This window comes from Dendrobates tinctorius, unplaced genomic scaffold, assembly GCF_039654945.1.
Source record: "Dendrobates tinctorius isolate UK_male_01 unplaced genomic scaffold, ASM3965494v1 ptg000027l, whole genome shotgun sequence".
NCBI classification, from domain to species: domain Eukaryota; kingdom Metazoa; phylum Chordata; class Amphibia; order Anura; family Dendrobatidae; genus Dendrobates; species Dendrobates tinctorius.
The window spans coordinates 6,935,890-7,224,247 of NW_027361695.1; the positions used below are offsets into that span (position 1 = coordinate 6,935,890).

Sequence of the window (288,358 nt, forward strand, 5' to 3'; positions counted from 1 at the left end):
GTAGTTGTGGATGAGGTTCTTTATTTTCTCAGATGGTAAATCTAACCACTCTTCTTGGCAAAAAGCCTCCAGTTCCTGTAAATTCCTGGGCTGTCTAGCATGAACTGCGCACTTGAGATCTCCCCAGAGTGGCTCAATGATATTGAGGTCAGGCGACTGAGATCGCCACTCCAGAACATTTTGGATCGTTGTCATGTTGGAACATCCAAGTACGTCCCATGCGCAGCTTCCAGGCTGATGATTGCAAATTTGCCTCCAGTATTTTCTGATAACATGCTGCATTCCTATTTCCTTCAACTTTGACCAAGATCCTTGTGCCTTTGTAGCTCACACATTCCCAAAACATCAGTGATCCACCTCTGTGCTTTACAGTAGGAATGGTGTTCCTTTCATCATAGGCCTTTGTTGACCTCTCTTGAAATGTAACATCGTTGCAGAAGTTTTGAGGCTTGTCTCTGTGCTGTTTTGCATATTTTAGGGGAGATACTTTGTGGCATTTGCGCAGTAATGGCTTTCTTCTGGCGACTCAACCATGCCACCTATTTTTCTTCAAGTGCCTCCTTATTGTGCATCTTGAAACTGATAAATAAAAATGACAGACCACAAGGCTGAAACAGTATAACATCATATATTGCATGTGGGTGCAGATGAAACCAACACAATCAGCCCATGGAAAATCAGTGCAGGACACACGGCAATCAACAAGAAACAACAAGAGGAAATCAGTGCATAGATGTCCAAAGTATGATAAAATCACAAATCTTTATTAGATAACACAGGTAGAAAAGCACAAACAATGACAAATAAAGGGTGACACAAGCAGAAGCAGAGCAAAGGGGTATACAGTGTCAAAAACCTCACTCTGACCCTTATCATAAGTAAACACCTGGTGGTAAAGATTCAAGTATACACACCCGATATATAACAGGCAGACCAGTGAAAAGCAATAAGGGGTAAAATCCCCAGCTGGACAGCCATATAATCAGGGGTGAAATTACAAAGACACAAAAGTAAGGTAAACATACCAGGAGGGGAGAGGGGAGAGACACTGGATCCCAAGCTCAGCTGACCCCCTCAGCTGAGCTTGGGATCCAGTGTCTCTCCCCTCTCCCCTCCTGGTATGTTTACCTTACTTTTGTGTCTTTGTAATTTCACCCCTGATTATATGGCTGTCCAGCTGGGGATTTTACCCCTTATTGCTTTTCACTGGTCTGCCTGTTATATATCGGGTGTGTATACTTGAATCTTTACCACCAGGTGTTTACTTATGATAAGGGTCAGAGTGAGGTTTTTGACACTGTATACCCCTTTGCTCTGCTTCTGCTTGTGTCACCCTTTATTTGTCATTGTTTGTGCTTTTCTACCTGTGTTATCTAATAAAGATTTGTGATTTTATCATACTTTGGACATCTATGCACTGATTTCCTCTTGTTGTTTCTTGCATCTTGAAACTGCTAGTTTTCAGAGAGTCCAGCATTTCAGCTGATGTTATTTGTGGATTTTTCTTTGCATCCCGAACAATTATCCTGGCAGTTATGGATGACATTTTTGTTGGTCTACCTGACAGTGATTTTGCTTTTACAGAGCCCCTGATTTTCCATTTGTTAATCACAGTTTGAACGCTGCTGACTGGCATTATCAATTCTCTGGATATCTTTTTGTATCCCTTTCCTGTTTTATACAGTTCAACTACCTTTTCCCGTAGATCCGTTGACAATTCTTTTGCTTTCCCCATGACTCACAATCCAGAAACGTCAGTGGCTGGATGAAAGATGCAAGAGTCTGTCTGGATCCCAGAAACTCACTCAGCTTTTATGCACACACACAAGCAAACAAGTCACAGGTGAGGATGTTACCTTTAGTAGCCAGTCAAACCCATTTGTGTCAACTTCTGTGCATGTTATCAGGCCAAGATCACTAGGGTATGTAAACTTATGATCAGGGTGATTTGGATGTTTTGGGTTGTCATTATGATTTAAAAGGAGAAAACACACATCTATCTATCTATCAAAAACATGGAGTAGCACAAGTCAATCTTAAGTACAGAGATAGGTGCCAGCCCACAGGTAGCAATCTACCCTAATACATAAAAAAGCAAGAAAAATGGGCAGCACTCAATAGCAAATTTCGTGCAAAAAATGGTGTCTTTGTTGGCCTGTGTGAACAGGTGGCAACGTTACTGCTCAAGAGCAAGTGAACCTTTGTTAAAGTGCTGCCCACTTTTCTTGCTTTTTTAATCTAATCTATTCATTCATGCTTCCATCTTTCCATCCTCTATCTCTAGCTACCTATTACTATCTCCTTATCCATCCATCCATCTATCACTCTCATATCTGCTCCTTTTCGCTTTCTCTACAATAGAAAGATAAATGGAAAGTTAGATAGATCCATCCCTTGCAATTAGGGTTTCTAGCAATAAACTCACACTCTTAATCCTCGTAACCACATAAACTGTCCCTCTCCCCATCAGGAGCATTACCTCTTCTCAGGCACTTCTCTGAGTTACACCATTTAATATTTAAAGGGAAAGCAGATATGGATGATCCCTCCAAGCTCCTCCATGTGTGAGGTCCAGGATCATCATCACCCCCCTCCCTCCATCGCCTCTGAGTAGAGTTACACCTGTGTGTAAGATTACAGCAGCAGAGCATCATCCTAGGACTGGCAGAGCCTGTGATAGTGAGAAGGCAACATGACACAGTGGTGAAGAAGAGGAGGATGTGAGGCAGCAGGGAGGAGCACAAGGAGAATGATCTTTGTCTGCTCCAATCAGTGGTGGGTGCACAGCAGGCTTGTTAGTGTCACTCTGTGTGGGGCTCAGTGTGCTGGACCAGGAGCCAGGGGGCAGCACAGTCAGCAGGCACTGCCCTATGCCAGGGACCTGCGCTCCACACCATCCCCACCATCGCTGCACTGGCACTTTTATGCACCGAGCCACCTGGATTTAGTTGCATGCACTTGAAGCCTGGATGCTGAATTCTGCTCTTGGCAACTTGTATGTGATCAGCTGAGGATGAGACTATTGAGACTCTTGGATCTGTCTGGATGAGAGTAACTTTCTCCAACACCCAGCAGCACCTGAACCAGCCTGAAGCCAAGAGCTGACAGCCCCAACACTATGTGATCACTGGGCAGGATCATGGCACCAGGGCACCTGCCACCCCTCCTCCCTTGGCTGCAGATAGAGAGGATCTCGCCCTTCTGATCAGTAAGTTCTTTGTGTCATTTACCATCTTGATTGCTCCCTGTGGACACTTTCATGTGACAAAAAAAAAAAAAAAAGTAATGCACTTGTGAATTGTTACATTGTTGCCTAATTTTGGGCTTTCGTTTCATTCATTCATAAATATGGTAAATAAGGGGTTAAAGGTTTAATCGAGTGCAAAGCCAAGCGCCGTCGCTCCGGTGCGCACCGCGGAGTCGTCAATTGGGAGACGTTTTTTCATAAATGTCGCGCGGATTTTTACACGATCGCCGCATTTATCTGCTGAGGATCAGGAATTGTGAGGCTGGGGGTATGCAGATATAGTAAGGGCTAAAATAAACCATCACTGATTTATTCTTATCAACCATGCCTGATCTAATGATGGAGCAGAGCTGATGGAGCAGAGCTGATGGAGCTGAGATGATGGAGCTGAGCTGATGGAGCTGAGCTGATGGAGCAGAGCTGATGGAGCTGAGATGATGGAGCTGAGCTGATGGAGCTGAGCTGATGGAGCAGAGCTGATGGAGCTGAGATGATGGAGCTGAGCTGATGGAGCTGAGCTGATGGAGCTGAGATGATGGAGCTGAGCTGATGGAGCTGAGATGATGGAGCTGAGATGATGGAGCTGAGCTGATGGAGCTGAGCTGATGGAGCTGAGCTGATGGAGCAGAGCTGATGGAGCAGAGCTGACTTTGTCATGTGGTTCCGGCTTCTATTGCGTTATTGTGATGCAGCCGCGCAACAGGTTAAGTGACAAATTCATCTCCACTACATCATAAGAAAGCTGCAGGTGGATTACAGCCCTCCATGGCTGTGCTGGAAGGAATAAAGCAGGGTCAGGTTGCTGGGGGAATGGACAGACCAAGGAAAGTGGCGCAGGACCCCCAGATTACCCCCTGATAGACCCCTCTCCAGGAGGTAGCAGCTGGAAGAGAGGCTGGGGCAGGGATGGCTGGAGTGGGAGTGGATTCTCCTGAGTGTCTGTGGAGCCCCGTGGAGTGCGGCTTATACGGGGGCTGCCGCTTCTTCACTCTCCTCTTTGATGGTTGCTGGAGTCACATCTGTGCGGAGTGTCCAGGCGGCTCCGGCTTTATTCTGCACACTCTGCTTTCCTTTTCTCCAAAAGGACATTAACGGGTTAATGGGTCTATGACACTGGCTTCACTGTGCGTCTAATACAGAGACATGAAAGTGTGAGATTCATCAGGGACTGATGCAGGAATGCAGGGCTGTGAGACTGCTGCCAAAGGATTCTACATCTATTATCTATCTATCTATCTATCTATCTATCTATCATCTATCACACATTTTTTTTTGTCACACCATGTGCACAGTAGGGAATAGGGGTAGAGACTGTAGGAACAATGGATGGGGCTATGGAAGTCCATGGCATATCAGAGTTCTCTTTCGTGCAGCCTATGGCCTGGGCTCACATGCCGGCTGCTATCTCCACTGCTCTCTCTTCTTCCCCCAGCAGTATACATGGAGCTGAAATCCAGGAAGAGATGTGAGAGTCTCCTGAAGTGAGTGTCCCTCACTGCTGAGTATTTGGTGCAGTGTAGCAGGAAGTGGGTCTCATCCTCCAGGGCACAGGGTGGGCACAGTCTATCTACCTATCTATCCATCCAGGATGTCAGCATTCAGGTGTATTGGTCGCTATCCAATAGTCAGTGCTGAAAAAAAACAGAACTTGCCCCTGACACTTTCTGTGCATTTGAAAAACTTTACAAAACTTAAATCCTCTTCTATTTTAGAACTGATGCAATAAACACAAAGAGAAAGTAACATCTGCTGGAAATATTTATAGAATAGTCACAATGTAAATGTGCAGAGTCCACAGACTGAGATAGACTGGTAGATAGATAGATAGATAGATAGATAGATAATAGATAGATAATAGATAATAGATAAATAATAGATAATAGATAGATAATAGATAGATAGATAGATAGATAGATAATAGATAGATGGATAGATAGATAATAGATAGATAATAGATAGATAAATAATAGATAGATGATAGAGAGAGATAGATAGATAATAGATAGATAGATAATAGATAGTAGAATAATAGTTTCGGCTTCTGCAGCCGCACAGTCATCACCGCGGTGTAGCAGAGCTGAGTGTGTCGTCTCCGGCACTGTTTGTACGCTGTGGTGTGCACTGATTGACCTTCCTCTGATGTTGGACGGTGCTGTTGCTGACAGGCCCGCGACCTCCTGTAATGCGCCCGCATATATAACCACATGGTATCATAGCAACGCGTTGCGGTATTTTGCGCTGGGCGCTGTGGACGCGCTCCTGGGCCCGCTGCGCGCATTGATTTTCCCAGGTACGAGCGCTGATTATGACGGATTATTTCGGACGGAGGCATCGCAGCTCGCTGGATTTGATAATTAAATCAGATCAGTGTAATGAGAGATTAATGGCGGCAATTAGCGGCCTGATTACACATAATTAATATTTTTTAATGCTCAACTCCAAATAGATGAGTCAATATATGAACATATTGTATTCTCCTGCAATGATCTATTTATCCGTGGGTTATTTACTGTTGTGACTCTCATGAAGGGATGTAGCAGAGCAGAATTTGTTATTTAGCGCCAAGAAGTCCTATATCATGCCTTACTACAATGTCAGCACCCAAGGTGGCAAGTGACAGGCCGAGCACAGCTGTGTGTGGCAGGCATCACTGCCACATCTGACAAACTCATCACTGCTACATCTGACAAACTCATCACTGCCACATCTGACAAACTCATCACTGCTACAGAAACACACCTAGATTTCTCCAGAATCCCATACGGTTACAAGTATCAGTGATCTGTAATGATTTACCATTGACAAAACAGGTAATGAAGAGACAATGTCTCAATGCAAGATACAGAGAGACAGAAAAGGATGTAGCAGAGCTGAAAGTGTCATAAAAACACATTTAATAAAGGATATGTCCTAGGAATAACCTACAGAATATGACGTCATACCTGCGGTATTACATAGGATAGTTAATGGATAGATAGATAATAGATAGATAATAGATAGACAAACAGATAGATAATAGATAGATTATAGATAATAGATAGATAGATAGATAATAGATTGATAGATAGAAGATAATAGATAGACAGATAGATATATAGATAAATAGATAGATGATAGATAGATGATAGATAGATGATAGATTGATAGATAGATGATAGATAGATAATAGATAGATAGATAGATGATAGATAGATAGATAATAGATAGATGATAGATAGATGATAGATAGATAGACAATAGATAGATGATAGATAGATAATAAATAGATAGGTAGATAGACAGATAGATTATAGATAGATAATAGATGGATAGATAGATAATAGATGGATAGATAGATAATAGATAGATAGATAATAGATGGATAGATAGATAATAGATAGATAATAAATACCGTAGATAGACGGATAGCTATATAAAACGATGTTCTACTGATGTAGCAGAGCTAATTTTGCAAATTACTATTTTCTATTCTATAGTTTTGCATTTCTCGTGGTTTTTTTCTGCGCTCACCGCTAATTACAGACCAGCAGTAAAGGACGCGTTGCCGTATCTCATCGACTCGCTCCAAACGACAAGCTCAGCTCTGCTACCTCCAGCCGCCCGTTTTTTTATTGTTATTCTGCACGAATTGTCTTCTTACCCCGATTTCTGCAGGTAATGGGGCCTTAACGTGGGAAAAGCAAACACACCAGGTCCTTCAGGTCACTTTGCGGAGGGAGCGGCGCTCCTCATTATTAATATGAAAATGGGTTTTATTCCGGTGGAGCATAATAGGACGCGCGTCGTGGAAAAGGTCACTCCATATTCATTCTCCTGCGTGGCACGGCCAGCCGTTCATTTCGCAGGTGCGGGGCATTTTATATTTAGAAGCCGATCCTCTCGGCGTGTGTTTGTTTTGCTGTAGGAAGGACAAAAAAAAAAATCAAAAAACGAAGGTATCGCTGCTTGATTGATGCGGTTCAAGTGTCTGAATGGTCGAGGCGGCAAAGAATAGACTCCGCGTCCTTGAGATTTACCGTCACTGACCCAGGAGTGGGGAATAAAGTCAAATCTGTGGCTGCCAAAAATGGAGCAAATTTGGCCCCTTGGAACGGAATGTTGACATTGTAAACATTCCGCCGGATTCTGTCCTGTCCGGATGGGTCTGGTTCTTCTGTCCCGTGAGTTCTGATCCAAGGGTCACGCTGACAACTTTTGTTTTTTCATTTTTTTGCCCCCTCGCGGTGCCACATATAGGATGGGTCAGAAGGCCGACCCCATTTAGAAGGCAATGTGCTCATGTAAGCCAGATCTGGTGATGATCCATCTCCTGGAATCAGGTCCGGGGCACAGCTGGTCGTCTGACGGTACCGTCCATCAGCGAGACAGTGCGCCATAAGAGCCTTAGTCTGCTGGACATAGATGGAGTAGGGATGTAGCAGAGGTGAATGCGTCATTTGACACTTCGGGGGGCCGCAATGTTGGTGCACAATGATGAAAAATCGTCTTGAAGCGTCTGCATGGGTTTTGTTGAATGACAAACTCAGCTCTGCTACATCTGCGCGTTTGTAATGATAAGTTTCATAGAATGGATTTACGGATAGATTGTATCAGCGCAGAACAACTTTGTGGTTGAAGTATTGTCCCAATGTAGTGTGGTGCCAATGTCAAGCTCAGCCCTGCTACATCTGAATGCCACGTAACGCACGTGTTCTAATTATGTGTAGCAGAGGTTAACGTGTCATTGAACTCTCTCGGACTGCAATGTTTGCACGCTGTGATAAAAGCGTAGATACGCGGCTTAGGAGATCACTACTTTGTGCTGTGCGAAATGACAAACTCAACACTGCTACATCTGAGTACTCACTTGCTAATGATTTGCTTCATAGAATGGATTTAGGGTTTCTGACTGCCGGAACACGTCAGACCTGGGTGTAGATGAAGTATGGATGAAGCGGGGGTGAATATGTTTTAACCCTTTGGCTGCAATATTGGTGCGCTGTGATAACAGTAATGCATTATAGTGTGCTTAAGAACAAGCTCAGCACTGCTACATCTGAACACCATATTTTCTGTGTTTCACAGAGCAGATTTAGGGTATGCATCCACAGGGCATATTGACAGCACTTTGGACGCAGGTGATACCCGGCTCCTCCCAAAATGTTTCCCCCTTTTGAACATGTGGTGATTTTGCATGTGTTCATTGCGCTCCCTGTAGTTTTCCTCCAGCTGCGTTCCGTGTAGTTTCGCCCAGCTGCACTCCGTGTAGTTTTCCCCTGGCTGCGCTCCGTGCAGTTTTCCCCCAGCTGCGCTCCGTGTAGTTTCCCCCATGGCTGTGCTCCATGTAGTTTTCCCATGGCTGCACTCCATGTAGTTGTCCCCAGCTGCGCTTCATGTAGTTTTCCCTCAGCTGCGCTTTGTGTAGTTTTCCCCAGCTGTGCTCCGTGTAGTTTTCCCCAGCTGCGCTCCGTGTAGTTTTCCCCAGCTGCGCTTCATGTAGTTTTCCCCAGCTGTGCTTCATGTAGTTTTCCCCCAGCTGCGCTTCATGTAGTTTTCCCCCAGCTGCGCTTTGTGTAGTTTTCCCCAGCTGCGCTCTGTGTAGTTTTCCCCAGCTGCGCTCCGTGTAGTTTTCCCCAGCTGCGCTCCGTGTAGTTTTCCCCCGGCTGCGCTCCGTGTAGTTTTCCTCCGTCTGCGCTCCGTGTAGTTTTCCTCCGTCTGCGCTCTGTGTAGTTTCTCCCCGGCTGCGCTCAGTGTAGTTTCCCTCCGGCTGCGCTCCATGTAGTTTTCCCCCAGCTGTGCTGCATGTAGTTTCCCACTGCTGCACTCCATGTACTTTTCCCCCAGCTGCTGAATGTATTGTTCCATTTATTTATATACGTGATTGAAAAAAATATAGAATCTACTACAAAAATCTCCCCCCATTGTGTGTCTGCCACATTGTCATAACCCCCCCCCCCCCCCCGCACAAAACGCCGGACTCTGCTACCAGGGGCTAGAATTACATTTTTTATTCTTTTCTTAATCCATGAATAGAGGAGCAGTGCTGCTGATAAATTAGTGCATCCTGCGCCCTCCACCGGATAATATAGCCGGGAACAGGCGCAGTTCTCTCTGGGGCCACTAGCCCTTATGGCACGCCGGGTCTGGCTGGTGGTCGACCCATGGGGATCAGATCCGAGCAGGAATAAGTCTTCCACTTGTACTTCCCTCTTGCAGGAGAAAATCTAGAAATGTGCAGGCTTTTCAGGAATGGACGCAGAAGAAGACCCCTGTTGAATTGTATATGGGCCATGAGCAGTCCGATCTGTTATCATCCTGCACCCCGGCGTGTGCGGCTTTGGAGGTAGATATGGCCCCTTACCTCTTGGCTCCCTGTAGGATGTCCGACACAGGATTTTTTAGACTGCACTGTACATACAATTATGGAGATGCCTAGTGCGTCATGTGGCAGAGAAGATGTGTAGTATGTAGTATATCTGTCCAAAAAAGTCTGACCTCCTTCTCCTTACAGAATAAAGCCAATGTGAACAGGAGCAAACTGCAGTAATGGCATAATATACATTCCATAGAATGAAGTCTGTCTATCCATCTTTCAATCTCATATCTATGTTTCCATCCATCCATGCGTCTATCAATCCATCCATCTAGCCATCCATCTATTCATCCTCCATCCGTCCGTCCACTCATCCATCCCCCATCCATCTATCCATCAGTCTGTCCATCCATTCATCCTCCATCCGTCCGTCCATTCATCGATCCATCAGTTTGTCTGTCCATCCATTCACCTATCCGTCCATCTGTCCGTCCATCCATCTGTCCATCCATCCAGGCGTTCGTCTGTTCATCCATCCATCTAACTGTCCATCCATCCATATCTGTCTGTCCGTCCATCCAACTACCCATCTGTTAGTCTGACCATCCATCCAGCCGTTCATCCGTCCATCCATCCATTCGTCCATCCATATCTCTCTGTCCGTCCATCCATCCATCTAACCGTCCATCCATCCACCCATATGTCTGTCCGTCCATCCATCTACTCATCTGTTCATCTGACCATCCAATCCAGCCGTTCATCCATCCATCTAACTGTCCATCCATCCACCCATATCTGTCTGTCCGTCCATCCGTCTGTCCACCCTTCCATCTAACCGTCCATCCATCCACCCATATGTCTGTCCGTCCTTCCATCCATCTACTCATCTGTTCATCTGACCATCCATCCAGCCGTTCATTCGTCCATCCATCCATCCATTCGTCCGTCCGTTCATCCATCCATCTAACTGTCCATCCATCCACCCATATCGGTCTGTCCGTCCTTCTATCCGTCCGTCCATCCATCTATTCACCCATATGTCTGCCCGTCCATCCATCCATCTACTCATCTGTTCATCTGACCATCCATCCAGCCGTTCATCCATCCATCTAACTGTCCATCCATCCACCCATATCTGTCTGTCCGTCCATCCAACTACCCATCTGTTAGTCTGACCATCCATCCAGCCGTTCATCCGTCCATCCATCCATTCGTCCATCCATATCTCTCTGTCCGTCCATCCATCCATCTAACCGTCCATCCATCCACCCATATGTCTGTCCGTCCATCCATCTACTCATCTGTTCATCTGACCATCCAATCCAGCCGTTCATCCATCCATCTAACTGTCCATCCATCCACCCATATCTGTCTGTCCGTCCATCCGTCTGTCCACCCTTCCATCTAACCGTCCATCCATCCACCCATATGTCTGTCCGTCCTTCCATCCATCTACTCATCTGTTCATCTGACCATCCATCCAGCCGTTCATTCGTCCATCCATCCATCCATTCGTCCGTCCGTTCATCCATCCATCCAACTGTCCATCCATCCACCCATATCTGTCTGTCCGTCCATCTATCCGTCCATCCATCCTTCCATCTAACTGTCCATCCATCCACTCATATGTCTGTCCATCCATCCATCTACTCATCTGTTCATCTGACCATCCATCCAGCCGTTCACCTGTCCGTTCATCCATCCATCCAACTGTCCATCCATCCACCCATATCTGTCTGTCCGTCCATCTATCCGTCCATCCATCCTTCCATCTAACCGTCCATCCATCCACCCATATGTCTGTCCATCCATCCATCCATCCACTCATCTGTTCATCTGACCATCCATCCAGCCGTTCATCCATCCATCCGTCCGTCCATTCATCCATCCATCTAACTGTCCATCTATCCACCCATATTTGTCTGTCCGTCCTTCTATCCGTCCGTCCATCTATCCGTCCGTCCATCCATCCACCCATATGTCTGTCCGTCCATCCATCCATCTACTCATCTGTTCATCTGACCATCCAATCCAGCCTTTCATCCGTCCGTTCATCCATCCATCTAACTGTCCATCCATCCACCCATATCTGTCTGTCCATCCATCCGTCCATCCATCCTTCCATCTAACCGTCCATCCATGCACCCATATGTCTGTCCGTCCATCCATCTACTCATCTGTTCATCTGACCATCCATCCGTTCATCCGTCCGTCCGTTCATCCATCCATCTAACTGTCCATCCATCCGTCCGTCCATCCTTCCATCTAACCGTCCATCCATCCACCCATATGTCTGTCCATCCATCCATCCATCTACTCATCTGTTCATCTGACCATCCATCCAGCCGTTCATCCATCCATCCGTCCGTCCATTCATCCATCCATCTAACTGTCCATCTATCCACCCATATCTGTCTGTCCGTCCTTCTATCCGTCCGTCTATCTATCCGTCCGTCCATCCATCCACCCATATGTCTGTCCGTCCATCCATCCATCTACTCATCTGTTCATCTGACCATCCAATCCAGCCATTCATCTGTCCGTTCATCCATCCATCTAACTGTCCATCCTTCCACCCATATCTGTCTGTCCGTCCATCTATCCGTCCATCCATCCTTCCATCTAACCGTCCATCCATCCACCCATATGTCTGTCCGTCCATCCATCTACTCATCTGTTCATCCGACCATCCATCTGTTCATCCGTCCGTCCGTTCATCCATCCATCTAACTGTCCATCCATCCGTCCGTCCATCCTTCCATCTAACCGTCCATCCATCCACCCATATGTCTGTCCGTCCATCCATCCATCTACTTATCTGTTCATCTGACCATCCATCCAGCCGTTCATCCGTCCATCCATCCATTCGTCTGTACCTTCATCCATCCATCTAACTGTCCATCTATCCACCCATATCTGTCTGTCCGTCCATCCATCTATCCACCCATATGTCTGTCTATCCATCTACTCATTTGTTCATCTGACCATCCATCCTGCCGTTCATCCATCCATCTAACTGTCCATCCATCCACCCATATCTGTCTGTCCGTCCATCTATCCGTCCGTCCATCCTTCCATCTAACCGTCCATCCATCCACCCATATGTCTGTCCATCCATCTATCCATCCGTCCATCCATCCACCCATATGTCTGTCCGTCCATCCATCCATCTACTCATCTGTTCATCTGACCGTCCATCCAGCCGTTCATCCGTCCATCCATCCATTCATCCATCTGTTCATCCATCCATCCATCTAACCGTCCATCCATCCACCCATGTGTCTGTCCGCCCATCCATCCATCTACTCATCTGTTCATCTGACCATCCAATCCAGCCGTTCATCCATCCATTTGTCCGTCCGTTCATCCATCCATCTAACTGTCCATCCATCCACCCATATCTGTCTGTCCCTCCATCTATCCGTCCGTCCGTCCATCCTTTCATCTAACCGTCCATCCATCCACCTATATGTCTGTCTGTCCATCCATCTACTCATCTGTTCATCTGACCATCCATCCAGCCATTCATCCGTCCATCCATCCATCCATCCATTCGTCCGTTCATCCATCCATCTAACTGTCCATCCATCCACCCATATCTGTCTGTCCGTCCATCTATCCGTCCGTCCATCCTTCCATCTAACCGTCCATCCATCCATCCACCCATATGTCTGTCCGTCCATCCATCCATCTACTCATCTGTTCATCTGACCATCCATCCAGCCGTTTATCCGTCCATCCAGCCGTTTATCCGTCCATCCTTCCATCAGTCCATCTAAACGTCTATCAATCTGTCCGTCCACCCATCCATCCAGTCCATCTGCAGTTCTGTATGAAGCTGGCCTCCATATTGAGCCTCATTCCAACATACCGGATTCTCTCCTATAGACGTCTACAGGCTCCTAAGATCTAGGATTTATCGAATCAAGATCCAGGACCAGGGAGCGGTTTCCTACTGAGCCTTTTCTCGGGGCCCTAGAACAATGAGGACTGGAATCTGCTCCTCTGCTGACGAACCCTCCGCTTCTCTTGCCCTCGCTCTGATACATTTCCCATAGACCCCGATGCGATATCTTTGTTTTTATTTTTTACAATCGGGTCAGATCATTTCTGCGTCTGATCTCTCCCGTCAGACTTTAGACACAAAGTGAAGAACTTATGGACTCGGCTTCAGGCAAATCCCCCAGAAAAGAACAAACAACGAACGAAAACTAAAAGTAATGTAAAAATGCACATTTTTGATAAAAATAAATCATTTCTTCCTTTTCCACGGCAGAATCTCCAGACCATATATTCCAATGACTCTGTTGTTATTGAGATCGGATAATCAAAGATCCGTGTCCTCATTAATCGGGGGGCACGGCGGGGGCGTAACGGCTCCAAAGACCCCACATGCTAATTAAATATACAAATCCAATAAGAAATTATCCATATTTACACCACAAGTTTATTGTTATATCGACGGAGTTAATGAAGTGAATTCATCCAACGTGAGGCTCATGTTAATTCCTGCAGCCAGCGGATAATGCTGATCGGGCAGATTACGTGACTCCGGTTATTTAATTTTTTTTCTCTTTTTTTTCGGTCAGCAGCGCTCTAGATTCTATTTTTTTTCTTGCTTTGAAATCACTAATTTAATGTGCTATTTAATTACATACTGAGGTATTGATTGCATCTGACCTGGGATGAATGGGTTAAAAACAATCAGAGCTTTGCCAATACATTGTATCATTGCAGGAAAAAGGTCACTTAAAGGGACGATCCAGAAACCCATTCTAAGCCTTTACTTAATTTTAATTTTTCTGCCTCTTTTTCTCTATGGAGGGACTTACGGCTAATTCCTATATTTGGAAATCAGGGTGGGCACTGTAAAGGTTGCCATAAGTAGTTATGCCCAGGTTTATTGCCTTATGCCAACATATTATTTACAGGTTTGGGATCCACTGCTCCTCTCTGACTTTATCATTGTCTCAGGGTCTTAATTACTGCACCTCTGGAGGATGGGAACATATTAAGCCCCAAATTCCCTGCATAATCAGAAAGTTAAACTTCCATATACCTGCAGCCACCACTAGAGGGAGCGTATGAGCTTACTGCAAACTGATTCAATAGTCACTATTGTAGCTGAGCTCCCCCTTGTGGTGGTTTGGGTGTATTTCAGATTTCCATTTGATTACAAGTTCCATGCAATGAGAATTTTACATGCAAAGGATTAAACCGAATTTGCCAAGAGGATATTTCAGCTATCAGACTCGGGCCTCTTTCTCACCTGCAATTTGCAACAAAATTTATGGTAGTGATACAATGGCAATGTCATATTTTGCTAATCTATGGAGATGGCATGACAAAGTGTCAGAACCCCTGCGATCTGATATTGATGACCTATGTTAAAGGGATTGGCCAGTACAGCAGTGACAAGTCTGCAGTCACATAGAGGTACTGCAGACTTTTGTGATAAACCAGGACAACCCCTTTAATTGCTGCTGGGCCAAACGTACCAGCATAAAGTGGAAACTATACACCGGCTCCTGTGCAATGTGCGACGTGTAATAGAAATCTTACATTTTATATTCTTATAATATCCAGCGCATGTGAGGTTAGAGGCAGGAAAAGGACGTTATTTTATTTCGTGTCACTCACATTCCGGCAGATTCCTATTTGTCCTATTAAAATCCAGCGTCCCTTGTTCAAACAGACTGACAAGTATGAAATCAGCCCGGGCTCTGGAGGGGCCGCCATCGAACCTGCGAGCCGTACAGCTGTCACTGTTGTAATTTCAGAGACACCCTTTGAAATCACTTTAGGCAACTCTTCCGCCTGTGGCTTTATTGATCCATGCTGGTTCATCGCAAGCACATATGGTGAAGGCTGCTATACTCAAATTGTCCACCAGAGGGAGCAAAGAAAAAAAACTACATTTCATTATTTAATACATTTTCCACTTTTGAAATATAATATATATATATATATATATATATATATATATATATATATATATATCTTTCCGCACACACATTTATATATATATTACACTAGTGGTTATTTATACTATAAGTACATTGAAGAATAATCAATTTCTTATACAGAATCAGTTTTCTTCTCTAATCTCCCGGCAATCTAATACCTATAACATGTCATATATTGCTCAGATTGGCTTTTACCTTGCTTTATGCTATAGTTTCCCCCGGAGATAAGCGCTTCAGAGGATTCTGGCAGCTTCTCTCCTCTAATCTTTATTGAAATACCATGCACTTACTTAATGGAGGATGCAGGGGCTGACAGCTGAGAGATGAGTTGTCTGGTTACTCTAAGACTCAAATTCTATTATTTATCCTTAGGAGAATATTTAGAAATTATAAGACCTCGTAGCAACATTCAAGCAGGGCTTGACATTTTCAGAGCCTCACTAAATTGTATATTTTTTTTTAAATAAAGTTATTAATTTAATGGGGCTTCAAATCCGCCACGTAGAGGTCAATGATACAATTTTGGATGCCAGCAGCCACCACTAGGGGGAGCTCACTGCATATGGATTTATACAGGGGTTGTAAAAATCCAAACATAGGGCGCTCCCCCTAGTGGTAACTGAAGAAGAGGCAGACGCCAGAGGAGTAATGTGTTTTGCCTCTATACACCAATAATGTCATAACTATGACCCCCGGCTCAAAATTCCTGGAAACTAGGTCAGAAGGAGTAGAATAGGTGTTTGATAGGATCAGGACAGCACTTACTCCGACGCCTTCCCCCTGCTTGTCTCCGTTGCTTGCGCTGTATCTTTAAGTACCCCACTATTTCCTTTGCACTTTCTCAGCAGCCTCTTGGCACCGGTCATTGGACCCTGCTCTATTCTAAGTGTAGGGCTAGAAGACTATTTCTGCTGTGGAGAGAGTGCGCTAATCGAAGACCGTCCCGGAGAGGAGCGCTCCTCACAGATACATTAATTTTAATGGCCCATTTTAAGTCAAGGAGAATCAGGAAAAAGATTTTACTAAGCGGCTCAGGAGCGGGAAGTATTGATACAATCATCTCATTACAATCAATGGCATCGAATTGATATGGTAAAATGAAAGAGCGTTACGTTACCAGGCAAGAAAGACAGAAGAAAATGCATCTATCATCCATCTATCTATCTACAGTGGGTACAGAAAGTATTCAGACCCCTTTACATTTTTCACTATTGTTTCATTGCAGCCATTTGGTAAATTCAAAAAAGTCCATTTTTTTTCTCATTAATGTGCACTCTGCACCCCATCTTGACTGAAAAAAACAGAAATGTAGAAATTTTTGCAAATTTATTAAAAAAAGAAAAACTGAAATATCACATGGTCATAAGTATTCAGACCCTTTGCTCAGACACTCATATTTAAGTCACATGCTGTCCATTTCCTTGTGATCCTCCTTGAGATGGTTCTACTCCTTCATTGGAGTCCAGCTGTGTTCTGTAATTAAACTGATAGGACTTGATGTGTAAAGGCGCACACCTGTCTATATAAGAGCTCACAGTGCATGTCAGATCAAATGAGAATCATGAGGTCAAAGGAACTGGCCAAGGAGCTCAGAGACAGAATTGTGGCAAGGCACAGATCTGGCCAAGGTTACAAAAGAATTTCTGCAGTACTCAAAGTTCCTAAGATCACAGTGGCCTCCATAATCCTTAAATGGAAGAAGTTTGGGACCACCAGAAGTCTTCCTAGACCTGGCCGTCCAGCCAAACTGAGCAATCATGGGAGAAAAGCCTTGGTGAGAGAGGTAAAGAAGAATCTCAAGATCACTGTGGCTGAGCTCCACAGATGCAGGAGGGAGATGGGAGAAAGTTCCACAAAGTCAACTCTCACTGCAGCCCTCCACCAGTCGGGCCATTATGGCAGAGTGGCCCAACGGAGGCCTCTCTTCAGTGCCAGACATATGAAAGCCCACATAGAGTTTACTAAAAAAACACATGAAGGACTCCCAGACTATGAGAAATAAGATTCTCTGATCTGATGAGACGAAGCTAGAATTATCACCAAAAAGTTCTAAGCGGTATGTGTGGAGAAAACCAGACACTGCTCATCACCTGCCCAATACAATCCCAACAGTGAAACATGGTGGTGGCAGCATCATGCTATGGGGGTGTTTTTCAGTTGCAGGGATAGGATGACTGGTTGCAATTGAAGGAAACATGAATGCGGCCAAGTACAGAGATATCCTGGATGAAAACCTCTTCCAGAGTGCTCTGGTCCTCAGACTTGGCCAAAAGTTCACCTTCCAACAAGACAATGACCCTAAGCACACAGCTAAAATAACAAAGGAGTGGCTTCAGAACAACTCTGTAACCATTCCTGACTGGCCCAGCCAGAGCCCTGACCTAAACCCAATTGAGCATCTCTGGCGAGAGCTGAAAATGGCTGTCCACCAACGTTCACCATCCAACCTGACGGAACTGGAGAGGATCTGCAAGGAAGAATGACAGAGGATCCCCGTATCCAGGGGTGAGAAACTTGTGGCATCATTCCCAAGAAGACTCATGGCTGTACTAGTTCAAAAGGTGCTTCTACTCAATACTGAGCAAAGGGGCTGAATACTTATGACCATGTGAGATTTCAGTTTTTCTTTTTTAATTTGCAAAAATTTCTACATTTCTTTTTTTCCGTCAAGATGGGGTGCAGAGTGCACAGTAATGAGAGAAAAAATGAACTTTTTTGAATTTACCAAATGGCTGCAATGAAAGAGAGAATTAAAAATTTAAAGGGGTCTGAATACTTTCCAAACCCACTGTATATTTATCTATTATATATTATCTAGCATCTATTTATCATCTATTATCTATCTATTCTCTATCATTTTTTCTATCTACAGTGGCTTGTGAAAGTATTCATCCTCCTTGGCATTTATTATGTTTTGCGCCCTCACAACCTGTAATTTCACTATTATTTTGAGGGTTTGTATCAGTTCATGTAAAGAACAGCTGTGAACATTTCGTTTTCTTGTTTTTATGAAGAGAACAACAAATAGGACAAAATAACTGAAAACTTCAATGTACATAACTATTCACCCCCCTAAGTCAGTACCTTGCGGAGCCTCCTTTTGCGGCAATTACATCTGTAAGTCACTTTGGATAAGTTTCTATAAGTTTTCCACATTTTGCCACTGGGATTTTCGTCCAGTCCTCAAGGTAAAACTGCTCCAGCTCCTTCACCTTAGATGGTTTCCTCTGGTGAACAGCAATCTTCAAGTCTGACCACAGATTCTCCATTGAATTAAGGTGTGTGCTTTGACTCGGCCACTCCAGAACATTATGTTTGCCTATAAACCACTCGTGTATTGCTTTAGCAGCAGTGTCGCAACTACAAAGTTATGGGCCCCGGTGCAAACTTTCAAATGGGTCCCCCCATGCCAAAATACACGCACAACTCCGCTCCGTACACCTCGAACACGTGCGGTTCCACTCCGTACATGCATGGCTCCGCTCCGTACACCTTGTACACACACTGCTCCGCTCCGTACACCTCGTACACGCACGGCTCCGCTCCGTACACCTCGTACACACAGGGCTCCGCTCCGTACACCTCGTACACAGGGCTCCGCTCCGTACACCTCGTACACGCGTGGCTCCGCTCCGTACACCTCGTACACGCACGGCTCCGCTCCGTACACCTCGTACACGCACGGCTCCGCTCCGTACACCTCGTACACACAGGGCTCCGTACACCTCGTACACACAGGGCTCCACTCCGTACACCTCGTACACACAGGGCTCCGCTCCGTACACCTCGTACACGCGTGGCTCCGCTCTGTACACCTCGTACACGCGTGGCTCCGCTCTGTACACCTCGTACACGCACGGCTCCGCTCCGTACACCTCGTACACACAGGGCTCCGCTCCGTACACCTCGTACACACAGGGCTCCGCTCCGTACACCTCGTACACACAGGGCTCCGCTCCGTACACCTCGTACACGCGTGGCTCCGCTCCGTACACCTCGTACACGCGTGGCTCCGCTCCGTACACCTCGTACACACAGGGCTCCGCTCCGTACACCTCGTACACACAGGGATCCGCTCCGTACACCTCGTACACGCGTGGCTCCGCTCCGTACACCTCGTACACGCACGGCTCCTCTCCGTCCAAAATTGTACACATACGGCTCTGCTACATCCACACTGTAAACACCTCCTGACCCCACACATAAACTTCCCCTTATCCAGCACCATGACAACCAGCACAGCAGAGTGCTGCAAACACCGAGGCTCCTGATCATGCGACCCCTGACTCCTCCCCTTCTGTGACCTCATCACAGGTCCTGTGCGCACAGAAAAGAACAGCCTAGGACGGCATTGCAGGCTGTGGGGGGCTGCGGTGGGTCTATCTGGGAGGGCGAGGATGGGGTGCATAGGGGGGTGTGGCGGCTCCAGACGGGACGCGGGGGGGGAGGTAAAAAACGGGACTGTCTCGTGAGAATCGGGACGGTTGGGAGATATGGTCTGACCTGCCGGGCCCCTGACTCCCCCCAGGCCCAGTCTCAGTGGCGACTGCTGCAACCGTGGTAGTTACGCCCCTGTTTAGCAGTATACTTTGGGTCATTGGCTTTTTGGGAGGTGAACCTCGTCCCAGTCTCAAATCACTGACAAACAGGTTTTGCTCAAGAATATCCATGTACTGTATGTCGCACTGTCCATCTTCCCCACGACACGTACCATTTTCCTGTCCTTGCTGCCGAAAAATGGTGTTCTTGGGGTGATGAGCTGTGTTGTTTGGTGCCAGAAATAGCAATTTTGGTTTCATGTGACCACAGCACCTTCCTCCATACATTTGGGGAGTCTCCCGCATGTCTTTTGGCAAACTCAAAACGAGCCTTACAATTTTTGTGTAAGTAAAGGCTTTTGTCTTCCCACTCTTCCATAAAGGCCACCTCTATGGAGTGTAGGTCTTATTGTGGTGTATGGACAGACACTCCAGTCTCTGCTTGTGAACTCTGCAGCTCCATCAGGGTTACCTTTGGTCTCTGTGCTGCTCTCTGATTAATGCCCTCCTTGCTCGGGCTGAGAGTTTCGGTGGGCGGCCCTCTCTTGTCAGGTTTGTTGAGGTACCATGTTTTTTTGATTTGATGATAATGGATTTGATGGTGCTCCAGGGATCATCAGAAATTGGGAGATTTTTATATAACCCAATGCTGACTTGTACTTCTCAACAACTTTGTCCCTGACGTGTTTGGAGATCTCCTTGGTCTTCGTGGTGTTGTTTGGAGATCTCCTTGGTCTTCATGGTGTTGTTTGGAGATCTCCTTGATCTTCATAGTGTTGTTTGGAGATCTCCTTGATCTTCATAGTGTTGTTTGGAGATCTCCTTAGTCTTCATGGTGTTGTTTGGAGATCAACTTGATCTTCATGGTGTTGTTTGGAGATCTCCTTGATCTTCATAGTGTTGTTTGGAGATCAACTTTGTCTTCATGGTGTTGTTCAGAGATCTCCTTGGTCTTCATGGTCTTGTTTGGAGATCTCCTTGGTCTTCATGGTGTTGGTTGGAGATCAACCTGGTCTTCATGATGTTGTTCAGAGATCTCCCTGATCTTCATAGTGTTGTTTGGAGATCTTCTTGGTCTTCATGGTTTTGTTTGGAGATCCCCTTGGTGTTCATGGTGTTGTTTGGAGATCTCCTTGCTATTCATGGTGTTGTTTGGAGATCTCCTTGGTCTTCATGGTGTTTGGTTAGTGGTGCCTTTTGTTAATGGTGTTGAAGCCTCTGTGGCCTTTCAGAGAAGGTAAAGTGTGTATACTGACAGACATGGGACACTTAGATCACACAAAGGGGGACGTCCAGTCACTAAACATGGGACTAATGAAGGGAATTGCTTGTGGGTCGCCCTCCCAGGGCCGGGGGGTACTCGGTACCGGTCGGTGTCAGGGGAATGTGTCACAGCAGCGGTGACCCGGTCCGTGGCCTTGGGCGCCCAAATCAATGGGGGGAATGTAGTTAATGGAATGGAATAGTTTGTGATGCCACCTGTGATGCTTGGCAAGGGAGGTGTTAAGCCGATGCTGCATGCAGATCTGTTGGGACTGATGGTAGGGTGCAGCAAGGATGTAAAAGCTCCCCACAGGTGAAGCTATAGTCCCAGGGCAGTGTAGAGGTGGTTTGGCACGGGGATGTAGTAGTGCCGTAAGGGTAGGAAGCAGACAAGACACAGCGGGGTGCAATTTCTGTACCTTTACTTGATAACTGCAGTCCAGGGTCCTGATTACAGATGGTAACGGAGCAGGCTAGCCTGGAAGCAACTCACGGATTCTCTCTCAGCAGATGGGCTGTGCAGTCTCCTTCCTAGTGCTTGTTTGAATGAAGTACTCCTAGTACCGAGTTACACTGAAGTTCCTCCTGTCAGATGTTCTCAAGAACCTTACTTGCACGCAGACAGCTGTAGCCTATCTCGGGGGCTCCTTTCTCCTGAGTCCCGGCTCTCTATCCAAGCTGCTGTTGTGCCCTCAAGTCTTAGATGGAAGTAGGGCATTTACAGCCTCCTACTACTCTGGTATCTGTTGTAGGACCGTTAGTATCCATACAACCGTGGAGACCAGGCTCCAGTTCATGCGCTCACTGTGAGGGAGCTCTCCTTTCCCAGCTCAACCTCCAGCTTTTCTCTACACGTCTGCACACTTCACCCTCTGCAGACTAACTGACCACTCCTTCCTCTTGGCCCTCAGAGAGCACTCCTCCCCTTAATCCCGGTTCAGAGTTCCCCCTGCTGGCCTGGAGTGGAACTGTGTTGCATGCATAGATTGACTGCGAGAGAAACCCATCATTGCCTCCAAGCCTGGCATTACCCTCCCCTGGAGGAAGGTAAAGCCACTGTGGCGACCATACTCCTGGGGGCGCCACACTTGCACCAGAAATGTTTAATGTCTTCATAGCAAAAAGGTGTGAATGTATATGCACGTGGCAATTTTTAGTTATTTGATCCCATAAATGTAATTTATGCCTATATTTTTCTCATTTCACATCACCAACTTAGTCTATTTAGTGCTGATGCATTATGCACAAATGCAAATTGCAAAAATATTTACACACAAGTTGTTGTTAGGCGTCAGGTTTCTGCGTCTGCTCCGCAGGAATCCAGAGCCTCACATTCTGCGGTCTCCTGCTGTCTCTCTACTGCAGAGAAGATTTCTTTACAGCAGGCTGCTCCAGAGACTAAGTTCCTCTGTGCTCCTACTGGGCATGCTCACGAGACGATCTCCCATTGGAGATCGGGAGTCGTGCCCAGGTCCTGCTCCAGATCTCATTGGTCCATCTCGGAGATCTGGAAAGTCCCGCACGGCTATAAAAAGCGCGCATGACCGTTCGGCCATGCGCTAGTATAGACTTTTCAAGCTAAATGTGTGAATGGTGACGGATGTATGACTCTGGTGACTGACTCATTTGAAACCCCTTCCCTCTGATATTACGCATGTGGATAGGGAATTAGTTTAGCAGTCAGCGCCAGTCAGTGGCAAGTCTTAGGCCACTGTACACACTGCACCTCTACTCTAGCGTCCGACATTGCGCCTGCTTCCTAGCTTTGTCGACTAGCGGATGTGTCCTACGCCGCGCTGCAGTTGCAGCCCTCCTTGGCGTCCGCAGTAGTGACGCCGCGCACATGGTAGGTCTAGACGGACGCAGCTCCTCTGTCTTAGGTCCTGCTCCTGTGATCAGATACCGTGTGTGCATTTCCCTGTGGTCTGTGACACTAACAGGCTCAGCGTTTTTGTATGTTTATGTTGTGGCGTCTCTGTGTGTGAACAGAGTCCGCTTTGCGCACTTTGGGTGAAGTTGAACCCGTGCGCATTATACCGCCATATTGCTCCTCTGTCATTACCTAGCAGTGGTTTACACCTACTTCACGGTGGACCCCGAGCGGCGAACACACTTTATTATTTATTTTTATTTAGTGCGTTCCGCCGTTCCTAACAGGTTGTAATGTAGCAAAATAGGTAAAAAGCTAAGGGGGTGAATACTTTTGCAAAACACTATCTATCTACTATCCCTCTATTTCATTCCTCGCATAGGACTTTCTTCAGGTTCACGATACGCACACAGGAAAGTGCATATATATATATATCCCATAATCTCATTATACAATTAATACCGACATACTGTGATACATTACAAAATAGAAGTGTAAACCCTATAAGTAACCAAGATACCGTATGTCATGTAAAAATGCCATAAGTTATGAAGGTAATATTCATGCTAATGATGAAAGGGCGGCAGGGGCACAGTGTGGGCTTCCAGCGCCCGGGGCAAGGCAAGTGCTATGTGCCCACTCACTCGTGAACCGTTCGCACACCTGAGTCTCTTACTCCAGTCCAGTTTTGTACCTATATTGTAATTGGTGGTAAACACTGATGTAATTATCGTTTACAAATTGAGGTTTTAGTCTTTTCTACTTTTTGCTGAAATCAAACATTTTAAAAATAAAAAAAATTACATTATTTTGTCTTTTTATTAATTTTCGGAATATAATAATGTTATTACTTTTGCCCTTGCTCTAAATCTACCCCTAAGCCTAAGCCTATCCCTATCCCTAACCCTAGTCATGGTTAGAACAAGTGTAAAAATATAAAAGCTGCTTTGGTCGTGACACCTGATTCCTTGCTCTGCACACGGTTTCATACTGTCTCCATTCGTTAGCTGCTCATCTTCTCTCATTATACAGCAGTCGAGATGAGTTTGTCATCTGCATACTTAGCACTGAAAGAAAAACTAAGCTCGCTTTATGATACTGAGAGCGCTGCCGTTTTGGTTACTGCCTATGCAGACCGCAGGAGCCGGTGACAAATTCCTCTTCGCTGCTGCGCTCTGCATTTGCAGCACTGCACTCCACCTAAAAGGAGCGGCGCTTGCACATGCCAATAATTTGAAAGTGAGGGTGGAATTTCTGCGACTACATAGACTTTTTCGGCTGCTGTCGCCTGCCTCCTCGCCACTGGTGGGAAGTAAGGAGGTGCCAGAATTTGCATAGGACTGCAATGAAAAGTTTCATCGATCTGTGACTAAGAGTAGTAAGTATCAGATATCCAGAGAGGTTCCTACTCTTTGTCCTGTGCAGTCGGGTTTTCTGCCTTTGTTATAATGTATCAGTAAAAGATCTTGGGACAGTCAGATCAGCTCGGCAGCGCCCCCCTTTGGATGCAAGAAATTTAGAGGGTCTTAGCGCAATCGAGAACAGTCAGGTCTTCCCTGCTCCCTGCAGGCTGCCAGCGACAAGGTCACCCAGCAGTCATTGTCTGCAGCGCCATTTCCACATGACAGCAAGACTTATGGTGACTGGCACCTGCTATGTTACACGTCCCGCACGCCGCATCGGGCTTTTCACCTACACCCTTCATTTATCATTGTCATTTTTTTCAGCTGCGTAAAAGTAATAAAGAAAATTGAGTTTTGAGTTTTTTTGAAATGTTGTGTGTATTTTTTTTTATAAACTTGACTGCAAGAAAATGATATAAAAAATACTTTATCACAAAGGTTAGAGGTAGTGATGAGCGAGCGTGGTTGGATAAGGTGTTATCTGAGCATGCTCGGGTGCTAATCGAGGGTCTTCGGCGTGCTCGAATAATATGTTCGAGTCCCCGCAGTTGCATGTGTTGTGGTTGTCCAACAGTCATGAGACATGCAGCCGCAGGGACTCGAACATAGTATTCGAGCACGCCGTAGACACTCGGTTAGCATTCGAGCATGCGCAGATAACACCTTACTTGAGCACGTTCACTCATCACTAGTTAGAACTTAAAGCCTACCTGTCATTACAGCTGACTATTGAGAAAAAAATCTGTTGTGTGTGTACGTGAGGAAAAATCCTATTTAAGGCCATTATAAACCTATACACACAGGTGTTTTTCATCATCTGCAGGATAGATCTCTACTTTTCTATACTTTTCAGTTGTCTTTGAGCAAGTGGGGGGGAGACTTACCACTAGGTGGTCGCCCAAGCACAGGATTCCTGCTTTCCTGTCACTATAGGGAACGTATTCAAAAGCAACAACAGCATAGAGGTTATATTCCAAAAGTATTGAGCAGTGTGGCTGTGAATCCAGCACTGGATGAGCTATAACATTTCATAAAAAAAGCAGCAGCACAGGTCTGTCTGTCTGTTCATCTCTTTTTTCGCTTGGCTTCCTGTTCTACTCCATAGACTTCTATAGGCAGCTGTGATTTAATCAAACATTGATCTGGATGTCATCTTCTTTTGACCAGTGAGCATTAGGGAATGACAAGTTCAGCATGGTAAGAAGGGGTGGAAGAAAAGGCTCATAAGTGGAGAAAGAAGCATATTTTGCTGATAAGATACATTCCAACATTTTAAGATGACACCAGCCATTTAAAGAGATATTCACACCAAATACATTTATGACAAGTGCACAGAATATACCATGAATGTATGATAGATGAGAGTCTCAAAGCTAAAACTTTTACTTTGTATGCAGTTATGAATTTTGTTATTTGCTCTTATGTATGAACCACGTACATTTATGTATGGAACATCTATAATCATGAAGGGTATAACATATACGAACACTCTGGAAAACTTTGGAGATTTTTGGAAATCACCTGCCTGTGTAATTCTGCTGCTGGAAAACTGAATCCCAGAAACTTGTAAGTTGGAGTGATTCCTCGTCTAACACTTCTCCGCCTATCAATGGGAATTTAAAGCTCACGATCAGACATTATCGAGGATAGGAGTACAGATTATGGCGCACTTTTTTCTGGTGCCCACCGCTCTGTCTGCAGGAAATCCAGCTGTGCCATCCTAACAAATGTACAAAGCCACTTTCCCATCTTTCTTCCAAATACAGTAATTACGTCGCTTTAGAACAGAGCTGGGAATATTTATTTCAATGAGATCTTTTTTATTTTTTTTTCCTCTTCTCATTTTATTTCCTATAGCGAAATCCTCAGCTATTTGATCATCTTCAAAGCAGAAATCCGATATAACCCAAATGTTAATGTTCTAAACCAAACACATCGGAGAAGAAGCAGAAGAGACTCAAAGAAGAACTTCATCGTAGGTTCACACGAACCCGTCTGCTAAATTCCGCATGTTTATCTCTAAAGACTGAAAAAAAATCTAAGGATTTGGCCTCAGTGCTGTTTTTGTTTTCTGTGTTTTTTACAATTTATATCACCAGCTCATTGAGGCGTCATCTTGGCTTTGAAGACCTTGATAGATGGAGAAGTAGATGCCCAACTCCATGGATTAAAGGAAAACTCCACTTTTCTAAAATGTAGTCTTGATCATTTTTGCAAGACATCTCAATACAAGAACGGTCACAGTCTTGTGAACATTCTTGTATTGAGATGTCTTGCAAAAATTATTAATCCAGGCTGGAGACAGCCAATATATAGTCCTCCCCTAAATGAAAATATAAAATAAATAGTGGAGTACTCCCATAATAATTAGAAGCCCAAGAAGAACAAAAGAGTAACCAAAACCACCAAACAAAAGGAGTATATAAAAACTACCATTTATTAATTACATAAAAAAATGAATCACCAAAAGATATAACAAATGAAGGTCTGATAAGGAGGATATAAATAGAGGGGAACCACATCAAAGTCCAATGCAAAACAAGTAGAAAAGAGCATGTGCCATATAGATTAATTCCCAAAGAGGACATAGAAAGGAGTAAGATAGTACTTATAGTAGTAATAGACCAAAAATGTCTGGGATCTTAAGTGCCATGTGCTTTTCAGTGTATCATGTAGTGCTTACCCATGATAAGAGAGGACTTGGATGAGCCCACCACAGCTGCCCCGACGTGCGTTTCGCGTTCTGCTTTCTCAAGGGGAGACACATCTGTCCAAAAGAGAGACACGTTGAACAATAACAGTGACAACATGATGATGATGATGCAGTCTGATACAGTTTGATCCTGTGATAGAGCAGGGAGCCACAGGCTCCTTGCCCCATAAATCCCCACAAAGCTCCTTCCTGTAAGATTGAAGGGGACTAGCTCGCTCGGATTCAGTGAATATTAACTTTATTTGTAGACTTTAAAAGGGGGCACTCTATCTAGAGGCATGATTACTTTTTAAGTGGGCGTTATTACAGGGCTAAATTACCATAGCATTCTTGTCCGAGGCACTGGCAACCCATGTTACACCACTGTCCTGTTATGCTCAAGGAACCATTCGCAATTGATGGGAAATTTGCCAAATTTTCAGAAAGACCAAGAGGTCTTCCCTTCTTCTAAAAGTTTCTCAGAAGTTCCAGGAGAATTGTAAAGTATGATTATAAATGGGGCATTATAGGTTTGGGATCCTCGTAGGAGGGTCCTGGAGCTTCAGTTACAACCATCCAGTACTGGTGACCAACCTGTGGTTTTTTAGCTGTGCAAAACTACAACATCAACTAACTGACTGCCTCCTGTTTTGCAACAGTTGAAGAGCCATGAGATAGTAAGTCACAGATTGGAGACCATCATGCACGTATTGTACGCTACGGGTAGTAATTTGTAGTCATGCCATACAATAGGATAAATTGTCTGTGGTCATTTTTGTATAACAAATTTTGTAAACCGTATGGCACCAAAGTCGCCTCATGCAGGAGGCACCAGAAAAACGACCTCCAATGGTTCTAGCCCCGTCTCTGTAGATTACATGGCGAGAGTGACAACAGCACAACGTAATGTGAATCTGGGGACCTTGAAAGATGGAAAACAGCAGGGTGCAAATGAAGCCTGAAGGCACGACGCAGATTTGTTTGCTTCAATGTTCCTCCGTAATTTGTATGATTTGTCATTAGATGGGACAATACTACTAGTTGCTGCTTGTGACATTGTCCATTCGAATAGAATTCTAGCAATAAAAGCAGACTTTGTTCTATCCGACATTAAAAGCTATTAACTTTTGTCTGGCGTAAAGTTTTTTTTTTTGAGGGATTGTCATCAGGATGGGAGGAGCCGTCCAAAATATTAGCCAAAAAGGAGCCTTACTAGTCTCTTTAGAGCAAGGCTTGAAATGGCCCCTGATTTGGACTACGAACATTGATAGATATCTGGATGACATCTAACCAAACAAAAACTGGTCAGACTTAGGCTATGAGCGCACAACTATAACGCCGGCAGCGCACCGGTTGAGTTTGTCAGGCAGAAGACGCTCCAGGAAAACTCTAAAGGTTGTTTTTTTCCCCAAAGAGTTTTTTTGGTGTCCTTCTGGCCATTTTTGGTGGTGGCTTTGTTGCCAATGTCGTTCTATTTTTGTATATATAAACTAGTGACAAACAGAAAGCGTCCAAAGAATGGTCAGGTCACTTCTTCAATTTATCCTTAGGATAGGTGATAACTTGTTGATCGGTGGAGGTCTGACCACTTTTTTGGGTTTGGCTTCCCTCCATTTAGTGGCAGTTTCAGAGGGTCTGTTTGGCGAGCAGGAGTCATGGCTGCAGACAAGCAGTGGAAACATCTTCAACTTTGCTGCTCCTGGTAAACTTTTTTGGGGAAAAATGAAAGCTGAACTCTAATTGCTTGCTAGGGCAACCAAGGAAGGATTTATATGGTTCCTCATTGGTGGAACTGCACTGGAGAATCCTGCCGCTGGGGCCTGATCAGCAGAAGGGACGGGGCCCGAAGCAGGCCCCCTCTGCTGAACGAGTCCCATATGCCGGTCAGGGCAGTAATGCCCTGATGGCGGCCCTGTTGGTGGTGCACCTATTCAGGTGCCTATAACTTCTCCTCCCCCATGGTAGCACGCTGATGGGCAGTCATGGCAGCAGGGGGCCTTTTGAAGACTCCGTCCCCATCATTTTGGTACACACAAGACAGGCTTGATATGACATTGGTATTGCAATATACAGTCAAAATTACAAAGTCCGCAAAGGGGACAACAAATATAAGCCAAATTTTTAATCAAAATAATTTTGAAAGTATAAAAAAAAATGTAAAAACTTAAAATCGCCCACACACCCCTTTTTCCCATCCAAAAATAAGGGAATAAAAAAAATAAAAATATATTTAATATCTCCACATCTGTAATTGTCTGATCTATGAAACTATAAAATTAATTAACCCGTAAGGTAAACGGTGGAAAGAAAAAAGGATTTGAAACCTCAGAATTGTTGTACTTTTTTCGGTCACGTAACCTTCCCCCCCAAAAATACAATAAAAAGCGATCAAAGCGTCCTATGAGCCACAAAAGGTTACCATGAAAAAAAAACCCGACAGCTCGTCACTCAGAAAATGAGCCGTCACACAGCTCCACTGATGGGAAAATAAAAAATGGAAAAATGGCAACAGAAACCCAATTTTTTTTTTATTTCTTTTTTTTTTTTTTTTTTTTTTTTTTTTACAAAGTTCTGAATTTTTTCAAGCCATTAAAATCTTTACAAAAACAGAAGTTTGGTATTACTATAATCATAATGATCGGCACAATTATAATTCCAGGTCAATTTTGCTGCTCAAAGAATGCCAGTCAAACAAAACCCCCATGGCGACCACCCTCCACGAGGTCCAGATAGCGCCCTGCCACCATTCTATCCATGGATCCTGAACTCGTATGTGACAATTTCATACAGAATGGAAAACAATGACAATACTAATGATCGATAGCCGTCCTTATAATGATCTAATAGCGCCATCCCCAGCTCCAATCCCCATATATACTCATTGTACCGTACGATAATAAAACAATATCAGCCAAGAAAATTGCAATTGGTATTAAAATTGGAATTTACCCAGTATTTAATTGCTCTGCTCCAGGCGAACCAGGATTATGCCACTAATGAGTGTGTGTTTTTTAAATGTCAGGACTCTTGTTCCCTTCAGTAAAGTGATACAGAAAACGATATTGTTAATGACAAACAGAACGGCATAGTGATTATTTTGTAGCGCGCGGTTGGGGTAATGTGCGCCGGGATGCTGCATGACTAGTCCTGTCAGTGGCGGAGGGGTTAAAATGAGAATAGACAACAGGCTATTTGCAGATGAGGCCTTAGATGAAAATCTGTGAAAAGTAGAGACAACGACAAGAAATGGCAGGATTCATTCCGTAAGCTTTATATCGTGCAGTCATGTAGCTTTCCATAAAATGTAAAAAAAAAAAAAAAGAAGAAATACTCTAGGGGCAAGGAGTAAGTTTTATAAAATGTACTAGCTGAAGAGCCCGGCGCTGCCCGGGCATAGTAACTAACTGTGGTTAGTTATAACAAATTATAATTATCCTCCATCCCATAGTCCTGTGCCCACATACCCATCATACATATCCACGATCCCATAGTCCCATGCCCATATACCCATCACATCCTCCATCCCATAGTCCCGTGCCCATATACCCATCACACATCCTCCATCCCATAGTCCCATGCCCATATACCCATCATACATCCTACATCCCATAGTCCCGTGCCCATATACCCATCACACATATCCTCCATCCCATAGTCCCATGCCCATATACCCATCATACATATCCTCCATCCCATAGTCCCATGCCCATATACCCATCACACATCCTCCATCCCATAGTCCCGTGCCCATATACCCATCATACATATCCTCCATCCCATAGTCCCGTGCCCATATACCCATCATACATATCCTCCATCCCATAGTCCCATGACCATATACCCATCACACATCCTCCATCCCATAGTCCCGTGCCCATATACCCATCATACATATCCTCCATCTCATAGTCCCGTGCCCATATACCCATCACACATCCTCCATCCCATAGTCCCATGCCCATATACCCATCATACATATCCTCCATCCCATAGTCCCGTGCCCATATACCCATCATACATATCCTCCATCCCATAGTCCTGTGCCCATATACCCATCATACATATCCTCCATCCCATAGTCCTGTGCCTATATACCCATCATACATATTCTTCATCCCATAGTCCTGTGCCGATATACCCATCACACATCCTCCATCCCATAGTCCCGTGCCCATATACCCATCATACATATCCTCCATCCCATAGTCCCGTGCCCATATACCTATCATACATATTCTTCATCCCATAGTCCTGTGCCGATATACCCATCACACATCCTCCATCCCATAGTCCCGTGCCCATATACCCATCATACATATCCTCCATCCCATAGTCCTGTGCCCATATACCCATCATACATATCCTCCATCCCATAGTCCAGTGCCCATATACCCATCACACATCCTCCATCCCATAGTCAACCATTATGACATCATAATGAGCGGCGGGGCTTGCAACCTATGATGACATCAGCGTCGCCAAGGCAACCATTATGACATCATAATGAGGGGCGGGGCTTGATACACACACACACACACACACTTTTTCCCCATTATGTAGATAGGGGCAAAATTGTTTGGTGAATTGGAATGCGCGGGGTTAAAATTTCGCCTGACAACATAGCTTAGGACACTCTCGGGGTCCAGATGTGTGACTGTGCCAAATTTTGTGGCTGTAGCTGTGACGGTGCGGATGCCAATCCTGGACATACACACACACATACATACATACACACACACGCTTTATATATTAGATATACTGTGACTTCCCCTATCGGTAGCCACAGGTAATACAATTTCTATCACTTAAAGGTGACTTTTCACTAGATTTTTTTAATCAAACTAATCTCCTCCCCCAATTGCCACCGCTCCACAGATTCCAGAACAGTTTTACTTTTTATTCTGCGCCCTCCCGTTCCAAAGTTATGCCCTTTATGACATAATTGTGCAAGTTTTCTTTTCAACTAATTGGGCGTATCCCGTAGAACTTCTCTGTGGGCGTTAGCTTTTTCTCCTGGCCAATCAAAACACGGCCACGCCCACCTAGAGGTTCTGTGCGGTGCAGCCAGTTAGTGAATGGAAAATTTGCAGTGTTATTACCTAGAAGTATAACTTTGGAACGGAGGGGCACAGAAGAAAAAGAAAACAACTGTTCCAAAATCAGTGGAACGGCGGAAAGCGGAGGAGGAACTTAGTTTAAATAATAACAACCACTACAGTCAGTCATATTTATTGTAATGGAGCCAGTGGCTAAGAAAACTTCTGTACAGAGATAAAACCATGAAGGGGGTGAGAAGAAGAGCTATGGACCCTTCATTTTCAGAGGTCAGTACCCAAAGGATTATTAGGTGATTGCAAATCCTAGTGATGCGCCATCACTCACTGGTACGGGAATACTCCCCTTTAACCTTAAAGGCATGTGAAGAGAACAGGTGAATTGGAGCTTTGTATTAGAAACCCAAATCCAATTCTGTAAGTTCTATGCAATAATACAGTAGAAGTAAACACTGTGCTTCCGGAACTTCCCATTGTTAAGTTCTGCAATCTGCAGTAAAATCCACATGTGCTACATTTCGATTAGGGCAGATCTGACTCTTTCCAGGTCCAATTTGCACAAAGAATCAACATAAAAATGCAACAAAAATCTAATTTCGATGTGGCTACCCATCAATAACCTCTGGAAATGTACAGTATAGTACTGTGGATTTTATGTGCAGAAATCCCACTTGTAAAAATTTGCACCCAATGTGCAATGCGTGGATCCAATATAGAAAATTTGCTGCGGATCTTTCTGTAGTATACCTGCTGCAAAATCCTGATGTGTTTTTTTTTACTGTAGACTTTGTAGCAGATTTTCCGCAGAACGGCGAAATTTGCAATAGATTCTGAAAAAAACAAACAATTCACATACTATGAATTTTCTTGCGCACTAAGCGGAGGGAAAAAATCTGCAGCAAATATGGCTACAGGCCTATGCACATTGAGTCGTTTGGCTCTGGTTTTTGCAGTGGAAACAGGAGTGAAAAATTCAAGCTTTTGAAAAATTTTGAGCGCACATAGCGTCTTTTTCAGGCAGATTCCGAAAAACCTATCAGAAAACGCCCCAAAAGAAGACGCCGGATGCTTCATGATGGAGCATCTTACCATCGGAGCTGCCAAAACAAAAACGCTGGTGGTTTATTCTTTAGTCATTGGAGTAAAAAAATAGAAAATGACTGAAAAATTACAGCAAAAAAGACTTCACAAACAACATTGGAAAAATCCTTTAAAAAACCACCGAAGGCTAAAACTGTCAAAAAAATGCTCAGAAAACTACTGAAAAAAGCAACACAAAAGATACTTCAAGAAAAAACTACAGAGTTTCCTGAAGTGTCTTCTGCTTTAAAAAAAATCATCGGGTTCTCCTGACTTTAAACACACAATGCCTTTGGGGAGGATTTAGAGAGTTTCCGCTCAGTTTTTGCTCAAAAGATTTTTAAAAAAACTCAGTGTGGACCTACTATTCGGACAAGATCTATTCTTATGTGGAGAAAAACAGCGGATTTTCTGCTGCATGGTTGCTTGCAGAAAATCTACTTGTACAGTAGAGCACAGAGCACCTGCTAGGAAATACATCCGCAGGATAGCTTTAGGTTAATTTATGCTGTAGATATGGGTGAAAATTTCACTTTTTATAATGCAAAGTGTTAAATGTTTGGCTCCCCCTGCTCCATATTTGCAATAATATCTACAGCAGTTAATCCCACTGTGGGAGGTCAGTAGTAAATACGTTCCATGAGAACGTAGCCTTGGGATATTTCTAATTATTCCGCATCATACCGGTATTTGTCGTGTGAGGATTGATTTTGCTGAGGATTTTCCGCAAGTTGGTGGAATCTCCAATGAATTCTGCAGAAACAATTGGCATTGTGCAGACTGCACAGGAGTCAACAGTGTGATGCAGCAGCAAAAAAGACAAACACAGTTCTAGGATGTATTAAGAGAATCAGAGTCTAGATCACGTGAAGTCATTATCCCCCTCTATTCCTCCTTGGTCAGGCCACATCTGGAATACTGTGTCCAGTTCTGGGCACCACACTTTAAAAAAGACATAGTAAAATGGAGGAAGTTAAGAGAAGAGCTACGGTACCAGGATGGTGAGCGGACTGCAAAGTATGTCCTGTGAAGAACGGTTAAAGGATCTGGGAATGTTTAGCTTGCAAAAAAGAAGATTGAGAGGAGACTTAATAGCTGTCTACAAATATCTGATGGGATGTCACATTGTAGAGGGATCATCATTCTCATTTGCACATGAAAACATGAGAAGCAATGGAATGAAACTGAAAGGGAGAAAATACAGATTAGATATTATAAAAAAACTTTTTGACAGTTAGAGTGATCAATGAGTGGAACAGGCTGCCACGAGAGGTGGTGAGTTCTCCTTCAATAGAAGTCTTCAAACAGAGGCTGGACAGACATCTGACTGAGATGGTTTAGTGAATCCTGCATTGAGCAGGGGGTTGGACACGAAGACCCTGGAGGTCCCTTCCAACTCTATCACTCTAGGATTCTACAATTCTAGGCTTCTGTGATTCTACAATTCCGATTCCATGATTCTACGATTTTATGATTTCACGATTCTATGATTCCAGGATTCTACGATTCTATGATTCCAGGATTCTACGATTCTATAATTCGATGATTCTATAATTCTAAGATTGTATGATTCCACGATTCTATGATTCCACGGTTCTATCATTCTATGATTCCAAGATTCTACGATTCTATGATTCCACGAGTCTATGATTCCATGATTCCCCGATTCTATGATTCCAGGATTCTACGATTCTATGACTCCAGGATTCTACAATTCTACGATTCTATGATTCCACGATTCTATGATTCCAGGATTCTACAATTCTATGATTCCAGGATTCTACGATTCCAGGATTCTACGATTCTGTGATTCCAGGATTCTACGATTCTATGATTCCACGATTCAATAATTCTATGATTCTACAATTCTATAATTCTCCGATTCTATGATTCCACGATTCTACAATTCTATGATTCAAGGATTCTACAATCCTATGATTCCGCGATTCTACGATTCCAGGATTCTACGATTCTATGATTCCAGGATTCTACGATTCTATGATTCCAGGATTCTACGATTCTATGATTCCATGATTCTATGATTCCACGATTCTGCGATTCTATGATTCAAGGATTCTACAATTCTATGATTCCAGGATTCTACGATTACAGGATTATACGATTCTATGATTCCAGGATTATACGATTCTATGATTCCAGGATTCTACGATTCTATGATTCCACGATTCTGCGATTCTATAATTCTATGATTCTACAATTCAATAATTCTCCGATTCTATGATTCCACGAGTCTCCGATTTTTTGAGTCTATGACGTCCTCCAAATTGTCCAAGTAGAGTGTTTCTCCTCTGTGTAAAATGAGATTTATTTAAATCTAACCTTTGACTGCAGATTTTGCACACTTACAGAAAACACACCCAGTGTGGACTCTGACAATATACCTTACATTGTGTGATAATTTCTGGATTTTGTTTTTTTTAAATAGAATGTAGCATTAGGTAATGAAAGGTAACGTATGAAGCCCCCCTCCTCCCCAGCGTCCTGATTCGGCTATTGATAGTAAATCCACGTCTTCCTTCCAAACTGGAATTAACAATTGATCAGCATTGTTAGAGCGGAGCGTGCCGCACTTATTCATTACGGTGATTACATCTCGCATCGAGTCAGCGATCCCTCCTAAAACGCCGCTGACAATCAAGCCCGCTAACTTATTCAAATGTTTAATTTGTGTGTTACACAGATAAAATAATCTCCTCGGTTTAATACGAGCAATCTCTTTATCCATAAATAAATATCAATTCGAGGGAGGGGAGACAATTTACGAGCTCATCTTCCCATCTTTTTTTCCCTAATCTTTCAGCCTTTGCAGATTAACGAGGGCGGTTTACATTCTATTGTAATCTAGCTAATTATGTTTGTTCCAGCGCCAACGAAACGCGTTTTGCTCATCTTCGTTATCTGCGGCCAGGAATTTCGTTTTAAAAATAGAAACCTTTTCTGTTGCTGTTTAACCCGTTATGTATCCAGGGGCATCACCACCCGACTTACGGAACCGGATGAGTGCCGATCGGCTGCTTGTTTGCTGATTGGCAGTAATTTAATAGACCGCATCAGAACTAGATCGTCCATTCCGCACAGTATGCCATTGCTCTCGGCAGCACAGGATGACGTGCTGCCGAGAATTATGATCTTTTAACGGGAAATTGTTGCTATGTAATCCGACAGCAGCATAATGTGGGGGTATAGACAATGATTCCAGGGATGTGTCGATTGCTCAGTCTTGCTGTAGTTTCAATACAATTAGTGTTTTATCAGAAGAATATTATCCCTGCAGGACTAGGTGTAACCTTGCAGGCCAGTCCTGCTAATCTTGTAACCCTGAACCATTGGACCATTAGCGCTCTGAGTCCCTTCCTCTAGTCCTTATCCCCCCAAGTACATGTATTATATTTTTGGAAAATACTAATGTGTTTTTTCATCTATGAAGCTGATTGAGGCAGTGGCATATCGCCAACTGCGGCAGACCACACGGCTTCTATGAGGTCCGTGAGCCAGCGCTGGCACCAAGCCCCCCCCCCGCATACTCAGCATTGCAAATTCAACCATATCGGCATCCTGGATGTCAATACAATTGAAAGTAATTATAATTATAAATGATTCTTCCTCGGCATCTAGCGTCTCAGCACAGCGAGCCCGATGATGTAACTATATGGCGCCCATTGCACTGCGATGGGCAGTGCTTAATAACACTCTCTACAGAGAGCAGAGCAACGGGGGAAGGGGATGAGGAGTAGAGGTGAGATTATTATAATTTTTAAATCAGTGACTACATTGTGGTGGCCAATACTGTATGAAGAACTATGGGGAGTGCATTATACTATGTGGAGGACTGTGTGGAGTGCATTATACTATATGAAGGACTATGGGGAGGGGATTATACCGTACAGAGGACTATGGGGAATGCATTATACAATATGGAGAACTATGGGGTGCATTATACTATATGGAGGACAATGGTGTGCATTATAATATATGGAGGACTATGAGGAGTACATTATACTATATGGTGGACTATGGAGAGTGCATTATACTATATGAAGGACTATGGGGAGGACATTATACTATATGGAGGACTATTGGTGGTGCATTATATTCTATGGAGGACTATGGGTGCAACATACTGTATGGAGGACTCTGGGGAGTGCATTATACTATATGGTGGATTATGTGGAGCAGTATACTATACGAAGTTATATGGGCCCCATTATACTATATGTATTACTATGTGGGGGCCATTATAACATTTGGAGCGCTATGTAGGGGGCCATTGTGCTGTATTAAATTATACAGTGTGCAGCTTTGTGTTGGGTCCATCATACTGTGTGAAGGACTGTGTGTGGGCCATTATACTGTTTAGAAGACTAGTGGGGGGCTTTATACAGTGTAGATAGGTTTGGGGCCATTATACTATATGTAGGCTCATTATACTGCATGGAGGGCTGTGTGGGGGTCATAGTTGGGGGATCATACTGTGTTGGGGTCACCATACTTTGTTGGGGGAGTTGAGGTGGGGTACAGTAGGGTCGTCATATTGTGCGTGTGGAGGGTACTGTGGAGGAATTCACTGTGGGAATATCATACAGTATGAGCCACTTTTGTCGGCGTTATACTTTACGGGGGCATTGAAAGGGGAATCTAGGTCTTCAGAAGGAGGAAAACTACTTTGTAAAAGCTGCAAAGTTGTGAGATATGCTCCTCTGTGACCTCGCCGAATATTATTTTTTTTGTTGAGGGTGTGGGCCCCAATTAGAACTTATACTATGGGGCTCCAGGATCTCTATGTACACCCTTGGTCTGAAGGTTAGTTTTTTAAATGGCGAGCTTTCGGTTCTATTGGTACAATTTTGGAATACATTTTACGCTTTTTGCTGTATTTTCTCAAAGAAGAGCGCTGCCGCTGACTCTAAAATGACATTTCTGGTGTCTGGATTTTTTTTCTTATTTATGATGTCGATTGAACGGATTAATTAAGGTTATATTTTGATATATTATACTTTTACCAAGCAAACCTAGAGATTGACAGAGACATCTAAATGGTTAAACAGCAGCGATTGGCGCTAGCTCCAGTCACTCCTGCTAGAAGGTGGTGCCAAAACCCGCCATGTAATGAACGGGCATAGCTCCTGACCATGCTTCATACACTTGCACTCAACCTGTGATGTAGATGTAAATTACAGGTCAATAAAGGGATATTATTTCTGCTTGTATCCCCTTAAAGAGGATCAGTCACCTTGTCAAAAGTGGTCAGTTTATGTTCTTTTTTTTTTTTATTCATTGTGCTCCCATCAGTGTGCAAAATTTTTTTTTTCTTTAAATCCACCATACGGTTCCAGAGATATGAGCCTTTTTAGTTAGTGTTAATTTTATAGTCTTGACAAGGGGGTGTGGCTCACAGGATCCTCTAGGGCGTGTCTTTAGACTCTAAAAAGTCTCATATCTCTGGAACCGTAAGGCAGATTTAAAAAACACAAAAACCAGAAAACTCTGGGGAAACAGCGGGAATAAAGTAAGAGCCAAACTGGATATATTTGACCTGGCGAGATATCATCTTCCAGATAATCCCTGGTGAGCTAGACAATAGTGATGGGTTTGTGCTACCCCAGATGTGCCCTTTCTTTCCAACCTTCACAGTTGAGGATCAATAAAAACTATATAAAAAGACAAAGGTAAGTTTTACTTCATTACAAATGAGCAAATACTTTACAGACTCTGGCTAAAAAAACAAAAAATAAAATAAATGAATGTAAAACTCTGTCCTCAGCACAATCTGACAGCCTTAAAGAAAAATCATGACATTTCCCAGTAAACAGCCGTGGTAATCAGACTTGTCGCTTGGCCGGTCCGCTCATATTTTAATGAGGCCTCAGAGACAAGACGCATCCCTCAAGGCTTCCATCCATGTGTTCTCGGCCCTGGTCTGAGCCCACGACTGGCTATTTGCGTACCTATATCTCAACGTGTGCACTTCAAAACAGAAGCCTATGGGGGTTTCACAAGCGTTTAGGACTGATCTCCTGCAAGTGCCTGGATCATTGCTTATCCGATCAGGAAGGATTAATAGAGGAGATGTGTACGATAACGTCAGAAAGTTCTACTATTATTGTACTGCAGATTACAGGGTAATGAGCGATATTTTACTATAAATGTCCAAGGTGGGAATACCCCTTTAATAACATACATGGCATAACTAACTAGATACATCTTAAAATTGTGATAGAGGGGTCCAACTACTGTAACCCCCACTAATTCCAAAAACGTGGGTGCCATGTACTAGGTGCAGGTTCCATAACTCCCACAGACATTACTAGAGAGTGAACTTTGCAGTCGCTTGTCTTCTTTTATGGTTAATGACACATTGATATATGATATACGTTATATGTGCAATAGTATGTGCCCCCTCCAAACTCCCCCTCTCGGAGCTTTTCTGGCCTCATATTCTCCATCCATAGATATTAATATGGCGTCGCCCCTTTGCAGATATAACAGCGCTCTCTCTTCTGGGAAGACTTTCTACAAGATTTTGGAGTCGTCTGTGGGAATTTTTGACCCTTCATCCAGAAGATTATTTGTGAGGTCAGACCCTGATGTTGGGGAGAGTTCAGGCTCACAATCTCCGATCTAATTCATCCTAAACGTGTTGGATGGGGCTGAGGTCGGGGATCTGTATGGCCGTTCATGTTCTGCCCCCCTTTCATGACTGTCTGGATCTCGTCCACTGGGCACAGTCATGGGGAGCATAAAAGGGTCTTCCCCAAACTGTCCCACGAAGCTGGAAGCTATAATTGTCCACAATGTCTTGTGCTGAAGAATTAAGATTTCTCTTCACTGGAACAAAGGGCCCAAGGCCGACCCCTAATAAAAAAGCCCCTAGTATTATCCTTCTCCACCATCTGTACAGCAGGCACAATGCAGTCAGGGGGTAACGTTCTGCTGGAATCACCAAACCCAGACTCATCCATCAGATGCCAGATAGAGAAGTGTGATCAGTCACTGCACAGAACACGTCTCCTCCAGAGTCCAATGGTGGCGGCTTTACACCACTCCATCCAACAGTCATCATTGTGCCTAGTGATGCATGGCTGCATGCAGCTGTCTGGCCATGCAGTTCCCAGCGGGAGCGCAGTGTTTATGCTGTTGAGGAGGTCTGGACTCTGCAGTTATGGGGTCAGCAGAGCGTTGGTGACTTTTCAATCCTCTGCTCCTCAGCACTTGGCCCCCTGTTCTGTAACGTTACGGGGTCTCTCCTCGTGGCTGAGTTGCTGCAGTTCCTTCACTTCTCAGTAATATCACTCACAGGTGATGGGGGAAGATTTAGGAGGAAGACATGTCGTGAACGGACTTGTTACACCGGTGGCTCCTATTACAGGACTGCGTTGGTATCTGTGAGCTCTGCGCCACCGTCCGATCTGTCACATGTGAGTAAAGGCAGATGGCATGGCGGGGGGCCGGATGTTATACACTGGGGGGCGAGGGGCCTGACGTTATACACTGGGGGCGAGGGGCCTGACGTTATACACTGGGGGAGAGGGGCCTGACGTTATACACTGGGGGTGAGGAGCCGGAGGTTATACACTGGGGGCGAGGGGCCTGACGTTATACACTGGGGGAGAGGGGCCTGACGTTATACACTGGGGGTGAGGAGCCGGAGGTTATACACTGGGGGCGAGGGGCCTGACATTATACACTGGGGGCAAGGGGCCTGATGTTATACACTGGGGGTGAGGAGCCGGAGGTTATACACTGGGGGTGAGGGGCCTGACATTATACACTGGGGGCAAGGGGCCTGACGTTATACACTGGGGGTGAGGAGCCGGAGGTTATACACTGGGGGCGAGGGGCCTGACATTATACACTGGGGGTGAGGGGCCTGACATTATACACTGGGGGTGAGGGGCCTGACATTATACACTGGGGGCAAGGGGCCTGACGTTATACACTGGGGGTGAGGAGCCGGAGGTTATACACTGGGGGCGAGGGGCCTGACATTATACACTGGGGGCAAGGGGCCTGATGTTATACACTGGGGGTGAGGAGCCGGAGGTTATACACTGGGGGCGAGGGGCCTGACATTATACACTGGGGGCAAGGGGCCTGATGTTATACACTGGGGGTGAGGAGCCAGAGGTTATACACTGGAGGCGAGGGGCCTGACATTATACACTGGGGGCAAGGGGCCTGACGTTATACACTGGGGGTGAGGAGCCGGAGGTTATACACTGGGGGTGAGGAGCTGGAGGTTATACACTGGGGGCGAGGGGCCTGACATTATACACTGGGGGCAAGGGGCCTGACGATATACACTGGGGGTGAGGGGCCTGACGTTATACACTGCGGGTGAGGGGCCTGATGTTATACACTGGGGGTGAGGAGCCGGAGGTTATACACTGGGGGTCGGGGGGCCGGATGTTATACAGTACACTGGAGGCACTGGGACTGGGTGCTATAGATGGGGGGTCGAAGGGCCGTATGTTATTCACCAGGGGCAATGTAGATGAATGATAAAGCAGAATTCAATGATTAAGCCATGTGTCCCAATGTTTGGGCCAAACAGTGTACCATTGAACCACTTATAGTAGAAAACATTTAGGTGTCTCTCCACATGTAGCGTCTTTGTTGCAGATCTTCCAGGACATGAGATTTTACTGCACATCTCACTCCTCCATGGAAAAATGATTAATTCCACAATAAAAATCTGAAAACATCCACCGGTCAAAATAAAATTGGCAAAATACCAAACAAACAAAATCATCCTCTTCTTCGTTGGTTCCGCGATTCCAAGGTGGAATTTCTGGAATCTGAACTCTTAACTCCCGACATTCTCTAACAGATGACACATAGCTCAGAATTATCCGACGCTGTCACAATATGTCTGGTGTCTGGTATTGGGAAAAAGCAATAATAGTAATAATCTTGTCATAAGTAACAACATTAGCTGCATCAAAAGATTTCATCAGAAAGTGTCACAACATGGCAGATGGTGCCCTCGACAGGCCTCGAGAAAGAGACCTTAGAAGGGTGAAGAACAAAAAAAAAAATCATCTCTGGTCAAACACTCACAGTTCTGTAACAAAATCAGCAGAACTGAAACAGCAAATAAAATAAAAAAGAATAATTTTTTTTAATCCTACACGACAGGCGATGGTATCTTTTACTTGCTCTTCTAACTGTTCCCGTAGTCTTGGTAAGTTACTATGACCTGTCCTACAAGTCGATTCTTCTCTAAACCACAGGCGTTCATCCAACAAGTGTTTAGCACCAAATACACAAAGTAACTCTCAAGGGAATACAGCAGTACATGGCAATGTGTTGGAAAGCTGTCATAGCAATTTACGGCTGGTCGGTGGGGGTCCCAAGTGTCAGACACCCACTGATATAATCTTGATGACCCATCCTACGGATAGATAATGATTAAGGCATGAAAACCCCGTTAAAAATAAGAAGCGTGATTGATTACATATCTTCATTGTTGGAGTATACAACAGCTGCAGGCTTATACTGTGTAGAGCTGTGTTATTTTTTACAGCTTGTTGATATATTTGCAGTTCCTCTCTATATTATACTATATGACCTCTCAGTTTTATCCAAAATAATGGAGGTCTCAAGTAAAATAGTTTATTCTCCCTCAATGGCTCCAAAAAAGAAGCCCATGGAGCAAATAGGGGCAGTTAGTAATGGGAAGTATTATAAAAATAGCAAACTAGAAGTTTTTTTCCATCCGAAAATTCTGATACTAGAAGCCTCGGGCAGCCAGAGAGCTGGTGCTGTCCCTGCATTTACGTAAAATATTGCAGATGGGTCAACAATTCCCAGTACAATCCATGTTCTCCACAGGTTGAGGTCTCCACCGAATTTGGATATTACAGAATTGATTCCAAAATTGGGATTATTTCACGTAATTACTGTGGACAGTTTGACATAGCCCTCTTCTGTTTAACAGATTACCCCTGGATTAATGTAGAATATCTGTGCTTGGTTTACCAAATATCCGATGACCCCCGAGACCAGATGTTTGCTGGAGAGGTCTCACTGCTGGGAGTCTCCATGTTCTGGTTTCACCTGTGGGGAATGGTCATGTAAGCACTTGTTTTCCTTTCATTGCTACTGCAGGGAAATGAACTAATGCCTTACAAAGCCTACATTTATGGTCCATCTGTGGACTTTAGAGCAAGGGCGGCCACGCTGAGCCCTTGACCTCTGATAGAAGAGGGATAGATATGAGTAGGGGACTTCCTCTATTGGCCAAACATGTCCTGATATAGACAATTATGACCTATCAGACATCTCCTTTAAAACGTACCTTTTAGTTCAGGTGACTGCTCAGAATAAGCCTTGATGAGTGTGTACATAAGGAATAACACTACGTCCTGGAAGGGATGAGCGAACCAGAACTGTAAAGTTTGGGGTTCGTACTGGACATCTAGTGTTCGGTGCTGAACTCCGAACATGGACTGCTGGAAGTTTGTGTTAGGGTTTGCAGTTCAGATGCTCGATAAAATGTTTTGAAAGGCTGCAGCGCAGATAATCAACAGGTTTTTTAAGCTGTGGGCACTTCCCTGTAGGCAATTCTCTTCTGTAACCTATGGAGCCTCGTTCCTAGAACGAGGCTCCATAGGTCACTCCCGGTCGTGTCTCAAGGGCGATGACGTTACTGAAATCCTTAGACCTTCCCAGGCTATTAATATCAGCCACCAAACGGTTTGTTTTGCCTAAGCTGGTTATTAAAACTAGGGAGACCCCACATCATTTATTAATAACCTCCTATTTTTAATAACCAGCAAAGGTAAAGCAGACAGCAGGGGGCTGATATTAATAGGCTGGCAATGTCCATAGATATTGGCCCTTTCCCAGCATAATAAGACCAGTTCACAGCTGTCTGCTTTCCTTTGGATGGTTATTAAAATGGGGGGGGGGGACACGTTTTTTTCTTTCTTTCTTTTATTCATTCATTAAACAGTAAACTACACATGTAAGGCACGGCTTTACTCCTCCAATTGGTAATCCGCCTCCTGATGCAAGATTTTTTTTTTTAATTCTATGACATTTTAAGTCATTTTCCTATCCACATTTGTTTTCAGAGCAATGGTCCTGCTCTTACCCCCATTTTGCTTCCTTTTGCAGCCCCTTAACCCTCATTACAACCACTTTACAGCCATTTTACAGCACCAAAGCTTGGGAACTCTTTGACTTATATTGACTTTGGGGTCAAGTTCGGGTCGAGTTTTGGTACCTCAACTGAACTTTGTACTAAAGTCTGGCCGAATCCAATGAACCCGAAGTTCCATGGTTCTGCTCATCCCTACTTCCTAGCCATTATATAAGTAGTATGCTGCATTTCCCCACCTTTAGCCTTTGCAGACTTTAGTTGTTTAGCTAGTGGGTAAGGACAAGCTTCCATGATTTCTCCCATACACAGCACACACTGCTCTCCATGTAATACATGTTCACAAGCCACAGCAGCATGTCATGATCAGTGTAGCTGAGAACCCAGCTTTCAGGTGAGATAATATACCTACTACAAAGTGGCATCAACAGAAAAAAGTTTAGGCAGAAGTACTATACAGTGTAAGTTAAAACCCTTACCAGGAAGCAGCAGCATGAAGAACTTTATATGAAAGCACTGAGCAGTGTAAATGTGAATCCAGCTCTGTGGTGAGATAAAATTCTTGGTAGAAAGCAACAACACTATGAATGACATTACACAGCAGTAATAAGCAATGCAAGTGCTGCTGTGAGCCCATCTATGGGATGAGATTACCTATATACCTACTAAAAAAAAGGATCAGCATGAAATATTTTATACAGAAGTACTGAGCAGTGTAGATGTGAATACAGCTCCGGGTTTAACTAAAGCACTGACTAGAAAGTGGCAGCAGCATTGTGCAAGAGTTGCTGTGAGTCCAGCTCTGGGGTGAAATTCAATACACAGCTGTCATCTGACCCCTCCGTCAATATTGCTTTAGTCAATTGAATTTTATTAGTTTTTCAGAGTGAATAATGAGCTCAAGGGTGAAGAAAAAGTGGCTTACAAGTGACATATCTACATGCGGCATGAATATCAAAACGAGCCTTACAATTTTTGTGTGTAAGCAAAGGCTTTTTTATGCTCATTCTTCCATAAAGGCCACCTCTATAGATTGTACGGCTTATTGTGGACACATGGACAGATACTCCCAGCCTCTGCTTGGGGACTCTGCAGCTCCATCAGGGTTACCTTTTGGTCTCTGTGCTGCCTCTGATTAATGCCCTTCTTGCCCGGGCTGAGAGTTTTGGTGGGCGCCCTCTTGGCAGGTTTGTTGTGGTACCATGTTTTTTCGAATTGATGATAATGGTGCTCCGGTAATCATCAAAGATTGGGATTTTTTTTTATATCCCAACCCTGACTTGTGCTTCTCAACAACTTTGTCCCTGACTTATCTGGAGATCTCCCTGGTTTTTATGGTGTTGATTGGAGATCTCCTTGATCTTCATGGTGTTGTGTGGAGATCTCCTTTATCTTCATGTTGTTGTTTGGAGATCACCTTGGTCTTCATGGTGTTATTTGGAGATTGCCTTGGTCTTCATGTTGTTATTTGGAGATCTCCTTGGTCTTCCTGGTGGTGTTAGGAGATCTTCTTGGTCTTCATGGTGTTCTTTGGAGAGCTCTTTGGTCTTCATGGTGTTGTTTGGAGATCTCCTTAGTCTTCATCTTGTTGTTTGGAGAGCTCCTTGGTCTTCATGTTGTTATTTGGAGATCGCCTTGGTCTTCATGGTGGTGTTAGGAGATCTTCTTGGTCTTCATGGTGTTCTTTGGAGAGCTCCTTGGTTTTCATGGTGGTGTTTGGAGATCTCCTTGATCTTCATGGTGTTGTTTGGAGATCTCCTTGGTCTTCATGGTGTTTGGTTAGTGGTGCCTCTTGTTAATGGTGTTGCCGCCTCTATGACTTTTCAGAGAAGGTAAAGTGTGTATACTGACAGACATGTCACACTTAGATCACACACAGGGGGACGTCCTGTCACTAAGCATGTGAATTATGAAGGGAATTGCTTGAACCATAAATTTTTAGGGGCTTCATAGCAAAAGGTGTGAATACATATGCACATACCAATTTTTAGTTATTTTATCCCATAAATGTAATTTATGCCTATAATTTTCTCACGTCACCAATTTAGACGATTTCGTGCTGATGCATCACACATAAATGCAATTGTAAAAATATTTACACACAGATTGTAGGAAAAAAAAAAAAACAACCTTGGAAAAAAAAAAAAACAACCAGAAGGGGTGAATACTATTGCAAGCCACTGTATCTATGCAGCAATCCAGTCAGTCTAGCATAGTACACAAAGAATAAAGCTCAATTAGTGTGTATGGAAGGAAACTGCAGTGCCACCTAGTGCTCACAAGCGGTATGACACTTTTCAATTTCCCCAAATTTCTTCTTCCTCCTGTCTAAAATGACTTAACGATTCATCCCTCTTTGGCTATTTTATCCCCCTATATTGCGGCTGCGACATCTGGACCCTTGCGGTTCTACTGAAAATCACCTCCAATGGATATTTGATATAGGGCGGTATAAATTTGCACAATGCGTCCTATAATATTGACCTTTGACCTGGTCTGGCTCACATATTCCAATACGGCTTTGTGTATATTTCATCAACTCAAAATATATCCTTCCGGCGAGTATTTTCCCCAAAGTGGAAATGTCTTTTATTGCGCATTTGAAGTGGAAAGATATAGATGACATTTTTTTGCATGGCAAAGTGTTAAGGTCACCCTGAGTAAATGAGGAATAATGAAAAAGGATCCTGCAGAAATCTTGGTTTGCCGAAGGAAATGCAAAGTTTACTCTACGCAGTGCATCTGTAGAACAAAGGGCCGAGCTCCCCGGTGTAAACTCCCATTCACTTCTGAAGTGCAAATATTTTAGGACTATATCAGATATGACAGTCGCCAAACCAATATAGTATTCAGCTGCATCGTCAATGAGTGACTTGCAGATGTGATTGCCAAGCTTTATGGCGTGCGTTAACCCAACAAGTTCTTGAAAGTTGCAGACGACATTATTGCAGACGCTCATTAGCAGCTCATTGGCATTGGGCTGAATCAAATTTCAGACAGGGTCATTGGATGATCATGGAAAAATGGATGGATTTTTATCCTGGCAGATCCATTTGTTCCCCCTTGGAAATGTCAATGTTACCTCTGCAGCCCCCGTAGTTGCCATTCCTTAGGTATCAGCAGCTCCAGAGATGTTTTTTCAGCCCTTGATCTCCAGTGTTTGTTTATCTGAAGCAATGTCTTTGCAATTTGTGAAATCAGAGCACTGCCACCTACCACGTGCTAATTATATACTGGTACCCCTGCACCCCCCATAATTACATTTCTGGCTGACCAACAGTGTTGTCTTTGCAGAGGTGTAATTAAGCAGGACTGGTATCTTTTCTCCCTGCTCACCAGGATTTCTCCTTGCAATGAGAAGTGACAGTGCACTCACTTGCAAGCTCGTCACTTCTCATCAGAGTTAGTGAGGGAGCGCACTGTCACTGTGCATTAAAAGATCCGACTGAGCATATGTTGGAATTGACAACCGGTGCATGCTCAGCGGAGCAGGAACTAGCCGAGCCCCTGAAATGGATGTCACTGATGCCCCTTAGTTTCTGATGATGTCTAGTTTGATTATCGCAGCATGCACTAGGGACTCATGACTGAAGCATCATTAAACAGGATGTAAAAAGTAATAATAAAGCAGTGAGGGAACGACAGGGACTTTTTAATTAGTGTATTACATTAAATCAATGTTACTTTCGGACCAGCCCTTTAAGGGTTCAGATTGAGGGAAGTGCATAAAACAATGATTGGGCCCTCAAACCAGTTAATGCATGTTTATGATGGAGGTGCAGCTTAATTATAGGAGACAGATCACCATGCTTTTACTGGACCAAAAAAATAACTGTAAAAACCAAGACCGATATTACCACCATACAGTGACTGTAGTAGTAGATACCAGTTCTGCTCAAAAGAGATTACACTACAGTTACATACGTTGACAGTTCCGATTGGAGTCTCTCACTTTTACCAATTTTTCCGTCTGACCCAGAACATCACGATGACTTTTTTTTTCCAGCTATTTGTCTGAAAAGTTTGCAACACAGATCGAGTTCCCTTCCCACACTTCCAGCACTGTCCCCACCAATCCCACCCTACACACACTCCAGCCTGTTTAAGTCCCCAATTCTCTCTGTTGCTGCCCTGGCTGCATTGTACCCTAAGTGCCGTACTGCAGAAGTAATCAGTGCCGTTGTAATTCCAAAGTTGTTCTTTAAACTTCGATATAGTTGAATATATGTCTATGGCATAGTTGGCAAAGTGGCGCCGGCCTCCAGTGTCTATGGCATAGTTGGCAAAGTGGCGCCGGCCTCCAGTGTCTACGGCATAGTTGCCAAAGTGGCGCCGGCCTCCAGTGTCTACGGCATAGTTGCCAAAGTGGCGCCGGCCTCCAGTGTCTATGACATAGTTGCCAAAATGGCGCTGGCCTCCTGTATCTATGGCATAGTTGCCAAAGTGGGGCTGGTCTCCTGTGTCCATGGGATGCTGTCAACATCGTCCTAACCTAATGAGGCCGACAACACGGAACAAAAGACAGTATTTGCCTACACAATAAATCATTTTTTCTAATCTTGCACAACCCCTTTTTGTGCCAAATGACAAACTCGGCTTAATACACACTAAACATATATCTCTGCTATATTGTAGGGCTCATAGTTATTGATTATAATTACTTTCGCCCAGAGGAGAGAGATGAACGCTTTGCTCAATTTCGTGGACTTACTAAACCCTGCAACCTCAAAAGCGCCCACTAGGTGGCACACTTGACACATTTACCAGCCGCCAGGTTGGAGGACAGTGGCTTCCAGACTGCTAATTTATCATCTGTCTACAAAATAGCAAACAATGGCCATAAATACAGAGACGGATTCACAGAACAGAATCTAGATTCTGCAGTTTTGCTTTGAATTCTTTTACTATTTTTAGATGTTCTGTTCCAAAACGAGAAAATGCTGCCTCGTCTGGTGCTCGGCTCCCGGCCTTCTTTTTTGTTTTTAGCTCATTCACCAAGTGGCGATGACATCTAGAGCCGGGTCGGGGACGGTGGGCTAGTCCCAGGGTGACCCCTTTTTTTTTTGCTTTTTATCTCATTATCTGTAACATGATCTGGATTTAGTTAATTTGCATAAAAATTAAAAAAGCTAAAAATCTCTGCGTCTGCGTGAAGGTGATAAAGAGCTTTAAAGATCAATATCTATTAATCTATTATCTATCTATCTATTCTCTGACATTTATTGTACCCACATCTGCGATTCCCTCTCCTAACCTTTGGGGGGCACACACACGTTCATGGACTCGGAAGAAGAGTCCCCGGGTGAGCAGCACAGACGGTGGCAGCCGGTGGGGGTCTCTCGGATGGATGATTCTGCCCCTGATATCAGTCCTGGCCCTTTAATGGGATTCCTGCCTTTGGGGAGATTGCAGACGGCATTTTAGCACTTCCCGCGTTCTCTGCCGTTCACCGGGGGTCTGTATTGATCTGAGGTCGCTCTGACATGTGTGTGACCTTTTCATCCTCATGGTACTGACTGGGCTGTATTATCGGGTGGTTATCATTTAGTTCTTGTCATTTCTCGCGCTGTACGGATGTCACATGTGACGCGCCGTGTCGATCGTATAGTTATGAACGGGATGAGGACCCTGCAGCACATTACTGCGCTTTTATCTTCTGGATGTCAACAATGTTCCCATTCACAGTCAGTAAGCAGAAATGTGTAAGAAAGAAATCACAAACTATGTGGTTAGAGCACTCCCGTACCACTGCACTGGTCTATGTGCACGGAGGAGAGGCGCTGACCTGGAAGAAGCGAGGACACGAATCTATCTCCCCACTGAAGTTTTCAGTTAACCAAATGGTCACAGTTGTAGGCATGTTCTTTATACGTACAATAGAAAGGATTTGTAGACCCATTACATATAGGGAGATTAATAATATGTGGGGGTAACCACCCCCTGACGAAACTATATGCGAAACGCGCGTCGAGGTGTTGGGCAGTGTGGTTCTACATGAAAATGACACACGGTCTGTATTTTTAAGCTTCACATATATGTGTATTTTACTTGCTGCACATTTTTGTAAGGGGGCTACTGCTAACATGCAGGAAACCATAATACTATACACCAGGGTCCTAATTAGGCTATGCCGTATGCCCCTGAATATATTACCCTGTGTATGGACTTCCTGATAGAAGTAACATTAAAGAGCTCGCCCTATACATAAACAAGGGGGGACAATTACTTTACTTGTACAACGGTAAACTAACATCCTCTTTAATGTCACGGCGCAATGTCATTATCATTGTTTTGACTACTGCAAAAAAAAAAAAAAATTGAAAGCCGGAGTCCAATTAAAATGTGGCCTAATTAACACTAAACGCTCCAGTGATGGTAATTGGTCCTTTAGAGACTTCTAGCTAAATAGCCATTAAGTTGTTGTTTTTTTTGTTTTTTTTAATGGCATAGGTCAGCCTGCAAAGACTGCGCACGGATAATTATGGAGGTTGCCGATACCGGACGGGGTAGACCTGAACTTTATAATTTTTTTTATAATTGGTTATTGAAATGTTGGTATAAAGCAGATGTTACAATGACACATACTAGATATATTCAGCCATTGATTAAAACAGTAAAAAATAATTAGTTGTATTTATCTATTGCATGACAGTACAATTTTAAATAGACACTCATTTAACTCGATAACTTGGAAATTCCTTAAAGGGGACCTGCCACCTAATCAAAAGTAACCAATTTTAGCTGATCACATTCCCGCTGCTCCCCTGAGTATCCAATGTTTTTATATCCACCAGAGATATGGACCTTTTTATATAGGGATCATTTTTATAGAGGCATTGCTCATAGGGCGTCATGTCGGCGGCGGTAGCTGCCGCCGTCCCAGCAACAGCGGGGCCCGCCGCCGCCTTTACTTACCTGCGCTCGCCGCGCCGCTCTGGGCCCGCCTCCTCCTCCTTCTCCTCCATCCAGCGTGTGCCGGCTTCCTGTGGGCGCCTTAGGCCGCGGGCGCGCGCTCTGCAGATCCTTTAACCCTGCAGCGCCACCCAGCGGTCTGAGCGACCAATCAGCCGTCTTCTGCAGGGTATATCAGGCGTCTCCAACATGGTGGAGACGCCTGATTATCGTGTGGACTTCCCGTACGGTATCCTGGCCTGGGTGTTTAGGGGTTTCTCCCCTACTCACTCCTTACACTCCTCTGCCCAGTCCTGTACTCCGTGTCTCCCTCCTGTACTCCGTGCCTCCGTCCTGTACTCCGTGCCTCCGTCCTGTACTCCGTGCCTCCATCCTGTGCTCCAGTGCCCAGTCCTACACTCCTCTGCCCAGTCCTGTACTCCCTGTCTCCCTCCTGTACTCCGTGCCTCCGTCCTGTACTCCGTGCCTCCGTCCTGTGCTCCAGTGCCCAGTCCTACACTCCTCTGCCCAGTCCTGTACTCCCTGTCTCCCTCCTATACTCCGTGCCTCCGTCCTGTACTCCGTGTCTCCATCCTGTACTCCAGTGCCCAGTCCTATACTCCAGTTCTCAGTCCGGCACCCTCCACTCAGTCCTTCGAGCCGCCCCTCTTGGTTCTAGCAGTCGCGGTATCTGTCTTCTGAGGGTCTGCCCCTAACGGCCCCTGTATAGGGGTCGGCACCACCTGGCGCGCTCACCCCTGGGAGCTCCAGTGCCGCGATCCAGAGGGTCCACTCTCGGACGTAACCTATTTTGTTATCACAGCATACGTCACAGCATAATCAGGCCATGGACCCTGCTAGCGCCTCAGCGGCCACCCAAAAAGAATTGCTCTTTTTACGTGAAAATCAGACTAGAATAATGTCTTTTATGAAGTCCATGGACACCCGCCTTTCTGCCTTACAAACCACCGACCCGGGGAACGCCCCGTTGCTAGCGGGACTCCAGCAGGAGCTCGCGCAGCAGCGTGACGCTCAATCCCATATTCTGAGCTACATGGCGTCCGTGGACGACCGACTCCAATCGCTACAGTCCTCTGCTGCCACTTCTGCCCTACCTCGGGATTCCCTACCCCATCCTCCACCACGTTTGGGGAAACCTCCCAGGTTTAGCGGTGACCCCAAGTTGTGTCGGGGGTTTTTGAACCAGTGCCGTTTGCACTTCGAGCTCCTGCCCCAGCAATATCCCTCGGATCGGGCCAAGGTAGCTTTCATTGTGTCCCATTTAGAGGGAGAGGCCTTAGCCTGGGTAAATCCCCTCTGGGAGAGAGATGACCCGGTGGTATCTAGCATCCACAACTTCCTGGATACTTTCCGCAGGGTATTTGATGAGCCTGGCCGTGTGGCCTCCACCACGGAGGCTCTTTTCAATCTTTGCCAAGGCTCCCTCACTGTCGGTCAATATGCTATCCGCTTCCGGACCCTGGCCTCTGAACTGGGGTGGAATAACGAGGCTTTGGTTGGGGCCTTTTGGAGGGGACTCTCGGGTAAAATAAAGGATGAGCTGGCTGGCCGGGACACCCCTACCACTCTGGAGGATCTCATATCCCTAGCTACCCGTATTGATTTACGGTTCCAGGAACGCTCCCGGGAGTCAGTTAGGGAAAAGAGATCTTTTCGGTTATACCAGGCGCCCATTCCCCGCTCCCCAGCGTCTTCAAGTAATTCCACTCCTGAGCCCATGCAAGTAGACCATGTGAGGTTGTCAGAGCAGGAACGCAGGGAGAGAAGGACACAAGGCCTTTGCCTTTATTGTGGCGGGGCTAACCATTTTGTGCGCACGTGCCCAGTGCGGCCGGGAAACGCCTCCGCCTAGGCCAGGTAAGAGAGGCCTCCCTAGGTGACACCGATTCCTCTCTACCCCTTACTATTTCGGCTTTAATTGTTTCAGGTCAGGAGCGCAGATCTGTGGAGGCGTATGTGGACTCGGGTGCGGCTGGTAACTTCATCCGGCTCAAGGAAGTGGACCAGCTGCGAATTCCGGTTGTGACGTTAGAGAGTCCGCGCTCCATCGCTTCCGTGGATGGCAACCCGCTACCTGAACCTATCACCATGGTCACTCTTGAGGTGGAGATACAAGTTGGAGCTCTTCACCGAGAAAAAAATCGCCTTTTATGTTTTGCCCAGTTTGTCTCATGCCGTGCTCCTCGGCTTACCCTGGCTTCGTCTACACGAGCCCGTTCTAGACTGGCATTCCGGGGAGATCCTCCGTTGGGGACACTTCTGCCATAAACGCTGTCTGTTGCCGGTATCTCGCCCCAGTCCGCAGCAAGCTCCTATCGATCTTCCTGGGCTTCCTACGGCTTACCACTCGTTTGCCGACGTCTTCAGTAAGAAGGAGGCTGAGATTCTACCGCCACATTGTGCCTTTGACTGCCCTATTGAGCTGTTGCCAGGAGCAATTCCCCCCAGGGGAAGAATTTATCCCCTGTCGCTGGCAGAAACCGCGGCCATGTCTGAATATGTCCAGGAGAACTTGGTTCGGGGTTTTATTCGGAAGTCAACTTCTCCTGCTGGAGCAGGATTCTTTTTCGTCCGGAAGAAAGACGGGTCCCTTCGGCCATGTATTGACTACCGGGGCCTGAACAGTATCACAGTCAAGAATAGGTATCCCCTGCCACTGATCCCAGAACTCTTTGACCGCTTGAGAGGGGCCCGGATCTTCACCAAATTGGATCTGCGGGGAGCCTATAACTTGATCCGAATCCGTTCCGGGGATGAATGGAAGACGGCCTTCAATACTCGGGACGGCCATTACGAGTATTTGGTTATGCCCTTTGGTCTCTGCAATGCCCCGGCGGTTTTTCAGGAGTTCGTTAATGAGATCTTCAGAGACCAACTCTACTCTTCTGTCGTGGTATACTTAGATGACATACTCATCTTTTCCCCCGACTTATCCACTCACAGAAAAAGTGTTCGGCTGGTTCTGCAACGTCTACGGGAGAACAGACTCTACGCCAAACTAGAAAAGTGTCTGTTCGAGCAGTCCTCGTTGCCTTTCCTAGGGAATATCATCACGGACTCCGGAATAATGATGGATCCCGAAAAATTGGCTGCCGTGCTCAAGTGGCCGCGTCTGGTTGGAGTAAAAGCGATCCAGCGGTTCCTGGGTTTTGCGAACTATTACAGACAGTTTGTTCCCTTCTTCTCCTCGGTAACCAAGCCCATCTCGGCTCTGACCAGGAAGGGGACCAAACCAAAAGCCTGGACTCCAGAGGCTGAAGAGGCCTTTCTTGCTCTGAAGCAGTCCTTTGCTACCGCCCCGATTCTACATCGACCTTTGGCCAATAGGCCCTTCATCCTAGAAGTGGATGCCTCTTCTACTGGTGCGGGAGCGGTGCTTTCTCAGCGGACGACTTCTGGTCAAGTGGTACCGTGTGGATTCTTCTCTAGGTCGTTCTCTCCCGCAGAATGCAATTATGCCATTGGGGACCGGGAATTACTGGCCATTAAGATGGCCCTGGAGGAGTGGCGGTATCTTTTGGAAGGGGCAGTTCATCCATTCATAATCTTCACGGATCACAAGAATTTGGCATATCTTCAGTTCGCGCAAAGGCTCAACTCCAGACAAGCCAGGTGGTCGCTATATTTCTCCCGGTTTGACTTCAAACTCCATTTTCGACCGGGGGACAGAAACATCAAGGCAGATGCTCTGTCCAGGTCCCTACAATCACCTGAGGTTGAGGAAGGTTCCTCTCACATCATTGAGCCTGCCAAAATTGTCACCGTGGCGCCCGTGACGCTTTCTCCCATTCCGCCAGGCAAGACCTTCGTTCCACAGAATAAGAGGTTTGAGGTCCTGGATTGGGGGCATTCTTCCAAGGTTGCGGGTCACGTCGGGGTCAAGAAAACCCACAGCCTTCTTTCACGCTACTACTGGTGGCCATCCCTTCGCCAAGATGTGACTGATTTTATAGCCTCCTGTACGGCTTGTGCTCTGAACAAGGTACCTAGAAGTCTGCCGTCCGGCCTGCTCCACCCTTTGCCTCCTCCTGAAGCCCCTTGGCGACAAATTGGTATGGATTTCATCACCGATCTTCCACGTTCTTCCGGATGTACTACCATCTTAGTAGTGGTCGATCGGTTCTCCAAAATGGCCCATTTCATCCCTCTGCCCGGATTACCCACGGCATCTGAGTTGGCCAAGGTCTTCATACACCAGATCTTTAGGCTTCACGGACTCCCTCAACGAATTGTCTCCGATCGCGGAGTCCAATTTACCTCCCGTTTCTGGAGGGCACTCAGCAAGCTCATGGGTATATCTCTGGACTTCTCCTCTGCTTATCACCCTCAGTCCAATGGGCAAGTTGAGCGAATCAATCAGGTATTAACAGCCTACCGGCGTCACTTCTAGAACGCCCATCAAGACAACTGGGTGTCTCTTCTGCCGTGGGCAGAGTTTGCCCACAACAACCACCCCAGTGAGTCCACCACCAAGACGCCGTTCTTCGTGGTTTCCGGCCAGAACCCTGGTGTTCCACTACCTCTCCCTACGCCGTCTGGTGTTCCTGCAGCAGATGCCCTCGCCACCGAATTTTCTCAAGTCTGGAAGGAGACCAGAGAAGCTCTTGAAAGATCCAGTATCCGGATTAAAAGACATGCAGACAAGAGGCGCCGGGACCTTCCACCTTACCAACCTGGCGACAAAGTTTGGCTGTCAACTAAGTATATCCGCTTGAAGTTGCCTTCTTACAAACTGGGTCCTCGGTACATCGGCCCGTTCCAGGTCTTGGGACGCATTAATAACGTGGCTTATAAATTGAAGTTGCCGGCTTCGCTTCGGGTCCCTAACGCCTTCCATGTCTCGCTCCTTAAACCTGTTGTGCTGAATCGGTACTGCTCAGTTCCCCCTTCTTCTCCTCAGCCAGTAGGGGCTGATGATGTCTTTGAGGTAAAAGAGATTCTTGCCGTAAAAAAAGTTCGGGGGCGTACCCTCTACCTCGTTGATTGGAAGGGTTTTGGTCCCGAGGAGAGGTCCTGGGAGCCCAAAGAGAATATTAATGCTCCTCGTCTTCTAAAGAAGTTTTTGTCTAACCTCAAGAAGGGGAGACGTAAAGGGGGGGTACTGTCACGTCGGCGGCGGTAGCCGCCGCCGTCCCAGCAACAGCGGGGCCCGCCGCCGCCTTTACTTACCTGCGCTCGCCGCTCTGGGCCCGCCTACTCCTCCTTCTCCTCCGTCCAGCGTGTGCCGGCTTCCTGTGGGCGCCTTAGGCCGCGGGCGCGCGCTCTGCAGATCCTTTAACCCTGCAGCGCCGCCCAGCGGTCTGAGCGACCGATCAGCCGTCTTCTGCAGGGTATATCAGGCGTCTCCAACATGGTGGAGACGCCTGATTATCGTGTGGACTTCCCGTACAGTATCCTGGCCTGGGTGTTTAGGGGTTTCTCCCCTACTCACTCCTTACACTCCTCTGCCCAGTCCTGTACTCCGTGTCTCCCTCCTGTACTCCGTGCCTCCGTCCTGTACTCCGTGCCTCCGTCCTGTGCTCCAGTGCCCAGTCATACACTCCTCTGCCCAGTCCTGTACTCCCTGTCTCCCTCCTGTACTCCGTGCCTCCGTCCTGTACTCCGTGCCTCCGTCCTGTGCTCCAGTGCCCAGTCCGACACTCCTCTGCCCAGTCCTGTACTCCCTGTCTCCCTCCTATACTCCGTGCCTCCGTCCTGTACTCCGTGTCTCCATCCTGTACTCCAGTGCCCAGTCCTATACTCCAGTTCTCAGTCCGGCACCCTCCACTCAGTCCTTCGAGCCGCCCCTCTTGGTTCTAGCAGTCGCGGTATCTGTCTTCTGAGGGTCTGCCCCTAACGGCCCCTGTAAAGGGGTCGGCACCACCTGGCGCGCTCACCCCTGGGAGCTCCAGTGCCGCGATCCAGAGGGTCCACTCTCGGACGTAACCTATTTTGTTATCACAGCATACGTCACATAGGGTAATAATGCAGAAAATCCTAAAGACACTCCCCCGAGGATCCTGTGACTAATACTCCCTTGTAAAATCCATAAAAAATGACGCCTAGATTAAAAAAAAAAAAAAAAAAAAAAAAGTCTATCTCTTGAACCGTATGGCAGATTTAAAAAAGAAAAAAAGTGGATTATTCAGAGATAAATTAAGTTCAAAACTGGCCACTTTTTAAACTTGGTGACAGGTCTTGTTTAATTAGCTGGAGAATGGCCAGAAGTAGGATTCTGCCCCACTTTGTCTAAAACCAGCCCTGCATGGAGTGAGTGTATTAGCATGCCAAGGACCAGGGAAAAACTGTCCAGTGAGCCGAGAAAGAAACTTCAGGTATCTGGTACTTGAGATCTAGAGGGGCCTTCATAAAAGAGCGAGAGATTCTAGAAGTTATTGAAGAAATATTCAGATTTTTCCATGAGAGGGTGCCTCCATTGCAAGGGCTGAATTGCAGTAGACCCTAAAGATGGGCTACACCTCACCCAATGCACCCCTTACTGGTGTATCTTCGGCTGTCTCAAAGTCCACACCTGATCATAACATGGCTGTCCACACCACTCCCACTAATTCCACTAATTTAACTTTTGGGGGAAAAAAAATGTTGCAAAAATATATGATTTTTCTTGTGCCGTAAAAGTGCCGTACAGCCCTTAATGAAAGTTAGAAAGTTTCAGAACTGCTCAAAATAAAAAAAAAAAAAACCTTTAACTCTTCATTGGGATTTGTACCTGTCTCCTCAGAGGTGCGGTCTCATGGTAGAGCGGGAAGCTGATTGGACCAAGAATAATTAACCAGGCATTTCATCTTCTGCAGTGACCTCTGCAGGACAAATGGAGTACTACATGATGGCATTCAAATGAATGGCTTTTTCTGGTAATACTGTATATGGATGGCTCAAACTTGGGAGGACAGGCGCCGCCCTTACTTTGTAAGCTATAGAGTTATTATAGGGTGGATCCGGAACTTCTGATTACTTGCATACCCCAATGTATTATATAGAGAGGCCAATGATCATTCTTAAGAGGTAGCATGCAATACTTATTTTGTCCTGTGGTGGCGCTGCAGGGAAATTAAAGAGTTGCTGCTAGATTGCCCCACAGATTGTAACTGATTGCACATCTCCAGGTTTAAATTTTTAATCTTTTCCTATAGTTTCTCCTACTGGCCATTCCTTTTTTTATCTGCAATAATAGGGATTGGAAGAATTGAAAAATGGCGCAAAGGCGCCATTCCAGCCACAAGGTTGTATCTCATATTGCAGTCCTTCCCTATCGAAATGAATATGACACTGAGGACAGGTGTGATGCCAATTTCAAAAGAAATCAATAGTAGTTTTTTTGTAACCCTGTACAACCCCTTTAAAGCCCATCTGTATTTTCAAAGCAAACCTGTAGAAAAGAATGACACTGCGGCCCTAATCAAAAAAGTGTACAGACTGTCCCAATTTTCAGGCTATGTAACTTTTCATTTGCTCTTTTTCTGTGGGTGTTTTTTTCTACATTAGCATTCTGCCAGCACCATAGGTGCTGGAATTTATTTTTCCAGCAATTCCAAGCATGCTTTTCACTTGCCAGTGCTTGCTTGCCCTGAACTGCATGCCCATCTCTCTGGTTTACCTGTATGCAGTTGGACAGACAGCAGAACAGATAGACGAAGACCAGCACCCATAAAGAGACAAAGACCTGCCCCATCTTCCCATAGAAAAACAAATATCTTCCCCTTCTTTCTTGTAGGAAGACAAAACCCCAAGAAACCACCTATAATCCATCTCAGCTACTCTGCTGCTGGAAAAGGATTACACTTGACAACAGGCAGAAAACAGCAAGTTGCACCAAAGGCGACACCTAGTGGCATTTTGGAGGGATTTTTTGGGGGTAAGGCAACATAGTTTAGAAATCATGTGATTTGATGATTGTCTGTTCATCATATTATGTATCAAACCCTTGTTTGACAGTTCAGGGGCCAATTAATTTTTAAGTTATCCATGATCCATCTGGAGGACTGAGCATGTCCTATGTACTATTACACCGACCGACAAACTATTGATTTTAATGGGCATCATGCAATGCTTCTTGTTGCCTGCGGGGGTGCTGCAGGGAATTTGAACTCTTGCTAGGAGGTTCCCCCACAGATTACAGGTCCTGGATAAACATTTCAGACTTACGCATATAAGACCGGGCTGCTATGTGTGATGGGAAGAAGTCGATCTACTGATTTCAAACAAATCTAAACAATTACGTAGGAGAAGAACGCTTAGCAAAACGTCCCCGTTTAATCCTCTAATTGCCGTCTGTTCCGTTTCTCCTGCAGGTCTCTTATGGGGGAATGCATTTATGAAATGCAGAACTTGTTACTTGTGGCTGCAAATGGGATTTTGGAGCAAGTTTGAAGCAGATACAGAAATAATTGTGTTTGACTGGAATAAAATTCTCGCAAAGCCCCTAAGGTAAGATCGTTCTGCCGCTGCGGAGGTGTTAAGGGTGGAGGAGGCCATGGCGGAGACTCCTGACTGACAGGGGGAGTGCCGCAATCCCATGTGACTAAGAAATTGTTTCCATTGACCGTAGAGTAACATTTCATATAACAGCGAAATATATAGAGATACAGGTGAAGTCAGAGGTATTCACCCCCCCCACGCTGCAAATTAGGTTTATTAGTGAATTGTTCAAACTTTCTGCTTTTTGCAATAAATGAAACAAGAACAATGTCAACAGCCGAACACAACTATTATAACAAGTGGTTTCTCCAAATTCAGCACAAAATGCCACTGTCAGGACTCAGAATTATTCACCCCTTCATGATAAGCATCTTAAGTACTTAGTGGAGCCCCTCTGGCTGTTATAACCTGCTGCAAAGGTGAAGCATAGCCAAACACCAGCCTCTGAGGAACCATAGCCCATTTCTCATGAGCAATGGTCTCCAGGTCAGTAACATTCTTGGGCTTGTATGTTGTAGTCACCTTTTTCTTTACATCCCAGATAAAAGATTATAGCCGGGGTCAGACTTGCGAGAAACTCGCACAAGTCTCGCACCTTAATACCCGGCACTGCCGCCGGCACTCCGGCTGCATGTATTTCTATGCAGCTGAACGCTCCGATTCGAGTGCCGGCGGCAGTGCCGGGCATTGAGATGCGAGACTTGTGCAAGTTTTTCGCAAGTGTGACACCGGCCTGTCAAATCCACACCTGCACCTACTCCAGCTTCTGTCACCTCCATAATCATTCTGTGGGCAGCGCTGGTGATGGAGGAGACATCATGACCAGCAACACATTCTATGTCCTTGACAGTGTGGTTAAGACCTGTAGATCGCCTAGTAAGGCAGTATGGGTGTGTGCTGTAGCAAGAGTAATCAACTCCCTGTTGTTGCCAATGGAGCTGCACCACACCCTACTTAACCTCCAGCTTACTGCTGGGAGGTGCCAGTTATAGTTTGTACTTGCTCTGGTTCAGTCCTGTTTCTTCAGCGCCCATTTGATTCATTTTTTAACCATATTTAGACTATAGTTCTGTTTGACGATTCTGTTCCTGTCCCTGACCTTCTGGTTACATCCAAACCATCCTCTGCCACCTGGCTGCACCGACCAGCAGCTACTCTGTGGACCCAATCCATGAGCCCCTGAATACGTCTAGATCCCTGTACAGGAAGAAGACCACAACACCCCCTGGGATCGGGTAGACAGAGTGACTGGTGCTAAGGCTGTGGACTTTGAGATCACTGCCATGTTAGAAAGTCCAATCACAACCCAAGCTCCAGCGTCCTCATAGAAGACGTGACTTTTTCTCCTAAAAGTTCCTGATACTTGATTGAATCCGTCTTGTCCTCCACACGCCGCAGGTTTCCAGTTGCAACTGTCTATATCCGGGAGGCTAGTGATATGTCACACTAAAATGGTGCAAAAAAAATTGCAAACCTTCTCCTACCCCCTACATTACAAGTGGGGGGGGGCACACGGATTGCACATGGCAGGTAACTTTGTGCAGTCCATGCTTTTCATGGGTAAATTTAATCCATGAATCGAATCAAAAATGGACGTCACTAATTTTTTGGTGAATCACTTTGACTATAAAAAAAAACATGGACATGTGAACAGCTCCAAGAACAAGTACGTGTTCTATCCGTGGAAAACATGAGTATAACATGTGCATGAAACACGGACGTCAGAGTGAACCCTTGGATGGTTTTACACCTAGCATCTTGTAGACAATTGATGCCGTTTGAGGCTCCGATTCATGCTTCCTGTGGTTCGGGCAGTAAGAATCTAGTGATGGGATCCCTTAAAACCACCCTTAGGGGGTTGCCCAGGCTTGGGGTTAAAAGTCTGCATTCAATCTATGGGACTTCAGACTTGTGAATCCTCACAGTGTGCAAGCAGTCTGGATTCTCCGGTGCCAAGTGATTTCCATACATGCTGTCACATGCCAACTAGACTTCCATAGCAGTATGGCACGTCTATTCAGAATGTGGCTGGAAATATGTCATTTGCATACTTGCGGTCACATGACTGCCCATTCCCAAAGTCGGCAAATACTGACAGCGTACAGGATGACAGCGTGAGGATTCACAAAAATTTGCTGTCACATAATGTGACTACAGACTTGGGCCCCAAGCCTGGACAACCCCTTTTAATGATATGTTAACACTGAGATTTTTATGAGGATAGTGAAGCAGATTCACTTCAAAATCCTCGTAGTTAAAGGGGTTGTCCGGGCTTTTCACACAATCTCAGTACATATCTGGGCTGCAGAATTATGACAATAAGTAATTTACTGTCACTAGTTTGGACGGTTTTTTAGATATTCTGAACAGAACGTCCAAGGGGGGGGGTGTTATGGCATTGAAATGAGAACTAGTCGTAACCTCCTATTCTACTCCAAACATGCCCTCTATAGCAACAACCCCCCCTGCATAGCTACAAGCCCTCCCCGTCCACATGAAGAAGCCCTCATCACACAGTAACAAATCCTCCCCCTCTAGCAGCCTCACTGCAGAGAGCAGACCACCCAGCTACTCCTCCCCCAGACACACGCTGAACAGTGATCTATGGAAAGTGAAACTAGTGAGGAGGGAAAATCGTCCTGTATTCTGGGCCACTCCATGATTACAATACATAACTCATTATCAGTAATTCCTTCCCTCACTGTCCCAGGCTGCTGACAGCAGTGAGAACAGACTGTGTGATGGCCAGTGATGGGGGTCTGCAGCTTCTAATCTGCACAGGGGATGGCAGTCACTGATGTAATCTGTTGTGTGACAAAGCCTCTGTTGTGTGACAAAGCCTCTGCTGTGTGAATGAGACAGCTCTGTGTCACTGATGTCTTCACACAGCAGCAGATTTGGTGCAGTGTATGTGTGAAGCTCCACCAAGCTCCCAGCAAGCTCCAGTGACCAGCACCACCCACTGCCCACTCATTGGGTGGCAGTAAACTGCACCAGCACTTATCTTTATCATCATTCCAGCATTGGAAAGAACACAGCAGTGATCCTGTGTTTGTGAAAGCAGCACAATACATACATACACCCCCCAACACTTCACACTGTTAGGCTGAGTTCACACGTGGCGTTTTTTTTTGCGTTTCTGCGGCGGTTTTAACCGCGTGATTTTGCCGCGAAAACGCAAAAAACATGCATTCCTATGGGATTCCGCAATGCTGTGCTAATGCTGCGGTTTTTACCGCGGCGGAATCGCTTTGCGGTAAAAAACACAGCATGCTCATTAATTTTGCGGAATCGCAGCGATCCCGCACCCATAGGAATGCATTGTTCTGCTTACTTTCCGCATGTGGCTGTGCACACCATGCGAAAAGTAAGCAGAACAATTGCGGATGGTACCCACGGTCCGGAGGAGAGAAGACTGTCCTCTGGGCTTTGGGTACCATATCCCTGGAAAAAATAGAATTTAAAATAAAAAATATTGTTATTCTCACCTTCCGACGTCCCGTGCAGCCTTCCAGCCTCTCTCCACGCTCCCGGTCCCAGTAATCCTTTGCGAAAATGCCCGCGATGACGTCCATTGTCGCGGGATCGCGAAGTCTCGCGGTCATTCGCACGACGTCATAGTGAATTACCGTGAGACGTCGCGATTCCGCGAGAGCGTACGTCATCGCAGGCATTTTCGCAAAGGATTACTGGGAACGAGAGGGTGGAGAGAGGCGGAAAGGCTGCTCGGGACGTCGGAAGGTAAGAATAACACCATTTATTTTTTTTATTGTTTTTTACATTTTATCTTTTACTACTGATGCTGCATAGGCAGCCTCAGTAGTAAAAAGTTGGTCACACTTGTCAAACACTAAGTTTGACGAATGTGAGCAACCTGTCAATCAGTTCTAATTACGCTTGCAAAATGCTAGTTTTTCAGCGGGAATTTAAAATGCGATTTTCCCGTGGAATGGAATTCCGGAGCTCTCGCGGTAATTTCCGCAAGAGTTCCGCTACGTGTGAACTTAGCCTTACAGCTGCTGATTGGACAGGCAGCTCCCATCAGTATTTGTGTCATTAGAGACACAGAGCTCACACATACACTGCACCAAATCTGCTGCTGTGTGAAGACATCAGTGACACAGAACTGTCTCATTCACTCAGCAGAGGCTTTGTCACACAACAGATTACATCAGTGACTGCAATCCCCTGTGCAGATTAGAAGCTGCAGACCCCCATCACTGGCCAGCACACAGTCTGTTCTCACTGCTGCCAGCAGCCTGGGACAGTGAGGGAAGGAATTACTGATAATGAGTTATGTATTGTAATCATGGAGTGGCCCAGAATGCAGGACGATTTTCCCTCCTCACTAGTTTCACTTTCCATAGATCACTGTTCAGTGTGTGTCTGGGGGAGGAGCAGCTGGGTGGTCTGCTCTCTGCAGTGAGGCTGCTAGAGGGGGAGGATTTGTTACTGTGTGATGAGGGCTTCTTCATGTGGACGGGGAGGGCCTGTAGCTATGGAGGGTGGGGTTAGAGTAGAGTAGGAGGTTACGACTAGTTCTCATTTCAATGCAATAACACCCCCCCCCTTGGACGTTCTGTTCAGAATATCTAGAAAACAGTGCAAACTAGTGACAGAAAGTAAATTACTTATTGTCCTAATTCTGCAGCCCAGATATGTACTGAGATTATGTGAAAAGCCTGGACAACCCCTTTAAACTTAGTGTGAACATATCCCTAGTGTATAGAGCATCTGTGTACTGTATGTATTTATATATGCACGTGTGCATGATGTATCTTTACTTTTCTGCTTGTATATGTGTGCTTGTATATTTACATATGCTTGAATTTATGTGCGATTTTGCAATTTTACTATTGGATTTCATTTGAACATTTTGGACTGTTTAGCTTCTACATCCTTTATTTACACTGTACATAGCCGGCTGCAAAATGAGTTAACTGTTTATTTGGCAGTGAGCTTGTTCTGATGGCAGAGTTTGCAACTCTTTCTTTTCCCAAACTGCTTTATACTGCTGATATATAATCACTGGGGGTCCAACCTGTGAGCCCCCAAGGAAATCTTAATAACATGAGGTAGCAAAGTCCCAGGTGAGCATGCAGCAGTAGTGCTCATGACTGACCACCGCTCTGGTCTCTTCTAAGGGAATGATGGAATAGATAGAAATAAATAGAGATGCAAAAAATGGCAAAACACTCAGATAGTAGAAGAAAAATAAAGTGATTTATCCCCACATGCTCTGTGTGACGTCTTGGCTTCTTTAAGTAACTGAACCCATTTCAAATAGACATGTGCACTATTGCTCCAGTCTCATGGGGAACTTTGACAGCAAGGGTTTTTGTTAACTGAGGATTCCGATAGTTGGACCCCAGCAACCATCGCCTTGTCTTTCTTCTCATCCTTTTCCCCCTTCTTCTCCCCTATCTCCTCCTCCTTCTTCATCTTCTCCTCCATCTTCTCTATCTTCTTCTCTTTCTCCTCCTTCTTCTCCTCCTCCTTCTCTTTCTCCTCCTTCTCCTCCTCCTTCTTTTTCTTCCTTTTCCTCCTCCTTCTCCCCATTCTTCTCCTTCTCCTCCTTTTCCTCTCTTTTTTCTCCTCCTTCGCCTTCTTTTCCTTCTCCCCCTTCTGCTGCTTCTCCTCCTCCTTCTCCCCTTTCTCCTTCTCCTCCTTCTTCCCCTTCTAATTCTCCTTCTCCTCCTTCTTTTCCTCATTTTCCTTCTTCTCCTTCTCCTCCTCAATATAAGTTCAGGAAAAGAAACAGTTACAAACTGTACCATCAAAACTAGCTCACTGAAGGATTTACAGTTAACTCATTCTGCAGTCTGCTATGTCCAGTAATACTTAAACGATGTAGAAAATAAATGGTTTAGAATCTCTGATTGAAACCCAAATTTAAAAACCCTCCATTCAGTCCACTGCACTTTAGGACCCCTACTTGCAGAATTGCTGGGGTCTCAGCAGGTACAACCTCTATATTTATTGCTATGCATGCTGGCACATTTTGCATGGATCCCATAGATCACTGATTGCACCCTTGCTCTGATTCCTAAGCGCTGCTCTCGTTATATACCCCTGCCCTCGCTGACTGTTTCCTAATCTTGCATTTTCCTCCCTTTAGGATGAGATTCAATGCCAACTCCATGCTCCTGACTCACGGGCTCATCCTGGCCTATGTCTTAATGGTGTGCTGTAAAATGTTGTCAGCCTCCAGCCTTAACTCCCGAGGGCAAACAGGTACGAAACGCTTGGCTCATTACCCGGCTCGGCGGCCAATTAATATCTGGTCTGGTCTTTTAGCCATTGCTAATTCATGGCCCCGTTGACAATGATAACCGACCCGTCCTCCTGGTATCAGGCCTCCGGTGGAAGGTTACTTCAATTTCCCGTAAATCCTTGTTTTTTTTTTTTTTTATCCGTTTCGTATGGGATCGGTGTTTCCCCGTTCATCATTTTGTTTTATGTTTTTCATTTCTTTTTTTTTTTTTTTTTCCTCTAATCCTTCCGTAGAGATTCAGAATCCACATTGTACTTTCCTTGTCAACCTTTACCTGTTTATTTAGGTTTATTTTGTAGCCGCGACTCCACCGCTGTAGTAAAATGGAGCCCGGAGCTGAATTATTTAGTATAATTCTGTACGCTGTAATGATCTCGGATACATACTGTACCAAGCCTGCGCTCCCAGATGGGAAACGACTTAGCATAATGCATGGGAATGAGTGGAAACGATGGCGGTATTAAATTTAGCCCATCTCCTTCACTAGACTGATGCAATGAAGGCTTTCCTGCAGAACATCACCTCCGCTAATCGCATCATTTACCGTAGGGCCTTACTTATATTTGCCAACTTTTTATAACCATCCTTTGTGAGAGCGGCACGATTCATTTATTGCTCAAAATTGTCCCCTTTTTGAAAAAAAAAAAAAAAAAAAAAGTTATGTTATCCTTTTCCCCGCCCCTTTAAATGCACGTCCAGCTCGGGTGGTCCCTCACTTTACCGCAAAGAAAACCTTAGGGGACGTTGCTTTCAGAAATCTGGGAGGTTTTTCAATTTTGTATATTGTAATCAAGCTTGGATTAAAGGGATTGTCAGGGATTTGCAGCCAGGGGGGATGTTGTAAAAAAGTGAAATAAAAAAATAAAACGAGGCTCTAACTTCCCGCTCCTCTGGAGTCAATGATTTCTCATTTCACATTCACGTGACTGCTCAGCTCTGTGATTGACTGCAGCGGTCACCTGATTGCTGCAGCCAATTCCAAACCTCAAATGTCGGGTGACCAAAGAACGAGACATCATTACTTCCTCTAATTGCGTAAAAGGGATTCATTAGGGTCAGAGAAGGTGAATGTGCCTGATTTTATTATACCTGTTGCCTATAAATTTTATGTAAAGGCCAAAAAATAACTTTAAAAGGGGGCCAGTCACTCGCCATAATTATGTTTTTTTTTTTTTTTTAACCTGGTGTAAATGCTGCTGTTCTCCTGAATCCGGCGATGTTGTTCTTTTGTTCCTGCGCCTCTCTGTTCCTGAGATATGGCCTTTTCTTTTCTGAATATAAATCTACTCTTTTTAGCCAACTGGGAGTGGTCCTTGAGAAGACGCCCACAGAGAAGAGTTGATGACAACTCCCACTTGGCTTATAAGACTAGATTTATACAGAGGGAAGAGAGAGCCATATCTCAGGAACGGAGAGGCGCAGGAAAAAAAGAAAAACAGCGCCGGATTCAGGAGAACAGCGGCATTTACACCAGGTAAAAAAAGTACACATTTAGAGCAAGTGATCGGTCCTGTTTAATCCTAATTTCAAAAAATAATTATTGACCACCCTCCACCAAAAGTGAACATACTTGAACAGATCAGTTACAGTGTTTGCACTACAAAAAAATATTTTTTGAAATTGCTAATCAAAGTACTAGCAGCTGAGATATATCACACGGAAGTACGACCAACTAGGCATGCACCCATGTAGGGAACGGGGTCCTGCCTGAGACTGCTGTCATCGGAGAGATGCCTGCCTTTATCAAAATACTTTGGGATTAATTATGTTGTGTTTAAAATAGTGATGCCATGTCTTATATTTTAAGAACAGTTATGTCATCTATTAAATTTGAACATTTGTGATATTTATTTTATTTGAACGGTAGTCATGCCGTCCTTTGTGTTTTTCAGGTAATGTAGTGGTGCAAGATTAAAAAAAAAAAAAAAAAATGGTTTCTTATTTTCAGAAACAGCGCCACTCCTGTCCAGAGGTTTAGTCTGGTATTGCAGCTCAGCCTTGTTAAAATGAAAAGGAGTTGAGCCACAGCACCAGACTCAACCACTAAAAGTTGTGGCTCTGTGTTTGGAAAAAAAGCAGATATGTACTTTTAATCCTTTACAGAGAGGGTATACATTTCCAGAGGAGTATTGCATGACCTATAAGTCTCATAACGCCGGCTCGACGCTCTCAACAAGGAGAAATGTTCTCTCTTAGATCCCGTTAGAGGTCTCTCACCCAACCAAATTTGATCTCATTCTTTGCACTGATGAGGGTAAACACACCCTGAAACACGTGCTGTAGCTGAAGTGTCTGGTTCAGCTTCTTTTTTCTGTAAAGGGTCGATATTGAATTTTAGGATTCCGTATCCTCGGCTTCATTTCAACCCTAAGCACCAATGAAACAGGTTACCCGTGTGTGTTTATGACCTTTTTAATTACCTTCCCTCTTGGCTCCACAGTGTTAGATGACACAGGAACCCGGAATAACCAGTGCTGATAAGGAGGGAGCCAGTCCAGTTTCTTAAAAAAAACTATACTTGGCTTTCCTGTAGAACAGGATGGAACATTTGTGCAGAGGGCAGCAGGTACAAAACTTAGTTGACGTATCTTCTGTGTTGAACTCAAGCTTGCCCTTGTCGGATCGGCTGGGTTCACACGGCCGAAACTGATGTCCGACAGAGTATTTAGTGACTCCATCTGCATCACTACAGTCAATGACCCCCGTCAGAGCAAACCTCTGAATCCCATTTTCCAGGATTTCAGGCATAAGCCCCTATAGATCCAGCCTTACACATGGTGGCACATTTCCTCTACTGCATCTGAATGTTGAAACACAACAAAAGAACACAAAATGACAAATTTGCAAAAATACTCTGCAGTAAAAAACATGACAGTAATCAGCAAGTGCTGTATAACAAATACAGGGTATTTAGTCGATACGTTTTTTGCAAAAAAAGTATACCAAGCCGCTTCACCACGTCACGGTAACCATTCACGGAGCAGTCCCTATCTAATGTATTTGAAACCTGAACATGTGAACAGTGTCTGAATGAACAGGATACAGACAGGCGCCTCCTAGTATATGGGCTTGTGGTGTAAGACAGCTCATTTATGTGCATGTCACACAGGAGAGGGGTGGGCTCTCCCAAACCATGCTTAGCAAGGAAAAACAGATTAAAAACATATGTGACATGCACAAGTGTGAACAAGTCAGTAAGACAATGCTCACGCCACCCAATGGCTGAAACACAACAAAAGAACACAAAATGACAAATTTGCAAAAATACTCTGCAGTAAAAAACATGACAGTAATCAGCAAGTGCTGTATAACAAATACAGGGTATTTAGTCGATACGTTTTTTGCAAAAAATGTATACCAAGCCGCTTCACCACGTCTGAATGTTACACGGCCATCCATCCTATAAGTTATGTCTTCCTTCTGCTTTCAGTCCTCTTGTGCACAGTACCGGTGCCCCACCATGGAAGCCCAATACCCTTTCAGTAACACTTCCACGTCCGGCCTATACGTTACCTCTGGCCCCCATCCTCTCCTTAGCTATTTTAGGGCCCCACAAAATCAAAGCTATACCTTCTTGGGTTCCAATCTCTGTTCCCATTACAGCTGAGTTCTCCATCTTTTGCTCCACTTTCCGGGGCGTAAATGATCCAGATTGCCGCTTTTATGCTCGCTAGCGCTGTCCCTCTTTCCTGACGCACCCTCACTAAGTGACTAACAACTCGCTGGAACTTACAAGCAAACTCTTCCTTTGCTCTCAAAATTTCTCGCAGCAGCAAGGCCCGACTCACGATTAACCTTTCCCCATCAGCCTATTCTCCCTTTTACCTTTAACAATGAACCATAGCGTTAATCACGAAATCGCAGCTGCTGCAGAGTACAAAAGATAAGGCATCCGTGCCATGTAATAACCGGTGTATCGCACGGCAACATACATGGTTGACATTTAATCACACCAGCAAGGTCTTCAGGGAGGTGCCCGTCATCTTCCTCTCCTTTACCCACCGGTGACTCTCTAGTCTTGCAATTTTCAGGATGACCACTAGAGGGCTCTGCAAGGCAAAAAATACGATTTTAAAGGTCTCGTTTTCTTCCATAGTCAGAATTCCGTAGGTTCTAATTAGAATCATGAGTCATTTTGCGGCATGTCTTCTCACCGGCTGATTTTCCTTTCTCTTACATCCCGGTGTTATACGTCATACAATATTTAAGCCATTGTATAAAATATAGCGACCGCCAGTTTTAATGAGTGCGGATGCTTCGCGCAAAGACAAAAAAAAAAAAAGATAATCTGCCCTGAGATGGCTGCAGGTTTGGGGTAAAATCCTGATATAGTCGCTCTGCTAAAATTCTAATTTAACTTAAATATTTACTGTAAGTTTGGATTATAGATGCACAAATGGTAGCCCACTAAATCACAATCCCTTCATTTGTCCACCAGTGGCCGCAGTCCAGAGGCTAAATGGAGCCTTAATTATAAAGTATCAAACAGAATAATCAGTATTGACAGAGCCCTAATGGTGGATGCTGATATTAAATCCACTTTGATTTTTTTTTTTTTTTTGCTTTTATGAGACCTACGAGAGGTGGCACAGCCACTGAACAGCTATCCATTTGCTGTGGCTCTATCCCAGTGGCTTTTTGCAGCCACCACTAGGGGGAGCTCTCTGCATATAGATTGATACAGCTCCCGTTGACTTCAATATTACATTTATGAATGCTTAGCTCCCCCTAGTGGCTATTAAAAGAGAGCATACACATTAAAATATCATTATAAAATAGTATTATTGGTTAGTTTTAGACCGATATACAAAATGGGGGGGGGATTCTAAAGGATTGCTCAGACATCAAAATATAATGGTAAGTTGTAAGGGACACAGGGCGTGATGCATTGCAACGCTAAACTCCAAGGAAAAATGGGTTCCTCCGTGTGTGTCCAACCAAAAACCACAGTCCAGATGTTTTCTATTATTTTTATATATGTTGATGATGAATCTTGCTGACCAGCCAATGGATGGGGCTAGTCGGCAGACCAAGTGGCAGAGCAAGTTCGGTGACCAATCCGCGTGCATGGTGCTTTATTTAAATCCCGTAAGGGTACCCTACTATTACCAAATTTTGCCCTTGGTTCTTTCCTCTGGATCTGACCTGGTTCTGTCCCCTTGCCATGTTTTCTTATATACTGGCGATTTGTTCCACTAGCCAGCAGCTACGCAATGGATCCAACCAAAGGGCCTCCTATGCCGCTAAGTCTGAAGGGATGACTATAGCAAGGCATTTCCTTCTGAGCAGAGTGACAAGTGAAAAGACTACTGTCCCCATATCCTATGTTAGTACTTTCCCTTCCCTTTTGTACATTTTTTTTTATATATAGTTCAATGAATCTCGTTAAGCTCCCTTACTATTATTTACAATGACATGACTCTGCTGACTCTATCCCAGTCTACACAGCAAAGCCAAAAAGTGAGCTTTAGAATGCAGAATATCTGAATTTAGCAAAAACTATATGGAACCTGAAATATTTTACTTTTTTTTTTTTTACGTTATTGCAGATTCCATCCTAACATTCACGGAACTAGGATGATGTATACTTCTCCTTTTATTATATTGTGAATATTTAATCGGGTACTTGATGAATGCCTCCCATACATCTAGTGTGTGATCTGACAGATTTCTAAAACATGGTAATAAATGAAGACATCATCCCGGATCCGGCCGAACGCGGTGTCACCTCAACTTGTATAAATAATGACCCCGGCCTTATTAATCTCAACAGCATGATAGTGAAAGCCGCACGTTTCACGACAGCAAGGTGACCCCACGCCGAGACCGGAGGGGAGACGTTGGAGTTAATTCCATTGGACTTTTTCTCATTTCCATAGACGTCATCATTTGTTACTGACATTTGCGGCATGAACACATTTGCTATTTTTCTCTCTATTTCTCTTCAATTCCCATTTGGGCTTTTTTTTTTTAGCACTTTTACTACCCGCCCATTGTATGCCTGACCTCTGCAATGCTATCGGGGCCCCCGGGGGCTTTGGGCGTAGAGAAGGTCAGCTGCACGGTACAATATCGGAGTAGGAGTAAAGTGCAGCCTATTGTGGTGAATAAATATTGTAACCTTGGACCTTCACCATTTGCAGCTGAAATCGCGTATTACACGTGTTGGTTAATATTTCATCACTTTTTAATACAAAAATAAGCAGGGACTCCCAGCGATCAACTGGTATAGGCATAGAAATCTGACAGTAAGTGTGTAATTTCTCTGCAGCACCACCGCAGGAAGAATGAAGCATTACATGGGGAGTATTGAAACCAATAGGCTGGCGTTGACTTTCCCAGTCCTCCAGACAGAGACTTTCTTGGCTGCTTTCTATATTGGCTAGCTGATGAAGGGAATGAAGGAGGACCACCATACTATTAATTCCAAATACCCCAAGGTTTCTCAAACCTTATCTCTGTGCCCTATCAACTCATACAGAGTGTTTACTGTTGGTGTTCTACTTTATGAGCCAAGATGAAGAGCTGCTCTTCAAAAGTGGCTTCTGTTCTGGTGGACTTAAACATGGCATTTATTACATGGACAGAAGTTCAGAAGTAAAACTGGTCGAGCGGTATTGAAGAGTTAACTAAGAAAAATAGCGGAAGTGAGTCCAGAGCAGAGCTGGCATAGCGATAATGTGGAGCGCCCCCCAGGGCCGGGGGTTACTCGGTACCGGGCCGGTCAGGCTCTTTTAAAGGGGAAGTGTGTCACGGTGGTGATAGTGACCCGGTCCGTGGCCCTGGGTGTCCAGAGGTGATGATGATGGAAGTTCAGATGAGGGGGAAGAAGGTAGGATAATGAATAGGGAAAGGGGAAATCGTGACGCCACCTGTGGAATTCGGCTAAGGCAGCCGACGCTGCACTGCAGATCCTCTTGGACGGTGTTAGGGCAGCGGGGATGGTGTAGCTCTCCACAGGTAGAGCTGTGTCCCAGGGCAGTTGAGCCGGTGACGGAGATGGTGCGTGCGGTGTATGGCAGGAGAGATGTAAATGACACAAAGGACACAGTTGGGTGCAGTTTCTGGGCTTTTACTAACAAGTCTTGTGCACAAGATGACCCGCTTGGTACTGTGTCCTCCGGGTGAGGGGTCCAGCCAACTCCCAGGTGGATTGGTGACACCATTTCAGGACTCCTCTTTGTATTCACCTTTCTAGGCCGTGTCGACTCTCTGCGCTGATCTCTCCTTTCTCTCCTGCCCTGCGCCTTCACAAACAGTGTCCCCAAGCCAGCAGCCACGGATCTCACCGGGCGACGTGGGTCAGGCCCCGGGATCCTCTATAGCTACCTTTGCCAGGAATGAATGCGGTTGTGGCTGAGGCACTTAAAGTTACCTCAGCCTCCGGCTTTCTAGCTGAGCCTTGTAGTCCTCCACTAGCCTCTGGGGCCGGCTCCCTCACTGTAGCCTTGTCCTTCCTTTCCAGGATGCGGGCCCCACGGGTGGCCAGTCGCACTACATGTGCCCCTAGGACCCCTTCTTCCCAGTCCAGGAGCGTGGTTAAGATGTTGCTCTCTTTTCCACCCACAGTCCTCTACAGCAATCCTGCTCTCTCGCTGGCCCTGTCACTGACTGACTAGTTTCTGGAAGGATCTCTTTACCTCAGAACTAGCTCCTCCCACCAACTGTCACCTTTCTCACTCTGATTGGATGCCTATCACTGCACTACCTAAGCTCCTCCCACTCTACCTACCTTCTACACTAACCCCCCCACACCCTTTCCTAGCCAGTCTGGGATGAGGCCATCCTCCTGAAGGCTACGCCCAGGTGCCCTGACTAGCTAGTGTGTGTGTTGAGTGCAGTGTTAGGAGTCCTGGGTGGTGATCCCTCCTTACCTGAGGGTGGGATACCACACCTCTGGATGAGGTGCAGTACCTCTGCTGCCTCCAGACCCTCAGGGGCACCACAAATGCAAGATTACCCAGTGACGTAACACAGCTGCGTTTGTCACAGTTTGCAAGGCAGTGCTAGTGCTGTGATAAGGCAAGGTTACCCAGTGATGTAGCAGAGCTGGGTTTGTCACAGAGTCCAAAGCAGAGCTGGTACAGTGATAAGGCACAGTTTTCCAGTGATGTAGCAGAGCTTTGTCTGTTACAGAGTCCAAGGCAGAGCTGGTACAGGGATAAAGCAAGGTTACCCAGTGATGTAGCAACGCTGGATCTGTCACAAAGTCCAAGGCAGAGCTGGTACAGTGATAAGGCAAGGTTGTCCAGTGATGTAGCAGAGCTGAGTCTGTCACAGAGTCCAAGGCAGTGCTGTTATAGCAATAAGGCAAGGTTTTTTTAGTGATGTAGGAAAGCTGGATTTGTCACAGAGTCCAAGCCAGAGCTGGCACAGCGATAAGTCACAATTATCCAGCGTTATAACAGAGCTGCGTTTGTCACAGAGTTCTAGGTAGAGTTAGTAGTGATACGGCAAGGGTATCCAGTATTGTAGCAGAGCTAGGTTTGTCACAAAGTTCAAGGCAGAGTTGGCTAGAAGTTTAGCAGAGCCAAGAACAAGTAAGTAGTCCTCGGTAGCGAAGTGGATACCAAAATACTCAAGCAGAACACGCAGTGCCTGGTATTGGATCCTGGAGAGGTGACTAAGAACAGTAAAGAGAAACTGGGGATCGAGTTTCTTGAATTAGAGGTCTCAGTAATGCGCCCCCCCCCCCGATTAGATAATTATATATCCTGTGTATTTTGGGGAAAACCCCTTTATTTAGCTATGTACAGCCTCTATGTCGCAATAAAAATTACAGATTAAAATGTCATATACAGTGATGCTTGAAAGTTTGTCAGCCCTTGAGAATATCCTTACTACTGTATAAATTTGACCTAAAACTACATTTGATTTATTTTTAAAGAAGGTCATAAAAGTAAATAACCAAATCAAACTTTTTTTTTTTTAAGAGTAAAATTATCCATTATCACAGGTTTGTGACTTGCAAAATCAGGTGAACGTTTAAGAATAGCAGACAATTGAAGATGAAATTAAAGTCTGGTGTTGCTTTCAGTCAATGGGAGAACAATCAGGTGAGAGTGGGCGACCTGTTTTATTTAAAAGAACAGGAATCTATCAACATCTGACCTCCAGAACATTTTTGTGGAAGATTATCACAACATGAACTAAGGAGACTCCTGAGGACCTCAGAAAAATTGCTGATATATTTGTTTTAGTTGGTTCTCTTTTTATACTTTTAGAATTGTTGCAAAAATCAGGTGTAGCTTTGAGTCAAATTGATGCAAAAAATATGGAAAATTTAGAAGGGTTCACAAACTTTCAAGCACCACTGTAACTCATCATGCCATAATGTGGAACGAAACAAATATATATTGTGTTATGATCAGTGCAGGGCATGATGGGGAGGGGCATGTCACTCTCTCTGTTTGATGTCATGTTCCACCCCCTACTCATCATAATGACTACAACCTACGTGGCCCTCTGCGGCACAGTGTCCTCCCTTATTATAACCTACCGCAGCCTGAAACTTTCACCGATGACCCCGCCACAGTGTCCTCCCTTATTATAACCTACCGCAGCCTGAAACTTTCACCGATGAGCCCGCCACAGAGTCCTCCCTTATTATAACCTACCGCAGCCTGAAACTTTCACCGATGAGCCCGCCACAGTGTCCTTCCTTATTATAGCCTACCGCTGCCTGAAACTTTCACCGATGAGCCTGCCACAGTGTACTCCCTTATTATAACCTACCGCAGCCTGAAACTTTCACCGATGAGCCCGCCACAGTGTCCTCCCTTATTATAACCTACCGCAGCCTGAAACTTTCACCGATGAGCCCGCCACAGTGTCCTCCATTATTATAACCTACCGCAGCCTGAAACTTTCACGGATGAGCCCGCCACAGTGTCCTCCCTTATTATAACCTACCGCAGCCTGAAACTTTCACCGATGAGCCCGCCACAGTTTCCTCCCTTATTATAACCTACCGCAGCCTGAAACTTTCACCGATGAGCCCGCCACAGTGTCCTCCATTATTATAACCTACCGCAGCCTGAAACTTTCACGGATGAGCCCGCCACAGTGTCCTCCCTTATTATAACCTACCGCAGCCTGAAACTTTCACCGATGAGCCCGCCACAGTTTCCTCCCTTATTATAACCTACCGCAGCCTGAAACTTTCACCGATGAGCCCGCCACAGTTTCCTCCCTTATTATAACCTACCGCAGCCTGAAACTTTCACCGATGAGCCCGCCACAGTGTCCTCCATTATTATAACCTACCGCAGCCTGAAACTTTCACGGATGAGCCCGCCACAGTGTCCTCCCTTATTATAACCTACCGCAGCCTGAAACTTTCACCGATGAGCCCGCCACAGTTTCCTCCCTTATTATAACCTACCGCAGCCTGAAACTTTCACCGATGAGCCCGCCACAGTGTCCTCCCTTATTATAACCTACCGCAGCCTGAAACTTTCACCGATGAGCCCGCCACAGTGTCCTCCCTTATTATAACCTACCGCAGCCTGAAACTTTCACCGATGAGCCCGCCACAGTGTCCTCCCTTATTATAACCTACCGCAGCCTGAAACTTTCACCGATGAGCCCGCGTTACAGTGTAACGCGAAGTGGAGATAAATTGCTCCTGACACTTGTCCATTCCGGGAAGAAAAGACTCGTGTGTTTAATTCCTTTAGTAATATGATAGCTGCTAATTAATAGCCCCTGTCTAATTGATTACTCCTATGTCAGAGCAAATACAGTATTGATCCGGTATTGAGTGACCGGCAGAGAGATGTAACAGATGACTGAGCGCTGGCAAGTTCCCTATAACGGCATGATGAATCGCCGGACATTATTCTTCTTTGAAGCCTCACATTTACAATGATAAAGTTGGTTCTATGATGCCTGATGTGTTATAAAGAAGTGAAACAGCCAAAATAGTGCAAAAATTTTCCGTAAAACGGGATACAGGGATTGGTAGATGGAGGAAAATTTGAAGGGTTACTTGTCTAATCCAGGCAACCCATTCAAAGGATGAGGTCACATTACTAAATACTTTCCAAAATTCATCAAGGTCCAAAAATTTGGCACTGAATGAATTCCTAAATAATATAGTTTTGTAAGTGGTCAGATCACTGCTGTCTATTAAAGAGGCGTTTCAAAAGTCTATAGAGAAGCAAGGAAAATTCAGACAGCTGCTTTCTAGTAGGTGTTTTATCTCACCCAGGGTTGGATTCATGGCTACACTGCTCAGTACTGCTGTATGATGTTTTCCATTCTCTGGCTGCTTCTGAACATGAGCTTCATAGAGACAGGAGAGCAGTAATCCTTTATGTCTGTGTGTGTGTTGGTTATTGTGAGGAAAGAGGGAGACACAAGCGCAATATAGGGTCTTATCCCACAAATAAAGTAAGCGGTTTGACAAAAAACTGCTCACCTGGTAGTAGGTATTCAAAGCATGTATAGATAAGGGCTGCTGCAGATCTACAAGTCGGTCACCGACTATCTGAAACAGAACTCTGCAAAGGAATACGTATTCCTTTGCAGAGTTCTGTGTGTTGGTTATAGGTGACATCATTAGAGCTAGTCTGTGAGTTTCCCCTTGTGGAGACAGTAGATAGCTGCATTAGTAAAAAAAAAAAAAAAAAAAAAAACACCAGAGGCTACTTAGTGTTGAGACCTCTCCTCCCAAAAATGCTATTGCAGTCACATCATAGGGGAGATGCTCCAGGCAACTCGAAAAAAAACACGTTTTTTATTGTAATACTGTTATAAGAATAGTTAAAAATCTGTAATTTACCTTTTAAAAGGAACGTGCCATCAGAAAATGACCTATTCTTTAAATCAATTTTTTTTATCACATGCATTTTTTATAATGTAGCAATTTATTTATTTATATATATATATATATATATATATATATATATTCTGATCTGTATAAAAAAAAAAAATACAAATTTAGCAATTTTCACTCTGGCCATTAGGGCTAGTCTAAACTCATACTTCCTGTTGTTTCAGGAAAGGCACATGTACATTAACAGCAATAGACTGACAAAGACCCCATCTTTTGTATTGATGAGCGTGTGCAGAGGTCATTGTGAAAGGAGGGGGAGGAGGTGAGCTGTGACATCACCTACTGTGAATGGTGGATACTGTGTTTCCTACTGTATATAGAGGTGTTATCAGTCATTGTACAGGAGGAGGTGAGCTGTGACATCCCTTATTGTGAATGGTGGATCTTGTGTTATCTACTGTAAAAGAAGGTGTTATCAGTCATTGTACAGGAGGAGGTGAGTTGTGACATCACCTATCGTGCATGGTGGATACTGTGATATCTACTGTATATAGAGGTGTTATCAGCCATTGTACAGAAGGAGGAGGAGGTGAGCTGTGATATCATCTATTATGCATGGTGGATCCTGTGTTATCTACTGTACAAGAAGGTGTTATCAGTCATTCTACAGGAGGAGGTGAGCTGTGACATCACCTATGGTGCATGGTGGATACTGTGATATCTACTGTATATAGAGATGTTAGCCATTGTACAGAAGGAGGAGGAGGTGAGCTGTGATATCATCTATTGTGCATGGTGGATTCTGTGTTATCTACTGTATATAGAGGTGTTAGCCATTGTACAGGAAGGGGAGGAGGTGAGCTGTGACATCACCTATTGTGAATGTTGGGCATACAGGTGATACCAATCATTGTTTTCCTGCCTCTGATAATAATGAAACAGCTGCAAACACTTCCCAAAAGGACAGGAAGTTAGAGTAAAAAATAGCCCTAGTGGCCAGTGTGAGAACTGCAAGGTTGCTAATTTTTTTTTTTTTTTAAATTCAGATCATGAAATAAAAAAATACATTGGCAAATAAAAAATATATGTAAAACAAAAGCCCTATTTAAACAATATGTAATTTTTCAATGACACATTCCCTTTAAGATATATTTATATAATTTTATTCATATGCAGAAAATCCAGAATTTCTAATAATCCCATTACCCCTTGATTTTTTTTTATTTCCCTGTGCAGCAGTTTTCCTATCTCCGTTCCCTGTTATTTCAGTATATTTTTAGCATATCTGATTTGATTTCGTTTTCTTGTCGTATTGATATTTGATTCTCTTGTAAATACAGTAAATCTCGCTCGTCAGTAGGATTGCGTTTTCCATGCAATATTCTAAATATGATCAATGAGAAATGTAATACCATAAACAGCTCCTCATACAAAGTTCTCCAGATATACAGAAATCCAACTCCAGATTGGAAAGAATCGCCGGGAAATGCAAATTCTTCCTTTGTCTGCAGTGTTCTGGTTAATTCTGTGTCTGGGAAAGTCTCTTCTGCAATGTCAGCAAACCACTGGCATTGTCAGGCGGCTTTTTTGTGGCAAGAAGGAAATACAGCACACATCAACACCATGGGATGATTAGGAAGATGTGCCTTAAAGGGGTATGGCGGTCTACATAATCAGCTATGTGGATCCCCCCGATTGAAATAATGGTGGACATGAGTGCCCAGTAGTGATGAGCGCAAGTGCTCGTTACTCGAGTTTGCTCAGGGTGCTCTTTCTTGGCGCCGTCTTGCCAGGCAACAAGGGATACATTCCCCAGATTCTGGTTGTCAGTGGGGATTCCTGGATGCATCTCCCGTACTCACCTCCAGGACTCACCTTCTGGACTCACCTCCAGGATGCATCTTCTGTACTCACCTCCTGGACACATCTCCTGTACTCACCTCCTGGACGCGTCTCGTGTACTCACTTCCTGGATGCATCTCGTGTACTCACGTCCTGGATGCATGTCCTGGACGCACCTCCTGGATGTATCTCTTGGACTCACCTCCTGGATGCATCTCCTGGACCCACCTCCTGGATGCATCTCCTGGATCCACATCCTGGATGCATCTTCTGGACTCCTCTCCTGGATGCATATCCTGGACTCACCTCCTGGATTCATCTCCTGGACGCACCTCCTGACTGCATCTCGTATACTCACCTCCTGGATTCACATCCTGCATGCATCTCCTGGACTCACCTCCTGGATGCACTTCTTGTACTCACCTCCTCGACTCACCTCCTGGATGCACTTCTTGTACTACTCACCAACTGGACGCACCTTTGGGACTTGCGTCTTGGACGCATCTCCTGAACTCGCCTCCCGGACTCATCTAAGTACAGTATGAATCCTTTTACAGCTAATTGCGAAACAGAGGTTTTTGACATGGGCACATTTTAAATGCTCAGAGCAACATGTCAGTGGCTTTATTGCACCAAACCTAGTGACTGGTTTCCTTAAGGCCTGTTTCAGACTTACGTTTTCCTTGTCAGTTGGTATCCGCCAAAAAGGCGGAGAACGGATCCGCAGGAGACGATACACCAACGTGAGCTACCGGACCGTTGGTGCGCTGCGATCCGCCGATATGTGAATTTTAAACCGCGCTGAAGAAAAAACCCCATAATAATAATCTGGGAGCGGGCAGGCATCTCGCGGGATGCGGGGAGGATCGGCATCTCGCGGGATCCGGGGAGGATCGGCATCTCGCGGTAAAAGGAGAAAGAGAGAGAAAGAGAGAGAGAGGGAGAGAGAGAGATTTTGCTGCGGCCGGTACTGTATTTAGGGTTAAATGTTCCAGGAGTAGCAGCAATGCGGATCTGACGCTCCAAAAAGCGTTGCATTGTCCGTCCGGTGATGTCAGCAGACGCCAAAATTTTGGCGGATCCGCAAAATATCGGATCCAACGGATGAACATCCATCAAGATCCGCCGATAATGCAAGTCTATGGGGGAAAAAAACGGATCCGCCAAGAAAAATGGCGGATCTGGTTTTTTTTCCAAATCGGCGGATCTTGACTGATGCTGACAAACGGATGTGTGAAACAGGCCTTAGATAGGATCTGTCAGATTTCCTATATGTGAAAGAGAACCTGACCTCTTTACTGACTTGTCCGCTTTTAGGAAACAATTGTATTTCCGCATCTTCTCCTGGTTCCTTTTATTCTTCACATCTGAGAAAATCATATGACGCTGATCAAACTGCTCAGTGCCTGATTAGCAAAACTGGCCCATTTTTCTCGGATGATACAGAAGTCTTGTTAGAAATAAAAAAATGGTTAAAATAAATGTGTCAATGGAGAGGCTAGATCCTTTTTAAAGGGACTGTCCGCTTTGGAGTCCCTGGTGATAACCAGATGACATGAGAGTTTTACTGCTGAAACCCGCGGCGCTCAATCTGCAAGGGAATCTAGCAAAAAAAAAAAATAAATAAATTTTTCAATTCCTCTGCCGCACTACCACAGAGAAAATGAGGCATTGTACAGTGAAATCCATGGGATGTTCATGTAATACAAGAACATGCAAAGTCCTCCAGCACTTTGTGGCTGCTCTCCAGGGTCCTGAATGAAGGAACCCGCCTCTTGCCCATAAACTCGGAATTTCATAAAAGGTCATTTTTATAGATTTCCTAATGAAAGATGTCCAGTCTGTACTCAGAAGGCTTATTTTAAACGTGATTAGGGATGGTGTCCCAATGTCAGTGTCGAACTGGGATGCCAAGGACCCCCCAGGAACCTCAACTCCAGGGCCTCACTTCTCAGCTACATGCAAATACTGTATGACTTTAACCTCATTCACAAATATCTATAGCAATAACTTGAGTTGATTGTTAAATAAAGATGTTGCCTTTGTCTGTACATAGTGGAATCAAGTGAATTGTAAAGTGGCCCACCGGAGGATTCTCCTCTTCTCCTGTGGGCCAGTCTGATCCTGTATCCCATGAACATATAGGAAAAGGATGACCGGTAGAGATGAGTGGGCGTCCTCGGATAAGGCACATTCGTATCGCTTGCCTGAAACGTCGCTTCCATCGTCATTTACTTCCTCCATCTAATAGCCTTTAGAAGAAAAAAAAAAAGCGCTTTGAATTGTAAACGGTGAGATTAAAGACGCCTTGTAAGGTTTCAGCCAGGCAATCTCTTCTCATCAGCCCAGCGATGATATATCAGCGCAGCGATGTAAGCAACAATTCTCAGTTTTTCCCATTTATGGCTGCAATCTTTACGGAATCTGACAGGTGGAGGAGAATTATTGGCCGGAAACTTCGGAATACGGACTTTTTTATTGTTAAATATTTGAGATACTGCAGGGGTGTAAAAGATTGCTGACTGTTACGGGGCAGGATGGTTTCCCATTTATTAATTATGGTGCTACAGCGCACAGCAGACCGCTGCCGGTAGAATGGGATGCATTGAAGTAGTAGAGAGGAGAATGCCGGATGTGATCACTTTCTGATTCATTTTGCAAATGTCCTTTAAGTATAATGTGTACCTTTACTATTATGATCAGAGTCCGTTCATATTTATTTGCAAGTCCCATTCTATCGGCCACGACAGTGGTCTGTGGCTGCTACATGACGCAACAATAATGTTGTGCCAAGCTGGCTACTCAAAAGAAGAGTCACAGATGCAAGCATGTAAAAGGCGATGCTCCCTCGCCCATGCAGTGGCCCTGGATGATACAATTGGATGTGCCAATAAACAACATTAATGTTCTTTTCCCAAAGGTGGTGCGCCCAGTCATGGGAGTCGCCACGTAAGTTCTTTCTTAAGCTCTTTCCCTAGCATGGGTCACCAGATTTTACCATTCGGAAGCAAGTCTCTTCCTGACATAGTCTATCAAAGCCCGTTGAGCCTACCACGCACCAACTGGCCCCCTCCCAACCTGTAATCCTAGTCCCAGCTGACCCCAGTACCGTAGGTGATAGCTGGAAGTGACAGCCCTGCTCACTTGGGCTGTTCCTCAATCGCAGGCGTGCCTCTCCTGTCGCAGTCTCCGCACGGCTCTTCTCGGCTTGACCGTCGGCAGAAGTCTTTCAGGCTCAGGGTGGAGAGGACAGGGCCTCAGCCCTTGACAGGCGTCGTTGGGCCTCAGAGGCTTGATTAGCGCAGGGCGCAGATCCTGGCTCTGACCGGCGCAGACGTTACTTCAGAATCTCTTCCGGGGAATCTGGGCCTTGCCAAGCACCTGGGTGGAGCCGACCTCCCGCTGAGGCCTGTCACGTTGGTCTTAGCTGTGTCTCTGGAGCCCATCTGCCTCGCTCCCTTCCGCAGGGCTCTTACACCAGGAAAGTCCTTTCTGTGGGTCACCTGATCCAGTCCAGCACACATGTTCGTGCCAAAAGACTCTTCCATAAGTGTCCTCCACCACAAAAACTTCTGTGTATGTGTGGCGCCCCTGAGGCTCAGTCGCCACAGAGGTACTGCACCTTCTCCTACCGGACCGGGTCACTGCTGACCACATTCCCCTGACATCGGCCCGGTACTGAGTACCCCGCAGCCCTGGGAGGGCGACCCATATGTGCTAGTTTCCCATGCCTTGCACAGTTTTATTGAGAGCTGTGCCAAATATACCAGATTTTAATGAATATATATATATATATATATATTGTGTATGTTTAACACAATAGTTACTTGTTTGGTCTATAGTCATATACATTTTTGTCAAAAGTTTGTCTAATAGTAATTTTGTAACAGATTAGTATAGTAAGAGTTATTTTACTCGGGGGGTTGTATTCATACTGAGGCACACTTAGTGCGGAGTGACACTCCACTGCCCATATATCCCCCCATGCACCATACAACAAATTCTCATAATGAATTATACACTGATGTTATTTTCCGATACTTAAAAAAGAAAAAAAAATGAGTTGTATTGTGTGAGATTTAATTATGGTACCTTTATACGTGTCAGAAATAAGTTGGAGGGTCTGAACGTCAAATTTGTAAACATCTTAACTACAGTTTAAAAAAAAGGAGAACCAATGTGCTTTTAAACCAGCATTCTTGGCACCAGTTTGTTTCAATTATCAGGGAATACCGGGTGTCAGACATTCAGAGTTTGTTTTCCCTGATAGGACATTTTGCAAAAAACAAAACCCTTTGTCCCATCAATTGAGTTCATATTATTAATGAACTAGTTAATTACAATATTTAGTAAATAAATTCTTGACAATCCAAATTTCTTACATATCAATATTTGCACCATTGAATTGATTAATTATAAAGCATCAGATCAATGTTCCCACTGACGATCAGTTGCATATTTCTAATTCAATACATAACAATATTCTTTGTCAACGTCCCGATTAGTACTGTGCAAAGGAGGACTCATAGTTTTTACCCTGCTTGGTATATTCATCCTTTAACCAGAAATGAGCGCAGCTCTGGAGGACCCATTTTGTCCATTATTCAGGAACGTCAATGATTGTAATACTCCATTTCACCTGTGGGCGCACTGCAGGATAATCGAACACTTGCTCTTTGATTCCTCCCAAGGATGATAATGATTTTAATAATTATTGCATTTATTTAGCACCAACGAATTCCGCAGCAGTTTAGAATTAAACAGATCATAACTGATTGCTGGGGATCACTCTGAAGGGCTTTTTGAAAGCAGATAACCCCATCAGACCCTAGTATCGTAGGATTAATCAAACTTTTATAGGCTCATAAATATGAAGTCATTCCAGTGTCTTGCAGAAGATATCTTCTATATATGCCCTATGATGTTAATATAAGTATCAATGCTAAATAGCAGATAATTCCATAATATAAATAATGGTTATGTATGAAATATATGGATTTTTTTTCTCATGTGGCCACTTCATATAGCACATATCGCGCACTTTTTATTTTCCTCTCAGTTTTAGTGGAAAGCCTAGACAGACCGTAGTACACCAGGGTATTGAATGACAAATCAAGAGTGTCACAGCTGCCTTCACACTTTGTGGCCTTTCCAGCCCATAACAATAATGCTGTGAAATACTTAATAGAACCATAAAGCCAGTGAGTCCCTGTCCAATCTATTCTCCTCGTAACCCGCGGGAAACGACGATAAAGTTACACGTCCAAAGTCAACTGGAAATCTTGAAATGAGATCTGCAGATTGTAAAGTGGGAACAGTAGGATGGGATTGACAGCGGTCCTCCTTAGGACACTAGAAGAAAATGTGGCTGAAATTTGAGAACTCCCTGAGGGGTATTTTGCCTATAAAGAGTCTAAAATTAAAAGAAAAATATAATGACGCGTCAATCAAACAGAGATGGATTTCGAAAATTGAACGGAAGTCATTTTTTTTTCTTGGTAATTTAGTCAGCTGAATCGATAAAAAATTTTTGGTTTTTCCAAGCTATTAAAACTTTGTAAACAGAAAAAAAATGGATGAAAAGAAAAAAAAAAAAAAAAAATTATATATATATATACACATATACACACACACACACACACATTCTAAATAGTTACTTATTTTACAGAGGGGTCAAAATGGGTTAAAAAAAAATGAAAGACGCAGTTCTCACTTCACCTATTCCTTTCCTCTCTGAACAGGACAATGGGGGAATGTTGAACTTTCTTCCCTACCTTCCCTTCCATCCCTGCTTCCCTCCTTCCCTTCCTTTACTACCTTCCCTACATTCCCTTCCTTCCCCTATATTCCCTACACTCCCTTCCCTACATTCCCTTCCTTCCCCTAAATTCCCTACATTCCCTTCCTTCCCTACATTCCCTTCCTTCCCCTAAATTCCCTACATTCCCTTCCTTCCCTACATTCCTTTCCTTCCACCAAATTCCCTACATTCCCTTCATTCCCTACATTCCCCTATATTCCCTACACTCCCTTCCTTCCCTACATTCCCTACATTCCCTTCATTCCCCTATATTCCCTACACTCCCTTCCTTCCCCTACATTCCCTACATTCCCTTCCTTCCCCTAAATTCCCTACATTCCCTTCCTTCCCCTAAATTCCCTACATTCCCTTCATTCCCTACATTCCCTTCCGTCCCCTAAATTCCCTACATTCCCTTCCTTCCCCTAAATTCCCTACATTCCCTTCCTTCCCCTAAATTCCCTACATTCTCTTCCTTCCCTACATTCCCTTCCTTCCCCTAAATTCCCTACATTCCCTTCCTTCCCCTAAATTCCCTACATTCCCTTCCTTCCCCTAAATTCCCTACATTCCTTTCCTTCCCTACATTCCCTTCCTTCTACCAAATTCCCTACATTCCCTTCCTTCCCCTAAATTCCCTACATTCCCTTCATTCCCTACATTCCCTTCCTTCCCCTATATTCCCTACACTCCCTTCCTTCCCTACATTCCCTTCCTTCCCCTATATTCCCTACACTCCCTTCCTTCCCCTAAATTTCCTACATTCCCTTCATTCCCTACATTCCCTTCCTTCCCCTATATTCCCTACACTCCCTTCCTTCCGTACATTCCCTTCCGTCCCCTAAATTCTCTACATTCCCTTCCTTCCCCTAAATTCCCTACATTCCCTTCCTTCCCTACATTCCCTTCCTTCCCCTAAATTCCCTACATTCTCTTCCTTCCCTACATTCCCTTCCTTCCCCTAAATTCCCTACATTCCCTTCCTTCCCCTAAATTCCCTACATCCCCTTCCTTCCCTACATTCCCTTCCTTCCCCTAAATTCCCTACACTCCCTTCCTTCCCCTAAATTCCCTACATTCCCTTCATTCCCTACACTCCCTTCCTTCCCTACATTCCCTTCCTTCCCCTATATTCCCTACACTCCCTTCCTTCCCTACATTCCCTTCCTTCCCCTATATTCCCTACACTCCCTTCCTTCCCCTAAATTTCCTACATTCCCTTCATTCCCTACATTCCCTTCCTTCCCCTATATTCCCTACACTCCCTTCCTTCCGTACATTCCCTTCCGTCCCCTAAATTCTCTACATTCCCTTCCTTCCCCTAAATTCCCTACATTCCCTTCCTTCCCTACATTCCCTTCCTTCCCCTAAATTCCCTACATTCTCTTCCTTCCCTACATTCCCTTCCTTCCCCTAAATTCCCTACATTCCCTTCCTTCCCCTAAATTCCCTACATTCCCTTCCTTCCCTACATTCCCTTCCTTCCCCTAAATTCCCTACACTCCCTTCCTTCCCCTAAATTACCTACATTCCCTTCATTCCCTTCATTCCCTACATTCCCTTCCTTCCCCTATATTCCCTACACTCCCTTCCTTCCCTACATTCCCTTCCTTCCCCTATATTCCCTACACTCCCTTCCTTCCCCTAAATTCCCTACATTCCCTTCATTCCCTACATTCCCTTCCTTCCCCTATATTCCCTACACTCCCTTCCTTCCCTACATTCCCTGCCTTCCCCTAAATTCCCTACATTCCCTACATTCCCTTCCGTCCCCTAAATTCTCTACATTCCCTTCCTTCCCCTAAATTCCCTATATTCCCTTCCTTCACTACATTCCCTTCCTTCCCCTAAATTCCCTACATTCTCTTCCTTCCCTACATTCCCTTCCTTCCCCTAAATTCCCTACATTCCCTTCCTTCCCCTAAATTCCCTACATTCCCTTCCTTCCCTACATTCCCTTCCTTCCCTACATTCCCTTCCTTCCCCTAAATTCCCTACATTCCCTTCCTTCCCTACATTCCCTTCCTTCCCCTAAATTCCCTTCCTTTCCTACATTCCCTTCCTTCCCTACATTCCCTTCCTTCCCCTAAATTCCCTTCCTTTCCTACATTCCCTTCCTTCCCTACATACCCTTCCTTCCCTACATTCCCTTCCTTCCCTCCTTTCCTCCCTTCCTACCTTTCTTTCACAGTGTTTGATTAATTGACTCAAAGTTGTAATTCTTTTGCCTTTTTGCTCCCGTTTAGAGTTAAAAGTTGCTAAAACCTTTCAATAAGCTTTAAAATGTTGCATGGCAGTCTTCAAGAATACAAAAAAAAAAAAATAATAGTACCGGTATTGGAAATTCACTAGGCTATTGGACTTTTCGAAAAAGTCACAAAATGATAAATTAGGCTAAAACCACAGCCATGATAAAAAAATTAACCCCAAAAAGTGGAGAAAACTGAATTATCTTAAAAAAAAGATGCGAATACAATAATGACTGAAGTGCACAAAGTCTCTATTAGAACCCTTTTTACTCCTAAAAGCAAGTCCAGTTTGTCATGGCAGCCGGATTTGGGAAGTCTTCTGTGGCCGACAGCCTTGGCTTCCTGGGAACTTCTGGCAATTTACTAGGCCCTCTGAAGTCTTGATGTCGCATGTGAAAATGAGGATGAGTGACCTCGTGGAGATCAAACATCCAACACTGCGGAGACACCATCACATGTTTCTCAACGCAGTGATCTAGAGCAATGCCCCCATCCCTTATGGGAAATATGCAAAAACATGCAAAACACAAGCTGCGGAGACACCATCACGTGTTTCTCAACGCAAGCAATGACCAGCCAGGTCTTTCCCCGGGAAGGAACAACCACGGGAAGGGCAGTCTCCAATGAAGGAAACCACCTATGCCAAAACATGGTATCCATCCACAGACAGCTGTTTCGGGGTATTGCCCCTCATCAGTGTGGAGTAGGAAACTGGCTGGTAGGAGCAATAAAAACAGACGAAGAAACAAAAAATTAGGTATAAATAATAATACAACCAATTGAATTAATAAATTGACCAATATGTTTCTTCCAACAGTTGGATGGCAGACCATCCGGTATAATTGAGAAAAGCCAACTACTGATGCATTAAAGAGAACCAGAATAATGGGAATGTATGTATAAATACTAAAATAGAGGCAAAATGTGTATAAAATGAGCCTTTATTAAAATTATGGCCAAACAACAACAGCAATATATAAAAAAATGTAAAAAATGGCAGAGAAAACCGCACAATGCATAAATAATTAAATGTCTGTACTTATAATAATATCACCACTTGCAGAATAGAAAAAAGGGGACATATATAATAATCCCTATATATAGCGACCTTTGAACATGGTAGGCACAATGAAACCAGAAAAAGAAAAAGAATAAAAAATAATAAAATAAAAACACAAAAAAGGTGAAAACACAAAAAAGGTGATGTAAATATACCCAAAATTGGTGAAAAACTAATATACATATAATATACATATGTCTGTGGATATGTCTGTGGATGGATACCATGTTTTGGCATAGGTGGTTTCCTTCATTGGAGACTGCCCTTCCCGTGGTTGTTCCTTCCCGGGGAAAGACCTGGCTAGTCATTGCTTGCGTTGAGAAACACGTGATGGTGTCTCCGCGGCTTGTGTTTTGCATGTTTTTGCATATTTCCCATAAGGGATGGGGGCATTGCTCTAGATCACTGCGTTGAGAAACATGTGATGGTGTCTCCGCAGTGTTGGATGTTTGATCTCCACGAGGTCACTCATCCTCATTTTCACAGTCTTTTACTAGGCATTGCTCCTACTAGCCAGTTTCCTACTCCACACTGATGAGGGGCAATACCCCGAAACAGCTGTCTGTGGATGGATACCATGTTTTGGCATAGGTGGTTTCCTTCATTGGAGACTGCCCTTCCCGTGGTTGTTCCTTCCCGGGGAAAGACCTGGCTAGTCATTGCTTGCGTTGAGAAACACGTGATGGTGTCTCCGCGGCTTGTGTTTTGCTTGATGTCGCATGTGGCCTAGAAGAAGAGGCAACCAGGATGCCAGTCAAAAGAAATGAAGACCTCCCTGGTCTGTCTGCCACTAGTGACCTAACTAGACCTGGAGTAGGGCAGCACAAAATTTTTTTCTTTAACTCTACCAGATACCGATGCCAATAGGTAATTACGGACCTTTCTGCTGCAAGGAGTAACTAGTGGGGTGTAAAGGTCTGGTGGCATGTGTGCCCAGAGATGTTAAGGAGCACCAGTGAGGAACCGGCAATGTCAGAAGGTAGACAACCCTGCAGGAGTTGTCAGAAAGGCCCAATTCATTTTTGCATTTGCATCTAGTTTTTGGTCTTTTTTTGTGTCTTTTTTACTTGCAATTTATTCTCCTTTTAATTGGTACCTTTTTCTTTTTTAAGTCTAATTTATATGAGGTCTACTGTGGCTTCTTTTCATGTTTGACATTGTTGGTGGTTATGAGGTTTCCAGATCTCATTCACAATTTGCAAATTTTTTAAAAAGAGCTACAAAATTTCTGTGCCAACGCATTCTTGTCACCGCTCCCCAGAGCGATTTTAGGTACGTCTGGAATTTTTTGTGCCATTTTAGTTTGCCAAAAACAAAAACAAAAAAAAAAAAACAGACAAAAATTAAGAGTATTTTGGATTTGGTGCAAAATTCATGAATCGCGGGCGCCATTTTGAAGAATTTGATGCCAAATATGTCAACAAGAGAAAAAATGAAAATTGCTGGAAAATAAGGCAAATGATGGATAGGGGCCTAAGTTTTTTTTTTTTTTAGAACATTTATAACCGTCTTCTGATCTTTCATTAATCTTTAAGAAAATTAGGTCCATGGGGCGGTTTTCACTTTTCGACAGTTTCATAAATCATAAATCTCCCTCGGTATCTTTATCGCAACCTTATTATTAGATGAATTGTTGGTTCGACTTTTCTTTATGTCAAGAAGAAACACGCAAAAAAAAAAAAACATTCCGAGACTGCAAATAATCGGGAAGATTCTAAATGATTTCCATTAGATTTTGCAGCCCAGGTTCATTAGAACAGTTGGTCAAAAGGCCAAAAAAAAAAATATTCTTGAAATATTATTAGTGTCTGTTCCAGAGACTACTAAGCTCTTTCCATTTACAGACGATTAGACCCCACTAACAGTATTTTATTATAGAGTGTGACAGAAGGCTCTTAGATGAAAGCTCCGCCGGTAATGAATAGCATTAACAAGGTAATTTTCTTTCTAACCAAGGGGAAAGTAGTCTTCTATTGGAAGAAAAAAAAAAAAAGAGAACAAAAAATATAAATCCTAAGAATTTGAAATAATTGTACCAATTTTCAACTTTATTCTTAAAAAGGTTTTACTTTTATGTAAATGAACCCTAATGATTACTTTTGCAAGAAGTTCTGCCATTTCCTAACGTTCTAGGCCTCATTTATCCAAACATGTTGTCGATAGTAACCAATCAGGACTCGGCTTTGGTTTTTTCAGCAGCTCTGGTAAAATGAAAGCTGCGCTGTGATTGGTTGCTGTGGGCCACAATGCAAATAGTTTTTTTTCTCTTAGGCTAGTTTCACACTAGCGTTTATTCAACGCAGTGCACGGCGCCGCTAAGCCCCCCCCATCCGGTCATCGCCGCCTACTATCGCACATGGACGCTTGCAATCTGCGCACCCTATCTTTAGCATAGGGTGCGCAGATCGTGCGCTGGCTGTGCGCTAGTAGGATTCTGGCGTGCGCTGCGCACTTTTGCCGAACGCAGCATGTTGCATTTCGGCGCGCATAGCGCACCTTCAAAAGTGCGCAGCGCATGCCAAAATCCTACTAGCGCACGGCCAGCGCACGATCTGCGCACCCTATGCTAAAGATAGGGTGCGCAGATCGCAAGCGTCCATGTGCGATAGTAGGCGGCGATGACCGGATGGGGAGGGCAGGGAGCCGGCAGGGGGCGCCGTGCGCTGTGTCGAATAAACACTAGTGTGAAACTAGCCTTATACAGTTTCCATAAATCTGTCTAATTTCTATGTTCAAATTATGTCTCATATATTAGAAAACTGACTTTAGTGTAAAAAAAAATATGATATGGCTAGGAAAGATTCAGAGTTTAAATGTTACGCTAGGAACAATGTAAGGTGTCCTTGTTGTACAGTGGGGCAAAAAAGTATTTAGTCAGTCAGCAATAGTGCAAGTTCCACCACTTAAAAAGATGAGAGGCGTCTGTAATTTACATCATAGGTAGACCTCAACTATGGGAGACAAACTGAGAAAAAAAAATCCAGAAAATCACATTGTCTGTTTTTTTTTCATTTTATTTGCATATTATGGTGGAAAATAAGTATTTGGTCAGAAACAAAATTTCATCTTAATACTTTGTGATATATCCTTTGTTGGCAATGACAGAGGTCAAACGTTTTCTGTAAGTCTTCACAAGGTTGCCACACACTGTTGTTGGTATGTTGGCCCATTCCTCCATGCAGATCTCCTCTAGAGCAGTGATGTTTTTGGCTTTTCGCTTGGCAACACGGACTTTCAACTCCCTCCAAAGGTTTTCTATAGGGTTGAGATCTGGAGACTGGCTAGGCCACTCCAGGACCTTGAAATGCTTCTTACGAAGCCACTCCTTCGTTGCCCTGGCGGTGTGCTTTGGATCATTGTCATGTTGAAAGACCCAGCCACGTTTCATCTTCAATGCCCTTGCTGATGGAAGGAGGTTTTCACTCAAAATCTCACGATACATGGCCCCATTCATTCTTTCATGTACCCGGATCAGTCGTCCTGGCCCCTTTGCAGAGAAACAGCCCCAAAGCATGATGTTTCCACCACCATGCTTTACAGTAGGTATGGTGTTTGATGGATGCAACTCAGTATTCTTTTTCCTCCAAACACGACAAGTGTTGTGTTGTGTTTCTACCAAACAGTTCCAGTTTGGTTTCATCAGACCATAGGACATTCTCCCAAAACTCCTCTGGATCATCCAAATGCTCTCTAGCAAACTTCAGACGGGCCCGGACATGTACAGGCTTAAGCAGTGGGACACGTCTGGCACTGCAGGATCTGAGTCCATGGTGGTGTAGTGTGTTACTTATGGTAGGCCTTGTTACATTGGTCCCAGCTCTCTGCAGTTCATTCACTAGGTCCCCCCGCGTGGTTCTGGGATTTTTGCTCACCGTTCTTGTGATCATTCTGACCCCACGGGGTGGGATTTTGCGTGGAGCACCAGATCGAGGGAGATTATCAGTGGTCTTGTATATCTTCCATTTTCTAATTATTGCTCCCACAGTTGATTTCTTCACTCCAAGCTGGTTGGCTATTGCAGATTCAGTCTTCCCAGCCTGGTGCAGGGCTACAATTTTGCTTCTGGTGTCCTTTGACAGCTCTTTGGTCTTCACCATAGTGGAGTTTGGAGTCAGACTGTTTGAGGGTGTGCACAGGTGTCTTTTTATACTGATAACAAGTTTAAACAGGTGGCATTACTACAGGTAATGAGTGGAGGAAAGAGGAGACTCTTAAAGAAGAAGTTACAGGTCTGTGAGAGCCAGAAATCTTGATTGCTTGTTTCTGACCAAATACTTATTTTCCACCATAATATGCAAATAAAATGAAAAAAAAACAGACAATGTGATTTTCTGGATTTTTTTTCTCAGTTTGTCTCCCATAGTTGAGGTCCACCTATGATGTAAATTACAGACGCCTCTCATCTTTTTAAGTGGTGGAACTTGCACTATTGCTGACTGACTAAATACTTTTTTGCCCCACTGTATATAGTAACCAGAGAACTGGTTGCAATGGATAAAGAAGAGGTCTGTAATGGAGCCTAGGAAAAGGACTTTAGTGCCTGACTTAGAGTGGTATTTCCATCTCCAAATCCTATCTCAATATATAGAACATGCAATAATAATAATAATATTGGCAAATACCTCCAATTAGAAATGTATAGTTCTTCTGATTCGCTGTGTCACTTACCCCATGTGCAGGGCATTGCAGTAGCTTAGGTATCCATGGCTACAACAAATAACAACTAACTGTCACTACATGAGTGGTCGTAACCATGGATACTTAAGCTACTGCAATGCCCTGCACATAAGGTAAGCAACATAGCTTGTCAGAAGAACTATCCTACATTTCTAATTGGAGGTATTTGCTAATATTATTATACCTACTACATATTGGGATACGATCTTGGAGATAAGAATACCCCTTTAAGTCTTGTAACTCTTCACTGAATGTGTCAGCTAATACCTCAGGGTAAGGTGGTTTGTATATGGCATTGGATATCTTGACCAATTGGGCCAAAGGGTCCATAGACACGTGACCAAACTTTAAATTAGTACCAAACTTTGCTAAGGAGCCAACCTGAAGCTTGTGACCTGTCCTAGATTGACAGATCCGAACGGTGCAGTTAGACAGGCTGATTTTGGGCGCCGATTGATTGTCTATTCAAGTCGATCGGCGCTCATATACTGGTATGTTTTACACAAGCCGGTGAATACTGATTCTTATAATGATTCTTATGATGGCGGAAACGATTTGATCACCACCGAAGAACATGCCTCTTGCTTGATCATCGGGCGATTGCCGGGATCTCGGAATCTTTAGGTAGGAGTGTTCTTAAAAACACTTATTCCCAATTATTAGCCCATCTAAATACAAATTCAGGGGATTGTCCACTACTTGGTCAACCCCTTTTTAAATACCCACGTTCCCCACGTAAATTAAAAAAAACACCTTATACTCACCTTCGCTGGCGCCGTTCCAACAATGTTGACGCTGGGTCTTCCGATGTTCTCGTGACGTTATGTCATGTGACTGCGGCAGCCTTTGCTATTTCGTCCAGTCTCATGGAATATTGAGGAACAGAAGAAGATCAGTGATTCTTTAAGTTACCCAGATACACCATAACCTCAAGTGGAGGGTGCCCTTCTACACGGCCACATCTATGGGTACTAGAGGTTGAACCCCTACTTTTCACATCCGGACAACACTTGGCAATAAGTCAAAAGTGCCTTGCTCACCCTACTTGGCAACCATGATGTAAGTGTAATAAAAGCTCATAGCCAAGGCCATCCGTTTAAGGGCACTGTATGCACATTTCTTCTACTTACCAATAGTTACAATATTTGTAGCACTAGGTTCCTGGGTTCAAATCCCTCCAAGGTTGTTTGCACCCAGGAGCCCAGCGCTGAAAGATAACTGAATAATCACCGAGCCGCTGTTTGTGACAATAAAGTCCCGCCCCCAAGGAACGCCAGCAAACAAAAACTTTGGGTGTGGTTTTTCTGAGCTCTGCCCATTTTGAAAGGCTCTCCCTAAGTATTTTAAACTGTTGGCAAGTTTCTCGTAAACAGTCTAACAGAACCCTGTTTCCTCAACAGTAATATCAAAAATCAATAATGGAGTGCGTTCCCTTTAAGGGAGATTTATATAGAAAAATAAAAGGTCTATACTCACTTGAATTGATCTGAGCTGCAATAACAAATGCAACCTGCTGACAAGAGCGGTGCTGTTTCTTTCAGAAGTAGAACCCCCTGAGTTCTAATCCTATACAACCTTGAGTATGTTCGTATTGAATATTACCCCATTCCAAAGTACAATGGTAATACGGGTAATAAATAACGCCAGTAAAAAAAAAAAAACGCTCCTGTCCTTAAACATATACTTGATAAATGGACTTTGATTTCCGACGTGTCACGGTTATATATATAAAGAAATAACTTTAGCTCCTTTGTATATATAGATAATGTTTATGTATGAATAGCGGCGTGTGATGAATAGTCTCGGCTGATTCAGCTGCGCTTATAAATCAGCCTAATGACAAAACATAACAGGCCGCTCTTACTTTTTCACTGTGACGTTGTGAACATTTTAATTGGGCTCGTGTATATGTGCGCGGCACGGAAAGCCAATAAAATTATGAAATGTGATCCCGGCTGCCCTCGGTGTGACAATTTTTCATGTGCTCACCTTTGTATAACACGTACTTGAGACACATATTTTAAACATCTGTTTAATTAAAGATTGTGAACGTATCTGGCAGAGGAGAAAAAAATATGTCCTGGATATAGATTGAGCCGTATTTTATAGGAAAGCTTATATTTATATTACATCCAGGAAAGTAACAAATGCAAAATGATCTGCAAGGAAAGGCATAGTTAGCGGCACAGGGGGTAGCAGTTGCATCCAGCCCATCCCTTGTACCTTTGCTCCAAAAAAGGAAACCAGTATTAAAAATGATACATGGTAATTGGGGTGCTATCTTACAATTTTCATTTTAGTCTATTTGCTTCAATTAGAAATGAAAGGGTCAATTTAAATTTTCTGTATGCTGCAGCTTACTTGTCGGCTTTGCTGTGTAGGCTGGGATGGAGATAGCAGTGTCATCTCATTAGAAATGTTGTATATTCTCAGAGCTGTTGTAAAAACTGGAATATTTTATCGGTTGTTATATATATATATATTTTTTTTCTTTTTTTAAAAAAGAATATATATATATATATATATATGTTATGAATGGGTCACCGAGGAGGAAAACAAGACCAAGCCAAGTCACAGAAAACCAGAGGTTGGTAACTACGCGGATTGCAGACCCCTGATCCTAACCACACAACTGTGGTGCGTACCTACGATGATTCTAGACGCCTCGTCACAGCCGGAGGACTAAATAAGCCTAAAGCAAGAAAAGGGAAAATCTAAAACTGCCCCAGAGCAGACCCCAAAGGAATAGACAGCCCCCACACATGTATTGACGGTGAGACAAGATGAAAACACGAACACAGGTAGGAAAATAGGCTGAGCAAATGATGGGGCCAACACTAAGGACAGGAAAGGAAAGATACTGTCTTCAATCACGCCAAAAAACCCTGCAAAAATGTCCAACACTTCTGATAGCAAAAAATACCCTGAAGTCACTAGGCTTCTCTCATTATATTAGCACTCTGAGAACAGAGCAAAAAGAGGCCAATCTAATAAGGGACAAAAAGCAAACTAGCACATACAGTGACATAAGAGTGGAAATTCAGCATAGCCCCAGCCGGGGCTGGCTGACCACACAAAAAACTGAATAGACCAGAAAATAAGTTCACAATATATATATATATATATATATATATACACTCACTGGCCACTTTATTAGGTACACCATGCTAGTAACGGGTTGGACCCCCTTTTGCCTTCAGAACTGCCTCAATTCTTCGTGGCAGAGATTCAACAAGGTGCTGGAAGCATTCCTCAGAGATTTTGGACCATATTGACATGATGGCATCACACAGTTGGCGCAGATTTGTCGGCTGCACATCCCTGATGCGAATCTCCCGTTCCACCACATCCCAAAGATGCTCTATTGGATTGAGATCTGTTGACTGAGGAGGCCATTTGAGTACAGTGAACTCATTGTCATGTTCAAGAAACCAATCTGAGATGATTCGAGCTTTATGACATGGCGCATTATCCTGCTGAAAGTAGCCATCAGATGTTGGGTACATTGTGGTCATAAAGGGATGGACATGGTCAGCAACAATACTCAGGTAGGCTGTGGCGTTGCAACGATGCTCAATTGGTACCAAGGGGCCCAAAGAGTGCCAAGAAAAAATTCCCCACACCATGACACCACCACCACCAGCCTGAACCGTTGATACAAGGCAGGATGGATCCATGCTTTCATGTTGTTTACGCCAAATTCTGACCCTACCATCCGAATGTCGCAGCAGAAATCGAGACTCATCAGACCAGGCAACGTTTTTCCAATCTTCTACTGTCCAATTTCGATGAGCTTGTGCAAATTGTAGCCTCAGTTTCCTGTTCTTAGCTGAGAGGAGTGGTACCCGGTGTGGTCTTCTGCTGCTGTAGCCCATCTGCCTCAAAGTTCGACGCACTGTGCGTTCAGAGATGCTCTTCTGCCTACCTTGGTTGTAACGGGTGGCAATTTGAGTCACTGTTGCCTTTCTATCAGCTCGAACCAGTCTGCCCATTCTCCTCTGACCTCTGGCATCAACAAGGCATTTCCGGCCACAGAACTGCCGCTCACTGGATTTTTTTTCTTTTTCGGACCATTCTCTGTAAACCCTAGAGATGGTTGTGCGTGAAAATCCCAGTAGATCAGCAGTTTCTGAAATACTCAGACCAGCCCTTCTGGCACCAACAATCATGCCACGTTCAAAGGCACTCAAATCACCTTTCTTCCCCATACTGATGCTCGGTTTGAACTGCAGGAGATTGTCTTGACCATGTCTACATGCCTAAATGCACTGAGTTGCCGCCATGTGATTGGCAGATTAGAAATTAAGTCTTAACACACAGTTGGACAGGTGTACCTAATAAAGTGGCCAGTGAGTGTATATATATATACACACACACAGTTGTGGCCAAAAGTATTGACACCCCTGCAATTCTGTCAGATAATACTCAGTTTCTTCCTGAAAATTATTGCAAACAGAAATTCTTTGGTATTATTATCTTCATTTAATTTGTCTTAAATGAAAAAACACAAAAAGAATTGTCCTAAAGCCAAATTGGTTATAATTCCACACCAAACATAAAAAAGAGGGTGGACAAAAGTATTGGCAGTGTTCGAAAAATGTGATGCTTCTCTAATTTGTGTAATTAACAGCACCTGTAACTTACCTGTGGCACCTAACAGGTGTTGGCAATAACTAAATCACACTTGCAGCCAGTTGACATGGATTAAAGTTGACTCAACCTCTGTCCTGTGTCCTTGTGTGTACCACATTGAGCATGGAGAAAAGAAAGAAGACCAAAGAACTGTCTGAGGACTTGAGAAACCAAATTGTGAGGAAGCATGAGCAATCTCAAGGCTACAAGTCCATCTCCAAAGACCTGAATGTTCTTGTGTTTACCGTGCGCAGGGTCATCAAGAAGTTTAAAGCCCATGGCACTGTGGCTAACCTCCCTAGATGTGGACGGAAAAGAAAAATTGACAAGAGATTTCAATGCAAGATTGTGCGGATGTTGGATAAAGAACCTCGACTAACATCCAAACAAGTTCAAGCTGCCCTGCAGTCCGAGGGTACAACAGTGTCAACCCGTACTATCCGTCGGCGTCTGAATGAAAAGGGACTGTATGGTACGAGACCCAGGAAGACCCCACTTCTTACCCCGAGACATAAAACAGCCAGGCTGGAGTTTGTCAAAACTTTCCTGAAAAAGCCTAAAGCGTTTTGGAAGAATGTCCTCTGGTCAGATGAGACAAAAGTAGAGCTTTTTGGGCAAAGGCATCAACATAGAGTTTACAGGAGAAAAAAAGAGGTATTCAAAGAAAAGAACACGGTCCCTACAGTCAAACATGGCAGAGGTTCCCTGATCTTTTGGGGTTGCTTTGCTGCCTCTGGCACTGGACTGCTTGACCGTGTGCATGGCATTATGAAGTCTGAAGACTACCAACAAATTTTGCAGCATAATGTAGGGCCCAGTGTGAGAAAGCTGGATCTACCTCAGAGGTGATGGGTCTTCCAGCAGGACAATGACCCTAAACACACTTCAAAAAGCACTAGAAAATGGTTTGAGAGAAAGCACTGGAGACTTCTAAGGTGGCCAGCAATGAGTCCAGACCTGAATCCCATAGAACACCTGTGGAGAGATCTAAAAATGGCAGTTTGGAGAAGGCACCCTTCAAATATCAGGGACCTGGAACAGTTTGCCAAAGAAGAATGGTCTAAAATTCCAGCAGAGCATTGTAAGAAACTCATTGATGGTTACCGGAAGCGGTTGGTCGCAGTTATTTTGGCTTAAGGTTGTGCAACCAAGTGTTAGGCTGAGGGTGCCAATACTTTTGTCTGGCCCATTTTTGGAGTTTTGTGTAAAATGATCAATGTTTTGCTTTTTGCTTCATTCTCTTTTGTGTTTTTTCATTTAAGACAACTGAAATGAAGATAATACCAATGAATTTGAGTTTGCAATCATTTTCAGGAATAAACTGAGTATTATCTGACAGAATTGCAAGGGTGTCAATACTTTTGGCCACAACTGTATATATATATATATATATATATATATATATATATTCTTTTTTTTTTTAAAAGAACACCTATTATTATAATTTAAGAATATTGGGAATAACTCACAATCACTAAGACAAACCAAAGAGCAACAGAGTATATTGGGCTCATTGAAATACTTTTTATTGATACAATTTAAACAAATATTTAATGAGCCTAAAATATACTCTCTTGCTCTTTGATTTATACATGTTTAATCTTGTCAAGAATGACACTAGAGCGATCACGCAGATCCCAATGCTGCCACCAATTGTCAAATATGTCAGCCGGGGGGGGGGGGGGTTGTGCTGAAACCACCATGCTGTTGTCTTTTTGTCACTAACAGTCCTCTGCTGCCCCCTATCTTCAGTACAATTATACGATTGACCGATGATTGATTAGCGAATGAGGCTGGGGCTGTTATCACTAATAGGTGGTCAGGGAACTAACAGTGAGTATATGGTATATACACCCCCTAGTCCAACGAATGAAATATATATATATATATATATATACACCCCGATATGGTCACTGCTAACTCTATGATAATCCAAGAACTACTTGCTACCACCATCAATAGTTTTTTATAGGCTGATTGGATGCCTGGTTTCTGGTAAAGTGTGGCTTTCAGGAGTGTGGTTTACAGAACAAAAGGAACAGATCTATTAAATTTTATATTTAAACCAGAATGATAGGCAGTGATTATAAAAAATATACAAAAGCAGAGGGGGACAAAGCAATACAGTGTATACGATTACATAAAATAAAATGGATTAACAGAGAAAGTTACTACGCTGGTCATAAAAATGGCTCGTCTTAACGGATAGAAGCAATCCACTGGTTAACGTTAATCTGGTTACCGTGGATCAAGCCTCCAATGATATGTATCTTCCTTAGAATTCAACACAGATCATAATTCACCTTGTCCTTTTATCAGCACCTAAGTTAAACCCACACACCTCCCTTTGGTGACTCATTACAGGGCTGGTCAAGGGATGTGGCGTCAGTTTTTAAAAATTATGACATTCCCAACATTTTCAAAATCTTCATTCCTGACGATCATAGGAGTTCGATATCATCGTCATATTCTGTGTCGGGATTTTACCTTTTCATAGATTGGAAACATGGCTCGCCTGTTGTCAGCGATCTGGTCACTATTGACTTTGGAGCTGATTGGAATGCATCACCGTGATGGAAAAATATGCATATTCTTCCCCTATTAGTCCCGAAATTGAAAATGTACGTCCCAAAAATATTGGATCTATACAAACCTGTTATGATTGGGTCACTGAGGAGGAAAACAAAACCAAGCTAAGCCACAGAAAACCAGAGAGGTTGGTAACTAAGCGGATTGCAGACCCCTGATCCTATCCACACAACTAGCAGTAGCTGTGGAGCGTACCTACGATGATCCTAGACGCCTCGCCACAGCCGGAGAACTAAATAAGCCTAAAGCAAGAAAGGGGAAATCTAAACTGCCCCAGAGCAGACCCCAAAGGAATAGATAGCCCCCCAAACATATATTGTCGGTGAGACAAGATGAAAACACAAACGCAGGTAGGAAAATAGACTGAGCAAACCATGGAGCCCACACTAACTAGAAAGGACAGGAAAGGAAAGACACTGTTTGCAATCACATGAAAAACCCTGCAAAAAATGTCCAACACGTCTGATAGAAAAATACTGAAGTCACTCGACTTCACCCACTATATCAGCACTCTGGCATATTCTCAAAACAGAGCAAAAAGAGGCCAATCTAATAAGGGACAAAAACAAACTGGCACAAGCAGTAACATAAGAATGGAAATTTAGCACAGCCCCAGCAGGAGCTGGCTGAACACACAAAACTGAATAGACAAAACCAAATCAAATGTGAACAGTAGCCAAAGAACACTTAGCTTGAGCATGCATGGACTGAACTGGAAACTAAGACCTCAGGAGGCAGGAAAAAATCACCAGCAGGGATAGAGGGAGTCGGCTGTCTTAAATCCAATCAGAAACTCCAAATGTCCAATCGTCTTCCTCATTATCAGGTGGCAGACCTCTGTTAATTAGATCAGCTCCATTACCACCTGTAACCACCAGAGGGAGCCCGGAAAGAGAACTCGCGACCCCTCTGTCAATATAACCAGCTCCACTACCTTCACTAGTAACCAGAGGTAGGCCAGAAAGTGAATTCACAACACAAACCCCAATATTCATAACTCCCATCGGCGCCAAAGCGACTAGTTGAAGATGTAAAATTTCATCTGAGTCTAACAATAGTTACCTCTAAGGCTATGTGCTCACGTTGCAGAAATGCTGCAGAAATGTCCGCAGCATTCCCGCAACTTCCTGCTGTGGGTAAAATGCATGCGGAATTCGCATGCGTTTTCCTGCAAAACACATGCGTTTTTAGCTTGCATCATGCTTGTGCTTTCCAAGCGATTTGAAGCATCGCTTGGAAAAGTGGTTGAGAGGTTGGTCACACTTGTCAAGAATAGTGCATGACAAGTGTGACCAACTTTTACTACTGAAGCTGCCTATGCAGCATCAGTAGTAAAAGATAGAATGTAAAAAAATAAAAAAATATGGTTATTCTCACCTTCCGACGGCCCCTGATCTCCTCAGTGACACTCCCGGTACGTTCCGGTCCCAGGGATGCTTTGCAAGAATCACCACAGAAGATGTCACGCTCGTGGGACCGCGACGTCATCTCAGGTGATTCGCGCAATGCATCCCTAGGACCGGAAGATGCTGGCAGCGTGGCTGAGGGCCGGGAGGACTCCGGGGGCCATCAGAAGGTGAGTATATCCCTATTTTTTTAATTTTTATTCTATTTTTTACAGGGATATGGTACCCAGGGCATGGAGGACAGTCTCCTCTCCTCCAGACCCTGGTTACCATCCGCGATTGAAGCGCTCACTTTACGCATCATGGTCATAGCCACATGCATAAAGTGAGCGTTTCAATGCAATCCTATGGCGGCGGAATCACCGCGATTCCGCAGGAATAATGAACACGCTGCGTATTTAACGCTATGCGATTCCACAGAGGTAAAATCAGCAGCATAGGCACAACACTGCAGAATCCCATAGGATTGCATGGGGGTGCGTTTTAATAGCCTTTTTTTAAGCGTTTCCGCTGTGGGAAAAAAAGGGGCAAAAACGCTTAAAAAACGCAACGTGTGCACATACCCTAAAAGGTGCTAGATTTTTGCTTCCCTTCTTCTCAAATCTTGGACTCTATGGCTTTTTCCCCACAATAGCTATCCTCTTTCAGTCACCTGGTCATTTCAGGGAGTCTGAGCTTTAAAAGGAATTTTAATTAGTTTTTTCACTTCTCAGCTATACGTAATTTCCTCACTCCCCAAACATATGGTTCTACTATGAAAAGAGGTTTAGCTGGTCAGATCTTTTCTCCTTGAGAGATTCTGTGTGAGAGAGAAGGGGGGTGAATGCCCCCTACCTGGAGATCTGTTATGGATTTTAATGTTTTCTATGACAAATATATATTTTTTAAAGTTGTTTGTGTCTTTTATACATATACTGCTCAAAGAAATAAAGGGAACACAAACAGCCTGTTGTGAATGGAATAGTGTTCCCTTTATTTTTTTGTGCAGTATATATGTAAAAAGAGCTAATATTTTACAGTTTCAACAGTAGCTCTGAATAGTAAACCTCCCGATTTCTAGTAGACATGACATGGTAATGTCAATAAATGAGATGACATCGCTAACTGTGTCACTGTCTACACAGCAAAGCTGAAATGTAAGTTCAGTATGCAGGAAATCTCATCCTGATGTATGTGTTAGGAAGGACCTAGTGTTTGTTTCCTATGCCCATATAGTAGCTTTTGTGGATCCACTACATGCAATGAACTTTAGTAAGGTAGTTTACTCACAAAAGGGCCTAAAAAAATTGCTTCTGTGAATGTATGTCGCACAAACAGTGAGCAAATGTGTAATAGAAGTGAGATAAGAGTTACAGTAATATATACCACAGAACTCCACTGGTTAGTATAGGGTTAAAAAGGTTGTCCATGACTAGAAAGATATGGCTTTAGCATTCCAAAAAACAGCTCTACACCTGTCTGAAGGTTGCTTTAATGCTGGATAACCCCATTAACCCTATGCTAAGTAATATAGAACCCTACTTGTCGGTTATATGTAAAAATGAGTGTCTAGGATTAGAAAATTTTGCTTCTTCCAAAATCAGCTCAACATCTTGTGTCTGGTATTTTAGCTCACTTAAAGGGGTTGTCCGGTCTTCTGAATCCTGACAGCGTGCACTGCGATCACTGTCAGGATTCACGAGTATTGCTGGTGAGAGAGGGTAGTCACATGACCGCAGGTATGCAATTTGCATATTCCAAGTCACATTCCGACTAGATGTTTCTGGCTTTTCTCAACACAAGTGAATTGAGCGAGGTTGCATACGTTTGGTCGGCATGTGACCGCATGTATGCAAATTGCATAGGTGACCGCCCACTCTCACTGGCAATACCTGTGAACCTCCTGACAGCGTGCATACCGTACACTGTCAGGATTCAGAAGTCTGCAGTCACACAGAGTGACTGTAGACTTTTATTAGAAGACCAGACAACCCCTCTAAACAAACCATATGCAGCCTTAGGACAGGTGTGGCGTTGTTTCAGGAAGAATCCCTGTAAGTTCCTCATTCTCAAAATGCTTTAAATTAAAGTAATCCAGGTAAAGCGGGGTGTACTATCTTTCACTCTTAACCACGTATTGTCTTGTCCACTCATTGACCATGGCGACCTTGCAGCCTCCAGCTTTCCGCAGCTTCTTTTTCCAAGGTGACTTTGGTTGACATAACAAGAATTTCAAGATTTCCAGCCTCTGTTCTAACTCCACAAGCACCTATTAATAATTACTGTCAGGAAACCTTGAAGCAAACTTCATATTTTATTTCTTCTGTGTTTGACTAGTATGTCCCTGTTAAAGAAACCCAGTTAATTTACAGCTGCAATGCGCCTCTGAACCAGCTGTTTCTGTGTCAAGAGACAGAACTGAATGTTTTAAAACCCGAGCAACTGGAAGGGTCAAACTACTTTGAGGAAATATTCTCTTTCATCTTCTCTGCCAACTTTAGTCTTCTTATTAACTTGGATTCAGCCTGAGGTGATGATGGTGGGCTAAGAGCTCATAGAGGGTCGGCCATCTTGTGGTCTATTGGGTAAGCAGATGGCATTTTGTAGAGGAGAAATCTAATAAATGGGTTTTCGGAGAACCTAGGTCAATCAGTGGATCTAGTTGTCTATTCAGTCCATGTTCCGGTGAATAGGACTCTCAGAGTGTACTCACAGCAGCATTGGTCTCATGAAGTCCTATGGTCAACTTTATATAACACGTAAACACAGGGTGTCCGCTACAATATTTAGCTTGACAAATGGGCGCATTGTGGTCCTAAAATGAAAAACAGATATTCTCCAAACGAACCCTACTGTTCCTCCCCAAGGAAGACCATGTTGGCCAATGATCTCCTCATTTCCTCTTTCGGTAAGGGACTTCACGTGACCATTGCAGCCAATCAGTGGCCTCTGTTTGGCTATGGCGGTGACCTTCTGTCCAAACTGTAATATAGGCTTTTATGTTTTATGTTTTATGTCATGTGTTATTGTGTTTTGGCATACCATGCACTGACTTGGCATCTCAATATCTTGGGTTTGTTTTGGACTGACAGATTGCTGTGCTCAATGGCACCAACATGCCCTGACATGGTAGCTGGCAGCAAGAGCTGATACGAAAAGATGCCAGACATGGAAGAGTCAACACTAATTAGGGTATCTGCAGTAGGAGTTAGGTGTCAAGAGGCTGAAATCAGGTGGTCTGCATGTGGTGCCTGGAAGAGATGAGACTGACCCATATAGTTGTTAGGTCTGGTTTTTCCATCCCTGAACTGAAGGCCACAATGGCTTGAATGTTAATGAGTGCCAGTGGGCTAGAGGCAAGGAGCCTCTTCTTCATTGAACTGGAAAGATGGGCTTGTTGTCAGAGTCAATGATGAGGATTCTGTGGATATGCTCCATAGTGGAACACCTGGTATCCTTTTGGAAGACCTATAGGCAAGAGGTGCTTTAATGGCATGAGCTGGCATGAGCTGAAGAACATCTCAGGGGAGCACGACTGAGAAAAATTGTTGCCACTTTAGGGCAGCCAGCTGGCATAGTTTAGGCAAGGACAGGGACAGCTGACAGTCTCGGAAGAGGTGCCGCGTGAGGTCTCAGTCGGCAAGTTAGAAAATTTGGTTTGGGTTGGAGAAGGCTATGTTTGGCTTAGTGTCGAGCTGTGTGGGACATCTGCCTTGAAAGGACAGGTTAGGTGACCAATGTGTAGTGGGAGGTTGGCCACCCTGAGGCCGGTGAGGTGGCTTGGACAGTTCAGTTCTGTAGTCGTGTGCACAGAACGGCAGCAGCGGTAGGAAGGGTCCGTTAAGGAAAGACTCTGACGGACTTTGCCGGGTATAAGAATGAAAAGTTTTGTTTAAGGTACACTTTTAGTTGGTTCTTTTTACATGTTATGCCATTTCCCCCCTTTATGCAATGTTCTTAAAATCAAGCAAAACTCATTAAATGGCACTGTATCTTTTGTGTTTCAAGAAAACAAAATCTTCTGAATCTTTGGTTTATCCAATACGGATCTGTAACTGTGGCTTTAAAAGGGAAATCCTCAACCACCGTCTTGGCTTGAGACCCAAATAAAAAATGTAAAAAAAATTTGCCAGGCCCCCTATTTGTGCACCTCACCCAATGAAGGCCTCTACTCTACAATTTAAGCACCATAACCAGGATTTTATAGATTTAATAGTAAGCATGTTTAACTTTTATTTTTAAAGAAGTGTTTGCATTTGGCTTTGTAAACGACCCCCACTGTGCTGCCTGTGATGACTCCCCATTCGGTAAAGACTGTTCTTATCGTACAACGGAACCTTCAAAGAGAACCTTTTTGTTTGAGGCATCCCGGTTCCGTCTCCTGTGTGCTTTCCCAGAGATTACTAAAAAATGTAAAAACGTCCAAAAAAAAAAAAATCACAAGGTTTCTTTGGCTTTTGGGAGTTAGATGAATCCGGTCTCTTGCACTGAAGTCAGCTCATATTTTTTATTCGACTGTGTCATTTTTTTTCGCTTGCCTAATTAAAGCTAGGACCAGAAATGTGCACTGAAGGGACTGATTTAAAGAAAAATTGGACGTTTCATCGATGCGTTCAATAGAGATTATTTACAGTCATAAGGCGCAAAAGTTGCATATATCAGTATTGAAATATAATTTAGCAGAAAAGCAGAACATGGTGAAAGTATAATGGTAGTTTCTGTAGAGTAATGGTTTACAGATCAGCAGGGTGATTGAAAACCAATTTTTCATGATTAACTTTGAAGTGCTGCCCCCAGTCTTTAAGTTTTTTGTCATCATACATCCCTATTTTTTAAGAAAATTCTCCAAATGCACAGAAAAAACAAAAAAAGAAGCTAATTTAGATAAATAGTGCACACTTTGGCCAATTTGTGTATGCCCATCAGCCATGACAAAGCCTACCTTTCTTTATTTGATGGGACCGTAACCTTTTTTTTTTTTAATCTATCGCATCTGGCCTTTAAATTGAAAGCACGGGTATGTCTGATAAAAAGGTTAGGCTCCCATCAAACAAAAGGTACGCCTTGTCATGACTGGTGGGCACATGCAAATTGCCCAAATTCTGCGCCAAGTGTCTCAATTGATTGAGGTGTCTACAATTTATCAATCCTCTATTGCTATCTAATCTTTTCTTTTAACGCCACGTAATATTTTACATCTGTCTGTTCACACAACAGTTAAAAGTATACCTTACAATGACTGGTGGGCACACACAAACTGGCCAATTTGTGCACAAATTATCTCAATTGATTGGTGTGTCTACAATATATCCATCCTCCATTGCCATCTATCCTCTTAATTCCTTGCAATCTTTTACATCTGTCTATCCACACATCAGTTAGAGGTACGCCTTGTGGTGACTGGTGGGCACATACAAATTAGCTAATTTGTGCACTAAGTATCTCAGATGATTGATGTGTCTACCATATATCTATGCTCTATTGCTATCTTATCTATCCTCTTAACTCCCTGTAATCTTTTACATCTGTCTGTTCACACATCAGTTAAAGGTATGCCTTGTCATGGCTGGTGGGCATACGCGAAATTGGCCAATTTGTGCACTAAGAGTCTCAATTGATTGATGTTTTGTCTACAATATATCTATCCTCTATTGCCTTCTCATCTATCCGCTTAACTCCCTGTAATCTTTTACCAATATCTGTATTAATAATACAAGTCCCAGACAATTATGGTATCTGTATTCCAGCTGAAGGGAAGCTCCTGTCCTCAGAACACCCACAACCTGTGACCTTGATTTTGTTTTCGGCAATAAAGCCGTCTTTCTAAAAAAAAAACAAAACGCTAGTAAATTAGTTATTTAAGGAGTCGGACGCAAAGTGAAAAAGTAACATCTCTGCTTTTCTCCACTGTCTTTACGCACTTGCCCCCAGTCACCCAATTATGTCACCTGCAAGGCTTGCGACTTTACACTTAATCACTGCAGCCAAAAGGCCTGTGTGCTTTGTGGAGAATTTCCACTTAAATTGGATTGTATCAGTCTCTTTACTGCGAGATGCTGACGGCACCACTTTACCCAAGGCTCTTCAAAGGGCAAAGACGCATCACTAAAACTCATTTACAGGTTAACATTTGACTTTGTCCAGTAAATATGTAGGTAAATGCCCATTTATATCATGTGGGTTGAATTGTGTAGTTATGTACATGTCTAAGTGTTCAAACATTATGTGTAGCAAGATACAAAAAGGTTTCTCTTTTCAAGGGACATGAAACTTTGTAAGTGCGATACATTACTTATCTTGTACTGATCCTCAGTTATCTCCTGCATATATACCCCAGAGCTGCACTCACTATTCTGCTGGTGCAGTCACTGTGTACATACATTACATTACTGATCCTGAGTTACATCCTGTATTACACTCCAGAGCTGCACTCACTATTCTGCTGGTGCAGTCACTGTGTACATGCATTACATTACTGATCCTGAGTTACATCCTGTATTATACTCCAGAGCTGCACTCACTATTCTGCTGGTGCAGTCACTGTGTACATACATTACTGATCCTAGTTACATCCTGTATTATACCCCAGAGCTGCACTCACTATTCTTCTAGTGCAGTCACTGTGTACATACATTACTGATCCTAGTTACATCCTGTATTATACCCCAGAGCTGCACTCACTATTCTGCTGGTGCAGTCACTGTGTACATACATTACATTACTGATCCTGAGTTACATCCTGTATTATACCCCAGAGCTGCACTCACTATTCTACTGGTCCAGTCACTGTGTACATACATCACATTACTGATCCTGAGTTACATCCTGTATTATACCCCAGAGCTGTACTCACTATTCTGCTGGTGCAGTCACTGTGTACATACATTACATTACTGATCCTGTACTGATCCTGAGTTACATCCTGTATTATACCCCAGAGCTGTACTCACTATTCTGCTGGTCCAGTCACTGTGTACATACATTACATTACTGATCCTGAGTTATATCCTGTATTATTCCCCAGAGCTGCACTCACTATTCTGCTGGTGCAGTCACTGTGTACATACATTACATTACTGATCCTGAGTTACATCCTGTATTATACTCCAGAGCTGCACTCACTGTTCTGCTGGTGCAGTCATTGTGTACATACATTACATTACTGATCCTGAGTTATATCCTGTATTATTCCCCAGAGCTGCACTCACTATTCTGCTGGTGCAGTCACTGTGTACATACATTACATTACTGATCCTGAGTTACATCCTGTATTATACCCCAGAGCTGCACTCACTGTTCTGCTGGTGCAGTCACTGTGTACATGCATTACATTACTGATCCTGAGTTACATCCTGTATTATACTCCAGAGCTGCACTCAATATTCTGCTGGTGCAGTCACTGTGTACATACATTACATTACTGATCCTGAGTTACATCCTGTATTGTACTCCAGAGCTGCACTCACTGTTATGTTGGTGCAGTCATAGTGTACATACATTACATTACTGATCCTGAGTTACATCCTGTATTATGCTCCAGAGCTGCACTCACTATTCTGCTGGTGCAGTCACTATGTACATACATTACATTACTGATCCTGAGTTACATCCTGTATTATACTCCAGAGCTGCACTCACTATTCTGCTGGTGCAGTCACTATGTACATACATTACATTACTGATCTTGAGTTACAGCCTGTATTATACCCCAGAGCTGCACTCAATATTCTGCTGGTGCAGTCACTGTGTACATACATTACATTACTGATCCTGCGTTACATAATAATAATCTCTATTTTTATATAGCGCTAACATATTCCGCAGCGCTTTACAGTTTGCACACATTATCATCACTGTCCCCATTGGGGCTCACAATCTAAATTCCCTATCAGTATGTCTTTGGAATGTGGGAGGAAACCGGAGTACCCGGAGGAAAGCCACGCAAACACGGGGAGAACATACAAACTCATTGCAGATGTTGTCCTTGGTGGGATTCAAACCCCGGACCCCAGCGCTGCAAGGCTGCAGTGCTAACCACCGTACAATGCTATCCACTGAGCCACCGTATTCTGTTCTCACACATCTGCGATCCCCTGCCTGCATCTCTCCTGCCTGCTTGGTCCTTCTGGACATGTTATAGCGGCAGTCCAATCACTGGTCGTAGTAGTTGTAGTACGTGTGCCGACTGGGGGGCGGTCCCTTCTGGTGGACGAAAAGACTGGAGTCAGACACAGATGCACGTTCAATCCGGTCCTCTTTATTGGGTGTCTTCTCCGACATCCACAGCAACACGACAGCTCCTGCACACTGGCCTGGGTACCTGTCACCTCCTTCTCCTGTTTGCGACGGCCCTCTAGGTTCTTTCAGTGTGGCTGCCGTTAGGCCCACGGCCACAATGCTTCCCCTGATTGAGTCCGTCCGTCTGGTACCCCAGGCGTCCTCTGTTATCCAGCTGTCCGGTCAGGGCCACCCCCCGACTGTCCGACTGTCCCTGGGACGCTCCCTCCTTTTATTCCCTTTCTGTGGAATTCCCCTTCTTAGTCCCCGTAACTCCGCCCACCATGACTTTGTGTTTCTTACCTTCAGCTGCTGTTAGGTCCTCTTCTCACTATCCCTATGTCTCCATCTAGTGGCCAAAACTCCGTACTACACCGTCTCTCACTAATTCTAGCTGTTTCCTCACCCATATATCCAAATTCCCGTCAAGCATTGCACATTTTACATTCACTTTCTCCAGATAGGTCCACATATCAGTCCACCCTCCTACATAGTAACCAACAGTTACAGTCAGTGATTGGCTACTGCAGTCACACGTTCCATCAGGACGGACATGCAACTGCTGGGACTGTTATGAGACAGACCGGCAACGGAATGAAAAATTACAGTGCCTTGCAAAAGTATTCGGCTCCCTGGAACTTTTCAACCTTTTCCCACATATCATGCTTCAAACATAAAGATACCAAATGTAAATGTAATTTTTGGTGAAGAATCAACAAGTGGGACACAATTGTGAAGTTGAGCGAAATTTATTGGTTATTTTAAATTTTTGTGGACATTCAAAAACTGAAAAGCGGGGCGTGCAATATTATTCAGCCCCTTTTACTTAATACTTTGTTGTGCCACTTTTGCTGCGATTACAGCTGTAAGTCGCTTGGGATATGTCTCTATCAGTTTTGTACATCGAGAGACTGAAATTCTTGCCCATTCTTCCTTGGCAAACAGCTCGAGCTCAGTGAGGTTGGATGGAGATCGTTTGTGAACAGCAGTTTTCAGCTCTTTCCAGAGATTCTCGATTGGATTCAGGTCTGGACTGTGAGTTGGCCATTCTAACACCTGGATATGTTTATTTGTGAACCACTCCATTGTAGATTTTGCTTTATGCTTTGGGATCATTGTCTTGTTGGAAGACAAATCTCGGTTCCAGTCTCAGGTCTTTTGCAGACTCCAACAGGTTTTCTTTCAGAATGGTCCTGTATTTGGCTCCATCCATCTCCCCATCAATTTTACCATCTTCCCTGTCCCTGCTGAAGAAAAGCAGGCCCAAACTATGATGCTGCCACCACCATGTTTGACAGTGGGGATGGTATTATGAATGGGTCACCGAGGAGGAAAACAAGACCAAGCCAAGTCACAGAAAACCAGAGAGGTTGGTAACTACATGGATTGCAGACCCCTGATCCTAACCACAAAACTAACAGCAGCTGTGGAGCGTACCTACGATGATTCTAGATGCCTCGTCACAGCTGGAGGACTAAATAAGCCTAAAGCAAGAAAAGGGGAAATCTAAAACGGCCCCAGAGCAGACCTCAAAGGAATAGACAGCCCCCACACATGTATTGACGGTGAGACAAGATGAAAACACGAACACAGGTAGGAAAATAGGCTGAACAAACGATGGGGCCCACACTAGCTAGAAAGGACAGGTAAGTAAAGATACTGTCTGCAATCACGCCAAAAAACCCTGCAAAAATGTCCAACACTTCTGATAGCAAAAAATACCCTGAAGTCACTACACTTCTCCCACTATATTAGCACTCTGGCATATTCTGAGAACAGAGCAAAAGGAGGCCAATCTAATAAGGGACAAAAAGCAAACTGGCACATACAGTGATATAAGAGTGGAAAATCAGCACAGCCCCAGCCGGGGCTGGCTGACCACACAAAAAACTGAGTAGATCAAACCAAATCAAAAGTGAACATTAGCAAAGACAACTTAGCTTGAGATGGCAGGATCTGAGCTGGAAACTAAGACCTCAGGAGGCAGGAAAAAATCACGAGCATGGGAATAGGGAATCGGCTGTCTTAAATCCAGTCTGAGACTCCAGATGTCCACTCCTCTTCCTCATTATCAGGTGGCAGGTCTCTGTTAATTAGATCAGCTTCACTACCTCCTGCCACCACCAGAGGGAGCCAGGAAAGAGAATTCACAACTCCTCTGTCAGCACAACCAGCTCCCTCACCAGAAACCAGATGCAGACCAGAAAATGAGTTCACAACAGGATGGTGTGTTCAGGGTGATGAGCTGTGTTGCCTTTACGCCAAACATATCGTTTGGCATTGTTACCAAAAAGTTTGATTTTGGTTTCATCTGACCAGAGCACCTTCTTTCACATGTCTGGTGTGTCTCCCAGGTGGCTTGTTGCAAACTTTAAAAGACACTTTCTATGAATATCTTTGAGAAATGGCTTTCTTCTTGCCACTCTTCCATAAAGGCCATATTTGTGCAGTGTACGACTGATTGTTGTCCTATGGACAGACTGTCCCACCTCAGCTGTAGACCTCTGCAGTTCATCCAGAGTGATCATGGGTCTCTTGGCTGCATCTCTGATCAGTCTTCTCCTTGTTTGAGATGAAAGTTTAGAGGGACGGCCGGGTCTTGGTAGATTTACAGTGGTATGATACTCCTTCCATTTCAATATGATCGCTTGCACAGTGCTCCTTGGGATGTTTAAAGTTTTGGAAATCATTTTGTATCCAAATCTGTCTTTAAACTTCTCCACAACAGTATCACGGACCTGCCTGTTGTGTTCCTTGGTCTTCATGATGCTCTCTGTGCTTCAAACAGAACCCTGAGACTATCACAGAGCAGGTGCATTTATACGGAGACTTGATTACACACAGGTGGATTGTATTTATCATCATTAGTCATTTAGGACAACATTGGATCATTCAGAGATCAACAATGAACTTCCGGAGTGAGTTTGCTGCACTGAAAGTAAAGGGGCCGAATAATATTGCACGCCCCACTTTTCAGTTTTTGCATTTCCACAAAAATTTAAAATAACCAATAAATTTCATTCAACTTCACAATTGTGTCCCACTTGTTGTTGATTCTTCACCAAAAATTTACATTTGGTATCTTTATGTTTGAGGCATGATATGTGGGAAAAGGTTGAAAAGGTCCATGGAGACGAATACTTTCGCAAGGCACTGTATCAGAACAGGAGCAGCAGAGGATAGGTTGGGGCAGTATATATTTTTTACAGCATTGTTAAAGTGTTTTTTGTTTTAAGTGGCAAGACATCGCCTTTAAGAAACTTTTATTCAAGGACCATAGAGGCAGATGTGCAGTTATTTTGGGGTCTGTGGAGACAGGGAGCCAAGTCCTGGTTGGTTACATTTCCATCGTTACCGGGTGGCCACCTAAATTGTTAATAGTGGTGCCTCTGAGCTCCAGACATCACCTAAAAGAAAAATGCCAAAGTAACAAGAATTTCCCAAAATTATTAATTAATAATTATTAGGGAGACTTTGGAGAGTCGAGGACTAGGTGGCGTTAACTATGGTGGTGCTGGACTTTCATAAGCCTCATGTGATTTTCGTTCCACCCATTTAGTTATCTAGGATCTGGCATTTTCTTTTTCTCCAAAGATTTAGGGAAAACTTTCCAGGCAAAAGCCACATCACCCTGGTTCAGTCCGCAGCCCCTAATAAATTACCCTGTTAGCGGGTCATTTGCAGATCACTACTGAGTTACAGATGTGAGCCGAATTCCTCTGCTAAATGGGGCTGAAAATTGCCCGCTAATGATCATTCGCAAATATTGATAACCTTGTCAGGCAGGAGGTTTCTCATTTGGGAACTGCATAAAATCTTACAAATTACATATGTGCATATTTCAGTATGAACCGAGCAACTCATGCTCCGAGACTGCAGCCAAACCCAGGCTGACCGTCAGTAACCGGTAGTCCCTAAATCTATAGCACCAGTTACTAATGAATGCGTCGGCTTTGTTAACACCCTTATTTTTACTAAACTAGTGTCAGCAAAAAGTCTGCCAAACCAAGAAAGTAAAGAAAAGATTAAAGGGATTAAATAGGATTACAAAAACATGGCTGATTTTTTTCCAAAAATGCGCCACCACTGTCCGCAGGTTGTGTACGGTACTGCAGCTCAACCTCATTACTTTGACGGAGCTAAGATGCAATATCGGACTGGTTTGGTGCTGTTTTGGAAGATTTCAGCAATTCCTTGGATAATCTCTTAGCAGCGGACAACCATTTTCTACATGAAAAAATGTTTGAGACAACAGTGAGGGTCGAGTGTAAGGCAACAACCTAAGCCACAGTGGAAAGTGACTGCAGAAAGTTCAGAAGTTACAAACTGTAGTGTGAATATACAAATAGATATTGTGAGGCCATATGAAAATATATAGAATGCATTCAGACCATGACAGAGCAGCATTGCTGGCCATACACTTACAGACAGACAATGCTCATAGTGACACAATCTTGAGAACAGTTTACTTATTGTCTGAAAGCTTTTAACCTCACAAACAGTTCCATGATTCTCTATATGTTTGTTATTGTAAAACATGGAGGTTTATTTAACCCCCTGACTTCTGGTGACTTATCTAATCCTTGAGAGCTTTTGATTTGTCAGGGTTTATTGCCCATTGTCTGATGTTTTCCTGGTATCTCTGTTTCATCTTATCCTGAAAGTTGGCCAATGGAGGGGGAGGCTGAAACCAGTGTAAATCACTATATAAGGCCAGAAAAACATGACTGGGAAAGAAGCAGAATGTTGGGTGCCTGTGCTTATACGTGTACAGTGTTGTGAATTTCCCAGAGGTTCTCTGTCTTGGTGTTGCTTCTCTGATATTCCAGACGGATGATGTTTAAAAGCTCCTTGGTGATGATGTGAGTATATGTACTTAATCTTTACATATACTTACCCTTAACCTTCTTTAAAGCCGTATCCGAACCTTAGTGTTAAAAACTTGACAATACACAAGCACACATAGATGTTATGGAGGATTAATGTCCACATTAGACACCATATTTATAAATGGAATCTAGTAGATGGGGTAGAAGAAAACCGATTTTGCACTGGGGTCTTGAGGTTTTCTAGGAGTTTTCTGGATATAGATATGGTTATTGGATCTTTCTTCTGCCCATAGGCCTCATCTGCACAATACCCATGTCCCAGCCTGGCAAGCCAAGTCATCATTCATTGAAACGTCAAGGTCTGGTCCACATGTTGCCTCAGTCTCAACTTCTCCTTTGCTTTCTCAGGATCCCCCACAAACCCACAGCCATACTTCCTGGCTCCATTCTCCCCATCCGCTGCGGATAAGTTCTCATTCCTCTCTATACCACTTTTCAGGGCATCAAGAGTCTTCTGACTGTGTCAGGAATCCAAACTGCTACTTCTACAATCCAGGTACTTTGAAGTTACCCGTTTCTCATCCCACGCTCATACTGTTCAGCTTGGTCCACCACACTCTCCATGTGAACTTAACGCTGACTCTCGGAACACAGAACCTAGTAACATCTCCGAACATTCACAAGACTTCAGCTGTGGGGCTGATTCATTCGTCTTCCCTGCCCAGCTGCCTATTATCCCATAGCTTTGATATAAAAGGGATTCCAAAAAACCATGGCATTAACCATAAAATCACAATCCTTTCCGTCAGAGTCATGCAATGACAGTATATTGTGCAGCAGCATAAGTCATGTCAGCCATGAGATACCAGGAAAACATCAGACAATGGGCAATAAACCCTGACAAATCAAAAGCTCTCTTCGGGGAGCATCCGTCATCCACTCCTTTGCAACCCAAATAGGCCATATGGTCTTAGTGGGACCATCCCTTTAATATACACCACTGGTTGGGTAAAAGCCAACACAAACCGATATTTTTATTAGACCCCTTTATGAAACTTTCCAGGCAAAAAAATGTCATAGAATCATAGAATCGTAGAGTTGGAAGGGACCTCCTGGGCCATCTGGTCCAACCCCCTGCTCAAAGCAGGATTCGCGAAATCATCCCAGTCAGATGTCTGTCCAGCCTCTGTTTGAAGACTTCCATTGAAGGAGAACTCACCACTTCTCGTGGCAGCCTGTTCCACTCATTGATCACTCTAACTGTCAAAAAGTTTTTTCTAATATCTAATCTGTGTCTCCTCCCATTCAGTTTCATCCCATTGCTTCTAGTCTTTCCTTGTGCAAATGAGAATAAAGTTGAGCCTTCTACAATGTGACAGCCCTTTAGATATTTGTAGACAGCAATTAAGTCTCCTCTCAGTCTTCTCTTTTGCAAACTAAACATTCCCAAATCCTGCAACCTTTCCTCATAAGACAGGGTTTGCAGACCGGTCACCATTCTGGTCGCTCTTTTCTGAACTTGCTCCAGTTTGTTGATGTCTTTTTTAAAATGTGGGGCCCAAAACTGGACACAATATTCCAGATGAGGTCTGACCAAAGAGGAGTAGAGGGAAATAATGACTTCACGTGATCTAGACTGTATGCTTCTGTTAATACATCCTAGAACTGCATTTGCCTTTTTTGCTGCTGCATCACACTGTTGACTCATATTCAGTCTGTGATCTATTAGTATACCCAAGTCTTTTTCACATGTGCTGTCACTTAGCCCTATTCCTCCCATTCTATATATGTTTTTTTCATTTTTATTGCCCAGATGTAGTACTTTGCATTTCTCCCTGTTAAAAACCATTCTGTTAGTTACTGCCCACTTCTCCAGTTTATTTAAATCTTTTTGAATCCTCTCTCTCTCTTCTCTAGTATTAGCTATCCCTCCTAGCTTTGTGTCATCAGCAAATTTAATCAGTTTACCCTCAATTCCTTCATGTCTGATTATGGAGTGATAACTGAACAGGAATATTTCACGGCAGGTTTGCTTTCTAGGAGTCTAGGGAGGAAGAATAATGGAAGCCATAATGGCTACAACATTGTTTGTTCCCCCTCCTTAAAAAATGATTTCTGTATCGCAATAAGTGCACATAGCCATGTATTGGTATGGTTTCCATCTCTCCTGATTTCCATCATTTGGACTTGGCGGTATAATCTTCAGGCAGGTGCACTTGTATCTCTTGCATTATAGTCAAGTCCGTCGTTTCATGTTTTATACATCACAAGATGTAAGAAAATAGCTCCATTTTCTGCAATATGTTTGAGCAGAGCTGCGCTCCACAATTCAGCTCTACTGCCATTCCTAATAAAAATGCATTACCCCAATATTTCAATGTCCCAACATTCTCGGTACATTCATCTCAATGTTTGGTTCCAGTTATAGTGTTTCTGTGAATTTCTCGTTTGTATGGTTTTGCTTTATTGCCAGTAAATATATTCATGTTCTTATTGAATATGTGCATTTGTTACATGTCATATAGTGCGCAATGCACGTGTGAAAAGTATTGGCGCCCAGTAGCTCGGATCCCCTCCAGTGTAGGGTTCTTAGTGTAAACCTTGGAATGAATGTGAATTACCTTTCCATTGGAAGCCAATAAGAGCAATCAAATCTTTGAAACCACTTTATTTTCCAGACTGGGTGTTCTAAGGGATGTTCAATTGTCTGGGGGTCTCACTACTAGGACCACGTTGATCACTTGGAAAAAAAAAGCAATATCAGTTCTTAAAAAGCACAGTGCCACTCCATCACCTGTTGGACCATTACTGTGTTTTAGGTTCTTGGCTACACTGGCCGTCTATACTGGAAATGGAGCTAGCAGAAGAAAAAGTAGCACAGTGCTCGGGGAGGTCACAGTGCATCAATGCATCTAGCAGTATACCGCCTACGTCAGCGATGAAACAAACCAAGTGGGAAACTTCCTATCCATAGGAGGCACCCATGCAGAAGGGATTGTGGCGCTTGTGTAAAGTGACCGCAGGCGGTAGTAATGACCGAGCTGCTGCTTCACATTGCACCTGCACTTTACAGAAAAATCATGTCCCAGTCTGCTGTCAGGTATGGGGTGTATCACATTCACTTGTAGGCCGCAGGACTCAACTTTCTCCACGCCTCTATCTTCAGGAGCTGCTGAAGAAAACTCAGGAGACACACAGTTCATTTCAACAAACAGAAGTTTACTGGACAATTCAAGCTCACAGATTGTAACATGTCCAATAGGGCACAACACTTCTTGTTCCTTGCTTCCTTAGCACCACACATCTTCAGCCCTACCATCCGTTCCTCCTGGGCTATCCCCTATGCGAACTGGCTCAGTCAGCAGTGGTGCATCAGATTACAAAGCTTGATTTCTCATCACTTACACATCAGATTACATAGCTTGATTTCTCAGCACTGGCACATCAAGTTTCAAAGCTGGATTTCCCAGCACTGGTACATCAGATTACAAAGCTTGATTTCTCGTCACTTACACATCAGATTACATAGCCTGATTTCCCTGCACTGGCACATCAGATTACAAAGCTGGATTTCCCTGCACTGGCACATCATATTACAAAGCTGGATTTCCCTGCACTGGCACATCATATTACAATGCTGGAGTTCCCAGCACTGGCACATCAGATTACAAAGCTGGATTTCCCAGCACTGGCACATCAGATTACAAGGCTCGATTTCCCAGCACTGGCACATCATATTACAAAGCTGGATTTCCCAGAACTGGCACATCATATTACAATGCTGGAGTTCCCAGCACTGGCACATCATATTACAAAGCTGGATTTCCCTGCACTGGCACATCAGATTACAAAGCTGGATTTCCCAGCACTGGCACATCAGATTACAAAGCTGGATTTTTGAACACTGACACATCAGATTAAAAAGTGTGATTTCTCAACACTGGCTCATCAAGCTTGGTTTCTCAGCACTGGCACACCAGAATACAAAGCTTGATTTCTCAGCACTGGCTCATCAGATTACAAAGCTGGATTTCCCAGCACTGGCACATCAGATTACAAAGCTGGATTTCCCTGCACTGGCACATCATATTACAATGCTGGAGTTCCCAGCACTGGCACATCAGATTACAAAGCTGGATTTCCCAGCACTGGCACATCAGATTACAAAGCTCAATTTCCCAGCACTGGCACATCAGATTACAAAGCTTGATTTTTGAACACTGACACATCAGATTAAAAAGAGTGATTTCTCAACACTGGCTCATCAAGCTTGGTTTCTCAGCACTGGCACACCAGAATACAAAGCTTGATTTCTCAGCACTGGCTCATCAGATTACAAAGCTGGATTTCCCAGCACTGGCACATCAGATTACAAAGCTCGATTTCCCAGCACTGGCACATCAGATTACAAAGCTTGATTTCTGAACACTGACACATCAGATTAAAAAGTGTGATTTCTCAACACTGGCACATCAGATTACAAAGCTTGGTTTCTCAGCACTGGCACACCAGAATACAAAGCTTGATTTCTCAGCACTGGCTCATCAGATTACAAAGCTTGGTTTCTCAGCACTGGCACATCAGAATACAAAGTTTGATTTCTCAGCACTGGCTCATCAGATTACAAAGCTTGATTTCTCAGCACTGGCACATCAGAATACAAAGCCTGATTTCTCAGCATTGACACGTCAGATTATAAAGCCTGATTTCTCAGCACTGGCACATCAGATTAAAAAGCTTGATTTCTCAGCATTGACGCATTCGATTACAAATCTTGATTTCTCAGCACTGGCACATCAGATTACAAAGCCTGATTTCTCAGCATTGACACATCAGATTATAAAGCCTGATTTCTCAGCATTGACACATTAGATTACAAAGCTTGATTTCTCAGCACTGGCACATCAGAATACAAAGCTTGATTTCTCAGCATTGATGCATTCGATTACAAAGCTTGATTTCTCAGCACTGGCACATCAGAATACAAAGCCTGATTTCTCAGCATTGACACATCAGATTATAAAGCCTGATTTCTCAGCACTGGCACATCAGAATACAAAGCCTGATTTCTCAGCATTGACACATTAGATTACAAAGCTTGATTTCTCAGCACTGGCACATCAGATTACAAAGCTTGGTTTCTCAGCACTGGCACATCAGAATACAAAGTTTGATTTCTCAGCACTGGCTCATCAGATTACAAAGCTTGATTTCTCAGCACTGGCACATCAGAATACAAAGCCTGATTTCTCAGCATTGACACGTCAGATTATAAAGCCTGATTTCTCAGCACTGGCACATCAGATTAAAAAGCTTGATTTCTCAGCATTGACGCATTAGATTACAAAGCTTGATTTCTCAGCACTGGCACATCAGAATACAAAGCTTGATTTCTCAGCATTGACGCATTCGATTACAAAGCTTGATTTCTCAGCACTGGCACATCAGAATACAAAGCCTGATTTCTCAGCATTGACACATCAGATTATAAAGCCTGATTTCTCAGCACTGGCACATCAGAATACAAAGCCTGATTTCTCAGCATTGACACATTAGATTACAAAGCTTGATTTCTCAGCACTGGCACATCAGATTACAAAGCTTGGTTTCTCAGCACTGGCACATCAGAATACAAAGTTTGATTTCTCAGCACTGGCTCATCAGATTACAAAGCTTGATTTCTCAGCACTGGCACATCAGAATACAAAGCCTGATTTCTCAGCATTGACACATTAGATTACAAAGCTTGATTTCTCAGCACTGGCACATCAGAATACAAAGCTTGATTTCTCAGCATTGATGCATTCGATTACAAAGCTTGATTTCTCAGCACTGGCACATCAGAATACAAAGCCTGATTTCTCAGCATTGACACATCAGATTATAAAGCCTGATTTCTCAGCACTGGCACATCAGAATACAAAGCCTGATTTCTCAGCATTGACACATTAGATTACAAAGCTTGATTTCTCAGCACTGGCACATCAGATTACAAAGCTTGGTTTCTCAGCACTGGCACATCAGAATACAAAGTTTGATTTCTCAGCACTGGCTCATCAGATTACAAAGCTTGATTTCTCAGCACTGGCACATCAGAATACAAAGCCTGATTTCTCAGCATTGACACGTCAGATTATAAAGCCTGATTTCTCAGCACTGGCACATCAGATTAAAAAGCTTGATTTCTCAGCATTGACGCATTAGATTACAAAGCTTGATTTCTCAGCACTGGCACATCAGAATACAAAGCTTGATTTCTCAGCATTGACGCATTCGATTACAAAGCTTGATTTCTCAGCACTGGCACATCAGAATACAAAGCCTGATTTCTCAGCATTGACACATCAGATTATAAAGCCTGATTTCTCAGCACTGGCACATCAGAATACAAAGCCTGATTTCTCAGCATTGACACATTAGATTACAAAGCTTGATTTCTCAGCACTGGCACATCAGATTACAAAGCTTGGTTTCTCAGCACTGGCACATCAGAATACAAAGTTTGATTTCTCAGCACTGGCTCATCAGATTACAAAGCTTGATTTCTCAGCACTGGCACATCAGAATACAAAGCCTGATTTCTCAGCATTGACACGTCAGATTATAAAGCCTGATTTCTCAGCACTGGCACATCAGATTAAAAAACTTGATTTCTCAGCATTGACGCATTCGATTACAAAGCTTGATTTCTCAGCACTGGCACATCAGATTACAAAGCCTGATTTCTCAGCATTGACACATCAGATTATAAAGCCTGATTTCTCAGCATTGACACATTAGATTACAAAGCTTGATTTCTCAGCACTGGCACATCAGAATACAAAGCTTGATTTCTCAGCATTGACGCATTCGATTACAAAGCTTGATTTCTCAGCACTGGCACATCAGAATACAAAGCCTGATTTCTCAGCATTGACACATCAGATTATAAAGCCTGATTTCTCAGCACTGGCACATCAGATTACAAAGCCTGATTTCTCAGCATTGACACATCAGAATACAAAGCCTGATTTCTCAGCATTGACACATTAGATTACAAAGCTTGATTTCTCAGCACTGGCACATCAGATTACAAAGCTTGATTTCTCAGCACTGGCACATCAGATTACAAAGCTTGATTTCTCAGCACTGGCTCATCAGATTACTACAAGCCCAATATTGTTATTATAATAGTTCTAAAACTTATACAAACACTAGTTATATTAGAACAAAGGTTCTGACAGATTTCCTTTCATAGACTTTCGCACTCTCTTTCAGCATAGTGATTTTTCTGCATTTCTTTCCCATATTTGCTGATTTCATATGTACGTTATTGCCCTAGTCAGGATCCATGAATCTTTATAATGGACCTTCTGTTGAATATTTTTACCACTCCAGTAACATTTCTCAGCCTAAGCTTGTTTTTTCTTTGCCTCGCACGTTGAATCCTCCTTCCTAGACCTATATTACCGTGTTCGCCAACTGTACTGCAGAACTCACCACGGATCAAATTAAAGGTGACAAGTGCTTTGAAATAGTATTAATTTCACCTCCTCGATTCAGTGTAGTCATTTTCTTTTCATAGATGGGAAAAAAAAATCTTACATTTTTCAAACCAAGGAAAACTATCGTGAAGCGCTCCTGCCGGGGAAATGTTAAGAGACAATCATCGTATTTGACATTTTATTATTTCTGTGCTATTTGCCTTTATTTTCCTTTTATAGCAATGCATCAGATGTGATGCATGAGAATAAGGAAGGGAGAGAAAAAAAAAAGCAATATATACCATGATGTGAAGTGACTGATGTCACATCTATGTAGTGCAGCCTATACAATGATAGGGTAGGCCTGTAAGTCTGGTACCTATAAGAATATATTTTGACTGTATAGGAATAGAAAAAAAAATGTACGGTATTCCCATTTTTCCCCCCAGAAACAGCGCCACTCTTACCTATTGGCGACGTCTAGTATTACATCTTAGTCCCATTCACATGAATAGGATTGAGCTTGAAAGGGTTCATTTTATAATTTTTTTTAAAGGCTCCTAGTTGAATGATTAAAAGGAAAAATAGTGGAATGAATAAAAGGGGAAAAAAAGTAATATTCACCTTTACTGATTCGCCACCAATTCTGTGCATGTGCTTCCTGACCTCCTTTGACAAACAGGAAATGAAGCTCAGCCAATCACTGGCAGAGGTGGGTCACCCTTGCTGCAAGTGATTGGCCTAGTGGGCATTTCCTGTATGTCAAGACCGGCAGGAAACCAGGGAGCGTTGGGAAACCAGTGGTTTGTGGGTCGGCAGAAGACAAAGAATGGGACCAGTGAAGTGGCAGGAATTGGAACTTAGAAAAGATTATAAATGACCATATCGATTTGTGTTTCTAAATCATATTTCTTACAACTTTCCTGAAAACTTCACTTTCACCAGAATCTGAAATTTTTCAGAATTCGATTCATACAAGCTGATTTCCATTTTGTTCTATTCTTTTTAAATGGTTGGGAATGGATTAAAACATAATAAAATATTATACTCACATATCCTTGTCTTGCTCTGGATCGGTTCTTGGAAGGATCTTCACTTTTCGGTCCAGATCTTCCGCCACTGACTTTAACTTTACGTGGTTGCATGGGGTGTGACGTATGTCATGATTTGTGTGATTCCCACTCCCCACGCGGACGGGTCAAGTGACCACATGCCATGAAAGTCTGCGCCCAAACTGATTCCATGGGGCAACGCGAATCCAAGTTTGCGCCGGAAGATCCTGATATTGAAGCGGGTGGAGTACTAGGCGGGACAGGTGAGGGACTGGCCAATGTCAGATGACTATATTTTTATATAGACCATTGCCAACCCTCTGTTTATTATGTTTTGGAGTCGTCCTTTTTTGGGGAAAGGTTTGATTCAGACCAAATATCATTGTCATGATCCAGACCGGGTTTTGAGTCCTGTCTTTCCATGTTCCTGGTCTGGTCATTTCAGGGGTTAACTTTTCTCAGCCTAAGTCTGGTCTCAGGTTTGCTATTTAGCTCTGCTGCATCCTGCAGGCGGTGTCAGCTATAGTTCTGCCTTCGGCATGTGTATCTGACTCTGGTATATCCTGATTTGTCCTGCTGTGATCCCTGACTTGCCCCGTGTCTGTTTATTCCGTCTGTCTGTCCTGACTCAGTGTTTCCCTGTAAGTTTGTCGACTCCCTGGTTTTGATTTGGCTTGCATTCGGACCTGCTTCTGTCATTGTCTTATCGGCTTCCGATCGTTGCTGATCTCCCTCCTGGCTTGTTTCTGACCACGTGTACTGCTGTGACCTCTGGCACTTCTGCTCCTGACTGTTTCTGACTCGGCTCGTTTGGCCACTCTTTCGCCACCTGGTTGCACTTGTGCTGCTGCTCAGTGTCGCTATGCTGTGTGTGCGACCCTCTTACCTCACCAGCACCCCCTGATGGAGGTTGCGTTATATTGCACAGCAGTAGCATGACAATCATTCAATCAAATTTTCCATCTGATTCAGGCAAAATGAATTTCGAATCTGCCCAAAACCAATTTCGGGAGATTCACTTATCCCCTTGCCATTAATATTTCAATCCTAAAAAAAATCACATTATTGTTCCTGCATCTCCAAAATGATACTTACCTATTTTTCCTTACTCACAGGTCTGTATAAGAATGAAAATTGAAGCCAAAAACCAAATTCTAAATTTATTTTCGCCTTGGCATTTCATTTTCTCCCAGATCTGGTCTGTATGGACACACATATGCCAGGTTTCTAGGGTAACACATAATTATGCTGATTGGCCTAATTAGAATCTTAATACCAAAGCTACTTACATGCAAATGACTTGCAAGGCGACGCTGATGGCAGCGGACCGACGCACATTCCCGACTCCCTCACCCAGCAATGGTGTGTGACGTGTTTAACTCTCCGAAAGCCTATCGCCAGGTTCATGTCCGATAAAGACTTCCTGGCTCCGCTCCCATCATAGCCACTTCCAGGTCCTATATATTTATGACCGCCTCGAGCAATCTGTTGATCTGTTACTGATCTGAGGAAGACGGTGAAAATGAATCTTAAAGAGATTTTTGCTTATCATGCGTCGCCATGTTTGGCCCTTGTCATGTCTCCAAAGAACTGGCAGGGATTAGCTACACAGCTTCCCGCTCCTGCTGCCTCACAGCCTCCACTTTTGAGTACAATTTTAATTGCATTTTAATAGATTAGATCTGTGAAGTATGTAGAAAGCCAATGCCTGGACCGATGAGCCAGGGCAGGCAGTGGCCATAGACGAAGGCTATATTACTGCTATCTAGTGAGAGCAGATGCCGTACTAAATTGCTTCCCTTTCTTCATATAATAGAATAGCACTTCCTGCCACCACCACAAGGGGGAGCTCATAGTATACAGAGTTACACAGCTCTCATTGAGTTGAATATAGCTGTATACATTAGCTCCCCCTAGTGGTGACAGCAGGCAGCAAGAATTAATATCTTTTTCAAACTATAAAACATTCCCCAGGTAGGATATCATACTTCTTACTTATCAAAACTTCCCCGTCGGTGCAAATAAGTGGAGAGGTTAATGTCAATAATTTTAATACCCTATTGCATAATAGGGAGACAATAGATCTGTTGGTAGTATTTTTCTGCTGCATGTGTATTAGTCACATATAGCATTACAGCACGTATATTATGCACATTCTCTGCAGCGCACACATATACACAACACTGCTGCAGTACACTCACTCTCAGGTGTACTATATATACACATTTGCTTTGCTGTGCTACATACACAACTCTGCTACATAAGCATGCAAACAACTCAGCTACACACAAACAGCTGCGCTACATAAACACAGCTCTGCTATATAGACACAGATCTCTGCTACTTACGATTACAGCACTGCTACCTACAAATACGCAGCTCGCCTATATACACACAACTCTGCTACATAAAACACACACACCACTCAGCCACAGACTCACAGCCGTGCAACATACACACAGTTCTGCTACATATACAGACATCTCTGCTACGTACATGTACAACACTGGCACACACATGTGTTTCTTCTACATAAACACAACTCTGCTACATCCTCACATAGATCTGTTACATCAGCACAGACAGGACTGCTAGATCAAACACACACAGCTCTGCTACATAAACACACACGCATACAGCTGGCCAGGATCTACACATCACTGAAACGGCAGAGATTCTGGTAGCTTTCTCTCCTGCCCTGCGTCAATCAAACAGATTTTTGTTTGCTAAAACTGTGTCTATAGCACAAAAATACTGTGCATCATTCATTAAGACAGAAGAGCAAACACGAAAGGATGTGATCTAGCATAAAAATAATCTAGGAGAGGAGTGGTCTGTTATGGAGTCTATTGCCTTGACATACCAATGAAGAGTGACAAAAAATGACCAACTTTGAAAATATTTTTTTTCTTCCAGATACTCTATCTGGAGATGTTTATGTTATATGTGTCTGTATGTTGCCACCCAGTGGTGAAATAGTGTATAACATGCTGCCCACTATAATCAATAAGATGTCCTGGGATGTTTAGGTAAGATAGGTTCTCCGAAACCAAAGATATCCCTCTGTTTACTTTAGTACTTAAATGAAAGGGGGTGTCCTGAATGAGGGGCCAAAGTAGGCTACCTGAAAATGAGTTTTCCAAAACCAGAAAATAAAAAAATCTACAGACTGTGCTGAATTTGGTGCCATCAGAGTTAACGACATGGTAACACAAACTCTGCTATAAATGGATTTGTCCAAACAGTATGCCGATGAGAACGTAAATGGTGTGTACAGGGCAGGGTGAGCAATAACTCCAGGGACGTGGCTGAGACTAGTGCCGGGAGTAGAACCGACGCGCGTCGTGTGTCGTAAACCAATCAAATAATGTTTCATGAAATTCAAGTGTGTGCTCAGCAATGAATGACACAGTGGTGATGGGTCTACTAAGTACCGGCGTGAACCATAGCAGGAGAAAATAAATACTCCGCTTCGTTTTTTTTTTTTCTCGCCGTCTACGCTGCGCAGATTGAATGAACTCGGCTATTTCCCCTCTAAAGATTTCATTAGAGATATTAGGGCTCCATTGTAGATGTTATAATGACATTTGGGCATATCTCAGTCGTAAAGCTAATCCGCCGGCGTCATTTTTTTCTGTATCCAAATGACATGAAACTGAGTAATTTTCACCTGCAGTTGAACTGAAAGCGCGAAGGTTAAATATGTCCCAGACTGTCTTCTCTCATTCAGAATTAGTCGTCTTAATGTGCAAGTGTCAGGGGAAGGTAAAAGACACTTAAATCGGAATATTCCGTGACTGTAACATAAGGGATGATCAGTGGCTTAAAGGGGTTGTCCACCTTGGAGGACAGTTGTTGTTGTTTTTTTTTTACTTAAATGCATGTATTTGGATCTAAAACTTAGTTTTGCTGTTGGGTTTTATTAAACATTTTGCACCGATTGACTTTTTCCCAGCCAATCAGTGCAAAAGAACATAACAAAAATGTATAAAGCAAGAAAAAGCAGTAATAAACCCGATTAATGAAATTAATGAAACCCGAATGTAAAAATTAATTTTAGCCCAAAATACATGCAATTAAGTAAAACAAAAATGACCTCGTAAGTGGACATACCCTTTAATTTGAAGCTCATGGACCAAGTGCAAAATCTTCACCAGGGCCCTTAGCCATCACTGGTCTTTAATAGTATTTGGTCTTTTAAATAGCGTAGGTGGACCTTTTGTGCCCCGCTAAGGCCTTTTTCACATTTCCATTTTTTGACATCAGTTGAAATCCACCAAAGATGTAAAAAACAGATAAGTTTCTGTTTGGCAACTAATGGATGCAACAGATCCGTTTTTTTTTACGGATCCGTGTCAGCAGCCAGAGTCGGGAAATTTAAAGGAATCACAGTCTGGAAAAGAAGAAAGAGAGGGGGAGAGAGAGAGAGAAGAGAGAGAGAGGACAGAGAGAGGAGAGAGAGAGGAGAGAGAAAGGAGAGAGAGAGAGGAGAGAGGAGGAGAGAAAGGAGAGAGAGAGAGGAGAGAGGAGGAGAGAAAGGAGAGAGAGAGAGGAGAGAGGAGGAGAGAAAGGAGAGAGAGAGGAGAGAGAGAGAGGAGAGAGGAGGAGAGAAAGGAGAGAGAGAGAGGAGAGAGGAGGAGAGAAAGGAGAGAGAGGAGAGAGAGAGAGGAGAGAGAGAGAGGGGAGAGAGGAGAGAGAGGAGAGAGAGAGGAGAGAGAGAGGAGAGAGAGAGAGGGGAGAGAGAGGAGAGAGAGGAGAGAGAGGAGGAGAGAAGGGCGAGAGAGAGGAGAGAGAGAGGAGAAAGGAGAGAGAGAGGAGAGAGAGAGGAGAGAGAGAGGAGAGAGGAGGAGAGAAAGGAGAGAGAGAGAGGAGAGAGGAGGAGAGAAAGGAGAGAGAGAGAGAGAGAGGAGAGAGGAGGAGAGAAAGGAGAGAGAGGAGAGCGAGAGGAGAGAGAGAGAGGGGAGAGAGAGAGAGGGGAGAGAGGAGAGAAGAGAGAGAGGAGAGAAAGGAGAGAGAGATAGAGGAGAGAGGAGAGAGAAGGGAGAGAGAGAGAGAGAGAGAGAGAGAGGAGAGAGAGGAGAGAGAGAGGAGAGAAAGGAGAGAGAGGAGAGAAAGGAGAGAAAGGAGAGAGAGGAGAGAAAGGAGAGAGAGGAGAGAAAGGAGAGAGAGAGAGGAGAGAGAGAGAGGAGAGAGAGGGGGAGAGAGAGAGAATTTTTACGCCGCATCCAGAACGCTATAGAAGGTTAAAATGCTTGGCAGAGCAAATCTTCCGGGCATGCGCATTTGCAAATGACGGTCTGCCGCTGCAAAAAGTTTCAGAGTCCGTCTGCTCCGCCCAGGAGACTCTACAATTCAAACGGATCTGTCCAAAAACTTATGCAACGGACAACCGTCAGTCAAAATCCGCCACTAATGCAAGTCTATGGGGGGAAAAAAATGGATCCGGCAAAAAAGGGGCGGATACGTTTTTTTCTAAATCTGGCGGATTTTGACTGACGTCAAAAAACTAAAGTGTGAAACAGGCCTAAGCTCCAATGACTGCACCGTAAGTTGATCCCTGAGGATCATGATCTTCCGTTCTTTCCTTTTGGCAATCAGGGATCTGATAGTCCACAAATTCTGATGGGACGTTAAACAAGTTATTAGGCTCCTGATAAAATGTTTGATATGGCAAGGAATAGTATAACATCATAAAATCTGATACACTGACCTGCTCCTGAGGATCCAGTGCTGCCCACGGAGGTCAGGGGACAGGAAGCAATGTCATCACATTCCTTGGTCACCTGATCCATACACGCCAACATTTCCAAATTTGAAGAACCCCTTTAATGTGGATAGGAAACTCCTGAATTTTTGGAAACAGTCCTTGCAAATTTACAGTGTCCAAAAAATGGTTGAGCTTTACACAAACCCTGTCCACAAATGGGCATTTCCAGTAGGACTAGGTGGGACTGGAGGAGGACTTAGGCATGCCAGAATTGCCAATAACATAGTTGGCGGCTGTGCCGATCACCGAGGGTTTCATTGACTGCAGTGGTCGGGTGGCTGGATTAGGACATAATCCGAGGTACACCCAATGACCACCCGTTACAGTCATTCGACAGCTTCAACCAATCACTGGCCGCAGTGTTCAGGTGACCAAAGGAAGGGATAACATTGCTCCCTTTCTCAGTGAAGACCACAGCTAGATCCGCGAAAGTTAGAGCTGGTGAATTATATCAATCAATGATACTTAAATTAATTTTTTTTACCTAAAAAAACAAAGATGAGCAAATAATAGTTGAACAAAAGTAGTCATTAAATTAGTTCTGTTAACATTTTATGCCTCCTGTCCCTTGACTATAAGCAGATCACAAAGTATCCGACCAGCGATCAGCTGTTATCTCCAAGAAACCTGGCACTAAGTGTTCGGTTTTCCTGCAGCACCACCACAGGAGAAATGGAGTATTACACATTGTCCAGTCACATGAATGACTTATCTGTGCAACGTAGGACGGAACGTGTCCTCCAGAGCAAGAGTAGCTGATCGGCAGTCGTTGTGTGGCACCAATTGGCAAGAGCAATCAGAGAGTTAAGGCCCCGTCTCACATAACGAGATCGTTAGCGAGATCGCTGAAACGTCACAGATTTTGTGACGCAACAGCAACCTCGCCAGCGATCTCGCTACGTGTGACACATAGCGGCGACCGGTCCCCCCGCTGGATATCGCTGATCGTGCTCGAATGTCCTAGGCCATTTTTTGATCGTTGGCATCCCGCTGGCCAGCATACATCGCTGCTTGACGCCGACGAGCAACCTCGTTGGCGATGCAGAACTCAGGGACGCAGGCGGGAGTCGTCAGAATAGCTGCTGTGTGACAAGGTCCCAACGACCGCCAAGGCAGTTATACGGATCGACGTATTGTTGCTGCGTCGTTCAGTAGATCTGCCTGTTTGACAGCTTACTAGTGACGCACCGGCGATCCTTACCAGGTCGTATCGCTGTCGGGATCGGTGGAGCGTTGCTATGTGTAACAAGACCCTTACTACTTGGAATAAATTGTTATTCAAGAAAAAAAAAAAACAACTGCATTAGAAACAAAAGTTTTCTCATCAAATTTGTAAAAACTGAAGCTATTCACTGTGATTTTGATCTTCTGGTGGCTTTTATTCACAGAACAAAAACCTCAGGAGGCATCTCCAGCTCCGGAGAACAAAGGTCCACCTGACTAAGCTATTGTTCTCCAGTGCGGAGGTTGATTGACTTATCCCTTCTGTGCCGGGGAACGCTCCATTCTCTCACCTTTCTTTAATCTTAAGTGTACGCTTTCTTCTTCTCATTTGCAGGAACGTTTTGCTGTCACTGTATTTTGATTTATCGACCATTCACGTTGAATGCTTTATTTCACTACTAAGTCTTCCCGGTCTCTCCTGATCCTGGGTCACCTACACTACTTATTTCAGGAGAGTCTAATCTCCATATGGATGTGACCCTTGACTCGTAACCAAAGGATATAGTGTATTACATGATTCCCTTCTGCAGAGCCAGCTCTCTTGTTCCACCGAGCATTGAAGGTCATAGATCTGTTTTATTTTGCTCTTTGAAATTCTCATTAATAGGCACAAAGTTTCCTATCCAGTATGTCACCACACAAAATATTCTTACTATCGGAAGACTGATAATTCCAACCTGAAAATTGGTTATTTATCATTTGTAAATTAAAGGGAAAAAATATTAATAATAATTGAACAAAAATCTTACTTTTTAATAAAAAGGTTGTACAAAATATGTAAAACATGTCCGGTTTCTTTTATGAACAGCTACACTATTGTGCATGGGTTGTCTCTAGTATTGCAGCTCAGCTCCATTAAATGGGGTTGAGCTGCAATAATACCGGCTTCCAATTTTGTTTTTTTAAGAATGCCATTTTTTCTCTTGGCAAATTGGGGAAGAAGGGAAGTGGTGCAGATTTGTTCTCAGAATGAGAGAGGAAGAGCTGAAGTGTTCCCATGAGGCAGGACGAACTGCTAATGCTAATATCTTCCCAGGAGGAGAGTGACTGATGATGGGTTCCCAGAAGAAGGGAGGAAGATCTGATCTCTTCTGAAGAGAAGGGAAGAGGAACTAAGGTCTTCTCAGGAGGAATAGGAATATTAGTTGAGTTTTCTCCCTTGAGGAAGAGCGGTGGTGTTCTTGGGAGGAGGGGCAATGTGTTTAGGTGTTCCCAGAAGAAGTGAGGAGAACTAACTTTTCTGAGGAGAAGGGAAGAGAAGCTAAGGCCTTCCCAGGAGGAAGAGGAATATTAGCTGAGTTTTCTTCCTAGAAGAGGAGCAGCAGTGTCCTTGGGAGGAGAGACAACGTGGTGTGGGTGTTCCCAGAAGAAATGAGGAACACTTGAGCTCTTCTTAGGCGAAGAGGAGCTAAGGTCTTCCCAGGAAGAAGAGGTCTATTAACTGAGTTTCCTTCCTAGAGGAGGAGCGGTAGCGTTGTGAGGCATTTCCAGAAGTGAGGAGGACTTGAGCTCTTCTGAGAAGGGAAGAGAAGCTAAGGTCTTCCCAGGAGGAAAAGGAATATTAGCTGAGTGTTTTCCCTGGAGGAAAGAAGAGGAGCTGCAGTGTTCTTGGGGGGGGGGGGGGGCATTCACAAAAGAAGAGAAGAGGAGCTGAGCTGCTTTTAGGAAAAAAGAACGAGGTGAAGTCTCGTAAGGCGATGGAAGGATTAGCTAAATTATTTTCTATAAGAGGGAATAGGAGCTGCAGTTTTCTCATGGAGAGTGAGCTGTCCTCAGCAGGAAGGAAGAGGAGCTGAGGGGTTTCCATGAAGAGGATGTAGCTGAACTGATTCCAGGAGGAGGGATGAGTAGCTAAGGTCTTCCCAGGTGGATAGAGAAGGTGATGAGGTGTTCCCAGGAGAATGGAGGAGAAACTGCAGTGTTCCTAGGTAGGAGGAAAGAGGCAGAACTGAGCTGTTCCACAAAAAAGCAAGAAGGAGGACGAATTACCAAAATTATAACTCAATAGGAGGAAGTAGGACCTGCAATTTTCCCCTGGGGGATAGGGGAAACCAAGCAGATACCAGGAGGAAGGATGAGGAGCCAGGCAGGCTGTTTTCAGTAGGAAAGAAGAGCGGCTGAGGTCTTCCCAAGAGGTGGAAGCTGACATCTTTCCCTATAGGAGGGAGGAGTCTGAAGAATTTCTGTTAGTAGGTAGAAGGAGCGGAGCTGCCACATCACCTATTATCAATAGTATGATCATTACTGCCTCTATCTTTACTATAGTTGTGGGATGTTTCATTGAAATCCTGACCTGCTTTCCAGTGTACATAGTACCAGATTAAAAGAGACCATTATATGTAAGACAATCGGGAGTCCTCAGTGGCTAGTTTGGAAAAATTATGGTACAATATTTTAGGACTTTTTAAATGTAAACAATAGAATTTTCTTTTAAAAGTAACGCTATATATATATATATATATATATATATATATATATATATATATATATAAAAACATTATTTAAATAGATCACTTTCTGATATCAATGTTCTTTAAATTAGGAATGCATAAAATATGGGCTCTTTAATGCCAGGCTGGTGGGTAAACAAGTGAGCCTGAGCTAAGTTGTGATGCTCTGTTTTTTTGGTTTGTGTGCACATCCCGAATTTTTGGCACAACAATTGGAACCTTATTTCATTTCGGCTACTTTGTTGCACAGCGCTCTGATTCATCGTCATACCTGAGCGAGAAGTAAAACATTACATGAACATCACATAAGAGGCTGCAGGTTATCGGAATTTTACTTACGGGGATTTTTGTACTTGGAGTCCAGTTCTCTTTTCCTCACAGTGTTAATCTGCTTGGCTCAGAGGTAGTGATAATTCTAACAAGCTCGCCAATACCTCGCCTACATCATGCCTGGCTGCGTCCTGCTCAGTTCTGTCAAGCGCGATGTCGGGAACCCAGGCTACGCTTAGAAGTTTTTGCCACAGTAGAAATTCTTGTACAGCTGGAGGAGGATAGCAATCTGTTAATATGTGATGGGTGGAAATTTTTTTTTATTATTTGTTTGCATTGACTCAATGTCAAATTTTGACGGGCACAACGATAAATAGCCTTTGGAGATGAGCAAATAAATTCACAGAACCCAGGTCCAGCCGCGTCAGTTTTCGGCGGGAGCACTGCAAACTGCCTCCTTCCCCGCTGGAATCCCCGGCGCCTCTTATGAGGGGTAAGCCCGATGCAAAATCATCGTTGTTGCGTGATGCTGCGCCACGTCTACTGACCAGAAGAGGCCACTGGACCAGTGTCTCCAACATCTATATATTTTAAGTTTGGTCAATTTTGAAGAATTGTGGAGCTAACATTGCCCCAGACTTGTCCCTTCAAAACAATTGTCTCAGCAGGACAACTTCTGTCCATATACCCCTATGATGGCATATCAACATCTTAGAGGAAGGCTCCCCCACTTTGGACTCTACTTAATCATCCAATCTATCCCACTCCAGCAGACTGAAACCAATCATTTTTTCCATGGATGACCTTTCATCTGAATGGCCATGTAATGCTACCTTTCCCCTTCAGTAGACCCTGTTTTGACTTTCACTGGCAGTTCATCTGTTTTCCAGGCTCCAATATGAAAGTGTTTGAAAGTAAAGATCAGACGTGTTGAATTTTAAACATGTCCAATACTTTATTCTCCTTTGCGAACAAAAAATTGTATATGATGAAATTCAACACATCTGATCTTTATTTGCTCAAGATAGGTTGAACACCTGACCCGTTGCAGTCAGTTATTATTTAGTGGCCTTCGTTTTGATCTAGATCCATGGCTACTAGATGGATGAACACTCTGTAGCAAGATCGATCTTGTGCAAATCTAGAAAGGTCCACCAGGGTTTTCTCTGCCGCTATCATGATAGTATCAAGCCGTCGAGTTGCTGGTCTCCTCTTTGCCTGGTTCCTTCTATTCTTCAGACCATGATGTCCTTCTCCAGTAATCGCTCTCTTCATATGATGTGTTCAAAGTAGACAACTTGGTAATCCTTGCTTTAAGCTACAAGTCTGTCTTGATTTGTTCCAAAATTGATTTGTTTGTTCTTCTTGCCATCCATGGTACTAATAACATCCTTCTCCAGCACCACATTTCGAAGGCGTGAAGTCTTAATCTGTCTAGCTTCTTTATTGTCCATCTGTTACCCCAGAAAAGACCAAACTATCTACAAACCGTGTCTTTGTCGCCAATGAATTGTTCCTCGATTTGAAGACCTTTCCCAGTGACTTTATTGTTGATTTGCCCTTAACTATTCTCCTGTTGACTTCCGGTGTTGTTACTGCATGATCATGAGAGATCATCGATCCGAGTTAGTTGAAATCCTTTACAACTTCCCTTTAGTCGCTTCCATCTCAAAGGAGTTCCGGTCGTATCTGGCAATAGTCAATATCTTTGTCTTCTTTGTATTGAGTAGCAGTCCCATATTCAGCTTTCCATCTTGACACTCGGTAATAAGTCCTTCATTCCATCTACACTTGTTGCTATCAATGTTATATCTTCTGCATGTTTAAGATTGTTGATGATTTGGCCAGCAATTTTGATTACTTCTTTTTCAGCAAGTCGGGCCTTCCTGAAAAGAGCTTCTGCATATAAATTGAAGAGAAATAGTGACAGGACTCTGCCTTGTCTGACGCCTCGCTCAACTTTGAACAATTCAGTGTGTCGCCTTGTTCCGTTTGGCCTGTTGCTTCTTGGTCGATGTAAAGGTTCGTAATGAGGCTGATCAGTTGGCTCGGTACACCCATATCCTTCATTGTACTCCAAAGTTTCTGGTGATCAACATAGTCGAAGGCTTAGCTACAGTAGACCACTTTCCAACCATTTTTTGACCCATTTTAAGTTGTTTTTGAACGACCATAATATCTATAAAATACAGGGAACAGTAAAATAGTCTTTTGATGGCTTCATACATCTACCAATGTTACCTGAGGATAAGAGAAAAAATGTAATACTTGAAAAAAATATAAAGAATGAATTATATAGCTAAAGCTATACAGGACGTCTTCAATTCTGCTTTTTAGGGAGGGATTATCTGTCTCCTGCTTTAAATTGCTTTTGATTGGCACCTTCTAAACTACCTACCACCTGGAGCACCTGTCCGGACAACCACCAAGCAAAAACAGTTTATGGCAATAGTGTGGAAATGTGCCATAATTACTCCAGGAAAGAGACAGTTGCTTCTTGCCCTTCACCCTTCCAAGCCTAAGGAAGAAACTAGCCAAATATTCATCTTCAAATGGGAAATATTTACAAGATGACATCCACCTTTTCTGAAGAACTTAGATTTTAACTTCATCAAACCCTTAGCCATGCATTTTCCTTTGCAAACATTAAACAATGGCTCGTTCTACACAACTCTCCGAAATTGAGCGTGGTTCTGTAATAGGACAACAGTTCATGAAATGAAGTCACTAACGCTCTGCTGACTCCATAACCGCAAACCTTCTCTGTCATTAACACAAACACTGCGCCCCTGCCGAGAGCTTCATGGCCAATCTGCTCCATGCAGCTTTACATCACTAAGCACAATGCTGAGCGTCGGATGGAGTGATGTAAAGTCGCCACCACTCAATTCTGGACAATGGAAAAAGTGTTCTGTGTAATAATGATGCATCACACTTCTCTATCTGACATTTGATGGAGGAGTCTGGGTTTAGTGAATGCCAAGAGAGCATTACGCACCTGCCTGCATTGTGCCAACTGTAAAAGACTGGTGGAGAAGGATAATCCTGTAGGCTTTATATTTCAGGGGTCGGCCAATGTAGGAAAATATTAATGCTTCAACACAATACATTTTGGACGACTGAAGCTTCCAACTTTGTGAACTTTCCCACTGTGTTCCCCATATCCCTGCCCAGTGCACAAGATCCATAAAGTCATGGTTGGGGTAAGGTTGGTGGAAGAACATGACTGGACACAAGGAACCCAGAACTCAACCCCATCCAACACTTCTGGACTGAACTAGAATGAAGACTGTGAACCTGGTCTCTCCCGACCTCACAAATTCTGATTTGGATGAATGGGCAAAAATTCCCACAGACACCTTCAAAATGTTTTCGAAAGCCTTCCCGGAAGGGTGGATCATAACTTCAAGGGACTAACTCCATATTAAAATTTATAGGTGTAGAATGAGAGGTCATGAAAGCTCCCTCAGGTGTAAGGGACGTCCTGATACTTTTCTACATATATTGTATGTAGTCATTAAGAGAAAAGATTGAAGGAACTTCAAGAGAACCTCGAAGCAGTCTTGAACCCAACCCTTCCAAGATCGGTGGACAACGTCTCCAAATCCCAATACTTAATTCCATGCTATTATTTATAGCGTCTGATCCAAATTTACAGTTTCCAAAGCAAAATAATTAAGAAGAAGCTCATTTCAAAAAGTCTCCCGATAAACAATTTGGGGGCTTAAATTACAAACAGGATCCATGTATCCTTCAGACGTGGACCCCATCCTAATGCCGCTTTATTCAAATCCTTTGTGTATCTCTTCCTTCCGGAAAAATAATTCATTTTCTTTGGTGCGCGAACACCGGGTCGGCGCTGATAATAATTCCCGCTGTTATTACAATGAGGAGCACATAGATAAACTTTCCGCTGCACTGCGTAATGTAACATAATTCTGCATTCTCATAACTAGAAGTGATTGCTTCTATATTGAGCTGGGTATTGGATACATTTTGCGAAATGACTCGGAGACGGCGTAAAAGGTGATTTTCTGTGTGTCTTAGTTCTCATTAAACTTTTTTTTTTTTTATAACTGGAAGAGCAAAAATAAAAACAAAATGAAAATGACAGATTTTATTCACGCATGAAGGGGCGAGAGCTGAAAATGACAATCTCTGCGGCAATGAAGCCAGGTTTATACTGCCGGATCATCTGGGCCTTATGTTACTGTATTAGGTTTACACTTTTATTAAACAAATACTTTATTCTGCAGAGTTAAAAGGAGGACAGACTCAATATATTTTTTTAGGTCATCCCATTCCAAAAAAATAAATGAATAAAATGAAGCACAACCTGCAACACTCTCCCCCATAAAATGAAAAAAATAAAAAAATAAATAAATATATATATATATATATATATATATATACACATACACTGTGTGTATATATACACACACACCTTATTCCTTGCTTGTTTGCTTCTTTCATGGCTCAAGATGAAAGGGTATGTTCTACGGACCCCTATTGGCATTTGAAGGAGTTGTCCATTTTGGGGGCAATTGTTTTTTTGTCTTTGCTTATTGTTTTTCAATTAAATGCCTGTAAAAATTAATTTTTGCAATTGGGTTTCAGTACAAATTTTGCACCATTTGGCTCTTCACAGGCCTGTTTCCTGCCCATTCAGCTTTGATGTGGTCTGAGAGCCGGAGCTCAAAAAAAGGATTGAAGAAATGAGTTACAAACTCTCAAAAATGAGCTCACTGATGGAGTCTCAGTTAACTCATTCTGCAGCCAGCAATAGACAGTGCAACCCAGAGGCTAGAAATGACAAACGGTGCAAAATTGTGGGTCCATTGACTTTCTTATATCTTTTTATTCCATTTTTTTTGGAAGGGGAGGGAAGTGACCATAAAACAGAAATTCTGCCATTCACCTTATTGGATCAATATGATACTTAGTTCAGACAGTTGCACACACTGCAATATCAATTGTGCAAATTTTTAATTTTTTTTTTAGATTTCCATTCTGGGAAAAATAATGTTTTGGGTTGTTTTTTTTGTTTTTTAAATCTATTTTTCTTTCTTGTTATTACTTTTTTATTGGTCCCCCTAGGGAACTTAAAGCTGCGATCTGCAATATTGTAATTTTTCTGTGTATTGCAAGATTACCACTGATTTCCCATGAAGCCGAGGAACTGACATAGATGCCTTCAGTAGGCTGACCATGGCTGCCAGCATCGTTCCGTTGAGGCACCGGCTCTGGTCCTGGCTGTGATCCACCCCAGTCATTAGAATGGGGGGAGGTGAAGGTTGACAAACCATGCTGCTCCTTCATTCAAGGTCTATGGGTCTGATGGAAACAAACATTTGACCACTGAGCTGCATCAGCCAAATAGATTTTGACTAATAGAGGAGCACCTTTACGTTACTTTTACAAGCTCAAATCCTGACCGGTCTTGGGGTCTAATGACAACATCCTAAGAAATGGGTCTGAACCATAATTTTGCTGTTGTAGCGCGCAAGGCGAACAGCTCGAAGCTGAGCAAAATAGCTCAAACTAGACCTTGCCATGAAAAATCCAGCAGCTTGTGAAGGAAGCCATTGAAGGTAGCTTGTTCATAATGGTTTAACGCTTTCAATTCCAAATGTCTTCCGAGCGTTCAAGAAATTATTTTCAACGCAATTCTATAATCGCCTCTAAGGTCCCAGGTTAAGTTATTATCATATACTACTTAACGTTGGCCAATAGTTGGCATGTCACCGCCAAGAGTTGACCCTCATGATCTGCAGCCTATGAGAAGATCAAAATCGGGGCATTCCCATATAGCATGTTGGCCCTGGTGGAACACAATTGTGGCGCCCCTGTGGGGTCAGTCACCACAGAGGTACTGCACCTCCTCCTGAGGTGTGGTACCCCACCATCCAGGTAAGGTGGAGACACCTGACCACACTCCAACACCTGCATCCCACACAACATAGTAGTGTAGCAAAGCACCCTTTGGTGGCTCCCTGCTTGGAACACGAAGCGTGCTGGGAGGCGGGTGGAGTTTAGTTGCACTAAAAGAGCGGGAAGAGGATAGGATTTAGAGAGATAGTCACAGGAGTCTGACGAGGTCAGTCTGTGAAAGGAGATCCCCTGAGTGGGATGGATGAAGGAAGTGCTGCAGCCGACCTCAGTGATCTGGGTCCGCTGGCACAGGAAAGGAACATTAATAGAAAGCCTGACTCTCCATAAGAAGGAAAGAATTAGTACGGAACGTGAGGAGAAGAAGAGAACCAAGGATCAGGGTTAGAGGAGAACCCTTCCCAAGTTCTAAGCGCAAGGCCGGGGTCCGGTCCCCGAGGTTGTATGGATACTAATGGTCCTGCAGCAGACACCGGAGGAATAGAAGTTGTCACCACTTTATTCCCACACAAGACTTGGGGGCACAACAGCAACGTGAGTGAGCCGGGACTAGGTAGAAGAGGAGTCCCCGAAGCAGGCTACAGCTGTCTGCCGTACAAGTAGAGTTCATAGGAACATCTGACAGGATGAACTCCAGTGTAACTCAGTACTGTGAGTACTTCACCAAGGGCGCTAAGAGGGAGACGTTCAGAAAAGGCACATATGTTGGTGGAGTGTTGGAAAGGAGTACTTCATCTTGCCTGGAAGTTGGCTGAGCTCCTGACCCGGAGGACACGGCACGGATGCGGGTTCTTGTGCCACAACAGACTGAGTAAAGCTTTGGAACTACATGCCCTGGTGTCCTCCACTTATTCCTGCGTCAACCTGCCCAGCACTGCTACATCCCCTGCGCCCGACACTACATCATCTAAGTGTCACTTCACCTACTCTGCCCTGGGACTACAGCCCTGCCTGTGGAGGGCTATAACATCACTGCTGCACCACACCATCGGTCCCAGAGGATCTGTCTGCAGCGTCGGCTCAATATCTTCATTGCCGAACACTACAGGTGGCATCACGACTTATTCATTCAAAAACTCTAATCATCAAAAGCACACTGAACATTTCCCCCCTTTTACAATGGGCACCCAGGGCCATGGTCAGGGTCCCAGCTGCCATGACATCTCCCATTGAAGCTCATTGGGCCCGATACTGAGTACCCCACAGCCCAGGGAGGGCGATCTACAATATTTTTGTGTTTTTTTTATATACTTAAGTCTTGTTTTACTCTTGTACTATGTATTGTTTCTGATCAACAAACCATCAACAAACCTACAAACCAACGTATTGGAAACTGGTGTTGGTTTCAGGGTTTGGAACCCCACTGTTGGGGCGTGATATGCCCAAGCTCCAAACATTCCAGGTCCTGGGATTGTCCTGGTAAGTTCAGTAGTTCATGGCTGAACTGAAGTATAGCAGAATTACGAGTGGTGTAGCAGAGTTGGGTTTGTCAAGTAGTTTTAAGATTTTAGGAACAATAAAGCAGTCCTCAGAAACGACGTGGAAACAACTACCTAAATACTCAGGCAGCATGACTTCTGCCACCCGAGCCAGCCGATAGGACCTGAGAGAGTGGTGAGAGCTGCATGTGGGATTATCATAGAAGACAGAGAGCAGTAGAAGGAGAATGCAGTGCCCAAGCCTAGATCCAGGAGAGGCGAGTAATACCCTCTTCTCCATGTGTTCTATCTCCTTAAAACCATATAATAGAGTGGTCATTGTTTCACTGTGCCAATGTAAGGAGGTTGACCGGACTGTGGGTGCCTGCATGCCTGATCCGGAAATAAAAAAGGCTGCATCCTCTGTTTTTGGGGGGAAGCCTGAGAGAGGCGGACCTTCCCCTGCTGCAGGAGGGAAGGAGGAGAGAGACGAGGAGGGGGCGGGGAGAGCCTAAAAAGAGCACACCGACACAGGGGTATAACAAGGAAAAGCGCACGCTGCAGGGGAAGTTGGCGCTAAGTAAGTGTAGCGCGCAGAGAAGAGCGCGGTCTGCTTCCCCCACCAGAGTGCTGGCTCTGTGACAGGCCGTGCTGCTGCTGTACAGGAAGGAGCTGTAGTGCTGGGGGAGCAGCTGTGCCAGCAGAGCAGTGCCAGCAGAGCGGAGCCAAGCCCAGTGCCGTACACTATGAGATAGTGAGTATCGCACCCACTCTGCCCAAGAGAGACCGCATACTTGACAGACCCCTGCATTCAGGTCCACCCCTTGTGGATGACTGACTGTCAGCTCCCCGCTACCCTCCATGCTAGGAGGTTACCCCAGTTGAAGGCAGAAACTGCACTGAGTGTGCAACGCAGAAAGAGAGACAGACGGCTAGGCCAGAGAATGATACTAAGGACTTGTGTACACGGCGGAGCGAAGTCTCATTCCGGCGGTATCTAACATTGGACTCAGTACCGCGCCAGACATTGTTAGGTAGGGGAAATCTGCCCTCCATACAGAGACTGCGACGAGATGACCTGCGCCGCTGTTGTCGGTGCCACCGTTGGATTCCCACCTGTCAGAGACTCCGTCGAGACAACCCGCGCCGCTGTTGCTGGTGCCACCGTTTTAACCCTGAACTTCCTTACAACAGAAGACTACAGTCCGATAAGTTTTACCTCTTTATTACTGAACTCTCGTTCGTCCCTCACCTACCCTGCCATCCTCCCAGTTCTGCCCCATTCCCTACAGTCACCCTACTATCCCTCACTCCCTGCGTGGAATACATCCCCCTGTAAATAAACCTGTTTAACCCTCGCTCTGCCTCCCTGTGCGTGACTGCATCCCGCGTTCCTGCAGGTTATTACACCAATACGCAGGTGACTGGCATGCATTCTGCGTAGTAATAGTGAAAAATGGTCTTCATGTTGGAACAGTCCTTGTCCTCGGGTTAGTTAATCCTCGGAGGAGAGACAAGATTTTTTTTTTTTTTTCTCGATTGCATTGTATAGAAAATAAGAAGAAAAATTTAGGGGTCAGTTGTCCATTAAATTGCTTCTTTTTTCATCCGTTTATGTGTCGGTTTGATAACGAGGAGAGGTTTACCTTCAACTGTAATAGGCTCTCCGCTGTTTGCGATTGTATAAGACACAATTGATGCCAGCAGTCATTGTGCTATGCAGAAATCTAAAAAAAGATACCGTACTACGGTCAATGGATTGAGCCTTTCTCCCCGCAGACCATGAAACCAGAAGACACGTTTCATACATTCAAGAAGGTTTCAAAAAGTCACGTCGACTTTAAAGGGTGCAAGTCAAATAAATCCCCCCTTAGATGGTTTACAGATGCATGGAATAGACCCTTTTTTATCCACTCCACAGGTGACTACAATAGAGGAGAATCTCAAAGACCGAATAATTGCGATAGTGTTTGTAGCGCAGGTTACAGAATAGCAGGTTCTTGACTAGGACTCGTTTTGTGCTCAAGGTCACCAAGTCTCCGGGCTTAAATCCGCAAGGTCATCCTACGCGTGAATACAAGGTCTTCGGCGCTAGACCTTCATTGTACTTCCATTCTCAGAAAAAGCTCTTTTAAAAGGCTGACACATTTTTACAAATATGGATTCCAGGAATCTGTATCCTTCCTAACTTTACTGGCATAGTGTTTACTAAAATGTGGGTCCTTGGAAAAAAAAAAAAAGGAATAAAAAAAATATAAAAAACTCAAAGTTCAGACTTTATTATTAATGTTAATTTAGACCTTGTTCACAGGATGAGTTTCCTTTTTTTTTTAAATTAAAGAATTCTGTAAAATTGCCACATTTTTACGCTTTTTTGGAAATTTATAAAATAACAGGTTAAGACATGCTTGCCAACTTTTTGGAAATAGACTTCAGGGAGGCAAGGTCTCCCAGAAAATTGGTGGACATGAACTACACCCATTTTTATTGTTCTAAACTATGCCTAATTGAGTCAAACATTGACTTATATGCTAAGACCTCCAAGATTTCTTCCTCCTGGAGGACAGATTAGTTCCATACCTTTATCCCAGAAGCTTTCTCTGGCTCATAAGACTCTTAACACCAAATAGTGGTCTCCACAAAGAGAAACCATCTTAGAGTTCAGTTCTCTTTAGTAGCCAGATGATTAGCCCATTATAATCAATGGCCAGCCAGAAAAAGCAACTTGGAGTCATCAGCAATGTGATAAAGTACTTTTCTAAATGGTTGGTGTTGGCCTTGTTAACAATTATGTTGCATCAAAAGGAATATTCCCATCTCAGGCATTCAGGACGGTGCCTGATCATTTCGGTCTGGAATCCTCATTTACTCGGATGTCTAGTGACTCTGATTGCATCCAGTGCATTCTCCATACACTTGAATAGAGTAATGGCCTTATTTGGATGCAGACCTCTTGTCTACAGGATTTACAGAATGAGCAGAGCAAGCAGCACAAGCCTTTAGACGTCAATGAAGATGTTCTGAACATGTCTTGACCTCATGGTTGGGCTCTACTTTCTTCCCCTCCGGTACCTGTCTTTTGCTGTGCTCTACGACTGGCTTCTCTACAGTAGTTGTCTAGTGATATCCTGTTACATCATCACCCTAGGTCTTTGTGTGTCTAACCATTAAATACACTTTGTGTTCAGTTACCTCATACGTTGGAGTTTGCCTCACCACTCAGTTCATTCACTTGACACTCATCTTCTCCATCAAAATCCTGCTTGTTTCTCTATTATCTGCATTTATGTCCTGGCTCTGATGTACTGATATACCCTTCATCTGCTGTAAGCATTGCAAACTCTACTTCTGGTGTTCTACACACTACAAACCCTACTCTATCAGTGTATATCTTCTCTATGAGCAATATTCAGTTCCACCACACTAGGTGGGCCCATAATAGAAGATGGCCACAGACAAACCAGACCCCCCTTTTCTACAGAACTGTTACTGCATCTATCAGGCATTTATGTCCTGGGTCCGATCTACTGATTTACCCTTCATCTGCTGTAAGCATTGCAAACTCTACTTCTGGTGGTCTACACACTACAAACCCTACTCCATTAGTGTGTATCTTCTCTATGAGCGATATTCAGTTCCATCACACTAGGTGGGCCCATAAAAGAAAATGGCTACAGACAAACCAGACCCCCTTTTCTCCAGAACTGTTACTGCTTATATCAGGCATTCATGTCCTGGCTCCGATCTACTGATTTACCCTTCATCTGCTGTAAGCATTGCAAACTCTACTTCTGGTGTTCTACACACTACAAACCCTACTCTATCAGTGTATATCTTCTCTATGAGCAATATTCAGTTCCACCACACTAGGTGGGCCCATAATAGAAGATGGCCACAGACAAACCAGACCCCCCTTTTCTACAGAACTGTTACTGCATCTATCAGGCATTTATGTCCTGGGTCCGATCTACTGATTTACCCTTCATCTGCTGTAAGCATTGCAAACTCTACTTCTGGTGGTCTACACACTACAAACCCTACTCCATTAGTGTGTATCTTCTCTATGAGCGATATTCAGTTCCATCACACTAGGTGGGCCCATAAAAGAAAATGGCTACAGACAAACCAGACCCCCTTTTCTCCAGAACTGTTACTGCTTATATCAGGCATTCATGTCCTGGCTCCGATCTACTGATTTACCCTTCATCTGCTGTAAGCATTGCAAACTCTACTTCTGGTGTTCTACACACTACAAACCCTACTCTATCAGTGTATATCTTCTCTATGAGCAATATTCAGTTCCACCACACTAGGTGGGCCCATAATAGAAAATGGCCACAGACAAACCAGACCTGCTTTCTCTAGAACTGTTACTGAAGCTATCAGGCATTAATGTCATATCCACTGGAAATACGGTAAATGCCTAACATAGGAATACCAATTTGCAAGAAAAAACTGATGGCAAGAAATAAAGGGAACCATGGAAGGGGGCAGATACTTTTATCAGAGCACTGTTATCGCACCCTGCATTCACCTTGTGGTTAACTTTCGTTCCGTCAGAGCCTGAGATCTCTCTTGCATTATAACGTGTAGACCTATAAATTTTTCCTTAACGTACAAAGGAACAAAGCTCTTTAAAGTGTTCAGTTGAGTAAGAGCGTGAATAGAGAGCGCTACGTCGTCTCATCCCTTTCATCTGCCCATACCAGACATCTGAGCTCGTCGCCCCTCTTTTCTCTTATCGAGCTGTTAGAAAGGGCTCAAGTAAACAGCGTAAAGGATGCCTCGCCAGAATCATTGATAAACCACGAGAACAGCAGGAAAACTAGCAGTCTTTTAAGTAGGAGATGATCATTTGGCAAAAGGAAGACATTAGCAACAGCGAAATGAGTTGGTGAAAAACCCGACGAAAAGGCGACTAATGCCGTCTAGATGCCTCTCACTGCAGCGGCACAATACGTTACCGCAGGTTCAAGAGACAGCTCAGCTTTTTGATAAGCTTACTGCACTCAGCTGGAGGCTCTGCAGTTGTTATATACGATAATTTAAGGCATAAGTTCATCTGTGGAAAAAGGCAGTTGCTTTCTGCAGTTCTGCTGCAGTCTCGAAAATTGCTCCATTTACAAGCCGTGGCGGCAATCTTACATTCGTCAGAAATGATATAGTACTAAATACCATTCTATAGAATAGTGCAGTCCAAAATGAAGGACATGTTTTCGACCTCCGTCATATGAATACATATATATATTATACATCAGGATCTTCTAATATAGAGCCTAACTAGGGTGAGGCAGTGGCTCAGTCCTGTGCTCACCATGGATTCCCCTCCACTAGGGATGAGCGGACACGTGGAATTTCAGGTTCTGGTACCCAACCCTAACTTTATGCCAAGGTTCAGTTCAGGTAGCAAACTTGTACCCAAACTTCAACCAGAGCCTAAACCCTATTGAAAAGAATGGGAACCCGAACTTTGCTGAGAAAAAAAATCTCTCACCCCCTCTCTGCAACGGACTTTCCCCGGAACTACAAACATTGCAATGGACTTCTGTGGAAAGTCCGTGTTCAGCGTTTAGGACCAGAAAGCAACTGTCCGGCGCGAATGCCAAGCTTTTCATTTCGGGTCCTCTCATCCCTACTCTCTACTACTGAGACATGACAGCTTTGCAGGAAAGGTATGTGCATTGCGTGTGTAGTGTGTGTGTCTGCATGAGTAATGTGTCACAACTCTGTTGTCGGGTATCTCAGAACCAGGGTATCCTTCCCTGTCCCTAATGCTAGAGGCGCCCTAGCTTGCCCTGTTCCCCAGATTACGTCTGATTGTGAAGAGGCCAGGGCCACGTGCCTTGCCTTAGCTCCTGAATCCGTCCTCAGTCTGTACCCTTCCTCCACCCAGGGAAGAGGGGAGTAGTAGTGTACCGTAATACACCAAGCAGACTAAGAAGGTAATACGAACATGGGTAACGAAAAATACCAAACATACACATTTACTCACACATACAACAGAGGAATGCACCAGGGAGTGGAGGATGGGGAAAAACAAAAGTAGGAGAAGAAAGGGAATTATCACACACTCAAAACTTAGCAACAGTCACAGATAAATCCACCAAACACTTTCTTCAATAACCACCAACAACCTCCAGCCATGCAGCATAAGCTATTTCTGACAATGAGTGCTAGCCAGGACCCAGGTTGTATAGGAGATTAGAGTGGCTAACATTGAACAGCTGAGAGCCTTAACGCTCCAGGAGCTCTCAACAGCAGATTAACGCCTGCAATGCCAAAATAAACTTAGAAATTTACACCGTTTAATAAGAAGGTGAAGTGCTTCCAATCAGCGCAGGAGAAATCAGACGCTGCGGTCTTCTGGCTCCTCCCTCTTGCGGTAAACACGTGACAATGTGTATATACGCATGTGTGTATTTGAATATAGGATTGTAACGTATGTCAATGTGTGCATGTATGTTTCATGTATGAGTGCTATAAATGTGTGCGGTATAGCGGTAATATTTTTTTACTATCATGTACATTCAATAAGTGGCGCTAGAGTTCCTGTCTTTTTCCATTCTGAAGAGAAAATCTGCATATTTAAGTTCCCAGATGGAGGCGCATTGCATGAGCTATAAGCCTCCTTACACTGGTTTGGCACCGCCCATAAGCAGAAATGTTCCCCCCTTAGATCCCGTCAGAGGACTCGCATCCAGCCAAATCAGATCTCCTGTTGTGCACTGATGAGGGGCAAATACTCCAAAACACGTGCCTGTAGATGAAGTGTCTGGTTTGGCTTCTTGGTATAGCTGTACAATGAATGTGTACAGTATAGTGACATCATGTACAATGTAGTTATATGCTGGTATTATGTGTGCAGTGTAGCAGTACTACAGAGGTAGCGAGCATTAAATCAGCGTTACACTATTTACCGTACATATCTTTGAATTATAGCGGCCAAGCTATGCAATTAGTATAGAATACCAAGTCGTGAAGCAAACGTTTGCTGATTGCTACATCTGGATATTTGTGTGTGGTATAGCTATGCTATTTCTATGTGCAGCATATCAGTACTATGAAAGTGTGCGGTATACCAGTGCTATGTTTTGTGCGGTATAGCTGTACTACAAATGTGTGCTATAGCATCACTATGTTTGCCTGCAGTATAGCTATACTATGAAAGTGTGTAGGAGTACTATGCTTCGTGTTTTATTTCAGCAGAATGAATGTGTTTTACAGCAGATCTATGAATGTGTGTGATATAGAGTGCTATAAGTGTATATGGTATAGCAGTACTATATGTGCGGTAAAGCAGTACTATAAATGTGTAGTGTAGTAGTGCATGTGTGCAGTGTAGTAGTACTATAAATGTGTGCAGTATATATAAAGGTGTGAAGAATAGCAGGAGTATGAATGTGTGTAGTGTAGCGGTACTATGTGTGACGCTAGTCACTGTTCACGGAGAAGCTGTGAGGCTGGGTAGTCAGGAGGTTCAGGGTCAGATACCAAGAGAGCTCGTCATAAACCAAGGTATAAGGAAAAGGCGTAGTCAGGTAACAGTCCGCGGTCAGAATTGTGAGAAGGTAGTGTATCAAGACAAAAGGGTAAGGCAAATGGATGGTCAAAGGTAAGGTCCAAGGTCGGGCAACAAAGATCAAAATAGAGAAACACAAAGAACAGACAAGCACACAGCATTTGAGCAAAGTTACAACTGACACTATTTAGAGGCAGCGAGCTGGCTAAAAAGTCAGGTAATCACTCAAAAAACAGTCACATGTTGAAGGCCCCGGCATATCACAGCTCTGATTGGATGACTGACCTGTCTCTCCAGACACTGACAGCTCAGCACACCCCCAGCCTCTGTTTGGACCCCGAGCTGTCCATCACCATTCTTACTGCTCAGCATGCCCCATTCCTAGATTCCTATGTCTGTGTGTACTAAAGCGGTACTGTCATGATCTGAAGTTATCTGACAGTATTAAAAGCACTGTGTGAACTTTTTTTCCTTTTGGCAAGTTGCCAAGGTGACTTGACTGTCCCCGGTGGTGGTTAGTGGTATCACACCTTAGGTTTCAGTTAATGTGCACGTAATTAGGAATCAGGTGTGGGGCTCTATAAAGGAGTCTCAGGGTGTGCAATCACTGCTGGTGATACTGATTCATTTATTCTGAGTTTGTGAGAGCCTGGTGAAAGGATGGAGCTGAGGAGGAGTCCTGCGCAGCTTAGCCAGGGGGGATGTGTGTCAGCGATGGTGTCTGGACGAAGGGCTGGCATGGCGTGGTGGAGTCGCAGTGATGGTGTCAGCGGGAAGTGTCTGCATGGTCTGGTGGAGTGGCTACTATGGAGAGTGGCACTCACCATGTGGGACTTGGCTGCTGAGCTGGACTCAAGCATGCTTGACTTCGTGGCAGAAGCTGAACTTATCCTTGGGACTCTGTTATTAAGCTGCAGCAACTGGTGGTAGACTCTGCTCCTAGGCAGCACTATGGTGCAGGATCCTGTTATGGTGATGGATCCGGGTGGAGGAGAAGACGCACGCAGGTGGAGGGCTCTGTTGCAGGAGCATAAGCACAGAGCATAAAGCTAAGTGGTGTCCCCCTGTATTGTCTCTTTCCCTCATGTGTGTTATTAGTGCAGTGGTGGGATTAGTTTCCGCACCGACCTATTCCCTAGTGAGGGTTTAGGGTCAGGGCGAGCTAGGGCGTTGAGGTACGCGTGCGGCGCCCGGTGCGAAAGGCATAGGGAACGTTAGGAGTGCAGGGACACTGGCTCAGGAGGTCTCCAATTCCCTTTTCCCTATTGCAGGGCCCACCACTGTTAATGTTTCCCAGGTCCCCCGTATTATTTAAATTCGCCAGGTGGAGGCGGTGTATCCATCTGCACGTATTATTATTTAAATCCGCCCCACTGGAGGCGCTGTATCCAGGGTCACGTGTGTTATGGGTTCGCCTTGCGGTAACACCTGCGCCCAGACACACAGTGACCATGACATTATCACCAGCCTTACCTTTTTCCTGGTGAGCTTCGGCCATGTGGAGACCTGTGGTAATTGCTGCCGGGCCTCACTGAGGTGTGTGAGGAGCGGCATGGTGTGTTAGAGCCGCTGCAGCAGCAGTTATCAGGGTCTGGGGCCTCTGCTCAGATAACCAGGGAATCAAAATGGCGGCTGTGATCTTGCTAAAAGCCCCTAGAGTCGCTGCTGGGGAGCGGGACTTGCTCATGCACGCGGGCGTACCCAGGCAGGTGGGAGGAATGGTGCCCCACGGAGCTGCTTGGTATTCCCCGAGGAGAAGGGGTACGTCCCGGTGATGAGCAGACTGGTGTTGAGTCTGCGGGGTTTACGCCAAATCTTCAAATACCACCGAAGAAGCCGCCCCTCCTGGTCGTGTGGAGGCGACCAGTGAGTGTATATTTCCTCCATATCCGGTCCCCCTCCTCCTGGTGTGAGCAGCAGGTGTGTTGCGGGGGAGTAGGGACAAATCTCAACCCTTGCCATTAACCAACCCTGGGAGGTGCAGACCTCATGGTGAAGAGGGTTGGAGGGTGGTGTCCCTTGGTGATTTGCGGGGGAGTGAGTGTGGTGATGCAGGGGGACGCCTCTGCTGTCTAGCTCAGAGTGAGTTCACCAATTATGACAATCGAATGTATGCAATAAACGTTCAGGTCCGGACCTGTGTGTGAACGAGCGTGTATGTGTGCCACCAAAAAACATCTTGTGGAAGTGTGTTGTGGAGCCTGATCAGCTCATAACAAACAAACATACATACATAAACTCGTTCCCCAGGTCGGCGCTGTGGAGATGAGTGGTGCCTCCAAAATGAACTTTATTGCCAATTCCAGCGGTGGGTTGTCATAAACCTGAAGTGTCAGGTAGTAGTGAGTGAACTCAGGATCTGGGCGTCCCCGCTGTAGGTGTTTCCCTATTGAGGGGTGGTCTTGAGGGTCCAGAGGCCCCTCATTAAGGAGGGGGTACTGTCATGATCTGAAGTTATCTGACAGTATTAAAAGCAATGTGTGAACTTTTTTTCCTTTTGGCAAGTTGCCAAGGTGACTTGACTGTCCCCGGTGGTGGTTAGTGGTATCACACCTTAGGTTTCAGTTAATGTGCACGTAATTAGGAATCAGGTGTGGGGCTCTATAAAGGAGTCTCAGGGTGTGCAATCACTGCTGGTGATACTGATTCATTTATTCTGAGTTTGTGAGAGCCTGGTGAAAGGATGGAGCTGAGGAGGAGTCCTGCACAGCTTAGCCAGGGGGGATGTGTGTCAGCGATGGTGTCTGGACGAAGGGCTGGCATGGCGTGGTGGAGTCGCAGTGATGGTGTCAGCGGGAAGTGTCTGCATGGTCTGGTGGAGTGGCTACTATGGAGAGTGGCACTCACCATGTGGGACTTGGCTGCTGAGCTGGACTCAAGCATGCTTGACTTCGTGGCAGAAGCTGAACTTATCCTTGGGACTCTGTTATTAAGCTGCAGCAACTGGTGGTGGACTCTGCTCCTAGGCAGCACTATGGTGCAGGATCCTGTTATGGTGATGGATCCGGGTGGAGGAGAAGACGCACGCAGGTGGAGGGCTCTGTTGCAGGAGCATAAGCACAGAGCATAAAGCTAAGTGGTGTCCCCCTGTATTGTCTCTTTCCCTCATGTGTGTTATTAGTGCAGTGGTGGGATTAGTTTCCGCACCGACCTATTCCCTAGTGAGGGTTTAGGGTCAGGGCGAGCTAGGGCGTTGAGGTACGCGTGCGGCGCCCGGTGTGAAACCGGCATAGGGAACGTTAGGAGTGCAGGGACACTGGCTCAGGGGAGCTCAGGAGGTCTCCAATTCCCTTTTCCCTATTGCAGGGCCCACCACTGTTTATGTTTCCCAGGTCCCCCTTATTATTTAAATTCGCCAGGTGGAGGCGGTGTATCCATCTGCACGTATTATTATTTAAATCCGCCCCACTGGAGGCGCTGTATCCAGGGTCACGTGTGTTATGGGTTCGCCTTGCGGTAACACCTGCGCCCAGACACACAGTGACCATGACAGGTACTATGTCTATGTGTAGTGTAACAGTACTATGAATGTGTGTGGTGTTGCAGTACTAGTATCATATATAATATATATACTGTATATATATATATATATATATATATATATATATACTGTATAATACAACAGTGCAATAAATATATATAGTATACAGTGGGCAAAAAAGTATTTAGTCAGCCACCAATTGTGCAAGTTCTTCCACTTATAAAGATGAGAGCGACCTGTAATTGACATCATAGGTGGACCACAACTATGAGAGACAAAATGAGAAAACAAATCCAGAAAATCACCTTGTCTGATTTGGTAAGATTTATACTTCAAATTGTAGTGGAAAATAAGTATTTGGTCATTAACAAAAGTTCATCTTAATATTTTGTGATATATCCTTTGCTGGCAATGACAGAGGTCAAACGTTTTCTGTAAGTCTTCACAAGGTTGGCACACACTGTTTGTGGTATGTTGGCTCATTCCTCAATGCAGATCTCCTCTAGAGCAGTGATTTTTGGGGCCTGTTGCTTGTCAACATGGACTTTCAACTCCCTCCAAAGGTTTTCTATGGGTTTGAGATCTGGAGACTGGCTAGGCCACTCCAGAACCTTCATATGCTTCTTACGAGGCCACTCTTTCATTGCCCTGGTGGTGTGCTTGGGATAATTATCATGTTGAAACACCCATCCACATTTCATCTTCACCCCCATGCTTCACAGTAGGTATGGTGTTCTTTGGATGCAACTCAGCATTCTGTCTCCTCCAAACACAACAAGTTTTGTTTCTACCAAACAGTTCTACTTTGGTTTCATCAGACCATATGACATTCTCCCAATTCTCTTCTGGATAATCCAAATGCTCTCTAGCAAACTTCAGACGGGCCCGGACATGTACTGGCAGGGGGACATGTCTTGCACTGCAGGATCTGTGTCCCTGGTGGCGTAGTGTGTTACTGATGGTAACCTTTATTGTGGTGGCCACACCTCTATGCAGGTCACTCACTAGGTCCCCCCCGTGTGGTTCTGGGATTTTTGCTCACCGTTCTTGTGATCATTTTGACCCCATGAGGTGAGATTTTGCATGGAGCACCAGATCGAGGGAGATTATCAGTGGTCTTATATGTCTTCCATTTTCTTACTATTGCTCCCACAGTTGATTTCTTCACTCCAAGCTGGTTGGCTATTTCAGATTCAGCCTTCCCAGCCTGGTGCAGGGCTACAATTTTGTTTCTGGTGTCCTTCGACAGCTCTTTGGTCTTCACCATACTGGAGTTTGGAGTGTGACTGTGAGGTTGTGGACAGGTGTCCTTTATACTGATAACAAGGTCAAACAGGTGCCATTACTACAGGTAATGAGTGGAGGACAGAGGAGCCTCTTGAAGAAGTTACAGGTCTGTGAGAGCCAGAAATCTTGCATGTTTTTAGGTGACCAAATACTTATTTTCGACCATAATTTGCAAAATAAATGTTGCCAAATCAGACAAGGTGATTTTCTGGATTTGTTTTCTCATTTTGTCTCTCATAGTTGTGGTCTACCTATGATGTCAGTTACAGGCCTCTCTCATCTTTTTAAGTGGGAGAACTTGCACAATTGGTGGCTGGACTAAATCCTTTTTTTCCCCACTGAATCGGTGCTATGTCTGTTTGCAGTATAGTATAGCTATAGTACGTCTTTGTGCAGTATAGCTGTACTATGTCTTTGTGAAGTATAGCAGTACTATGAATGTGTGTGGTATAGCAGTACTATAACTGTATATTATATTTAATAGGGAGGGACCAATTTAGTAAAATTCTAAGTGTATGCACATGGGGCGTAAGCACTGCACTGAATCTTTGACCTAGCCACAGTTTCGTATATCACAGTCATTAGCGAGGCTACATGTGGGGGATATACATTTGGCTTCCTATGAAAACACTTCGATTGAAATCCCAACTCTGTCCAGTAGATGGCTCCAGGGATCTTGCACAGGTGGCCCCAGATGCCTCATCCTCATGTATCACCTGTATTAGATGTTCTGCACTGAATTATCGCCATATCACTGCAGGTGGAGGCACAAAGCCGCCTCCGAGCCGGACGGCGTCAGTCACTCAAGTTTCATGCAAAGTGCAGATGGATGATGACCTGATATCACTGTACTGTGTAATTACTGTCAGACCATAGTGAAGGCAGGATCCAGAATGGACATCTACCCAGTATGTGCACTAATGGTGCGCATAAATAATGTATGACTGTATTACGATATTACGGCTAGAACCAGGGAGATGAAAGCATGATAGGACGTCATTAACTATACACTCTACATACATATATACTTGGATTGCGCTGGTATGTTGCGGCGACACCCAGAAAACTTTGACTACGTTACAGGGGTCCCACCCAAAGTCGCCGTGTACCCTGAGCCTTCATGGTACATACCCCTATCACATAAATGACAGCATCACCACATGAGACACGACTTGGTGACGTCTAACTTCTTATTGTCCATCTTGTGCAGCTCATCATCAAGTGAAGCAGGGGACGTGCGAGGTCGTCGCAGTTCATCGATGCTGCAATAAAAACCGCATTGAGGAGAGGTCACAAACGGTGAAGTGCTCCTGTTTCCCGGGGCAGGTAGCCGGCACCACCAGGGCGCAGCCATCTTGTGTGGAAGGTAGGTACTGTATCTGCACAGGGTGACCAGCGCCTATGTATTATACAGGGGGGTGAAGCTTTTGGGGTGCAGAGATATCAGGTGAAAGCTGCCCCACCATATAAGAAGTCTTTGTGCGAAACGCGTGGTCCCTGTTTATTCTGTACGTTGCTTTGTCCTGTGCTACCTTTTCCGTCTAAGTTTTTTATACAGTTCTACGTTTCCGTTTCGCTCTACTTATATCCAGTGCATTTTTTATTCTGTGTTTTTTCTGACATTTTTGCCTTCTCACAACTTTGCCTGGATTTACTGTATCGTCTTATGCACTATTTGTGCGTAAAAGGGATCCTTACTTTCGAGTAGCTTTTCAGAATAATCTGCTGCGTGTGTACATAAGGAATAACACTATTTTTGACTTGTATCCTACATTTTCACCAGTGCTCTCCTCTGCATTCCCCAATTATTGATTTGCAATCCACTCTGACCTCCTGGTGGCTATAGTTAAGCTGTTGTGATCTCTGCTGTCTACAGCAGAGCACACACAGAGGGATTCTAAGTCTTCATTCATTTTTTAGCACACAGCGAAAAGCAGCATGGATTATATTATATTGCAGTACTGAGCTGTGTAGATGTGAATTCAGCACTGAAGTGCGTTAAAAGACTTGTTAGAAAACTCAGCATGATCTTTCTGTGTCTCTCTCTCTGCCTGTTTGCTCTCCCTGCTCCTCACTCCTCATCTCTCCCTTCATAGTGTACCTATAAGTTAGAAATCTAGCACTCAACTTTAGGATATTCAGAAGAATATTTATTGTAGTACGTAAAAAAAACGTTTCGGTCAAATTTTGACCTTCTTCAGTTACGTACTGTACCAAATACGTGGTAATAGGTATTAAACCTATGGTGAAGATTCATGTGCTCTTAATTGGGGTGGTCCGTCCCACTGCCTGTTGTAGTATGCTTATAGAGGCCAGTAGATGAGGCAACATAAGCATGTATGCTGATTACTGGGGAGATCCATCCCACAGCCTTGTGTCAGCCAATAGATGAGGCAGGACGTGCCTCCAGACACAGTATCCACCGCATGTCTCATTTCTCAAATTTGACTGAAACGTTTTTTTACGTACTACAATAAATATTCTTCTGAATATCCTAAGGTTGAGTGCTAGGTTTATAACAAAACTACTTGGTTTGGGAACCTAACCTTTAGCACCATTACTTAACTTGTGCTCATGGTGTTTTTCCCTTCTTCATAGTGTAGGCGTCATATATATCCATAGTGAGCCTGCAGTCCGTCTCATCTGATTGAGATGGTTCTGAACTCATTTTTCAGATTGGATAATGAGTTCAGAAGGCAGAGGGGAGAGGAAGCAGTGACTAATAACTGGGGAAGGAAGCAGATTTCCCTGATGAGATGTATTATACAGTTTCCTATTTTCTGCCTGTTTCCGCTCCCTGCTCCTTCCTCCTGATCTTTCCCTTCTCCATAAAGTATGTGTCCCCTGACACAACAGTGAGCCTGCAGTCCATCTTGTGTGAGCAAGATGGTATTGAACTGATTTTTCAAGGGGAAATGACAAGTCCAGAAAGCATAGAGAAGAGAAAGAAGTGGCTCATAAGTGGGGATTAATCAGCTTTCTCTGATAAGATATATTATACAGTTTCTTATATTCGCCTGTACTTGTGATTTATGCAAAGTTTGTTGAGCGTGCAATTCCGTTTTAAAGCTTTCCTACCCGTTTTCATTTCTCTTTGACCTGCCAGAACAAGCTTATACTTTTATGTATGTCGTCCAATAGGCGTATATTAGGTTTTTTGACAATATGGAAAAACTCCAGGGGTCCGTGATATTCCACCTTTTTTCCCCAGTGTGGATTTACTTTTTAATCAGCCTTCTTTATTCCTTTGTCTTTATTGCAAAATAAACAAATATTTTTTTTATTCCTGTATATTTTTGCGTCTGATTCTTTATTTGTAGTAATTACTATTGGTTGGTTGCGTGAGACCATTACATTTTTGGACTCGATTGGAGCCCTCCTCTCCATATATATATATATATATATATATATATATATATATATATATACACACACACACACACATATATATATATATATATATAATCACATATGTATTTTGATAAAAAGTACATTTTTTTTAGTTCCAGAAATTGAGGTGGAACTAGTGCAGGTTTACTCCTAATAGAAGCAATAGATCATAGTGACTATGTGCAGGCTATTTCTTATGTATTAATATATTCAGCTAGTAAAAGGCCCATACTGTAATGTGTCGGCATTGATCCGACGCTTTTCGCTGCATTTTTCTATATTGTGTATTGATTACGTTAATGTCGGGCATTTCTATCATCATGGCTTTAACATTAACCTGAACTGAAAAAAATGGAGGCTCAAATCTGATTGATTCATTCAATTATTCATTTTTATAGGAGGCTTTATTCTGCCGGAGGAGGTAAATGAAACGGAGCTGACCTTCCCAAAACAGCCATGTGAAAAAGACTCGGATGGAATTATTATGTTTTTAGATGTTAACGCCACCCTCAAATGGTCTAGAGGCGTCATATATTAATGCTGGCCATACTCTTAAAGGGGTCTTGGTCTATCCTTAGGATAGGTCATCAATGTCTGATCGGTTGGGGTACGACACCCAGAACACTCATCGTTCACTTACTGAGCGGCACAGCGCCATCAACTGCATAGTGGCCGCGGCCAGGTGCTGCACATCCGCCACCTATTGGTTTGAATGGGAGTGGATGTGCAGTACCCATCCGCGGCCACTATGCAGTCGATGGAACTGTGCTGTGCCACTGCGTAACTGAGCCTCTGCCGACACTGGGAGCAGGTGATCGTTGGGTGTGCTAGGTGTTGTCCCCACACCGATCAGAGACAGATTGCCTATCCAAACATAGGCCATACATGTTAAAGTCACGGACAACCCCTTTAAGACCCCATTTATGGTAGTAGTCCCTGTGATTCTACCGTCATAATTTTCAACAGATATGGGGCCTGATTATTTGCATTTATTAAGTCACTTTTCTTTTTCTTTTTGTCTTGGGGTATTTGTTGACTTTTTTTGGCAAGAAAATTGTTCAGCTATAACCTACACGTGGTTCAGGAATTTTGCCCAAAATCATAAATGTCTTATTTTTGTCTTAAAACGTCACAAAAAAAAAAAAAGTTTAAACACAAAAAGTAACATGTTTTTCACTAAAAGGTGGCACAATTTGAGCAAAAAATTCAGGTGTACATTAAATAATCCAGGGGTAAACCGAAGTACAGTTGCACAAAAATTTGATGACGCTTTAAAAAGTCTCAGTTGATGAATGATCTGAAAATTTCCGAGAACCCCAAAGCCCACCCACAATGACAGACCTAAAAAAAAAAAAAAAAAAATTGAGTAGACAGAACACATAAAATATACTTTTAAAAAGTGGAAAATGCACAAATAATAAAAAAAAGTTAAAATCACCAAAGATAAAAAAAGGTGCAAATTTAATAATGAATAAGGCCCATATTGTTAGTCACTGCAGACTTCATAGTGCGGGGGAGGGGAAGGAGTACAGGTTCTCACAAAAAAGATCAATTGGGTGTATATAGATTCATTTATATGTAATACTGTAATACTGTAGCACCCCCCAGAATGAAAAAAAACAGATTGCTATAACATAGGAGTGATGTCAAAAGAGATGGATGAAAAGCATAAAGAGTTAGCACACTGAGCTGCTGAGTCATGGTAAGTGTGGAGTTAGCATTAGCATGTCTGCCGACACTTGCTAAAAGTGTACAGGGTTATACGCTATTGCTTTAGGCTGGACATTGGAAAGATTTAGCAAAGGAGGTCCTGGTAAAAAAAGTAAGAAGTCATGATAAGAAAAGCTAGCAAACAAGGGGTAAGCAACACTTACAAATTAATGTGTTACCCCAGGAACTAGTTAGGGCTGTAGAGGAACATGTAAGAAGCTCCATCTTGCACAGCAGGGGTTGTGCTCTCCCCCAGGCGTAGGAGATTAGCCCTCTTAAATGTGAGAACCACCAATACAAAGTGAGGACAAGGATTGCCACCCCAGAGGGGAGCACGTAGGCTTATTCCTGTGAGTGAAGACCAATAACCGCCAACAGAGAGAATAGACCCTGCAGAGAGAACCATAAAAGGCTTAAAATACTGACTGTGAGGTTTGCCACACAGTGTAATGTAAAGAGAATTAACACATCTGAGGAAGCTATTACAGGTGTGTAAGGCACTGGGGCGTAGTAAGCGAGCAGCCTGAAAGTGTGCGAGATGTCAGACAAAAGCTGCAGGGTCTACCACCAAGAGAGGTGACCTTAAAATTTGCCTGTGAGCAGCTCTGCTATGCTGCACAGTGAAAGAGACCAATAGATTGTGTCTGTGAGCAGGAACTGCAGCTGAGGTGCTTGCCAGCAGATTGTTACAAGTGCAAGTGCAAAGTGTTGGAAATGTTAGCTCGTTGCAGTATGTCAGCCTTCTGCCTCTGTTCAGGCCTTGTTTTCATCGGCCTTGATTGGGAAAGCCACTCTGTCAAAAGTGCACTTCCAGCATTATTGTAGTCCCCTTAGTGCCTGCCTCATAGCTATACATGAGCCCATAGGACTAGATTCACAGTATTACCACTATTTTGTCATTATAAGGAATTTTCAGTCCCTCTTTGTAGTATTAACATGTAATCCCACTAGTGACCAGTAGATGGAGCTTGATTTGCATCCATTGTGGGGTATACAGTATTTTGCACGCATGTTCTATTTGCTTCCACCGTTTCCTGCAGATCTGAAGGTGGTGACAAATATCGCTGTGCAGTAATTCTGTCTCATACATAATATTCCCAACCATAAGTCCCGGACCGTAAATTATTATTTCGTAACGGCGTTCATTGCTCTCCGTGTTATGTTTGTATTAATGAAGCTTCCTGTTGCTCTTCAATCTGTTCCATTATAAAACAAGGCAATTTATCTTTTTTTTTCCTCCCCTCTGCCTTCTTATTGTAAGCCACATTTTACATAATTTATGAATTTATGTTTTTGGATGAAGCAGCCGATTCCTGTAATATTTTACATCATTTCCAGAGATGACTGCAGGGGATGTCACCAAGCCGTCCCGAAAGTCCTGAACGGGAAATCTGCCTCGTTATACAATGTATTGTCTCTATCTTATTATCCATCTACTGTTGTGTGAAAAAGTCTTTGCCCCATCCTGATTTCCTATTCTTTTGCATGTTTTTCACACTTAAGTGTTACAGATCACCAAACAAATGTAAATATTAACATGTAACAGAAGAAAGGATGGCACTCACCATTCTGCATAGGCTCGGGAGGAATGTACAAGAAGTGGACAACGGCCGTTTCACGCACTTGCGCGTCAACGGGGACCCGTTGAAGCGCAATGCATGAAACGGCCGTTGTCCACTTCTTGTACATTCCTCCAGAGCCTGTGATTTTTATCCAATAAAATCATCACGACAGAACAGTGAGTGCCATCCTTTCTTCTGTTACACATTACAGTTTTGTGCTTGCGCTGGATTGAGCACCCGTTCTGAAGGTAGAATGGCGCACAGTCCAGGTGTGTGAATTTGTATCGTAGCTATGGAGCTACATTGAGGGAGAGACAGAAGTGCCGAATTTTGTTCTTCTTTTTGGAAATGAAAATATTAGGCAAAGATAACCAGTAAACTAATCACAAAATGCAGTTTATAAATGAAGGTCTTTATTATTAAGGAAGAAAGAAATCCAAACCTACAGGGTCCTGTGTGAAAAGTTGTTTGCCCCCTAAACCTAATAAGTGGTTGGGCCCTTAGCAGAAACTGCAATCAAGTTTTTACGATTACTGGCAATGAGTCTTTTCCTCTCTGGAGGAATTTTGGCCACTCATCTTTGCAGATTTGTTGCAATTCAGCCACATTGGAGGGTTTCCGAACATGAACCACCTTTTTAAGGTCATGCCACAGCATCTCGATCGGATTAAGGTCAGGACTTTGACTAGGCCACTCCAAAGTCTTAATTTTGTTTTTCTTAAGCCATTGATTAGTGGACCTGCTGGAGTGTTTTGAATCAGTATTGCTATATTTTTTTTTCTGATATGTTTAGTGATATTATGTAGGGTGCATTGTTTTTTGCAGTATTTTTGAGTCCTATATTGCAGCGTTTTTTTTGCGGTATTATGTTGCCTACATATTGTAATATTCTTTTTTTTTAACCTGTGTATGGGCTGAAAGTACATTAACAATTGCCTAAAAGTATCAGAAGCCCCGCTTTGCTAGTTGTCCAGGGTCCAGTATTTTCTAAACCTGGCCCTGATCTAAGGAAATGTTAAAGAACGGTTAAAAATCCACCATCCTCTGACTGTTCTCACTTCAGAAACACCAAATATTTACATAAAACTTGTCTACCCTTCTGTGCCGGGGATGGATTAGGCCGGGGTTATACATTCTGATAAAGTAATTTATCTTCCTCTTCTTCATCCGCAGAGCTTCTCCTCAGACATGCTCTTTCACATGTCTGTCGTCTTTCATCTATCTTTTCTTTCATAGTTTTGTAATTCTCCTGGATCTTTGCTCGGGTTGGACTCATTCCCATTTCAAGATTGTTTTCGGTAGATATAAAAGTTCAGCACCTGAAATTTACGGTTTGCTTCTTGACTCATTAAACTTCTTCTTAAAGGGAAAAACACTTAGTGCATAAAGGAATCCAAATAATTAGGCCTTTACAAGGAATGTATCAGCAGTTTTTTTTCTATGTAATCTTACAGCAACATGGTGTAGGGACAGAGACCCTGATTCCAGCGATGTATTAGTTTACTGGGTGCAGCAGTTGCAATAGAATCCCTGTTTTATCTACTGGAATTCTAAGCCCTGTGTGACCCCCGCCCCACACCACTGATTGTCAATATACAGTGTACACAGAAATCAGCCAGTGTGGTGGATGTGGGTGGACTAGCAGGCATGAGACAGCTAGTCCTGTAGTGATAATCTCCTGCTGATAAAACACTGATTTTATTGAAACAGCAAAACACAGACTAGTAAGTGATACATTGTTGAAATCAGTGTCTCTGCCCCCTACATTATGCTGCCCTCGGATTACATAGCAAAACATGCCGACAGATTTCCTTTAAAGGTGACTGTGGGAAAATAGTCATTCAAAGTAGAAGTCAAGATGTTATCCTGGATCCATTGTGCATCAGATCCCAACGGTGCCTGAAAGAGCCCATTGGGGTCCATCAGAATTCTGCTACGCTGGCCGCTACTTACTACTATTCTTGTCGTCAAATGTGCCAGAGCTGTTGCCAGATGTTCTGTACTCCAGTGGCAATGGTTCTTCTGCACAGAGCACCCATTACCCACCAAGGTGGCTGCTCCATTGGCATTTGGTGCATGTGCAGTGTAACCAGATGTGCTGGCCTTCGCCCCATCTGTGCATTGCACATGCGCTGAATGCCGGAGCTAGTTTATGATGACGTATCATTGGTATACTGTACGGCATGTGACACGATTCTTGTTTAAAAGGTCCAGTACTTTTTTTTTTTTTACTATGCGCCTAAAAAGTAACAGGCAGGTTGTTTCTAACTACCTGCCTATTCTATCTGTCGCTGGCACAAAGCAGCAATTGACTGTTCCTGCTGGCGATTCAGCTGCTTCACATCAACAGAGCAGCTCTTCCTCTTCCGGGCTGTTCTGTCGACTGGACGTGACTGCTGACGTCATGCTGATTGACAGCCGGTTCCCCACAGTTAGGTAGTGGGGAGCCGGCTTCCAATCAGCATGAAGTTGGCATTAACGCCCCATCAGTAGAGCAGCTCTTCATCTTCCGGGCTACTATGTCAACTGGACGTGACTGCTGACGTCATGCTGATTGAAAGCCAGCTCCCCACTACCTAACTGCGGGGAACCGGCTGTCAATCAGCATGACATTTGCATTAATGTCCATCAATAGAGCAGCTCTTCCTCTTCCGGGCTACTATGTCGACTGGACTTGACTGGTGACGTCATGCTGATTGACAGCCGGTTCCCCGCGTTTAGGCAGTGGGGAGCAGGCTGTCAATCAGCATGATGTTGGCATTCACGCCCCATCAACAAAATGGAAAAGTAGCCACTGCTCTTTGAACATGACGTCAGTGGAAGCCGCAGGAACGGTCTATCACCACTTTGGGCTGGCAGAAATATAATAAATTACTTTATTAAGATATAATAAGAAGACTTACACATCAAGCCATCAACAATTAACGAGTACAGAAGAGGGAATCGGGTATTAGTGGCATGTATGCCACACATTAATATAGAGGTGGGAGGCGTATACATAACTCAATTAACCTAAAGTGCTACAGTGTTAATAGATCTAAAGGGTAAATGCCAAATACTGATCAATTGATAGGATGCACAACCAATTTCTACATAACAGTAGACAGTGCCTAGTGAATGAGGTCAGAAAATGTTGACTTTTAGGATCGTCGCTTCCAATAGGTGGCGCTAGAGTTCTAGTCCTCTTCCTCTGTGAAGAGACAATTTTCATATTTAATTTCCCAGAGGAGCATGCATGGCCTATAAGTCTCCTCACTCTGACATGCTAGGCTTGCTTGGCTGTGGTTGTTTTTTTTTCCTGGTTATTTCACGACATTAATGCACATTCACAGTGGAAATGTAATAATGTGGCCCAATAATGAGCAAGAAACCAGTAAACAGTGACGCAAAGCAGACATTAAAAAAACCCGCAACTGGTCTACTTAGAAAAGAGCAGCTTTCCCCGCACAGCCACAGTGCCGCGTACAAGGGAGATTATTCCATTTCCCGGCTGCCATCTTTGCTGGTGGCGAGCCGTCAGTCTGTCGTCGCGCGTCTGTAAAGTAGTAATTATGTTGTGTAATAACACGATGTGCGGTGTAATTTTCCGCTGATCGTCAGCGATGCCTGACTGCTCGCTCTATAGGTACTCATTGCACCTATTTACATAACTTGGTAATTACAGAGCCCGCTCTTTTTGTTACTTTTCGATTTGTACAGACAGTTTAGTTCTGAAAAATATTTCTTCTAAATATGAGAATTAGAGAAGGCGAGTGAGACGTACGTGGAAACGCAATCTGGAGCATCTGGGATATCAGTGGACGGGATACAGAGGTGCAACTTATAAGCCCTGCATAGAGGAGGGGGACGTACACTGACTGTAGAGGGGCCCGCTGACACTTACACCCCGAAAACACACCACACAATTGTCAATCACATGCAGAACTCAGGGAGGACACAAGTCACACATTCGCCATTAATGTGCTGGACACACAGGTCATATTCACCACTCACCTGCCAGACACACGGGTCATATTCACCACTCACCTGCTGGACACACGGGTCACATTCACCACTCACCTGCCGGACACACGGGTCACATTCACCACTCACCTGCAGGACACGTGGGTCACATTCACCACTCACCTGCCAGACACACGGGTCACATTCACCACTCACCTGCCAGACACACGGGTCATATTCACCACTCACCTGCAGGACACGTGGGTCATATTCACCACTCACCTGCCGGACACATGGGTCACATTCACCACTCACCTGCTGGACACACGGGTCACATTCACCACTCACCTGCCGGACACACGGGTCACATTCACCACTCACCTGCCGGACACGTGGGTCATATTCACCACTCACCTGCCAGACACACGGGTCATATTCACCACTCACATGCCGGACACACGGGTCATATTCACCACTCACATGCCGGACACACGGGTCATATTCACCACTCACCTGCCGGACACACGGGTCATATTCACCACTCACCTGCCAGACACACGGGTCATATTCACCACTCACCTGCCGGACACACGGGTCATATTCACCACTCACCTGCCGGACACACGGGTCACATTCACCACTCACCTGCAGGACACGTGGGTCATATTCACCACTCACCTGCCGGACACACGGGTCACATTCACCACTCACCTGCTGGACACACGGGTCACATTCACCACTCACCTGCCGGACACGTGGGTCATATTCACCACTCACCTGCCGGACACGTGGGTCATATTCACCACTCACCTGCCGGACACGTGGGTCATATTCACCACTCACCTGCCGGACACACGGGTCATATTCACCACTCACATGCTGGACACACGGGTCATATTCACCACTCACCTGCCAGACACACGGGTCACATTCACCACTCACCTGCTGGACACACGGGTCACATTCACCACTCACCTGCTGGACACACGGGTCATATTCACCACTCACATGCCGGACACACGGGTCATATTCACCACTCACCTGCCGGACACACGGGTCATATTCACCACTCACCTGCCGGACACGTGGGTCATATTCACCACTCACCTGCCGGACACACGGGTCATATTCACCACTCACATGCTGGACACACGGGTCACATTCACCACTCACCTGCTGGACACACGGGTCATATTCACCACTCACATGCCGGACACACGGGTCATATTCACCACTCACCTGCCGGACACACGGGTCACATTCACCACTCACCTGCCGGACACGTGGGTCATATTCACCACTCACCTGCCGGACACACGGGTCATATTCACCACTCACCTGCCGGACACGTGGGTCATATTCACCACTCACCTGCCGGACACGTGGGTCATATTCACCACTCACCTGCCGGACACGTGGGTCATATTCACCACTCACATGCTGGACACACGGGTCATATTCACCACTCACATGCTGGACACACGGGTCATATTCACCACTCACATGCTGGACACACGGGTCATATTCACCACTCACATGCTGGACACACGGGTCATATTCACCACTCACATGCTGGACACACGGGTCATATTCACCACTCACATGCTGGACACACGGGTCATATTCACCACTCACATGCTGGACACACGGGTCATATTCACCACTCACATGCTGGACACACACTACTCGCAGGCAACAGTATTGGAAAGGTATCAGGGTTTCCCTGTATTTATAGGAGTTGCTCCCCATGTCATTTGCACTTACGAGGCGCGGTGCATCTGACTTCTGTGTGGGGCTCATTCCGCTGTCTGATGGTTCATTGCTTTGTTCCTTAGCATCCATCGTCATCCAGAAGTGGTGGTGTCACATGCAGCCGTGCATGGAATGGGAGGATTGCAAAGTTTTGCCAGATCTCACAGGCTGGTCCTGCAGCAGCGGAAACAAAATCAAAACCACCAAGGTAAGGAATGGAGCGTGCATGACAAAATCCGTACAGAAACCATACGGAATGGCAAGGACAGCTTTATAAAAGAGCGGCCGACATGCCGCAATGGCTTCTATGTAGTCAGATTGAAAGGAGCTTTGGAAGAACGGTCCCTATGTCCATGGCGGACCACTTGGATGACACTTCAATGAAGCAAAGCCTTAATCCCAAGCGTGGCATACTCATACTGCAAAATGATATCCAATTACTATTCCTAGAAGGGAGGCAAAAAAGTCATTTAATCACTCTAGAGGGTCCAACCTATCTGTGTATTACTCGCCCAACCCATTGGTTATTATGCAATGTTTTATTTCCCCTGTGGGGGGCGCTGCAGGGAAATTTGGCCGATCGCTTATTATTGGCGAATCCTCGTAACAAAAAGGGATGGTCTAAAATGCACAAACCCCCCCCCCCCACTAACTAAAATTGGTCATTTACAACCTTTCAATGCGGACAAGGAGAATTTGTTTTCTGGCGACTTTTGCTAATTTTTCCATATTCTTTTTTCCTTTCCGGTGCGCACAATTTTTTTTTTATATATATACTTAGACATTTGCCTTGCATGAAGAAAATACATCATATTTGATACGACAAGAAAAATACGGCTACACTCCGCCGTTTCTTCCTTATTTCCTACTTGCACGCCTCACCGTTATGAGAAGGGACGGCGGCTGCATCTACGCGAGCGCAGAAAACTAGTTTAATGCATAATAAGTGGGCAAATAGAAATGCAGCGAAACGCGGCTTTTTATACAATGTTTACGATCGGCGCAGATGGCAAAAATATTGGGAGCCTGCCGGGTAAAGCGTAGGATCGCAGCTTTCATGGGCTCGGCTGTAAAATAGGTCTGTAGAAAGGGAAGAAAAAAAAAAGTTTTTGCCGAAAGGTAAAAAGTTAATTTTTCATCGTTAGGTGGTTACTGCAAGAAATTATTAGATGATGTATAGGAATGAAAATATACACATGTAATGGCTCAAAGCGTGCCGGCAGCAGCCAATCACAGCACAGATATTACTTTCCTAAAATAAAGGACATGACTGATTGTTGCCCATTACAACCAAGGGTCACATTAGCCCTTCTCATTTTTTGTGCCTGTGCACCCCATTTAATAATAGTCACCAATAACTGTACCAGAATGTCTTTGTAACATTTCTAACAAGAGGGTCCCTCAGTAAACAGTGCCCCTCTTTAACAGGTCTAGTATGAGAGTACCCCAATTACACCGGCAATGCCGCCAGCACTCAGGAGCGGAGCGTGCGGCTGCACAGTGCCGGGTATTAAAATAAGAGACTCTTCAGAGTTTCTCACATGTGTGATTCCAGCCTAACAGCACCAGAGTGTCCCCATAAACATTGCCAGGGTTCTCCATTATCAACATCAGCCAGAGATTGTCCCCCTAAACAGTGCTAGTGTTCCCAATTATCAACCCCAACCAGAGATTGCCGCCATAAACAGTGCCAGAGTTGACGATTATCAACCCCGGCCATAGAGTAAAGGCACAAAATTGCCAGAGTTCTCCATTATCAACACCAGCCAGAGAGTGTCCCCATAAACAGTGCCAGTGTTTCCAGTTAACAGTACCAGCCAGGGAGTGCCCCCAGAAAAAGTACCAGATTCCCTTGTTGTCAGCACCTGCCAGAGAGCATATCTCCATAAACAGTGTCAGTGTTAACGATTATGAACACCAGCCAGAGAGTACCCCAAACAATGGCGCAGTCCCCGATTAAGAACACCAAGAAGTTGCCCCCATAAACAATTCCAGAGTCCTCCAATAACCGCATAAATCAGGAAGTTCCCCCATAAATAGTGTCAAGCAGAGTGCCCAATCAACAACATTAGCAAGAGAGTGCCCCTATAAACAGCGTCAGAGTCCCCAACTAACAGCATCAACCAGAAAGTTCCCCCATAAATAGGGTCAAGCAGAGTCCTCAATAGACATCAGGTACCACTCCAGAGCAGTCCCCAGGATTGCACCAGCTGACCAGAGGGCCAGAGACATGGGCACGAGGTACAGGTGGGCGAGAGAAAAGCAAGGTCTGGGCAGACAGCACAGGTTCAGTATAAGTAGCCGATGTCAGGATCGGAGAGATTAGTGTAGACGAGCCGGGTCAGTAACAGGAGAGACAGAGCGAACATACACAAACAGGAACTAGAGACAACTACTAGGAAGCCAAGTTCAGGTGAGGAATGGAAGGTGGAGTCACCTGATATGTCCCCTGCTGGCAGGTGATAGGCCGAGGAAGCAAATCTCTGCAGGACAGGATGGATACAAATTCCTGCAGAGTTCGGCCGAGCATACCCATGACTCAAGGGATGAGCGGACCCATGGAAGTTTGGGTTCTGATATCAGACCCAAAGTTTATTCCGAAGTTCAGATCGGGTACCAGTACTGTACCCGAACTTGATTCAGAACCTGAACCCCAATGAAAACAATGGAGACCAGAACTTTTGAGCTGGAAAATTCTCTCTCTCTCTCATGGACTTCACCCAGAACTCTGAACATTGCAGTGGACTTCCGGGAGAAGTCTGTGTTCCACGTATAGCACTGGGCACTAAATTAGGCAGGAGTGGTAACAATGCTGCAAAGTAAGAATTTGCAATTAGTTAATTGATAATAAACTATTAAAACTTATATTTTTAAAAACCATTTTACCTTTGTAGCATTTTTTTTCCCACTTCTTCCTAAAACTTTTGCCCAGAAGTGTATATGTGGGCTATATGTGATGCACTCCGTCATTTCCATTTATTATCATTATTTTATTTTTTTTATTTTTTGCAGGTAACACGGTAGCAAACAGAAAACCCGGTGATGGAGCCAAGAATTGTTACACCTCTCCGACAATATGTGCACTCAATCTCCCTTTTGGACTTCAAGACTTAATCTTTTTAGGAACTGTGCTAACGAATAGTAACATTTTCACCCTATTTTTCTGCTCAAACAATTATTCGCAAGAGCTTTAATAAAAAAAATTAAAAAAAGACCAAAAACTTGATCAATACAATTCCTGCTGACAGCGGTGACTGCATTTTTAGTGATTATAGCGAACCATGTGGACTCTGGATTTCATTGATCTCTTCGAATATTGAGATATGAGAATTCTTCTTCAAATTTTGGAAGCTTGAAGATAAAGTTAGAAATGAAACATTTCATGATTTTAACCGTTTCCATCTGCAAAACCATCATTGTAGTAGAAGAATGGACGATGGGTATCGTTGGGGCATATTTGTTACCTATGGGTGGGTAATGAGGTCCTTATGGTTGCTGAATCCCTGTCATGCTTTAGCTTACATTTTTCTAGGCTCATGATAGTAAATCCATAAAGTTCTCGACATCTGTTCATACATCGTCTTTGGATTATTAAAAGGAGAAATCCACCCAAAATGAATCTTCCACGTCATTGAGATTTTAGAAGATCTCCACCGATTTTCTTCTGTGAAGACTAGATTTCAATTATGAAGAGATTGAGCTTAGTTTCGGAGAGATCCCTTTGAGATTCTTCTGAGGTTTTTTTTTTTTTTTTTTTAAAGTTAGTGGTGGTCATGGACTCTAGGACATGATAGAGGATCATTTATGGGTGGTTTTCTCCTTTTAAGGATGATTATGTAGGACCAGATCCTCTATCTTGATGCTTCTTTGAGGTCTATCTCTGGCTATCATTAGAAAATCACAAAGTGTTTAAATCAGGTTATTGTGTTAACTCTACTTAAGTATTTTTCATAGTTTTTCTTTATAGTTAACTTGCAATTTCCACACTGGTCACTGGACCTTTTTAGACTAACTTGCTTGCTATGAATAGGTCACCGAGGAGGATGGCAGGAACAGGCTAAGCCACCAGAAAACCAGAGAGGTTGGTAACTGAGCGGATTGCAGACCCCTGATCCTATCAGCACAACTAGCAGTAGCCGTGGAGCGTACCTACGATGATCCTATATGCCTCGACACAGCCGGAGAACTAACTAAGCCTAAAGCCAGAAAGGTGAAATCTAAACTGCCCCGGAGCAGATCCCCAAAAGAATAGACAGCCCCCAAACATATATTGTCAGTGAGACAAGACACAAACACAGGCAGAAAACAGACTGAGCAAACGGTGGGGCCCAAGCTGTCTAGACAGGACAGGACAGAAAAGATACTGTCTGCAATCACGCACAAAACCATAAAAAAAATCCAACACTTCTGATATACAAAAAAACTGCAGCCACATGACCTCACCCCCGCTAGAGCAGCACTCTGGTATAAACTGGAAGCAAAGCAAATTATACTAATATAACAGGGGACTGAACAAACTGACAAGCTGTAACATATGGAGCGGGGCCCAGCGCTGAAGCCTAGCAACAAAGCAGAAAGCAAAAAAAAAGGCACAACCAGATTAGATGCAAAGGATTAGCAAAAGAATCACTTAAACGAACCATGCAGATCAGGCAGGGGACAAAAGAACTCCAAATGCACAAGGAGGAAATCACTAGCAACCACCAAGAGCATTCAGCTCAATTATATGCTCTCAGACAGTAATCCCAGGTTCTCAATTATCGTCATCAGGTGGGGAGCTTCCATCAACCTGGCCAGCTCCACTACTCTCAGTAACCACCAGAGGGAGCTTTGGCTCAGAAATCCGAGCAAGGGAATTCACAACACTTCCTGTTGTTTCAGGAAACAACATATGTCTTTAGACACAATGGTCAGACCACAAGGCTACTGTAACTTCCTGGTTCAGGAAACACATGTCCTTAGACACAATGGTCAGACCACAAGACTACTCTCACCTCCTGTTTCAGAAAACAACAAAACTCTAGACACCCTGGTCAGACCATGATCCTATATTTTGTATTGAAGTATCTACTGAGTATATGCAAAGGTCATTGTGAAAGAAGGGGAAGGAGGTGAGCTGTGACATCTCCTATTGTGCATGTTAGATCCTCTGTTATCAGCTGTGTATAGAGGAGTTAACTGTTATTGTAATACTGCCTATGATGATAAGGAGACTGAAAACTCTTCCTGAAAATACAGGAAGTAAATGTCTAAAAATAACCTTAGTGGCCATAGTGAAAATTGCTAAATTATATAATTTTTTTATATAAAAATTGTGATATAAAAAAACAAACAAAAAAGTGCTATTTTTTACAGAATACATGTAACACAAAAACATGATTTAAATAAGTGGATTTAATTTTATGATGATAATTCCCCTTCAAAGTGAATTTACGCTGAAAGATTGTCGTGAACGAGTGTTCATAGGTGTGTTCATTTTACGATAATCTTGCAGCGTAAACAGGCTGTCGATCATCCGAACAACTAGCAAAACGTTCAGTCCTTGGGTGAAATGATCTTGTGTGCTGCAGAAAATATTGTCTCGGCAGCACATCATCCTGTGTTCTCTTGATTTAAGAAGGATAATTAATAGGTTTAGGAATCTGTAACTTTTGGAATATTTTAATACAATAATAAAAAGGTTTCTAGATGGTAAATGTAAAAGATCCTGCATGATTGTGCTTAGATCTACATACTGGAATCAAGAGAATAGAAAGACTCTGAATTTCCCCGATTTTACATGACGGTCAGTCTGCAGACTCGTCTGATTTTGCCCATATAGTCATAAGACGGTTGTCCAACAACTATGTGATCCAAGAAAATGTCCACAATATTACTTGTTAAGGTCATACTGTAATAGAGGCATAGCTACAAGGGGTGAGGAAGAGGCAGCATGGGCACCCAAGTGTTGGAGCCGGGGGTAACCCGGAGGCTCCATTGGAAGAAGAAGGACCTTGTTTCAAACTTTGCATTTCAGTCCAAGGAACTTCAATTTACACCATTGATTAAACTATCAAGAACAAATTTGATATGTCTATCAAATGTTAGTGGCACCACTGAGACAATACACCTTATAGTGTCAAGATGTCATAAGGAATTAGTCTAGAAAAAGAGTTTAATGCAGAGCCTTAAAGGGGCCGTCATTGGTTTTCTTTAAAGAGGTTGCCCGGGACTTTAACATTAGGATAGGTCATCAAAGTCTGATCGGTGGAGGTGCGACACGGCATTCCCTGCCGATCGGCAGTTCTTGCTTCTCAACTCCGTTCACTGTATAGTGGCCGTGGCCGGTACTGCACATCCACCATGTGTTTAAATCAATAGGGGGCGGATCTGCAGCACCTGGCCACTATTCCATCGACGTACCTGAGCAGTTTGGGCCGACAGCGGCAACAACTGATCGCTGGGAGACTTATCCCCACCGATCAGACATCGATGACCTATCCTAAGGATATCCTAAAGTCCTGAACAGCCCCTTTAAATCTTTATGCCATGCTCAATTATCTCATGACTGGCACTGTACAGGTTTTTGACGAGAAAGGAACACTAAACATAGAAAAAAATGCATAAAATCGTAAAGGAACATCCCAGCCCCGCCTCCCTTTAATCTTCTCCCTTTTACCCTATCCCTTTTTGGATATCAGAATCAAAACTGAGAATTATAAGAAGAAATCCCAAGTATTTTATCAGCTCAGCCATGTCCTCCTCCATTCTCTCTCTGGCTGTAAGACAACTTGCTGCAGCAGGAGCCTCCCCCCTCTATCTTGTCTGCAGTTGGATAAAATTATTCAACTCCTCCCCTTGGGTAAGTTCCACCCCTGAGTTGGTTACATAAAAAAAAAAAAAAAAAAAAAAAAAAAGAAGAACAGAACATCAATAGATTAATCCCCCTGTTAGATTTCATGGCTGATTTTTTCCGAGAACATGCAGAAAATCCTGTGTTTTGATCATTTATTTATATATTTAGCGTTTATTAAGAATGGTTGAGCAAAAAAAAATAGCGACCTCCACTGGATTAAATTGACAAGTGCATTTAGTATAGGCCAGTTTTGATTATGGTGAGGCAGGTATGATGGGAAATCAAATATTTTATATCAGTTTTTTCATGGGCTCGTTTCTGTTTCCTTTGTATTGTTTTAAGATTATGGCTTTTCTTTCTATCCAATTAAACCGATTATTACCTATCATTTTCTATCAATCAGATTTAATGTTCCTCAAGCAGCGGGGTGCACTGCATGTACTTGATGGTTTGCCCTCAAGAAAAACATTTAGAACAAAAAGATAAAATGTTATTTAGTTAGATGAAATATTTTCACTATTTTCTTGAGTAGATGTGGTTAGGAGTTCATAATATTTGGCAACTTTCCTACAGTAAATCCACCAAAATAAAACCGAGATGAGAGAATAGACTTCATTATTATTTAATTATTATCGTATTTGTATTTTCTGTGCTACAGGGTATAGCGGTTTTATAGATTTCGCACCGAGAAACAAACATTTTGTGGAAAATTCTGATATTCAAGACAATAAAGTCTAAAGACTCTAAACCTGTTACCCGAGACGCCTCGGGAATTGTAGCATGCGTTCATTGCTTATTCTCACGGATGGTTATTCTGTCGGATTTTATTTGTTTAGAATCTCAAAAAAAAAAAAAGTAAAAACTTTGCTGTAAGGACCCATAAAAGGTCCAATGAGTTTACTGGGACCAGGTGATCTTCTGATATCTGCGGGGGGCTTCCGGTTTATTCCCTTACAGATGATTTTGGAGGAGTACGATCCGAATATTGGATCAAACCCAGGGATACTACAGTTTTTTCCTTGGACAGACACTGTTCGAGGAATAAATCCAACATGTACGTGACCCTATTTGCCAGATCTCACTCGGACCAAAACTAGTCTTCTGCATGAGCCCTTAGGGATGTCCTATGTGGACAATATAGGCAGGTGCTTGTGGCGGAGGTGTGGTTGTTGAGGAGAACCTTAAGTTCAAATACTTAATTAACCTCAAGTGTATTATTTCACCTTACATGAGCTTTTTCAGATCAAAGTGTGACACTAAAGATGGCTGCCATTTCCTGTTTTTCACCACACACCATGTGCTCATGGATCTGGAATTTCCTGTTTCACACACCATGTGCTCCATGGATCCACCCACTCTGATGACCTCATGGACCAACCCAGCCTGATGACCTCATGGATCTGCCCATGGACTAGCTCACTGCCCAACCCACTAACCAATGGAATACATCTGAACATTCCCATTTTAGAGTTAACCGAGCCCCCTTACAAGGGATATATAAACCTATGTTTTAATCAATAAAGTTCTCTTATTCCTCTTGCTCTCGCTTGGAGCTGTGCCATAGTTTGATCAAAGAGAGATTACATCCAATCGTGTGGCATGTTTCTTTTGGTGCGCACTGATCAACACCCATTGGGCCAGGAGCAGGCAACTAGTGAACATTACTTATTGTTCAAGCTAACATGGTGGGGTCCCATTCTGAGGCCAACTCAGGGGTGTATACAGATATCACAGGAACCTCAATTGGTGTGATGACATAAAACATAAGTCAAGAGGACGAGGTCTTATTTTGATTGCTTTGAGGACCCTTTTCTATGGCTTCTGAACCATCTCGAAATCGGGGCTCTGAAATATGAATACAATAAAAAATGATTAGACTGGTGAAGTGCAGGGTCAACCAATATTTCAATCTAACATGGTATTTCAGACCCCCTATAATCGTGTCATGTCAATCCCAGTGGTTGTACTCTCGGCGATCAGCAAGAGTTGGTAACCACTTACCTGGTGCGGTATAATCAGACACCCTACACTTCCTACCGAAAACAGCGCCGCACCTTGGTCATGTGCGGTATCGAACCCACCACCCTTCCTTTAAATATCGTTCTCAGGTATTTCTCACTTCTGTGATTACAATGGACTGAGCCGTGAAATTAGATTTTGCGGCTATTTAAAACATATTAGCGCCATGCCCATCAATCAATAGATCCAGCAGGAACTCCAGATAATGTCACTGTCATCAATTTTCTACCGTGTGCCGGTCTGGTATTTATTTTTTTCGAGGAATATAAAGCAGGATCTCATGAAGACGTGGTTAATCATGTGAACAGCGCTGCGCGCGGAAGATGCCATCAATATGATGAAATCTACAAAGGCTTTTATTTTCTTAAAGACAATAAGCAAGAAAACGTACGAGAAGAGCTGAGAATTCCCTGCGTGAAAACTGCTCAGAAACGTTCTATGAAGCTTTTCTTCTGGTATCTTGGGTTCGTCAGAAATGTCAAGGCTGTAAAACAAGGGTGTACTTACTATGGAGACACATATGTGGCTTAGAGAAAGAGGTTCCTCAGCTTGGTCAAATGCCCTGAGCCTTTTTTTACGGATGTTCGCATGAGTACTTGAAAAACTCTTCAAATCCGTTTGTTGAGTTTTAGGTGTGGATTTTCCCCATAGTCTTGCATTAGATGCGGAATATCAGCAGATAAAAAAAAATGGATTTTTTTTCCCACAGTGGAAACGCATGTAATCCTCAGTATATCAATAAAGTTTTATCAAAACCAAAATACCAGAAGTATAAAAAACACAAAGCAGCTTTATTTAAAACATGACATATCATTTAGAGACGTGTTCACTTTGTGTGGGTTTTTTTGTCACTGGAGCAAACATTCTCTAAAAACCACAAACAAAAAAAAATCACAAGTTTTGATTGAAGAGTTGGGATGGGTACACGCTAAACTTTCTAATTTTTTGGAGCAGAAACAACTTCCGCTGAGTTTTTACTCTGAAAATTCAGCAAAAAGACACATAGCGTTGGATAGTCACTACTGAAAACACTGTATGTGAACATACGCTTAGGTGACATTTTGATGAATTTGGCGCTAATAAAGTCAACGGATACAAGATGAAAAAGAAAAGGGACTTAAAAAAAACTCACAAATAATGAAACAAGTCTCATAAAGGGAACTTATGTAAAAAAAAAACTCTTAACCTGCAGATGTGGGGTTAATCTGCAAAGTAATAGCGTTTTGATGCTGCCCAGTGCCACAATTACAGCCCCGCTGCTGGGAGAAAATGAACTTTATTGCCCCCAGCTGCTTCTGCCTTTCAGTCACAGGGGAGAGTCGACGGGTTTTCAGTCTTCGCTCAGTACATAGTCAGTGGCAGTTGTAATACCGCCTACAGCACTGACTGACAGCTGGGTCAGCATTAAAGCCTGCTGTCAGTCAACACCGGGTTGTAGCTACAGATGCCATTCACTTTGCTGAGCCTGCTGTCACTCAGCACAGGGTCGTAGAAACAGTCGCCATTCACTATGCTGAGCTGGCTGTAAGTCAGCGCCGGGTCATAGCTACGCCGCTGTTCACTGTGCTGAGCCTGCTGTCAGTCAGCACTGTGTCGTAGCTATAGCCACCATTCACTGTGCTGAGCCTGCTGTCAGTCAGCACCGTGTCGTAGCTATAGCCACCATTCACTTTGCTGAGCCAGCTGTCACTCAGCACAGGGTCGTAGATACAGTCGCCATTCACTATGCTGAGCTGGCTGTAAGTCAGCGCCGGGTCATAGCTACGCCGCTGTTCACTGTGCTGAGCCTGCTGTCAGTCAGTGCCGTGTCGCAACTATAGTCACTGTTCTCTGTGCTGAGACTGCTGTCAGTCATCGCCGGGTCATAGCTACATCCCCGTTCACTGTGCTAAGACTGCTGTCAGTCAATGCCAGGTCGTAGCTCCAGCCGCCATTCACTGTGCTAAGACTGCTGTCAGTCAATACCGGGTCGTAGCTCCAGCCGCCATTCACTGTGCTAAGACTGCTGTCAGTCAATGCCGGGTCGTAGCTCCAGCTGCCATTCACTGTGCTGAGCCTGCTGTCAGTCAGCGCTGTGTCATAGCTATAGCCACCGTTCACTGTGCTGAGACTGCTGTCAGTCATCGCCGGGTCATAGCTACAGTCTCTATTCACTGTGCTGAGCCTGCTGTCAGTCAGCACCGGGTCATAGCTACAGTTGCCGATCACTGTGCTGAGCCTGCGGTCAGTCAGCGCCGTGTCGTAGCTATAGCCACCGTTCACTGTGCTGAGACTGCTGTCAGTCAGCACCGGGTCATAGCTACAGTCTCTGTTCACTATGCTGAGCCTGTCAGTCAGCACCGTGTCGTAGCTATAGCCACCGTTCACTATGCTGAGCCTGCTGTCAGTAAACGCCGGGTCATAGCTACATCCCCATTCACTGTGCTAAGACTGCTGTCAGTCAATGCTGGGTCGTAGCTCCAGCTGCCGTTCACTGTGCTGAGCCTGCTGTCAGTCAGCACCGGGTCATAGCTACAGCCGTCATTCACTGTGCTGAGCCTGCTGTCAGTCAGCACCGGGTCATAGCTACAGTCGCCGTTCACTGTGCTGAGCCAGCTGTCAGCACCGGGTCATAGCTACAGCCGCCGTTCACTGTGCTGAGCCTGCTGTCAGTCAGCATCAGGACTTAGTTACAGCCACCATTCACTATACACAGAGCGGCAACTGAAGCCTCACGGCTTTGACTGAAAGCCAGAGACTGTCAGGAGGAATAAAGTTCATCTCTTCCAGGCAGAGGGGCTCTCAGAACAGACGTCAGGCAGCGTCACAGCACTATTAACCTTATATCTGCAGGTTAATAATTTTTTTTTTTACATGACAGGTTCTCTTTAAAATCTGATGCATTTTGTTTTTCCTATGGCTGGCCCTGATAGATCAATGCCTGGCAGGGATTAACTTCTTCCCTGTTCATTTATTCCCTCTGTTTTACCTCGCCCCCTTACAACCTGAACGGGACATAATACTGTATACCTGCTTTGGTCAGAGTGCCTCTTTAACTTCACTATGTCTTTCTCCATCAAAAGTAATTTCTCCATTGCCGGCGTCCGCGGTAATCGCAATGCACTCGGATGACATCCGAGTGCAGCCCGATGTTTCAAACACACCCATAGACTCGTATAGGTGTGCATGAGTCGAGTCTCAATTGTTTTCTCATGCATGAGAGGGAAAAAACAAACAAACTGCAGATCTGAGCTGTCCCATAGTATAGGACTGGTCCGATAAAACATCTCATAGCACGTGGCCCTGTTATATGCTCGTGTGAGCGAGGCCTAAAGCATAGAGGGCTTCCCTAACCCCCTGACTTCAGAGGCTAAAGTGACAGATGCATTGTCAAAATATCCATCAAGTAAATCATGGAAATAGCCGCAGCTGTTATGTAACAGAGCCGGAATGAGAAGCAAACATTCTAACTTACAAAGTAACCTTGTCAACAGGAACTTTTTACAAAAGACTTGTGTTAATAATATATGATTTGTAACCGAATCGTGCAGGGCTGGCTACTTAACATTGATTTTTTTTAGCTGTGAAAGATGATGAGGTAAGTTTCATTGGTCCCATGACACGGAGCACAGCTTTAATGTTTAGCAATATCAATATTCACGGGATTACATGTGGTAATTTAGAAATGTGTTTTCTTCTGCTATTTATTCTGCCTTTCTGGGTAAACAAATTAATTTATTTTACTCTTTGCGGATGGAGAACGTTAAAGTAAAGGGATGAATATAACGAGACACAGTATAAACTTGTCTCCCAAGACCTGTCTTTATGCTTTTCTTGAATCTATTGACCTTCGATTCAGATGTTATAATACTTTCCTTTTCATTGTCCCAAAGAGAAAATGATTCCTTTCTGGGCAGCAGAAGAGACAAGGACATTATGTGATCGGCCCTTATGAAACTTATATTAAAGGAAATTTGTCAGGATCCTAACAGAGAACAGTAAGAAATAGAATTGAAGTGACTGAGCTCAGGGATATATGGGTTTCTATAATTTGGTTTACTTCCCCTGCACATGTGGCGCCCCTGAGGCTCAGTCGCCACAGAGGTACTGCACCTTCTCCTAAGGTGTAGTGTCCCACCATCCAGGTAAGGTGGGAACTCCTTTCCACACTCCAACACTCGCACCCCACACAACAGGGTAGTTCTGCACAACCACATTGCGGCTCAGTGCTTAGAGAGTAGCAGAGCACCTTTGGTGGTTCCCTGCTTGGAACACTGGATGTGCTGGGAGGTGGGTGGAGTTTAGAGACATAAAAGAGTGGGAAAGTGTAGGATTAGAGGTGCAGTCTGACAGAAGGTCAGGTGGGTAAGAAGTCACTCGGGAGGAGTGGGGATCCCTGGAAGAAGGGATGGAGGAAGGAGTGCTGCAGCTGCCTCAGTGATCTGAGCCAGCTGGCACGATAAAGGAACAGAAGGAGAAAGACATAGAACCTAAGCTTCCATAAGAGAGAGAAGGATCAGTACGGAACAAAGGAGTAGGAGAACAGAGAGGAGACGTGGGTTGAAAGAGGAACCCTGCCTATAGGTTCTCAGCGCAAGGCCGGGGCCCGGTCCCCGAGGTTGTATGGACACTTATGGTTCTGCAGCAGACACCGGTGGAGTAGTTGGCTGTAAATGCACTACTCCCAACTAAGACTTGGGGCACAACAGCAATTGAATAGAGAGCCGGGACTCCGGAGAAAGGGGTCCCCGAGAGAGGCTACAGCTGTCTGCCATACGAGTAGAATTGTTAGGAACATCTGACAGGAGGATCTCCAGAGTACCACGATACTGGAGATCTTCACACTTTAAGGCGCAATCTAGGAGTCGTTCAGAAAAGGCACATGTTGGCGGAGTGTTGGAGAGGAGCTTTCCATCTGGCCTGGAGGTTGGCCGAGTCTCTGGCCCGGAGGCAGGCACCCTTGTGTACCGCAGACTGTGAGTAAAGCTTTGGAACTGCAAGCCTCGGTGTCCTCCATTCATTCTCGCGCCAACCCATTCAGCACCGCTACATCTGGGTACCATCCTTTACACTGCCTGCGCCTTTCCACAACCATTACAACTACACTGCCCTGGGACATCAGCCCTGCCTGTGGAGGGCTATACCATCACTGCTGCATCCTACCATCTGTCCCAGAGGATCTGTCTGCAGCATCGGCTTAACATCTCCCTTGCCGAGCACCACAGGTGGCATCACAAACTATTCCATTCCATTAACTACATATACATTCCGCCATTGACTTGGGTGCCCAGGGCCACGGACCGGGTCATCGTTGCTGTGACACACTCCCCTGACACCGGCCCGGTACCGAGTACCCCACAGCCCTGGGAGGGCGACCCACACACTTGAGAAAGCCTGCAAGTCCTGCTTCCTCCACCCACTTCTAGAGAAAGCCTGTGAGTCCTGCTTCCTCCGCCCACTTCTAGAGAAAGCCTGCGAGTCCTGCTTCCTCCGCCCACTTCTAGAGAAAGCCAGCGAGTCCTGCTTCCTCCGCCCCCACTTCTAGAGAAAGCCAGCGAGTCCTGCTTCCTCCGCCCACTTCTAGAGAAAGCCTGCGAGTCCTGCTTCCTCCGCCCACTTCTAGAGAAAGCCTGTGAGTCCTTCTTCCCCTGCCCACTTCTAGAGAAAGCCTGCGAGTCCTGTTTCCCCGGACCACCTCTGGAAAAGGCCTGCGAGTCCTGCTTCCCACGCCCACTTCTAGAGAAAGCCTGCGAGTCTTGCTTACCCTGCCCACTTCTAGAGAAAACCTGGGAGTCGTGCTTCCCACGCCCACTTCTAGAAAAAACATGCAAGTCATGATCATCCATACACCGTGATTGGCAGATTTATATGTATACAAGCTCATACGCAGGACTCACAGCCTGGCTTTCTTATTCTCACATGGCAAGCAAGACTCAAAGCTCTTTTTCCATGTGGGTGTGAAAAGCAGGACTCACATCCTTTCCATATATGGTTGGAGGATAAAGATTAGTAGGATTTTGGGCATTGAAATCGGACTCCCAGGCTTTCTCTATATGGTGAAGTTTTTCTCACGGTGCTAGCAGGGATGTCACCGAGGTCACGGCAGTTCAGCCCACCTGGGAACAGAGCCTCAGTGACCGGACGTAACCTCAATGACATCACCACCAGTCACTGAGGCTCCGCTCGCAGTAGTTCATTCACCAGTGATTCTCAGCCAGGACGGTTGCATCTGGGCACCGTCCAGGTTGAAAACTGTTTATCCCCCCAGACATGGATTATGGCGTGGGACAGAACGACAGACAGGTATGGTATATTGTTTATTTTACTTTTATTACAGGAGATCGAGGGCTTCGCTGGAATTAGGCGTTTAAATAAAAGTGGAAAACTGTGTTCAGTCTTATTTCAAATAAAGTACTTTATTCACCATATAACTATAGGATTAGTAATGGATAGGTGTCTTATAGACGCCTCTCCATTACTAATCCGTGGGCTTGATGTCACCTGACAATACAAAGGTGACATCAACTCCACAAATATGAATCCCACTTGCCACTGCTTACAGGGCAAGTGGGAAGAGCTGGGCAAAGCACCAGAAATGGCGCATCTAATAGATGCGCCTTTTCTGAGCAGCTGCGGGCCTATATCAATGGCCCCTTACCAGACTGAGAATACCAGCTCCCAGCTGTCATCTTTAGCAAGGCTGGGTGTCAAAAAAAAAAAATAAAAAAACTGGGGGGGACCCCATGCCTTTTTTGAAATTATTTAAATAATTTTAAAAAAATGGTGTGGGAACCCCTCTATTCTTGATAACCAGCCTTGCTGAAGATGACAGCTGAGGATTGCAGCCCCCAGCTGTGAGTTTTGCCTGGCTGGTTATCAAAAATACAGAGGAACCCATGCCATTATTTTTAAAATTATTTTTTTTACAGGCAGGAGCGGCTCATGAATACTCCCATCTGCCGCTCCTGCTCTCAATTTTATTTGCAGCAGCAGGTGTCGGATGATGGGATCAGTAGTCCCATCAGCTGACACCAATGACTGGAGGTAAACTTTATATGTCCGATGACAGCTGAGCGCTCACACTGTCTTTAGACAGCGTGGTAACCGTGGCTCTCTGACCGGTGGGGATGATTTCTCTGCCGATCAGAAGCAGTGCTTGCCGTGCTGTCATGCACATGACAGCGCAGAAAACACAGGATGTTCGGACCCCCATTCAAGTGAATGGGGTTCAGGTTCAGGTACTGTTCTGCTACCCAAACCTGAACTTTTTGTTACTGTTCTGCCGAACCCAACGGGCCCGAACATCCAGGTGTCCGCCCCTCTCTACTCACAAGTTTTCGGTATATGGGTGAAGGAGGCAGGACTCACAAGCCATCATTAAAAGGCGGAAGGGAGAAGAATCACCAACAGGCTTTTTTATATAAGTAGAGAAAACAGGACAGGGGGACTTTCTCTAAGATATAAAGAAAGTTTTTATCTTCAGTTTTTCATCAGTGATTTTCTTATTTGCATTAAAAAAAACAAACAAAAAAAACTTACAAAGCTTCTCCTACCCATTAAAATGTCAAAAACAGACTGCACATCCATTACACACTGATGACATTCAAGATGTGTGTGTGATTGTCACGCACCCAAGGACTGGCATTGTCGATATTGATCCATGTCTTAAGATCCCTACATACATTAGACTCATGTCGGCTGCACCCGCCGATATCGACAGGCTCGGCTGATGGTCGGGGGAGACAACGAATGAACATGTCTGATTTTGGACTGCTAATTGTGTCTTTGGTGCCTAAATGAGTCCTCCTGTGTAGGGGCGAGTTGGCCGAGATGGCTGTTGGCCAATCGATTAGCCAAAACATTATTCGGCCAACAGTCATTGGATGTGTATTGCGGGACAAATTTTCTCTCTTTTTTTATGGACCACTTGTACATGTGAACAACCCCATAGATTATAATAGGTATGTGTTCTATAAACGTACGTGAAAAATGGACGTCTGAACGAGGCAAAAGTGGTGGAGGGTTGGAGCAAGACTGAGCGGAGCAAGGTGTAAAGCCTCTTTCACACATCCGTTCTGCACCGTCAGGCAAGATCCGGCTTTTTTCTGTAAAACCGGATCCGGCGAAATGCAATGCCGGATCCGGTTTTTCCCCATTGACTTGTATTAGTGCCGGATGGCATTGCAGTTCGTCCGTTTTTTGCCGGATCCGGATATTTGTCTCATTCTGGCGTCTGAAAAAAACGGCTACTGTAACGTTTTCAGTCTCCGGCGAAAAAGCCGGAAGCGCCGGATCCGACGCTTCCGGCTTTTTGCCACAATGAAAGTCTATGGTCGCCGGAATGCACCGGATCCAGAAAAAGACGGATCCAGCCACCGGATCCGTTATTTTAAGTCTGCGCATGCTCAGATCCAATTGGCCAGCCCCCAGGAAACAGATGTAACCTGCTAGATGGATCCGGCAGAAAAACGGATCCGTTTCTACAGTTGTCCAAAATTTACGCCGGATCCTGCCTGACGGCAAAAAACTGATGTGTGAAAGTAGCCTAAAAGAGCCTCCATGTGTAAGATGGAAAATCATTTCTTGCTCGTTGGACATCAGGACTATTTGGGTCACACTGCGGATTAGCAGATTTTCGGAATTGATCGGTGCCAAACTTATTGAATTTCTAAGTATTTCTATGTTCTACCTGTTCATTGACGTATTGAAGTCAGTGACAGTGAAGGAGTTAAGCCACACTGAATTTTCCGCGGCGAGTCCTGCAGTCACCATCGCGAGAAGCTCAGGAAATATTTAGTTTGCAAATAATTACTTGTCAATCCAAACCGTGATCTCGGTATTTATGGGGATAAATTGTCGCTGGAAGCTGCCGCAAGATTGCGCGAAGTAATAAAACCTCAAATACTATTTATTAACATAATAATATCTCTCCGTATCTCAATTGTATTTATGGCGCCTGTATGAGATACATCTGTTTTACATATCATTAAAATGCCATCAGCGCCTGACAATCTGGAGAGCAGCAGGTTCGTGCTGTCATTTTGCCCTTCATTTACAGAATCAAACCAAGAACTTGTGTTATGCCCGTAGCTAGTAGAATGATTTCCGCTGATAATGAGTGCGTTGCTGGTTATCGGACTACAAGTCCCAGCAGGTCATTGATATTTTTGTATCTAAATAGATACATTGCTTTTAATTACCTACGGAATAAGAAAAAACATAAAAAGGAAAGAAAAATGTAAATTTTAATCTGAATACAGGTTGGAACTCAAATATTGAAAATATTGCTGTAAATCGAAAAGTACTGGTCACTTTGAGGCTGCTCATAGGCAGACGTATCGGGGGATACCTTACCTGTGCACCACCAAGCTAGAGGAGGGAGAAAGACAGTTTTGTGACTCACCTGCTGACGTGGATCCTCGAAGACCTTGATCCAAATGAGTGGACAGATGACGCTGGCGCATCAAGATGTTCCAGTAGGAACAGTGGAGGCCGATCAGGCTGGACAGCAACTGGAGGAATGAAAAGAAGTCCACTAAGAAGCCAGAGACTCAGGGCAGGGAGACTGATGAGGTATAGGTGGATAGCAGAATTGCAGACCTGAGCGAGACCAGCCGTCCAATGAAGAGGAAAACCAGCAAATCTTAGCACTGCAGCAGAAGCCAATGATGCAGCAGAACCCATCATGTAGAGCCCTGATGAAATGGTCATGAGATTGACAATGTGAAGAGAGCAGAACCCAGCGCATGAAGCAGAGCTAGGTTTGTCAGGGAACCCACAATCTTGCTGTTTCAGAGTCCATTGGGTGGAATGGAGCTAGATTTATCAGGAGACCCACAATCTGGATGTAGCAGAGCCCAGCGTGTGGAGCAGAACAAGGTTTGTCAGGATAAGCCGGATTACTTACCGGTAATGCTCTTTTAATGAGTCCACAACAGCACCCACTTGGAGAGAGGGATCCGCCCACAGGAACAGGAAACCTACAGAGATAAAAGAGGGCGGTCCACCTCTCCCCCTCAGTTGGATTTCAGAGTATCAGGAGGACCGCCCAATATTAGGCCATTATATTATCCAATTAATCTAAGTTATTAACATCACAACTAAGAAGGTGTATATACATTATGTTAACTTCTAGGGAGGGTTAGTGAACGGGTGCTGTCGTGGACTCATTAAAAGAGCATTACCGGTAAGTAATCCGGCTTTTTACTCTTCGCCACGACAGCACCCACTTGGAGAGACTTTCAGAGACCTTCACCTGGGAGGGACCACCGTGCCGAGGACCGCTCTACCAAAGGCTAGGTCAGATGAGCATGATAAATCAAGCCTATAGTGATTATAAAAGGTAGAGGGTGTAGACCAGGTTGCCGCCTTACATATAGACTCGATTGCGACGTCTCCCCTTTCTGCCCAAGAGGAAGCCATAGCTCTGGCGGAATGTGCTTTGATACCCTCCGGAGGATTCTCATTGCTCTCTGAGTATGCCAGCCCAATCGCGTCTCTGATCCATCGAGACAGGGTACCCCTTGTGACTTCACATCCCTTCTTTTGGCCCTGAAAGGAAACAAATAGAGCCCTACTCTTCCTCCAGCTGCTAGTCCTCTCAATGTATTGTAATACTGCTCTTCTAACGTCTAGTGTATGGAATCTTTCTTCCTCTGGAGTAGAAGGGTTACTAAAGAATGACGGGAGATGGATTTCTTGTAACCTATGAAATTTCCCTGCTACTTTTGGTAAGTATGAGGGATCTGGTTTTAGTATTAGCTGATCCTGGAATGTCACTAGAAAAGGGGGTTCTATTGAAAGTGCTTGTATGTCGCTAACTATTCTGGCTGAGGTTAGTGCAACTAGCAGTGCTGTTTTGAAGGATAGGTGTTTAAGGGATATTGAATCTAAGGGTTCAAAGGGCGGACGTGTTAAGGCCTCCAGAACCAGGTTCAGATCCCAAGGAGGAACTCTAGGTATGTGTACTGGCTCGCTCCGCTCACAGGCCGAGATGAATCTGCTTATCCATTTATTGCCTGCCACATTATAGCTATAGAGGGCCCCTAGAGCTGACACCTGGACTTTTAGTGTGTTGACAGCTAGCCCTAATTCCTTTCCTTTCTGTAGGAATTCTAGGATCGCCGTAATCGGGATTTCTCCAGACTCAGGGCCTGTGTGGGACTCAAGGAATTTTCTCCATACTCTGGTGTAAATTCTTGTCGTTGTTTTTTTCCGACTTTGTAGGAGTGTATTGACTAGTCCCTCCGAGAAACCTCTTGATCTCAACATTTCCCTTTCAAGTTCCAGGCCGTCAAGTGGAGACTGTCCACTTGAGGATGGAAGAAAGGCCCCTGTGAGAGAAGCCTGGGGGTTGAGGGAAGCACCCTCGGGTCTGTCACTGACATCGCTTGTAGGCATGAAAACCACGGCCTCCTGGGCCAGAATGGTGCCATTAGGATTATCCGTGCTTCCTCTGCTCTGATTTTCCTGATCACCTGCGGTAGTAGTATGATTGGTGGGAACGCATATGCCAGTTTGAATTGCCACGGGGCCTAGAGGGCATCCAGAATTTCCGGACTGTCTGACATATTTAGAGAGGCGAACCTTCGCACTTGCCTGTTTTTCTGGTGGCGAAGAGATCTATTTGGGGAAGACCCCAAAGTGACACGATGTGTGTGAATATTCCCCGGCTTAGACACCACTCCCCTTGCCGCAGTGTATGGCGGCTTAGGAAATCTGCCTCCACATTGTCTTTTCCCCTTATGTGGAGGGCTGAGAGAGACAACAAATGTTCTTCTGCTAGGGATAAAATTCTTCTTGCGGAAGACATTAAGGTGACCGATCGAGTTCCGCCTTGTCTGTTCAGATATGCGACTACGGTGGTGTTGTCCGAAAGGATTCTCACGTCCTCCCCTTGTAACTGTGGAAGAAAATGAAATAATGCATGATAAACTGCCTTTAGTTCTTTTAAATTTGACGAATCCTTATCTTCGCCTATATCCCATAGGCCTTGGGCAAACTTATTCCCCATATGGGCTCCCCATCCTGTGGGGCTAGCGTCCGTGATAATTATACGGGAGGGTGTTATAACCCAAGGTACTCCCGCCGTTAGGTTATCGTCCTTTAGCCACCACGCAAGGGAGGTTAGGACCTCCTGGGACAGCGTGATTTTCTTTGTCAGATTCCCTCGGTCACGGGACTCCTCTAAAAGAATTTGGTATTGTAGCGTCCTCGTGTGGAACTGGGCCCACTGAACTGCCGGGATGCATGCAGTAAGGGATCCCAGGAGGGACATTGCTTCCCTTAAAGATATGTGTGGCTGACGTATCGCCCTCCTAACCTTCTTTTTAATTGCTGAAATTTTTACCAGACACCTTTGGCTTATGGAGTCTAGCTCGAGACCCAGGAAGGACTGAACAGACTGCGGCTCGATTCTGGACTTTTTGAAGTTCATTATCCACCCTAGGGCCTGTAAGGACAAGATTGTATCAGCAACTCGATCGCTACATTGTCGAATTGAATTTCCCACTATCAGAAAATCATCCAGATAGGGTACTATTAGTGTGTCCTTCTGGCGTAAAAAAGCCATCACTTCCAGCATCACCTTTGTAAATACTCGTGGTGCTATGGAAATGCCGAATGGCATGGCCGTGAACTGGAGATGCTGAATCTTGCCATCGAGGAGGACCGCCACTCTGAGGTATTTCTGATATCTGGAATGGATGGGAATATGATAATAAGCATCCTTCAGATCCAAGCCTGCCATCATACAATTGGGGAAGAGGAGCTTAATCGTGGATCTTATGGATTCCATCTTAAATTTATGATTTATTATGAATGAATTTAATTTTTTCAAGTTGATTATTGTCCGGAATGATCCGTCTGGTTTAGATATCAGAAAGAGAGGGGAGTAAAATCCTCTCCCTTCTTGCCCCTTAGGCACATGGACCAAAACTCTTTTGTCCAGTAAATTCCGAATCTCAGCTTCCAGGGCCTGCTGTTGGATTGGTGAGCTGAAGGATGTTATGATCAAAGAATTACGGGGTACATGATGGAATCTTATTTTTAACCCGTCCTTGATAATGCCTAGGACCCAAGGGCTAGCTGTAATTTTCTCCCATTGTAGGAAAAATTTTTTTAGCCTCCCTCCTACTGGAGGGACTGGCTCCTCAGTTCCTGTCCCTGCGGAAGGAAGATCCCCTAAACATGGCACCTTTGCCTTTTCCTTCCTTTGTGGCCCAGCGGTTTTGATTTTCTGCTGGTCTTCCCCGGCCAAAGGGTCTTCTCCTAAACGCCCTCCTATAAAATGGGAGAGGAGGGTTAGGGAATCCTTTTTTCCTTTCTTTTGCTTTTGTAAGGATTTCATCTAAGGCTCTTCCAAATAAGAACTCACCCTCGCAAGGAATGGTACACAGCTTTGCTTTGGACTGGGTGTCACCTCTCCAGCTTTTAAGCCACAGGCTACGCCTGGCGTTATTAGCCAACCCCGCTGTTCTGGCTGCCATACGTAAGGAATCAGCCGAAGCATCCGCTATATATGCTGCTGCATCGCAGATTAGTGGTATGGCGGCTCGTAGCTTGTCTCTGGAGATCTGCTGGTCTATTTGCTGGTCTAGTTGATCAATCCAGACCAGCATAGAACGAGCTGTGCAAGTACTAGCTATTGCCGGTTTAAATGTGCCGGTAGCTGCTTCCCATGCCCTCTTCAAAGAGGCGTCAGTTTTGCGGTCAAGCGGGTCTTTTAAAATGCCCGTGTCCTCCACTGGTAAGACCGTTTGCTTTGAGGCGAAGGCCACTGCCGCATCTACCTTCGGGACCTTACCCCATGTTGACAACTCTTCGTCGTCAAAGGGGTACCTTCTTTTTGAGGTTGAGGAAAGATACCCTCTCTGGTCCTGTCTCTCCCATTCTTTCTTAACCAGCGCTTTTATTGCTGGAATAACTGGAAAAACTCTCCTCTTTTTGTCTGTCAGACCTGCAGACATGATTTCTTGAGTCGTTTGCGGCTCCTTTGTGTCCGTGCATCCCATTGTATTCCTCACAGATTTAACTAGATTATCCATATGATCTAAAGGAAAACAGCAACGGCCCTCCATATCTGAGGAGGATGCTGATGTGGATGCGTTGGAACTATCTGAGACTACTTCGCCTTCATCGGTGTCTACAACCGCTGGTTTGGTAGTTTCGATATTAGAGGGCCTGCTTTGGTTTAGGGCCTGTAGTTCTTCCCTAATTATGGCCCTTATATCTACGGCTGATGTTGATGCCTGTTTTGCCGTTTCATTAATGCATCTTTTACATAGCCTTTTTGTGTAAGAGTCCGGTAGCGGACGTGCACACAGGGCACACTCTTTATTTTTTGATTTTTCCTTCCTCTTAGGCCTCTTTCACACATCCGGTTTGTGCCGTCAGGCACAATCCGGCATGTGTGTAAAAAAACGGATCCGGTTTTTTTTACCGCTGGATGCGTTTTTTTGTCATTGAGAAGCACATGCGCCGGATCGCGCCGCATGTGCTTCCGTTTGTTCCGGTTTTTACCGGATCCGGCTGAATTCCTCTGTCCGGCGGCCGGACAGGACGGGTGCTGCAGCGTTTTTTTGTCCGGCGAAAGAAGCCGGACATGGCCGGATGCGGCCCTCCCGGCTCTGCGGGACAATGTTACGCTATGGCACATTCCGGCCGCCGGATCAGGCTTCTACCTGATCCGGCCACCGCATGCACGGTTTTACCCTGTGCGCATGCCCGGATATCTCTCTCTCTCTTTCATACCCCGTTCTCTCTCTCTCTCTTTCATACCCCGTTCTCTCTCTCTCTCTTTCATACCCAGTTCTCTCTCTCTCTCTTTCATACCCAGTTCTCTCTCTCTCTCTTTCATACCCAGTTCTCTCTCTCTCTCTCTCATACCCCGTTCTCTCTCTCTCTCTCTTTCATACCCCGTTCTCTCTTTTTCATACCCTGTTCACTGGCTCGTGGATCCTTTTCTTCCCCGGCGACTCCGCAACATAGCTGTGTCAGGCGCCGTAAGATGCGCCGCATATACTTCCGGTCCCTCCATTCACGGCTGGATCCGGCACTCCATCTTTTTGCCGCACGGAGCCGGAATGCCACCGACGGACGTGTGAAAGTAGCCTTAGTCTGAGATATGATGACAGAGGGGAGAAAAGCAGAGAGAGAGAGAGAGAGAGAGAGACATTTTAACAGCTTGATAGGCAGAGCGTCGTCCACTCACCCAGTGAAGCTGTAGGTACCGGCTCAGGAGGCTGAGAAGGAGGCTTGTTGGCGTGGCTTCTGTGGCTGCGGTCCGAGGAACCCCGTCTTGCGTGGTCCTTGGCTGCTGCTGCATCGCTTGCCTGGGGATGCGTGTCCTGCCTTGGTGAAGACATGATTGCACGCCAAATTCCTTTGCCCTAGGCCTTTTGTAAGCTCCTTCATACCTGGTACCTCCCCCTCCAGGTGCGCCTATTTGCGGCCATTAGCAAGCGCTTCAGCGCTGATTCCAGCCGCCCGTGCTCTGCAGGCGTTCATTCATTTTTTTTTCTTTTCTGGAGGGGGCGGGGAGCGCCTCTTACTCTGTGGTGCCGCCCAGCTGCGCGTGCGCTGTGAGCCAAGGAACCTCCGGTAACCCGGAAGTTCCTCCTTACCACTTCCTGCTGCTGAATGTGCGTCCTCCTAGACGCTGAAGCCCCATAGGAACGCCGGAGGTTGCCGTTTCTCTCCGGTTCCTGCGCCCCCACATGGACCGGAATGGATTCCCCGCTGATGTCATGTTCTACGCAGAGGAACCCCCGGTCGGCGCCACCCGGTACCGGCGTTTCTGCATCTCCGTTCCTGCCAGCCGAGGAGGGAGCCGGATTCCAGCACTCCCCCGTCGCTGCTTCTGGAGCCAGAACCCCTGCCGTTCTCGCAGATACTGCACAGGCGGTTCCTTGGCCCAGGTAAGTCTGTAGCGTATCCTGCGGTTTCGCTTAGGAACAGGAAACCAACTGAGGGGGAGAGGTGGACCGCCCTCTTTTATCTCTGTAGGTTTCCTGTTCCTATGGGCGGATCCCTCTCTCCAAGTGGGTGCTGTCGTGGCGAAGAGTAAAACTCTAAATCTGAATGATAAGAGTCAGTATGAAAAAGTAATGCGATGGATGCCAACTACCTGAATACTCTGGCGTAGTCCAGCCACCTGATAATTTTTTTTTTTAAAAAAGCCTCTTAAAATAGAACTAAAAGATCAAATTCTGGTTATATAGAGCAGGGTTCCCCAACTCCAGTCCTCAAGGCCCACCAACAGATCATGTTTTCAGGATTTCCTTAGTATTGCTCAGGTGATAATTGCTTCACCTGTGCAATACAAAGGAAATCCTGATAACATGATCTGTTGGTGGGCCTTCAGGACTGGAGTTGGGGAACCCTGGTATAGAGGGCAGTGTCAGACTGGGGCGCCAAGGACCCACCAGTAACCTCAACTCCAGGGCCTCACTTCTCAGCTACATGCAAATACTGTATGACTTTCACCTCACTCACGCATATCTATAGCAATAAATTGAGTTAATTGTTAAATAAAAGATGTTGCCTTTGTCTGTACATAGTGAATCAAGTGAATTGTACAGCCCTCCACCGGAGGATTCTCCTCTTCTCCTGTGGGCCAGTCCGAACCTGATAGAGGGAGCATAAGAGGTTACTGAATACTGCATTACTAGCAATATGATATCACTAGGCTGCCCCTAGTGGTGACTAAAGGCACTGCAACGTAGCCTGAAATGGAAAACAAGGGATTGGTTGCTGTGAAACAGAAAATGGAGTGCCTTTTTCCTTAAAAATACAGTATTAATATAATTAGCATAATTGGGGTATTTTACCTCAATAGTATGGCGTGCTGGTTGAGCATGCATTCTCTGCTCAATTTAGACCCTGTGGGCGATACCCAAGTGGCATGTCCAATAGTGAATGAATGGAACAGCTCCACTGGATGTCCCCTATTCTTGCTCTCCCATCGGTGAGTTGTCATAAATTTACTTACTTGCAAAGCATCCTAAAATTTGCAAGAATTTTTTTTTATGTGAATTTTCAAAATTTGAATGTGTAAAATCCACATTAAAAATTTGTGTCACTTTTGCCACATCTAAACTAATAAAATTAACAAAAAAAAGCAAATAAATACATAAAAGGAATGTTAAAGAATTTTTTTTTTCTAAGATACAGTGGGGCAAAAAAGTATTTAGTCAGTCAGCAATAGTGCAAGTTCCACCACTTAAAAAGATGAGAGGCGTCTGTAATTTACATCATAGGTAGACCTCAACTATGGGAGACAAACTGAGAAAAAAAAATCCAGAAAATCACATTGTCTGTTTTTTTTCATTTTATTTGCATATTATGGTGGAAAATAAGTATTTGGTCAGAAACAAAATTTCATCTCAATACTTTGTGATATATCCTTTGTTGGCAATGACAGAGGTCAAACGTTTTCTGTAAGTCTTCACAAGGTTGCCACACACTGTTGTTGGTATGTTGGCCCATTCCTCCATGCAGATCTCCTCTAGAGCAGTGATGTTTTTGGCTTTTCGCTTGGCAACACAGACTTTCAACTCCCTCCAAAGGTTTTCTATAGGGTTGAGATCTGGAGACAGGCTAGGCCACTCCAGGACCTTGAAATGCTTCTTACGAAGCCACTCCTTCGTTGCCCTGGCGGTGTGCTTTGGATCATTGTCATGTTGAAAGACCCAGCCACGTTTCATCTTCAATGCCCTTGCTGATGGAAGGAGGTTTGCACTCAAAATCTCACGATACATGGCCCCATTCATTCTTTCATGTACCCGGATCAGTCGTCCTGGCCCCTTTGCAGAGAAACAGCCCCAAAGCATGATGTTTCCACCACCATGCTTTACAGTAGGTATGGTGTTTGATGGATGCAACTCAGTATTCTTTTTCCTCCAAACACGACAAGTTGTGTTTCTACCAAACAGTTCCAGTTTGGTTTCATCAGACCATAGGACATTCTCCCAAAACTCCTCTGGATCATCCAAATGCTCTCTAGCAAACTTCAGATGGGCCCGGACATGTACAGGCTTAAGCAGTGGGACACGTCTGGCACTGCAGGATCTGAGTCCATGGTGGCGTAGTGTGTTACTTATGGTAGGCCTTGTTACATTGGTCCCAGCTCTCTGCAGTTCATTCACTAGGTCCCCCCGCGTGGTTCTGGGATTTTTGCTCACCGTTCTTGTGATCATTCTGACCCCACGGGGTGGGATTTTGCGTGGAGCACCAGATCGAGGGAGATTATCAGTGGTCTTGTATGTCTTCCATTTTCTAATTATTGCTCCCACAGTTGATTTCTTCACTCCAAGCTGGTTGGCTATTGCAGATTCAGTCTTCCCAGCCTGGTGCAGGGCTACAATTTTGTTTCTGGTGTCCTTTGACAGCTCTTTGGTCTTCACCATAGTGGAGTTTGGAGTCAGACTGTTTGAGGGTGTGCACAGGTGTCTTTTTATACTGATAACAAGTTTAAACAGGTGCCATTACTACAGGTAATGAGTGGAGGAAAGAGGAGACTCTTAAAGAAGAAGTTACAGGTCTGTGAGAGCCAGAAATCTGATTGCTTGTTTCTGACCAAATACTTATTTTCCACCATAATATGCAAATAAAATGAAAAAAAACAGACAATGTGATTTTCTGGATTTTTTTTTCTCAGTTTGTCTCCCATAGTTGAGGTCTACCTATGATGTAAATTACAGACGCCTCTCATCTTTTTAAGTGGTGGAACTTGCACTATTACTGACTGACTAAATACTTTTTTGCCCCACTGTATATCTACATAATGGCTCTTTGTGCCCTGGTTGTAAAGGATTTCGGAGGATGATCTCACCCCACGCTAAGGGCGACTGTGTGACAAGACGTGCGGTAATGTCAGGTTAAACTATTTTATAGTCTGTTTTCAGTCATTTTTTAGTTGTTTGTGCTGCTTCAAGGTGACCTTGTGTGTTATAAAGCCGCAAAACACATTTATACAAACAGGAACAATGAGGAAAAATGTCATCTGTGAACAAGCCGCGCGGCCAGGAATTCTACGCAGCTGAAGTCTGTACACTCAGGCCTTGACTGCCAGAGACGAAAGAAAACACAAAAGAAAAAAGAAAATGATTTTGCTGTTGAGACGGACCTAAATTCAGTTAACCTAAAATAATAAAACCATATAAAAGAAGTCTGCAAGATTAAATTGTCTTAGGTGTAATGTTTTTCGGGGAGGTGGTCTGTGGGATGGGACCTCCCCCGAACGGGCAAATAATAGAATTAGACTTAGCGGTAATTCGGTTTCTAGGAACCTTCCACAACAGCCACCTTGGAGGTTGTCTCCCCGCCCTAATAGGGGACAGGAACACACAGAGGTTAAATAACCCTCCCATTCCTGCTCCCTCAGTGGTTTTTCTGAATATACTAGCATGAATAGTTACCGCCAGTAGAGCAGGAATCATCAGGTAAAATACATCATATAGGGAGGGAAATTAGTGCTGTCGTGGAAGGTTCCTAGAAACCGAATTACCGGTAAGTCTAATTCTATTTTCTCCAGTCACCTTCCACAACAGCCACCTTGGAGTTATACCAACGTTAACTTTTTTAGGGAGGGACTACGGCTTGCAAGACGCGTCTGCCGAACGTCAGATCCCTATTGAAATCTAGTCTATAGTATCTAGTAAAGGTGTGCACAGAGGACCAGGTGGCCGCCTTGTATATCTGCTCCTATGACGTATTCCCCCTTGCTGCCCAGGACGTTGCGACCGATCGAGTGGAGTGGGCCTTCACCGACTCTGGAGGAGAGAGATGTCTTGCAGAATATGCCAGAGAGATGGACTGTTTGATCCAGCCTGCTATCGTGTTCTTTGCTGCCTTCTTCCCTTTATTTCTTCCTGAATACTGGAGGAACAGGTTCTGGTCCAGTCTCCAATCCTTGGTTGCTTCGAGGTAACGGAGAACTACCCTGCGAACATCCAGGGTATGAAATCTCGCTTCCTTCGGGCTAGAAGGTTTTGGGCAGAATGAGGGCAACACAATATCCTGGCTTCTATGAAAGTCTGACACCACCTTGGGCATAATGGAGGGGTCTAGGCGTAATACTATGCTGTCTGAATTAAGTAGGAGATAAGGTTCCTGTACTGAAAGGGCCTGTAGCTCCCCCACCCGTCTAGCTGATGTGATTGCCACAAGAAATGCTGTTTTGAGTGTGAGCATTTTCAATGGAACTTCTGACAGGGGCTCAAACGGGGCCTGTGTTAGGCTGTTAAGCACTATATTGAGATCCCAGGGGGGAACCCGACTAGGGAGCGAAGGGCGAATCCTGCCTGCTCCTATCATGAACCTCTTGACCCAGCTGTGTTTGGCTAGGTCATGGTCAAAACAGGCACTCAGGGCAGACACTTGTACCTTTAGTGTACTTGGAGTGAGTCCTAACTCTAACCCCCTCTGTAGGAAGTCTAGAACTTGGGCAATATTTGGGTGGGCGGGGTCAGGGACCTTCAGGAGGCACCAGGAGGAAAATCTTTTCCATATTTTCCTGTAAATTGCATTTGTTATTGGCTTTCTACTCTTTTGAAGGGTCCGGATTACCTCATCCGACACCCCTTTGGCCTTCAACACGTTGGCCTCAACAACCAGGCTGCTAGGGATAGTTTGGCTGGGTCCAGGTGTAGCAATGGACCCTGATACAGAAGGTCGGCCTTCTGGGGTAATAGCCAGGGACCTTCCTGGGCCATGTCCAACAGCGCGCTGTACCAGCGTCGTCCTGGCCACATCGGAGCCACCAGGATTGTCTTGACCCCGTCTGCTCTGATTTTTTGTAGGGTCTTTGTCAACATCGGGATTGGTGGGAAGGCGTAGGCCAGTCTGAAGACCCATGGATGGGGAAATGCATCCGTCCCCTGGCTCCGTACGTGGGACTGAGGGAAAAATAAGTCGCAACCTTCCTGTTTTGTGCATTTGCGAACAGGTCGACTTCTGGATTCCCCCATCTTGAGACTAGGGCCTGGAACACCTCTTGACTCAGGCACCACTCCCCTGGATGGACGTCCCTCCTGCACAGGAAGTCTGCCTGGACGTTTTCCGATCCCTTGAGGTGTACCGCAGAAATGGATAAAAGGTGCTTCTCTGCCCAGAGGAAGATCCTTGCTGCCACTTTCTTTAGGCTGGCATATCTTGTGCCCCCCTCATGCCTGAGATACGCCACCGTGGTCACGTTGTCAGAGTATATCCGGACATGATGGTTCTTGACAAGGACTTTTGCAGCCTTCAGTGACTCCTCTACTGCTGTTAGCTCTCTTAGGTTAGACAACCCCGTTCTTATATTCTGGGGCCACTGTCCCTGGAAGTATGAATCCTCGACCACAGCTCCCCAGCCCCTCAGGCTGGCATCGGTGCATAGTATTCTTAGAGGAAGCTGATCCCAGCTTACTCCCTGTCTCAGGTTTCTGTAGCTCAACCACCAGCCTAGGGCCAATTTCACAAGCCCTGGAAGTAGAACCCGTTTTAACAGGTTGTTTGGATACTTTTTCAAATTTGTCAGGACATGCGACTGGAGGACTCGCGTCGCGTGTGAGCTTGTGCCCATGATACTGCCTGAATGCACGCTGTCAGAGAGCCTAGGATGGACATGGCGTCTCTCAGCGTCGGCGCTCTCTGGTCTCTGAACCGGGTTATTTTTTGCCGAAGATCATTCTGACGGTCTTCGGGAAGAAAGGACGTCCTGTTCTCTGAATCCAAGAGGATTCCCAGGAATTTTTTTCCTCGGGGAAGGACAGAGGGCCGACTTCTGGAGATTTGGTATCCACCCTAGAGCTTCGAGAATCTGTAGGGTTTTTGTTGTATCCTGGTTCAATCTGTTTATTGATGGGGTGACTATAAGCAGATCGTCCAGATATGGTACGATGCATATCTCCTGAAGCTGAATGAAGATGACCGCCTCTCTCATGATTTTCGCAAATACCCTTGGTGCTGGGGATACCCCAAACGGCAGGGCGTTGAACTGAAGATGGCTGATTCCTTGGTCGTGGGTAACTGCAAACCTCAGAAATTTTCGGTGTTCCGGATGAATGGGTATGTGGTAATAAGCATCTCTTAGGCCTATTGTCGCCATCTGCCAGCCTCTTCCGATAAGAGGAATCGCTGACCTTACCGACTCCATCTTGAATCGACGGTACCTGATGAAGCGGTTCAGGGGTTTTAGATTTATAATGAGCCTGTGCTTTCCTGAGGGTTTTTTTTTTTTACCAGGAACAGGCGAGAATAATGCCCCCTGCCCTTCTTTTGAGGAGGTACATACGAGACCACTTGTTCGCGTAGCAGCTCTTCTAACTGAAGCCACAGAACTTTCTGCAGGTTTGGAGAATGTGCTGGGGTAATCCTTAGGGCATGTGGGGGGGGGTTGCTCGAACTCCAGTTTTAACCCAAATGCAGGACCCACTGGTTCGAGGTCGTGGCCTGCCATTGGGCAAAAACTGTGTGAGACGACCCCCTACCCGGGAGTCACTGCTTCTCAGGGGGCTGCTGCTGTTGGGGCACAAGAATGTTTCTTCCTTTACCCCCTTTCGGGTAGCTCCATCGACCAGTTTTCCCTTCCTTCTAAACGTCCTCTGAGAAGTCTGTTCCCTTGAGGGGCGAAAAAACTGCCTTTTTGCGGGTTTCTGTTCCGGCAGTGATCTATTCTTGTCCGAAGCCTTCTCGAGAATGTCATCGAGGACCGGCCCGAACACGTGGTGTCCCTGGAAGGGGATGGCACAAAGTTTCGTTTTGGAAGTGATGTCGCCTCCCCATGACTTCAGCCACAAGGCTCTCCTGGCCGAGTTTGAGAGAACTAGGGACCTTGCTGCCACCCGTACCGATTCTCCCGAAGCGTCAGCTAAGTAGCCTGTTGCTTTTTGAAGAATTGACAGGGAGTCTAAGATCTCCTCCCTTGGAGTGCCCCCGGACAGGTGGTCTTCCAACGTTTGCAGCCAGAAAAACAACGATCTGGCTACGCAGGTGGATGCGATATTTGATTTGAGCAAGTTCATAGAGGCTTCCCAGGATTTTTTAAGATGGCTCTCTATTTTGCGATCCATCGGATCCTTTAATTGGGAGGCATCCTCAAAGGGCAAGGACGTCTTTTTAGTGACCTTAGACACCTGGACGTCTATTTTAGGGATCTCCCAAATGGAACTCTCTCCTTCTAGGAGGAACCGAATTTTTAACTCCGAGGGCACCGTAAGTGCTTTCTCGGGGGAGGCCCCATTCCTGAGTTATTAAATCCTGTATGACCTCATGAACCGGGAAACCCTTCTTGCCTCTGGGTTTCAACCCTCCAAACATCTCGTCCTGGACTGAGAGTTTAACCTCCTCCTCCTCCAAGCCCATGGTATTTCTTACCATGGAAATTAACTCCTCCATATCCTCTGAGGAGAAAAAATATTTTTTTGTATCATTACTGGAGGTGGAAGTGGAGCCCTCATCCTCCCAAACCTCCTCCGACCCTGAGGAACGGATCTCTCCAGAGTCTGAGTCGGCTTCTATAGGCGCCCTCTTCCTCTTTTTTGGGGCAGGGCCCTGGGCCGGGGTTTGGGCCGCTACGGAGGTCTGAACCTCCTGTCTAATGAGTGTCTTTATGCTGTCAAGCAGCGAGGGTTGCTCGGTACGCAGGATATTCTGTGTACATGGCTGGCATAGCTTCTTTCTGTAATCCGAAGGGAACCTGACACCACATATACCACACTTGCGGGGGTTTTTGAGGGCCGAGGCTTTGTCTTACTACAAGAGAAGAGAAAGCTTGCTCGGACCTGTGCCACCAGCTTTTTTGACAGGAAAGGGACTGGCCCTGCTACTCATAGTAGGAGGGGGAATGCTGGGCTCCGCAGATGCTGCAGTTGAGGGCTTCTCACCGTCCATACTGCACACACATTCTGCTTACCTGGAGCTGCTGCACCCTTTAATGAGGGTGTTGCTGGCGTTCAATTTTCTGGTGCTCCTCCCCTCTCCTTGTCCCTGGGGAGGACGCTAGTCGACCCCCGCTGTCGTGGGATCCATTGCCGGGTCCCCCGGGCGCCGGCGCGCATTTCCCCGTCGCCGGAGGCCGCAAACGGGAAGTGCGTCATCGCCACTTCCGGTCCACTGCCCGCCTCCTCTGGCGCGCGCGCCGGCCTCACCACGCAGCGCTGGAGAGAGGAAGGATGCCGGGGAGCTGCACAGGACCCCGGCCGGCACCATACCACCCCGCTTTACCCCGGAGGGCACGGGAGGGGCGGAGGAAGTCCCGAGTCACACCAGCGGTGGAGACGGGAGCAGCGTTCTGAGGAGGAGAGGCGAACCCCCCGACCTTGGCTGCCCAGCTTCAAGTATGTATCCAGGGCTCCGTTCGCTGGCCACGGCAGCCCCTTGTGACCTCTTCATGCCCCGATAGGGGACAGGAAAAACACTGAGAGAGCAGGAAGGGGAGGGTTATTTAACCTCTGTGTGTTCCTGTCCCCTATTAGGGCGGGGAGACAACCTCCAAGGTGGCTGTCGTGGAAGGTGACTGGAGAAATTGTGCTTCTCAACCCAGTAATATCCTCGAGTGCCCTTTGAAAAATGAATAATGCCCCCTCCAAAAGTAATGCCACCTTTGCGCCACCACCATATAAAAAAATACTTGCCTTATCCGAGCACCGGTCCTCTTCTTCTCTACAGGCACAGTGTGTGGCAAACAAGACACAATACAGCGACGTCATTCCGCTGCCTGCACTCGGAAGTTGACGTCTTGTAGGCGTCAGGATTACAGCAGCCTACGGTCTGCAGGATGGAGAGTGGGGCGACTGGTATCAGCATCAGGTCAAGAATGATGCAGTTCAAAATGGCGCCCTCCAGAAGATTTGGGGCACCCGGTCACAAGGCATTAACTTGTAAATTTTGTGCTAGTCAAACCACTTCTAGCCTCCATACTCTTCTTTTGAAATTTTATGCCACGGAGAATTGTTTGTCCATGGTAACTGTTCCTCTGCCAACCTCATCCTACACTACTTGTTACAAAGATCCCGACTAAAGACTAGAAGCAATGGGATGAAACTGAATGGGAGGAGACACAGATTAGATATTAGAAAAAACTTTTTGACAGTTAGAGTGATCAATGAGTGGAACAGACTGCCACAAGATGTGGTGAGTTCTCCTTCAATGGAAGTCTTCAAACAGAGGCTGGACAGACATCTGTCTGGGATGATTTCGCGAATCCTGCTTTGAGCAGGTGATTGGACCAGATGGCCCAGGAGGTCCCTTCCAACTCTACGATTCTATGATTCTATGAAAATGGGGACACCTTGCTTGTGCAGGTTAAAGTGAGAGGTCCAACTGGTCTGATCTCTACTGGTCATTCATTTTGGACTATGCAACCAATAGGCCGTCAGACAGTTTTAAATCAGCTATCCACATGATGGATGGAAACTTGTTGATTGGTCGGGGACTGACCACTGGGATCCGCACAGATTGCTCCATCACCACTCCATTTGTTCCCTTTGCTCAACTTTTTTCAGCAGCGCCATAAATAAAGTGAGCGGTGGTCGGCCGACCTGACACTCTATAGGGACCTGTTCTACCAACTGGTGCTGATCCCAGCAGTTGGACCGCCACCGATCAGTAAGTTATCTCCTATCCATAACTTGTTTTCAGTGGACAACCCCTTGAAATCCTTTCTAATTGGATGACAATGTCAATAGGGGACACAGAGTCAGGTCCTCTGCAGTTGAACGGTGAGAAAACTGTTCTTGTGTAGTTACTCTCAGTTCCAGTAAGAAGGAGATTCGAGAGCACCCATGAGCAATTACATATCTCTATACAGTAGTCAGACATGTAAGGGGTTAAACATATGCAGTATTACTCCATTTTAGGTAAAGTCTGCAGACTTGTGAATCCTCACATCGTGCGCACTGCTCGCAATGAGGATTCTCTGGTGCTGATGCTTGACCGCAAGCATATAATTTGCATACATGCGGTCACATGCCAACTAGACTGTGTCCAGTCTTACTTCTGCCCACAGTCTTGTCTGAATGTAGCATAGGTGGTTTCCTTCATTGGAGACTGCCCTTCCCTTGGTTGTTCCCTCCTGGGGAAAGACCTGGCTAGTCATTGCTTGCGTTGAGAAACATGTGATGGTGTCTCCGCGGCTTGTGTTTTGCATATATTTACATATTTCCCATAAGGGATGGGGGCATTGCCCTAGAATCACTGCGTTGAGAAACATGTGATGGTGTCTCCGCAGCAGCGTCGGACTGGCCCACCGGAGAACCGGTGGATTCTCCGGTGGGCCCTGGCATCTGGTGGGCTCTGGCACCTGCAGGCATACAGGGCCAGCAGTTGCCTAGGGCCCCCGCTGCTCCAGGGGCCCCCAGCCAGTGGTGTGTCGCACACCATGCAGCTGCTATGGGGGCCCCTGCTAGCGGAGCAGCAGCGGGTGTCAGGAGGCAGGAGCCCCTGTCCCCGCTGCTAAAGAGAAATGAATATTCACTGCGAAGCAGTGAATATCATTTCAGGACTCCACCCCCCAGAGGCCCCGCCCCCAGCCCAGTAAGCTGCTCTGCAGACTACAGCTGTAAATCAGGGCCGGCGCCGCCCTCAGTCCTCTCTGCTCCTGGCTCACAGCCAGTGCGCAATGACATCACTACATCGCGCACCCGCTGTGTGTCTGGCAGAGGGGGCAGCTCCTGACACTGAAGCCGGGATCAGCGTGGGAGCGAGGAGAGGTGAGTATTGTGGTTTGTTTTTTTTTTTTATATCTCTCGCTCTATCTCTCTTATATCTATCTATCTTTCTATCTCTATCTATTATCTATATCTATCTATCTCTATATCTATCTATCTATTATCTATATCTATCTCTATATCTTTATATCTATCTTTCTATCTCTACATCTATCTATCTCTATATCTTTCTATATATATATCTCTATATCTATCTATCTCTATATCTATTATCTCTATATTTATTATCTATCTTTATCTATATATATCTCTATCTAATATCTATATCTATCTATCTCTATACCTATCTATTTATCTATCTCTATATCTTTTCTCTGTATCTATCTATCTCTATATCTCTCGCTATCTATCGCTCTATCTCTATATCTCTCTCTATATCTCTATCTATCTCTATATCTATCACTCTCTCTATATCTATCTTTCTCTATCTATTTATCTCTATATCTTTTCTCTGTATCTATCTCTCTCTATATCTATATCTATCTATCTCTATATATATCTATTATCTCTCTATATCTATCTATTTATCTCTATATATCTATCTATCTTGCTATCTCTATATCTATCTATCTATCTCTATCGCTCTATCTCTACATCTATCTCTATATCTATCTTTCTATGTCTATATCTATCTATATCTATCTATCTAGCTATCTCTATATCTATCTGTTATCTTTATATTTATTATCTATCTCTATCCATTATCTATATCTATCTCTCTATCTATTTATCGATCTCTGTATCTCTCTCTCTCTATATCTATCTCTCTATCTACCGCTCTCTCTATCTCTATATCTATATCTATCTATTATCTCTATATCTACCTATCTATCTCTATATCTATCTCTATATCTATATCTGTTTCTCTCTATATCTATCTCTACATCTCTCTCTATATCTATCTATATATTATCTCTATATCTATCTATCTGTTATCTCTATATCTATCTGTTATCTCTATATCTATCTGTTATCTCTATATCTATCTGTTATCTCTATATCTATCTTTCTATCTAACACTATATCTATCTCTATATCTCTCTCTATAGCTATCTATATATTATCTCTATATCTATCTATATATCTATCTGTTATCTCTATATCTATCTCTATATCTATCTGTTATCTCTATATCTATCTGTTATCTCTATATCTATCTGTTATCTCTATATCTAACACTATATCTATCTCTATATCTCATTATCTATCTATCTCTATCTCTCTCTCTTTATCTATCTATCTATCGATCTATCCATCTATCTCTATATCCATCTATTATATCTATCTATTATCTATATCTATCTATCCATCCATCTATCTATATCTATCTATCTATCTTTCTAACTCTATATCTATCTATCTATCTATCTCTATACATATCTCTATATCAAGCTATTATCTCTATATCTATCTCTATATCCATTATTCCCTATGAGGGGGTGCATTATTCCCTATGAGGGGGGCAGTATTATACCCTATGAGGGGGGCAGTATTATACCCTATGAGGGGGTGCATTATACCCTATGAGGGGGGCAGTATTATACCCTATGAGGGGGGCAGTATTATACCCTATGAGGGGGGCAGTATTATACCCTATGAGGGGGGCAGTATTATACCCTATGAGGGGGTGCATTATACCCTATGAGGGGGGTGCATTATACCCTATGAGGGGGGTGCATTATACCCTATGAGGGGGGTGCATTATACCCTATGAGGGGGGCAGTATTATATTCTATGAGATGGCTGCATTATATTCTATGAGGAGGCTGCATTATATTCTATGAGGGGTCTACATTATATTCTATGAGGGGTCTACATTATATTCTATGAGGGGGCTGCTTTATATTGTATGAGGGGGCTGCTTTATATTGTATGAGGGGGCTACCCCAACTCCTGCTACATAATTAAGACATGTACAACCTTATATTATACCCGGATATTAGCGTGTTTTACCGCACAATTGGTGGTCTGGTATTTAACTCTATGCAGCTACATAGTGGGCCCCAAGAATGATTTTCTCTGGTGGGCCCAAGGTGTTCCAGTCCGACGCTGCTCCGCAGTGTTGGATGTTGATCTCCATGAGGTCATTCATCCTCATTTTTCACTTACTTCTGCCCACAGTCTTGTCTGAATGTGGCAGGAAGTATGCAAATGGAATACTTGCAGTCACATGATTGCCTGCTCCCGGTGCAGTCACTGGAAATCCTCACAGTTCATGTAATGTGAGTATTCACAGGTCTACAGTCACATAGCTAGTAACTTGAGACCGGATAGCTAGTTTAAAGGCAGGTACTGTCTGTATAGCACAGCAGACAACAACATGGTATGCAGCGGCTTCAGCTCCTGAGCCTGCGCCATTCATTTATGCTCAATGTAAATGGGAAGAAGTTAATGTCCTAACGATAGGTTATCAATATCTTAGTCCTAGACCACCCTCCATATTTGTGGGTGGGACTGATGGACCGCCCTTACTAAAATTAGTATTAACAAGTTACAACTACATTGTGATTAGTGGCTAGAGGCGGTGAAGCCAGTTATTGGGCCGAGACTTCTGATAAGTGAGGTTAATTGTTAGCACTCACAAATATGGCCCTATAAAGAGACCTATTGGACACCTAGAGTAGGCGGCACGCGTAGGGTGTATGCCGCATCATTTCTATCCCACCACCTTTCTGTAATACATGATCAGAATCATTAGCACTGACTCAGTAATGACTGGACCTTTTTGAAGTTCTTACTCGCTAATTGACTTTGACACCATGAAGGAGATTTGGCTCGGAAGCATTGTTTTATTCCATAATTATAGCTGAATTCCCAAAAAGCAATGCATCATTCAATTAAATGCAAAGTAATTACATGAAATGAGTGGGTATAATTTGATTTTTCTGCAGTATTTTGCTTTTGTAATTAACTTGTTGGCACAAGTACTGTTATTTGATGAGGCCCCGGAATGTGGAAATTACTGGTGGAAGACAAATAGCAAAGTTCACGCGAGATGCTTTGATTACAATTAGTTCCTGTGTAACTATGGGCAGTGATTTTTTTTTCTTAAAGTAGTTTTTTTTTTTTTTTTTTTCAGAATATGATTTTCCTTCCTGAGTAAATAACATACAAGGCTGGATCTGTCCATGGGGAATGATGTGAAGAACAAGTAGTTTGGCATCGTATCACCTTATGCTTTACATTAATTTGCTAGGAAAACGAGACATGCAGATAAAATGGGAGTTTAAAGGGAACCCGACAGTCCAATCTGTGGACAACATAATACAGAGAAGAAAAAGAAGCTGAGCAGAATTAGATATAGGTTTGTTGGTAAAGATTCAGTTAAACTTGTATTTTATTAACTGAAATCCCTGTTGGCAGTATATACGAGTCCAGTGGGCGGTCCTACTCAATTATTGACAGCTAATTCTGCATGCACTTTCATACAGCGAAGACTGTCAATCACTAGTTGGACCGCCCACCGGACTCCTATGTTACTAACTGAAATCCCTGGTGTTTGTCCGTATGAGTCCAGTGGGCGGTCCTAGTCAATGATTGACAGCTACCTCTCCATGTACTGTTATACAGCTAAGACTGTCAATCACTAGTTGGACCGCCAACTGGACTCATATGTTACTAACTGAAATCCCTGGTGTTTGTCTGTATGAGTCCAGTGGGCGGTCCTACTCAGTTATTGACAGCTAATTCTGCATGCACTGCAATACTGGGATGACTGTCCATCACTATTTAGACCTCCCACTGGACTCATATTTTACTAACTGAAATTTCTGGTGTGTGAATGAGCCCAGAGGGCGGTCCTCCTCAATGATTGATAGCCATCTCTACATGCACTGTCATACAGGAAAGACTGTCAATCACTAGTTTGTCCGCCCACTGGGACGGTCCTACGAGTAACTGACAGCCGTTTCTGCACTGTCCTACGGGGAAGACTGTCAGTCATTGAATAGGACCGCCTACTGGACTCATAGGCACACAATGTTTTACTGAAACTTTTCCCACAAACACACAGTAAATATATCAAACTCATCAGCTCCTATTTTTCTATAACATTGTGCCTGCAGATTAGACACCATTTTCAACATGACAGGTTCCCTTTAATACATCATATTTAAAAGGTATGACACGAAGTTAAAAAAAAAAAAAAAAAAACACACTGCTACATTACTCAAAAAAAAAAAAAAAAAAAAAAAAAAAAAAAAGCAACCATGTTTTCTAATCCTGTACAACATCAGAAATATAAATAACATTTTCCTAATTAAGCAGTAAGCAGATTTCACGGTACAAATAAATCTGGTTGACCTGACTAGGCTGGTGTACTTGTTTTGAAAATCCATGACATCTTGGCTATATAATCCGGTATGAATTTTCCCCTGGCTAATAGAGTAAACTTCCTGATGGAGCCTATACTTGTTTATATAGTTTCATTTTTTTTTCTTCCCTTTCTCACCAAAGCCATAAAACTTTGTTTTTATTTTTCCATCCACACGGTTTCTTTTTTTAGTGGGACGAGTTGTAGTTTTGAATGACAATATTCACTTTACTATAATATGTATTGAAAAAAAGGAGAAAAAATTCCAAGTGGGGTGCACTGGTAAAGAAAAAGCAAATACTACTATACTCCAATGAGCTTCATAGGAGGACCAAGATGGCAGCAAGAGGGGACTTCATTAGGATTCCTACTGCCCCGACAACTCATCATCAGCACTGTAATGGAACTCTGTCAGTGGTCGCCTGGCAGTTCCAAAATGGCTGTCACGGACCAGCTTAGCCCAAGACACTCCACTTTCAAGATCCCAGGGGTAGCCCTTGCCTTCACCTTTTAACTCTTGTACAGGGATCTCGACTTAAACAAGGACCTCTGGGCTGGGGCCACAAAATAATCTGCTGTTCGATGATGCAAGCTGGCAGGAGTGGTCGCGTAACAAGGTCAGAACCAAGAGGGCAGGAAAAGTACATCAGAAGACGTAAGAATAGTCAGAAACACAAGCTGAGGTCAAAACGAGAAACAATAATACAACAAGGAGCTAAAACAGATAGGACTGAACCAGAGAAGCACAAAGCTAAACTGGAAGCTTAAATCGGGTGTGGCGCTCTCAAATTGGCTGGAGCAGTGAACTAATCACTCCAGCTGGACAACACACACACCCATACTGCCAGAATGGATGATACTCAATGTCTCAGCCACACTAACCTTAATGGCTGAACATCCAGAGCTTTTGGCTCCAACGTCTCCACTATCACCAGCGCCGCTCACGACAGAAGACGTCGTAGGAGCAGGTCCTGGTGGAGATATGACAAGCACACCTTGATCTCATAGCCATTGAAGTGGATAAACAGCAGTAATCAGAGTTAGCTCTGATCACTGCTGTTAGAGGCAGGTGATGGCTGTATAACACAGCTGGCACCTTCCATATATGGAGTGGGTTTAGCTCTCAAGCCTATTTCATGCACACCTAATCCAATATATATGTTACACCCGGTCCCCGTCCTGGCGCTGTGTACAGGTCTATCGCTGCTCCCGGGTCTGGGCACTCACCTCTTGCCTCACACGCTGTCCTTAGGCAGCAGCCAGCCTCCTCAGGGTCTCATGCATTCAGGTCTCTCCCCTGCCCCCACCTTCTAGCGTCCTGTCGGCAGATCTGTAACTAAAGCTATTAGGGCACGCCTGCCCGCTCTCCTGCCTTCTTAAAGGGACATCGTGCATTTTTCAAAAAGTGCAATTAACCAATGGCAGCGCACTGGCTGCTATTTCTGGCCTCTCCTCCAGAGGAAGAGCGCTGGAGCAACGAGTAGTAATCATTGCTACATCCGGTTCTCTTGCTAACCTGTCTGCGCTGCGTCTGCAGTCTGTAATGTCATCGGTCTCCACAGAATATCAGTATCCTGATCATCTTGGTTATGTCTGCAACCATCTGGGCGAAAGCCATCCCGTTCCGCCAACAGCCATCCGAGTCTGAAGACTGTGCCAAGGTCGCTGGAACCAGCTACTTACCAACTACCCGGATCCAGGACCCGTCTCATTACGGACTCTGCTGTCACTTCTGTTATCCCTTTTGGTCCAGCTGGGACAGCTGCCACGTATCTGGGGTTTAACTGGAGGTAGCACCTTTGTCCTCTGGATATTCCATTCTGGTCCTGTCTGAGGGGCTTTACTACGGGTACCCGGGGCTCACTAGTCACGCTCCCTTCAGAGTCCCCCGGACCGTGGTCCCAGTTTAAAAATAAAAAACGAATGTGAACTTCACCATCTCTGCCTCCGCTTCCTTTCGTTACAGTATATACATAGTTACATAAGTTGAAAAAAGACCTAGGGTACATTAAGATCAATCTTTCCGTCAAGTTCATCTGTTGAACACGTAAAATGGATCAGGATTATGCAGACATTCTGCCATGGATTTTTAAAGTCCAGTAGCCTACTCAGCTCTAAGAAATCAAGTTATTAGTGCATGAAAGCAAATCGGTCTGCAGAGTGGCTGCTGGTCTTACAGATTGGGGGACAAGACCATTGTTCTGACACCAGGAGCAGGACACCCTACCAGGACACAAAGCACTGCATAGAATTGAGGAGTCTAGAAGTCAAAGATGTCAGAGATGTTGAAACAAAGGCGGTTAAGAAATCCAACGACCAAGTTTTTACTCCAGTACCGTCCATCCGTAACTTTACACTGAGGTTGCAAGAACAATTTTACAAGTTCTTGTTGTCTACTACGTATATTCATTGTGGTCAATCTAATGGTCACCCTTCAGGCCCACAAATTCTAAAGTAATTTTTTTTTCCATTTCGTCCTCTACTTTTCATCTTCCAGATGAATAATACAGGAGAGCCATATCACATTGTACTGGCTGCACTGCGGTAAACGAGAAGCCTTTCGTTTTCCAAAACGGTTCTTTATTGACCCAAGGCGTTTTGGCGATAGAGCAAAATATTTTTTTTTTTTACCCTGAGAAAGGAACTGATCTGGTGCCGAAATGCGTTGATCAATAAAGGACCATTTTGGAACACAAAAGGCTTCTTATGCACCGCAGTGCAGCCCGTTCAGAGTGATTTCGCCCTCTACTACTCCATACTTCTTTTTGGGGCAGTTGAAGTTTTTGCAATACTTGCAATTTGCATTGAATTGATTTGATGCACAACAGATTTTTTTGAAAAAAATTGGTGAAACTGTCAAATTAGAATTTCAAAAGTTTTTCTCATCTCTGCTCTGAACCCTTTATGCAGAGTACCCGCTGACATACCCCCTGTGGGACTATCAGAAATAACATTTTGGAAAAAATAAAGTTTTATGCTATGAATTCATTCATGAAATCGATCATTTTCATACTAATCATTGTTTCTACAATGTATTTTGTCTCCTGCTGAGAATGTTGTTAGGACGAAGACGAGACGGATCTGAAATTCACATTAAAGATGAATAGGCCACGAGCACTTCTCGTGTTCTGTGACGCGTAATATCTTCAGGAAAAATGTTATTCGAGCTCCTGCAATGACTATATCAGCTGGGAGATGGGCTCGTCCTTCGAACGTCATGATGGCCTTTTCCCCTCTGAAATGACACATTGTGCAGGCATGTGGAATTCCACTTAAAGGGGTTGTCCAAGACAAAGTCATTGATGACCATCATTTGACTGATCATTTTGTGCACTCTGTACTTCTGGTTGCCATGGGACCTGATAATTGCCGATTGGTGGTAGTGCTGTGTTGGAGTGGTGGAGCTGATGGTCCTCTCCCAGACACTAAGTCGTTAAATGTGTTTTATATTTATGCATGATGTCAGGGGTAATATCCACTCGGGCTGAAGTCTAGCCTAGGCAGGGTTAACTGTAGTGGCGAGCCCAGTTTGAGGAGGGGGAACTGAGAGTCAGTGCCAAGTTCAGAACGTGACAGTTCAGTTGAGGAAAGTAGTGACAAGGTGGGCCCAATACTTGGGAAAAATGATAATTACTTACCGGTAATTTGATTTTCCAGAGCCATGACAGCACCGCAGACATGAGAGATGGTATCCGCTCCCAGGAAACCTGTAGCAGAGACAAAAGGGGGCGGCACCTCTCTCCCCAGTTTGTTTCAGAGTATGCAAAGGTAACTGCCTTATTGTTATATAACATGTATGTAAACTAATGTCACTAATATCCACCTTCCTTTTTTTTTTTTTATATATATACACACACACACACACACTAGCTGAAGAGCCCGGTGCTGCCCGGGCATAGTAACTAACTGTGGTTAGTTATAGCAAATTATAATTATCCTCCATCCCATAGTCCCGTGCCCATATATCCATCATACATATCCTCCATCCCATAGTCCCGTGCCCATATATCCATCATACATATCCTCCATCCCATAGTCCCATGCCCATATACCTATTATGACATCATCACCACCATGGCAACTGTTATGACATAACCGTTACCATTGCAACCTATTAAGACATCATCGTCACCATGGCAACCATTGTGACAGCATCTTCGCCATTGCAACCTATGACATTAGCGTCGCCATGGCAACCATTATGACATCATAATGAGGGGTGAGGCTTGCAACCTATTATGACATTTGCGTCACCATGGCAACCATTATGACATCATAATGAGGGGCGGGGCTTGATACACACACTTTTTCCCCATTATGTAGATAGGGGCAAAATTGGTGAATTGCAACGCGTGGGGTTAAAATTTCACCTCACAACATAGCCAGTGACGCTCTCTGGGTCTAGACGTGTGACTGTGCCAAATTTTGTGGCTGTAGCTGCGACGGTGCAGATGCCAATCCCGGACATACATACATACACACACACACACACATTGAGCTTTATATATGAGATATAGATAGATTATATATATATATATATATATACACACACACTCACTGGCCACTTTATTAGGTACACCATGCTAGTAAGGGGTTGGACCCCCTTTTGCCTTCAGAACTGCCTCAATTCTTCGTGGCAGAGATTCAACAAGGTGCTGGAAGCATTCCTCAGAGATTTTGGACCATATTGACATGATGGCATCACACAGTTGGCGCAGATTTGTCGGCTGCACATCCCTGATGCGAATCTCCCGTTCCACCACATCCCAAAGATGCTCTATTGGATTGAGATCTGGTGACTGAGGAGGCCATTTGAGTACAGTGAACTCATTGTCATGTTCAAGAAACCAATCTGAGATGATTCGAGCTTTATGACATGGCGCATTATCCTGCTGAAAGTAGCCATCAGATGTTGGGTACATTGTGGTCATAAAGGGATGGACATGGTCAGCAACAATACTCAGGTAGGCTGTGGCATTGCAACGATGCTCAATTGGTACCAAGGGGCCCAAAGAGTGCCCAGAAAAAATTCCCCACACCATGACACCACCACCACCAGCCTGAACCGTTGATACAAGGCAGGATGGATCCATGCTTTCATGTTGTTTACGCCAAATTCTGACCCTACCATCCGAATGTCGCAGCAGAAATCGAGACTCATCAGACCAGGCAACGTTTTTCCAATCTTCTACTGTCCAATTTCGATGAGCTTGTGCAAATTGTAGCCTCAGTTTCCTGTTCTTAGCTGAGAGGAGTGGTACCCAGTGTGGTCTTCTGCTGCTGTAGCCCATCTGCCTCAAAGTTCGACGCACTGTGCGTTCAGAGATGCTCTTCTGCCTACCTTGGTTGTAACGGGTGGCAATTTGAGTCACTGTTGCCTTTCTATCAGCTCGAACCAGTCTGCCCATTCTCCTCTGACCTCTGGCATCAACATGGCATTTCCGGCCACAGAACTGCCGCTCACTGGATTTTTTTTCTTTTTCGGACCATTCTCTGTAAACCCTAGAGATGGTTGTGCGTGAAAATCCCAGTAGATCAGCAGTTTCTGAAATTCTCAGACCAGCCCTTCTGGCACCAACAATCATGCCACGTTCAAAGGCACTCAAATCACCTTTCTTCCCCATACTGATGCTCGGTTTGAACTGCAGGAGATTGTCTTGACCATGTCTACATGCCTAAATGCACTGAGTTGCCGCCATGTGATTGGCTGATTAGAAATTAAGTCTTAACACACAGTTGGACAGGTGTACCTAATAAAGTGGCCAGTGAGTGTATATATATATATATATATATATATATATATATATATACACACACATACACACACACACATATACATATACACACACACACACACACAAACACAAAACTTTAAACTTTCCGGTGCACCTCACAACCATCACCAAGATAGGGCGGGAACAATGCGGTGCTGACATGGCTCTGGAAAATCAAATTACCGGTGAGTAATTATCATTTTTTTCCCCTTCCCCATGACAGCACCGCAGACATGAGAGGAAAGATAGAATAGACTCCTAGGGTGGGACAACAGGAGATAACACTTTTCTCCCAAAGGCCAGATTTGAGGGCCCTAGGTCTACCCTATAGTGTCGGAAGAAAGTGGATGGTGAAGACCATACTGCTGCTTTACAAATCTGTTCTACAGAAGCATTTGCCCTTTCAGCCCAGGACGTGGCTATGGCTCTTGTAGAGTGAGCTGTTACACCCAGTGGGGGAGTGTGACCTGAAGAAGAATAAGCCAGTGCAATACCCATACGTAGCCATCGTGCAATCGTTGACTTTGAAGCTTTTTTACCCCTTTTTGTCCCCTGGAAGGAGACAAAAAGGGCTGATGACTGTCGCCATGACTTTGAGGCTTCTATGTATTGAAGCAGGCAATGTCTGACATCTAGACAATGGAAGGTTTTCTCTCCCTGGGATTTAGGGTTTGGACAAAACGAGGACAAAATTATTTCCTGGTCCCTGTGGAATTTGGAATTAACCTTCGGTAGGAAGGCCGGATCAGTTTTTATGATTACTCTGTCATCCAAAAAGGTGGTGTATGGGGGATTTACAGATATACAGTTGTGGCCAAAAGTATTGACACCCCTGCAATTCTGTCAGATAATACTCAGTTTCTTCCTGAAAATGATTGCAAACACAAATTCTTTGGTATTATCTTCATTTAATTTGTCTTAAATGAAAAAACACAAATGAGAATGAAGCAAAAAGCAAAACATTGATCATTTCACACAAAACTCCAAAAATGGGCCAGACAAAAGTATTGGCACCCTCAGCCTAATACTTGGTTGCACAACCTTTAGCCAAAATAACTGCGGCCAACCGCTTCCGGTAACCATCAATGAGATTCTTACAATGCTCTGCTGGAATTTTAGACCATTTTTCTTTGGCAAACTACTCCAGGTCCCTGATATTTGAAGGGTGCCTTCTCCAAACTGCCATTTTTAGATCTCTCCACAGGTGTTCTATGGGATTCAGCTCGGGACTCATTGCTGGCCACCTTAGAAGTCTCCATTGCTTTCTTTCAAACCATTTTCTAGTGCTTTTTAAAGTGTGTTTTGGGTCATTGTCCTGCTTGAAGACCCATGACCTCTGAGGGAGACCCAGCTTTCTCACACTGGGCCCTACGTTATGCTGCAAAATTTGTTGGTAGTCTTCAGACTTCATAATGCCATGCACACAGTCAAGCAGTCCAGTGCCAGAGGCAGCAAAGCAACCCCAAAACATCAGGGAACCTCCGCCATGTTTGACTGTAGGGACCGTGTTCTTTTCTTTGAATGCCTCTTTTTTTTCTCCTGTAAACTCTATGTTGATGCGTTTGCCCAAAAAGCTCTATTTTTGTCTCATCTGACCAGAGAACATTCTTCCAAAACGTTTTAGGCTTTTTCAGGTAAGTTTTGGCAAATTCCAGCCTGGCTTTTTTATGTCTCAGGGTAAGAAGTGGGGTCTTCCTGGGTCTCCTACCATACAGTCCCTTTTCATTCAGATGCCGACGGATAGTACGGGTTGACACTGTTGTACCCTGGGACTGCAGGGTAGCTTGAACTTGTCTGGATGTTAGTCGAGGTCCTTTATCCAACATCCGCACAATCTTGCGTTGAAATCTCTTGTCAATTTTTCTTTTCCGTCCACATCTAGGGAGGTTAGCCACAGTGCCATGGGCTTTAAACTTCTTGATGACCCTGCGCACGGTAGACACAGGAACATTCTGGTCTTTGGAGATGGACTTGTAGCCTTGAGATTGCTCATGCTTCCTCACAATTTGGTTTCTCAAGTCCTCAGACAGTTCTTTGGTCTTGTTTCTTTTCTCCATGCTCAATGTGGTACACACAAGGACACAGGACAGAGGTTGAGTCAACTTTAATCCATGTCAACTGGCTGCAAGTGTGATTTAGTTACTGGTATAGCAGATTCGGGGTATCTGGGAGGATCCATGGGTCCGAGATAGACATGCGCCTGAGCCATGTGAACCATACCCTTTTCGGCCAGAAGGGCGCTACCAGGATTATTCGAGTTTTGTCTTGTCAGATCTTTTTTAAGACTACCGGGATCAAAGGAATTGGGGGGGGGGGGGGACGCATAAGCCAGACGAAATTTCCAGCGGTGTAGTAGTGCATCCACCCCTTCTGGGCGTTCTCTTGGACTTAGAGAGTAGAACCTGTTCACTTTCCGATTTCCTCTTGTAGCAAACAGGTCAATCTCCGGTGTGCCCCAGGCAGCACAAATTTCCCCAAATATTTTTTGATTTAGGGACCATTCTCCCTGGTGTAAACACATGCCGGCTTAAATAATTGGCTAGATAATTGTCTGCCCCCTTTAAATGTGTACCCGACAAGGACAGGAGGTTCTTTTCTGCCCATGCGAACAATTCCCTGGCCTCTGTCATAAGGGTTGCCGACCTTGTACCCCCTTGTCTGTTTATGTATGCTATGACCGTGTTGTTGTCAGATAATATTGTGACATGCCCCCCTTGAACCTCTTACTTGGAGAAGGGCTCGTCTTACAGCCGCCAGTTCTTTTAGATTTGAGGATGCATCCCTCATTGCAGGTTCCCACTGGCCCTGTAGGGTACGTTACCCTATGTGTGCCCCCCAACCACTGGGGCTTGCGTCTGTGGTCAGCACCACCGTGTTTTGAATAGTCCAGGGCACTGGTCTGTTTAAATTTTCGGTGCTCAGCCACCATTTTAAGGACTCCTGCACCTGAAGTGAGAGAATAATCTCCCGATTTAAATTGAAAGGCTCCCTCCCTTGCTCGGATAGGATCTGCCACTGTAGTTCTCTTGTGTGGGCTTGTGCCCACTGGACCGCTGGGATTGTTGCTGTCAAGGTGCCCAGGAGTGACATTGCCTCTCTTATTGATACAGCTCGACCGGATTGTATCCGTTGTATTTTTTTCTGGATAGCCCCAACTTTCCTTTCTGGAAGAATGCATTGTTGATTTAATGAGTCCAACTGAATTCCAAGGAATTCTTGTGACTGAACTGGAGCTAACCTGGACTTTTTTAGATTGATTATCCAGCCTAATCTGGTTAATATTTCCAAAACCTTCATGACTGCATTCTCGCAACTTTGTTTGTTGTTTGCTATGATGATGAAATCGTCTAAATAGGGCACCAATAGAATGTTTTCCCTTCTTATAAAGGACGCTACTTCCCCGATAATTTTTGTAAATATACGAGGAGCTACTGGTACCCCGAAGGGTAGGCACTGATATTGGAGATGAGTGGGGATTTGGGCGATCTCTACTACCAATCTTAGATATTGCTGATGTTCCCCCCATATTGGCACATGGTAATAGGCGTCGGTGAGATCTATTACTGTCATGTAGCAGCCAGGGTCGAGTAGCTTCACCGCTGACCCCAAGGTCTCCATTTTGAATTTTTCTGTTCTGATGTATTGTTTCAAGGCTTTGAGATTGAATATTGTCCTTAGTGACCCATCTGGTTTTGGCGTGAGGAACAGAGTGCTGTAAAACCCCTTCCCTACTTGATAAGGTACTTTTATTACTACCTCTTTTTGTATGAGGAGTTGCACCTCCTTTTCTAGCGTGGCCTGATTCTTTTTGGCCACCCGGGTCACTTTTATTTGTTGCGGTGGAAGGCTTAGAAAGCTTAGTCGTAGACCCTCGGTTAACAAGTCAGTTACCCACTTTGAGGCGGGCAATGCTACCCATTGATGGACAAAGAACCGGAGCCTTACCCCCACCGCCCTGGCGTCATTGTTTACTACCGGGTCTCGGGGTGGTCTTACTAAAGATGAATCCTTTTTCTTTCCTCTCTCTCCAGGGTCTGCCCCGTATGGCTCTATCGTCTGGCCGCCCTCGGCTCCCTCTATTCCCTGCTCCACGAAAGGACGAGCGAGCCTCAGTCCACCGACGCCTAGGGAAGGGGGGTGGAAACCATTTCTTCTTATCTGATGCCTTCCCTAAAATTTCGTCCAATGCTCTTCCAAACAGGTATTGACCCTCACAGGGGATGGCGCAGAGTTTGACTTTTGACTGGAAGTCTGCTGACCAGTTTTTTAACCAAAGTGCTCTGCGACCTGAATTTGAAAGGGCCCATGCACGGGTGGCACCTCGGACGGAATACTGCAGCGTCAGCCAGAAATCCCGCCACCTTCTGTAGGGAAGGTATTGCTTCCAGCAGTGTCTCCCTTGAGCATTTATTTTTTATTTGCTCACTTAATTCTTCCAACCACTTGACCATAGCACGTGCTGTACAAGTGGCAGCTACCCCCGGTTTAAACGACCAAGCCGATGCCTCCCAAGCAGATTTTAGAAATGCATCAGCTTTCTTGTCAAGGGGATCATTCAAGGCGCCCATGTCCTCAAATGGCAAGGCTATTCCCCTGGAGGTACTAGCAATGGCGGCATCTAGTCTGGGAGCTTTTTCCCATTTATCGCATACCTCTTCATCGAACGGGTATTTACGTTTGAGCGCCTGTGGTATGGACATCTTTTTGATGGGTTTTTTCCATTCCCTTTTATTTAGATTTAACAGGTTATCATGAAAGGGAAAAACCTTGTGTTTTTTTCCCTCAAGATTACTAAATATAGCATCTTGAATTGACTTTGGCTCCTTAGGTGTTTTAGTAACTTTCCGATGTCTTCGGATAGAAAATAAGGACGACCCTTTTCCTTGTCCGAGGAGTCTAGGTCTGAGTCCGAGGGGCCTATTTCTCCCTGTTCTTCCTCTGACTATGTCGGTAGTAATTTCCGTAGGAGGAAGAGGAGAAGGTGGGGGTGGGGGCGAGGTTGGGGTTATGTCGGAGCCAAGTGTAGTCTGCTCCTTCAGCTCATCTTTGACTGTTGTCTTTACTTGATCCCGGATCATAGCTTTAATGCTCTGGAGTAGGGACGGTGACTCTTCGGCCACTGTCCTCTTAATGCACGAGCGACAGAGTCGCTTCTCATAAGTTCTGGCTAGGGCCTTTTTGCATAACGCACACTCATTTTTTTTGTTTTGATGTGGCCTTTCCCTAAGGGAGACACGACATAGGGTAGTCGTTAATACCATGTGCTGCCTTACAAAGGCACACACCCGAGCCTTCGGGTACCCGGTAGCCTGCGGTTCTTACTCCTGTGCGCGCATCTCGCTTTCAGGATCCATCTGAAGAACTTGCCGACTGGCTGCTGATCTGGCTCTGCTGCTCAGGCTTCTTAGTGGCCGCCACCTAATGAATGCACTCACGCTCAGTCTAGAATGGCCGCCGCTGCAGCGCCCACCAAGCCGGGCTGACATGCGCGCGCTACCGCGCCCCGCTGACTCTTCACTCCCCGTGGACCTCAACCTCCAGGCCGGCTGTCAGAGGGGAATCCCTCCAGGAGGTGCGTGCTCTGCTCAAGGCCTCCGCCTGCAGGAAACAGGAAACCAAACTGGGGAGAGAGGTGCCGCCCCTTCTTTTGTCTCTGCTACAGGTTTCCTGAGGGCGGATACCATCTCTCATGTCTGCGGTGCTGTCATGGGGAAGGGAAAAAATGGACTGACAAAAATTTTCTTCAGTGTGATTCCGTCTGCCAGCCAGGGGAACCTCGAGATGGATGTCAGGGCCCTTGGTCACACCCAGCCTGCAAAATTACAGGGAAAGATGGACTCAAACTCTAAAAAGGTAGGAGGTGATGCAATCTGAATGCACTGCTAGTGGTGGTGAAGAATTCCTTGTGCTAGATAAGTTAGCAAGAGGGATACTTTACCAACACCGAGAACAGGGCTGATGTTGTGTCCTGTACCTGTGGGAAAGGTTCCTGTGTCCCCTGGATTGATTACTGCCAAGGTTCCAGTATAGGAAAACCTGGAGCCAATGGAGGCCTGCAAGCAGAAGTAAGTGTGGTACACCCCACACACACACACAGCAACACACCAGGACGGGGACACATGTTGTCTGTAAAATCCCAGAGCGAGTGGGAGCAGCAGCTTGCCCAAGGCTACCTCATTTGGGCACTTTACAGCTTTGTGTTGGACACTACCCAATATGACATTGAAGACCTCTTCTTACGACTCAGAAGAGGACAACCTCTTTAGGACAATTCCTTGAAAATAAATGGGTGTAGCTGGGATATTCAGCGATAATCTGTTATCTGTAGGAAAATATGGTGGAAGCACTTCAGTTTCCTGAAATAAATCCACAGTGGGACAGCTGCATAATTCATAGACGGGCAAGTCCTCCAGATCCTCCAGAGAGGAGGTGGTGGAGGTGCATATGAGTAAATTGCTCGGAATAAAGAAACCTATTTTGACCCCTCCCAGCATTGTTTTCACATTAATTTCCTTCTAAATTTGCATATGGGACAGTGCTTCTGCAAATGTGACACAAATTGGTGTTTTGTGGGGTTGGTTGGGCCTGAAAACGTCTCCCGAATGAGGATCAAATGTTGGCAGTTATTAGGTAACCATCAGCATCTCAATCAGTAACTTACACTTCCTTTTGGAGGAGGCAAAATTATGGCACCGACGAGTGTTATTTAGGGTAATAGGTTCAGTAATTCAAAGGGAGTTTCCAGTTCTGTAATTTAAAGCTTGTGGACCCCAGTGCAAAATCTGTGAAATGGCCCCCCAACTATGATGGATCTTTAATAAAATTTGTCTTCTCATGTGGGTTATAGTTACGCCCAGTGTCGGACTGAGGTGGAAAACCCCACCAGTAACATTGACTCTGGGGGGCCCATTGCTCAGCCACATGTAAATATTATATATTACTCTCTTTCTCAAATGCACAATGGCTTGAAAAAGTATTCATACCCAGTGAAGGTTTACACATTTTATAAAGTTACACCAAACTTAAATGTATTTTATTTAAATTTTATGCTATACCAACATAAAGTAGAACAGGTTTGTGAAGTGTGAAGGAAATGATAGATGGTTTTCTAAATATTTATAAAATATAAATCTGAAAATTGTGACCTGCATTTGTATTCAGCCCCAATGAGTCAATGCTTTTCAGGACCACCTTTCACTGCAATTACTGCTACAAGCCATTTGGGGGTCTGTCTCTACCAGCTTTGCACATCTAGAGGCAGAAATATTTGACCTTTCTTCTTGGCAAACTAGTTCATGGATACTTTTTCAAGGTACTTTACCTCTGCATCTACTGTATATAATAATATGTATACAAGAGAAGGAAGCGGAATGACTGAATCCAAACAAGTTTTTTAAATATAAAAATATGAAAAATTTATTATGGTAAATAAATATAAAGAAACAAACAATAATCATGGTATAGTTACACATAGAATATGACACCAGAGAGCCAGGAGGGGAGATAAAAAGGAGTAATAAAGAACACCATCATCATGAGTTACCTCTAGTGGAACCGCCTTTATGTGGTGCAAGTTAAATGTTACTGCCTATATAGGATTCCATCATGGCCGTAGTCATAATAGGAATAGTGAAAAGCTCCCACGGCGGATATCATATGACAAAGAGGAACACAGCGGTGAGGATTCAGCGGTACAGAGTTATGTCACAGTGGCAAGAAAATCCCTGAGAACGCTCACCTGATGGTGCCTGCTACCCCTGGTTGTGCAAAGAATCTCCTGGGTAGTTTTGTGAATGAATGAATGAATGAATGAACGAACGATGAGATGCTGCTTTGCCTGTACATAGTCTCAATGTAATGGGCCAACCACTGCTAATGTTTACTGTTATACAGGGGCCTACCGGGGGATTCTCCAGTTCATCAGTCGGCCAGTCCAAGCCTGGTTACACCCCTGAGGACCTCCTACTGTTATAATGTATTGCACATGGTATGATTTACTGATTACAGGTCCAACAATTGCCTCCTTCACAAATACTAGAAAGAGAAAAAAAAACCTAAGGGGCCACTTTCCTTAAAAGTGCTGCTGCCCTTATAGATCTTTATCCTGATCTCCCACTTTGATATACAGTCATATGTTAAAGTTTGGGCACCCCAATTAATGTTAACCTTTTTTCTTTATAACAATTTTGTTTTTTGCAACAGCTATTTCAGTTTCATATATATCTAATAACTGATGGACTCAGTTATATTTCTGGATTCAAATGAGGTTTATTGTACTAACAGAAAATGTGCAATCTGCATTTAAACAAAATTTGACCGGTGCAAAAGTATGGGCACCCTTATCATTTTCTTGATTTGAACACTCCTAACTACTTTTTACTGACTTCCTGAAGCACTAAATTGGTTTTGTGACCTCAATGAGCTTTGAACTTCATAGCCAGGTGTATCAAATCACGAGAAAAGGTATTTAAGGTGGCCACTTGCAAGTAGTTCTCCTATTTGATTCTCCTATAAAGAGTGGCATCATGGGCTCCTCAAAACAACTCTCAAATGATCTGAAAACAAAGATTATTCAACATAGCTTTTCAGGGGAAGGATACAAAAAGTTGTCTCAGAGATTTAACCAGTCAGTTTCCACTGTGAGGAACATAGTAAGGAAATGGAAGAACACAGGTACAGTTCTTGTTAAGCCCAGAAGTGGCAGGCCAAGAAAAATATCAGAAAGGCAGAGAAGAATGGTGAGAACAGTCAAGGACAATCCACAGACCACCTCCAAAGACCTGCAGCATCATCTTGCTGCAGATGGTGTCACTGTGCATCGGTCAACAATACAGCGCACTTTGCACAAGGAGAAGCTGTATGGGAGAGTGATGCGAAAGAAGCCGTTTCTGCAAGCACGCCACAAACAGAGTCGCCTGAGGTCTGCAAAAGCACATTTGGACAAGCCAGTTACATTTTGGAAGAAGGTCCTGTGGACTGATGAAACAAAGATTGAATTGTTTGGTCATACAAAAAGGCGTTATGCATGGAGGCTAAAAAACACAGCATTCCAAGAAAAACACTTGCTACCCACAGTAAAATTTGGTGGAGGTTCCATCATGCTTTGGGGCTGTGTGGCCAATGCCGGCACCGAGAATCTTGTTAAAGTTGAGGGTCGCATGGATTCAACTCAGTATCAGCAGATTCTTGACAATAATGTGCAAGAATCAGTGACGAAGTTGAAGTTGCGCAGGGGATGGATATTTCAGCAAGACAATGATCCAAAACACCGCTCCAAATCTACTCAGGTATTCATGCAGAGGAACAATTACAAGGTTCTGGAATGGCCATCCCAGTCCCCAGACCTGAATATCATTGAACATCTGTGGGATGATTTGAAGCGGGCTGTCCATGCTCGGCGACCATCAAACTTAACTGAACTGGAATTGTTTTGTAAACAGGAATGGTCACAAATACCTTCATCCAGGATCCAGGAACTCCTTAATAGCTACAGGAAGCGACTAGAGGCTGTTATTTTTGCAAAAGGAGGATCTACGAAATATTAATGTCACTTTTATGTTGAGGTGCCCATACTTTTGCACCGGTCAAATTTTGTTAAAATGCAGATTGCACATTTTCTGTTAGTACAATAAACCTCATTTGAATCCAGAAATATAACCGAGTCCATCAGTTATTAGATATATGAAACTGAAATTGCTGTTGCAAAAAACAAAATTGTTATAAAGATAAAAGGTTAACATTAATAGGGGTGCCCAAACGTTAACATATGACTGTATTTGGAAATCTCAGAGGTTTTGCACTAATATCGTTTTGCAATGAAATAATGCAGAATTTTCTTTTTACATAGAGAATAATAGTTTAATATAACTAATCCCAACACACAGAAGACAATAGTTTTAGCCTATGATGATGGGTCAGTTCTTGTATTTTCTTCTTACTAATCTGTATTCTGCTGCCCACTCTTACCAGCTGCTCTCTTACTCGCTGACGTTAGATGTTACCAGCCTACACACAGTGAATGCCCACCATATCCATCCTCCGCACACAAAGCTCTTAGAAGCTGGTTGCTGCTGGAATAACCCATCAGAATAACGGGGCCTTTGTTACCCTTATTTTTCCATTTGGAAGAATGCGCTTTTAAAAGAAAACAAAAAAACAAAAAAACAAATCATTTCATGTTTTAAAAAAATAATTCGGGTGCATTCATCTCTGTAGGAAAAGCGTTGACTCTCTGATATGAATACCAAGTACCCGTGAAAAATGTATTGTGGAAACCTATACTACGTCGAGTCATGATGAGAGTCATATATGGTATTTAAAGTGTTAAAATAGGTGAACTGAACAGTTCTGGATCTGAGAAACAGGATGGGAAAAAAAAAAAAGCAAAATTTGGTTTGAACAACGTAAACCTCAGATCTAGAAATTCATGATCTAAAATTATTGGCAATCTCAACATATTAGAAGCTTAAAAGGGGTTGTTCCAGACTAACATTTTACACTGGTGGACCAATCCACAGGGATTGACCTAGGTTTCACACATGGCACTTGCACTGATCAGCTGATATCTGTACATAGCTGGAACACCACAGCCAGTGGTGTAACTATAATTTGATGGGCCCAGGTGCAAAATTCGCACCTGGCCCATACCAACATGTTTGTCAGATCTATTGGCCATTGTTGCGTTCCAGATCTTGTGAACACATACATGCTTGCCCTCTCATGTAATAATGTGACCCATCCTGGCCCTATCCTGTAATAATATCCACCATCCTAGACCTCTTATAGGTATAATGCCTCCACACTGGAACCCTTCCAGGTATAATGTCCCCATCCTGGTATAATGCCTCCACCCTGGAACCCTTCCATGTATAATGTTCCTCATCCTGGTATAATGCTTCCATCCTGGATCCTTTCCAGGTATAATGCTCCCCATCCTGGTATAATGCTTCCATCCTGGATCCCTTCCATATATAATGTCCCCTATCTTGGTATAATACCTTCATCCTGGACCCCTTCCAGGTATAATGCCCCCATCCTGGTATAATATCTCCTTCCTGGATCCCTTCCAGGTATAATGTCCCCCATCCTGGTATAATATGCCCTATCCTGGGCCCCTAGCAGTAATAATATCCCTGTTCTGAAGCTCATCTCCAACAAATTTAAAATAAATAAATGATTTAACTCACCTCCCCAGGTTCCAATGCAGTCAATGTCCTCTTCTTTAGCTGATGCAGGAGCTTGCAGAAGACTTCAGTGAGTAAGCGACGGGCAGCACATGACATTACTGCAATGTGCCGCCAGTGACTTGCATGCCGACGTCAGCTGCCAGGCTCTGATTGGCCTGGAAGTGTATATTACTGTGCAGGGACATGACGAGTCTCTGTGCCGCAATAAATTTCAACTGAATACACATCCTTGGACACTAATCCAACTGAAATGGCTGCTGTGTCTTGGGCCCTTCTCCCACACTCTCTGTGACCGCGATCGTTACGCCCCTGACCATAGCTCCAAGCACTGGCAGACACAGACTAAAGAGGGCCCCTGTGCAAGTACAATATCTGGGTCCTTTGCAACGCAGAAGCTCATCATCATATACAATTCCACCTGCTTTAGAGGTGTGTTTGGGACCCAGTTACCTCTTGGGAACCTATGCCATTGCCAATGATATGTCCAACCCTTGCTCCATGGATGGTTTAATGGCCATTGTAGTTCATCTCCCATTTAGTGAATGTTCCATTCCGTACATTGTTTATATCGTCCAGCCAGAGTTTGTACCAACTGATCCGCCAAAAAGTCACATCACTCAGATCTCATACTAATGAGAGTACAAATTTAGTCCTAGACAATCCCTTTAATCAATGTATAATGGAAAAACTTTCCAATATAGTTTATTTCGATATTTTCCTGCATAATGACACTGGTGGCGCTGGCCGGGATTAGGAGGTATCAGTGAGCTTCAATGATCCTGACCAGCTTGAAAACGATGTGTACAAGTGCAACAGAAAAGAGCTTGTAAGCACTGAGCAAGTTTGGCCACCGCTACTAGACTGCAGTGGTGGTCGGGCACCAAGGCAACAAGCTATAAACAGAAGAAAAGTTCTAATATCTCAAGAACAGCTGTAAATTTTATCATTAAAGTGTGTCTGTTTCTACAGCCCTATCTACAATACCCATCATATGAGGATGGGAATAACGCTTTAGGCTTAAAGGGTTATTTCCATCTCAAACATTTAGCATATCCACAGCAGTTATCACTGGGACCTGTGTATATTTAGAAAAAAAAAAAAAAAGGACCAATGATGCAAACTGGTTGCGCATGCTCAGATCCCTCCATTAATTTGTGTGGGAGCACCGAAATCTGCCAAATGTGATTTTCTGCAATTTTCAAGCAGTCCCATACAAATGAGCTATGCAATACATAAGGTTGTGCATGTGCAGTCACGTGATCAGTAATTTTAAGAACTGCAATGCAAATGAACGTAGAAAGTTGCGCATGCGCAGCCACCTGTCCATTCCAGACAAGGAGTGGCTAGGCTCTGTTTTACAAGATAGATGCTGATTCTACAGCTTCTCTGTTGACTGCTTACACCTGACCGTTGGCGGTGGTGCTAACAGCTCATTGGTGGGGGTCCAGACTTATGGACCTCCACTGATCTCCTATTAATGACTTATCCTTAGCGCCAGCGTCAGAATGGACTGCCATGGGCCCACCAGTAACCAACTCCAGGGCCTCACTTTTCAATTACATGCAAATGTGACATTATCCTCAATGACAAATTTATATAATAAAGAACTGGGCTGATTGCTAAATGATTAAGATGCCGCCTTTGTCTGTACAGAGCGATTCAAGTTTATTGTGCCAACAACCGCTCATATAAAGACGGTGGTGGCCCACCGGAGGGTTCTCCTGTTCTCCTGTGGTCCAGTCCGAGCTTGCTTAGGGCTCGTATAGACATCTATTTCCTACACATCTGAATAGTTTGATCCAATTATGCTAAGCAGACTTCGGTAAGACTTTGATCAGCGTGTGATCTAACGTTTTTGGAGTTGGAGAGAAAAAAAAAATGCATTTTTTGTCCGATTTTTTTTTACACGGACCCATAGAGCTAAATAGGCGAGTGCCATCCGACTCTGAGGCAAATCATGCATGTTGCGATTTTTTTTTTTGCCCCCACACCAATCAGACGCGCACACCCCCATAGAATAACACGCGTACGTGTACGAATGCTTCCAATCAAAATCACAGACGGCGCTCATCCGAGCCATTCACCGGACTGTAGGATAGGTCATCATTAATATCAAAGTAGTAGAAAACACCTTTACGTTGTTGAACCCTTGCGGAAAAACAAGGAACTTGGCATATACATTATCGCTACTGGTGAATATATTCATTCCATCAATGCTGGAGAAAAACCTTCCCGATTCCTGAATTTCGTTTCTGGCATTTGCATTTCAGACAAATAGGTGAGTTTCCCTTTGAGTCGGGTTTCGAGACACACGTGACAAAGTGTAGACTATTCTCTGTCATTTTAACTAAATGTTTTACATGATCTGCCTTTTAATCTGCGACTATTCTATGTCTGGAAACAAGGAACATCAAAGTAACAGCACAATGCCGGTGGATTTTCTAGGTCACCTCTTTCAATACATCTTTTAATCAAAAAGCCTGTTTGATCCACTTCCGTCGTCTCAATTCGTTCTACCTTCACGCTGTCAAAACAGCAGTACCCATTCTTATTCCGACGTCCTTTTTTTTTTTCCAGGGTGCATTTAGCAAGGTTAAAGATCTCCGGGTCTCAAGCTTCGCATTAACATCGTGGCCGTGATTGCTTTTTCTGGAGCCTGTTCAATATGTCACTGCACTTATAATGCTGAGATCAGGATTTTCCCTTTCTCCAAAGTGACCAACAAACATAAACCCAATGATTGAAAAAATGAACTTAAATAGATGGAGTTCTTAGCCTGTGACTTGAAACATCGCAGGCACTTACAGTCGGTTCCTTAACCTCCTTGAAGGTTTGCGCCTCATCTACTTAATCCTATACGACAGCCAACAACCCGATCGCCGCCTTTATTTGTGGCCGTTCACGCCATGCTGATTTATTATAGGCTCATGTTAGCGCATAGCTTTATTGTGCATGATTAAAATATTTAAAAAAAAAAAAATCATAATTCAGGATCGGGTTGGACAATGACAGCGGCAGAGAAAGGTCTACTGACCTTGTGTTAGGTGCTCGAGGATGAGCAAATAGGAAGGAAGGCTTCAAAAAGATTAAATCTTTCAGAGCATCCCCTACAGGAGCAGAAATTCTTGTTGGGTATTTATTATTTCCATATTTCATTTTTGTTCTAATTTCTGAAAATACAGATTTCAAAAGGTAAAGTTTGGTTAAAAAAAAAGGATTTTCCAGTAACCTAAAAAATAATGCTTACTTCATTAATTGACAAAAGAAAAAGGGTCTACAAAGAGTGTTTTTCGCTCTGGAGGATCAAACAACAAAAATTGTGAAATGTAGTCAAGAACTTTAAGAGTTGATCCTACTGACCAGATTTTCATTAAACAGTCTATATGGGCATGTAAGTCATAGAAAGCTGAATAAAATAATACCTTGTTCCCTGCAATCTGATGTCTTATTCCAGAGAAATCCACATTTTTCTTAATATGTAAACGAGCTGTTAAGATCTATGGGCCGGACATAGATCTCCCTGAGACTCCACCTCCAAAACTTATAGTAAATGGAAAAAGGCATTACCAGTGTGAGACGTGTTTAGAAACCATACTCTCAGTCACTGCATGTCTCAAACCTCTAGCGCCTCCATTCCTTTAAAATAAGCTCAGGCAAGTGCATGTTTTTGTGATTAGGGTGGTCCCAGCACATGACTTCCAACATGTCTGTTTAAAAAAAAAAAAAAAAAAAAAAAAAAAATTGCATGCCCAATGAAATACAAATTCTTAAGCATGACTCAAAGCTTCATTGTGTCATTCTTCTATAATTCGTCCTGCGAATAAATACAGCCTGGGTGAGGAACAGCCAAACTCTGCTGCAAGGGTGAGGTTTTGGAAGACAGTTTAATATCACAGGTCATACACCATGTCAAGAATGATAAAAGCACCAAGACACAAGGCAGTTATACTGCAGCACAATGTAATTATACTTATTCAGCAAGGTCTTATACATTATATTTACAATGTACAAGACCTTACTGATGCAGTATAAGTACTTAGTGTCTTGTTGCTGTGCTCAATCTTGCCAAAGTGTAAGACTGGTGACATGAAACTCTCTTCCACAACCTCAGCTTTGTAGCAGAGTTTGGCTGTTTCTCACCCAGTTTTAAGCCTTCCACAGAACGATTTCCATTTCAGTTAATGACTGTTTGAGGCGCCCCAGAGGCCGTGGGATACTTGGTACCGGGCCGGTCATCTTAAAGGGATGTGTCACAGTGGCAGTGACCCGGTCCATGGCCCCAGGTGGTCATGTAAAAGAGGAATATTGATTAGGGATAAAGTTTATGTAGTGATTCGTGACGCCAGTTGGAGTGTTCGACTGTAGTATAGCCGGCACTGCAGATGATCCCTGGGGGAGTGGATGGTGATGGCAGTGCAGATGTTTAACCCTCTCCAACCAGGACTGACCCCCAGAGACTGTGATGGAAGTAGAAGGCACGGAGTAATAAGGCAGGAGACAAGGAAAGTCACTTTATCAATTACTGTAGTTCAGGTGCAGTTCAAAGGAGATATTACAACTCTCACCAGGTCACAGTCTGCTTTGCAAAATGGGAGCTATCTTTCCCTCTGCTGTGACTCAGTGTATAATTCCTGCTATTCTAATCCCTTCTGGGACCAAGGCTTCCCGTAGTTTAGAAACTTCCAGTCTAGCACTACTCACTGTGTATTTCTCCTCTGGCAACTTGCAGCTTGGATCCTGTGTGAAGCAGCTCAAGTTCCTTCTTGCACAATCCTTCACTGATCCTAGTTGCTGCAGTCTTCCCGGGGAATTACACTCTGCGGTTGGTTGTATAATCCCACACAGTCTCTCAGCTTACCACCCTGCTCTGAAAGCATGGATGGCCTAGGGGCCGATTCCCTGATCCTTATTAGCTTTACTCCTGGATGAAGCACATGTGTAATAGCTTCCAAGAGGGTTCTTCTCTTTATTCACTGAAAACAACTCTCGACTCCTCCCCCTCCCAGTTAGGGTGTGTCTGCAAAGCTCTAAGCTTCAGACGAGTAAGGGAGCGAGGTGAATTGTGTGTGTGTGCTGTGGTCTCTAGCAGAGAAAGCATAACTCCCATTGCTCACAAAACACATGCAAAACAGTACATATTTAACCCTTTTGTGGAGGTAGGGCGCCATATTACCATCTAGATATTAAAATGATGATCATCACCTGTTTGGTGTAAATGGTTACACATACACCAGACTATAATCCTACAAAATCCCTGACTAGAGCTAGAAGAAATTATGTTGTTTTAATGGCAAAGTGCCATCACACAAAATATTGATCCGATTTAGATTCCTTTGTTCATTCACATTCTATTTTGATAATTGATAAAAAAAATCAATACTTGTAAGGCAGCAGCTGGGCGGGTACTGGACAGGAGGTATGTGCCCCTGAGATGTCAAGCCTCCGTGATGTAGGACAGTAGCAGGCTCTAGCTTTTATAGTGCCAAGACGTTTTTTTCTATGGACCCAGATTTATGGGTCCATGTTTTACAAGCAGCTATAAGAACCGAGTGGGATGGGCTGCTGATGGTGTGCAGACCTCCAGTGTTGACCATGTTTGCTAAGGACAAAAGAAATGGACACTAACCCAAGCGGACAAACCTGCACTACTGTATTGACCATTTACTTTACGAATTCACTTTGTGCTAAAAAGACTTTTGTTATCCTGACCGGTTTACAGTACTTAATGGACTGCTTCTTTGTTTGAACTGAAGAAATCGGATCATTGTGTGCGTATACCAGCACCTATTAGAGAGCTAAACCCCTACAATTGATGCTGTGAATGCTGGTAGAAATCCTAGAGGACACAGGTGATTGCGTTCTTGCAACTTTATGCCTTGTGTCAAGTCAGCTGTAGTAGTGCAAGCGCAGCCTGCAACCATGGAGGCGCTAATCAAGCAGCTGGTTCAGGCTAACATGCAGCAGCAGCTGATTGAACTGCTGATGCAGCAGTTCCAGCTACAGCAGCAACAGCATCAGATGACACTCCTGGCAGAGGCCATTCATGTCAGGAAAGCTGCACCACTTCCAGCCTGAAGCAATGAGACCCAGGCGTGGAAAACTGTAAGAGGGGTGTCGCAAAAAATGACTCCAGGGGATGACGTTGAGGTATTCCTGGCTTACTTTGAGAGGGTGGCGGACCGTGAGAGACTGCCACCGGAGGTGAGAGACTGCCTCTAGCGGCGTTTCTCACCCCATATCTGCCTAGGAAACCACAGAATGCATACTTTGATCTGGCCCTGTAGGACACCAAAGAGTACGACAAACATAAGGCTCAAACCTTGGCTCGTCTCAGCTATAAGTGAGCAGGCTTCCCTCAGTTGCTGCTGGTGATTAGTTTCTTCCTGTGCATATTGAGGTCTGATGTCTCCTGCCTGATCCTGCATTTTCAGTTAAGTTGTTCATTTGCTATTCCTTTGCATCTGATCTGGTTTTGCCTCTTTCTGCTTTGCTGTGAGGGTTCAGTGTGCTCCCTGCTGGGGCTGTGCTGCACCCCGCTCCATATGATACAGCTTGTGTAAGTTTGTTCAGTCCCCTGTTACATTAGTCTCTTTTGCTTTGCTGCCAATTCACACCAGAATGCTGATATAGTGGGGGAGAGGTCGTGAGACCGCAGTGTTTTTTGTACATCAGATGTATTGGATTTTTTAGGGTTTTTGCGTGATTGCAGACAGTGCAGTTTCCTATCCTATCTAGACAGTTTGAGCCCCATTATTTGCTCAGTCTATTTTCTGTCTGTGTTTGTCACTCATCTTGTCTCACCAAATTTCAAAAACTGACAGTCACGTCCAAGCATAAGCATAGTGTGAACAGGTGCTTAACCTAGAGTCACCAACTCATATACATTCAAACAGAAATGGAAGCACACTGTAGCGCCATAACATGCAAACATGAAAAATGAATTGCATTACTGCATTAGAAGTGTGAAAAATTGAGAAAGTTTAGCGCATAAAATGGCCAAGTTATGTGTACCTGGAAGCCACGGTAAGGCATTTCTCTTATTCCAGGACCCTATCTATGCCAATCCTCACTAAGACTGAAGTCTCCATCTGAATGGGAACCTATGAAAAATCCTCTGTTTAGACTGAAGTCTATATCTCTGTGGAGGGGATGTGGCCCTGCTTTGATTAAAAACGCCTGCGACTAACAGGTGGAGTGCTCAGTCAGAAGGTAAATGAATACAAATTTCAAAAACTATTGTCTCACCGACAATATATCTTTGGGGTTCTACTCCGGGGCAGTTTAGATTTCACCTTTCTTGCTTAAGGGTGTGTGCACATGCTGCAGATTTGGCCGCTGTGGATCCGCAGCAGTTTCTGCTGCGTTGTACAGTACCATGATACTCTATGGGAAAAAAACCAAAAAAAAAACGCTGTGCAGACGCTGCAGAATTTTCCGCGCAGATTTGCTGCAGTTTCAAAACCGCAGAAAGAATTGACATGTCAATTCTTTCTGCGGATTCCGCTGCGGTTTGCCATCTCCTCCATTGTGGAGATGAAAAACCGCAGGGCAAAACCGCAGGCTAATCCGCAGGTCTTTTGACCTGCAGATTTACCTGCGGATTTTGCAAAATCCACGCGGATCAATCCGCAGCATAATCTGCAGCGTGTGCACGTACCCTTAGGCTTAGTTAGTTCTCCGGCTGTGCTGAGGCATCTAGGGCATTGTAGGTATGCCCCATGGCTACTGCTAGTTGTGTTGTTAGGAATAGGGGGTCTGCAATCCGCTAAGTTACCAACCTTTCTGGTTTCCTGGTGGCCTAGCCTATTCCTGCCATCCTCCACGGTGACCTATTCATAACATACCAGGCTGTCAAGGTTTCCTTGGGTGGTCAAGTGGCAGCAAGGTCACCATTCTGGGGTTCCCAAAGGCGGGGTGGCTTCTGAAGGAAGGAGACTAAATCCACATTGGTGAGGCATCCAAAGTCCAAGGAGGCATCTTATCAAAGTCCAGGCAACACTTGATGCTGTAAGAAATACGGGTTTTTCCATAAACCTGAAAAAAAGCACCATGGGCATGGAGGCAGCCAAGTACTTGGGTTATGTTATAGGCAGGGATGAGTAAAACCCCAGATAAATAAGGTAGACACAATCCAGAGTTTGCAACAACCTATCTCAAAGAAGCAGGTCAGAGCATTCCTGGGCATCGTGGGCTATTACTGATGGTTTATCCTTAAGTTCTCCATGATAGCAGCCCCTCTGATGAACCGCCTTAAAAGGTAAGAAGTCGGCTGTGGCTAAGTGGTCCCCAGAGTCAGTGACCCAGACGAGTAACTAAGTGGTTCCTAGCCCTTTAGGATTTTAGTTTTCGGGTGGAGCATAGGTCCAGGGAACAACATGGAAATACAGATGCTCTATCAAGGGTCTATTTTACTGCATGTTGGCAGTAAGAGCAAACGCCCCTGACTTTTGGCAGAGTGGTGGGGGTATGTAAGGTGACAGCTGGACAAGACCTGGACGGGAGGTATGCGTCACCAAGATACCAAGCCTCGGTGATGTAGGACCTGAAAATGTAGGCTCTAGTGCAGGGGTGGGCAATTAATTTTGCCATGGGGCCGCATTAGAAATTGGGATGGTGTCAGAGGGCTGGACTAATATCATTAACTCAGTTGTACCCAATACTATATACGTATATAATATATAGTATACATATGCCATCTTTTCATAAACAAACAGTATGTTAAACAATGCAAAGATTTACAATACAATGAAAATATGGAGGACCTAATTACATCTTTATTTAATGATGAGATGATGAACTGCAACCAGCTTGTGATTGTTCACTTTAATGGTTTACTTTAAGAGTGTTAAAGTTAACTCTACCCAGAGTCCCAGACCCTGGCCTGACGTAAACACCCAGTTCAGACCCAGTCTAAAGTAATTGGTGCTAGCCTTACGTTGCACCACAGTGTCACTGGTCTGCTTGCAGCAGTATAGATCACCCCACGCCCGCACGTTTTAGCACAGAGTTGGAGGCGTGGTGTGATGTATACTGCTGCAAGCAGACGCCAGCAACGGCATCTACGCAGCCCTCTATCAGACCACGCCCCCCCTCCAGCCTCGACCAGTCAGCGCCGCAGGTCTGGTGTGTGGTCGGTGCGCTGGAGGCAATGTTTCTGTGCCGCTCTCAGGAGGTCGGGGTGCGCTCCGCTCACCGCCGCGTCTGCCGGGATTCCTCTGCTTTCTGCTTTCCTCATGAATGATTCATGAGGAAAGCAGGAACCTGAGAAGTCCCGGACCCCTCCACGGGCCGGTCACAGGCAGCGGGCGGGCCGGATGCGGCCCGGGGGCCGCCCCTTGTCCAGGTCTGCTCTAGTGCATATAGTGCTGAGAGTTTTTTTCTATTTGCCCAGATTCATGGGTTCGGGTTTTAAGAGCAGCTTAAAGCGCTGGGTGAGATCGGCTGTTTCCTTACCTCTAGTAAAAGGTCTTGGAAAGGGCTATAAAAGGCTGTTTACCTAACTCATTTGGTGTCTGAGTGGAAACGTGCAGACCTGCGGCATTGTCTATGTTTCCTAAAGACTAAACAGCTGGACACCAACTTGAGCGGGCGAACCCACACTACTGTATCGATGATTTACTTTAGGTTTTCACTTTGTGCCAGCTCTTTTACCCTCCGTCAGGAACAATGGATCTGATAGGCGCAGCTCTTCTACTTTCATTTCTCCCTTCTCACCAGATTTTCAGGGAACCCCCTTCCTCTAGATCATGGGTCCTCAAACTACGGCCCGCGGGCCACATGCGGCCCGCCAGGCCGACAATGAACTTATGAACTGCACTGCAGTTCAATGCCGGCGGGCCCTGTAATCGCGGGCGGGACGAGGCGCCGAGGAAAGGCGTTACACAGCCCTCCGTATGCAGCAGAGCACAGTGCACACAAACGGCGTGATTGTCATCACGCCGCCTGTGTGCCTGTGCAGGAAGAAGACTGAGATGAGCGGGCGCCTCTTCAGAGCAGCGGGGGACATAGGTGAGTACTTTTTTTTTTTTTTTTTTACCGTCGGGTTCTATTGGGGGCATTTACCTGCCTATTGGGGACCTGTGCTGCCTAATGGGGACATTTACCTGCCTATTGGGGACCTGTGCTGCCTAATGGGGACATTTACCTGCCTATTGGGGACCTGTGCTGCCTAATGGGGACATTTACCTGCCTAATGGGGGCATTTACCTGCCTAAGAGACCTTTGCTGCCTATTGGGGACATTTACCTGCCTAATGGAGACCTGTGCTGCCTATTGGGGACATTTACCTGCCTATTGGGGACATTTACCTGCCTAATGGAGACCTGTGCTGCCTATTGGGGACATTTACCTGCCTATTGGGGACATTTACCTGCCTATTGGGGACATTTACCTGCCTATTGGAGACGTATGCTGCCTAATGAGGACCTGTGCTGCCTATTGGGGACATTTACCTGCCTATTGGGGACCTGTGCTGCCTTAAGGTGGACATTTACCTACCTATTGGGGACATTTATTTGCCTATTGGGGACATTTATTTGCCTAATGGGGACATTTACCTGCCTAATGGAGACCTGTGCTGCCTATTGGGGACCTGTGCTGCCTATTGGGGACATTTACTTTCCTATTGGAGACGTATGCTGCCTAATGAGGACCTGTACTGCCTATTGGGGACATTTACCTGCCTATTGGGGACATTTACCTGTCTATTGGGGACCTGTGCTGCCTATTGGGGACATTTACCTGCCTAATGGGGACATTTACCTGCCTAATGGGGACCTGTGCTGCCTAATGAGGACATTTATCTGCCTAATGGGGACATCTACCTGCCTATTGGGGACCTGTGCTGCCTAATGGGGACCTGTGCTGCCTATTGTGTGCACAGGAATTTATTCATAATTTTTTTTAACTATATTCCGGCCCTCCAACGGTCCGAGGGACCGTAATCTGGCCCCCTGTTTAAAAAGTTTGAGAACCCCTGCTCTAGATAGTCTCCTGGCTCTAGCTGCTGTGTGAAACCTGATACCACAGTTGGTCTGCAGAGCTTCAAGAAGGAAGATATAGCTGTGCTGGCTTCTCAGGCTCATTGGTCCCAAACACATCACACTTTAAGGTTGGTATGTAATGTTTTTAGTCATTACTTTTGCGTTATTTAGCTTGTTTTATGAATGGATAGAGAAAGGTTTGTGGATATTTCATATAAATAAGGTAGATTTTCTTACAAATGAAAGTGTACTTCTCAGGAGTTTTGAAATTTGTGTATATCAAAGTTATTACTTTTATGTTGAGTAAATGGGTTTGTTTTGCACCTGATAATGTGTAGTCTCTTTTATTACATCCCTATGAAGGTCTCTGATCACTTTTAGATCATTGAAATTGAGAAAATTAGATATTCTAGGCATTTTTCTAGCCTGCGCTTGACAGGCACATTGTTCCATTACGAGTTAGTGCGAATATTGTTCCTGACGGAGGGTTAATCGGATAGTTCTATTTTTGAAAGCATTCTTACTTTGCAGCATTTTTTTCAACACCTGCTTAAAAATTGTGCACAGTACTATATGATTAAATCCCCATTCTCATTATCAAAGGAACGGGTCCAGAGTCCTGACCCATCGTGGTAGTGTCAGCCACAACTGGATAAAGTACAACTGCATAGGGCCAAGGAATACAAAGTGAACAGCACAACACAAAGTTATAAAAAAAAAAAAAAACAACAACATTTTCCAGAATTGATATTTTATGGGTATATCAACTGAGAGGTCTATTTTAAATCCTGATCCTTGGATCGATAAATGTTACAATATCATAATTTCTTTTCCGCATTCTGCCAGGAATCCATAGTTTTTTCCTTTTGTTCTACTTCGAACTTTTTTCTCTCTTCTTGTGCAAGAAAAATACATGTAATAAAAGAAGACGTCGATGTCTTTGAGGAATTGCAAGGTCTGTTTCAGGCCAATAATTGGAAAGCGTTCAGTGAAAGATAACCATTCAGTGGCCCTCAACGGCCCCGTGGGAACTGTGATCGCAAGGAGAAAATTGCAGTCACGTGATCTTATCCACCGACCCCCCCCAATCGCAATAACAGCAAGAAGAAGAAGTATGGATCTAATCCCGGCTCAACAGATAGAAGATCAATAGATATCAATGGATACGTAAAACTCTACACAAGTCTCACATATGGAGCAAACCGGCACAAACAGAAGATTTATTATCCGGCCGCGATAACTGTACTCCCCCCCATTAATCTTGATTTACAAACAGCATAAAATCATAGGCAAAAGAAGGAAAAAATGTAGAGCAAGAATTCTCCCCGGCTCATTGCACAAGACATAATTCATTTTTATACAGAGCTAACATCCTCATCTCCTCCTATAACAGGACGGTCTTGGGAGGCCTAACAGGCACATTTACCGATATGGAGCAAGGGTAGTGTCATTCACAGGCAAAGCTTTACTTTTATTTTTCAAATGCAGGACCAGTTTAGTTATTTCAGGGGGCGAGACCTAAACATTAATCTCGGGGATAGGTGCAGGGGTCTATTTGACATTAGTGATGCAACCAAAGTTCGCTATGTTGCTGCTACTTTGCAGCACAAGGCAAGTGCATATGGTCACATTTTGATCTTGCGAATGCAACATGTGTCGGTACCTGCCCTTCCCACCTCTGCTTCTGTCACCAGAAGGCACTGCGCTCTTGTTGCCGACGACGCAAGGCGTCTACTCTAGTTCTGTGTTCTCAGGTATTTGTAGTTCTGTCCGTACTTGGAAATCAAGAGTTAATTTTTCAGTGTTTGTTTGGTCTGGGTGAGATGGCAGGTTATTTAAGCTCCTGAAAGCCTGCAGGCTATTTAAGCTCCCGAAAGCCTACAGTCCACTGCCAGTTGTAAATTGACTTGCTCCTAGTTATCTTCTCTGTATCCAGCTTTGACTCTCCGTAGACATTCTAGATTTTTGACTACTCTCCTGTTCCAGTGAAAAATCACAACCGCAACAAGGAAGTTGCAAGAAAATCCAAAACGTTTCCAACTTTTTGTGACTTGAATGTCGCTGTCACGGTACCCTACATGTTGCAATGTGACCCTATTCATATGTACTGAGCTACGTTATAGCTGTGGTATACAGTGATTTTTGGCCATGCCTAACCAAACTAGTAATTAACCAAGGGGATGTAGGCTTGAATCTGGCCATGAGCCATTGGAAAATGTTGCTGCCCTTGGTCTGGCATTGGGGCGGTACCTCTTCTTAAAACCATGCCCTGGAGAAGTTGAATAAAGCAGCAGGTCGCACATGCATCCTGCTGCACTCTGAAAGTCTATGGTGACGATGTAGAGCGAGCACTTGGGTGTCTTCGGTTATCTTCGGTATTATAGACCTGAATATAGTGGCAGGTACATGTCTGACCTTCTGTTCATTGCTATTTATCTTGGCTATAAAAAAAAAAAAAAAAAGACTATTTTAGGAATGCTTAGAAAAGAAAGAAACGAGCTATACTTACCTCTAAAACTTCCCAATATCCCAACCACCTGTCACTTGACCCTGCAGCTAATCAGAGGCCTTAGTGATCAGGTCGTTCTTGGTCAAGAGGTCATCATTTCCAGTCTACCAGACATGGTCTAAATGTCAGCGTAGGACGGGATAGGATTCTAATGGTAAGCACAACTCATTTTTTTTCTATAAGCATGCATACTCTCTGGTAATGTTTTTTTTTTTATAAAGTCTAAAATCCATTTAAGATAGAGGAGAGTCACTTCTAATAGCCAGAGAGAAGTGATTGAAAGAGCCCCCTACCTTATGAACGGGAAGGATGCAATAGTCAGTTTTTCCTGCGGAGGAGCTGCAGGGGAATTAAATAGTGCAGAGGACATGTAGCTTTGTACTGTGACCCATTTCAATGAATGATTCTCCTTACAATGCATGGGCAGGCTACCAAACAAGCAATCCCTACATGTGTTGTGGCTGTTGAACATTGTGAGACATGCAGCCGCGGCGAATGGAACCTATTATTCCCAACCAAATGTCTTCAGAAAAATATTCTGGAGCCCGCACGGCTGCATGTCTCGCGGCTGTTGCTCCGGAGTTCTATATGCTACCTGTCTGCGGTCTTCCAGGACCTTTGCTACATTTCATAACCAATGCTATCTGTTTCCAGTCTGTTGTCCACCTGCGTCTTACAGGACATCTCCTGTCTGCCTGCGGTCTCCAAGACGTTTCCTGCCCACCTGCGTTCTCCAGTACCTCTGCAACCTGTTTCCTGCATGCTTCATCTGCCTGCTGCGCCTATGTTCATAGCCCTTGTGCCCACTGCACCTTGGGCTTTAAGGACCTACATCACCTAGTGAGCCTGACAACTCCATGCTGCTTCTAGACATGTGCTGTTCGACAACGGCAACACATGCAGGGATTGCCTGTTTTTTAGGCAATCCCTGCATGTGTTGTGGCTGTCTAACAGCCATGGGGACTCAAACATATTTTTCAAGCACGCCGAAGACACTCATTTAGCACCCGAGCATGCTCAGATAACACCTTATCACAGCACGTTTGCTCATCACTGTGATAATTAGTAATCCAGGAAAACATCCTAGACTTCGCCGGGTGCTTCATCAGCTGCAATGTCACACTGCTTTCCCCTGAAGTCACTTTTACAATTTTTCAGCGCAAATTCTCCCGCGTAGCCGGTTTACGAAAATTGTAATTGCTTGTAAAAATGTGACTGCGCAAGTTAATGGAAAAATCTATGGATCATTTGGGAATCTCACTGGAGAGACTATCGGCCACTGACAAAAAAGAGCGTGTGATCTATGGCAAAAATAATTTGCCGTTCCTCCAGCCATCTGTGAAATACACAACTTTTTTTTGTCAACGTTAAGCCTCCTCTGAGTTGTATAATTTTGATTTAATTTACCATATCCGAGCATTGCAATCTACTGTGCCGTGGATAATTCATATGGATCGTTTTTCCATGTGATCGCTTTTTAAAAAGAGAACTTGCAATTGAGATGTTTTCCAAAATGCTGCTCATAGCAAGACAATATAATTACAGCTGGGTCTCCAAGGGATCAGCAAGTTGTTTGGTTTCGCACAAATAAAATACGCCGCAGGAAAATTGCATCTTGAAATTTGCCTGCATCTTATATTATATTAAAAGCAACATGCATACATTCCTCTCGTCCAGAGAATTAGATTATCGTACATTGAAATTAATGTAGAAAGTATCAATTGTGGTGTCAGACTTTAACCAGCAATTCCCCGCGGAGGGCAAAATGTGCTGGAGTCGGCGGAACCCAAAAAAAAAAAAAAAAGGTTTTAATTAACGTGACAAGAGCTCAGTTCTTTTAGCATCGAGCTTGTAGATGCTCTATGCCTTTTAAAGGGATGATTTTACCAGTGAAACTAGTTGTATGGTTGTATAGGTCCTAGCGCCAAAAGAAAACTGATGCCTGTCTTGTAGTAATCGGATGTGTCAGCGCTGAGAAATCAAGCTTTGAATTCAAGTTAACCTGGAAGGGGGCGTGTCTATGTCCTGGAAATGTATTGACACGCCCCCCCCAATGCACTACCGGACAAATTTGAATGCAGTATCAAAGCTTAAAATTCTCAGCACTGGCAAATCAGATTATGACAAGACAGGTATCATTTTTATTGTTGTTTTATGACCTATGCAGACATGCTACTAGTTTCAGCAGTAAAATCATCCCTTTAAGGCTACTTTCACACTTGCGTTTTTTTTGCCCTGCGCACCGTGCGCAGCGCAAACGCACATAAAAAGCGCATCATGCGTTTGTGTGCGTTTTTGCACATGTTTTTTTTAAAAAATGCATGCGTTTTTTTGGCGCTGACGTGCGCATTGCCATGCGCACGTCAGCGCACCCATGGACTATAATGGGTGTTTGGGTGAAAAAAAATGCATTGCATGCACATGCGTTTTTTTGGGACAAGTTGGACGCACAAAAAATGCAACAGGATGCATTTTGTGCGCCCGAGCGCACACTACAAAAAACGCATGTGCATACAAACGCGTATAAACGCATGTGTATGCGCACCCATGTAAAATATAGTAAAAAAAACGCAAGTGTGAAACCAGTCTAAGGTCTTTTAAAGAGTTCTTCGGTTGAAAATCATGTTACACTACAACATAATTCCTTGGCTGGCTCCTTTTCTTCCGTCAGGTTCTTTTCAGCCATTTCTCAGTTGTATATGTATCTGGAAAGGCTGTGTGAAAATCGGTATAGCTGCCAACACATCTGTTGCAGATTGTCAAGTAGACAAATCTCTTCTAGGTGTATAGCTGTAGGACTGCAAACATTCGCAGGTTTATCATTTGAGTTTATAGACTAGCCAGGGTTTCATTATATGGATACTTAAAATTCAGAGCAAATAGCCTATGGTAATAACTTTCCTGCACCGGTCACTAGGGGAGCATCACTCACTGACACTCCCTCTTTGGAAGCCTCACTCCTTTGGCATCTGGCTTTCTGTATATGTGAGCTCACTGGTGTCGTCTTGGTTGGAGCCCATAATTAGACTTAAAGAGGTTGTCCACTACTTTTTCATTGATGACCTATCCTAAAGATAGGTCATCAATGTGTGATCAGTAGGGTTCTGACACCCAGGACCTCCGCCAATTAGCTGTACTTGGTGGCTGCGGCCGCTGGCAGGTGCTGCTCAATTGCAGTGCTGCTCAGTCTTCTGATCATGATCGTGGCAGCATACTGCACATCCGCCTACTATTCAAACTAATAGGAGTTGGATGTGTAGTACCCTACCGTGGCCACTATCAGAAGACGGAGAACAGATGATCCGTGGGGGTGCCAGGTGTCGGACCCTAATCGATCAGACATTGATAACCTTTCCTAAGAACAAGTCATCAATGAAAAAAGTAGTGGACAACCTCTTTAAGACAGAGAAAAGAGTATGATATTGTGGTGCCCCTGAGGGTTCAGTCGCCACAGAGGAACTGCACCTCATTCTGAGGTGTGGTATCCCACTACCCAGGTAAGGTGGAGGCACCTTACCGCACTCTTACACCTGCATCCAACACTCACTTATAGCAGCAGGGCACCCTGGATGGACCCTAAGGGAGGAGGATCTCATCCCTGCTGGGAAGGAAAGGGTGTTGGTTGGTGGGTGGAGCTTAGGGTTGAGAACTGAAAGGAAGTCAGGATCAGATCCCCCCTAGGGGGAGAAGTGAGAGAACGAGTGTGCAGCAGCAGCCTGTCATCAGGGGCTGTTGGGAAGGAAAGTGACCCCAGAGGCATGGGCTGGGCAGAAGCCACCCGTGGGGCTCGTTCCACGCTGATGGCCATCAGGTGGAGGGATCAGGTCGCAGAAGGGTCTCTGCCCCTTAGCCTAGTGGAGTGGACATCAGGACTCAGCTAGAAAGCCGACAGCTGTGACAACTTTAGGGGTCACAGCCACTAACCACAGTTATCTTCTCCGGAAAGGCAGCCACAAAGGAGCAAGGAAACGCATTGGGAATGTAATCCGACAGGGTCCGCAGCTGCTGGCCTGGGACACTGACTGTAAGGTGTTGTGTAGGAAGAAGTGAGAAAAGGCAACACAGTGAGACGGCCAGGAAAGGTATATACTGAAGGGAGTGCTGGAGATGTGTTCTCCATCTGCTTGGGAGTTGACTGAGCCATTGACCTGAAGGACACGGCAAGAAGCGGGCACCTGTAGTGCAGACAGAACTGTGAGTAAAGCTTTGGAATTACATCCCGCTGTGTCCCTTGAATTCTAGCCTCAACACTCACTCAGCACTGCTACATCAACATTCTCTACAACATAACTTCTTTAATAACAACTACTGCCCTGGGACAACTATACCAACTCTGCTGCATTACCATCAGTCCCAGCGGATCTGCACTACAGCGCTGGTCAACTCTGACCAGATACCACAGGTGGCATCACGAACACTTATTACAAAAACAATTTCTCATTCCCTTGTAAATATTCCAATTTTATTGGATGCCCAGTGCCACGGACCGGGTCACCACCGCTGTGACACTGCCCCTTTAAGAAGCAGCCCGGTACCGAGTATCTCCACTGCCCTGGCGGGAGCTCCAATATGTCACAGGAACCATGGAAAACACTGATTCAAAGAAAACATGGAAGAAAGGATAAAAATAAGTGAAGGAAGGAGGGAAATTGTAAGAAAGAAATATCACAGGACATATGGAAAACACAATGAGAAAGAAAGAGGAAGGGAGAAAGAAAGAAAGAAAGAAAGAAAGGGAGAAAGAAAGAAAGAAAGAAAGAAAGAAAGAAAGAAAGAAAGAAAGAAAGAAAGAAAGAAAGAAAGAAAGAAAGAAAGAAAGAAAGAAAGAAAGAAAGAAAGAAAGAAAGAAAGAAAGAAAGAAAGAAAGAAAGAAAGAAAGAAAGAAAGAAAGAAAGAAAGAAAGAGGAAGGGAGAAAGAAAGAAAGAAAGAAAGAAAGAGGAAGGGAGAAAGAAAGAAAGAAAGAAAGAAAGAGGAAGGGAGAAAGAAAGAAAGAAAGAAAGAAAGAAAGAAAGAAAGAAAGAAAGAAAGAAAGAAAGAAAGAAAGAAAGAGGAAGGGAGAAAGAAAGAAAGAAAGAAAGAAAGAAAGAAAGAAAGAAAGAAAGAAAGAAAGAAAGAAAGAGGAAGGGAGAAAGAAAGAAAGAAAGAAAGAAAGAAAGAAAGAAAGAAAGAAAGAAAGAAAGAGGAAGGGAGAAAGAAAGAAAGAAAGAAAGAAAGAGGAAGGGAGAAAGAAAGAAAGAAAGAAAGAAAGAGGAAGGGAGAAAGAAAGAAAAAGAAAGAAAGAAAGAAAGAAAGAAAGAAAAAGAAAGAAAAAGAAAGAAAAAGAAAGAAAAAGAAAGAAAAAGAAAGAAAAAGAAAAAGAAAGAAAGAAAGAAAGAAAGAAAGAGAGGAAAGGAGAAAGAAAGAAAGGGAAGGGAGAAACAAAAAAGGAATTACATTTAGTAAACATGTAAAAAACATGATTTCTTTATTTCATTTCTTTATACATGACTTAAAGAAAAGGGGAAGGAAGGAGGAGAGAAAGGAAGAAATAAAAGACCAAGTAGGAAAAAAAAAAAAAAGTATTCTACTTTTAGATAAACCATTCAATCAGGGGCATAAATCTGAAAATGCCCACAACAGTCATCACTAAATTACATATTATATATACACAGAGTTTACATTTTTGTGCTATTTTTGTGTTTTCAGAAGCATCTGTGTTGTAGCAAACTACAGAATGGAACGTGCTAATGACATTCTACTTTGTCAGACATTTATTTATACATTTTCAATTTTGAACAAGGTAAAAAAAAAAAAAAGATGAATATTTGTCAGTTTCTCCACAAATCCCCAGAGGGGAAAAAAAACAAAGAAATAAATAAAGAGTGGAATCACAGGATTAGCATTGCATTGGGATATCCTGGGATTTGGAAATCTCATAAAGTCAGTTTTTGTGCTTTATAAAAGGCTTAGTGAAGCCTCAATCGTCAAATCTCATATTGTAATTAAAAAGAATGTCTTCTTTTACCCATTTTCCATTTATAACATTCCCAAGATCATAGTGCGGTGTACATGGGTGCATACACTGCCACGCATTAGGTTGGCACTGCGCAATGCTCTGGACCTTATAGTCGAGGGCTGCCTTGCATTACATGGACGGCCAATGACCAACAGGTGATTTTACATTTCCCTGCGTTTTCTAAAAGTTGTCAGTTATTATAACGTCTGTTGCATGAGCAGTAACCAAAGGGTGAGTACAGAACTCTCATAAAGAGTAAATCATCCCTGCTTGAGCTTTTATAGTGGCTACTTGTCATCAGTGACCTCAGGCATATAGTCCCTCTCACTGTTATGCAAGACATTATGAAGAAGCCCGCCACTCAATGCCAGGGTCATGTGTACCTTCTTCCCTATCTTATGCTAGCTGCAACGTGGTTGCGCCCATTTTAAGTGATCCAACAAAATCAAATAAATTATTCAGATTTGCAAGCTTTGATCAATTTAGAAAAAAAAAAAAAAAAAAATGTATATCTAACTCAATTCATGTAGCATTAATTTACTCATCTCTAGTAATAAGCATAGGACATTTGTTGTCGTCCTGGGGTAATGTCTTAAAGGGTACCTGTCTTTTCATACAAAAACTGGAGAAAAGCATGGTTTTGCTTTTTGCTACTTTCACCCTCCACAACAAATTAAAATTAATATTTAAAGAAAGTGTTTTGATTCTCATGCTCTGTAACTTGCCACCCACTTTGTTTAAGTGGGTAGTTCATCAGCATTCTGCCAGCACTATAGGATCGGGAACTTTTTTTTTAATCTTGTCATCGGCCAATGACTTTTCTATCCTGAACTGAATACCTGTCTCTCTTCCCTGATAAAACCCTAATGCTTTCATTAGATGCTTCTCCTCCATGAGTAAATATGACTTTCATCATCTCATTGAGAAAACCCAACTCTCCCCTTATTTGCAGTTTGACAGACAGGAGAGCAGGAGCAAACAGATAAATACTTTTCCCCACTTCCTATAGAAAGATACATATTTTCCCCCCAACTTCTTGCAAAATCCATCTTGGCTCTGCTGCTGAAGATGGATTACTCTTGACAACAGGCAGCAGACAATAGGATGGAGATTACTAATGGCCGGCACTTTGGGGTGATTTTGCGGGGTAAGACAACTTGATTTATAAGTTAAATACTTTCCAGATTATCTATTTTTTACATTATCTATCAAATAATATTAAGTTGGCTGAAAATACAGGGACTGTACAAAGCCCTGGTGGACTAGGTGGTTTATGAATTACGGTAAGCAATAGTGTGTCTATATCTACAGCCCAATAAGAAACTTTGCAGACGCAAAACACTTTTTGGAATGCTATTTGCCACTTTTGGTTTAATTTAGGCGATTTGGAATAAATTGCAGATCAAGAAATAAAACGTTGCATTGATTGCAATCATGAGCCAATAACACAGGAGTCGGGATAATGGTGCTGCCGCCTCGTTACATTATCTGCAGGATGATGTTTGAAACTTCCAAGTTTTATATCTCAGAGTCATTTTCTAGAAACATCCTTGGAAATGGAGCAGTAAAATTACTTTTAAATTGGCCGCAGAAGTGATTCCTAACCTGATATATCCTATTCCGATAACAATTGTTAATGCATCATACATTATCTGCAATCATTTCTAGGAATATGTTTTGATAAGTAGCGGATATATCATCAGAAAAATACAGTTTTACAACAGTTCTGCCTAGGTAGTAAGTGGTCCTGACAGCTCTGTAGCTCCAGCATATCGTGAACCAGGAAGAGCAGGACGAACTGCAGACATAGCTGAGAACTGTGATACTAGGTTATTGCATATTGTCACAGCCCGGCCTCTGACACTAGTCTCACAATATACTGGAAGGAAGGGAGATAAGTAACAAGGAAGGAAATAAAAAAAGAACGGAAGGAAAGGAAGGGAAAAAAAAAAAAAAAAAAAAAGAGACTGTAGGAGGGATAAAAGAAAATGGAAGGCATTAGGAAAGAGAAAGTGAAGGAATGGAAAATGGAAGGAAGTAAAGATGGAATTATGGAAAGAAGAAAAGAGATAATGAAGGATGGAAAGAAAAGGGAAACGGTAGCAATGAAAGAAGTAAGGAAAGAGAATGAAGGAATGAAAGATAGATAAAAGTTAGGAAGTTAAAAATAGAAAGTTTGTAAGGAAGGATGTAACGAGAGAGTGGAAGAAAAAAAGAAAAGATAAAAAGTAAAGAAATTGACTGAAGAAAGGAAAGAAGGAAGGGAGAACAAAAAGAAAAAGGAAAGAAATAAAGAGCTTAGGGAGGAAGGAAATGGAAGAAAAGGAAGAGACAAATAAGGATTGGTGGAAAGAGAAGGAAAACAGTAAAGAGGGAAGGAAAGAGAATGGAAGAATGAGAGAACAAGAGTCGTTGTGGCACCCCAGAGTCCGGTTGCCACGGTGACATTGCCTCCCTCTAAGGCAAGGGTGGGGAATCTTTTTTCTGCCAAGGGCCATTTCGATATTTAGACCATCCTTCGGGGGCCGTACAATCTCTGCCCACAAAGTACATCCTGACTCTGGCACTGGTGTTTGGATGTAATCTTTCATTGCATGCCCTTCAGTGTTCATTAGTGAACACTGCGTGTGTGTGCTAACAGAGCAAGAAGTTAATGTGTTTGTGGAAATTAAAATACAGCTCCTTGCCCAAGAATGCGATCCCTGAGAATCTGCCCTCAGGCCTGGTAAAAGGTCATCGAGGGCTGAAAATGGCCCTCGGGCCTGAGGTTCCCCACTCCTGCTCTAAGGGGTGATTTGATGCCTGGAGGCGGGGGGGGGTCCCCATGCCAGGTAACACAGTGTACATGTCAATTCCTGCTCCAGGCCAGAAAGGGGAGCTTCCTTATAAATTCTGGCCAGCAGGTGGGGTTAGTGAGTCAAAAAGAAGTCAGCTGAGAGAGTAAACAGGAGAGTTGTCATGGAAATGGGAGAGTTGGAGTTGGTCTGTGGGAGGGAAGGGACAGGAGCAGAGACATGGGCTCTGGGGAACTAAAATTGGGTATAGCTGACCCCAGAGCAGAGCGCTGATAAAAAGGGACGTCAGAGTCCTTGTCTTGGCGGGTGCCATAAGGGGAGCCTGAAGGAAGCTCTCGGGAGGACAGAAGGGGTCCTTGGGGCACAGGAAGTGCGGAGGCCACCCATGGGGCCCGTATCCAGAAGCGGAAGGACCAGGTCGCAGTGGTGGGGGAGCCGACCCCTAAGACTAGTGGAGGACTACAAGACTCAGCTACCAATCCGGAGGCTGGGGTAGGTGTATGTACCTCAGCCATAACCACATTCATTTACCAAAAAGGCAGCTATATAGGAGCAAGGGGACTCAGAGGCCGTTGCCCAACAAGGTCCGCGGCTGCTGGCTTGGGGCACCGTTTGTGAAGGCGCTGGGCAGGAGAGAAACACACAGAAGGAAGTCCTGGAAAGGTGTATCCCAATCTACCTGGGAGTTTGCTTGACCCCTCACCTGGAGGACACAGCACTAAGCGGGCATCTGTGCACAAGTGAACTGTGAGTAAAGCATTGGAAACTGCACCCTGCTGTGTCATTCATGTCTCACTTGCCCGGCACCGCACTCACCACCACAGCCACTATCATCGCTTTTAACATCCCTACTGCCCTGGGACAAAGCTCTGCCTGTGGAGACCTGTAGCAACTCTGCTGCATTACCATCAGTCCCAGAGGATCTGCCCTGCAATGCTGGTCACCTATGACCAGAAACCACAGGTGGAGTCACAACTAAATCCCCTGTAAACTACCCCATCATCATCTTCATCTTTTATTAACTCTACTGGACGCCCAGGGCCACGGACCAGGTCGCTGCTGCCGTGACATCCCCTTTAAGAACTGACCGGCCCGGTATCGAGTAACCCAGGGCCCTGTGGGGCGCTCCATCATTAGAAAGGAAGAAAATGGAAAAGGAATGAATAATGGAAAATAAATAAGAAGAGAGAAAGAAGAGATCGAGGAATGAAGGAATACAAAAAATGCTCCATGGGTCAAGGAAAGAGCATGAAGAGGGAAACAGAGACCAAGTGGCAGAATTTAGCACACACTGTGTGGCCCATTTTTGTGTTTGGTCTGGGGTTCCCTCGGCTCTCTGGACACCACTGATTCTTTAGTTACTTTCTAATCCACTGGTATATTCTGGCAAAACCCAGTAAAACACACAGACTAGGTGATTTAAAGGAGAATTAGAAATATTCCCGAGTGTGTGCAGGGGGTCTCACAATACCTGAAACCCTATGCACATATTTAATCTATGGTAATTAAGAAAAAAATTATTATTTTTCTCGTAGTTGATTATAAATGGTAAATAAAATGTACCATGGTTAGTCCTATGAAGCTCATAAATATTAACAGCTCATCTGATCATGAGCTGTACTAGACAGGTATGTGCACCAAAAGCAGCTTTCTGTTTAGGAAAAAGTCAAGCAAGTGTCATAGTGCAATCTGCTCCCAAGTGATTAAAAGGATCTGGTAAAGATGTTTACTAGGGATGAGCGAGCACTAAAATGCTCGGATGCTCGTTACTCGAACTGAGCAATTCCTAATACTCTGATGCTTTGATGCTTGTGACGAGTATATTGGCAGTTAGAGTTGAGCGAAACGAGTCGAAAAAATTCAAAAGTCGCCGAAACGAAACCCGACCCTAGGATGAGGTCAGCGACTTACGCGCCAAAGTCGCGTTTCAAAAGTTTGTTTTGCGCTCTTTCAGCCAATCAGGATGCACGGACACTGTGGGCAACGTGATGACATAGGCACGGGTCACCACCATCTTTCAGAAGGGCATGCAAGTGATTGGCTTGCTTTGGTGGGCGTCACAGGGTGTATAAAAGGGCGTGTACCCCGTCCGCCATCTTACTTCTGCCGATCTTGGTATAGGGAGAGGTTGCTGCTGATTCTGTAGGGAAAGCGTTAGGCAGGGAAGAAGACAAAAAAACTGCTTCTGCTGCTAGCGATTTGGCCTGCACAACACACCAGTCACTGTGTGCAGTGCAAGGGGAGGCTATATAGTGGTGTATCAGTGGTGTTGGTTGTTGGGCTGCCTTCTAAGGCTTCCTGACATTCCTGCATTGCTGTTTACCCACTGCTCCGCAAACTGCTTTTTTAAAAGCAATCCAATCTCCCTTATCCTCTAGTCACTTTTGTCACAGCTGTGCCATCGAGCCTGTCACATAGCGCTCAGATATTCATTGGGCCTCACACAATCCAAAAGTGTCCAGTGTCCAAAAGTGTGTGCAGAGATTCAAAATCTCCCTTATCCTCTAGTCACTTTGGTCACAGCTGTGCCATCGAGCCTGTCACATAGCGCTCAGATATCAGTGGGCCTCACACAATCCAAAAGTGTCCAGTGTCCACAAGTGTCTGCAGAAATTCAAAATCTCCCCTGTCCTATAGACACCTTGTTTTACATTACTATATAGTTTGTTGGATTTTGTCTACATTTCTACCAAAAATGAGGAAGGCTGGTGGAAGAGGCCGTGGAATTGGGCGGGGGTTGGCAGCTGGTAATGATGGTGTTGGTGGTGGATCTGATGGTAGTGGCAAGAGCAAAATAGGACCGAATGCAGGAGGTGCTGACCCTGCGTCATCGTCTGGCTACATAAGGCCTCGAACGCTTAGTTTTCTAGGAGTTGGCAAACCGCTTTTAAAGCCAGAGCATCAGGAAAAAGTTTTGTCTTACATTGCTGACTCAGCCTCCAGCTCTATCGCCTCCTCTTCTTCAGTTGTAAAAAGTAAAAGCACTGCGTCGTCATTGGAGGCTCATGTTCATGAACCACACCTTTCCTTGTGTCCTTCACCCCAACCAAGATTGAAGGATGACGCAGGCCATACTACTGATTACTCCATGGAGCTGTTTTCACATACCATGCCTGGATTATCAAGTGAAATGGTGAATTACCCAGGCCAAGATGAATCTGACATGGAGTGCACTGATGCACAGCCGCTGATGGATGATTCTGCTGGTACATTCACTCAGAGCACCACATTGTCCTCCTAGTGTACAGAGCCAGATTCTGACCCTGATGAGACTCAGGTGCCCCTTCCCGCACACTATACCACCATACACGGTGACACAGAGGAAGGTGCACATGACATAGAAGAGGAGGTGATGGATGACCCAGTTGTTGACCCAGATTGGCATCCATTGGGGGAAGAGGGTGCTGCTTCCAATAACTCAGATGAGGAGCATCCACAGCAGACATCGACATCGCAACAGCTGTTATCTGGCAGGCCCGGAGCACTCCAAAGACAGGTTCCAAACATCAAAAGAGTTGCTGGACAGCTTGTCCAGAGGGTCAAAAGATCACAGCGTGCTAGGCCGCAAAATGTCTGCCAAAGTAGGAAGAGTGCAGTGTGGCACTTTTTTGAACAAAATCCTCATGATCAGGCCAAGGTTATCTGTAAGAAGTGCGCAAAGACCTTTAGCCGAGGGAAAAATCTGAAAAATTTGAATACCAGTTGCGTGCTTAGACATTTAACCAGCATGCACTTGCAAGCGTGGACACAACACCAAACCTCAAGTGCCACATGTGCAACTGATCACAACGAAGGTAGTCAGCAACGCTACATTGTTTCCCCCACTGTAAGCCCACCGGTTAGCACAGCAGCAAATGTTGAGGTGTCGTTGCAAGACCACAGCAGTCAGGGAATCCCACTGTTATATCAACGAAAGACTGATTCTAGGCCATCAGAAAAACACCAACTCCATCACCATCATCAACCCTCTCTCAGTCCGCCCTGTCCACCGCTACTTCCACCATATGCAGCTCTCAAGTCCAGCTCACCCTCCCAGACACTATGAGTAGGTCAAGAAAGTACTCAGTCTCTCATCCGCGTACACTGGGTTTGAACACCCACATTGCCAAACTAATCTCGTTTGAGATGATGCCCTTTCGGTTGGTGGAAAGCACAGCTTTCCGCGAACTCATGGCCTATGCAGTACCACGCTATGACCTACCCAGTCGCCACTTCTTCTCTCGCAAAGCCATCCCAGCCCTCCACCATCATGTGAAAGACCGCATTGTCCATGCACTCAAGCAGTCAGTGAGCGGAAAGGTGCACCTCACAACTGATGCATGGTCCAGTCGGCATGGCCAGGGCCGTTACGTGTCCATCACTGCGCACTGGGTTAATGTGGTGGATGCAGGGTCCACAGGGGACAGCGGTGGTGGGACAGTGCTGCCTAGCCCACGGTATAGGAAACAGTTGGCTGTAGGCGTTCGACCCTCCTCCTCCTCCTCCAGAAGCGAAAGCTCGTCCACAGAGCGCAGTCGTACGAGCACTCCATCCCCAGCTGCCACTGTTGCACACGATGTGTCCCCCTATCGAGCAGCTAGTGGAAAGCGTCAGCAGGCTGTGTTGCAGATGATGTGTTTGGGCGACAGACATACCGCCGAGGTGCTGGCCGAGTACTTGAAGCGACAAACTGAGTCATGGCTGGGCAGTGTACATCTTGAGGCAGGCAAGGTAGTTAGTGATAACGGCCGTAATTTTGTGGCAGCCATAGCCCTTTCAAAACTCAGCCACATACCTTGCTTGGCTCACACCTTGAACCTGGTGGTGCAGTGCTTCCTCAAAAATTATCCGGAGTTAACAGCCCTGCTCCAGAAGGTGCGAAGACTGTGCGCGCACATCCGCCGGTCGCCTGTACACTCCGTTCGTATGCAGAAGCTGCAGCGATTGCTCCACCTTCCCAACCACCGCCTCATTATCGACATTGCAACAAGGTGGAACTCCACCCTGCACATGGTGGAGCGGCTGTGCGAGCGGAGGCAGGCCATAATGCATTTGTGGGAGGATACACGGCCAGGCACTTTGAGAGCAGACATGGAGTTGACAGGTGTGCAGTGGTCGAAGCTGAAAGACCTTTGTAAAGTCCTTCAGTGTTTTGAGGAATGCACACGGCTGGTAAGCGCAGACGACGCCATCCTAAGCATCAGCATCCCACTTATGCGTCTGCTCATGCAAACTTTGACGCACCTTAAGGTCAGGCGTCTGCAGCCAATGTTGATGAGGAGGAAGAGGAGGAGGGAATCCTTGATGGCATTCAGCCATTGTCTGCTCAGGGACCTCTCCTGGACGAGGTGGAGGAAGAAGAGGAGGAGGAGGATGATGATGGGGATGATTACTTAGGGGAGGAGGATGCATCTCGTGGGGCAAGTGAAAATGTTGGCGTGGCAAGGTCTGGTACAGGGTTTGTGCGTGACTGGAGGGATGTGGATTTGCCAGAAAGTGCTCCTCCACCCAGCACTCGCAGTGCATCATTGACACCGGGAACATTAGCCCACATGTCAGATTATGCCTTGCGGATGCTAAAAAGGGACCCCCGCATTGCCAAAATGATGAACGATGACTACTGGTTGGCCAGCATCCTGGATCCACGCTATAAAGGCTAATTGCAAAACATCATGCCACAGGAGAACCATGACCTAATATTGGCTAATAAACAAGCAACTCTGGTAAATCGGTTGCTTGAGGCATTCCCAGCACACAGCAGCGGTGATGGTTCTCACACGAGCCGTACGGGCCGGGGGCAGCTTGGCAGAGGTGTTCGTGGTGCACACAGCAGAAGTGGCGTTGGAGACAGAGGTTTCATGACAATGTTGTGGACTGATTTTTCAAATACCGCTCACACAACTGGTAATACTGCATCGATGGAAAGTGACAGGAGACAGCAGTTGTCAACTATGGTTACAAACTACTTTTCCTCCCATATCGATGTTCTCCCACACAGGTCATTCCCCTTTGACTATTGGGCCGCTAAACTGGACACCTGGCCTGAATTGGCCCAATATGCCTTACAGGAGCTCGCTTGCCCAGCTGCAAGTGTGCTATCGGAAAGAGTCTTCAGTGCAGCTGGATCAATCCTGACAGAAAAAAGGACCCGTCTGTCAACCCAAAATGTGGATGATCTAACCTTCATTAAAATGAACCACGCATGGGTTTCCAAGGATTTTGTCCCACCTTCCCCTGATGACACATAGGTTGACAGAAAAATGGATTGCTTTGGTCCATCTCTTCCTGGTACTTCACCTATTTCGCCTTTTGCATCAGCTGAATGTCCAACATCAACATATGCCACTTTCTAAAACTCCCTAACTGTGCTGCCTCCCCCCCCTTGGCCGGGGTCACCACCTAGCGCACGACACCGTGCGAGTGCCGTTGCCCTGGACAGGTGGGTAGGCCGACTCTTGGGCGCGGGCACTGGCACAGGGTCCCTCATAGTGCAATCAAGTGTCTCTGACGGTGGTGGTGCACACCCGCCGTCAGACACACCGCTGTACTATGAGGGGCCCAGTGCCAGTACCGACGCCCACGAGTGGGCCCCCCTTGCTTGGGCAGGGCCCCAGCATTTGCAATCTTTACCTCTCCCTGCTCCTCCGCTGTGTAATCTGGGCCGTCAAATCCATACTGTGCCTGACACCGTCTGAGCCTGCCTCCTGATGTATAGACATATATTTTGAATGTGTACGTTATCCATACATGTTATTCGGGGATACGGTACCCTTTCTAACCTTTGTGCAATCCATACTGGGCCTAACACCGTCTGAGCCTGCCTCCTGAGACATATATTTTGAATGTGTACGCTATCCATACATGTTATCCGGGGATACGGTACCCTTTCTAACCTTTGTGCAATCACGTGCAATCCATACTGGGCCTAACACCGTCTGAGCCTGCCTCCTGAGACATATATTTTGAATGTGTACGCTATCCATACATGTTATCCGGGGATACGGTACCCTTTCTAACCTTTGTGCAATCACGTGCAATCCATACTGGGCCTAACACCGTCTGAGCCTGCTTCCTGATGTATAGACATATATTTTGAATGTGTACGCTATCCATACATGTTATCTGGGGATACGGTACCCTTTCTAACCTTTGTGCAATCACATGCAATCCATACTGGGCCTAACACCGTCTGAGCCTGCCTCCTGAGACATATATTTTGAATGTGTATGCTATCCATACATGTTATCCAGGGATACGGTACCCTTTCTAACCTTTGTGCAATCATGTGCAATCCATACTGGGCCTAACACCGTCTGAGCCTGCCTCCTGAGACATATTTTGAATGTGTACGCTATCCATACATGTTATCCGGGGATACGGTACCCTTTCTAACCTTTGTGCAATCACGTGCAATCCATACTGGGCCTAACACCGTCTGAGCCTGCCTCCTGAGACATATATTTTGAATGTGTACGCTATCCATACATGTTATCTGGGGATATGGTACCCTTTCTAACCTTTGTGCAATCACGTGCAATTCATAGAATCATAGAATGGTAGAGTTGGAAGGGACCTCCTGGGCCATCTGGTCCAACCCCCTGCTCAAAGCAGGATTCGCTAAATCATCCCAGTTAGATGTCTGTCCAGCCTCTGTTTGAAGACTTCCATTGAAGGAGAACTCACCACTTCTCGTGGCAGCCTGTTCCACTCATTGATCACTCTAACTGTCAAAAAGTTTTTTCTAATATCTAATCTGTGTCTCCTCCCATTCAGCTTCATCCCATTGCTTCTAGTCTTTCCTTGTGCAAATGAGAATAAAGTTGATCCTTCTACAATGTGACAGCCCTTTAGATATTTGTAGACAGCTATTAAGTCTCCTCTCAGTCTTCTCTTTTGCAAACTAAACATTCCCAAATCCTGCAACCTTTCCTCATAAGACAGGGTTTGCAGACCGGTCACCATTCTGGTCGCTCTTTTCTGAACTTGCTCCAGTTTGTTGATGTCTTTTTTAAAATGTGGTGCCCAAAATTGGACACAATATTCCAGATGAGGTCTGACCAAAGAGGAGTAGAGGGAAATAATTACTTCACGTGATCTAGACTGTATGCTTCTGTTAATACATCCTAGAATTGCATTTGCCTTTTTTGCTGCTGCATCACACTGTTGACTCATATTCAGTCTGTGATCTATTAGTATACCCAAGTCTTTTTCACATGTGCTGTCACTTAGCCCTATTCCTCCCATTCTATATATGCTTTTTTCATTTTTATTGCCCAGATGTAGTACTTTGCATTTCTCCCTGTTAAAAACCATTCTGTTAGTTGCTGCCCACTTCTCCAGTTTATTTAAATCTTTATGAATCCTCTCTCTCTCTTCTCTAGTATTAGCTATCCCTCCTAGCTTTGTGTCATCAGCAAATTTAATCAGTTTACCCTCAATTCCTTCATCTAAATCGTTGATAAAGATGTTGAACAATACAGGGCCCAGGACAGAGCCCTGTGGTACCCCACTTGAGACATTCTTCCAACTGGATGTGCAGCCATTTACGACCACTCTTTGGGTCCGATCACTAAGCCAGTTATGAATCCACCTAACAGTTGCCTTGTCCATTCCATACTTAGTCATTTTTTCAATAAGGATTGTATGAGAGACTTTGTCAAATGCTTTGCTGAAGTCAAGATATACTATATCTACAGCATTTCCTTGATCCACCCAATCAGTAATACCTTCATAGAAGGAAATTAAATAAGTCTGACATGACTTATTAGTTACAAACCCATGCTGACTCTGTTTAATCACTTCATTCTTATCCAGGTATTGACATACATGTTGTTTAATAATTTGTTCAAAGATCTTTCCTGGTATAGAAGTCAGACTCACCGGCCTATAGTTGCCTGGGTCCACCTTCTTCCCCTTTTTGAAGATAGGAACAACATTTGCTCTTCTCCAGTCTTCTGGCACTTCTCCTGTTCTCCAAGAATTTTCAAAGATTATGGAGAGAGGTTCAAAAATTTCTTCTGCTATCTCCTTCATACTGGGTCTAACACCGTCTGAGAATGATAGATGGGGCCCACCATACACTGGAACATTCCAAAGGTGGACATCAGACACTGGAGCAGCATTTACAGGGCCCATTATACACTAGAGCATTAGAAATGGGGCCCATTATGTTTGGAGCATTATTTGGGCCCATAAGACAGTAGAGCTTCATCCATTGGGACCAACATATACTGTAGCATTATGTGGAGCTCATGATATACTGTTTCAAACATTATATGGGACCAATGATTCTGTATGGAGAAATAGATGGGCCTCGTCATGAGATGTAAAAAGTGAGGTATTTTTCATTGTACTATACCGCTATTTCTCTGCCGTATCGGAGCATGATGAGTTGTGGTATGTGTTAAAGGGGCGCTCTTTCGCCCAGGGCACATGAAAACCTGGAGCCAGCCCTCCCCCCCCCACAGTCTGTAGCCAAATAACCCCCATTTTTCAGTGCGTAACTTGTATTATGAAGTTAATTAAGGTTGACAAGCTTAAGTAAGAAGAATTGATGCTTTTGGCATTCAAATGGGCACTGTTGGTGTGTTTCCTGTCCTCCTCTCACTGCCGACTTTTATTCCCCATTGACTTACATTGGGTTTCGTGTTTCGGGACGACCCCGACTTTTCCCTATAATCGGACGATCTTGCTCGACCCGACTTTTGGAAAAGTCGGGTTTCACGAAACGAAACGCGACCCTAAAAAACCAAAAGTCACTCAACTCTATTGGCAGTCAATGGGAAATTTGAGCAATTTTTTAACAGACACTACAAGGAGGTCTGGGGGCAGCGAAATAGTTGAAATAGTGCTGATTGGAATGAGAACAGCATGGGGAAGACCCCTGGAGGGGGCTAATATCCTGACCATGGCTCTTACCAGCCTGAGAGTACTGACTACCTGCTGTCTGCTAAATCTTGGCTGGTTGTTAAAAAATTGAGGTGGGTGACCCCACGCCGTTTTTTTTAAAAAAAATTATATATTTAAATTTTTTTATTTTTTTTTTTAAACAGCGTGGGGACTAGAGATGAGTGAATTTGTTGGGATTCGGTTCCGAATACAATTATAATGAAATATTGTTGTACTGCAATATTCTTCGAACGTTATTAAAGTCAATGGGAGTTGAAATTACCGAATATATTCGGAACCGATCATAAGACAAACATTCGGCACGAATAGTGTTCGAATATGGCTAGAATATGGCAAAATCAAATTCAGGGAAAAAAAAATCCAAACAAATTCCCTCATCTCTAGTGGGGACCCCTCTCTATTCTTAATAACCAGCCATGATAAAAGTGGCAGCTGTGGGTTGCAGCCCGCAGCTGTCAGTTTTGCCTGCGCTGGTAATCAAAAATAGAACAGACTATTAACATGGTTAACTTTTTACCACCGATCAAGGCTACTGGCTCACGCTGTCATCTTACTGCCGTTCAGATCTGCTGGTGTATCTCGCACTGTCATGCAGATGACAGAATGGGATACACCCAATAGTCCAGGGTGCCGAACCTGAATGGTACCACCTACTTCCTGGAGAAGTCCGTGTCTGCGGTCCGTGTCTGAAGGGTAGGTTTTCGTTATGGACCCCCAACTTCACTGTTTGTGTTCACCCATCACTAGTCACGTGCAGCTACTATACATTTAGCAAAGGATAGCATAGCCCTACCTAAACGTTGTATTCTGCCACTCTCCCTGCTCCTGCAACCATCCCTAGGCTAAATGTAGAATGTATCTGATACAAACACCAAAGCACAGGATTAGCCCTTAGAAGAGAAGTTAGTATGATGGTTCAGTATCAACACCAGTAACAACACTAGAGGACTCTGATTAGTTAAACTGCACACACAGGCCTGGATAACTGCTCTCTCCCTCCCATCATAACTGTCCACGAGCTGTGCAATGGCGGCACCTGGCTGGTTATAACTTCTGATGAGGTAATGCAGCCACCCAATCACAGTATTGCCATTACCAAGGTGGCTATGGCATTACAGTGACTGGCAGGCAATCCCTGCATGCTCATTGGCTGTGTAACAGGCGGCAATCATACGGTGCGGGGATTCGAAGACCAGTCGATTCTTGTCGAGTGCCAAGATATTCAAGTGATATCCGCGTATCACTGAGCACGATGATCGCTCATCCCTAGTGTTTACTCATACTGACAAATGGCACAAAGCTGCACACTGCAGGACATCACTGGCATTTGCCAGAGAGCCTCTCACCCTATAAATCTGAAAAGTAAAATTGCCGTCTTCTCAACACATCTGTCCTTGGCACTCTTGAGGGATAGAAGACTTCCTCTCTTCCCAAACTCATCAGTTATTCTAGGTGCTGCAGTGCATCAAGGGGGCTGGGTCAGCTATTGAAATCCTCTTTTAGGCTGGTTTCACACTAACGTTTTATCGCGCAGCGCATCGTGCACTATTGGTCGCACGCGCAGTTGTCCCCTATCTTTAAAATGGCGGGTGCAGTGTCTAGCGATTGCACGTGTGCCTCAGCGTTTGTGCACTGCGCATTTTCCAGGTGTGCGACCGGACACTACATGTTGCATTTTTTGTTCCGCCCAACATCGTAAAAAAAAAACAAACGCATGCGTGCGTGTGCGCACACAATGCGCAAAAAAATAGCATTAGAGTTTATGGGGTCACTGACATGCGCTGTGAAGTGCGCACGTCAGCGCTTTGTGAGCGTGCGCGATTTCAGAGTAAACAATGTCTAGACACTTGTTTAATCCACCCCCTAAACAAGCAACACTGTTTTGGAGGAGTGTACATAAAAGAAGGGGTCTGTATTGCCAGACTACACTCTACAGACAGTCTGCAAGAGATAAGAAGCCCTGCAAGAGACAATACACCCACCCAGCAGGAGTCAACACTCAAGTTTGGTTTACAGCTTCAGCAGCTAAAATGTGAGTATTATAAAATCTATATATTTGGGCCTGTCCTTAAAAATATTTTTATGTACTAATGTTTTTTATATACCAGCATGTCTTCTGGATCCGAATATTCGCCATCTCAAGAAGAACTGGCCCAAGCTGACTGGGAGGCGAGGATTTTGCTGCCTTTGTGCAAGTATAGCTGCCTCTACAAATGGGTAATAATTTGTGTTCTTTTACAGACCTCAGCAACGGAACCGGCAAGTGAGGCGGAACAGCGGGAGCAGCCTAGCCAAGTCATGGCGAGGAGACGCAAAGTAAGTATCAAGTCTTTTAAGGTCCCTTTTTAAAAAAAAATAAAAAATTTCTATTCCTTTTTTTCCTGTCCTATTTTTCATCTTCTATATCTTTCTTCTTTTCTGTTTTTTTTTTTTTCAATGTGATTCTCATCAATTTCCAAGATTGTAATTTTTTATTTTCTAGGTTACACAATGGGATGAAGACATCTATCTCGACAACGAGCACCTGATATGCCTTGTCCAGAAACGTGTCCCGTTGTGACCAGCAGTACAAAGAGATTGTGGTGACCTGGCAGCTCTGGATTGAGGTGGCCGCAGCGTTGGAGGGCTGGGACAGCACCTCTGCAGCTTCAAAAAAGGTGTTTATTTAGTATTTCCCTGCTGTTTGATGCCGCAATGACTCTTGTTCCTGAGGATACTTTTGTGTTTCCTGATAGATATATTCTATCAGGGAACATAACAGAGTCCTCAGGAACAACAGTGACTGCATTGTAGATTGTAATGCTGTATTGATCATGCTTTCACGCTTGATGCTGTTGATACTGGTGTGTTTCTTGCAAGATATATTCTTGCAGTAAGCACACCAGTGTCCTCAGGATCAACAGTGACTGCTTCGTGTAGTGAATTCTTTTGTAATGCCGCATTGAATGTTTGCCACGTTCAATCAGGTGTGTGAGGATACAGATGTTGCCATCAGTGCATTGTATAATGTTTTTTCTACAGTGAACAAAGTCTGCACACGTTGGCGCTCAATGAAGGACCGCTTCAACACTGATGTTCGTGATGAGGGACAGGTTCGCAGTGGTTCAGCGGCAAGGACCAGAACAAAGTACCGCTATCATTGCGAGTTGGCTTTCCTGAGACCAGTTCTTGCCACTAGAGCATAAGTATTTTTTTTTTTTTACTATTATATTTTTTTTTAATAACCTGTGCTTTTCTATTCCACAGCTGATGCTTCTAGTAAATGCATGATAGTAATGTTTTACTTTTCTTTCAACAGCACCTGGAGCAGCACCCTGCAACCTGTCCCTGGAGCAGTCCTACATCGATCGACCTCGGACCCGTCCCAGCCATCCGACAGCCAGGAAGCAACTTGCAGGTCAGCAACACAGACAGCTGGTGACCAGGAAGCTGGTCAATCAGGTGTTCCCCTGTCCCAGGTCTCTGCCACTGGTTATGCGGGCACTACCCGCCAGAGGCAGAGGGCCTCGGACAGGCCTGTCTTGACCGAGTTCATGCACGTGAGCGAGGCCTTTCATGCCAGCCTCAAGTCGCTGTCCAACAGAGTGAAAAGGGTTTTTCACTCATGGAACACTGCTTCCACTCTGTCGACCAGTGCCTTGACTAGCTGGAGGCCGACCTCAACAGACCAGCGCACCATTTCTTTAGTAAAATTGAAGGCATGGCGGAACACCTTAGTCCTGAGCAAGAGCTGAATGTGTTACAGGCCTGCAACACTGCTTTCTTACAGGCTATGCAGCAGAATCAGTACGTGCAGCACTCAGTGGTGTCATTCCCACCTGTGCCACCACTAACTCGCTTCACCACAGTACCAACTTCTGCTGTATACTACTGCATGGCCATCTGCATTCCTAGCCAAGCCGGACACCACACCAATGCCAAGTGCTGCTGGACACTCCACCCCCGCCACCACCATGGCAAGTGCTGCTCCTGTCTGGAGCACCACTACCGCCACCGTTCCAACATCTTGGCGCACCGCCACCGCACAACCAGCTTGGGCCACCACCACCTATTCTCCTGGTCGGTGCATCGCCACCACTCCTCATCATTCCAGGAGCACCAACACCACTCCTCATCATCAGAGTACCGCCACCACTTCAACAAGAAGCACCGAGAACACTTCTTCTAGGAGCACCGACACCACATTCTCCTTCAAGGAGCACCGCCACCACCGAGCAGTAGAGGGGTGACCCACATTCCCTCTTTTTCTCATCACGGACACGGTCCACAATCTCCAGGCAGGGAAGCAATGTAAGGTGGTCACACGGTGGTAGTCGGTCCAGGCAGGTGACTCCTGCCCCAAAGAAGACCAAAAAACAAAAGTCTTTGTTTGTCAGTCCCCCCTCTCCTTCTAATGTTTCTCAACCTACCTCCATTTCCATCCCTGATCTCCCTTTCCCCACTACTTTAGTCGCCCCTTCACCTAGAACCCCTTCCTCAATTTCCAGCCGTTCCTAGTCTCTCCACACCCCCAAAGTATCCCACTCTTGCCCCAAACATCCTTCAAAATAACATTTTTTTTTAAATAAATGTGCAATTCTGCTTTCACAAAAAACTTTCATTAATGTGTCGCCTACACACACTGCGCCGTACACATAGCGTTTTTTGTCACCACATAGCTCCATTACTGCCACATGTTTCTTGTGTCGTTCTTGGAGATATGTGTAGTCAAAAACACAAATCTATATGACTTGTATTTTCCACACCAGTCTCTTGAGTCAGCTAATATTACACATACTGAATAGAGGATGTTGTTGAGTGCAAGGTGTATCTATTGTTACCTTGCCAGGTATCATCAAAAGTTAATTGACTATGGTGTGTTTTTACCAACATCATTTAACTTTTTGTGATACAAGGCCAGGGGATTCTAGATATACCTTGTAATTAACCACATCATTTATTCAGTGTGTATTGAGAAACTGAGGAGATGACGGGGAAAATACACGCCATATGTACAATACCCTGCCCTTGTATCATAACTATCACACCTGGCCAGTTGACTACACATGAGTTTTAACCTGCAGCGTCACTTCAGTCTGCATATATTTCTATCAGACTGTAGTGATGCTGCAGTTTACCTCTTATGTGTATTCTCCTGCCCATGTGTGATAACCTTCTGAAGTCTGGATGCGTTACTTTTGGCTTCCTCACTTAAGCATGACACCAGGCCTGGGTATTGTATTAGTTGTATAAACTTTATTATGTCTACTGTCTGCATTCAAACTGAAGCCACAGTGACGATACAACAAATAATATTTATAGTCACAGCATTAGGTGTCATAAATAATGAGGTATGCAACTGCAGTCCCAAATCGCTATTGTTAACATCATGCCAGGTGACAAAAATTATTTGTATTATCTCCACCGTCGCATCACATTGAACTCAAAGTGTAGAGATGATGAAGATCATACAACTTGTGTGTATGTATAGTCACCTGGTCAGGAGTACTAGTAAATTCATGATGCCCAAGACACAGCATCATTAATTCACTGGTACACCGGACCAGTTGATTATTGTATTGAAGTGTAAGTGCACTCGGTACAGGTATCGACACCGGTTTTTTATTAACATACACACAAAAGAAAACTTTGTTTAGACCATTTGATCTTGCCATTCCACATCTGAGTTGAAAGTAGGCCGCAAATTGGTCCCTCATTTGGCCAACTTCAAAGGATGACCTCAGAGGGTGCTGAGTAAATTCAGGCAATGGGTTAGGAGCTTCATCATCGAGTTCAAAGTTCGGGTGCTCTCTAACCATGACAAAATTATGTAGAACCACACAGGCCTTCACCACCTCATCCACTGTTTCCAGTTTCAGATTAATGGCTGTAGGGAGAATGCGCCATCTGGAGACAAGAATCCCAAAGGTACACTCAACAGTTCTTCTGGCCCTGGTCAGCCTGTAATTAAAAATTCTTTTGGTGTGGTCCAAGTCCCGACTGGAGTAGGGCTTGAGCAGGTTTTGGCACATCTGGAATGCCTCATCCCCAACCATTACAAAGGGCTGAGGCGGTCCTTCGGTGTTGGGAAGAGGCACATGTCAGAGTTCTTAAAAGCCTGGGAGTCACTCTTACGGCCAAATGCCCCAATGTCCACTGCAACAAACATACAGTCTGCATCCGAAATGGCCATGAGTACTGTAGAAAAGTACTTTTTATAGTTATAGTACTCAGAGCCTGTTCTTTTTGGTTTTATAATACGGATGTATTATAAACTGGAGAAGTGGGCAGCAACTAACAAAATGGTTTTTAACAGGGAGAAATGTAAAGTACTACATCTGGGCAATAAAAATGAAAAAAGCATATACAGAATGGAAGGAATAGGGCTAAGTGACAGCACATGTGAAAAAGACTTGGGTATACTAATAGATCACAGACTGAATATGAGTCAACAGTGTGATGCAGCAGCAAAAAAGGCAAATGCAATTCTAGGATGTATTAACAGAAGCATACAGTCTAGATCACGTGAAGTCATTATTTCCCTCTACTCCTCTTTGGTCAGACCTCATCTGGAATACTGTGTCCAGTTTTGGGCACCACATTTTAAAAAAGACATCAACAAACTGGAGCAAGTTCAGAAAAGAGCGACCAGAATGGTGACCGGCCTGCAAACCCTGTCTTATGAGGAAAGGTTGCAGGATTTGGGAATGTTTAGTTTGCAAAAGAGAAGACTGAGAGGAGACTTAATAGCTGTCTACAAATATCTAAAGGGCTGTCACATTGTAGAAGGATCAACTTTATTCTCATTTGCACAAGTAAAGACTAGAAGCAATGGGATGAAACTGAATGGGAGGAGACACAGATTAGATATTAGAAAAAACTTTTTGACAGTTAGAGTGATCAATAAGTGGAACAGGCTGCCACGAGAAGTGGTGAGTTCTCCTTCAATGGAAGTCTTCAAACAGAGGCTGGACAGACATCTGACTGGGATGATTTAGCGAATCCTGCTTTGAGCAGGGGGTTGGACCAGATGGCCCAGGAGGTCCCTTCCAACTCTACGATTCTATGATTCTATGTGTTTCCCCTCAACGGCACCCAAACAGTTAGGGAAATTGCGGACTGTCCAGAATCTTTCAGCAATTTCAAACCACAGAGAATGTTCCACAAAGCCCGGAAGGTGTCCGCAACTATTCCAGACAAGGTTGATATTCCAAGCCGGTACTGGAAGTGCAGTGAAGAGAGGCTCTCGCCAGTAGCCAGGAATCTTTGAAAGCGAGAAACAACAAAAATTAATATTTGTGTATATGGATTGTTTACAACCACAAAAATACATAACACAAGAAAAAACCAAAGGCATACAAATATATATGCAGCCTTTTCTTTACTACATGGCATTAAAAAAAAAATGCAGCCTTTGGTTAACTACATGGCAGAACAATAATTCTGCCAGCTTTGGAATAGTCCATGTGAGAACAAAGAAAATTATGCAGGCATTGTTTTTGCAATACTATGTACTATAATACTATGCCGTTCCTTTGGAGGAATCGCACGACAAAGCTGTGTGTCCTGTCTCCGGATGGCATCTTGGACATGACCAAGCAAATACCTGAAGGTTTGTTGGGACATCCGTGTGTTATCAGTAAATTTCTCCGGGTTTGCCTGGAGCTCGCTGTAGAGTGTGTGGTACGCTCCACGGCTCTCCCGGAGTTCAATAATCGGATGTTTCCACAAACGCCAACGCTGCCATCTTTGCCGTCTCTCTCTCTCCCTTTGCTGATGGCAAGCAACTGCATAAGCCTGAGCCATCCTGATGTCCAGATCCAAGTTGAAGTGAAAACTCTTCCAGCGCAGATCCATGTTGTCAGGAGAAAAACCAAGCAAATGTCAAGAATTCAGCTGTAAACTGGGTCTATATAAAGAATTCCCATAACACAAGCCCACTGCTGTCCCATTGGTGGAGTCGGTTGCAAGAATTTTTCAAGGATTTTTCTCCTGTGATTGCATTTTTTATGCGCATGGTGTCACAAACGCATGGAAAAATGCATACAAACACAGTGTTTGTCGTAATGAGCACGATGATGCGACGAAAAAAACCGCAGCGTTTGTAAGCGTTTTTTGCATGCGATCCATGGGCGCTCGAAACGCTGCGCAAAAAGGCGCAAGTGTGAAACTAGCCTTACACATTATTGCCAGTATGGTACAGTATTGCAGCAAAAACTATGTACCATATAGCCCCAATAGAATGAATGCAGGATGGCAACGTAGTCCATTTACAATGTGTAGAAGCATTAGTTCTTTGTACTGTTTGAAGTCATTAGCGTGAATGATGGAAAAAATCCGTTTACAGTGTATAACGGCACTAATTCTATTTACTGTATAGTGCCATTAGAGCTTAGTATGGCAGCATAATCTATTTACAGTGTATATCAGCATTAATTCTTTGTACTGTATGGTGCCATCATAGTGCAGTATGGTAGCATAATCTATTAAATAGTGTATAGTAACATTACTTCGGACTTTATGATGCTATTAGAGTTCAGTATGGTAAAATTATTTACAGTGTAAAGTGGCACAAATTCTTTGTACTGTATGATGCCATTAAAGCTCAGTATGGCAGCATAATCTATTTGCAGTGTATAACGGTATTAATTCTTTGTACTATATGGTGCCATTACAGAGTAGTATGGCAGTATAATCTATTTACAGTGTATAACGATATTAATTCTTTGTACCATATGGTGCCATTACAGAGCAGTATGGAAGCATAATCTATTTACAGTGTATAACAGTATTAATTCTTGGCACCGTATGGTGCCATTTGAGAGCAGTATGGCAGCATAATTTATTTACAGTATTAATTATTTGCACCTTATGGTGTCATTAGAGAGCAGTATTACAGTATAATGGTATTATTCTTTGTACCGTATGGTGCCATTAGAGAGCAGTATGGCAGTACAGTTTATTTTCAGTGTATAACGGTATTATTCTTTGTACCGTATGGTGCCATTACAGAGTAGTATGGCAGTATAATCTATTTACAGTGTATAATGATATTAATTCTTTGTACCGTATGGTGCCATTACAGACCAGTATGGCAGCATAATCTATTTACAGTGTATAATGGTATTAATTCTTGGCACTGTATGGTGCCATTTGAGAGCAGTATGGTAGCATAATTTATTTACAGTATTATTTGTACCATATGGTATCATTAGAGAGCAGTATTACAGTATAATGGTATTATTCTTTGTACCGTATGGTGCCATTAGAGAGCAGTATGGCAGTACAGTTTATTTTCAGTGTATAGGGACACTAGCTATTCATCCACATTAAATGAAACATTTAGAAGCCACCTAATGACAATGGCAATGTCAATGACAACATCTCCTTGAAATAACATGTGTAATAATCATCCCGTACATCACTGGACATTCATTATCTTAGCAATAATAGTCATTTGTAGAGTTGGAGGAGTCTTTTCAAAGGCTTTACTGATGCTATCCGACTTAATTTCAGCAACGTCATGAGTCGGAACAGATCACTATCAAATCTGTCATGCTTGTCATAACACGGCTCTTAAATAGAAGCTATCACTACCCAAGAGATATTTCTGCTAAGGAACGCTGCTGTTTAATGGTGTTTAACATTTCCTTCCACGTTTCCAGAGCATGCTTTTATAGCCGAGACAACTGTCACTATTTGCTGGGCCTTCCTGCCAGGACCGATAAGTACTCGCCGTCTTCACACTTCCGAACTTTTATTCTTGCCATATGCGAATGGAGATAATTAAGAGCAATATCAGGGAGACGTAGGAGACACGTGCGCCCACATTCGGGAGAACGGATCCACATCGGTTACAAGTGAAGGGATGATGAGCTCAGCCTTGGAATTCAGATGTTGTCCTTAATGGGGGGGGGGGGGGGTAAGGATTTACACTGTTCCTATACCTGCTGGCTATTTAGTATATGATGCAAAGTGATTGACAGCTCCACTCATCAAAAAAATAGGTTGACTTTTTTTTTTCCGGAAAGCAACAAATTCGAGATAAAAACCTCCCTGCCCAGTCTAAAGATAAAGCAGCTTCTTGGTGATTTAAGACATTTGTTTTACGATGTTACAATGGAATATAATATCTCTCTGCCGCAGGAGATCAGTGTTATTTTTTTTTGCTTTTTTTGCAAGACGCCATTCGTTACATCATATACTGTAGTGAAAAACGTTATGAAGTAGTGAAAAATAATTCTGTTTTATATTTGCAGAGTTCATTGTGCGCTAAAAAATGATCAAGCAGCATGATTCTCCAGATCTGTAGGATAAAGGAGATACCAAAATTTATTTATTTAGGAGATTAAATTATTTTTTTTTTTTAGAAATTTATATAAAATTGATTTTCAGCTTGGGCAACCATCACCATTTTCTGAGATCGGTAATGTTTCTATTTTTCCATCAATTCAGCTGTTGGAGGGCTTGTTTATTTATTTATTTTTTGCATGATTTTATTGATGCCAATATTGGTTGCATACAACATTTTGAATAGCATCAGAATGTGCAGAGATGCACTGCATGAATATTCCAGTATAAGCAGGTGCAATCATAATGACATAGATGGCAAGACAGTGAGTGCTAGAGAAAAGAGGGGTGTATCAATTGTCCCCCCCCATATGGTAGTCAGTCTGTAAAACATGCAAAATACGATCACACCCCTGACGAAGAAGGGTGAAATGGGCGTTGGGAGAGAGACAAAGAAAGAGCAATCGAGAACTTGCTGACCATAAGAGCTTACACTCTCAGGAGAGAGAGGACCACACAGACCATAAAAGCTTACACTCTCAGGAGAGAGAGGACCCCACTGACCATACACTCTCAGGAGAGAGAGAACCCCACTGACCATAAGAGCTTACACTCTGCTCTCTCTTTCTGTTGGGCGTTGGGTTCCTGCCACTGCACAGCCTTGCATCCAGTGGTCTCCCATTCCTCTCCAGCCGCAGAGGAGGTTGCTCAGCAGATTTGTCAGTCCCGACGCTCTGCCCAGGCCAACTCCGTGGGTTTGCTTGCTGCTGCCACCTCTGGCACATCTATGACAATGCAGGTTGCTCAGCAGCGAGATTCTCCAGGGACTAAGTGCTCATATCGAGCCACTGAGCATGCCCGTGGAGTCATCTCCCATTGGAGATCGAGGGTCACGTGCTCAGGTCCTGCTCGTGTTCGGATTGGCCCATCCGAGAAGCCAGGAAGGTCCCAGATGCCCGTGGCTATAAAAGGTTCGCATGGCCGCTGCCCATGCGCTAGGATAGACTGTATTTACAGACTATAAGGTGTGAGTGATGTACGCACGTATGAATGTATCTGGTGACTGACTCATTAGGAAACCCCTACCCTTGGTACGCATGTGTTGTGCAGCCTAGCCTGCTAGCGCCCAGGCTTAGGTGTAGGTAGCTCAGGGTTTGAGTCAGACATTGGTCCTCCCCAGTGATCCAGCACACCTCAGTGCACGTGCTCCACACTCCACTGCCAGCATCTTTAGCGGCGCTCAGTGGGCCTAGAAGGACACTAACCTCGTGCCCTTGGGGTAGCGTTCTGTGGCCGTACACTGTGCGCTCTTTTAGCCGAGCTCTGTGAGCACAAACAGGCTCCGGCGTTTATGTTCAGCGGTAGTGCGGCTCTGTGAAGCAACAGAGTCCGCCCCCGTACACACCGGGTGACGATAACCCACCAGTGTATAGTATACCACCATATAGCATCCGCCATTACTGAGCAGCAGGTTACCACCCCTGCACGGTAGACCCCATGCTGCGAACGCACCTTATTACCATCTTTATTATTTGGTGCGTTCCGCCAGCCCTAACTTTCTCTCTCCTATGGTCAATACTCTTTTTCTCTTCTGTATTGACTATAAGGGTGTGTGCACACGCTGCGGATTCTGCTGCGGTTCCGCAGCGGATTTGGCCGCTGTGGGCCCGCAGCAGTTTTTTCTGCTGTGTACAGTACCATTATTCCCTATAGGAATAAAAAAACGCAGTGTAGAAGGTGCGTTTTTTTCTGCGGTTTTGACATGTCAATTCTTTCTGCGGAATCCGCAGCGGTTTACCATCTCCTCCATTGTGGAGATGAAAAACTGCAGGGCAAAACTGCAGATTTGACCTGCGGATTGTACAAAATCCGCGCAGCCAAATTCGCACCCAATTCCACAGCGTGTGCACGTAGCCTAAGAGCTTACATTCTACAGAAGAGAGAGAACCTCATTGACCATAAGAGATTACACTCTACAGGAGAGAGAGGACTCTGCTGACCATAAGAGCTTACACTCTACAGGAGAGAGAGAGAGAGAGAGAGAGAGAGGACCCCGCTGACCATAAGAGCTTACACTCTACAGGAGAGAGAGAGAGAGAGAGAGAGAGAGAGAGAGAGAGAGAGAGAGAGGACCCCGCTGACCATAAGAGCTTACACTCTACAGGAGAGAGAGAGAGGACCCCGCTGACCATAAGAGCTTACACTCTACAGGAGAGAGAGAGAGGACCCCGCTGACCATAAGAGCTTACACTCTACAGGAGAGAGAGAGAGAGGACCCCGCTGACCATAAGAGCCTACACTCTACAAGAGAGAGAGAGGACCCCGCTGACCGTAAGAGCTTACACTCTACAGGAGAGAGAGAGAGGACCCCGCTGACCATAAGAGCTTACACTCTACGAGAGAGAGAGAGAGAGAGAGAGAGAGAGAGAGAGAGAGAGAGAGAGAGAGAGAGAGAGAGGACCCCGCTGACCATAAGAGCCTACACTCTACAAGAGAGAGAGAGGACCCCGCTGACCATAAGAGCTTACACTCTACAGGAGAGAGAAAGAACTACCCAGTGACTGTAGAGATGGTAAATGATTCTGCTGTATAAACTCTGCTCCGCTGGGAGCCGCTGATCTGTGATCTTCCAGGTACTGACCACCACTTTACAAGGTATGAGACCCGTCAGATGTCATAGCTGCAGGGTATTATGGGGGGGCCACGTGACCAAAAAACAAAGTTTGCCCCCACTCTTATGGTTCAGCAGTGTGGGAAATGGTGCAGAGTAAGTTTTACTTTTATATTTTTTCAAAACCACGATATGAATCTCCAAATTTTCAATTTGGAGCAGTTTCTTTTTGTTGCACTCCCCCATAATCGGCAATGTTCAACTCGGCAGCATCTACCTTTGTTTTCTATGGGATTAGAGTCAGCGGTTTATTTCGACATCGAAGGTAACGAGTCAGCTGCTGAAATGTAACATGGCAGATCATGCTCTCCCCAACCTCATCTGCTGTTGGAGAATTGTGAAGCCTCCATTCACATTGGACTGTCGGCCGCTCCCACACTTATTAGCAGCGTCAATCTACTGTGTTTGTACTGGGGGGGCTTTTCGTTCGGTTCCTTTACATGAAAATAAAAAGAGTTGGCTTTGTGATGGCGCAGGAAACACGGCTCTTTGAATTAGATCAAGCCAACATTTTTAGCTAGAATATAAAAATCCTCTCTAAAATAAAAAATAATCAGAAAACAAAATAAAATAATTCTAAAAATCTCAAATAAAAATTTTCCTACTGGCCTCCTATTCATTTATTTCTAGGGTAAATTCCTTTTTTTTTTTGCCTCTAAACTCGTCAGCGGTGATATATAGACGATCATGGATCGTTGGCGGTCCAATATAAAATACAATAAAAAGCAAAAATATTATACCAGAATGAGAATGTATTTTTACCATATGTGTAACCCGTCAGATATTTATTGGTAGCTCTAGGAAATCCGCAGCCTGATAAAAAAAAAAAAAAAATCCTGGCCTCCGACATCACAATTCGCCACCTCCGGTAATTAGACCAACATTAGGTATAAATCATATTCCAGAGCTCTAAAATTGCCAATAAAGAAGACTTTGTATTCTGTCACTAGGAGCAGCATTTTTTTTTTATATTCTTAAATTATGCTACATAATGGCAATTTCTGCACTTTTCTGCAAGCCCACGAAAACTGTAGAGCCTTAGGAATAGATGGGACGCTGATTTATTATGGAGAAGTCGAAGTTTTACCACTTGACAGCAAGAAAAGTTTCGGAATATGAGCCCAGGGCCTCATGACACTCGTGTTACAGACGTTACGGTCGCAGCAGTTACCGGGGTCTGACTTTAATATTTGTATTATAGTTCTGTTGACAAGGAAAAGCGGGGAGCGGGGGGGGGGGGGGGGTGTCAGAAAAATAAATTGGAATATTCACATCATTTCCATATCTTGTAGACTTTTGGACCTTTTTTTTATGTTTATGCTCGCCGATAGAAAATCAGAAATGTGGAATATTTCTTTTTCTAATGCAGAGGTTGGCAGTAGGGTCTTGACGGCGGTTTTGTGAAAAAAAAAAAAAAAAAAAAAAAAAAACCCAGCTCTGCTACATCTATACATAATGGACCCGATTCATCATTTTCATTTATTTTTTAAATCACTTTTATGTCTGGCGGAATTCGCTGTCTTTTCTTGCACCAAATTCTTCAAAATGGAACACTTAATTCCTGAATTTTGCACAAACTAAAAACAAACGCCCCTATTTTTTCTCTGTTTTAACTTTTCACCTTCTTTACGAAGCATGTTTGGCTTAAACGTTGCAAAATTTGTCCAAAAATTCCGGACATAGGTACATAAAATTACTCCAGGACGGTGGAAAACAGAGGAATAGAGTACACTTGGGCAAATAGGTTGAAAACTTTAAGAAAATATCTGGAAACTCCAAACCCTGCCCACAGTGGTGATCTAAATTAAAAAAAAAAGTATATAAAATAAGCTTTGAAAAACAAAAAAAAAAAAAAAATTAAAAAGGTGAAAAACAGTAAAAATTAAAAAAAAAAAAATTTGTTTGAACTTTTGCACAATACAACAGTTAATAGGGTTATATGTGATAAGGAAAGTAAAAAGAATCTATTTCTTTTCCAGGACCTAATCCATTGGTGTTGTCCAGTAGGTGCTGCAGTACCAGACACGGCCTATGGACAAGAGTGGCGCTGTTTTTCAACATTAAAAAGGCAAATTTCTTTTTTTTCTAATATCAGACAATAACGCTGCTACAGTAATATTCTGATAATGTGGTCGGTAGAATATAATACTGACTAGGAGAGCTACTCAAAATTAATTTCTCTATTTCACCCCCTCTGCATCAGAGCCTCGGTGGCAATATGACATCCCCGTAGGTGGCGTGTAATGACGAAAGAAAATCTGCCACCAGTTCTCACAATACAAACTACATACATTCTTAAATAGATCTTCAAGACTTGATGAAGCTGGTGTGGTTACTATGAAAGTAGGTGTCAGAAAGGCTGCAAAGTCTTTTCACCACCGCTGGACCCCATAACCAAAAAGCACACTTTTGATCCAATGCCACTAGGGAAAAATTTACAAAACTGAACATGAGGTTCTTAGTTTAACCTTCTTCTGACCAGACTGTATGAAGCCCACCGCCACATCACAGCGAACCTCTCAGTGGCTCCCTAACTTATATAGCCTTAAAAGGTGTGGCACCATGTACCAACCACCACCGCAGCGACAATGCTCCAGCTAGACGGGTGACCTGGTGCTTCACAGCGTCCATGTTGCAAGGCTAAGTACCCATGACTACAGGCCACACTGTCCCACAGGCACAAAACCACAACAACAATGGCCGCCACACAGCACCGACACCAAGTAAACAGAGCTGAAAAACTCACCTTCAATGCGTTCTCAGACTGTAAGCTTAGAGAGCAAAACATACAGAACCCCTCCTGCAGTCCATGGCTTTCTCTACAGTCAAAGTGTATTGCATGGCCTGTTGCCTTTTTTTTTTATACTCAGACCAGCGCTCATCTCATTAGGCACAGGCGGTTTTAATGATCAGGAGACTGCCAGAGAGGTTCTGCCTACTATTTTTTTTGCTCTCAGCTCACAGTCTGAGGTGAGTTTTTCAGCTCCTTTCCTGTGTGGCGGCCATTGTTGTTGTGGTTTTGTGTGTGGGGCGGTATGGCCTGTAGTCATGGAGACTCAGCCTTGCAACATGGCCGCTGTGAGGCACCAGGTCGCCCGGCCTGAGGGTGCAGTGGTTGGTGCACCTTTTAAGACTTCGAAAAAGTTAGGGCCCCACTGAGTGGCTCGCTGTGATGTGGCGGTGGACTTCATACAGTCTGGTCAGAATATTAATTGTACGTTTTTGCCTAGCCGCAATAGATCAGTGTATGATTTTTGGATGTGGGGTCCATGTCTTCTTCTACACTTTTATGGTACTTTTAGAAAGTTTCCCTGACTAATGTTAAAATGCAACTGAACAGCAACATGATTATCTTAATTTCGGGATTATAGAGAGATTCTGACATTGTTTTTCATAGTAAGTACATCAGTCTCATTAGTAAGCGAGCTATGTAATAAAATATAAAATATACAGTCTGTGTTGTGAAATCTGGTAACCAATCCACTTAAAGGTTTGTGGTCAGGAGTAGTTATCACCAATGCTAGATCATGGGAGCGACGTGCCGAGACCCCCACTGTGGGAATGGCCTGCCAAGAACCCCCACCGTGGTAGCGGCCTGCCGAGATCCCCACCGTGGTAGCGTCGGACCAAGACCCTCGCCGAGGGAGAGGCCTGCTGAGACCCTCACCGAAGGAGTGTCGTGCCGAGACTCCCACCGAGGGAGCGGCCTGCTGAGACCCTCACCGAAGGAGTGTTATGCTGAGACCCCCACCGAGGGAGCGGCCTACCAAGACCCCACTGTGGGAGTGGCCTACCGAGACCCCACTGTGGGAGTGGCCTACCGAGACCCCACTGTGGGAGTGGCCTGCCAAGAACCCCCACCGTGGTAGCGGCCTGCCGAGACCCCCACCGAGGGAGCGGCCTGCTGAGACCCTCACTGAAGGAGTGTCGTGCCGAGACCCCCACCGAGGGAGCGGCCTACCAAGACCCCCATCGAGGGAGCGGCCTACCAAGACCTCCACCGTGGGAGTTGCAGGCCGAGACCCCCACCGTGGTAGCGTCGTGCCGAGACTCCTATTGAGGGAGCGGCGTGCCGAGACACCCCCCCCCCCGTGGTATCTGCCTGTCGAAACAGACATTATCAGCATCAATGACGTGTCGCCCCCTTCCCAATGTGGCTGCATGTTAGAAAAAAAAAACGGGAAACTAGTCACATAGAAGTCAATGAGACACAGCTGCAATACCGGGCACAACCTGTAGACAAGAGTGGCGCAATTTCCCACCAAAAAAACAAATCGAAATTCAGATCCTTTTTTTTTTCCTGGACAAACAGAATAAGTCTGGGGCTCACAAATCAGCCATAATATTATACAATCAGATCCCTGCCATTGCTTTTTTTGCCTGGAATATAATCATTTTTGAGAAAACACCTAATTATTATTTTTTCAGTGTATAATTAATTAGGTTTCCCCTTCCTCATATGTAATTAGTAGTGGAGCCTTACTCCAAAAATAAAGACGCCATCGTCGTACAGACACAACGGTAGGAATGATGGCTGCATTTCTCCGCATCCAGTCCTGGTCGCCTGAAGGTGACTTGTCAGTCTCCTGTTTAACAGTAATATCTCCGAATATTCACTTGGTGAAAATAGCAAGACGAAGCCGCAGGTTGTGCCAGGCGATCAATACGCAGGAAGAAGACGCTGCGTCCGAGCTATTTAAAAGCCGTCCCATATGCGTCCGTCCTAAAATATAGAGAATTCCCGCTCGTCTTCCATCTGCAGCCGTGTGTTTGGCCGGTACATGGAATTAGTCTATGTGCCCACGTAGTTTTTAGGTGCTGCGGAATTCTCCCTGCGGATTTCGTAAAATCCCTGCAGATTAGCCTGCGGTTTTGCCCTGCGGTTTATCACCTCTACAATGGTGAAGGTAGGAAACCGCTGCGAAATCCACACAAAGAATCGACATGCTGCGGATTGTAACCCGCGGAAAAATCCGCAGCATGTGCACAGTGTTTTTTTATTTCCATAGGAAATAATGGTACTGTACAACGCAGCAGAATCCGCAACGTGTGCACACATCCTCAGAGGATTTCATACAGGGGATTATGGATTTTGACTTTTATTTATTTTTTTCCCACCTGAAATTTGTACATAAATAGAAAGTTGGGATTTTAAAACAATTTAAAATATTTGTAAAATAAATAATAATACTTATATATATTATTAGTAATTTTGGTACGTAAATGTAAATTGCAAGATTTAAAAAAAAAAAAAAAAAAATAATAATAATCTGATATTACCGGATGCGTTACTCTGAGAACTATTAATATATTGAAAATACTAACAAAATAATAATGATATATTTATGCCATAGTCCTGTAAACACTGAAATGAAAAAGTAAAAGTGTCGGAATTTTTATTTATTTTGTTACATCACGTACCCCCCCCCCCCAAAAAAAAAAAAAGTACTAGAAAAAGATTAAAAAGTTTTATCAACAATAAAATAGTCCAAAAATGAAAAAAATAATGCACTAGACGTAGTTGTCACTAGTGCTACCTTTCTGTGGTGGTGCTAATGCCGGCACATGCCCCTGCCATATAAGAAGACCCCAATCCAGCAATTAGTACGAAGTCAATCCAAGTTAATGAGGTCATTTTTCCTGTTGTTTGAGTGGAGAATTGTGTCGTAATGACCTGCAAGGGGGTCTTCGGCAGACCCCTGGCTGTAATAGCAAGTCACGGGAGTGCCAATGGATAGGTGGAATGTTGCACGCCCCTGCCAGCGCATGTTAAAGGCCACTGTCAGAGATTGGTAGGGTCACGTCTTTTGACATACATGTATGTGAACTGTCTTGAAGGGGTTAAAGGGGGTGCCGTACGCTGGAAATACCCAATAATCAAAAAAAAAGGGTAATGACTGAGTATTCCCAGCTGTCCATTAAGACATATCCATTTCCAGGAGGAATAACAGAGGAAAGATGACACAATGCGAGAAAAGATGCCCTGGAATTAAAACATGTCATGTCAGGAGGTGTCAAACTGTGAATTGTCCCGTGGTCCTCGGTGACCCCCATCGTTCATTCCCTCCACGTACAACAAGGCTGGTGCATAAAGGAATGATCCTCCCAGCAATGTTCACATCCACCTGTGTAAACAGAAATATTCTTCCCCCATAGGAATTAATTATCCCTATTAAACCGATTCAGGCCGCTTCATTTATGTTCTGAGCACACGCGCCGCAAAATAGCAAGAATTTTAGCATTCATTAAATAAATATGTTTCCCGCACAATGGGAAAGTCGATTGTTTGCAGATTCTTCCGCCGCTTTCCAAGGACACTGTAGCCGTAATATATCCATTTATTACAATACAATAAATGCATTCAAATATATTGTGAAATTAAGCCCTGCTCCTCGGGATAATCTGCCATCTCGGGAGCGTTTATTTAGAACGCTATCAAAGCGGCAGGAGGAATATTACACATATATATATATATATATATATATATATTTATATATTTTTTATGATTGGGGCATTTTTGATCATAAGCAGGGGGTGAGTAATTGTCCCGATCTTAACATCAGCACAACTAGTATATATAACCCGCGCTTCTGGGCACTTAAGATAATGAAAATGTGAACAGTCTTAATAAATGGTCAGACGTTACATATCGCTCGGTTAAAAATATAATTTGCATTAAAAACAATGGCCAATAACAGAATATTTAATAGATACATGTAAATCAGCGTCCGGAAATTCTTTATTTTTTAATTTTTCTGCAGAAAAGCACTTAGCAGCATTTGTGGCAGGAGAAAAAAAAACTCTGCGTCCCATCCGTTACAGATAAATGTTATTTTCAGTTAAGTGGAAGGCGCCCTTTGCATTACCGTTCTATATTTATTTTTTTCTGATTGCTCGGGCTCGTCGCCTAAACTGAAGAATCCCCGGGGAGTCCAATAAATCAAAATGATTATCCTCCTTGGAAGTATTAATAATAAACGTACTGTGAGCATGTCTCATTTTCTTAATGGCTTCTCCACCTTTTTGAATAGCATTTTAGTTTATAAATAATCTGCAGGGAAAAATAAAAAAGTAGAAAAAAAAACAGAACCTTTTATAAAAAAAAAAAAAATGATATAATTCTGTCTGCAGCCACCACTAGAGGGAGCTCAGGAGATGACTGCATACAGTTCATACATTAAACTCCATAATAAAACTGTATGCGGCAAAGCTCGGACTGCTTAATAAGTAGCAAAGATTTTTAAAAGGTGAAATTTCCCTTTAAATGGGTCACCCAGCTTAAAGGGAACCTGCCAGTTCAGTCTACATAACCAAACTAGGATTTGGAAGGAGCTGCACAGACATTTTCTGCATCATTCAAGAGTGGGCATATTATCGATGTAACCTGTGCACAGGGTCCCAGGAAGTAAGGGGGACGCATTACCGCATCCAAAGCAGGTGGAATTGTGCATTATGCTGAGTTATTGGACTGCAAAAGGGTCCTTTTCCGTCTGTATCCAACAGTGGCATCATTGTAGGGATATGTATTTACCCTAGGAGCAAGTTTATCACTGTATAAACACATAGTATGGGTGAAGACCTCTGCTTCTTTAGGTAGATCGGACTCTAAAAGGTTCCCTTTAATAGGAGTCTGTCAGCACAAAACGACTGTTCAAACCAAGCATAGATATTCGGTGCACCCTTTTCATGGCTAAACACCTTCTCACCAACTCTTTCGTCCATCTTTCGGCACCCTTTTCTTCTTTGATTGACAGCTCTGGATTTGCAGCAGCAAGACGAGGGTGCAGATGGATCAAGAACAAGTAGAGGGGAATGTGCTAGGTTTGAACAGTCATTTTGTGCTGACAGCCTCCTGCTGATTGGGCACCGGCATCATGTGTCACAACAGCACAGGAGCCTCGGGAGCACTGAGGGAACGTCACCGGCATGGAAGGTGAGTATAAGCTTTATTATTTTATAGGGGCCAAGTGGGAGGTATGAGAAGAATTTGTCCAAATAGTGGACAACTTCTTTAAAGAAGTTGTCCACTACTTGGACATCTTCTTGTCATGCCTGTCGCTTGGCCAGATAACTTAATAAAGCTTATACTCTCCTCCCGTGCCGGCGCCGTTCCCATGATGTCGGCACTCACTCTCGTGGAGTGTTGTGACACCGGCACCCAATCAAAGCTGGCGTCACTTTCTCCACCATCTGGCGTTTTCAGCATGAAGAGGAAGTCCGAGATTGACTGCAGCCCGGACTTCCTATACATGTTCGATTTGTCCGAAGGTGGAGACAGTGATGGCACTAGCGTCATGTGTCATAACACCGCGCCACAGCTCCTGGGAGAGCGAGTGTGGGTCGCCCCCGTCCTAGGGCAGTGGGGTACTCAGTACTGGGCCGGTGTCGGTGGGATGTGTCACAGCAGCGGTGACCCGGTCCGTGGCCCTGGGCGCCCAAATCAATGGTGGCTTGTAATATAGTTTATGTGATAGTTCGTGACGCCACCCGTGGTGTTTGGCAAGCAAGATGTTAAGCCAACGCTGCGTGCAAATCCTCTGGGGCTGATGGTGTGTTGCAGCATAGATGGTGTAGCTCCCCACAGGTGAAGCTGTAACCCCAGGGCAGTGTATAGGCGCAGGCAGTGTGAGGAATGTTGGTACCCAGATGTAGCAATGCTGACGGTGTTGGCGCACAAAGGAATGGAAGACACCAGGGCTTGTAGTTCCAAAGCTTTACTCACAGTTCATGGTACACACTGATGCCTGCCTCCGTGCCGTGTCCTCCGGGACAGAGACTCAATCAACCTCCCGGGCAAGTCAGGGTTCTCCTCTCCAACACTCCGCCAACATGTACCTTTCCTGAACGACTCCTCTATTGTGCCTTTTAGTGTGAAGAGCTCCAGTACCGTGGTACTCTGAAGTTCCTCCTGTCAGATGTTCCCAACAACTCTACTTGTATGACAGACAGCTGTAGCCTCTCTCGGGGACTCCCTTCTCCAGAGTCCTGGCTCTCTATTCAGTTGCTGTTGTGTCCCAAGTCATGGATGGGAGTAGTGCATTTACAGCCAACTACTCCACCGGTGTCTGCTGCAGAACCATAAGTGTCCATACAACCTCGGCGACCGGGCACCGGCCTTGCGCTGAGAACCTATAGGCAGGGTTCCTCTTCCAACCCACAACTCCTCTCTGTTCTCCTACTCCTTCGTTCCGCACTGTTCCTTCTCTCTCTCTTATGGAAGCTTAGGTTGCAGTTCTACGTCTTTCTCCTTCTGTTCCTTTCCCGTGCCAGCTGGCTCAGGTCACTGAGGCAGATGCAGCACTCCTTCCTCCATCCCTTCCTCCAGGGATCTGTCCTCAGACTCTCCTGACTGACTGATCTCCAGACTGACCTGTAATTCTAAACCTTCCCAACCTTTTATATATCTCAACTCCACCCACCTCCCAGCCCATCTCGTGTTACGAAGCAAGGACCCATGAAAGGTGCTCTGCTACCCTCTGTGCATGGAGCTGCAATCTGGTCCATTGCTGAACTATCCTGTGTGTGGGTGCAGGTGTTGGAGTGTGGAAAGGGGTTCCCAACTTACCTAGTTGGTGGGGCACCACACCTTAGGAGAAGGTGCAGTACCTCTGTGGCGACTGAGCCTCAGGGGCGCCACACAGACACTGCGGGAACGGTTCCAGCACACGAGGTTTATTATTGTATGGTGTCCAACAATTTTATCAAGAAGGGGTTGTCCTAGTAGTGGAAAACCCCTTAGAGACACGGGTCTCTTCTTTAAACCCCTCATTTATGATATCTGTATGTAACCTCTAGGACACGTAGAGACTTCTTATGACCCGTTCCAATGCTAGCCTCTACCGATTTGCCACTCAGAGCCCATTTTTCAGTATCTTCTCCAGCACACCGTAAAGTTCATTTTTTCCAAATACCCTTTATAAGACCCCAGTTCGACTTTTTCCTATAAAACCGCCATGCAGTACATTATTCCTCCCCTGTTTTACATTCACATCCAGCAGTCGTCTCATTGCTTTATTTATCTTTGAAATAAGTAGAATTGGTCTTTGCAGTCGAACCTTTTTCCAAGTCGCCAACTTTACACATCTATCTCTGCATTACCGTTTGATTTCCCTGGGCAAATGCTGATTACTAGTGAGGTATGGAAGGTTAAAACTGGGGCTCCGCCGAGCCGACCTTCTCCATTCATGTCTACAATGTTTAAATTCTGATCACTTTTTCATTTTCACTTTCCGCCAGGGGACTTGAAGTGCATATTGTAGAATTGTGCAAGCATTAACAAGCCGCAGTCCTGCTGGAACCTTCCCAAAGGTCAACACAAGACATCTGATTGTCAAAACTTATCCTCGTATCCTGCTATTCTCGTTATGAGCACAGGCAGGAGCGTTCGCACATCATCTGCTATTAAATGTCTGCCGTGGTGGTTTCGGATGATTGAGGTGTCAGAACTCCTTCGTGAAGATCTGGGTCGCCCTCCCAGGGCCGTGGGGTACTCGGTACCGGGCCGGTGTCAGGGGGATGTGTCACAGCAGCGGTGACCCGGTCCGTGGCCCTGGGCACCCAACTAATCAGGGGTGTTGAATGGTGGTTTGTAGTTAATGGAATAGTTTGTGACGCCACCTGTGGTGTTCGGCAAGTGGGATGTTGGGCCGACGCTGCATGCAGATCCTCTGGGGCTTGTGGTGTGTTGCAGCCAAGATGGTTAAGCTCCCCACAGGTGGAGCTGTAGTCCCAGGGCAGTGTAGATGTAGGGGCAGAGGAGAGGTGCAGGCGGTGTAGAAGCTGATACCCAGATGTAGTGGTACAGGGTGTGTTGGCGCATCAATAACTGGAGGACACCAGGGCGTGCAATTCCAAAGCTTTACTCACAGTCTGTAGCACACACAGATGCCTGCTTCTGTGCTCTGTCCTCCGGGTCAGGGACTCAGTCAACCTCCAGATCAGATGGAATGCTCCCTTCCAACACTCCGCCAACATGTGCCTTTCTGAACGTCTCCTCTTATAGCGCCTTTAAGTGTGAAGTGCTCCTAGTACTGAGTTACACTGGAGTGCCTCCTGACAGATGTTCCCAAGAACTCTACTTGTACGGCAGACAGCTGTAGCCTGCTTCGGGGACTCCTCTCTCCTTAGTCCCAGCTCACTATTCACGTTGCTGTTGTGCCCCCAAGTCTTAGACTGGAGTAGTGCATTTACAGCCCACTACTCCACCGGTGTCTGCTGCAGGACCTTCAGTATCCATACAACCTCGGGGACCGGGCCCCGGCCTTGCGCTTAGAACTTCTAGGCAGGGTTCTCCTCTAACCCACGTCCTCTGTTCCCTTTTACTCCTTCGTTCTGTACTAATCCCTCTCTCTCATAGAAGGTCAGGTTTCAGTCCAATGTCTTTCTCCTTCTTTCCTTTCCTGTGCCAGCTGGCTCAGATCACTGAGGCAGCTGCAGCACTCCTTCCTCCATCCCTCTTCCAGGGATCCTCACTCCTCTCTGAGTGACTCTCTCTCTCTCTCACTAACTGACTGCCTGACTGACTGACTACCTAAACCTTCCCGCTCTTTTATGTATTCTAAACTCCACCCGCCTCCCAGCACGTTTCGTGTTCCAAGCAGGGAGCCACCAAAGGTGCTCTGCTACACTCCAAGCAGGGAGCCGCAATGTGGCTTTGCTGAACTACCATGTTGTGTGGGATGCGAGTGTTGGAGCGTGGTTAGGAGCCTCCAACTCACCTGGATGGTGGGGTACCACACCTCAGGAGGAGGTGCAGTACCTCTGTGGCAACTGAATCCTCAGGGGCGCCACAGATCAAGGACAAATATGGATATTTTATGACTTTATACAGCATTGGTTTGCAAGGATGGAGCAACATCTGAATTTCTCTCTACAGATACTATGTAATATATAGTATAAAACAAAGAAAAAAATGAACAGCACCTCTTAGCAGAATGAAGCTGTTGTAACTGAATAATATACAACCCAAAGAATACAACAGCCAGAATATGTGATAAATCAATGAAAACATTGAATTTAAACTGTATTACTGCTATAAAGATTATACTTTTAGTATGAAGGTATTGTCACAAGGGTGTCACATCCCCCTGGAAGACCTGAAATTAGACTGTCATGTTGGGTAATGAAACGCAGATCTTCTTTAAAGATGGTGTGATTTGTGTCCCATATTACATGGTTTTAGTTTCCTCTGGTGCAAAAGAGGTTAACAATAACAACCCTTTCTATGCTGGTCCGAAACATGCAGCTCCATTTTTTAGCTGCTTCGTACCTGGTCATTACCTCTTCCTATAAAAACTGGTCAGACCTTCTTGTCCCTGCCGGTAAAAGATTAACCTTCCTGTGCTGTGTGGTAAAGCAAAGTGGTTGGAGTAGAGTTGTTGTAGTAGTGTTCTGTGGTTTGCTGTAGTATGTGTGTGTTTATCTCCTGGTCCGTGTTCCCATTTAGTTTTTCTCCCTGTCCCTATCCTCCTCCCTATTGTTGGTTAGTGCTTAGTTAGAGCTTTTCTGTTATTCCTGTTTTTTCTTTGTGTCTTGTTTACCTTATATTTCTGTCTCATGCCTCATGGGATGGGGGAGGGCACAGATGAATGTTTAACAGGAGAATAGTAAGGTCAGAGACTCAGGATTCTTTACCTTCAAGAGTACCCCTGGGACAGGGATATTTAGGGTCCCAGTTCCAGGAAGAGTTTGAGGCCCCCTTTCCTTACTGGAGACCTAAGGTACTTGGCGCAAAAATTGAGCAACTTGTGTGTGTCCACCAGCCATGGCAAGGAGAACTTTGTCTGATATTCTGTATGGCATTAATGCAGTTTACATTTCATATATTCAATGATTGCACATATCTTGCGCACACAGTGGCTGCTGTATTCTTTTGTTGGTATATAATGCAGTCATGACAGCTTCCATCTATTCACACTTGCTTCATTCTGATAGGTCAACTTTTGTTTCTTTGTAGTATACATTTGCAGGTGGTGACAGCCTCCAGATATGCATGAGCTCTTGCTATTAATCTTATTAAGGTTAGGCTAGGGTATTTTCTCTCACCGGAGAAAATCGGTCAAAATTATGTTAATCACACTCTGATCAGAATTTGATCAGTGTGTGATCTGATTTTTTCAGATAAAAAGATGAAATTTTATTTTATCCATTCTGTCAGTTTACAAAAGTTGGACCAAACGTGGATGTCATCCGAGCGCAGTCCAATTTTTTCCTATTTACTCATTGACTTGCATTGCCGAGTGCGAGCCGATTTTCAGATGCAAATTGTACATGCTGCAATTTCTTTTAAAACTTCTTTGGACAGACTTGGTCCAGGGAATACCAGACATGTGCACAGTCCCATATAATGCAATACATGAGGAATACGGTGGTTCAGAGTCAACTCTGCCGAAGGTCCAAAAATGTGACCACACACAAAGATGAGGCACAAATGCGGTTTATTTTGTCAACTTGTTTCAAGGTTTTAAAACCTCTTCATCAGGCAAAACCACAATGAAGAAAGTGAATGTGAACCCTGAAGTCTCATGCACACGTTGCTTATTCATGACTTGCAGATTTGGTGCAGATATAAATCTACAGCATGTCAATTCTTTTAATGTTTTTTCTGAAGATTTCAGTTATACTAATAAGTGGGGAAAAATCTGCACCAAAAAGCATGTAAAATGCGTTAAAAAATGTGGCAAAAAATTTGCCTATTTTACGCAGCATTTTCCTTCTAAGGAATGCAAAAATGATGCAGAAATTTCTCTGCCAAATACTTAACGTGTGCATATACCCTACGGCTGTTTTTTATTTGCGTTGGATCCTATATAAGAGGGTATGCCATAAAAGATTCTCCAGCACTGTGCAGCATTTGTACCCGGAGACTACCACTTACCGCTCATGCAGAACCAACAGGAAGGGGAATAGTTTCGGGAAGGACAAGTCTAGATAGGGCACTGGGTCAAGTGACCTTCATGACACAGTTCCTCAATATAAAAGGCTAAGATACACTGGGATGCGCCAGAAAGTCCGAACCAGCAGGTTGGTATGCGCCCTCGAGCGCGCAGTCCAGACGACGCCGGTCAAGAGCCATGGACCGGACCATGTTGTTCAAAACTGGAGGCCCAGATCCGTGCCAGTCAAGGTCCGCAAACAAGACCAAGCCATTCAAGACCCAGGGGCCCAGCCTTCGTTTGTCCAACCCAACAGGCGACTATCGCAGTTCAAGCACCAAAGTGAGGATCTCAAGCCAAAAGTGGAAGACTGCAGCTGTGACCCAGAAGCGCGAATGAGCTAGGCCGTCACTTTCAGCACTGACATACGGTAGAGGATTCAGTCTGGAGTAGAGCAGCAGACGAGACAGGGACCTGCCAGTCTGAGAAAGGCCAGAGAGCATTGCTTGACTTTGTCAGGAGGACTTGCGGTCTAATGGGAAGAACCGGTGACCCCCCTAGGGCCTGTAATAAAAGGGAGGCCACTGTATTGGCACCCTTTATGTTGTGAACTTTCCTTTCATCGGAGATTAGTCCGATAGCATAGAGAACTTGTTAGAGCTGGCGTGTACTTGATAACAACATTGTGCATTGTATATCGTAAACTCGGAATTCTGTTTTCCTACTCTATCCTTTTTGTCCCAGCGTTAAGAGAATAACCATTAAGTTTGTCACTTCCGCCTTGATCTTGGCTGCGTGTTGCATCCTGTGGCCTGTTTGCATTTGGCGTAGTTGGCAGGATCGAGCCATGTATCAAGAAGACTTGACAAATGCGGGGAAGGACCTTGTGAAAATCAAGATGGAGGCCGCAGCGGGGTGGCGCGCACACAAAGCAGAGGAAGCTCCGCTCGCCGTGGGCGTTGGAGGATCAAAAGGATGCAAATTTCTCTCCGGCTTGGGAGGGGCCTGTCTGAAGAGGTCGGCCTGTTGTGAGTGGTGGCCCTGCTGGGCGCGGCGAAAGAAAAGCAAGACTAAGGAGACTGAGCTGAGGCGTTTGAGCTGAAAGTGACTCCACCTCTTCAGAAGCGGTAGAACTGAGCAGAAGCATACCCACATCAGTGTGGTTCGGCACCATTGTTGGTGAGCCAAGAGAAGCAGAAGCAGGAAGTGATGAAGTCCTATGGGTTCCCCATCGAGTGAGACAGGCGCTTCTATGGTTTCCCCAAACTGAATGGAAGCAGAGGAAGGTGCAGCTGGAGAAAGAGGTATGGCCCGGTGGACTGAGGCTACTTTCACACTTGCGTTTTTTGCTGCGCGTTTTTTGCGCACACAAACGCATGAAAAAAAACGAATCATGCGTTTGTGTGCGTTTTTTGCGGGTTTTGGTGCATTTTTTTTAAAAAAAGCAGGCTTTTTTTGCGCATACGTGCGCATTACAATGCGCACGTATGCGCACCCATAGTCTTTAATGGGTGTTTGGGTAAAAAAAAATCGCATTGCGTGCGCATGCGTTTTTGGGGGGCAAGTCGGACGCACAAAAAATGCAACAGGATGCATTTTGTGCGCCCGAGCGCACACTGCAAAAAAACGCATGCGCATACAAATGCGTACGTGCGCATATGTATGCACACATAAGCGCACCCATGTTAAATTATAGGGGAAAAAACGCAAGTGTGAAACCAGCCTGAGAGCTACAGAGCAACCAAGTTCCCAGCAAAGCCCTCAACAAAGGTCCAGAATAAGAACCCTGACTCCCAAGGAGGAGGCAGCCATGTCGGTGCTGCCAAGACCCTGCAGCCGGGAGGAGGGGCTTAAAGCTATGGCGGCAGCTTGGTCGGTGAGTATGTAGAGTGGCGGACTGTACTATTGTGTTCCTGCCACTGAAGCCACCGATCACATAATACAGTGTGGATAAGGTTATGCTAATATATATACAGTTGTGGCCAAAAGTATTGACACCCCTGCAATTCTGTCAGGTAATACTCAGTTTCTTCCTGAAAATGATTGCAAACACAAATTCTTTGGTATTATCTTCATTTAATTTGTCTTAAATGAAAAAACACAAAAGAGAATGAAGAAAAAAGCAAAACATTGATCATTTCACACAAAACTCCAAAAATGGGCCAGACAAAAGTATTGGCACCCTCAGCCTAATACTTGGTTGCACAACCTTTAGCCAAAATAACTGCGACCAACCGCTTCCGGTAACCATCAATGAGTTTCTTACAATGCTCTGCTGGAATTTTAGACCATTATTCTTTGGCAAACTGCTCCAGGTCCCTGATATTTGAAGGGTACATTCTCCAAACTGCCATTTTTAGATCTCTCCACAGGTGTTCTATGGGATTCAGGTCTGGACTCATTGCTGGCCACCTTAGAAGTCTCCAGTGCTTTCTCTCAAACTATTTTCTAGTGCTTTTTGAAGTGTGTTTTGGGTCATTGTCCTGCTGGAAGACCCATGACCTCTGAGGGAGACTCAGCTTTCTCACACTGGGCACTACATTATGCTGCAAAATTTGTTGGTAGTCTTCTGACTTCATAATGCCATGCACACGGTCAAGCAGTCCAGTGACAGAGGCAGCAAAGCAACCCCAAAACATCAGGGAACCTCCGCCATGTTTGACTGTAGGGACCGTGTTTTTTTCTTTGAATGCCTCTTTTTTTCTCCTGTAAACTCTATGTTGATGCCTTTGAACAAAAAGCTCTACTTTTGTCTCATCTGACCAGAGAACATTCTTCCAAAATGTTTTAGGCTTTTTCAGGTAAGTTTTGGCAAACTCCAGCCTGGCTTTTTTATGTCTCGGGGTAAGAAGTGGGGTCTTCCTGGGTCTCCTACCATACAGTCCATTTTCATTCAGACGCCGACGGATAGTACGGGTTGACACTGTTGTACCCTCGGACTGCAGGGCAGCTTGAACTTGTTTGGATGTTAGTTGAGGTTCTTTATCCAACATCTGCACAATCTTGCGTTGAAATCTCTTGTCAATTTTTCTTTTCCGGCCACATCTAGGGAGATTAGCCACAGTGCCATGGGCTTTACACTTCTTGATGACACTGCGCACGGTAGACACAGGAACATTCAGGTCTTTGGAGATGGACTTGTAGCCTTGAGATTGCTCATGCTTCATCACAATTTGGTTTCTCAAGTCCTCAGACAGTCCTTTGGTCTTCTTTCTTTTCTCCATGCTCAATGTGGTACACACAAGGACACAGGACAGAGGTTGAGTCAACTTTAATCCATGTCAACTGGCTGCAAGTGTGATTTAGTTATTGCCAACACCTGTTAGGTGCCACAGGTAAGTTACAGGTGCTGTTAATTACACAAATTAGAGAAGCATCACATGATTTTTCGAACAGTGCCAATACTTTTGCCCACCCTCTTTTTTATGTTTGGTGTGGAATTATATCCAATTTGGCTTTAGGACAATTCTCTTTGTGTTTTTTTCATTTAAGACAAATTAAATGAAGATAATAATACCAAAGAATTTGTGTTTGCAATCATTTTCAGGAAGAAACTGAGTATTATCTGACAGAATTGCAGGGGTGTCAATACTTTTGGCCACAACTGTATACTCATAGGCCAAGTATTGTTAGTATAATAGTCATAGCGTACAGTGTAGGTGTTAGGACATAGATGATATAGTACATAATGTTTGTAAAGGTGATCTGCTTAGCTACATGCTGTAAGGACAAACCTAGTTAAAGTTTGGAGGTAGCCCATAGTGGGATAGACAATCCCCAGTAAAAAGGGACTGTTTCCTGGTGGGGAAGTACAGGAACCAAGTTAAAGTGCAGGCCCCGGCTGACACAGAAGCCCACTATCGTTCATGGCAGTGGGTGGCCTAGGTGATTGATTTCAGTGTCAAAGGTGTAATACCTCATTTGTCCTGCGTAGGCAGTGCAGTGCATAGATATGATACACGCTCCTCAACTGTTTGTATCTGATCTATGATTATCATGGTTGGGTGCTCCTTCTATTAGAAAAAATATATCTAATTTATACAATGCAATAATATTCTGAAGACTCCATGCAAAACAAAGGACATGCTGTAAAGGGCAGACACTTCGAGACATCTCAATGACAAAGAAGGGTATCCAGGAGGAATTTATGTAACATATACAGCTTCGTACTCAGTGTGATCCATGATACCGCTACTGCCAAATTATCCTAATTATTGCTCAGCAATCTCTAATTAAACTAATTGATATATCGCTAATTAGAAGAAGCACCCTACAAGCAAAAAGAGAACGGGCCTTAGCATGTATATTAACCTCTGTGCGATTTCCAAATCACCCCCAATCACATGGATCAGGATATTTCCTTGTAGTTAATGTCCCAAAAGATGGAGAGTAATTATGATTCATGGTGTTATTAGTGACGTACCTATATTTGTGCATGCAAATAAGCTCACTTTTAAGAGGAAGAAATATGTCTCTCTAGTGCCAGTTATTGAAGGTCTCCACCGTCAATCTTGCCACTTAAAAAAAAAAAAAACCTCCTTTCCTTTTCTCTCTTGTTTAGTCAAATATCCTAAAAGTTGTGTCACAAGATTCCATAAAGAGAACTTGTCACCAGGTCAAAAGTGGCCACTTTTTGCTCTTATTTTACTCCCGCTGCTCCCCTGAGTATTCTCTTTGGGTTTTTTTCTTGGTGTTATTTAATCCGCCATTTGGTTCCAGAGATATGGGTCGTTTTGTTTAGTGGTAATTTTCATGGTCTTTACCAAAGAGGCGTGGCTCACAGGATTCCTCAGGGGTGTGTCTTTAGGATGCTTTGAGAACACCGCCCCCTTAGTAAAAAAAAAAATAGGACTAAATAACAAGGCACATATCTCTGGAACTGTATGGTTTATTTTAGAAAGTAAAAAAAAAACTGGAATACTCGGAGGAGCAACAGAACTGAAATAAGAGCCACTTTGATAGGTCAACATTGATTTATAGGGTGGATGTTGTACCTCAAATAGGTGGCACAAGAGGAACAGTTTTCTTTCTCATAAAAGAGAGCTTATTTGGACACCTTTTGTTGGGGAGAGCATTGTCTGGCCTATGAAAGGAAGTTTCTTAATCTTGGGAGACTAGGAACGGTGCATGGAGAGGAGGCAAATGGATCATGGCCAGGTGGGGTATGGATGTGACTTCAGATGAAGGGGCACGCTTATGGCCAAAAATGGGATGCAAATGGGTACTTCTTCTGGTTGCTTGCTGTAAAAAGTCGGTAAATATGCATTACCTTAGTATAAAATTGGAGATATACTGAGCGTGCTTCTGCAAAATCCAACAGGAACAAAAAATGTAGACTTAATATATAGGGTATTGTCCTTTGGAAGCAATGTTTTTAGAAGATAGTGTATCTTCTTCATTTTGGTGTAACTTGGAGTTTGCTGACCCCAGAACAAAATTTCCAACAAGGTCACAAGTTCTTAGTATTGGTCTTCTCATATGAGCAAAAGGACCAATTTGCCCCCCTGGGTGCAAAGGCAACCCCTGCACCCACCATAGTCACAACCCTGACCATGGAGCATCGGCGGATCCCATAAATGAAGTCTTAGGGCTGACGCGCGTGGAAGAGCAATGTGCACGGATCCTGCGCCTACATGATTTTACTTTGATAAATTCACAATATTAAAATGCACGTGTCATTTCCATAGAGGAGGAGGGAAAAAAAAACTAGAAAGAGGAATAGTTAAACGGGTCAGCGCGGCTCCTGGGGGTGCGAGGCTTTTATTGTATAGAAGTCCATGATTGTTTCTGACAACGGCGCACACTGCGAGACCGCGGCACGTTAGTGGGAGCTGCGCGCTGCGGCGGACGTCTGCGGCGCTCTGTCGCTTTGGCACGCGTCTTCGCTTTGCTTACACACCGAAATATGGCATTTACAGATGTTTCAGGGAGAAAAAGACAAATGGGAGAACGAAATCTACGAAGACGAACGCCGACCTCGGATACATTATCTGCACGCTCGCTCAAGTTCATGTCATCCAATTGTCATTTGTTGCATGAAATAAGAGCAGATTATTCCCATCAGCTGGAATCTTCCCGCTAATAAAAGCCTGGCGTACGGCTTCATAGAACGTCTTATACAGGCTTGTGAATTATAGTTTTGCTGTCTTTAATATTTCCGTTCCAGCAGGCGCGATATTTCAATGTTAGTTCCTATTCTAAGCCACTTTCTTTGCCCCCCCCCCCCTGTACAATATAAGCGGGTGATGGTCAGCCAACTTTGCCCACATTATGTAGGAAACTGCAAAAGTTGCTTAGGTCTGCAGTCTTGCCCAAAGTCCTGTTTTCAAGGGTCTGTCCTGGGAAACAGACCAAAAACGATTGGGTTTAATTATACAACTATTGCACGAAAAGCAGTCATTTGGGAGCTTTTTCCAAAAAAATTGATGAGACAATCAGACCCTGGGGTACACCTGATACATTTTGAAAACCTAGGGAATAGAGCATTATCCCAGGTGGTCCAGAGTAGTGAAAGGATCAATGGTAATATCATTGTTGGTTTAAGGTTTTGAAGGGATTATTGATTATATGTCAAGTGGCCTAAGATAATGAAAGGACAATGGTAATATCCCTGGTGGTCTAGAAAAATGAAAGGAAAATAGTAATAATCCTGGTGGTCCAAGGTATTTATGACCTTATTGGCAATATACCTAGGGAAGTAAAAGGCTAATGGCAATATTCCTGGTAGCTTAGGATATTGAACGAGTACCGTAATAGTAATATTCCTTGTGGTCTAGAGTAGTTAACGGTAAGATGCCTGGTACACTAGATTAGCAATGGTGTTAATAGAAATGTTCCAGGTGGTCTAGGGTAGTGAAAGGGTAATGGTAATATCTCTGGTGGTCACAGATATTGAAAAAGTCCTTGGTAATATTCCTGGAGTTTTAGGGTATTTAAAGGATTAACTTTATTATCCCTAGTGGACTAGGGTGATGAGTTGTTAATGGTAATATCCCTGGTAGCGCATGGTTTTGAAGGGGTTAATCATAGTATTCCTGACGGTATAAGGTATTTAAGGCGGTTGATTGGTAATTTCCCTTGTGTTTTCAGTATTTTAGTGGTTAGTACTAATGTTCCTGGTGGTCTAATGTAT

General features: G+C 44.4%; 1 protein-coding gene and 2 long non-coding RNA genes across 3 annotated transcripts; 1 reads left to right on the forward strand and 2 right to left on the reverse strand.

Moving 5' to 3' along the window:
* The first annotated feature begins 2,838 nt into the window (after positions 1–2,838).
* On the forward strand, positions 2,839–169,176 carry TAFA4 (TAFA chemokine like family member 4). Its single transcript, XM_073569740.1, has 6 exons — positions 2,839–3,208; positions 59,731–59,866; positions 65,976–66,091; positions 154,281–154,436; positions 165,510–165,634; positions 168,439–169,176. The coding sequence occupies exons 2-6, from the start codon at positions 59,754–59,756 to the stop codon at positions 168,448–168,450; spliced, it is 522 nt and encodes a 173-aa protein (XP_073425841.1). The 5' UTR covers positions 2,839–3,208; positions 59,731–59,753; the 3' UTR covers positions 168,451–169,176.
* LOC141084802 (uncharacterized) lies at positions 162,610–183,773 on the reverse strand. Its single transcript, XR_012231122.1, has 3 exons — positions 183,663–183,773; positions 165,439–165,600; positions 162,610–162,922 (listed from the first exon to the last, which is right to left on the reverse strand). It is a non-coding gene; the product is annotated as an uncharacterized lncRNA (long non-coding RNA).
* Positions 183,774–233,958: 50,185 nt separating this feature from the next.
* LOC141084801 (uncharacterized) lies at positions 233,959–270,191 on the reverse strand. Its single transcript, XR_012231121.1, has 2 exons — positions 270,099–270,191; positions 233,959–235,665 (listed from the first exon to the last, which is right to left on the reverse strand). It is a non-coding gene; the product is annotated as an uncharacterized lncRNA (long non-coding RNA).
* Positions 270,192–288,358: the final 18,167 nt, after the last annotated feature.

Coding starts and splice junctions, on each gene's coding strand:
- TAFA4 (XM_073569740.1), top strand. CDS start 59,754: ATGAAATGCAGAACTTGTTACTTGTGGCTGCAAATGGGATTTTGGAGC. Junction 66,092..154,280: donor TAACTCCCGAGGGCAAACAG/GTACGAAACGCT, acceptor CATCTTGTGCAG/CTCATCATCAAGTGAAGCAG. Junction 154,437..165,509: donor GCAGCCATCTTGTGTGGAAG/GTAGGTACTGTA, acceptor TTTGTTCCTTAG/CATCCATCGTCATCCAGAAG.